Source organism: Quercus suber, unplaced genomic scaffold (genome assembly GCF_002906115.3).
Source record: "Quercus suber isolate HL8 unplaced genomic scaffold, Cork oak 2.0 scaffold_647, whole genome shotgun sequence".
Classification (NCBI taxonomy): Eukaryota; Viridiplantae; Streptophyta; class Magnoliopsida; order Fagales; family Fagaceae; genus Quercus; species Quercus suber.
This window is the reverse complement of record NW_027070088.1, coordinates 129,868-406,673: the sequence shown is the minus strand read 5'-3', so window position 1 is coordinate 406,673 and position 276,806 is coordinate 129,868. Positions and strand designations below refer to the sequence as shown.

The 276,806-nt window shown below is 34.4% G+C and overlaps 16 protein-coding genes, 2 long non-coding RNA genes and 1 pseudogene across 21 annotated transcripts; 12 read left to right on the top strand and 7 right to left on the bottom strand.

Annotated features, from left to right (window-relative positions):
- Positions 1–1,562: 1,562 nt before the first annotated feature.
- On the top strand, positions 1,563–8,514 carry LOC111988075 (protein NRT1/ PTR FAMILY 4.6). Its single transcript, XM_024019833.2, has 5 exons — positions 1,563–1,756; positions 1,894–1,999; positions 2,207–2,424; positions 6,543–6,983; positions 7,454–8,514. Exons 1-5 carry the CDS (start codon positions 1,754–1,756, stop codon positions 8,417–8,419), a joined length of 1,734 nt encoding a protein of 577 aa, XP_023875601.2. The 5' UTR covers positions 1,563–1,753; the 3' UTR covers positions 8,420–8,514.
- Positions 8,515–8,657: 143 nt separating this feature from the next.
- Positions 8,658–11,556, top strand: LOC111988072 (putative pentatricopeptide repeat-containing protein At5g40405; annotated as a pseudogene).
- Positions 11,557–14,222: 2,666 nt separating this feature from the next.
- LOC112000693 (putative pentatricopeptide repeat-containing protein At5g40405) lies at positions 14,223–16,312 on the top strand. The gene has a single exon (XM_065765668.1). It carries the CDS (start codon positions 14,328–14,330, stop codon positions 16,173–16,175), a length of 1,848 nt encoding a protein of 615 aa, XP_065621740.1. The 5' UTR covers positions 14,223–14,327; the 3' UTR covers positions 16,176–16,312.
- Positions 16,313–40,308: 23,996 nt separating this feature from the next.
- On the top strand, positions 40,309–40,983 carry LOC111988074 (uncharacterized). The gene is made up of 2 exons (XM_024019832.1): positions 40,309–40,603; positions 40,730–40,983. Exons 1-2 carry the CDS (start codon positions 40,309–40,311, stop codon positions 40,981–40,983), a joined length of 549 nt encoding a protein of 182 aa, XP_023875600.1.
- Positions 40,984–41,073: 90 nt separating this feature from the next.
- LOC111988073 (uncharacterized) lies at positions 41,074–41,640 on the top strand. The gene has a single exon (XM_024019831.1). The coding sequence runs from the start codon at positions 41,074–41,076 to the stop codon at positions 41,638–41,640; it is 567 nt and encodes a 188-aa protein (XP_023875599.1).
- A 20,176-nt stretch (positions 41,641–61,816) lies between these two features.
- LOC111999193 (zinc finger BED domain-containing protein RICESLEEPER 2-like) lies at positions 61,817–63,815 on the top strand. Its single transcript, XM_024031312.2, has 2 exons — positions 61,817–62,325; positions 62,435–63,815. The coding sequence occupies exons 1-2, from the start codon at positions 61,817–61,819 to the stop codon at positions 63,813–63,815; spliced, it is 1,890 nt and encodes a 629-aa protein (XP_023887080.2).
- A 30,335-nt stretch (positions 63,816–94,150) lies between these two features.
- On the bottom strand, positions 94,151–96,484 carry LOC112002875 (uncharacterized). Its single transcript, XM_024035033.1, has 2 exons — positions 94,557–96,484; positions 94,151–94,415 (listed from the first exon to the last, which is right to left on the bottom strand). Exons 1-2 carry the CDS (start codon positions 96,482–96,484, stop codon positions 94,151–94,153), a joined length of 2,193 nt encoding a protein of 730 aa, XP_023890801.1.
- Positions 96,485–107,740: 11,256 nt separating this feature from the next.
- On the top strand, positions 107,741–109,386 carry LOC111986911 (WAT1-related protein At5g40230). The gene is made up of 4 exons (XM_065765680.1): positions 107,741–107,980; positions 108,093–108,251; positions 108,324–108,472; positions 108,930–109,386. The coding sequence occupies exons 1-4, from the start codon at positions 107,741–107,743 to the stop codon at positions 109,153–109,155; spliced, it is 774 nt and encodes a 257-aa protein (XP_065621752.1). The 3' UTR covers positions 109,156–109,386.
- Positions 109,387–112,219: 2,833 nt separating this feature from the next.
- LOC111986864 (uncharacterized) lies at positions 112,220–126,811 on the top strand. Its single transcript, XM_065765673.1, is given in 14 exon segments — positions 112,220–112,410; positions 112,563–112,600; positions 112,603–112,627; positions 112,773–112,886; positions 115,878–116,118; positions 116,232–116,513; positions 116,515–116,612; positions 117,365–117,627; positions 118,288–118,730; positions 118,877–119,052; positions 120,685–120,925; positions 121,039–121,320; positions 121,322–121,419; positions 126,643–126,811. Coding segments are annotated over 14 exon segments (2,661 nt in total).
- A 5,783-nt stretch (positions 126,812–132,594) lies between these two features.
- Positions 132,595–136,802, top strand: LOC111986880 (WAT1-related protein At3g28050). The gene is made up of 9 exons (XM_024018562.2): positions 132,595–132,963; positions 133,025–133,044; positions 133,154–133,219; positions 133,370–133,483; positions 134,717–134,951; positions 135,066–135,224; positions 135,319–135,470; positions 136,065–136,218; positions 136,473–136,802. The coding sequence occupies exons 1-9, from the start codon at positions 132,793–132,795 to the stop codon at positions 136,533–136,535; spliced, it is 1,134 nt and encodes a 377-aa protein (XP_023874330.2). The 5' UTR covers positions 132,595–132,792; the 3' UTR covers positions 136,536–136,802.
- Positions 136,803–137,017: 215 nt separating this feature from the next.
- On the bottom strand, positions 137,018–144,016 carry LOC111986877 (protease Do-like 9). The gene is made up of 9 exons (XM_024018559.2): positions 143,337–144,016; positions 141,346–141,545; positions 141,053–141,233; positions 140,589–140,780; positions 139,283–139,515; positions 137,960–138,061; positions 137,790–137,840; positions 137,596–137,700; positions 137,018–137,482 (listed from the first exon to the last, which is right to left on the bottom strand). The coding sequence occupies exons 1-9, from the start codon at positions 143,920–143,922 to the stop codon at positions 137,372–137,374; spliced, it is 1,761 nt and encodes a 586-aa protein (XP_023874327.2). The 5' UTR covers positions 143,923–144,016; the 3' UTR covers positions 137,018–137,371.
- An 8,918-nt stretch (positions 144,017–152,934) lies between these two features.
- LOC111986908 (alpha-dioxygenase PIOX) lies at positions 152,935–157,581 on the top strand. Its single transcript, XM_024018604.2, has 10 exons — positions 152,935–153,150; positions 153,306–153,569; positions 154,432–154,581; positions 154,703–154,836; positions 155,235–155,448; positions 155,586–155,731; positions 156,068–156,295; positions 156,399–156,601; positions 156,693–156,936; positions 157,185–157,581. Exons 1-10 carry the CDS (start codon positions 153,028–153,030, stop codon positions 157,408–157,410), a joined length of 1,932 nt encoding a protein of 643 aa, XP_023874372.1. The 5' UTR covers positions 152,935–153,027; the 3' UTR covers positions 157,411–157,581.
- Positions 157,582–165,265: 7,684 nt separating this feature from the next.
- Positions 165,266–170,293, bottom strand: LOC111986830 (ankyrin repeat domain-containing protein EMB506, chloroplastic). Of its 3 annotated transcripts, none has more exons than XM_024018519.2 (8): positions 170,123–170,293; positions 168,433–168,843; positions 167,352–167,479; positions 167,010–167,108; positions 166,837–166,935; positions 166,633–166,731; positions 166,462–166,560; positions 165,266–165,942 (listed from the first exon to the last, which is right to left on the bottom strand). In XM_024018519.2, exons 2-8 carry the CDS (start codon positions 168,824–168,826, stop codon positions 165,838–165,840), a joined length of 1,023 nt encoding a protein of 340 aa, XP_023874287.1. In that variant the 5' UTR covers positions 168,827–168,843; positions 170,123–170,293; the 3' UTR covers positions 165,266–165,837. The 3 variants fall into 3 exon arrangements, with proteins under 3 accessions (XP_023874287.1, XP_023874285.1, XP_023874284.1); XM_024018517.2 differs by having other exon boundaries at positions 168,433–168,753; XM_024018516.2 differs by having other exon boundaries at positions 167,352–167,431; positions 170,123–170,292.
- A 45,046-nt stretch (positions 170,294–215,339) lies between these two features.
- LOC111986132 (transcription initiation factor IIF subunit beta) lies at positions 215,340–220,152 on the top strand. 2 transcript variants are annotated; one of them, XM_024017761.2, is made up of 6 exons: positions 215,340–215,652; positions 216,715–216,823; positions 217,416–217,546; positions 217,651–217,725; positions 219,157–219,306; positions 219,695–220,152. In XM_024017761.2, exons 1-6 carry the CDS (start codon positions 215,452–215,454, stop codon positions 219,812–219,814), a joined length of 786 nt encoding a protein of 261 aa, XP_023873529.1. In that variant the 5' UTR covers positions 215,340–215,451; the 3' UTR covers positions 219,815–220,152. The 2 variants fall into 2 exon arrangements, with proteins under 2 accessions (XP_023873529.1, XP_023873528.1); XM_024017760.2 differs by having other exon boundaries at positions 217,401–217,546.
- Positions 220,153–227,137: 6,985 nt separating this feature from the next.
- On the bottom strand, positions 227,138–238,698 carry LOC136064213 (uncharacterized). Its single transcript, XR_010625892.1, has 3 exons — positions 238,464–238,698; positions 233,234–233,501; positions 227,138–228,117 (listed from the first exon to the last, which is right to left on the bottom strand). It is a non-coding gene; the product is annotated as an uncharacterized LOC136064213 (long non-coding RNA).
- Positions 238,699–238,711: 13 nt separating this feature from the next.
- Positions 238,712–240,220, bottom strand: LOC136064211 (uncharacterized). Its single transcript, XM_065765672.1, has 3 exons — positions 240,125–240,220; positions 239,063–239,938; positions 238,712–238,735 (listed from the first exon to the last, which is right to left on the bottom strand). Exons 1-3 carry the CDS (start codon positions 240,218–240,220, stop codon positions 238,712–238,714), a joined length of 996 nt encoding a protein of 331 aa, XP_065621744.1.
- A 17,059-nt stretch (positions 240,221–257,279) lies between these two features.
- LOC136064214 (protein WALLS ARE THIN 1-like) lies at positions 257,280–260,893 on the top strand. Its single transcript, XM_065765676.1, has 6 exons — positions 257,280–257,618; positions 257,735–257,797; positions 257,884–258,000; positions 258,155–258,572; positions 259,816–259,967; positions 260,543–260,893. Exons 1-6 carry the CDS (start codon positions 257,398–257,400, stop codon positions 260,733–260,735), a joined length of 1,164 nt encoding a protein of 387 aa, XP_065621748.1. The 5' UTR covers positions 257,280–257,397; the 3' UTR covers positions 260,736–260,893.
- Positions 260,894–262,811: 1,918 nt separating this feature from the next.
- On the bottom strand, positions 262,812–265,019 carry LOC136064207 (uncharacterized). The gene is made up of 3 exons (XR_010625891.1): positions 263,696–265,019; positions 262,991–263,052; positions 262,812–262,837 (listed from the first exon to the last, which is right to left on the bottom strand). It is a non-coding gene; the product is annotated as an uncharacterized LOC136064207 (long non-coding RNA).
- Positions 265,020–266,774: 1,755 nt separating this feature from the next.
- On the bottom strand, positions 266,775–267,503 carry LOC136064210 (disease resistance protein RUN1-like). Its single transcript, XM_065765671.1, has one exon. The coding sequence runs from the start codon at positions 267,501–267,503 to the stop codon at positions 266,775–266,777; it is 729 nt and encodes a 242-aa protein (XP_065621743.1).
- Between the last annotated feature and the right edge of the window lie 9,303 nt (positions 267,504–276,806).

The following is a 276,806-nucleotide window of genomic DNA, read 5'->3' as shown; positions in this document are numbered from 1 at the left end:
AAAAAAAAAAAAAAAAAAAAAAAAATTATATACTAGCTTCTGGGCACGTGTTTCTGCACGTGCTTAGAGGCTCTTCTATTTTTTTGGGTAAAGATTAATAATTTAGATCTATTTCTATAATTTAGAAATATTTCTTTTCAAACAAATAAAAATAATAAACTTTAGAGATAAACAATAACCGTAATTTCTTTTTTGAACGTGAAAGAAAAAAAAAATCTTAAATTTAAGGAATTCTCTTTTTTAATTCAAAATGAAATTTATTATTTGACATTCATGACCCTATTTCTAAATGAAGTTACCTTTCATTAATGAGGATATTTTTGAACCACAAAAAATTTTAATTAGTTAAAAGGGAGAATCTTCTTTACACACACACTCTTCTATTTTTTCTTTTTTTGGTAAAAATTAATAATTTGTATCTATTATAATTTGGAAATATATATTTTTATTTTTCAAACAAATAAAAATCATAAACTTTATTGATAAGATAAACGTGTGGGGAAAGAATGCTAAATTTCTAGAGTTCTCTTGGTTTTTTATTTTTTAAATTGGGCGTGTTTTACTTTTATTTGAATGAAAATTGAATAAAAAATGCTAAATTTTAGGGAATAAGAAGATGAATGTGAAGGGGAAAAAAATATTAAATTTTAGAAGTTCTCTTTTTAAATTCAAAATAAAATTTGTTATTTGACATTTATGATCTTATTTCTAAGAAAAGTTACCATTCATTAATGAAAGTATTTTTGAACTACATAAAAGTCTAGTTGAAAGAGGTGAATCGTTTTATATGTAGTGTATCTATAATTTCATTATTTGAAAGCTAACACGCCATAATTTAGAAAATACAAAAAATTTACCAAAATATAAAATAAAAGATAGGTTCCTTTTAACATTGCCATTCTGTGAAAGGCTGAAACTTGAAAGCTAGCATATCATAATTAGGATGGTGAGGGGTCAAGAGCTTCACATTTAATATACTGGTTTTTAGTCAAACAAGGCAAGGGTTCCCTAATTCGCTAGTATATCTCTTTTCATTTTGGTGTGAGGATTTGATGCTTCTCTCCTTACCTATCTTTCATTATTTTAGAAATATACTAAATATTTTTAACCAAGCTATTGATCCCTTTCCCTACCAAGGCTCATAGCTCGGTTGGTAACCTTACCTCTTTTTAATAGTAAGTTCAATACCTAAAGATGAAAGTCTCTTAAAGATTTATCCATATTAAAAATAAATAAATAAAATCCCTTTCTCTTACCATGCGCATTCATTAGGTTAATTATGTTAATATGGAGTTTATTCAACTATTAGTCCATTAAAAATATGGTGCCCTAACATCATTCTCATCACGTAAACTTAGGCCATACTGTTCCATTTTTAAAATGACTAAATCCGATTTTTTTTATGTGGGCCCAAAATCGAATCCTTGCCAAATTTTAGAAACTAAAAATATAATTTATAAAAAAAATAAAAAACACACACACACACAACAAAAAAATAAATATATAAAGGAAAGGAATTATGAGTGGAAACATAGGGAGAGTGTGAACTTTGAAGGTATCAAAGTCTTTGTCTTGTTCTAGACCACTCCCCGCCCGAGTTGGACCCTTTTCATTTCCCCACCTCTTTATATATATGATATATCTCCCTCCACTAGTCATCACACTCTTACTTTTATCATCAAAGTCCTCTATACACTTGGGATCCAAACCAATCAACCCAACTTGAAAAAGAGAGAAAAAGAGAGAGGAGATAATGGTGGGTTCCTTTTCGTTGCTCTCTCTCTCCATCTTTCTTTCTCTTTCTATCTCTGCATGTTAATGGTTTCCTTAATTGGAAATCACAACTAATATTGCTTTATTTTTGTTTAACTCCTCTAGAGTTTTTATGTACAGGAAGAAGAGCACCAGTTCAGCAAATGGGAAGGCTATGTGAACTGGAGGAACAAACCAGCTCTCAGAGGCAACCATGGTCGCATGCTTGCTGCTTCTTTTGTATTGGGTTAGTGCAAAAAAGTTCTCATCACCCACAAGCTGATCTTTCTTTTTAAAAGTTACCACCTGATTCATGTTTTTCAATTCACAAGAAAATATCTTAAGTGGGTGTGTGTGTGTGTCTATTTGTCTGGAAAAGGTACTCCCTATATATATATATATATTTGTATATATATTGCTAAAAGAAAAAAAAATCATTTGGTTTTGCTTGTAGTGGTGGAGATATTGGAGAACCTGGCATATTTAGCAAACGCAAGCAACTTGGTACTGTATCTATCAGAGTACATGCACTTCTCTCCTTCCAAATCAGCCAACAATGTCACAAATTTCATGGGGACAGCTTTCCTTTTGGCTCTCCTTGGGGGCTTCCTATCTGATGCCTTTTTCACTACTTATCACATCTACTTAATAAGTGCAGTCATTGAACTCCTGGTAAGTTAATACTCTTTTCAGTCCCTCCTCTTTCACACACTCATATTTTTTAGCCATAAAAATTCTATTTCTGTTAATTATCTAGTGAACTAGTTTGGATTTTCCTAAAGATTAGACTTGTTTTTTTTTTCCCCTTTAATTTTTTTTTTTTGGGGTAAAGGGTTTGTACTTCAATCTTGTTATTTTGAAAATTAAAAAGAGAAAAAAAGAAAAGAAAAAAAGAAAAAGAAAACCTAAATAGATTTATACAGGAAAAGGCTGCTGAGACTTTCTTAATGGGAATCTAAAGTAAACGTGGCTAGCATTAAGCAATTATTATGAGCCAGAATCAGTCACCTGTAAAGTGGGTTGCATGATTGCATCAAATGCAACAAATCAAAATCGCGAAATTGAAAAGTATTTATTTTAATGACCTCTTATTCCAACTCCATTTCTTGTTGCTTCTGCTCCATTTGGTGACATTGTGAGAGAAAAGGACTTGCATGAATTTTGAATGTCATTGGAGCTCAAAGCATACAATTCTGGGGTTGTAATAAAGGTACTCCAACTTGGATTTTAGGAACATTACTTGGGCACTCTCATTGGTGAGAGTAGTAAATGGATGCACTCAATTTTCTGCAAATTAAATTGCCAATTAATTCACCTGTCTATAAATTTTCCTTTTCTTTTTGGTTTGAAACAAGTTAGAATTTTTTGAAAGAAAAATACTTTTGTAGGGCTTGTCTAACTTTGTATTTCATAATTCATATCCCATGTTTTTTGTTTTTTTCCACACCCTCTTCCCCTTTTTTTACCAAGATTCTCAACTTTGATTTTTTGTACCACAATAACTTTGAAAACAAAAACTAATAACATGACCTCAACTAATAATTTTTAGATTGTAGAATGGAAGATTAATTAGAAATTAGAAACTACTACACGCCTTGTAAGTTGTAACTCAATTGTCTGATTTTTCTTATTGGGAGAACATGGGTTTAAAAAACCGCCTTATTATTGGTAGAAACAATAAATTTGAAAGGTGACGTAAGAGAATATAGGCAGAAATTATTTAATGTTTTTTCTAGTTTGGTGGTACGAAACAAAGAAAGTTGACATGATTTCTAGCTTAATTAAAACATTTGACATGTTCTTTGAACATTGATATATTATGTTCCATTAACCAAAAAAATACAAAGTTATCATTTGTTGAAGGATTTTCCCGTGAGGAAATCGATTAAGTCATCAAGAGCAAATTCTAATTAAGTTGAAGAAAACTTTCTAGTCGTACCAAACTTATCATTTTAGCTAGGCACACAAAAACACAACCATATTTAGAACATCTCGGTCCCACACATACTCCTCATGCAACGTATATCCAATCACAGTAAGTGTCTCATGGTCCCATATTTATTTCTGTTTTGCTAATACATAGAGAAACTTCACTTTCTCAATTTCAGCTCCAAGGCCACATCTACCCAACTATATTGTCCTTAGCTTTAAAATCTTGTCACCTAACCCCAAAAAAAAAAAAAAGTATAAGAAGAGTGTCAAAAATATTGTCTCTACTACCTTATACAAATGAACCCTCCTAAAGGACAGTAGTTGTGTCCAGTGCTGTAATGCAATGAACACAATGAGATCCAAAAGGATTTAACTTACTTTTAGTACTTTTTTAATTGGATATGTCATTTTGTTTTAAATGTACAATAATAAGTAATAGTGAGTTTTAATCACCATAGTTTATTTAGTTAGTGGATAATGTGGCCATCTCTCATTAAGACAAAATAAGATTCATTTTTAAAATATATTAAAGGTAAGCTCCAAGTCTTAACGTGTACCGCAATGATACATTAGACATAAGCTTAACCCATATTAAAACTCACCCGACACATGTCATATATTTTTGAGCCACGTGGTACCCCTCACACTATCTGATCTTTGCAGCTAGGGTGTTAGGATACACGTGTACAATTATCATCCTTATATAAGATATGGTAATTTTGGTATACAGTGACAAAACAATAAAGTGCATGCAGCTGTGGCACTGATCCATATAGAAATTTCATTCCATATGGATTATGGTTTTAATGGATCACGTTTATAAGTATAACGATCTATATATAGATGATCCATATATGGCATGGACCACATATATAGTCTCCATCTTGATAGAGCAGAATTCAAGTCCATGAAAGTAGGCCCATACCTCAATCCCACTCAAGACCCAACAACATTTCAACAGTGACATCTCATTGCCTAATACGACAAATGTGTCACTGTCTTTGCAATACAGTCCAGGAGTTCCTGTGGGGTCAACACGTGGCCTATGAACCAAGCTCTGTGGGGCCAACCAACTAGTTTGGTCCTACGTTTAAGAAATTATCTTATAATCGGATCCGTAAAACTATTCTCTTACCTCATGTGATATTCGTATGCACGTTTTTGCCCCTAAATTAAAAAGTTAATTTATTTTTATTATTATTTATGAGTCTTTTTATACTTTTTAATATTATTTATAAATCTCATTATACTATTTCAGCTATTTTTTATTTTTAACTACCGCACTTTTAGAGTCTGTTTGAATACAACTTATTATTATTGAAAGTTATTGAAAATTGATTGTTGCTGAAAATACTATAGTAAAATAATTTTTAAATATATAAATAGTACCGAGGGATTCATTTTAAATATTTTTAATGTGTGAACAGTGTATGAACAGTGTCGCATTGTTCATGCACGGTAAAAATTGTCTCCCACTGTCGTCAAATCCGGGCAAAAAAAAAAGAAAAAAAAAAAGGAGAAAACGCAACTCACAAAACGCGCCGTAGGTATCAGTGCTATCCAAACCAAGCCTTAGTAAAAAGTTTTCAGTTTCAACAAAATATGTTTCACATGTTACCAGAGAATAGCCTAATCTCGCGTAGCAATTCCATGAAATATCTCATATTTTTAAGCTACCTAGCAAAGGGCTTGATTGATCTTAATTTGTTGCAAAGTAAAGTGTTTTTATTTTTTTGAGTAACAGTTGCAAAGTGAGGTTTATAGTTCAACCCATGGTATTCCAATGATGGTCATACTCGCCTTCTAGACATTTTTTTGTTTTATTCTGCTTTTGTGTGTGTCTCTCTCTTTTAATTTAAACACCTAAATTAGGAATATTGGCAGCGCACAAACATAATGTTTAGTGGGAAAAGGATTACTCAGAAAACAAAAACAAAAGCAAAAACAAAAATGGTGGGAAAAGGGTCATTTTCTTCTTTTTCTATGGGCCCAAGGAAAGTGGTCTCTTTATAGAAACCTTGTTTTGTTGTAGTCCTTTTGTCTAAAATATGGGCCACGATTGTACAGGATAATATGTCGTACAAATATTTCGGCCAGTCACAAACCATTGTCTCACTAAGGTGGGCTACCTTTCTAGGTTGGCAGTGACGGGGCAATTTTCCTGGCTTTAAGTTTAGGATAAGGGCCCAAAAAAAATGATGGATTTGATCAAATGTATCCAACTAAATGACCCTTAGTACGTGGTGGATAGGATAAGGGCCCAGTAGGTTCTTCTTAAAAAAAAAAAACTTAGCACGTGGTGGATAGGATAAAGTTTAGATTTAGGATCATTCGTGGAATCTACTTATTATACTGAAACTGAAAACGTTTTGTTAAAAGTATTGTAAATAAAGGTAAAAGTTAGGTGAAATAGTATAGGACCCATGAATAGTACCAAAAAGTGCAATGAAACCCATGAATAATAGCAAAAATAAACTAAATAGAAAAAAAAGTTGCCAAATATTAATCTATCCAAACGCAACATTAAAAAGTCCAACTAAATGTATAAACACAAAAATTTGCAAAACGTATTTACTGTCAAAGAGTATACTATAAAAATTAAAAAAATACAGATTTAATTAGTAGAATTAATAAATATAAAGTTGAATTAGAGAATTTATAGAAAATAACTTAACAATAAGTTCTAATTAGTTTTTTCTTTAGATACAAATTCTAATTAGTTTAAATTTTAAACTTAGTTTAACACTATTTGTAATTCCTAAATTAAATTGAAATATATTTATTAGAATGATAAGCTACTAAACTTTATGAACTGTTTACATTATATATTGTTCCTAATGATGCAACTACTCAAACAGGGTTTGAGTGTACTCTTTTTGCAAGCTCGGTCATCTTCACTAATGCCACCAGCATGTGACCCAACCAACCTCAATAATCCTTGCCAGGAAGTTTATGGTGCAAAAGCTGCAATGTTGTTTATAGGCCTCTATCTTGTGGCCCTTGGTGTTGGAGGGATAAAGGGATCACTACCATCACATGGGGCTGAGCAATTTGATGAAAGCACCCCTCAAGGAAGGAAGCAAAGATCAACCTTCTTCAACTACTTTGTTTTTTGTCTCTCATGTGGTGGCCTTATTGCAGTAACATTTGTGGTATGGATTGAAGACAATGAAGGGTGGCAATGGGGTTTTGGATTCTCTACCATTAGCATATTCTTATCAATACCAATCTTCCTCGCCGGTTCAGCCTTTTATAGGAACAAAATACCTTCTGGAAGTCCACTTACAACCATCTTCAAGGTAAGTTGCCTTTGGCACAATATGGATAGCTCTAGTTTGGTGTGCATAAATTATGAAGGCTAAGCTGATTTCCAATTTTTTTATCACCCACCACAATGAACCACATCATGGAATAGGCCTTGTCCTGCTTCACTAATTAAAGCAAGAGTACTTTGATGAACCACTTAACTTTGCCTACAACACTACTAAGAGTGGCAAGCTTGCAAATGTGTTCTGCAAACCAAAGAAACAACTTCCAGGACAATCCCATAAATAGTCTTCAATGATATTCTAACCTTATAAACCAATCAAGAATGCTCAATTTTGCTCATTCAGACCATTTAAGGACTTCCCAATTGACTATGCATTTGAATGAGTTTGATAGCAAAGTTTAGCTTCATCCTTCCATGTAAATAGACTATGTTTCTTTAATCACAATTTAGCTTCATCCCCCCATGTAAACTGACTAAGTTTCTTTTATGATTAAAAAGGTTTTGGTTGCTGCCACACTCAATTGTTGCACGAGCAAAAGCCTAAGCAATGTTGTTGCAGGCATGACCACAAACCCTTCTTCTCCAACTCCAAATGGCAAGGAATCAGAAGAGAATGCCAAAACAAAGGAGTCCAGTCAAAATGCAACAGAAAGTCTCAAATTCCTAAATAATGCAGTGGTAAACAAACCAGTCCACAACGAACTAGAATGCACGGTGCAGCAAGTAGAAGATGTCAAAATTGTGCTAAAAGTACTTCCAATATTTGCTTGCACAATTATGCTCAACTGTTGCCTAGCTCAGTTGTCCACATTTTCTGTCCAACAAGCTGCTACAATGAACACCAAGCTTGGTTCCTTAAAAGTCCCACCAGCTTCACTTCCTATTTTCCCAGTAACATTCATCATGATCCTTGCACCACTTTACGACCATTTCATCATCCCATTTGCTCGCAAAGCAACTAAATCCGAAATGGGAATCACTCATCTCCAACGGATTGGAATTGGTCTGGTACTTTCAATTATAGCCATGGCAATAGCAGCTCTTGTTGAGATAAAGCGGAAGAGAGTGGCTACCAACTCAGGAATGCTTGACTCTGAGAATCCATTGCCCATCACATTCTTTTGGATTGCTTTCCAATACTTGTTCCTTGGTTCAGCAGATCTTTTCACCCTGGCTGGTTTGTTGGAATTTTTCTTTACAGAGGCACCTGCAAGCATGAGATCCTTGGCTACATCTCTTTCTTGGGCCTCTTTGGCCATGGGGTACTACCTTAGCACAATCATTGTTTCAATAGTTAACAATGTCACTAGTTACTCCAAACACAAGCCATGGCTTTCTGGTAGCAACATAAATCATTACCACCTGGATAGATTTTACTGGGTTATGTGTGTGCTCAGTGCATTGAATTTCTTGCACTACCTCTTATGGGCCTGCCAGTATAAATACATAAGATCACAAAAGTAAAACAAAGTTATGGTGACATGTACATGAACACACTGCCTGTTTATGAATACATGGTCAGTTTAACTTTTCAATAAAAAGCAGCCTCTTTGGTAACATATCATATGTGCCCGCCAATGCATATTCCTTACTTGCTATTGCAAAAGATTGAGCAATTCTAAGGTAATTGAATCCTTGCCATTGCATAGAGTGAGATCTGCAGTACTTAGAAGTTGTTATCATTGTTTCTCTATTTCACTGAATTGGGTTGATTTTCATGTACACTAAATTGGGTTGTCTGAGTTCGTGTCATAAGGTGTTTGGTAAAATTCCAGAGCCAGATTTGGTGTGTCAAACAGCTATGGTGAGTGCTTGTTCGAAATGTAGTGACATTGGTTTTGCAAGGGGGCTGTTTGATGTAATGCCTAAGAGGGACCATATTGCATGGAACGCAATGATTGGTGGGTATGCACAATGTGGGCAGCTGAGGGAGGCATTGAGTTTATTCCATTTGATGCAAATGGAGGGTGTGTGGGTGAATGAGGTGCCTATGATTTCGGTTTTATCTGCGTGCACCCACTTAGGTGCATTGGATCAAGGGAGGTGGGCGCATGCTTATATAAAGAGAAACAAGCTAAGGATGACGGTGACACTGGGGACTGCACTGATTGACAAGTATGCGAAATGTGGAAATGTGAATAAGGCCATGGAAGTTTTCTGGGGAATGAAAGAAAAGAATGTGTATACTTGGACTAGTGCCATGGGTGGGCTAGCCATGAATGGATTTGGAAAGAAGTGTCTTAAACTTTTTTCTCTTATGAAACATGATGGCATTCATGCCAATGAGATCACATTTGTTTCGGTTTGAAGTTGTACTATGGCTGGACTAGTCGAGGAAGGTCGTGAGCATTTTGAGTCAATGGGGGAAAGTGTATGGTATTGAGCCTCAGCTAGAGCACTATGGGTGCATGGTTGATTTATATGGTCGAGCTGGCCGCTTAGATGAAGCATTAAACTTCATCAATAACATGCCCTTGAAAGCTCATTTTGGTGCTTGGGGAGCTTTGCTTAATGCTTGTAGAATGTCTAAAATGTTGGAAAAACAAATTGTTTATATCGCGTACAAAACATACGCAAAGGAAAATTTTGCGGATTTACTTCATTCGCAATTGATAACATTTACTATATAAAATTCAGAATACAAGAGCAAAAATTGTGCCTTGGTGTGGTGAATTTCAAAAACAAAGATTAGAAGTATTTGGGAACACTTTTAATCTTCACTTCAATTCCACTAACGCCTAAGAAGTGTGGTCTCTCAATTATTTCTTTGAATGTGTTCAAGGGAGAATTAAATAGTGTCCAACACTCACATATAAACCATTTCATTTCACAATTAGTTTCTCTCAAAATTCTGTATGTTTCTCCCTTTGTATCTAATTGATTATCTAATTGGGCTAGCTTTTTGGGCCATTTCAATTGAACTTAAGTATGTGGCTTGAAGTGGGACCAAAAGGGAACAAATAATACTATAGCTCCAATGGGCCTTGGGCTTTTCTGTCAACTCTTGACAAGTACAAAGTTACCATTAATTATATTTTATACCACTATATAAATATAATTGCACTCTAGGCCTTATTAATAAATTATATCTTAAGACTTTATTATACATGTAACCCCTTCATATAATATTTGTAGTAGTATAAAGTCATGAATGTAGATTGCCACTTTGAAGATTACTACATCTTAATCCTTGAGTACCTAGTTTAATCCTTTAAGTTATTCATCATATATTTACAAAATCCAATTTCATAAATATATACTTATTAACTCCTTACTAAAGTAGTTAGGTCTAACATTCTGAATAACTAAACCCATTAAACTTATCTCAAGGGAATATTTTATATCTCCGTTAAGAGATTATGAATTCCATCTTGAGAATATATATTTCATCAACACTAAATGTAGCTGCCCAACATACTGAAGTTTTGACTGTGACTTTAGATTTCACTCCTAATATATTAAAGTAATTTACACTTTATGATCAGATCCATTATTCTCTCAGGATTAAGATTTGATATATATAAAAGTCGTGTAATTTATTATTCATTTGACAATCATTAGGCGAATAATAAATCTCACAGTGGTCCAGTTCAATATGTCCAGTTCAAAAGTCTCCACTTCCACGATCAAGACAAATCATCTTAATTGATACGTTATAGTTTTCGCAGATGAAATGTTCAATTTCAATTTTATCACCGATTACGAACTAAAATTCTGAGTTTACAAAGAACTTGTGACTTATATCTTCTGTGATTAAATCACATACTATGTATTTCATGGACTATATGATAATGTCCAAATATTCATGTTACTATTATTTTAGATAATAATAAAATAACTTTATTAATAACAACATTAAGTTATACATAGCATCATACTATAAGATTTAAGGGTACTAATCTTAACATAAAAATATGAAACTGGGTGAACTTGCCATAAGAAAGCTGGTGGAGTTGGAGGCCAAGAATCATTGTGCTTATGTTCTTCTGTCAAATATGTATGCTGATAACAAGAACTGGAAGAGATTAGTTCTGTGCGTGAGATTATGAAGGCTAGAGGTTTGACAAAGCTCCCTGGATGTAGTGTTATAGAGGTTGGTGGTGAAGTTCATGAGTTCTTTGTTGGGGATAATTCTTATCCAAGGTATGATGAAATTGAGAGGATGATGGCAGAGATATCAAAGCGATTGAGACTAGTTGGTTATGTAGCTGATACTAACCCTGTACCGTTTGATATAGAAGAGGAAGAAAAAGAGGATGCTTTGTTTAAACATAGTGAGAACGTAGCCATTGCTTTTGGTTTGATCACTTTAAAAGAAGGTGTACCCATTAGGATTGTGAAGAACCTCAGGATTTGTTGGGATTGTCATGAAGTAGCAAAAAAAATATCTGAAACTTTTAATAGAGAGATTAGTGTGAGAGACAGTAATATGTTTCAACATTTTAAAGACGGTGACTGTTCTTGTAAAGGTTATTGGTGAAATAACTGAAATGTACTCTCCCTTCACTTCATTTAGTTAAGGATGATTTTAGTTTACATATTTTGTGACTGACATATCAGCTGTAATTCTTTGTTGTACTTCCTAAAACAAATAAGAAATTTGCAATGCACTTCTTTGTGTGTCTGTCTTAGGGGTCTAATATCTTTTTATGACAGTACCATAAAAAAGATTGTATTTATTATCCAGTGCACAAAATTTCCACTTCTATGGATTTGGAAAAGGTGATTGGTAACCGGTCTTACCTCAAATGTTTTTTTTGTGGGTGACGCTGATTCTCATATTCAATCCCGTGATATGTCGCTTTGACATAATCGAGATTTTTAAAGAGGCAAGTTGGAGATAAGCAGTTAGGGTTTCAGTTTCTGAGAAGTGATTTGATGTAATTGCAATTAAACATTTGACCATTTCCTTATAAATGCATATTTTGTAACCTACGCCTGCATTTTAATTCAAGTCAGATCACGATATTTCTTACCAATACAAAATTCATTTTGGTCTTGTTAGTTAAATTTGCCTTAACCAAGCGAATTGAACCATCTTACTCAAGTACTTTCCTTTACAAATCAGTGGCTCTGCTCAGCTCTTTCATTTGATGATCACAACCAACTAAAAATTGGTTGTTTCTTTCCATTTGCTGTCCTTAAGCTTTTCGGAACATTGAAAAAAGAAACTTGTGTAGGATGTAAGGATAAAAAGAATTTGAAATGCAGAGTTTGAAAAGAAGGAAAGTTTTGAAAAAATAGAGAAAAAAACAGAAGACTAATCAATTAAAATACCGAAAAAGAACGAGGAGTAGTAATAGACAAGGCTGCACAGAGCCATGCTTAAGAGTGCACGCATCAGGCTTTATGTACTAGCATTTCAGTAAAATTTTAACGAAACTCGTGTAAAAGCTAAACCCATTAACCTCAATAGTTTATCCCAAATATTTAAGATCTGCTCTAGCTATAGAGAAGGGCCAGTTTACAACAGGATTTTGTTATTTTATGTATTAATGCTTTTGAATCTAGATGGGATGGACATGTATTATAATTGTAACTACATCTTAATTGTCGAAAGTCTTATGGATCAATTGTATTGCCTTATGCCTACTCTCATTTATTAGAGAAAATAAGGGTTTGAATTTTTCATCGATCAAATTATTAAAAAATAAAAAAAACTGCAACTTAATCTAATGAAATTTCTACTATTAAAAAAAAAAAAATTGTTTCTTTACGTAACAATGAAGTTGAGAGAGCGATTAAATTAGTGAAAAAAGTTAGCCTTTTCTTTAATAATTGATCACTTTAAGCTAAGATAAGATGATTGTTTCAAGATGGATTTTTAGTATTTTGTTCATGGTGACAAGAAATTCGTTTTTAAATGGTTTGATCTATCAGACGCCTTCTCAAATTCGTGTTTTTTTAACACACACGATCTATTAGTTGAAATAATTGTTATTTGTGAGCCAATGATCATGTTATTGATGTTTTTATGCCTCTTGTTTTAACAAGTAAAGAACAATTGTAACTCCATTAATTTTTTGGATAAAAATTGGGTCCAATGCTCTTGTGTATTAAACCTGTTGAGATTTGGATACATGACATTTATTTGACATTCGTCTAAATTCTAATCAGTTCTATGTACAAGAGCGAGTCAGTTAACCCATAGGCCTGTTTGGATGATTTTCCTTTTCATATTAAAGGGTTTTGTTTTATATGTAAATTAGTCATCAACCCGTACAATGCACGGGATAGTTAAATAAAAGGACAATTAACCAACATCACGTTAAGGTAAAAGAATTAATGAGAGACTGATTTGCCCACCAAGAATTTAAAAGAAAAAAAGATTGATATAATAAAATCTAAGAAATTTAGAAATAGAAAATTAGTTTAATAATATGCATATTATAGACATTTTGCTAGTTAGCATTTTAAAAAAAAAGAAACTGTCATAATTAATGTAGGGTCTGATTTGGCAGCCCAAGCCCAAGAAGAATGGGTTACGAGCCCAATGAACCCAAGACAATGAATTTGTAGAGAGTGGGTGAAAGAGCTGGGCTGGTTGCGAATTAAACAGTAATTAGTTATGGTGTTTAAGGATCCATTGACACAAGATCATGCTCATCTTACTTGACAAATGTGTGTCCGAAGAGGTATGTTATTGAATGAAAGATGATTACAACTCTTGGAGCTACAGTCAGATTATCTCTTCCTTCTCTCCCTCTTTTTTTCGATCCCTCTTTATCAGAGACCTCTTCTCCTTATATAGCACCCTCCGCCATCATCTTCATCGTCCACTTGTTCTTCATCTAAGCATCCACTTGAGTGCATGTCCCATCAGGTATTCTCTTTACCCCTGTGAGTGGTAGTAGCTGAGATTATACTGTTCAGGAGTCTTCTCCACATTAATGCGGCCAGAAAAGCAGCTGCAGTGCATTTAATGTGGTGGTGGCAGCTTTTCCTTGAGATATTTTCTCGTCCTTATCATCGCCAGGTATGTCCGAAGCTTATCTTTGTCGTTGGGATTGCCAGAGAGTTCATTCGGACCTTCCATTTGTTGGCTTGGTCAAGACTATTCGTATCCGAGTAGTAGAACCTCTTCGGACAAAAGGTGAGTTCTTCGGATGTTACTCTTCCTACACTTCGGGGTCGGTTGCGTTCAGATAAATTTTACCCCAACTCGTTATTCCTCTTCGGTCGTATAGTACTCCTCAAGACAGGGCCCCCGGCCCAATAGGTATGTCTGGGCTTTTACCCCCCCCCCCCATTTTTTTTTTTTTTTTGTGGACGGATGATAGAATCTTATGACCCTCAATCTGATTCATGGGACCTTCTCACCAATTCTATGTAGGATCCCATTCTTGATAACCATGCCTCTGATTTGCTGGTCATGAACTCCTTCAGAAGCATTGCAAAGCACCCGATAATTTCTCTGATAGACTCAGTTACAACCCTAAAAGAGCTGAAGCAAATCCACTCCCAACTGGTACTTAACAGTCTTCTTAAAGACCCTCACCTGTCAGGCCAATTTATAGCCACCATTGCCCTCAACAACCCTGACAATCTTGATTATTCCAATCAAGTTCTGGACCAATGTGACAACCCAACCCTCTTTGCCTTAAACTCTATGATCAGAGCCCACTCCAAAAGCTCAACCCCTCAAAATAGTTTTCGCTTCTACAAAAAAATTCTTCAATCTAATCACAATCTCTCACCTGATAACTACACCTTTAATTTCTTGGTTCGCACATGTGCTCAGCTTTCAGCACATGGGACGGGTCTGGCAGTACATGGTGCACTAATAAAACATGGGTTTGAACATGACCCACATGTTCAAAGTGGGTTGATTTTCATGTACACTGAATTGGGTTGTCTGAGTTCGTGTCATAAGGTGTTTTGTAAAATTCCAGAGCCAGATTTGGTGTGTCAGACAGCTATGGTGAGTGCTTGTTCGAAATGTGGTGACATTGGTTTTGCAAGGGAGCTGTTTGATGTAATGCCTAGGAGGGACCATATTGCATGGAACGCAATGATTGGTGGGTATGCACAATGTGGGCAGCCGAGGGAGGCATTGAGTTTATTCCATTTGATGCAAATGGAGGGCGTGTGGGTGAATGAGGTGTCTATGGTTTTGGTTTTATCTGCGTGCACCCACTTAGGTGCATTGGATCAAGGGAGGTGGGCGCATGCTTATATAGAGAGAAACAAGCTAAGGATGACGGTGACACTGGGGACTGCATTGATTGACATGTATGCGAAATGTGGAAATGTGAATAAGGCCATGGAAGTTTTTTGGGGAATGAAAGAAAAGAATGTGTATACTTGGACTAGTGCCATGGGTGGGCTAGCCATGAATGGATTTGGAAAGAAATGTCTTGAACTTTTTTCTCTTATGAAACATGATGGCATTCATCCCAATGAGATCACATTTGTTTCAGTTCTTAGAGGTTGTACTGTGGCAGGACTAGTTGAGGAAGGTTGTGAGCATTTTGAGTCAATGGGGAAAGTGTATGGTATTGAGCCTCAGCTGGAGCACTATGGGTGCATGGTTGATTTATATGGTCGAGCTGGCCGCTTAGATGAAGCCTTAAACTTCATCAATAACATGCCCTTGAAACCTCATTCTGGTGCTTGGGGAGCTTTGCTTAGTGCTTGTAGAATGTATAAAAATATGAAACTGGGTGAACTTGCCTCAAGAAAGCTAGTGGAGCTGGAGGCCAAGAATCATTGTGCTTATATTCTTCTGTCAAATATGTATGCTGATAACAAGAACTGGGAAGAGGTTAGTTCTGTGCGTGAGATTATGAAGGCTAGAGGTTTGACAAAGCTCCCTGGATGTAGTGTTATAGAGGTTGGTGGTGAAGTTCATGAGTTCTTTGTTGGGGATAATTCTCATCCAAGGTATGATGAAATTGAGACGATGATGGCAGAGATATCAAAGCGATTGAGACTAGCTGGCTATGTAGCTGACACTAACCCTGTACTGTTTGATATAGAAGAGGAAGAAAAAGAGGATGCTTTGTTTAAACATAGTGAGAAGGTAGCCATTGCTTTTGGTTTGATCACTTTAAAAGAAGGTGTACCCATTAGGATTGTGAAGAACCTCAGGATTTGTTGGGATTGTCATGAAGTAGCAAAAAAATTATCCGAAACTTTTAACAGAGATATTATTGTGAGAGACAGGAATAGGTTTCACCATTTTAAAGACGGTGACTGTTCTTGTAAAGGTTATTGGTGAAATAACTGAAATGTACTCTCCCTTCACTTCATTTAGTTAAGGATGATTTTAGTTTACATATTCTGTGACTGACATATCAGTTGTAATTCTTTGTTGTACTTCCTAAACAAATAAGAAATTTGCAATACACTTCTTTATGTGTCTGTCTTTTGGTCTGTCTTAGGAGTCCAATATCTTTTTATGACGGTAGCATAAAAAAAATTGTATTCACTATGAATTTGGAAAAGGTGATTGGTAACCAGTCTTACCCTTTTTTTTTTTTTTTTTTGGGTGACACTGATTCTCAGATTCAATCTTGTGATATGCCGCTTTGACATAATTGAGATTTTTAAAGAGGCAACTTGGAGATAAGCAGTTAGGCTTCAGTTTCTGAGAAGTGATTTGATGTAATTGCAATCAAAGATTTGACCATTTCCTTATAAATGCATATTTTGTAACCTACTCCTCCATTTTAATTCAAGTCAGATCATACAATATTAATACAAAGTTCATTTTGGTCTTCTTAGTTAAATTTGCCTTGACCAAGCGAATTGAACCATCTTGCTCAAGTACTTTCCTTTGCAAATCAGTGGCTCTGCTCAGTTCTTTCATTTGATGATCACAACCAACAAAAAATTGGTTGATTCTTTCCATTTGCTGTCCTTAAGCTTTTGGAACATTGAAAAAAAAAAAAAAAAAAAAAAAAATTGTATAGGATGTACAAATAAAAAGAATATGAAATGCAGAGTTTGTAAAGAAGGAAAGTTTTGAAAAAATAGAGAAAAAAGAAGAAGACTAATTAGTATCTCCATGACAATTAACAAGCAATTATCAAATTGAAAGCCTTCCCAATTGTTGGGGCGTACCTCCTATGAGGAGGTGGTTTCATCAGCCCAATCAATTAAAATACTGAGAAAGAACGAGGAGTAGTAATGGAGAAGGCTGCACAAAACCATGCTTAAGAGCACTCGCATCCGGCTCTATAAACTAGCATTTCAGTAAAATTTTAACGAAACTCATGTAAAAGCTAAGCCCATTAGCCTCGTTCCAAATATTTAAGCTCTGCTCTAGCTACAGAGAAGGGCCAGTTTACAACAGGATTTTGATATTTTATGTATTAATGCTTTTAAATCTAGATGGAATGAACATGTATTATAATTGTAACTAAATCTTAATCGTCAAAAGCCTTATGGATCAATTGTATTGTCTACTCTCATTTATCAGAGAATATAAGGGTTTGAATTTTTCATTGATCAAATTATTATTTTTTTTAAAAAATGCAACTTAATCTAATGAATTTCTATTATTAAAAAAAAAAAAATGTTTCTTTACGTAACAATGAAGTTGAGAGAGAGATTGAATTAGTGAAAAAAAGTTAGCCTTTTCTTTAATAATCGATCACTTTAAGCTAAGATAAGATGATTGTTTCAAGATGGATTTTTAGTATTTTGTTCATGGCGACAAAATTTGTTTTAAATGGGTCGATCTATTAGACCCCAGATTCGTGGTTTGTAACACACACGATCTATAAGTTGAAATAATTGTTATTTTTGAGCCAATGATCATGTTATTGATGTTTTTATGCCTCTTGTTTTAACTAGTAAAGAACAATTGTAACTCCATTAGGTTTTTTTTTATAAAAGTTGGGTCCAGTGCTCTTGTGTATTAAACCCGTTGAGATATGAATATATGACATTTATTTGACATTCATCTAAATTCTAATTGGTTCAGTGTACAAGAGCGAGTCAGTTAACACATAGGCCTGTTTGGATGATTTTCCTTTTCATATTAAAGGGTTTTGTTTAATATGTAAACTAGTTAGTAACATGTGCAATACATGGGATAATTTAACATAATATGACTTTTTTTTTTCTTAAAAAAAAAATATATGATATTCAACTTCCTCTCAAAAAAGAAGAAGATATTTAACGATTTTAATATAGAATAGAATTTAAATTTCATTAAAAAAAACATATTATAACATTGATATAGAATTAAAGGATCCTTTTATGAAATTCAACAATTAAAAGTATTTAAATATATGATAGAATTTAAATTTTATCAAAAAAAATGTTATAATATAGGTATGTAAAATTGTAAGGTCCAAAAACTTATAAGACACAATATTATTAGGCTAACCAAAAATCAAATGTTTTTAGTTTTATATAGATTTTGATGTGATAATCAAAAATATAGATTTTGATGTCATATTATTATGAACTTTTACTGAATTTTAATATTTATGTTAATTATTTTTTTAATTGACTTTATTTGAAATTAGTCAAATGACACATTAAATTCTTTCAAAAAGAATAAAAAGGAAAATAATTTTGTTGCTTAATAATTCACGTTTTTCCTCAACGTCAACGTGCTCGTCGAAAATTCTTTGGAAAAAGAAAAAAAAAAAAAAAAAAGAGGAAAGAAGAATGAGGCGGGTTCATTCGAAAGCAATTGAAACTGATAACATTTAATGCAACGGTAAGGAACTAAAAAATAAAAATACTTTTGAGAGAATAATTTGACCTCACATTTAGCTAAGATAAGTTAGGATCCCTAGCTCTAATATTATGATAAATTATAATTTATCTTAAAAGTTTAATTTATTTAGAAAAATGCGAACAATGTTCTAACAAGTTAAATTAAAAGGAAATTAATCAATCACCAGCGAGAGTGGTACGTAGGTAGAAAGCCCTCGAAAAGACACATCACTCTGAACTAAGTGCCAAGAGGTTGTGGATTTGAGTATTAGTACTGACTCATACTTCCTAATATGTAGAAATCATGATAGTAGGGTTGAGTAGTGAGTAGTGGCACGCCTTACTATGCGTTGGTAGTTGGTGGTACCTATGCCCTTACCAAAAAGCCCAAGTGACAATGTATTATGACGCGTGATCCATGAAACAATAATATACATGTGAGTCAATTTTTTTCCTCAAAAAAAAAAAAAAAAGGAAATTAACATGTACATTAATCTCCATTAGAAGAAAAACCAGTGTAAAAGCATTTCCAAATATGCTTTGCGTGAGAATTAAGAAGTCTCTGGGAAAAACGTCAAAGAAAGGAGAGGGAAACTATTGCAACTACAATTGAGAGTTGAGACTGCGACTGACAATATTTAATGTATAATGGTAATGATGTTCTTGAAAGAATAGTTAGAGCCGAAATCAAGAAAGACGCCAGTGATATATATGATATTATTCACTGTTGTTATGTGACGTGTGACGATGAGTTCACATCGAAAACCCCATTTTATTATTTAATCCAAAAAAAATTAAAGAGTTGAAGTTTGGACCTCATGTGTTATATTGCTGATATTGTTCTAAACCAAGTCTATCAAAAAATTGTGATCTCAGCAAATCTTGCTTATAGCTAGGAATCTTTGAAGATAAAACTTGATGAAGTTTATTCCTTACAAATTGGGATGCGAATCGTTTTCCATTGCAAAAAACAACACATGTATCAAGTTATCTACTGAGGCGGCTGGTTCTAAAGGTCACATGACTTTAATTAGTGATATCTTCTAGTGGATTGACTTATATTAATAAAAAAAAATAGAAAAGAAAACCGTGTTTCAACAGAAAATCTTTAAAAAAAAAAAAAATATAGACAGAAAATTATATTAATTCTTGAATAGTGAATTCCAAAGAGGAACTTTTAATCTAATAAGGAATATAGTTGAATTTGTCATACTACTTAAACCTTTGTCCCAACTATATAATCAAGCTTAGAAATCTCTATATAATGCCAAAGCTATAGGATGGTTGATTAATTAGTATTAATTAATTACCGTACCTTCTCTACCAATAAAGCAACTAAGTTCTTTTGATCTAGTCAAGTATGGACTTTGGAAGTTGCCTGTGAAATTAAATAATCAAAGTGACGGTAATGTAAAGACAAAACTTAAGTAGTTAAGATATCATACATTAAATTCTTCAATTAAATTTAATTAAAAAATATGTTATTTTTTCTTAGAAACATTTAAATTCAACTATATAATTTATTATTCAATAGAACCACTACATGATTAAATTCAATTGAAGAATTTAAGTTATAAGAACTAAGAAACTATATGAAGCGAGTTTCATCTAACTCAACTAGTTAAATTTTTTGTCGTCAATTAATGGTCTGTTTGGATGTTTAAAAAAGGAGGAGGAGCAGCGTAGAGGAAGGGAGAGTAATCCAATTACCTTGTTTGGAAGTTTTTTAAGGAAGGAGGGGGAGAGGTTTGAGGGGGTTTGGAGGGGTTTCAACTCCCTCTAACCCCTCATTTTTAATTCCCCCAAATTGAAGAGATTTGGGGGCAGAGTAGAGTAAATAAATTATTGTCCAAGTAAATTCCCTAATTTATCATTTCTAAATTAATCATAAACCAATGTTGAAAGTTTATTTTCAAATAGGGGTAAATTTGTCTATTTTAATCATTTCCTCTCCTCTTTATCCTAATTTTTAAAACATTCAAATAAGAGGAATGACTAATTACTCCTTTCCCCCTACTAATTTTAAAAACATCCAAATAAGGTGGAGGGAAACCATTCTCCTCTACTCTCCTCCTTCTCTAAACTTCTAAACAGGCCATAAGAGATTTAGAGATCTAAAATTAAACTCCATTTACACTAAAACTCAATTAGTGTGTAAGAGCTATTATTATAAAGTAGACGTTAGATGTCTGAATTTTACAGTATCAAAAACACAATTATACATAAATTTTGTCGGTAATATAATAGAATTGTTAAGAAAAAGACCAAACCCTCAAAAGATCTACGCGTGTGGGGGTGACAAGTTTGGCTCTGGCGGCAGATGCCTTTACCTTTCATATTTATTAATTTACATGTTCCAACTTCCAACTTTCAAGCCTAAATCCGCGTTTGGTTGGCTTAACTTTTTTCTTTTTCAGGGTCTCTGCACTTTTTGATCAAAATTTGTTTTGTTTTGTTTTGTTTTGGTTTTTTTGTTTTTGTTTATTTATTTTTAATTTTAAGCGTTGGAAAACTTTTTGTTGTGAATTATGATCTTCTTGATCGTTCTTACACGATGACCCAATAGAATCCAATTCCTCTGGCATGAACTTCCACAACTACTTTTTAAACTTTTGTCTAATAGATTCTACAACATGATTACACATGTATTGCTTCCTTAAAACTTTGGTGAAGTTTGGAATTTGAAGTCTTTAACTAATAAATTAAATATCTTTTGCAATGATTATGGTCCCATGATAATAACCCCTCTCCACCTAATCTCCTATTAAAAAAAAAGCATTTTGGAAAAAGCAACCACCTTGACTTAGCGTGCAATTAGATTGGCCGTTTTGCCCAATCTTTGCGTTTAGTGTTTTTTAGTAAGTCTCGTGAATACTGTTTATTTTTCCATCAAACTCAGCAAAATATAAATTTCAATGTATTTTTGGGTCCCATAGGACTATTCACATATTTAAAAATTATTTTGTTATAATGTTTTCAGCAATAAAATTTTAATTTTTAACAAATAAGTAGTATCCAAACACACCCTTAATCTCTTAGACTATAAAAAATTTGACTATCCACTCCACTCATTTGTGTAATGGACACACACGGTGTCCAGTACATTAATGCACCAGATATATTAAGATATGAAAAATTTATCTTTCTATTCCACCCATTTCTTCATTCGCACTAACATTAGAATAAAAAGTCTTCATCACTCTCATCATTGCTTGGATCTCTTAGAATATGAAAATTGGACTGTTCAATAAAAACCGTTTTGTTCATTCACAGGAACATTTAAATAATTTAGTGTCTGTCTGGCAAGTGATTTTTTCTTTTAATTTTTTAGTTTATTTACTTATGTACAATTTTTTGAAGTCTTTATTTTTATTTTTTATAGATAGAATCATTTTTTAACCAATTTTTAGCAACTAAAAAAATAAGATTTGAAAATAAAAAGTCACTTGTATGACTTTTTTCTAGTTTCTAACTTCAGCATGGACCATATTTCTAAACATTCTAAAAAATATTTTTAAATTTTTTATTGTTAAACAAGCTTGTGTGACACCGTAGCATGCAGCTGAAGTTTATGAAAAAAAAATTATTGAAAACTAAGATTGTTTTTATATGATTGATGCCACGCTGAAGTTTTTAATGAGGCAATGTTTTTAATAAATTGTGATTATCAGTATCATTGGTGGAAAATCAAGAATAATGCACGGATTAACAAAACTAAGCATATTTCACTCTTCAAAAAAATGCGAATTAATTTATTAAAAGTCTATGCTTGGAGAGCTAAGCAATGAGGTTTAATAATGTTTAATTTCACTCTTCAAACTAATAATGTTTAATTAAAAAAAATACACTCTTGCACGCCTGTCCCTTTCTATATTTGATTGGTAGTGAGGTAGTCGAGTAGTATTAGAGAATTTTCTTTGTAAGTCCAACATTCCAAGATCCCATAGACAATTGTGCTCGATAATTTATATTCCACCGAAAAACTACCAAAAATGACACAAACATAATAAATTTAGCATTTTATTTTACAATTTGTTGAGGTGACATATTGTGATTAGAAGTACAATATTATTTTCCCACGAGACCAACTTTACATCACTGTTACACACCAATCACAATATATTGCATCAACAATTGTGAATTTTTTTGGGTGATTATTGATTATACTTATTGAAAAACAGCTATACTAGATATTATGAAGAGTGTGATAAAGTGGTTCCTTTCCCAGCCCATGACTAACATGGTAGGAAGTATCATTATAATAAACTTTTTTTTAATAAAAAAGCAGAAATGAAGATACAAAAAATATGAAAAAAAGAAGAAGAAATAAGATATTAATATTTTTCATTATATAAGTATTTGGTTAGAATATGATAGAAAAGTGGAGACATATTTTAAATTTCTATAATATCTTTGTATTGAATTAATTTTCTCTTATTTAATAAATTAGAAATATTAAGTTTTTTAAAATCATTAATGTAAGATATATATTTCATCATTTGTTATTTCAATTTTTGGAAGATTAAAAAATGCTACATCTGAATAGAAAATATTTATCTTTTTTTTAATACCTATTTCTTATATACTTTTCTACTCTCTAAAAAAAGGAGAAAATATATATTTGAGAAAAAAAAAATTATTTATGAAAAAAAAATGAAGAAAGTAAACCTATGGATAAGAGGTCGTACAATGATTTTCCTTCTTAGAGAAGGTAACATGATAATCCACTCTTTCATAAAGCTTATTATTATTTTTTTTTTTTTCACTTTGTACTCTCCTTCCATCCCCCTCCATCCAAACTGGCAATTCGATAAAACCTCATTATTAAAGTTTTGAAAGAAGAGGGTTAGATATGAGATAAGAGATCACACAAGGATTTTCCTTCTCAAAGAAGGCAACATGATTAATATGGAAGAATTATAGCTGGTACCATGAGCTTAACCCGTCAGCTCTTGCTTTGGCTGACGGGTCAGTCACGACGGACGTTATGGGCTAACGTAACGAAAGAAGGCAGCTGACGGGAGCAAGACAAACCGATGGGCTGAAGGATCCAGGTCTAACCGACGGCAGTTCGAAGCTCCTGGGCTACTCAGTGTAGCAAGAAGCTGACGCCAACTTGGCTGAAAGGGAGAATGCAAGCTGACGGTTTCAAGGCCGACGGTTCTATGAAAACCATGACTTGGTCACCACGCATGGAAGTTCGAAGCTCCTGGGCTACTCAGTGTAGCAAGAAGCTGACGCCAACTTGGCTGAAGGGGAGAATGCAAGCTGACGGTTTCAAGGCCGACGGTTCTATGAAAACCATGACTTAGTCACCACGCATGGTAATAGGGAAGTTGCTTGTATTCCACGCCCAGTATCAGAGTCCTATAAGGAAAGGATCCCGCAATCTACGCTAATGAGGAGTCCTACAAGGAAAAGACTTCTGCTCCAAGGAAAAAGGTCAATCCTCGACTACTATAAAAGCCCCAATACCCTCACAAATCAAGGGAGGCATAATTAACCCCTCTCTAGCACTCTAGAGTTGAAAGAAGTTCTAACTTGACCTTCGGAGGGTATTTGGCCGGCACCACACCGGTGCTTTCTGTTAGGTCTTCTCTTTTTTGTTGTGCAGGTGTCATTTTGAGCATACAAGCATCGTGTAACTCACTGGTGAGATTTCCGGCATCATCAATGATAATCCACCCTTTTATAAGGCTTATCATATATATATATATATATTTTCACTTTGTACTTTCCTTCCATCCCCCTCCATCCAATCTGGCAATTCGATAAAACCTCATTGTTAAGGTTTTGAAAGAAGAGGGCTAGATATGAGATGTGACTGAAAAAACTTTTTCCCGACACCAATAAAGATTTAGTTCTAGCATTTTCTCTTGGCCGCTACCTTACCTTTCCTTGACTCCTAAGAATATTTCTAATTTTTACAATGAATCAATGATGTATAGTAATTCTTACAACTTTTTCTTATTTTTTTATTTTTTATTTTTTTTTGGGTTACAGATTCCTGCAAACATGAAATGAGCCATTTAAACTTTTTTGAGAGGTGAATGAAAAGCGAGTAGTAGCATTTTTTGCTGATTGTGTCCAAGCAAGTTGAATGGCATCTACTTTCTTAATAAAAAAGAAAAGTACACTATCAAAAGCCTTTTTTTTTAATCGAAAGTTTATTATTATGGTTAAGCTTACGTGATTTGAAAAAAATATCCTCATCGCGCCTTTTTCGAAATAATCAGTTAATCACTATTAAGTGTAGCACATACTTTTTGGAAGGAGTGAAGGCTTTTCCGGTTTCTAGAAGGAAATTCAATGCCTGCAATGTTAATACCACATAAACTTATATAATTTTTGTCATAACTCGCTAAATAATGAGTAATGAGTGATAAAGAAAAAGTAGTGGATCCATCTTCACGGCCCATAACTTGCCAGTTATCACGTGATGAGTTGTGGTAAAAGTTTTATAAGTTTACGTGTTCCTATAATTTTTCAAATTTAACACTTCAATTTGCAATTTTTTTTTCTCTCCTTATAATAATATAATAAAGTTTGAAGGAAGAAAAAAGTTTAGATTCAAATATGTTTGGAGTTATTTTCTTTTCAGCAGCTAGCGCTATGAGCACAACTTTTTTACAATAATTTTATAACAAAGTCTAGTTGTTATTTTCTTTCCAGTAGCTAGCGCTACGAGCACAACTTTTTTACAATAATTTTATAACAAAGTCTAGTTGTTATTTTCTTTCCAGCAGCTAGCGCTACGAGCACAACTTTTTTACAATAATTTTATAACAAAGTCTAGTTGCTAAGTTTCTACTAGTTTCATTTACATCCATCACGGACATCACTTTTTTAACTTATCATTCATAACTTATTATCACATTTGAGTTTTGTTGTAAACTTGTAAAATTTTTGTGTCCATAATTTTATTCTTCTCCTCCAAGCTACTATGTAGTGATTGAAGAAATCGTATGTGTATAGTTTTACTTGCATTATTTTTAATAAATTATATGATTTGCTTAAATAATACACATAAATAATCTTAAAAATCCTTACGTAGTAGATTTGAGGAGATTTCTCTAAACTTAGGAGCTAATTTTTGTCCATCGAAAGAAATCTATATATGTATATGATATACAAACATATAAGCAGAACAAACAATCCGATTTTGTGCCAATATAAGAAAATTTCACATGATGTAATCTTTTGTCAAGTATCCCATCAATTTAAAAAAAAAAAATATATATATATATATATGTAACTAATTTAAAAATATTTCAAGTCCTAAAACTACTATAGCCTATTATATTTAACAACTCTTAAAACAACGCCAAATGAAATGTATTGAAAACTAAGATTTTTTATTCCATTGATTCATCGTAGAAGTTTCTGATGTCATGATGTCATCCTATATCATATTTTCGATAAATTGTTGATCTTCATTATCATTGGTACAAAGCTAATCATGCTTCACTCTTCAAAGAAATGCAAATTAATTTCTCCAAGGTCAATGGTTCAATGCCTTTTTATATTTATTTATTTATTTATTATATATTTTTTAATTGGTTGAGAAAACCAATGGTTCAATGCTTGAAGAGCTAAGCAATGAGATTTAATTTAAAAAAAAAAAAAAACACACACTCACACACATACAGTCTTGCACGTTTGTCCTTCATTGTGGATTTGTGATAATCTCTTAAAGACCAGAATCTCATCGGCCGATCTTATAAAAATTGTTGTGCATTTTAGCATAAAAATTTATTTTATATATATATATATATATATAATATTTTACATATTCACATTTTTAAAACACCTCACATCACATCAGATTATCTATTTTATATTACATTTTATGAAAATGTCAATTTTCTTGTTTTTTTTTTTTTTTTTTTTTTTTAATTTATAATTTTTTCTCTTTATTCACACACAACAATCACCATCTATAATATTCATTCACTCTTGAGATATGTAAAGAAAAAAAAAAAGCAAAATGAATAGTGTTAATGTAAATTTAAAATGTTACTGTAACGATCATGTACTTTTACACAACTTTACATGATCTGATATGGGTGAATTTTGAGTTGGGTTAGCTAAAATGTGGTACTTTAAAAAAAAAAAAAATTATTATACAAGCATAGAGCGCCGATGCAAGTGTTCTTAGAGAATATGTTCTTTAAGTCCAACAATTCATTGACAATTGTGCTAGATAGTTTATATTCCACACACACACACACACACACACACACACAATGCTATAGACACAATAAATTTATATATATATATATAAAACATTTTTTTTTGAAGTAGTATTGAAAGTTCAAATAACGTTAAAAACACTATGAACGTTTAGACCCCACAAACAACAAAATATCAATTCAAGCTTTATATCAAACAATGTACGTGCGGAAAATGATAACAAGCTTATAACAGAATTGATAAACAATCTAACCAATTAAAATCACATCCACAATAGAAATTAAAAGGTAAAGATTAAGGGAAGAGATATGCAAACACAAGGACTATACAACGATGTGTTATCGAAGAAGAAACTGAAGCCCTCGGCCTAAAATCTCTCCGCCGCCCTCAAAGCGGTCAATAATCCACTAGAAAATGAAGTTGGAATACATGAACAGCAATAGATCTTCCAAGCCTAATCTACCTAGGTACCTAAACCCTCCAAGCTTTTTGCTCCAACGAGATTGCGCCAAACCTTTTTCTTCTCTACCGTACTGGATTCTGCTATAACCTATAGCATAAACCAATAACTATTGGTCCTTTCCAAACTGCTTCCCTGAGCACCAAAAGAACCTTCTCACAGACGTGGGTATGGTGAGAAAAGGATTTGGTCAACAATCTCTCAAGGATGTATCAATGGAAATGAAGAGAGTAGAGGAATTTGAAGAGTCTTTTAGGTGAAGATTGTAGATGAATTAATCTTATTTTTCTTTAGGGTTTCTCTCTCAAAATTCTCTCTGAAAGCTCTCTACATTTCGTAGGTTTAAGGAGTATTTATACTAGGGTGAGATAGGAATGTGAAGAGTTAGTTTTTCAAAATAGAGCTGGTTGGCGGCTTGGCCTTGCGACTTGGCTGAGTCGCGAGTTCAAGCTGTGAGCTAACAGAACGGCCAGACTGGACTTTTTGTCTTGTAGTGCTTTAGCTGGCGTGACTGTTCATCTTCTCGCACGCTTCACTCGTGTGCTGAATTTGGCGGCTTGCCAGTCACGAGTCACTCGCGAGTCCCAGCCGCGAAGCCTTGCATTCTTGCATTTTCTTGAGCATTTCTTCACACTCTCTCACTCACTACTCTTATATGAATCCCACCTAAATACAGGGTTTCTAAGTGCTGAAATACAAGCAAAATTGGCACGGAATAAAGCTAACAAGATGGTTGATTAAATTCAACCTTACAAGTATTGTGGTTAATGCAACATCGTTTTCCTGTGAAACAACCATTTACATCCTTTTAGTATACACTAACTACAATCTATTACCTCAACAATTGTGATTTTTTAAAAAAAAATTGTTATATGATTAGACTTATTGAAAAACAACTGTACTAGATGCTATGAAGAATGAGATAGCATCCTTTTATTATACACTAACTACAATCTATTACCTTAACAATTGTGATATATATTTTTTTTGAAATTTGTTATGTGATTAGGCTTATTGAAAAACAGCTGTACTAGATGTTATGAAGAATGAAATAGCATGCTTCTTCCTTTCCTGGCACATGACTGACATGGTAGGAAGGATTAGAAAAAATAGAGAGAGAGAGAAATGAAGATATAAAATATGAAAAAGATGAAGAAGATACTAATGCTTTTCATTATATAAGTATTTGGTAAGAATGATAAAACAAAATAAATGGAAAGAAAACATATCTTATTTTAAATTTCTAGCTAGTATCCCTTTGAATTGAATTGCTTTTTAATAAGTTAGTAAGATCTAACATTGTTAAAGCAATTACATAAGACATTTTTCCTCATTTTTTCTTTCAATATTTGAAAGACTAAAATGGTCTACCTTTTTTTTCTTCTTCTATTTTTCTACTCTATCAAATAAGAGAAAATATCTATCTATTCTCAATTTTCTCATCACCCTTTGCAAACGCACACTTAGTTATAGAATATAGTACCTGTGGAATGCTGGAATTGAGGATATATATATTCCACTGCAAATTAGTAACATATTCATTGGAATAATATATTTATATATAATTTTTTTTTTAAGTAAACCTTTGTGTAAGGGATCTTATTAGGGTTTTGCTTCTTAAAGAATTCAACATGATAAACTATCCTTGCATAAAGTTGATTATTGTTGCACAACCTCAATTGTAAAACATTTCACGTAATATCTAAACGTTTATACAAGATGTCCATATTTTACATATGATACATTAATATGAACACTCTTAGATATGAAAGTATGAAACAATCAAAGCCTCCATATTGAATAAAGCCTCAATGTTAATTAAGGTTTTGAAAGAGTTAGATACAAGAATCGGGATATGATATAAACTTTTATACAAGATGTCCATATTTTACATATGAAATATTAATATTAACACTCTTGGATATGAAACAATTAAAAACTCCTTGGAAATTAAAAGTCTCAGAGTTACTGATAATTAAGGTTTTGAAAGAAGAGGTAGATACGGGAATCGGAATATGATGGAAGATCTTTTTTTCCCAACGCCAATGATAATTAAGATCTAGTTCTAACATTTTCTTTTGACAGCTACCTTTCCTTGACTTCTTCCATCAATATTTCTATTTTCTTCAATGAATCTATGATAAATAGTAGTAATTATTGCAACTTGTCTTTCTTCTTTTTATGGTGTTAGAGATATATTGACCCATTAGTATAGGCCCAAGTCTAATTTTACTTTGTGTACAACTCAAATCTCCTACTTGTACTAGAAATCTATTAGTCTAGGATTTAGTCTACTATATATACACATGTTATGATTAATTGTAACACAAGATTTGTACTACACTCTAATATATTATTGATGTAGCCCTTTAGAGTTTCCTCTGTGGATGTAGGCCGTTAGGCCGAAACCATGTAACTCTCATGTGTTATTGTGTTTTATACTTTATGCTTTCGCTTTCGCATCCATACTAGCATATTCAACATAGTGTATCAATGCTAATATTTAATATGGTATCAGAGCCACCTTCTTGTGGCTATGGTTTTATGTCCTTGTGGTATATTTAAGAGCAATCTTTGTCTTCCTCGGTGTTTTTTTCGCTGTGTTCATCTTCTTTGACTTCCTATTACTGCTGGCAAAACTCTCTGGTATAGTCATGCCACTATTAGAAGTCGCATCAACACTGCAAGACCATTGCCTTCTTCAAATTACTGTCACAGAGTCAAACTTCATTCAAGAGATCTTCTCAACCTTATCAAATCTTAAGATTTCATCAAGTTTCCATCTTGAGTTTGAGAGGGGCTGTTAGAGATATATTAGCCCATTAGTATAGGCCCAAGTCTAATTCTACTTTGTGTGCAAGCCAAGTCTCCTACTTGTACTAAAAGTCTATTAGTCTAGGGTTTAGTCTGCTATATATACATGTTATGATTCATTGTAACATAAGATTTGTACTATACTCTAATATATTATTGATGTAGTCCTTTAGGGTTTCCTCTGTGGATGTAGGCTATTAGGCTGAACCACGTAATTCTCTTGTGTTATTATATTTTATACTTTATACTTTCGCTTCCGCATCCATACTAGCATATTCAACATGGTGTATCAATGCTAATATTTAACATATGGGTTGCAGATTCTTGCAAGCATGAAATGAATACCATTTGAAATTTTCTGAAAGGTGAAATTAAAGCAAGCAGTAGCATCTCTCTTTGCTGATTGTGACCAAGCAAGTTGAATGGTATCTACTTTCTAAATAAAAAACAAAACTACACAGCAAAAGCCATCTTTTTGTAGAAGTTTACCCTGGTTAAGCTCACGTGATTTGAAATAACTCTTCGTTCTCAAGATAATCATTTTTAGTTAATCATTGTCAAGTGTAGCACCAATTTTTTGGGTGGAAAGGAATCTTTTCTAGTTTCCAGAAGGGAATTCAACGCTGCTGTTTCCAATTTACTTTCTATAATAAAGCTTGTAGGAAATATATATATATATATATATACACACACACAAATATTAATCTTTTAACTAGTGCCTTAACAAAGACCCTACATATATACACACAAATATAAACAGAATAAAGAATGTAATTTTTTGTCATGTATCCATTTTCAATTTATTAAAAAAAAAAAAAAATAAATCCAACTCATTGAAAAATATGTCAAGTCCATCTAAATTTGCTATTGCCTATTTCAAACTATTTCATACTAATTTGAAACAAATCTAAATTTGTTACCAAAACTTATTATTAATGATGTATAAATCTAAAGGATTTTTTTATTATATTATTAAAACCAGTTGTCTGTTCATAATAACTCAAATTTGTTTACTATTGTGAAATCTAAACATTATGTAAAATTCATTTCATCGTAAAAAAGAAAAAAAGTCAGGTTAAGAAATAACAAACTATTTTCTTCTTCTTCTTCTTCTTCTCTCTATAATAAAACAATTAAGAAAGAACTAACTGTCTACATAATATATTAAAACGGAATCTTAATAAAGGATCAAAATTAGATTTTAATTGTATTCTAATTTTTGTGTCAAGTGTCATTTCAATTATATTTCATATGCTATATTTCAAAAAAAAAAAAAAAAAAAAATTCACAGTCATCTAAAATTACTTCTAAAGCATCTCTCTTTGCTGATTGTGACCAAGCAAGTTGAATGGTATCTACTTTCTAAATAAAAAACAAAACTACACAGCAAAAGCCATCTTTTTGTAGAAGTTTACCCTGGTTAAGCTCACGTGATTTGAAATAACTCTTCGTTCTCAAGATAATCATTTTTAGTTAATCATTGTCAAGTGTAGCACCAATTTTTTGGGTGGAAAGGAATCTTTTCTAGTTTCCAGAAGGGAATTCAACGCTGCTGTTTCCAATTTACTTTCTATAATAAAGCTTGTAGGAAATATATATATATATACACACACAAATATTAATCTTTTAACTAGTGCCTTAACAAAGACCCTACATATATACACACAAATATAAACAGAATAAAGAATGTAATTTTTTGTCATGTATCCATTTTCAATTTATAAAAAAAAAAAAAAAAAATCCAACTCATTGAAAAATATGTCAAGTCCATCTAAATTTGCTATTGCCTATTTCAAACTATTTCATACTAATTTGAAACAAATCTAAATTTGTTACCAAAACTTATTATTAATGATGTATAAATCTAAAGGATTTTTTTATTATATTATTAAAACCAGTTGTCTGTTCATAATAACTCAAATTTGTTTACTATTGTGAAATCTAAACATTATGTAAAATTCATTTCATCGTAAAAAAGAAAAAAAGTCAGGTTAAGAAATAACAAACTATTTTCTTCTTCTTCTTCTTCTTCTCTCTATAATAAAACAATTAAGAAAGAACTAACTGTCTACATAATATATTAAAACGGAATCTTAATAAAGGATCAAAATTAGATTTTAATTGTATTCTAATTTTTGTGTCAAGTGTCATTTCAATTATATTTCATATGCTATATTTCAAAAAAAAAAAAAAAAAAAAATTCACAGTCATCTAAAATTACTTCTAGTCCACTTAAAACTATGTCTTCAATATCCATTTGAAACTAATCCAAATTTTCATATAAAAACTTAATATTAATTTAAGCATAAATTTAAATGAAAATTTTTATTATATTTTAAACAATCAAGTGCCTTGTAGTTTAACTAACATTTTCTAATATATACAACGGAATCGTTTAGGATTCAAATCTCCCCTCTCCTTGTAACAATTGAATTAACAAAGAAATTTTTTTGATCATTTTCAATATCTTTTAATAATAAGTTAATAAATGATAACTTAATATTCATAACTTATTTGAAAAAAAGTAAACATTAAGTAAATTCATTACACTAGAATGACAAAAATTACATTAAGAAGTGACAAATTACCTTCGTCTAGGATTCAAATTCCCATATCCCAACTATATTGAATAATTTGTATACTCTACAAAATAATATTCTTATAATCCCTTTTCAAGAGTTGACAAAAAACGTCGATAGTATTCAACTTATGTACGCATTTAATATGTATGATGGTGTTGTTTTAAATTCGTATCAAGCAACTTATTCATCAAACTTTTGGTTTTAAATCCTTAAACCAAGCAAGAACCTAAAAGACCACGGCATCTATATGGTGGAATTTTTCACATCATAAGAGAGAGGGAGCATATGGAAGTTAGAACAATGACAACCTTACATGGTGGTAGTGAAAAAAAAGTTCTTATGACATCAATTACAACTTCTAGTTTGGGAATCTTCCTCTTGCTGGGATCTCTTTTCAGCACCAACAAAACATTCATGGTTTGAAATCTAGGAAACAAGTAATTTACATAACTTGATGAATCATAACTTAGACTTAATTAGAATATAATTATTGCACTACAAGAAAGTGGAAAGCTAGCATGGGATATGACCTATCATTTTGGTCACGTTTTGTGTTTGTGGTACGTGAACCAGGCCAATATAACAAACTAGCTCACCTGAGCAATGGATAATGATGCGCATAGCTAGCATAGACTAGCTAAAGCTGCTCAATTATATTCTTGAATTCTTGTCACCAATATGCCATTTTTTTTTGGCTGTGAAGGAATAAGAATTTCTGCATGGAAAATGTTCATTGTGATCCTTTTTATTTATACTTTCGTTTATTACTTTAGGAATCTTAAGTAGTATTTATTATAAGCCACATCCAGAGAATATCTGACAATTCATAGATTCCTTTCTACTTTAGTCATTGTCATTTTATTTGAACTTCATTCTCTGTATTTGGGGACATTTCTTCTTAGCTCTAGGGCCATGGGTTCCATGACTTCCCAACCACTCATTTGGGCCTCCCCCATTTACTGGAATAGATTCTGAATTTTCCCAAGAAAATTGTTATTGTAAATTTTTTGTTACTTTCGAAACAGATTTATGGTCATATTATCCTTAAATTATTTGAAGAGTCAGTATCTTTCAATGAGAGCAAAGGCCAGAAGACTCAGAATTTAAGCTTGTTTGAAGTTTTGATTGTGCATAAAGTCCATATTAAGGTGCCGGATGGGGTTGAAAGTAAAATCAAGAAGAAAAAATTGTAAAAGGTCCCTTATGAGATTTGCAAAATATAACAATAGAAAGTTTGGAAATAACTTTAAGCATTATGCAAAGAGGAAACTAAGAAAATCTGAAATTGTTGTATATTTCATTGCTTTCCCTACAATGAATGGCATTTCTTATATAAATCTGAAGAGAGATGCATGAATAAAAACAACAGAATCCCCTAGTACATTAGGTGGCATAGAGAGAAGACTAGTACATGTCCAAGTGCCCTTCTATTACGTGTATATTTACAACTTCATTTACCACTGTTAATAATTCAAAAGTGTATTTATTTATTTATAATGTATAATCTGTTTGGCATATCATTTCGTATACTCTATGACGTAAGTAATTCTTATCTCATTCGAGCCAAGTTGGATCGGATACCCTTTAAATAGGTTCAAATTGCCATTCTTGCGGGTTTGGATAGATTATCTCTACCATCCTCCTTTCCTTTCCTTCTTTTTATTATGCTTTATCAAATCATGGAAAATCTCAGTCCTCCTATACTAGTCTATGTTGCATATATATATATATATATATATATATATTTTTTTTTTTTTTAAGATTGTAATATAGTGAGCCACTCAAGTGGGGGTCTACCAAGAGCTATGTGGTTCAACTTTTAATTGGCAAATAGAACAACTTTGAAGTGTCAATTATAGTAAATAAAGCACCTTTTGAAGTACCGTTTGGTGAGGGGACAAGCCTACTCGAGCAAAGTGATTGTAGAGGTTAAGCAAAGCCTAGTTACTCTAGCGAATTGACAATTGCAGTAAAGGTGGCTCATTAAAGCCCACTCAAGCAAACCCTTTTTTTTTTTGGGTGTAAAATACAATTTTTGTTGTTTGAAATGACTAGAAAGTTAGGCTCTGTTTAGGAGTTCATAAGAGAATGGAATGAAATGGAACGAGATAATTATAAGGGAATAGAAAGGAATGGAATGGAATTGAATGTATTTAAGTAAGGGAAAGGAATGGAAAAGAATGGAATGGAATGGAATTAAGTAACCTTGTTTGGATGTTTTAAAATAAATGAATGGAAATGAATGAAAATGAATGAAATGTAAGTAATCCTGTTTGGGAGCAACATAGAGGGAATGAAATTGAATCATTTTATGACAATATTACTATTAAACCCCTGTTTTAAAATAAAGGGTTGAATATATAGGGGTATTTTGGGAGTTTTAGTAAAATAATCATTAAATCTAATTCTATTCCCTCCAATTCCTCCCAATTTCGGAGGGAATGAAAATTTGAGGTTTTAAGGGAATAAAAAAGAATGAGTGTTCCCTCCTACCCATTCCATTCCCTCCCACTTAAACTCCCAAATAAGGGAATGGACTTTTCATTCCCTCCATTAAAACTCTCAAATAAGAGAAGGGAAGAATATTCTAAAATTATTCCTTTCCATTCCATTCCACTCCCTCTTCCCAAGCGGAGCCTTAAGGTTTTGTAACTTTTTTTTTGGTGTGTGTGTTTGAATCAATTAAGGTGACTTTCTAAAGGTGCTTATTAAAGGGCCACACCTCAATAACTTTTTATATTATAAAAGTTTTTCTTAAGAATTCTTGAATGTTACAGCCAGTAGAATTTTCAATTTTTTGCTTAGTTGCATCACAAGGACAAATTTATAGTAACCATTGAGTAAAACTTATGATGGAGACAAGTATTGTCTAAGAACAATGCTGATTCATGCCTCTAAGCCATTATCTTTTATTTGATTCATTGTTTCTTTTCTTGTTTACCCTTTTGATTTTTCAACAGTTTATCCATTCTATTTACTTTCTAACCAACATTACCTAAAAGAAAACTAAAAGTAATCTTTGAGTGAATTTTATTGCCAAAGTTCAATAAATTTTAAGTACTATTCAGAATCAATTTTAACTACTTAAAAAAGAAAAAAGAAAAAAAAGAAAGATTAAAGAAGGATGTCTCTAAAAGAGATTAAAGAAAGTGACATGATTTATTTTTAAAATATTTAAAAGAGATTAAAAAAAAAAGTGTATAATGAGAGAAGATTTTGAGAGTTGCCGAAACGATTGGAGCGGCGGTGACTTTGGGGAGGTTCACGTGGATGATTAATGTCAGTTCCAGCAGAAAATTAGAATGGACCTGGGCAACTGGACCCACCTAATGCACCCACCAACTTTGGTTAGCGTGTTCAACATGTAATTGTAGTAAACTGTAAATGTACATTTCAAATTATTATTAATAATTTTGTTTCCTTTTGGGTCAGATAGGAACGCCGGGGTCGGTGATAATAACAATAAAAACAAGTAACATTTACTTTATACGGTGGTCATTCTATAAGTATAAGTATTTGTCAAATAAAAAGAACAAAAGTCGGGATTTAACTTTTCATGAGGGAACTTCACACACATATATATACTTAAATTAGATTAGAGAAAAATTTCTATACTATATAAAAAAAATAAAAACAAAAAAATAAAAATCATCATAAAATAATATTTAAATCAGTTTGACTTGACTAGTTCTAAAATTACAAATTATTTTATAAGTTTTTTGTAATAACTCTAATGTGATAGATTATGTGTGACCTTTTTTCTTTACCAATTTCACACGGTCACATTACAGTTGCGACAAGAAGTGAAAAATTTTGTGCTCTTAGACTTTTCCATTTGACTCAGCTGCGTGGAGAAACAACTTACATTTTTCTTTGGTTGTTGCTTTCATTTGTGTCTTCCTCAGATTCAAACTTTCAATGCATATAAACCACATAACGTTCAAATCATATTTAATTAATGCAGACTCATTCTGTTTCCTCTTACCTAATTTCGGGTCCCTCTATTAACATTTTGTCCCAAATAACTAACATTTAATATAAGAATTCTTGAATGTTACAGCCAGTAGAATTTTCAATTTTTTGCTTAGTTGCATCACAAGGACAAATTTATAGTAACCATTGAGTAAAACTTATGATGGAGACAAGTATTGTCTAAGAACAATGCTGATTCATGCCTCTAAGCCATTATCTTTTATTTGATTCATTGTTTCTTTTCTTGTTTACCCTTTTGATTTTTCAACAGTTTATCCATTCTATTTACTTTCTAACCAACATTACCTAAAAGAAAACTAAAAGTAATCTTTGAGTGAATTTTATTGCCAAAGTTCAATAAATCTTAAGTACTATTCAGAATCAATTTTAACTACTTAAAAAAGAAAAAAGAAAAAAAAAGAAAGATTAAAGAAGGATGTCTCTAAAAGAGATTAAGGCTGTGTTTGTTTCAACTTCAAACTACTTCCGGAAATCAATTTCCGTAAAATTGATGTGTTAGGCTGCCTAGGAAAATTGGGTCAACGGAAATCAATTTACCCTTTGACCGAAAATAAGCCCTCATCTGGTGGAAATGCATTTCACCTTCCATTTTACCTTCAACCAATTTCCGGAAAAAAACTCTCTCAACTCTCCAAGCTCTCTCTCACACAGCAACACATCTCCAAGCTCTCTCTCACACAGCAGTACTCCGATCCGGTCCAGACCAAAGCTCCAAGCTCCAAGCTCAGCAGCAAGTTCAGACGTCCGATCCGGTCCAAGCACCGCGTCACCTTCGCTAGATCTGACCTTCGATCGCCTTCGATCCGAGCTCCGATCCACACCAAGCACCACGTCGCCTTCGCTCGATCTCGCCTCCGCTCGAGCTCGCCTCTGCCCGCGATCTCGCCTCCGCTCGAGCTCGCCTCTGCCGGCGACCCACGAACCCAAAGCCCAAAGTGTTCGACCCAGACCTAGACTTTTGTTTGTTTAAAGTTTGATTGTTGTTGTTGTCGCCGGAATCTTGTTGTTGTTGTTGCGTTGTTGTCGTTGGAATGAAAAAATGGTAGGAAAATAGCTATTTTCCTAATAGAACCAAACACATGAACTCAATTTTCCACAACAATTTTCATAATTCAACCAAACATTTAAAAATATTTTCCTTTTCCGGAAAATAGCATTTTCGAAAAATATATATTTTTCAGAAAATATTTTACACGAAAGAAACACAGCCTAAAGAAAGTGACATGATTTATTTTTAAAATATTTAAAAGAGATTAAAAAAAAAAAGTGTATAATGAGAGAAGATTTTGAGAGTTGCCGAAACGATTGGAGCGGCGGTGACTTTGGGGAGGTTCACGTGGATGATTAATGTCAGTTCCAGCAGAAAATTAGAATGGACCTGGGCAACTGGACCCACCTAATGCACCCACCAACTTTGATTAGCGTGGTCAACATGTAATTGTAGTAAACTGTAAATGTACATTTCAAATTATTATTAATAATTTTGTTTCCTTTTGGGTCAGATAGGAACGCCGGGGTTGGTGATAATAACAATAAAAACAAGTAACATTTACTTTAAAATGAGTGTAAATACGGTGGTCATTTTACAAGTATAAGTATTTATCGAATAAAAAAAACAAAAGTCAGGATTTAACTTTTCATGAGAAAACTTCATGCACATATATATACTTAAGTTAGATTAGAGAAAAATTTCTATACTATATAAAAAAAATAAAAACAAAAAAATAAAAATCATCATAAAATAATATTTAAATCAGTTTGACTTGACTAGTTCTAAAATCACAAATTATTTTATAAGTTTTTTGTAATAACTCTAATGTGATAGATTATGTGTAACCATTTTTTATTTACCAATTTCACACGGTCACATTACAGTTGCGACAAGAAGTGAAAAATTTTGTGCTCTTCGACTTTTCCATTTGACTCAGCTGCGTGTAGAAACAACTAACATTTTTCTTTGGTTGTTGCTTTCATTTGTGTCTTCCTCAGATTCAAACTTTCAATGCATATAAACCACATAACGTTCAAATCATATTTAATTAATGCAGACTCATTCTGTTTCCTCTTACCTAATTTCGGGTCCCTCTATTAACATTTTGTCCCAAATAACTAACATTTAATCCATGTGGGCGTGCTGCTTCGTGCATCACGATTTCCTTCTATTTCCCTCTCATACAATAAGGAACACTTCAAAGTTTCAATCTCTACTTTCGTGGGTCACGTTTACTTACAAGTTACAACCTAAGAACATTGTTGAAGAATTAGAACTTGGTAATTAAGCTGAGCATTCCTTAATCCATATTAACAAGAACGTGGTGAGATTTTGAGAAGCTGTCTTTGTTTGTAGAACTAATCAATTTAGTAAATAATACAGAAAAATTGAAGAGAAAATTCATGTAAATAATTTTATGTGTTTTTACGGTGCACTCATTTTGATAAAAGTGATGATGGAAACTAATTGAGTTTACTATATTGTACGGCCCCGTGGTGCCCAGGTCCATTTGGGCCTTAAGTTCTGACACAATAGTATGGCCCATGACCTCAATCTTTTTCTACCCAAGATCCCAGTTTAAGCCCACATGGACTGCAAGCCTAGGTTTCATCACTTGATCCTTGCTTAGGGGACCATTACCAAACAATAAAGGAAGAATAACATTCGAATGCACCATCATTAGCATACCACTGCCGGGCATGCCTGCTGGAGTAAGAATCAAGTTCCAAGACTACTCTCACCTCATCCCACTCCCACCTAACCATCCACTTATGGCTGATGATATTGGACCTCCCATTGCACTAGCTAGGGAGGTAATCATAGTATCTCTACTAATTTAGAGCTATAAATATGAGATGTTGGAAGAAGAAAAGGGTTGTTGAAAGGTTCTCAGGAAATAGCGAACAGAGAGAAAAGGGTGATTCAGAGAAAGAGAGGAAGAGAGAGAGTTTCATTGAGTCTTTGTGCCGAGAACAACCCATAGTAGGAAATCCAAAACCCACTCTACAAATAAGTTGTGAGCCCAAGTGAGGTGAGGCCTAATAGCCTCATTTTTGGTACGCACAATTGGCGCCATCTGTGAGAATCTCCTACAACGTTGTAGTTTTATGGAGGCTCAACCTCGGGAAGATGTCTGATAGACGTTCGGAGAGCGATGCCGCAAGTGGTTCTGTGGGGTCTTCTCGGGGATCTTCTTTGCGAGAGAGGAGGCAAAAGAGACGTGAAGATAGGGACCACAAACAAGAGGAGGAGAGTTTCTGCCTAGAGGAAGGGTCATACCAAACACAACAGACGATATCAGGCGCCTCGGGGCGCAGACAATTTGACGAGAGAGATGAGGAGCTTGAACACTTACGCAGGTTAGTGAGAGATCTGGAGTTGGAAGCAGAGGGCAGACACCAAAGAAAAAGACTGAGACAACCGAGATAGGAGATCTGGTACAGGGGGAGATCGCCATGGGACGGGGTCCAATCAATCTGGTTCCTGTCGACGTCAGGAACGTTCCCGTTCACTGGAATCCCACCATCGCTGGGACCGTTCACATTCGCAGGGATCCCGCCATCATCGGGACCGCTCACGTTCACGGGAATATGCAAATCGGGGTTTTGATTCCCCAGAAGAGCGGTGACCCCATAATACCGCCATGGACGCAATGAGTCGTGCCTTACGCAGAGCTGCTCGGTCGTCGTTCTCAGACAACATTGAACGTGCCCCAATGCCGAGCAGATTTACACGCCCATCATTCAATATCTACGACGGAAAGATGGACTTGGTTGAACACGCTAGCCATTACATCCACATGATATCTCTGCATTCTCACAATGACGCGCTGATGTGCAAGGTGTTTCCTTCGAGCCTCGGCCTGAATGCTCTGAGATGGTTTAATGGGTTGCGAAAGGGTTCCATTAACTTTTTCGCCAAATTGATCCAAGTGTTCGGTATCCAGTTTGTAACTTGTAGCCGTGTGCCTCAACTAGTAGATACTTTACTATCGATGAAGATGAGAATTAGGAAGACCCTTCGTAGTTATGCCAGCCGGTAATGGGAGCTTTATAATGAAATAGGTGGGGGCAATGAGAAAATTGCAGCGAGCACCTTCAGGATGGGGTTGCCTGAGGATTCTGAACTGTGGGAGTCACTAACAAAGAAGCCTTCCAAGGACATGAGGCAGCTCATGAGGCGTATCAAGGAGTATAAGCACCTGGTAGATGATAGGTTGCAAAATAAGGGTAAGGCCCCGTTAATAAATCGTCCTCGGCAGAGCGGCTTTCAGCTAAGGCCTCGGAAGGATTTAAGGATATATGAGCCACAGTGGTAGGTGGGGGAGGTGAACATAACATTTAAAGAACTAGTGCACAGGATTATAGACCGAATCAAGAACGAGCCATACTTCAGGTGGCCGAACAAAATGGGTGGTGATCCTTCTCGGAGAAACCAGAATATGTACTGCACTTATCACAAGGATAAGGGGCATACCACCGAACAATGCCAGGTATTGAAAGACCACCTAGGGCAGTTAGTAAAAGCAGGACATTTGAAGGAGTTCGTAGTGAACCCTGGTGATCGGGGCACGGGGCAAGGTGTTCAGCAGAGAGGGAACCCTCCCTCACCACTGTTGGGAGTGATTGAAGTGATCCATGCCGCACCAAGGGGCACTGCTGTGACCAAAAATGGGGTATTGACTGTTGTACCCGCAAAAGACCCCTTGGACAAGAAACCCCAGGAGAAGAAAGCGAAGCATGCTCAGGAGACCCTTGCTTTCAATGAAGACGACTTAGAAGGAACAATTCAACCACATGATAACGCGTTGGTAGTCACGGCCTGGGTAAGCAGCTTCTTGGTAAAAAGGGTGATGATAGACCAGGGAAGCAGGGCTGACGTGATGTATCCGGACCTATTCAATGGGCTCGGGTTGAAGAAGCAGGACTTGACGAGTATGATACATCGCTGGTCTCGTTTGATGGAAGGGTGGTGATTCCCGAGGGACAAATTTCCCTTCCCGTAAGCCTGGAAGATAAGGAGGTTATTGTAACCTTTATAGTAGTCAGTTCATTCTCCCCCTGCACAGCGATCTTGGGAAGGCCGTGGATTCATGCAATGGGGGCTGTCCCGTCTACATTGCACATGAAGGTTAAATTTCCTATTGAACAGGGCGTTGCCGTAGTACGAGGAAGCTAGCAAGTGGCTAGGCGATGCCAAGTTGCCGCGATTAGTTGGAAGGGTAAGCAGACTGAACAGAAGGAAGCCACAAAGGAGTCATCATTATAGCAATTACAAGAGCCCTGAGAAGGAGTGGGGGCTGGTTGTGCTGAGAAACTGATGAAGGTTAAAATATTGTCAGACATTGACAGGTTTTTTCAAATAGGAATGAGCATGAAGAACTAGGATAAGGTAGAAATGTTGTTGTTCCTTATATAGAACATGGATGTGTTTACCTGGAGTCCGTACGAAGTGCCTGGGGTGGACCTCAAGTTCATCGTCCATAAACTCAACGTGGGCCCATCATTCACCCCTAAGAAACAAAAGCCGAGGAGAGCAGCCAAGGAGCATATTGAGGGAGTCAAATTGAAAGTTCAAAGGCTGAAGGAGGCCGGGGTGATAAGAGAGATCTTCTTCCCAGAATGGCTAGCAAATATCGTGGTAGTGAAAAAGAAGAATGGCAAGTGGAGAGTTTGTGTGGATTTCACAGATTTGAATCGAGCTTGCCCAAAGGACCTGTTCCTTACGCTGAAGATTGACCAGTTGGTGGACGCGACGTATGGGCACACGAAAATGAGCTTCTTGGATGCCTTTCAGGGATATCATCAGATTACTCTGGCGCTCGAGGACCGAGAAAAGACAGCATTCATTTCCTCGGATGCTAATTATCATTATAATGTAATGCCATTTGGATTAAAAAATACCGGTGTCACGTACCAACGGATGATGATGAGGATATTCCAGGATAAAATAGGACATATTGTTGAAGTATACATCGATGACATGGTAGTGAAAAGTAAATAGGAAGAACGGCATGTGGAAGACCTTCGGGGAGTGTTCAAGGTGCTTTGGCAACATAAATTGTGCCTGAATGCTGAGAAATGTGCTTTCAGTGTGGGAGCTGGTAAATTCCTAGGGTATTTGATTACTAATCAAGGAATAGAGGTTAACCCCGACCAGACCGAAGCCGTAAATCGTCTCAAGTCGCTGAGCAATCCGAAAGAGGTGCAAATGTTGACCGAGATGTTAGCCGCACTTAATCGATTTATCTCCAAATTCACTGATCGCTGCCGACCATTCTATCAACTTCTAAAGAAATGGAGAGAATTTCAGTGGAATGAGGAATGTGACAGAGCCTTTCAAGATTTGGAGGATTATTTGATGCGAGTGCCCATGTTGGTAGCACCAGAGTCTAGAGAAGATTTATTCATGTATCTCTCAGTATCCGATCATGTTGTGAGCGTTGTACTGTTGAGGGACCAAGGAATGCAGCAACCAGTGTACTACATCAGCAAAACCTTGGTAGATGCCGAGATAAGGTACCTAACCTTAGAGAAGCTGGTGTTAGCCCTAGTGCACGCTACGAGAAAGCTGCCGTATTACTTTCAGGCTTATACTGTATTTGTCCTGACCAAATATCCTTTGTAGTCGCTATTAAAGAGAACAGACTTCACGGGCTGGATAGCTAAATGGGGGACCCGACTAGGTTCCTTTGACATATGGTATAAGCTGCGAAGCTCGGTTAAGGCCAGGTCCTTGCTAATTTTGTTGCGGAGTTTTCTCCAAAAAACGACGGCAAGACGGTCTATCATGTGGAGAATCACCTATGGAGAGTTTTTGTGGACGGCGCTTCAAGTGCCACGGGGGTAGGAGCCAGAATTGTCATAATTAGTCCTGAGGGAATACGGCTGGGGCATTCTTTCAGATTGGGATTTAAAGCCTCTAATAATGAAGCCAAGTATGAGGCATTTCTCGCCGGATTGAGAACCATTTTAGGCATGGGTGCTTAGGACGTTGAAATTTACTCAGACTCTTGGCTGGTTGTTAATCAAGTCCAGGGCAACTTTGAGGCCTGGGATTCTTAAATGAATGGATACTTGCAGGGAGTCGCAAATCGTGAACAAGTTCGGCATGGTAAAGGTGGCCCAAGTTCAGCATGGTAAAGTTTGGCAGAATAGACACGTTGACTCCCTAGCTACGTTGGCATCGTTAATGACAGAGGAAGTTCCTCGGCTAATCAAAGTGGAGTTTATAAATGAGCCGAGTATTAGTGTGGCGAATAACGCTAGTACAGCCAGGGTTGACATTGCTATGATTTCAGTAATCAAGCCATGTTGGATGGACCTGATCATTGACTTTTTGGCCGAAGATTGAGTCTTGAGCGATGAGAAAGTGGGTAACAAGATTCATTGAGTAGCCGCTCGTTATTGGTTGTTAGCAGAGCGCAAGTTATACCGGAGATTTTTTGGGGGACCATACCTTTTATGCTTACACCCCGAGAAAGTAAATGAGCTTTTGGCCAAGTTACATGACGGAGTGTGTGGTAGTCATGTAGGGGGCACTCATTAGCGCATCGAGCGATGACTTAAGGATTTTGGTGGTCGCAAATGCAGAAGGCTGTCGTCGAGTATGTGCATAAATGTGAACGATGCCAGAAGCATGCTCCCCTAATCCATCAGCTGGTAGGATAGCTGAATCCCGTCGGCAGCCTATGGCCATTTGCGCAATGGGGGCTAGTCCGTTTCCCTGGGCAACGGGAAATTGCCAATTTGTGATAGTGGCAGTTGATTACTTCATGAAATGGGCCAAAGCCGAGGCTTTGGCTAATATCTGGGATGTAGACATCAAGAAGTTCGTGTGAAAAAATATAGTTACAAGATTTGGGGTGCCGTACTCGCTGATATCGGATAACGGACTGCAATTCGATAGTAAAGCTTTTCGCACTTTTTATGGTGATCTTGACATCAAGAACAAGTATTCCACTCCGGCATATCCGTAGAGCAATGGCCAAGCTGAAGCTACCAACAAGGAAATCATTAGCAGGTTGAGGACAAGATTGGACGGTGCGAAGGGAAGATGGGCGGAGGAGTTACCCAACGTCTTATTGGCTTATCGAACAACTCCAAGGAGATCCACAGGGGAGACTCCGTTCTCTTTAACATATGGGGCAAAGGCCATGATACTGGCCGAGGTAAACTTATGCAGCGCATGAGTTGTAGGATTTGATCCCTCCCAAAACAAAGAACTAATGGTAGGACGTTTGGATTGGTTGGAAGAGTGCTGAGAAGCTGCCTTTATACGACTAGCGGAGTATTAACAAAAACTTGCCCGGCGTTACAACCGAGATGTGAAGACTAGAGAATTTAGTGCCGGAGACTTGGTGTTGAGGAAAGTCGTGGGAAATATGTGGAATACAAATGCCGGGAAGCTAGCCCAAGCTTGGGAGGGACCGTACAGAGTGACAATAATCGTTGACACGAGAGCGTACTATTTGGAAGACCTAGACAAGAGGCCACTTTCCCGGCCATGGAATGTCCATAATCTTAAGAAGTTTTATCACTAACTGGCCGTAAGTGGAATTGTATATCCTTTATGTGCATCTCGTTAGTTAATATGATGGTGATGCTTCTCATTGCGGTTGTATTCATGTTTATTATTATTTTCTAGGCAATACCGGCCAACTAATAAGGACAGAAACCTTCTACCCAGTTCGATCACTATCACTGAGCAGGTGAAAACCTTAATGCTTAAAAATATCCTAAGGACAAAAACCTACTGCCCGATTTGATTATTATCATTGAGCAGGTGGAAACCTTAATGCTAAAAATATCCTAAGGACAAAAACCTGCTACTCGGTTCGATCATTATCACCGAGCAGGTGGAAACCTTAATGCTAAAAAATATCCTAAGGACAGAAACCTGCTGTCCGGTTCGATTACTATCACCAAGTAGGCGGAAAGCATTCTAAGGACAGAGGCTAAAAATTGAAATCACAAAGTTAAAAATTGTCCAGGGACGGGAACTTACATCTCGGTTTTCGATACCGTACATATTGCTAATCATTAGAAAAACATGTATGCGTGAAAAATAGGAGAGTACGGTGAGGGAGACAACATGATATTAAGCCTTCATGAAAATGATTAAAGCAAGTGTTCGGTAAAGAAACCTTGCTCAAATAAGATTAACATGTAAAAATGAAACCAATGTCTTGCCACCAAAGCCCGATGACTATGTAAAAGTTAAACCCGGCAAGGAAATAATTGTTTAGTCACCACAACCCGGTGACGCAGGCAGATTTAAAAAAAAAAAAACGTGATTAAAACCAATAAAAAAGGAAAACAGTAAGGATCTTATTCAGAAATCAAACTTCAGGGTCTGTAGGTTGTATCGGGGTGGCAGACTCAGTCTGCTGCTGGCTGACTGTAGGCTGAATTACTTCCTCGCTGCATTGATCAGTAGGACGGGGGACACTGGAGACTTCCGCATCATCTAGCTCCACATGAGTGTCTATCTGCTCCACCAGCTCCTTCAAGCTTGCTATCTCTTCTTTGTTAATGGGTGCCAGGGGATTCTGCGCAGCTGGAGCAGAACTTGGGAAAGGAATTTTGCCAGGATCCCTGAGAAGAGAATCCTCGAGAACCCCCAAGGCCTATAAGGCAGCTAACCAGTTGACTTCAAAACCTAATCTCTGAGCATGATTCACAGCTTCGTGGAATTCTCTACGTCTGCAAACCCCTTATTATACCATTTTTCTTCGCTAGCGTCCAAAGCCGCTCTCAGGTTGGCGAGCTCCTCGCCTTGAGCAGTATTCAGACTTTCTGCCTTAGATAATTTCAGGTTCGTCTTATTCTGTTTCGCCAAAAGTTCCGAGGATCTTTTCTCCACCAGCCCCTAAGCCTTTTCAGCAGCAGCAGCTTTCTTCTCGACAGTATCAGTAGCCTTTATCTTCTTCTTTGTGATCTTAACGACCATCTCCCTAGCAGCCCTTTCCCGGTCAGCATCCTCAGAAAGTTCTTTCAAACGCCTATCAAGGATGTGAGCTAGTTAAGCAGCCTAGTGAAACTGCGGGGATTAGTACGGCATAAAAAAAATGATAAATAAACAAGCAATAATAATAATAATCAGTAAGTGAAAGATTACTGCAACAGTAAACCACTGCAACCTTCTTCCCATAGACTCCTCCGTCCCCTGCACATAAGCATGAACGTCCTCAGGTAGAAAAAGGCCGTGTGCCAAACTTTGGGCAACACGACCCCCTTCACCTTTTTCCCACACCAGTACACTAGTGCTCACCGTCCAAGTAGAACTTGGGTTGCCATGCCTGCACTGCTTGGAAGGAGGATGTTTCGCCCGCCCCGACCTGAGTTGGTGGCTCCTGTTTCATAGTACCTTTAAATGGCTGGAGGGGGGGGCCCCCTTAGACTCATTGTTGCAGAGGACTTACCCATCTTCTTTGTTCGGTGACACGTAGCCACTTTCGGGTTTGTCCAGTTTGGGGAGGAGGTGGGGGGGAGGTGTCTGACCTTGGCCCTGTAGAGGTTACTATTGTGCTGTCTGCCTTGCACCAGGCACAAAGTGATCGATGGTCATGGTTTTTCGGGTCACATTCCTCCACTATGATCGGATTTAGTATCAGAAAGGTTAGTAATATCAACAGCTACTTTGCTCGATTACCGGCGCAGGAGCCTTGGGATCAGCGGGCTCTTTGGGATAAGCGAGTTCCTCTTGGGCGGGAGCCTCTTCCTCAATAGGAATGTGAGCAAGTTCTTGGAAATGTTGGGACACGCACTCTGTCGATCCATCCCGCAACGGGGCGAGCTCGTTCGAACAAGTATATCGCCGACCTCTTTTTCGGGCTTCTCCCATCATAAAGTTTGGCGGCAGAAAATTTGCGTGCCGAACATTAATGTAAGATAGAAGGGGACTGTTTACCAAAAGCGCTTACTTGAAAGGTTGCCAAGTAGAGTAGACCGGTTCGACTCTGAGGATCAAATGGGACGCTTGGAGCTGTCCGTCCCAGTGAACGAATATCTCAGACTTGAGTACGAAGTTCAGATCCTTGACATGGACTACCCTGATGTCCGAGATAAACAATTTGCCATCTAAAAAAAAAATAACAATAAAATAAATAAATAAATAAATATATATATAGATGAAACATTGCGTCAGTATTTAGATAAGTAAAACAACCATAAGGGAAAGACAGTCAAGTTAGAAGTCAATATGAACCCATTTCGCGACATGAGAGGGGGCAGGGGATATCTCTGGCAAACCAATTGCCGCGCACCCAGATGAACTCCCCGGCATAATTCCTATTGGAATCAGGTAGGCATGATATTAGCCATACCCACTTATCTTTAACCTTTAAATAATAGTTTGTATTCTTATTCCAACATAGACTGTACATGTGGTTTACATCATGAGGTTTAATTGCAAACTGAATGTATGGTTCAACCTACTGACACAACTGACTACTCAGTAAAAATTGGAGGGAAGTTGGTCGGGGCACAGCCCATACTACCTAAGTGTATCGAGTAAGAGAGGGTCCATGGGAAACCTAACCCCACCCTCTAGAATCGCCATTAAGGGAAGGAAAACAGTTTGTTCCCCTCTGTGGAGGTCAAATTCGCTCTCGTGGCAATATGCCACCTCCACATCATCAGGAATATCAAACTTCTACCTAAACATGGCTAAAGACGTCGCAGTGTTGAAGAAAAGCATAGCCCATCTTAAAGTCTATAATTGAAGGAAGAAACTCGAAGAAAGAAGTTGAAGTAAAAGGAAGAGGTAGGAGACTTACTTTGGGCTCTAAGAAAGAAAGGGGGGCTCTGGGCTGGCGAGTAAGCGCACAGATGAATGCTCAACAGAGAGAAAATTCAAAGAGTAGAGAGTGAAAAAATGGAGAAATGATTTGAGACGGACTATTTATAGAGGCCAAAAAGAGAAGATCGGCGTCCAATCAACCATAATGGGGCTCAATTAGCGAGGAATTTGCACAGATGCCAATACAAACTGACACACATGCCTCGTCGGTTCGCGAATCGTCAGGTAATGATGACGGCTGAACCAAACTATCCGGAACATCACATCTTTTGAGGGCACATTAATAGGTTTTTGGAACCGCCCAAGCTTCTGCCTATTAACCTTCCCAAACGAATGTGCCTACCATGTTCCTTGATTCTTCCCGTTAGCCGGGCATGAATTAAGGGGGGGGGGGCTAATGTACGGCCCCGTGGTGCCCAGGTCCATTTGGGCCTTAAGTTCTGAGACAACAGTACGGCCCATAAACCCAATCTTTTCTACCCAAGATCCCAGTCTAAGCCCACACGGACTGTAGGCCCAGGTTTCATCACTTGATCCTTGCTCGGGGGACCATTACCAAACAATAAAGGAAGAATAACTGTTAGGTTTTTAGACCCCTTAAAACATAACAATTGGATTAACCTAGTTTATTAGCCAAGTGATTAACTTAGTCAAATTATGCAAATCTAGGTTATCACAATCAAACAATCATATCAAGTATATAAAGCAACGAAAATATAAAGAACACAAAGATATGATCACCTAGGAAAACCAAACGGGTAAAAAACCTAAGGAAGATTTAACCTAGCTATCCTCAAGGTAAACTTGAATCCACTATGTGAAAGAATCAAAGTTCATATAAAAGGACTTACAAGCACCCACGCTTGACTTCCTAATGATACCCACCAGTAGAACTTACTAACACGACCACGTGCAAGCTCCGAATCCACGGACTCCTTCTTTCTTGGATTCTCCATAAGATACAAGCACTCTTGCTTGTGTTTCTTTAAGCTCCAATGGCAGTAACTGAGTTGATCATTAAGGTTTTGATAATATCTCTACCTTGAAACCCTAAGTTTATGTGAAGGAAAGCTCCTTAAGGATCTCACAAGAGATTCACACAAATTACAAAATATGAGCAACAACGACTACACTCCAAAACGTGGCTAGGGTTTTCTTTATATACTAGGAGAATTAGATCTGAAACCCTAATTCTTAATGGGCTTCGGCTGAGTTGGAAATTCTGCAGAAAAAACGTTCTACCCGATATTCGATCGATCGAGTCTAAGTTTCGATCGATCGAGTTAGGCCGAAAGTCACTAATACTTTCTGCAGCCACTCGATTCCAACTTTACATAAATACACAACTTTGAGCAAGCCTAAATAAGACTGAACAACCTGTTTTGATCATGGTTTGCCAACATTACATATTAGAGTTCTAAATACATAAATTCCTAAATCTTTAGAACCTAACAATAACGTCCAAACGCACCATCATTAGCATACTCAGTAGTGCCCAGAAGGATCACCGTCGGGCATGCCTACTGGAGTAGGAATCAAGTTCCAAGACCACTCTCACCTCATCCCACTCTCACCTAACCATCCACTTATGGCTGATGATATTAAACCTCTCATTGCACTAGCCAGGGAGGAAATCATAGTCTCTCCATTAATTTAGAGCTATAAATATGAGATGTTGGAGGAAGAAAAGGGTTGTTGAAAGGTTCTCAGGAAATAGTGAACAGAGAGAAAAGGGTGATTCAGAGAAAGAGAGGAAAAGAGAGAGCTTCATTGAGTCTTGTCTAATCCTCTCTTTACAGACGCTTGGTTGGCAGTCTAGTTTATCTACTGTCACTCATCCAGACATTTTTTATGTTATTCACCAGGTGAGTCAGTATCTGTCTGCTCCACGATCGACTCATTATGTTACTGTTCTGCGCATTCTTCGATACCGAAAGGGAACTCTCTTCCATGGTCTTTTCTACTCTACTCAGTATCCTCTTATTCTCTGTGCATTTTTTTATGCTGATTGGGCAGGAAATCCTACGATCGCAGGTCCACCACTAGTTATTGCTTTCTTCTGCGTTCTTCTCTGATTTCTTGGCGAAGTAAGAAACAAACTATGTAGCCCACTCCATACTGAAGCAGAATATCGTGCCCTTACTGATACCACATCTGAGCTCCTTTGCTATGATGGCTTCTCAAAGACTTAGGTGTGTTTACAATCCTCTTGCAACTCCTCTGCAAGTTGGTCTTATATCCACTTTGAGTTTGAGGTGGGCTGTTAACATGTATAATGTTGTGGGCTTTAGGCCCAACTAGATTACTTGTATAACACACATTCTTGTACTACACTCTTACTTGTACTGCACTCATATGTCACTTATATAAAGGCACTCGTGTATATTATTTCAATGTGAAATAGAATACTACAGATTTCAATATTTCTAACAAAAAATAAGTTAGGTAAAATACAATTATATCTAAAAAAATTTAGAAAATTATACATAAACCAAATAAACTATAAGCAATAAATTTTTATTTAGTTAGAAATACTAACTTACATTATGAATGAAAATGTAATATTTAATTACTTATAGAGACTTGAGAAAGTATATTGAGAATTTTTTTTTTTAAATTAATATATAATTTTACTCTAACCTAATTTAAGTGTACATGTTCTCAGAAGACTTGAACCTTAACCCTTACCCCTCCACACCTCATATGCATTTATACATATAGAGTGGACATCACGCTAAATGTGTGCAGTGACAGAATGAAAATTGCACCCTTTTAGTTGGATTGAAATTTATTTCAGTCTATTGGGTTAAAAATGAATTGACCTCTTACAATTAATTAATTAATTAATTACCCAAGTTAATTAATTAGATCAAATTTCATGCAATAACATGGTAGTACAAATAAATCACCAACTAAACTAAATGCAGTGGAAAATAAATTTGACACAAGTAATTTGTTTACGAATGAGGAAAATCACCGAGGCGAAACCCTACCAGGTGAATTTAAGGTCACCACTCCCAAGAATCTACTATTATCAATTACAAGCAGTTACAAGTATGAGGAATCTTACTAAACCCTTTGGTTATCCCGAAATATCAATCTACAGTTGAACCCTTACCCCAATACTCAATTGGACTTGTATTGTAAGTGGCAATCTTTCCGTTCAATACACGAATCTCAGTATGTGACTAACCAATGATGCACGGATTCTAATACATGACTAACTCCACCAACTTGAAGAAGATGTTGGCTACAAAATTCTTCAGTTCATCAACAATGAAAATTAGGAAACTCCTTCGTCACAAAATCCTTGCATAAAGACACAATAGCTTTTACAAAGAGAATGATGAACTAGGGTACTTTTCATTAAAAAATTAAGTCTATATATGTGTGTGTGTGTGTGTGTGTGCGGCGCACATACCAAAAATGAGGCTACTGGGCCTCACCTCACTTGGGCTCACAACTTATTTGTAGAGTGGGTTTAGGATTTCCTACTATAGGTTGTTCTCGGCATAATATCCGCTCGCATTTACACTATTCCGCACTTAGTATTAAGTTAGTGTAAAATCCATCGAGCCGTAATTTTAATTGACGGTCTAAATTGCTCTTGTGTTTTCAACACATTTCCAAGCTTTCAATTGGTATCAGAGCAGGTACACTCGCTGTGGTTTAAATACCTGAGTGTAATCCTTAACCCTATTTAAGATGGACCGGTCTCAATCACTCAATGTTCCATCATTTTTCGATGGGAACAATTATGCTTTCTGGAAAGTCAGAATGAAAGCATTTTTATGCTCTATAGATGATACCGTTTGGGATGCGGTTGAGATAGGTTGGACTAAGCCGACAGATCCTAAGTCCACTTAGGATAAGGTAGCCCTCGCAGCAGCTAATGCTAATAGTAAAGCGTTAAATGCTATTTTTTGTGGTGTGTCTCCTGATGAATTCCACAGGATCTCTCATATGATGGTAGCCAAGAAAGCTTGGGAGATTTTGGAGACGACATATGAAGGTACGAAGAAAGTTAAGGACACAAAGTTTCAGATGCTTACCACCAAATTTGAAGAGCTCAAGATGGGGGATGATGAACCATTTGATTCATTCTATAGGAAGCTTAATGAAATTGTAATTGCTAAACTCAATCTTGGGGAGAAGATTGAAGATACTAAGGTGGTGAGAAAAATTTTGAGGCCCTTACCGGAGAGCTTTCGGGCAAAAGTCACAGCCATATAGGAAAGCAAGGATTTAGATGAAATTAAGATCCAAGAGCTCATTGGATCACTTCAAAACGTATGAGCTTGGACTACCTTCCCATAAGATGAGTAAATCGCTTACTCTTAAAACCATTACCGAAAGAATGGATGATTCCTCCGAAAAAAATGGAGTGGAGAAGGAAGTAGCATTTCTTGCGAAAAACTTTCGCAAATTTTTGAAGATGAAGAACAGTGGGAAACCTTTCAACAAAGGGAAGTTTTCATCTTCAAGAGGTGATAGGAAAGAGTTTAAGAGGAAAGATGGGAAGAATTTTCAACCTCCTTCAGACATTATGTGCTATGAGTGCAATGGCCATGGACATCTAAAGAAGGAGCGTCCAAATTTTCTGAGGGGAAAAGGCAAGGCTTATGCCACAACGCTCAGTAATTCAAATTTTTCTGATTCTGACTCGGAAGAAAGCTATGACGGAGAGGGAAACTACTCCGCCTTTATGACCATTGCTCATATGGATTCCTCGGATGATCTGGGTGCACTTGTGAAAGAGCTTGGTGACCATTCTGATTCAGAGTCTATTGGAATTGTGGAAGAATCAGATGCTGAAGAGGAAGAGAATACAACTAATTTTCAAGAAAATTACGCCTTACTCCTTAAGAAATCAGGTGAATATACAAAGGTGGCAAAGGCGGCTGTGAAGAAAATGAAGAGAGCTGAGGAAGATTACAAAAGCCTACTGGTCAAATACAAAGAGGCTAAGTGTGAGATTGAGATACTTAATGGCAAGTTGTCTGAATCCTATATGAAGGTGAGGTTTCTTGAGCAAGAGGTAGTGCAAAATCATGCCAAGAAAGAGAGAGTCTCCTCTCAGAAGTTAGATGATGTTATCTCATCTTAAAAACCTTCCTCAGATAAGTCTGAGTTGGGATATACCGGAGGGAGCAGCTCATCAGCCAAAGTCACCAAAGAAGTGAAGTTCATGAAGACCAAGGATACGGTTGTAGAAGAGCCCATTCCTGAGAAAGTTAAGGATGTAAAGAAGAAGAATGTGGCTGAGCAACGAATGGTGAATAAGCCCCGAAATCAATCTATGGTCAAACTTGAAACCAGAGGAAGATCTCTCCCAAGATCACAATGGGGTCCTAGGACGGATTATGTGTGTCACTATTACGGATTGCAAGGACACATTAGACCCAACTGTCAAAAGCTGAGAGCAGACAACAATGCAAGCGCACCTCGGTCACGAAGAAGGAGAAATGACATAAGGTCTTGGGGTGGTGAGCAACCAAGAAGTCAAAATCGTGATCCAGGAATGATGGACGTGATGAAGATGATCGGTGCCTTCACTAACTGCTTGGAGAGTTTCACCAGAAGGTTTGAAAGTCCAAACTCCCATACCCAATTCGTCAAGGATATCACCCCAAACGCACATGACGTGTGGGTGAAGAGAGGTACTCATGCATAAGCATTATAACATGTCCATGCATAAATTCTTCCAATGCTTAGGGACATTTGTTATTGCATCATATCATGCATTACTTTCAGTTTACTGCTGTTCTTTTGTCTGGTTGGTTTGTACTAGCTTTTTTTTTTTTTTGTTGATCTTACTTCTCTTGTTCTGTTTTGGTTGTCTTTAAAAAAAAATTATTCAAAAACCTAGTACGTTCATACTTATGGCATAGTGCATTTACGATCTTGGCTTGTTTTGTATGCACTCTTTTCTATATGGTAGAAATCTTGAACACTATGTGTGACTGTTTAAATAGATCTTTAAGCTTGTCATGAATGATTGGTCAATAGTTTTGTTGGTCTTGATACTTGCATAGACTTGTGTCTATATCTCTTCCCACTTTATTTTTATGTTTTTGCAAAAAAAGCTCACCAAATGTAAATCTCCAAATGAAAAGAGATATTGAGCTGCAAAAGCCTGTCGCACACACTAGTATTCAACTAGGAAAAAGGGAAAGCGACTCTTCTTAATGTGTTTTATATGGTGCTCAAAAAGCCAAAGGCTAATCATCAATGTTGAAATATCATAAATTTCAAGCACCAATCTCAAAATGAGATGTTTTTGTCCAAACAAAATAAATTGGACCAATTGTTATGCCATATGCAGAAGCCAAATAAAAAGCTTCTAAGTTTTGTATTCATTGTGTGGGAGGTCATATATACTCATTTCTATAATGAAGATTGTCCACTTGATTTCGTATCAGTTGTGTATAACTCGATCGAATTGATCATTGAACCTTTGCTCTAGTCTATAAACTATTCCACATTTGATACTCACATACAACACACAAGTCTTTGATTCAATCAATGCCTATCTCATTTGTGTGATTGTATATGTTCAAATGTGATGTGTATACTCAAGAACTTGTTGATCAAACACAAAAATATTTTTGAGTGTTTTATTTGCTTTTGGAAGTGATTTTATACTTTCGTGTCTTTTGTTTTTGTTCACAATGCATTTTTATGTTTTTCTTCAAAAACTGGTTCAGGGGTTGTTTCGTGAGAAGCTCGCGACTTAGAGCTTCCCGTGAAAAGGGCTTGAGGGAAATAATCTTTCATCATGTCACACAGAAACTCTCACGACTGTATCGCGACTGTCTCGCAACCAACAGCTTCTTGCGAAATGCTGTTTGGCCAAAAATTGGATTTTTTCAAAATTCAGACAGAAGGTATCACAACTGTCTCGCGACTGTTTCGTGACTTAAAGCTTCTCGCGAAAGCTTTTGTGCTTCAGTGGCCATTTTCGCGGTTGTATCGCGACTGTGTCGCTACTCTCTAACCCGCAAAAAACGCGTGTTTTCAGTTTTATATTGCTGATGTGACAGTCTTTCAAATCACAACCTCTTCCCTTGCTCAAACTTCTTCGAACCCTTTTCATCCAAAATTACTATTCCATTCAAACCCCTGTAATCCAAGCATCTTTTCTGCGTTTTTCTCTTCAAGGTATGTTTTAAAAACTATTCCTTTTAAGTTTTTGCTTAAATTTTGCAGAAATTTTGTTAGGGTTTTGTTAATTGGGGATTTTCGAAAATTTGGGTTGGTTTTCTAAATTGGGTGATAATTTGTCATATCTTTTGTTTGGGCTGTGTCCCATTTGATGTTTGTGCCTCTGTGTTGGCCCCTTGTGGCATTTTGACATGTAGTTTAGGCATGATTTTACCATGTTCATGCATTGTTCATACTTAGAGTACATTTGTGCATGCTAGGTGTTTGACAAAATGTCCGAGTGACATTTTTGTGCCAATTGGAATCAAGTGATTTCAATCTATGGGTTTTCACGTGTTTGACCAATGTCATGGACATTGGTCATATGTTTCATACTCTTTGACCATGTTGAACACACTAGGCACACACCTAGGCACCCCTCATGCATCTGATGCTGCACTCTCATGCATAAACACACACACCTACACACATTAGCACATGCACACATATGCATACACATGCACAGTTACTTAGTTTCTTGCATTGTGTTTATGCATTCAGCATAATGTTTGGAGTTGATTATGTCCTGTTCTGTGCATTTTTACTTTTATTTTGAACTAAGTTGAATCTAATCAAGTTCTCTGTTCTGTGTTGTGTGTTGTGCACATGTTTCTTGTTTTTTATGTGTGATCTATTGCACAAATGTCTCCATTCAGGACTTCAGCTATGAAAGGTGGCCATAACAAAGGGAAAGGGCCGATCATTGATATTGATGCCGATTCATCTAGACCAAAGAGAGCTCGTTTCTCAACGGGAACTTTTGATCCTAACTTGTTTAGGTCTTATGCTACTTTTGAATCCTATAAGAACCTCTTTCGGGATGCTCCTTTGCTAGTTGAAAGGGGCGTTGATCAGCCATCACTCAGGGACACAAATATACCCATTTGGTTTGCCATGAAAGATTGGTACTATCTGCTTTCAACTTTCGAGGATATATACGAGAACATGGTTAAGGAATTCTATGCCAATGCCATTGTCGTCGGAGAAGAGATAAAATGTTGGGTTCGAGGAAAAAGTTTTTCTGTCACACCACTGTACTTGGCGGAAATTCTAGACATTAACCGGCCAATACTCCCCATACCGCCGGTATATGATGAGCTGAACCCAGATGAAGAGTATCTCAAACAGTCTTTAGGAGCCAATTTGGAATTCTCCTCCAATAAGAAGTCAATAAATGTGGCATCCCGTTCTCTCGAATTAAGACTTCTTTCAATGATCATGTGTAGCAATCTTTATCCCTTGTCCAGCACCTGATATATGAATCTTGGTCGAGCATTGTTTTTGAATGATCGGATCACTGACGAAGAGATTGATGTGTGCTCTCATATTTTTCACATTTTGGCAAAAACAGTTGACCGGACTGCTTCAAGGAATTGTCTTCCTTTCTGTCACCTTATTTCAAGGGTTTTGAAGCTCAAAGGTGTCCGTCCATTGGAAGATGAGCGTCCATATACAAGGCCAAGTCCAATTAACATTCAATCTCTCCATGCAAGTATGAGCCACACCAAGAAGAACACCAAGCAAGAAAGTCATGCACCGTCGGGAACCTCGAGCTCTGCAACTCATACCTATGATGAACAGTTCAACAATATCTCCGCTGCTCTTCAAGAGATGATTACAAAGATGTCTGGGCTGGCGACTATCATGTACGCTCACCACAGACGTCTTGATTCACAGTTCAAATCACTCCAAACTCAGTTGGACGAAATTCAACGGAAGCTAGAAGAGAATGACTAGCTATTCCATGACAAAAAGAGGGAGATGATGTCATTGATAGGGGGAGTATGGTGACCTATGATAGGAGGAGTATGGTGATAGGCGGAGAAGAAGCCACCAGTTCCTAGGTTTAATGTTTTATGCTTACTGCTTATGCTTTAAAGCTTTGATACTTTGTTTTTATTTCAGTATAATTTCAGTAGTTCTTTTGTGATATTCTCTACGCTTTGTAGCATATATTGCATGTACCCATGTTGCTTCTGTAAGTTTTAAGGGTTTGTTTCATTGCATTTTTGTAGGCTTTTATGGTTTGTGCCATGCATATGCAGTACCTTGTTTATGTAGCCTTTATGCTTGTGTACTTGATGTTTAATGTCATACATTTTATGTTAGTACGTCACTCTTGTGCCCTAGTAGGATTTTTCCTAAATGCAAATACTTCGTGTATTCTGCATTGGTTGAGTGTTGGATTTGCAAATGATACTCTTCAAATGAGCTTATCATCTTGCATGTCCGGATGTTCATTCCGGATGCAAATACTTTTGTATAGTGATTGCTTGTTTGATCTTGCCATGGTATATTGTTTTATTCCATTTTGCTTGATCTCATTATATTTGCTCCATATGCATTTCAAGTTTTTTGCATACAATGATATTATTTTGTTATTGTTTTTTAGGAGATAATTGTTCATATGTTTCAAGAGCTTTTCAGAATCTAGAATTAGGTGTGAGTGAGTTTTGCCTTTGTTCGCAAATTCACGTTTAAGTCTAGAGTCTGTTTTAGGGTTTTGTCACGGAATAGCCAAAGGGGGAGATTGTAAAGTTGTTATTTACAACTATGTATTTTGTTGACTTTTATTCTGTGCCAAATTTGATTGTAATTATTATCAATCGTTTATACCCTGTATATATTGTGGGATTTGTTGTAAGGGTTGTGTGATAGAGAGAGAGTGTGAAGACTCAAGCATTTGGAGACTGGAGAATTCTCGCGGGTATGTCGCGACCTAGCTTCCTGCAAAGTGAAACATGTGCCCTACACATGCTGGAATGCGAAGAGTCAGGCCAGGTGGAGACAGCTATGACTCGCGAGTATCTCGCGAGTAAGGCCTTCTCGCGAGACACCTGCGAGGCTATCTGTTCTACCAGCCTATACTGAATGACTCACACTTTCTGTGCCTATCCTATATATACCCTCTTTACCCACAATTGTTGAGGAATGCTTTAGAGAGAAAACCCTAGCCAAACACATTGAGAATTAGAGATTGTCATCCCCACCTTTCTCTATACACTTGCTTGTGGTATTTCCTCAACCCTTTCCTCACCATTTCCATACCATTAAAAGGTTGATAGCCCAAATACTTACCACATCCTTTGAGAGTATTGAGTGACGTTTTGGTGCTGCTGAGAAGCATTAGAAGAAGCCTAGAATGGCAGATGCAACATGGAGCTTGTTGCGGGATCCGGAGAGCTAGACAAGACACGGTTCCGAGAAACCTTGTTGGAGTAGGAGCTTGGAGGACTTAGGTGCATCAGGTAGATTAGGCTTGGAGGGCCTCTTGCTAACCCATGTATTCCAACTGATTGTCTAGTGGATCGATTTCCGTTTGGAGGGCGGCGGAGAGGTTTTTTGCCCAGTTCTTCGATTTCCTCTTCGAAAACACGTCTCTTTGTTTTTTGTGTTTGCATCTTTCTTTCCTACTATTTTATATTCCATTATACTGCTATGTTACTTAGTTTATGGATTAGAGTAGTGTTCATCCGCTCGCATTTACACTATTCCGCACTTAGTATTAAGTTAGTGTAAAATCCATCGAGCCGTAATTTTAATTGGGGGTCTAAATTGCTCTTATGTTTTCAACACATTTTCGAGCTTTCAATATTGTTTTGATCATGGTTTGCCAACATTACACATTAGAGTTCTAAATACATCAAGTTCTAAGTCTTTAAAACCCAACATATTTTTTCTTATTTTGGGTTGATAAATTTTTTTTTTTTTTGGGTAATTAGTTAGAGACTCATAAATAAAGGGTGGTGAATAAGATCGTGGGTTCAATACTCATTGTGTGTGTAAACTTATTACTTAAATGCAATGGTTTAAACGCATAAGCAGTCTGTATCACAACAGTGTCATATGTTTTGTGCATTTTCTATACCCTCCTTGGTTAGGAAGTGTTTGACAATTACATGTGATAGAAGCATCCACTCATGGTACATAAATAGAGCCTCAAAATTTATAATTGAGTAGATGACAGATGTCTTTAACTTATAAGACAATTTTCTCCTAAACTTCTCTGAGCTCAAGTGGGATGGTTTGAAATAACTGCCTAACTGGTAATCCACTTAGAATGGCTACTTTCTCTTTTTAGGTAGCTGATGGGCCTTAATGGAATGACCTTTTTACTACAAATATAAGTTTATATATAGATAATTGTACCTTTTTTTCTAATGAATCACGTGCACTGCAAGAGAGTATAATTTATCGTCAACAAGTGGAACAAGAGTTTATATTGCTTTGGACATTCCTGAGACTGCTAAATTCAATGATCAGTAAGTTCTTTATTTTGGATTCACATTTGCAATGTATTTACAATCTCATTCTTACTACTCAAAGCATATGTCCCGAGTCACTGCAAGGTAAATAAGCTATGACCTTAAATTATTGTGCAATACTCTGGTGGTTGCCACCAGGAACAAATCAATAGTTTCTGTAGGAAACAATAATGGTCACAATGGGCAGTTTGTAGTTAACATGAAATAGCACCTTGCTACGAATGAATAACCTGCATGAATTGTAGCTGTTAATGATAGGGAAAAGTGTACATTAAGGAAGGTTCTGGAGTCCTTTAAGGCCTAAAGTAAAAAAGTCTAAGTGGTAGAAAATTTGGGAAAGTGTTTATTTGATATGAAGGTTGTTTTGGCAGTGTGTGGATAGGGATGGCCATACCCATTGGGTAATGGATATCCAACCCTACCCGATCCAAATATTTCGGATAATACCCGGTTCTTCATGGGTAAAGCCTAATCGGGTAGGGTATGGATATTACCCGAATTTTTTAGGTAGGGTATGGATATTATCCAAACCTGACTCGGGAAAAAAAAAAAAAAAAAAATCCTAAAGCTCTCTCAGACTCTCATCATCACTCACACAGTCACACTCTCTCTGCCTCTCCTCAGTCCTCACCATCACTCTCTCTCTCTCAGAGCTCCAGTCTCCGCCTCTCCTCACCGTCACTCTCTCTCTATGTCCCACCTTACTGCTTCTGCACTATTGGTTTCTGGGTTTGACGTTTTGGGAAGGTTCTATCTCTCACATATAGACACAGTTATTGGTTTTGGCATCGATTTTTTGCTTTATTCTCATTCCTCATTCTCTACAAATCAACTGGGTCTTCCTACCGCTCTTTTTCCTCAGGTAAGTGATTCATTCTTTTTCCCTCTTTTGCTAGTTTGGCTTCAAAAGAAAATTATTTTCTGTGGGTATCTGGGTTTGACATTTTGGGAGGATTCTGTTGATAATTAGCTTTTGTTTCCTTTTCTAGACTGAATTTGTCAACTGGTGAGTTTTTTGTTCTTTGCATGTTGTTTGCTTGTGTTGTCTTGTAGAATTTATCGTATGGGTGTGTGTTAGATTTTGATTTTAGAGTCTGAATTCAGCTGGGTATGTGTCAATTTTGGTTTTTGATTGAATTTTATCAACTGGGTATGTGTTAGATTTGGTTTTTGATTGCATTAAGGTGTTTGATTCTATGTGGGGATATGTCTATTTATAGAGAGGAGTGAATCTGTCTAAGTTTTTTTCACAAACGAAGCATGTAAGGCTTGTTAGTTCTTCAAGCGTTCTCAATTTCTTGTTTAATGGCTGAACAATTAGTTGTACTCTGTACACATTTGAAAAGAAATCAAATTGGACCACTTTCATGCTATTATGCAGTTTTTGTGGTACTGCTTACCCTACGACTTGTTGTTTAAGAAATCAAATTCTTCAAGTGTTCTCAATTTCTTGTTTAACTTCGACTTGTTGTGGCTACCATTCAAAATTGAAATTGAATTAGAGTGTTTCATTTTCTCTTTTTTTTTTTTTTTTTTGGATGTATTCTTTTAATGGCTGAACAATTAGTCTGTACTCTGTACACATTGGAAAAGAAATCAAATTGGACCACTATAATGGCTGAACAATTAATCTTTCTCTCTCTCTTTGTAGTTGCCTACATGTCTACCACATCCTTTGCCTCAACCCCAGCCCCAAGGCCCCCAACTAGCACGACATCAGAATCACAATCATTGTTTGGAGAGGAAGTTGAGTCCATTCCGGTTGAGAATCCACAATAACAAGGCACTAAAAGAAGAACAACTTTAGATGCATGTAATCATTTTAAGAAGAAGAATATTGATGAGAAAGTTAAGGCTCAATGCAACTACTGTGGAAGACTTATGGCTGGAGCAAGTACATCAGGGACGACTCATTTAAAACTGCACATTGCAAAAAGTTGTCCAAGTGCTCCGAAGGAAGCACTTCCAGGGGAAGGAACAGATATTAGGAAGCAAGTTCTTGTCAAACAACACAATAGGGCAAGAAGTAAAGGGATTTCAAGCCCTAGTGTTTTTAATGAAGAGGATCAGAAGGCTTCGAGGAGGGACCTTGCCCGAATGGTCATTTTGCATGAGTACCTTCTTGCAAATGTTGATCATGTTGGGTTTCGGGATTTTGTAGGTGCTCTTCGGTCAAATTTTAAGATAGTAGGAAGAAACACATTGAAGCGAGATATCAAAAAAATTTATAATGAAAAGAAGCAGAAGACTATGGTAGAAATTGACAAGAATGCAAGTAAAGTTGCAATCACAACGGACTTGTGGACTGCAAACAACAGTAAGAGGTCATTCATGGTAATCATAGCGCATTACATAAATGACCCTTGGACTTTGGAAAGCCGAGTTATAAGGTATTATTTTTCTTTGAGTCATTTTGTTGTACTAGTTTTTAGATTCTCAGGCAAGCTTATTAACTTTCTACTTTCTTTAGTTAATCATATTTATGTTTATTTTTTTTAGGTTTATTCGTATGCCATCTCCACATGATAAGTATTCTCTTTCTAAAATCCTTTTGGAGTGTCTTTCTGATTGGAACATTGATTTGAAGTTATCTGCCATAACTGTAGATAATGCTAGCAACAATGATGGCATGATGAAACTTGTTTCGGATAAGCTTCAAGCTAGTTCACTTATTTTAGGTGGAAAATTGTTGCATGTGTGTTGTGCAGCACATATTTTGAATTTGGTTGTTCAAGAGGGTTTGAATGTAATTGGTGATGGTATTGAGAAGGTTCGAAGTAGTGTATATTTTTGGACACAATCACCAAAAAGAACAGAAATTTTTGAAAAAATATCTCGCCAATCACATATTGCAAGTACTAAGGAATTGGTACTTGATTATAGGACTCGTTGGAACTCTACATATTTGATGCTTTCAACTGCCTTGATTTATAAAGATGTTTTTCCCCGTTTACTGTGTTGTGAGCCTCAGTATCAATCTGCTCCAACTAATAGGGATTGGGAGGTAGCACAAATTGTTTGTGAGAAGTTGGGTTACTTTCATAAAGTTACTGAGTTGCTTTTTAGTACTGCCTACCCTACGGCTAATCATTATTTTCCTTCAGTCTTCCGGTTGAAGTTGGAATTAAATCAGTGGCTTTCAAGTGAAGATGAGTTGGTTAAGAAAATGGCAGCAAAGATGTTAGCTAAGTTTGATAAATATTGGAGTGACGTTCATGATATCATGAGTTTGGCTATTGTTTTAGATCCAAGATATAAATTGATGTTATTGACATTTTATTTTAATAAAATGTACGGTAGTAATGCTAACGAAGAAATTGACAAGGTTAAGAACCTTCTTTTTGAGTTGTTTGCGGAGTATGACTTTGAAAACATTGATAGAGGAGTCATTTATTCTCAAGCTTCATCTTCTACATCTACATCAAGTGCTGCACCTGAACATGATGATACAATGAGGGACTATGATTTGTTTGTTAGTAATGCGACTACTAACATAGGCCAAAGGAGTAGGGATATTATATCAGAGTTTGAAATTTATACTAGTGAGAAAGTGGCACCTAGAACTGAACAATTTGATGTTTTGGGTTGGTGGAAGCGTAATGCTAGTAAGTATCCTACCTTGCAACGCATTGCAAGGGATATTTTGGCTATTCCTATGACAACAGTTGCCTCAGAGTCGGCTTTTAGCACTAGCGGGAGATTGTTAAGTCCACACCGTAGCCGTCTTCATCATGATACCTTAGAAGCATTGATGTGTGGACAGAGTTGGTTATGGAGCGAACTTAAAGGTGTACTAAAAGATGCTACCATTCAAAACGTTCTTGATGATTATGAAGAAGATGAACTGGAGGAAAGTCATGCCATGGAGCTTTCAGACTAATGGATAGGTATTATTATCCTTGATTTTGGTCTATGTTTGGAATAGCATTCCCTTTCTATTTGAGACAATGGTATTTCTTAATTTCTTTGTTAGAAATTTATAAGTTTTGTACTTCTGATAGTCTGATTTATATACTTTCTAAAGGAATGCACTGCTTACCTGTTTACTTGAAAAGTGCATAGATAAGCTCCACGACACTGATATACATACTTTAAACATGGAACAAACTAAAAATGAGCTTGTTATTGGTTGTCCACTGTATTATTTTGTTGGCTTTGTACAATAGGCTCATGGTTGTCTTAACTACAATAGGAGCTGCTGAAGGCCTATCCTACCTACATCATGAGTGCAACCCTCCCCTTGTTCACAGGTATCATTGAACTTTCTTATGGCTATCGTTGATCTCTCTTCATTCATATTAGTGAAACCTTTCGAATTTCTTGACTTTCTTACTTTTGATATCATCCATCATATATGGTTATTCAGAAATCTCATATTATGAATCTGACTGTTGGCAACACAGATTGCAATTATTTGTTCTGTCAAGAAAATTAGCTTGTCCCATATTAGCTTTTTTCTTATTTAATTTCTCAATTAACCTCCTTGTCTCCTAGCGAAGTAGGTGCTTAACTGGCTATTCAATCATGTCCTAGGGAAAGGCCCTTATGGGTGGTGCTTTTGGGCCATTTTGGATTGGTTGATTTACTGTGATATCATTTTCTCCAAAAAATAATAAACATTAAACCACAATTCTAGGTTGAAGTATGTACTTAGGATTCTTGACATCTGTGTACTGGTCCCAACCTTTCCGGAGCTTTGCATTAAATTTAACTTAGTTTTAGCTGCAAATTTGAACCCAATTTATTCAAATGAAGAAAGAGAAATAAGAATGCATAATTCTTTATTTTAAATTTTTTCTCCTTAAACTCTGACCATATACTTTTGGGAACATAAAAGCTTTGTGATTTTTCTATAATGAGGATCATACTCTAGGTATTGGACGTGGATTTCTTGATTGTTCGAGATTCATTTTATGTGGGATTCTCACCCTATGCATCTAGGACATACATACCCTGTTAGGAGGTGGTACCTGAGAAACTTAACTGTTCACTATTTATGGAGCACAATTTCCTATTCTTAAGTGAAAAGGCTTACCAATTTGCTTTTATCATTCATCCATTTTCTTTTTTTCTTTTAGGAAAAATTCTTTGAGCTTGTGATGCTGGAAACATGTCATATACTTTTCTTCACTTTTGCATTGTTGAATTCCTTTGACAAACATTTTGATTATGTAGTTTTATCTTTGAAAGTTCAGAATTTTGAGCCAGTGTTAAGGCTTCAAACTTAATAAGCATTCTTGACTTTGCAGCTGGGACTCCGTATGTATGTGATATCCTTGAATCACTACATTAGATTTTTAATATTATTTATGTTTGTTTTGACAGGTCCTGCACTGTTAAGAGTTCATGATGGGAATGCAATGTTACATGCTGATCTTCACTACCATGGAAATAGTAGTATTTTGTGATTTATTTTAGGAGTTGGAATTTGCTGACAAACAACTGAAGAGGCAGAGGAAAATGTTGCTTCTTTATTTTATTTTACTTTTTAAAATTTTGTATCTAATTCTTGATGAGGCTCACGAAAGAACATTGGCAACTGATATTCTGTTTGGACTTCTGAAGTAAGTGTTAACAAATAGACCTGATTTGAAGCTAGTTGTAATGAGTGCTACTTTTGAGGCTGAAAATTTTCAGAGTTATTTTGATGCACCACTTATGAATGTTCGAGGGAGGCTTCATCCAGTGGAAATACTTTACACTGAAAAGCCTGAAAGTGACTTTATTTTAGGAGTTGCCATTTGCTTGACAAACAAGTGAAGAGGCAGGGGAAAATGTTGTTCTTTATTTTATTTTATTTTATTTTTTATCTAATAAAATTTCTATCTCTATCTCAAAAAAAAGAAAAAAAAAAGAAAAAAAAAAAAAGAAGCAAATACAAACTAATCCATAAATTTTTTTTATTGATTAGTTTTTTCTTTTTTAAGATTGGTTAGTTTTTATGTTAAAATGTTTTGAATTAAAAAAAAAAAATTAAATGGGTTTCGGGTTTCGGGTTTCGGGTTTCGGGTAGGGTATGGATATCCATGGATAATATATTCGAGTAAGATTCGGGTATGGATATTAATGGGTATTGATAATCGGGTATCCATGGGTAAACTTTTGGTCGGGTATGGGTATACCCGATCCATACCCTACCCATGGCCATCCTTAGATAAGAGCGTGGACAATGAGTCTTTTTTATAATGTCTTGTCAAAAAGAATTTCACCAAATCTGTACTAGAATTTTGCAACTTGCAAATTAGAATGCAGTAATTCCTAAAAGGGCACGTGCAATAGTGAAGTTCTTTGGGTTGTGACATATTAGCCTTTTAAAATAAGTTGTTGTGTATGTTTTATTATTTTGTGGTATCATTAATTTCGAAGCCTATTTGTTACTTATTTTACATGATTCACATTTTTAATGTATTTACAGTCTCTACAATACTATGTCTAGTATCTTTATGTAATATAACAGGCTGGTGGAAAATAACCAACCAATAGTACAAATGCCAAAGCAATTCAAACCACAAGTGACAATTCAAGAAGATATGAACATCAACAAAAGAACCATAAGTGAAATAACAAAAAATATTTGGGACTCTGATAGTGAGGTAAGAAAAAAAAAAAAAAAAAAAAACCTTAAACAATAACAATGTGTCCTTAACATTGCTTTGTGTACTATAGACCTGCTTTTACAAAATTTAACTATAAAATTATGAATTGATTGATATTAAATTCAATTTCTAGGAAACTATCTCTACTTGTCAAGGAAAAATTATAAACATTGAGATAGATAATTCTGGTTGATATTTTATCTCTTGCAAAGTATGTCGTAAAAAGAAGTCAAGAGATGAATTTTTATGGTGCAACAATTGCAACAAAAAGGCATGCTTCCCAATCCCAAGGCACACAAAATGAAAATGTTTACTTTTGATATTAAAATACACAATAACTATTATGATATTAACATTATATATGTCATTTCTCTTATCAGGTATAGAATTCAATTAAAGGTTGAAGATAGCTCAAGAATTGTCATATTCATTTTATTTGATTCAGAAGCAGGAAAATTACTCAACATATCAGCGAAAGACCTTTTGATCAAATGTTTAGAGGTGAGAATATGAAAGATAAAATTAGTATTTGATATTTACTAAACTTTACTTGAGTGTACAATTTGAAAAATGTTATTTTTGTTAAGTGCCAGAAGAAGTCATCCTTCCTGTGCAAATAGAAAATATAAAAGGAAAACAATTTGTTTTCCAAATACAACTAAATGACTATAATCTCCAATATGGATGAGAATTCTACACTATCAAGAAAGTTTTTGAATCTTTTGAAGAAACTAACAAAGCTTGATAAAATGATAAAGGTACGTATTCTTTAATATAGCAAAATTACAAATATGATATTTAAGATGTATACGTTGTAATACATTCCTCAACCTGTTCTATTGCCAGGCTTACATCAGTGATACTTCAAATGAATGTAGCATTAACTTATCAATTGAACAAGGTGGTGATTGTGCTTCAAAGATTCGATGTTCAAATCAATGTGCAACTCACACCAACATCTATACTCAAGGAAAACAAAAGGACTATTCAGGGACTACTACGAAGCAACAAACGAAGAAGATACAAAAAACACTTTAAAGTTGTCCTTCAATCTCTAAGATTTTCTATGCGCAGTTTGGTTTTAATGGATTTGTGATTTTGGTACTAAAGACATATTGGAACAAAGGAAAATTTTCTACTTTTATGCACAATTTAGTTTTAAATTGAAATAGAGAGGAATTAAACTCTTATATTTAGCTATCAGAGGATACATATTTACTTCAAAACTTTTTTATAAAGAAAAGGATATCAAGATGGTAATAAGCAACTGAGGTAATGCTTATTGGGTGCATAAGCCTTCTTATTCTGTGGACTATGACATGGCAACCCCTTCTTTTTCTATATGCTTGTGTCACGCCCCAAACCCAAGTATAAAGATAGGCACGTGAAAACTGCCGCACTTTTATAAAGCAGGCACCCTACAAGTGTGCAAGGCCTTCTTAGCAATTAAAATTTATCCTCAATAATTAATTCAAATAAATTCAAAATATCTCAACAATTTCTTTATGAATAGATCTCCAATAATTTAATAGGAACAAAATCCAAACCCCATGTACATAATGCCAATTGGCCAATAAAATATAAAACTATTAGAAGGCCGTCCAATCCCAAAATCACTAAGCTTCTTTTCCTGCTCATAACACAACATCATAACTCCCAAAACTTGTTATTCTTCACAATCTGAAACTGAAGGGGAAAAAGGGGTGAGCTGACAACTCAATAAGTAACCAAAATTCTAATAAGTTCTATCAAGCAATAGATCTGTAAAGTAATAAGATGTAATATGAGTCTTCAAAAGTTATAATATACCATGGGTTTTCAAAAATAACTAAAGAAGTTTCATAGTCTTAAAATAATAAGTTGCAAATAGATCACATACTTTAATCTTACAAATATATCATAGATGGTTTAGAAAGTAGTCAGTTTTCTAGATATCAAACTTATAACTTACAATAAGTTCCAAAAATACATATGCAGTTTTAATGACCCAAAATAGTTCAAATACTCAAACATTTTCAAAATCAAATATGTAAATTTAAGGACTCAAAATAGTTCAAATATTCAAACGTAATTCATATTCTTAATAATCTTATGACTATGGTCACGCTATATCCTCGTGACTGGGCATTAAAGTACCAATGAATAACTCTCATTGGTTGGGTATCAAAGTACCAATGCATAACTCCCATTGGTTTGGGTATCAGAATACCAATGAATAACCCTCATTGGCTGGGTATCAGAGTACTAATGAATAACCCCCATTGATTTGGGTATCAGAGTACCAATGAATAACCCCTATTAGCTGGATATCAGAATAAATTCATAGTCAGATTGTTCATAATCATCTATATGAAATCACAATTCTAACAAAACTATATCTTATTCAAATACATATATATATATATATATATAATCATATATTGAATATTCAAATCTATTTGTGATATTTCTATAATTCTTTACTTTAAAATTTGATTCTTTAATATTTGTTGGTCTTTCAGAAGTTTTAATATATTATTATTATTATTATTATTATCAGTATTATCTCTCTACTTCACTAATGTGATATTTTATGATAGGGTGCAAACTTATAGTCATGGATTATTCTTTCGAAATTAACCCAATCTTTTTCTTATATTATTCTATTTTTTAGTCATATATAGTTTGTTTTGTTTCAATAATTTCTAAGTAGTGAATCATTTGATTCTTTAATATTTTTTGGTCTTTTAGAAGTTTTAATATCTAAATTTTTGAGTTATTTTTTACAGTATCTAAAACTGTCTGAAAAATTTGTTGTAAGCCATTGCACGTTCAAGCAATGGCTTCTTCATCAAATTGTAACACAAATTGAAGTCATACAAAAGCAAATCATGTAATGATGTAATTTCTTTATCAATTTAAGATTTTATAAAATAAACGTGTAATGGCTTCTTCATCAAATTGTAACATAAATTAAAGTCATACAAGAGCAAATCATGAAATGATGTAATTTCTTTATCAATTTAAGATTTTATAAAATTATTTTAGTTTACCTCACAAGTAGGTAGGTTCTCATGCATAGCACATGTTAGCGACTAGTTTATTTTAAATTTTGTTTAACAGGAAAAAACTTTTATAGTTACAATGAGAAGTAGTTTACTTTTCAATAGATAATTGCCTGATCAATTGTTTCATGATAAATTAGAGATTGGACAATTAACACGTGTTAGCAACCAATAAGAAGTTTCAAATACCAACAAAGCTCCTATTTTTTCTGAGAAACACAACAATATAAAAATTATAAATTTTTTTTTCTTAAATTATCTGGAAAACTTAGGGATAATTTCTATGTACGGGTAAATAAAAATATTCATATTTCAAGACTGGGAATTCATACATGTTCCTCTAATTTTGAAATATAGATTTTCTTTCTTTGAGAAAAAAAACTATAGATGTTTACTTCCATATACTTCCATATTTTTGTGGACGTAAATGATTTTTTGAGTAAAATCTTCTTTCAACTATAATATTCCTTCTTTCTTAAATAAATAAATAAATAAATAAACAATAATATTCCTTCTTCTTAAAAAAATAAAAATAAAAATTCAAAATTCCCTAAAACGGCAATTTGAACACTTATTCAAAGATAAAGAATGATGACAATAATAACGAACGTCGGGCTATTTGTTTTTTGTTTTTTATGAAAAATAACGAGCTATTTGTTGATATTTATAAATTTGCGACTACCACTAGGAATTAACAAAGCAAATGCAAATAGGAAATAAATACACATTTACTCTACATTACTAACAGTATCTTATAAAAGCCTTATAAATATTGTAATTTATAACACCTACTTTTTGTCATCCTTTTTCTCAAAAAAAAAAAAAAAAACTATTTGTCATCCTTCAACTTTCTTGTCCTTATACTAGTGCATCTTATACTAGTGCATCATGCACGCTGTGATTGGAATGCATTAATGAAGAAAAAATCATTAATCAAAATGATAATTTATGAATATTCGATTTTTTATTTAAGAAAAAAAGATATTATATATATGCAGCTTAAAATTCATGTGATTAATGAAAGTGAGGAGAGAAAATAGAGAAAAAGAAAAAAAAAAAAAGAAAAAAAAGTGAATATGTGATTACTTAAATTCATGCTCTAACGCATTAGTACAATCTTAGTTTGACCGTTGTCGGGGACATTTTTTGTGACAAGGGCGAAAAATGTGATATTAGCCCAAATCTCCTATTGGATTCTTTAAAAGTATTTATTCATAGAGAGTCAAGCCCAAAATTCCAAATGTATAATGAACAAAAAGCTAATAATGTTTTAACAAGAGAGAAATCAAAATGCCATAACTAAAATATAAGAAAATGCAAAAAAGTACACAGGTCCGAAAATATCAACCCACATTCAACAAGAAAATAAAATTGAGAGAGGTTGTAAGGAAGAGATGAAATGTTTCCCTGTACCCATATTTTCACCCCTAATCTTCAAAATTGTGAGAATGTCCCTAGCTAAGTGGGCTTCTGCTCTCAAATTTCAACTCTAAGGGTAAAACATGGTTAGTTGATTTTTGAGCTGAAGAGAGAGTTTTATATAGAGTTTGGGGTGTTGCTAATGACTGGGATTTTGGTAGTAGAAGAGGCATTTATCCCCCATGACACTAATTTGGTGTCTTGGCTTGGGTTGCTTTTGTTTAGGGAAGAGTTTAGCAAGCTTTTAACATGATTTGGAAAATACTTGACTAAACTCTTATTGGCTCCCCCTTTTTAGTTGTTTCAGACCATTGGGAGGCTCACCTAGATGAGAGCTAGTAGCTGAAGTTGGCCAATGAGAGTCAACCATTTTTAAAGGAAAAAAGGGTTCAAACAGAAATTTTGGGCCATAGTCAGCCAGAGTATAAAAGCTATTTTGGGGTGGAAATTTCGGATACAAGATCTCCTCCATGAGCTTGAGGTGCTACCAGTGTCCCTTGCCCACGTGATAACACGCATGTGTTGGGCTCATTTAAAAGGTTCGAAAAGAATCAAACCATACCCTCCAAACCACACTTCTTCAATTTCTCCAATGATATTAGCCTCACCTTATAAAGTAATCTACAACTACAAGTGGTTGTTACACCAAAATAACGATGATTCATGGTGTTTTCGATGCAAAAAAAAAAAAACCTAGTCCCTTATTTTATTTTGTTGCCATTCTCAACTACTTTCATGGAAGCCATGAAATGAGTGGAAACTACTCGTTCATGCATTATATGTGACGTGCAATGTCAACACAAAACCGCTTAGCTTTTACTTGGTTATTTGATCAAGTTGCATAGCCATTTCAAGTGTGAGATGATTATTCCAATCTCCAACTTTACCTTTCATAAAAAACGTGTCGTTTTTAGCTGTCAACTCATTGGCTCTAAATTGCGTGATCCCACTTTTATTGACCTCCAAGCTCTTCGCGTTCTCAAAACTACATAGATTTATAATAGTTTTTTACCACACCTTTTTCTTCCTTCTCAAAGGAGAAGGGGTAACCCATGAACTGAGCCATTTTCTTCACCCAATATATGCTCTCATTCTTCAAATCTTCGCACTTTAAAAATAGTATCTTCTCTGGTGATTCCAAACTTGCTCTCCAATACCCTAATAAATGATCCCAGTATGGTCCATATGAAGATAATCCTTCACAAAAGAATTCGAATGCATCCTCCAAATGAAGATCTTCCATGGCCGAGCTTTTGCGATGGTAGCACTCAACTTATAAGCAAAGTGCCACTGAGACACAAATACATCCTTTGGATCGCTGCATATGTAAACAACTTTACAACAAGAATTTATAATGGATTTTGGTAAAGAAGTGTAGGGAACGTGCGTAGCCACAAGTGGTACATCTAGATCCAATGTTTGTACGTTTGAGCCAACTATAAACTCCAAGAAAGGTACCAAATCATGTGCCATTTTGGTGAGTAATGGGTTTGTAGACTCGTCGCAACTTGATCGTGTCATAATAGCAAAACTCAGAGCCTCAAGCCAAGTTATGGTAGAATTCAGGGTACTACTCAAGATCACTTGGTTGGGTTGAGGCTTGAAGTGATCTTGAGCCATCAACAATATTCCTTCTAAGGAATATGGACCGCAACAAAAACCTTCATACTGGTAGAGATCCAACGTCCAACATTAATACTTAATACAACACACTAGTAGGGATCAATCTCACTTTATTAAGCTTTCTCCAAAAAAAAAATCTCACTTTATTAAGCAACCTACTAGTGATCCTTATACCAAAATGACCATAAGTCATGGTGTTTGACATGCCAAAGCAGGCAATGGTGCCACATTTTATTCAATTGTCATACTCAACTATTTTTTTGGAAGCCATGAAAGGAGTGTAGATGATGGAGGACGTACGTTAAGGTGAAATGAGGGAGAAAATGGGCTTTTGTCCTTTCTTTTTAAAATATCCAGCAAAATGCTCTATGTCTGAAACTATTTAGGAAAATGCCCCTGTTTTGAAACTTGATTTTCAATTTAAAACTCGATTTTTGGACAATCGAGTTATAGCGAACTGAAAAATAAAAAAATAATTTTGGAATTTGAGTTCATGGAACTAGAGTTCCCAAAAAAAAAAAAAAAAATTCGAAGTCCATGTTTGCTATAACTCGATATTCCAAAAATCGACTTATACATTTGAAACTCGATTTTCTAAAAAACAAGTTTCAAAATAAAGGCATTTCCCTAATTAGTTTCAGACATTGGGCATTTTGCTTGATATTTTAAAAAGAAATGGCAAAAGCCCATTTTCTCCGTGAAATGAGGCTAGATCACATTCTAGTTTAACAAAACCCTTAAATCCATATGGGGCTTGAATCCACAAGAAATAATAATAACTTAATATTATTGAACGTAAATTGATCTAAATTCATAATTCATCTTGCAAGCTTATTTAAAGGCTCTAGGAAACTTATTTTACAAACCAAATGTTCCTAACTGATACCCTATCATAATAAAACTCTAATTTGACTAGAAAACCTTTTAAAACACCTAAAATCAAGGAAATAAAAATCTTGTCACCTAAAATTACAAAAAATTTAAGAAAAATATAAAAAATCAACATATATTTATATATATATATATATATTGTCCTACATCAGTAGATCATCTCTCATGCATTCGATGCGAGATGCAATACTAAGCTAGAACCGTTTAGCTTGTGCTTAGTAATTTTATTAAGCAACATTGCCATTTTAGGTGTAAGATGATTCTTTCAATCTCCAATTTTACCTTTCCTAAAAAATGTGTTGTTTTTGAATGGTGGCCCTCTAAAATGCGTGATTCCACTTTTATTCACATTCAAACCAGACAAGTTCTCAAAACTATATAGGTTTATAATGTTGTGCACCACATCTTTATTTTCGCCCTCCAAAGAAAAAGGTAACCAATGAATTGAGCAATTTTCTTTACTTCTCTCCAGTACCCCAATACATGATCCCAATATGGTCCATAAGGATATATTCAATCAAAAAAGAGCTCAAATTTATCCTTGAAATGAAAGATCGATCTTCTCTAGCAGAGGCATCCACGGCCTTAGGACTCATATATGCAAACAAAGTGCCATGAAGACACAAATACATCATTTGGATTCCTGCATATATATCTGTGTGTGTGTAAATAACTTTACAATCTATGTGTAGCCACAAGTGGAACATCAAGATTCAAGGTTTGTGAGTTTAAGCTAAGTAGGATCTCCAAGAAGGGCACAAATCATGTGCAAGTGTGGTGTAATGGGCTTGTAGACTCATTGAAATGAGATTGTGTCATAATGGCATAACTCAAGTGGTTGGATTAAGGCCTGAAGTGACCTTGCGCTGTGATGATGCCGAAAAAACCACCAGTGAGCCACACAATACTCGCACACTCTAAACAACACCTGCACAACAAAAAGGAGAAGACCTAACAGAGAGCGCTGGTATGGTGCCGGCCAAATACCCTCCGAAGGTTAAGTTAGAACTTCTTTTCAACTCTAGAGTGCTAGAGAGTGGTTAATTATGCGTACCTTGATTTGTGAGGGTATTGGGGTTTTTATAGTAGTAGAGGATTGACCTCTTTTCCTTGGAGTAGAAGTCTTTTCCTTATAGGAATCCTTATGAGCGTGGATCACGGAATCCTTTCCTTATAGGACTCTAACACTGAGCTTGGAATACAAGTAATTTCCTTATTAATCATGCGTGGTGGCCAAGTCATGGTTTTACTTAGAACCGTCAGCCTCAGGGCCGTTAGCTTTCCTTATCCCCTTCAGCCATGTCGGCGTCAGTTCCTCGCTACGTTCTATGGACTGCCCAAGAGCACCGAATTACTATCCGTTATCCTTGGAGTCTTCAGCTTTTTCCAGTTGTCTAATCCCGTCAGCTTAGACCGTAGGCTCTTTCACACGTGAAAAACTGACAGGTTGAATCATAGTTTATTTTTACGTATCAGTTGCCCCCTACTCCATATCTCCATCAGTAAAAACTGACGGGCTATGGAGTTAAATTTTTTTGTTGCTGACTTTCATTCTAGCCAGGAGAGAGAAAATGATGCAGCTGGTATTAAATGCTTTGGACACGCGGCGTACCCTAGTTGGCTCCGCTTCTGAACGAGGGCGTCTCTTCGTCTTCCGTGTATGCTTCCTATATATATAATCCGCTCATTCCACCTCATTATTCCTATTTCTTATTTTCTAATTCCTGGAGAGAAGGTCCGTCGCCTTCTTTCTATCAATTCTCCTACTTCGTCGCCTGCACTGCTGTCGCGTCTTCATCCGTCACCCATTATAAGAAGCTTGTAAGTTCTTTTTATCTCTTTGTATATGTTTTATTTTTATCCATTTTTCTTAAAGTGAGGTCGTCATCTTAGGTGCTTAGATTAAATCCGTCACTTGTAGGTAGTCAGATGTCAAGTGACGAGTCGAGTGGTCAGTCGTCGGTTCGCGACGGAGCGGGCTATGACGAGGTATTTGGTTCAGGTGATGAGTCCAGGAGCTTTTCCTGGTCGTCAGAAAGGGAAACGTTAGCCCAAACTCCTGACGAGGAGGTAAGGAGTCTTGGAGGCGAAGACCAGGAGGAGGTAGTGGGTAAGGAAGGTGAAGTTGAGGGGGAAGAAGAGAGGGATAGTGACGGGGATGAAGGTGATGAGGAGTCATGCAAGGGAATAATAGGAAGCCCTGCAGGTAGCCGTCCCTTCATCTTTCCCAAGGAATGGGCTGTCAATAAATTTTTACAAAGTATAAGTGATAAGGTCTTCAAAGAGTTATGCACCCGTTTCCAAATCCCAGACCACATCCCCATCCGTCCGCCTAGTGATGGCGAGAAATGCTACACAGGGAGAACCGCAGACGTCGGTATGTATCATGCCACGTTTGCTGCGGGGCTAAGGCTACCCCTGACGGCCCTACACCGTCAGCTGGCTGACTTTATGGGGTTGTCTATTAGTCAGATTGCTCCAAATTCGTGGAGGATTTTTATAAGTGCTGAGGTCTTATGGGGTCGTCTAAGTGGAGGACACCGTCAGCTTTCTTTAGACGAGTTCTTCTATTGTTATAGACCCCAACACTTGTCTTCTTCGAAAGGGATGTACCATTTTGCCGTCAGGGAGAGGGAATTAAGATTAGTGTTTGAAAAGCCAGATTTGAATAGAAATTGGAAGGGTAGATACTTTTTTGTTAAAGGGACGGACTGGGTATGCCGTTAGGAAGAGTGGGAGACGATGCCCCTGGTTATTTTGATAACACCTGGGCTTTTATCAAAAATTCAAGTTTCAACCGTCAGCTTTTACCCTCGTCAGTTAATTATTGATTATTTTACATGCATTTTCCTATCTGCCTTTTGAAGTGTTTTAACGTCGTCCACTATTTCTTCTTCAACCCACATTCGTCCTCATATAACTGAAGAGCAGGAGGATTTTATCTGTCGGGTTCTCGAGACTCCCATTGAGCAGCGATCGTGTTGAGACTTAATTACTCTTGACACTCTTCACGCGTATTGCGGGGGTCCTGAACCGACGCCCGGAGCTCGCAAGTTAGAAGATTTTTCTCGCCGCCGTGAGTAATTACTTCCTAGAGTCTCATTACTTCAGCTTTCCCCGTCAGTTTTTCTTAATGTATCTAGTACTTTTACAGAGATGGAGTCAGCCAAGTAACGAATAAGGGCTGCTGCTGCCCATCAGAAGGAAGAACAAAGGGCAAAAGGGGAGTTGGCATCCTCGTCGGCTCCTAAATCCGTTACCAAAAGTACGCCAAAGAGAAAGACCGACGAGAAGGATAATTGTCCGTTAAAGAAGACAGTCGTCGTTTCTGGGAACGAGCCCCAGAGAAGTCAACCCCCAAGTCAGGCCATGTAGCTGGAAAGGGGGTGATGACTTCTTCTGGTCCCGTCCTGGAAGGGCCCTGTTGCCTTTTGATGCACAAGGACTTTGCTGTTGAAGCAATAGAATCGCTTATAAAGCCGACGAATATTGACCCTTGTGTGCTGTTGGGGGCGTCAGCTTTGTTTGACCTCACACAGGTAAGCTATCTCTTCTAGTTGGTTTTTTCTCTTATCTTCTTCCTGTTCAATGACTGACGGTTGTATCCTTCTCTAGGCCTTGGTTTGTGTAAAAGTGCTCCAGGACCGGTGCGTGGCCAAGGAAGGCGTCGTCGCTCGCGTTAAATCAGCAGGCTCAATATAAGGAGGCCATGCGTTTATTGAACGTCGAGCTAAAAGGGACGAAACAGAAGTTAGAGGAGGTAGGTCGTCAACAGGAAAAATTAGAACAAGAGTTTACGGCCCTTCGTAAATAGGTGGAGCAAACTGGGGTTGACGCAGTCCAGAAGTTCAAGGAGTCAGATTTCTTCGTCGATTTTTATGGTGGATACTACGGAACAGGGTTTGATAACTGCCTTAAGCAGGTTGCGTTAGCCTTCCCTGAGTTAGATCTTTCTGGAATCACTTTGGATGACGCCATGCCAATGACGCCTACTAACGACGCCGTCAATATTGAAGGTGTCGGATCTGGAGATGCACCTCCTCGTGATGGCAATGGGGTTGTTCTAGCTCAGCCTACTGCGAACCTTCCAGTTATTTCTTCCAATCCTTCTGTGGAGATTTTAGATGCAGACGACCTTCCTGTTCAGAAGAAGTAAACAAGGCTTTAAGTGACGTTCCTCTTCCCAACCATAGTTTTATTTTTTGTAACAGTTGTATTTTATTCCATCTGCAAACAATGTTTTCAAGTGCCCCTTTGGTTTTTAGGGCTTCTATTTGTACTCAGTTTATCTTTGCTTATGATACCCGTCGTTTTTGATCATATATGTATGGCCATTTTGTTCTTGCACTTCTTTTACTTGCTAAGGCTATCTCCCAGCCGTAGGTTGGGCTCGTCAACCTATTTGTAGGTTATGTTGGTGACGTCGTCTAGTTTAGTGACGCCGTCAGCCAAATGGAACCGTTGGCTTAATTAAGCCATTAGTTTCAATTTTTTGAACAGACGGTCATTTTGGTGAGCCCGTCACTTTTAATGACTTAGTCTATTTTTATTAAGCGAGATTCATCTACTTTATGGATCAATAGACTTGTCTTTTTCCCATGCTTTTAATCTGTTACTCCTAGGAGTTTTAACAACATATTTCCTTGGGTTAAGGTCGTCCACCTTATGGACTTACCCAATTTTGATAATTTATTACTTTCTTGAGATGAGGTCATTAATGTGGGACCATCAGCTAATCCGCTAATCTTTTATTAGATCGTCAGCTTTATAGCTGGGTTTTTTAGCTTAGGTCTTTAATTAGACCGTCAGCTGCATGGCTTTGTCCATCTCGTGGACTTTGGCCAATTTGTCAGTCTTTTATTAGATCGTCAGCTTTATAGCTGAGTTTTTTAGCTTAAGTTGTTTATTAGACCGTCGGCTGTATGGCTTTGTCCATCTCGTGGACTTTGGCCAATTTGTCAGTCTTTTATTAGACCGTCAGCTTTATAGCTGAGTTTTTTAGCTTAGGTCGTTTATTAGACCGTCGGCTGTATGGCTTTGTCCATCTCGTGGACTTTGGCCAATTTGTCAGTCTTTTATTAGACCATCAACTTTATGGCTTTGTCCATCTCGTGGACTTTGGCCAATTTCTATCAGTCTTTTATTAGACCGTCAGCTTTATAGCTGAGTTTTTTAGCTTAGGTTGTTTATTAGACTGTCGGCTGTATGGCTTTGTCCATCTCGTAGACTTTGGCCAATTTGTCAGTCTTTTATTAGACCGTCAGCTTTATGGCTTTGTCCATCTCGTGGACTTTGGCCAATTTTTGTCTTTTATTAGACCGTCAGCTTTATAGCTTTGTCCATCTTGTGGACTTTGGCCAATTTTCTTGTGGATTCAAGGTCTTCCACTTTTCGTGAATGTGAACTTGTAAGTAGAAACTTCAGTAGTTCTGAATAAACTCCTCTTATTACCATGCATCTATATAAAAAGTAGTCCAAAAACAAAACCTGCCCATTTGGGCTTACTGCAGAAAAAAAACAAAGTAAAAAACTTGCCCTTTGGGCTTATTGTAGCAAAAAACCGAAAAGCAAATAGTAAATCTGGGGAGTAAACTATGAATAAAGGGGGGTGTTGTTCTTCACGTCACCATCTCTACTGGTAGTATCTTCGCAGGTGTTCAACATTCTAAGGATGCGACAACTTCCGTCTGTCTAATGTCTCCAAATGGTAGGTGCCTTTCCTCTGCCACGCCGTGACTCGGTAAGGTCCTTCCTAGTTTAGGTCGAGCTTTCCTTGGGTTGGGTCTCTTGCTGCGCCCATGACTTTTCTCAGAACGAGGTCTCTAACCTGGAAGTCTCTGTGTCTGACCAAGGAGTTGTAGTGCTTGGCCACGTGGTCTTAGTACCATGCGAGCCTTTGTTCTGCTGCTACCCTAACTTTGTCCACTAAATCGAGCTGCAGACGTATGGCCTCGTCGTTCTTCCGTTCATCATGGTTGTGCACCCTGTAGCTTGTGAGACCGACTTCGGCTGGGATGACTACTTCGCTCCCATATGTTAATCGAAACGGTGTTTCTCCTGTTGGTGTCCTTGCTGTAGTCCTGTAGGCCCAAAGTATGCTCGGTAACTCTTCTGCCCATATACCAACTGATGATGTCGAAAAAATCACCAGTGAGCCACACGATACTCGCACACTTTAAACAACACCTGCACAACAAAAAGGAGAAGACCTAACAGAGAGCGTCGGTGTGGTGCCGGCCAAATACCCTCCAAATGTCAAGTTAGAACTTCTTTTCAACTCTAAAGTGCTAGAGAGGGGTTAATTATGCATACCTTGATTTGTAAGGGTATTGGGGTTTTTATAGTAGAAAAGGATTGACCTCTTTTCCTTGGAGTAAAAGTATTTTCCTTATAGGAATCCTTATGAGCGTGGATCACGGAATCCTTTCCTTATAGGACTCTAACACTAAGCGTGGATTACAAGTAATTTCCTTATTAATCATGCGTGGTGGCCAAGTCATGGTTTTACTTAGAACCATCGGCCTCAGGGCCATCAGCTTTCCTTATCCCCTTCAGCCATGTCGGCGTCAGTTCCTCGCTACGTTCTATGGACTGCCCAAGAGCACCGAATTACTGTCCGTCAGCCTTGGAGTCTTCAGCTTTTTCTAGTTGTCTAATCCCGTCAGCTTAGACCGTAGGCTCTTTCGCACGTGAAAAACTGACGGGTTGAATCATAGTTTATTTTTACGTATCACGCTGTCAAAATTCCTTCTATGAAAAATTGAGCTAAACAAAACCCTTCATGTTCGAAGACATCCATGGCCCAACTGCCCTTTCTTCTAGAGTCTAGGTTGACAAGATCTCTTTGAATTCGTTAAGGTTTTTTTTGGATCTGACTCACACTCTTCTTTCTCATTAGTTTTTGGACCGTGGTTCATTTTGGAAGAAGATGAGAGAAATTGATGATATTGGACTGAAAAATAGAACTGTCAGTCTGTCACCATGTTAAGCTTATGTAACCACCGTGTAGCCTTGATACGGTGGTCAGTCCATAAGTATAAGTGCTTGTGGGGTATGGGGGGCAAGGGGCGGGGTTCAAGTTTCCAGGAGAGGGCTTCACACACATATACACTTAAATTAGGTTAAAGTAGAATTTCTATCTTATATCAAAAAAAAAAAAGCTTATGTAACTATATATAGTGTTTTTTTAATAGAAAAAAAAAATATATATATATATATATATATAGTATTAGATATTAGATTATTAGTTGTTTCTCAACAAAAAAGAAAATGAAAAAAGAGGAAGAAGTATTAGACATTACATTAGATTAGATTTTCCATTAAGCTCTAAAACTTTAAAAGAAACTAGTGTATAACCCGTGCATATGATCTATTCAATTAAAAACAATCACACTTACACATATATATGAGTTCAAATTATATCTAATGTAAAAGTTACATATTTTTTAAACCATAGATATATGCATGAGTTTTCTCTTCTTCTTTTTTTTTTGGCTATAATCATATACATATGAGTTTATTCATTCTTTTTTTTTTTTTTTTTGGTTTATTGGGTTTTTTTTTACGATTGGGTTTCGATGGTTTATTTATATTAGACTCTTCATCTTTTGCACAACATTAACTCAACTAAAAAAAAAAAGCATGTGGGCTTGTGGCGTAAAATTAGATTATCAATTGGAATTCAATTTAGAATCTTATTAAATTTTCTCTCAACTTTCGCTTTATGTATAACCTATATATATATATATATTATCTAAAAGAAAAATAGATCAAAGGAAATAATTTTAAATGGCAAACATTTATGTAATATTTATGATAGACTTTTCATTTTCTAGGGTAATTATAAAATGCTAATTTAATAAGGTAATGGTATGTAGACCACACTTTTTGGAAAAATTTTGAGGAGATAATATCATTTAAGGAATAATGCAAGGTGTCATTTGGGTCATTCTATGGTAGCCACTATTTTTTTTTGGTGGGTACCGTACCCCCATATATCTTGACCATTGATTTTATTTGTTTTAATCCTGATCATTTATTTATTCTTTATGTAATACCAGTTACCGGTCAAGCAGGTAACGTATAAAAATAAGTGTGGAAGAAAAAAATAGCAGCTCCCTTCGGACTTCTCTCTTGCAGTCTTGCGTTCTCTCTCTCGTTTTGTGTTCACGGAAAAATCAAAGGGACTATTTTTTTTCTTTTTTGTCTCTCTTTCAAATTGCTCTCTTGCTTTCAAGTCAATATACTGGGCGAATCTCCTATTGGAATCTGAATGTTTGTTCTCTCTTTTCTTAGATCAAAATAGCTTTGTAAAAGGTAAGGATCAAAAAGACAAAACCCTAATTAATGCAAGCTGTGAAATCTTTGATTTCAACCGATCATTGCTCTCTTTCTGATCTCTCTCTCAATTTGATAGGATCAAACACTCATCGTGCTTCAATTGGGTACTTCAGATAATGTTTTCAAATTTCATTAGTGTTCTTAAGCAACTTACTACGATAGAGATAAAGGGTGGGAATAGAAGAAACTAGGATAATCTGCTTATCTGACTCTTTTTTGGGGTTGGGATTGATAAATATTGATTTTTGGAACTTAAAGGCATCTTTTCATTGAATTGCATCTATTCAAATTATCAGTCATCTTAAAATAAAGATCAGTAAATTATCACTTAATTTAGAAATAAAGATAGGCAAATTATCTTCATGACAGATTTTAAAAAAAAAAAAAATTATAATGATTTATTTTCATTATATAATTTTGTTTTGTTTGTTTTATTTATTAGTTTTTTATTTTTCGTTTTTCAAACATGCTTGATTTTTGGATATACAAGTGGAGCTATGAGAAGGAGAAAATTGAAGAAGCATAAACTATGGAGTGCTGTTGGCTGGAGTACTAGTTACGCTTCAGATAATTGTTTTCTGCAGAAAGAGAATCTGGTCGTTTTTATCTAATGATTGAATTCCTTTTGAAAAGGGAATATTGCATCTTCATTGTGGAACTTCCAATTCTAATCGTTGTAGAAGATACATTTATTCCATATGATCAATTTTTGAACAGCTTGATAGAATGAAATTGTGCAGGTTCTATACAGACAAAAGTTACATGTTTTCACCATATATGCAAGTGAAATGTGCAATTTATATATGCATTGTTTAAATTGCACCAGCAAGCCTGTGTAGAGCTGTTATATGATATGGTTTGCATCGTACGGTTCTCATCAAGATTTTGTCACCTTTCTTCTAAAGTGGCAAGAATAAATTAAGTGATAAAAATTGGCTCATTGGGGCCTAATTTCTATTTGATAGAGTTTACTCTCCACTTGGAAATCAAGCTTTCTTGCATGCTAAAGTCATATATAATTTGCAGAAAGCAGAACTAGGGCTACAGAGGAGAGAGAGAATAATATAATGTAAAAAAATAAGTAGCAATGCGCTACACAAGTGTTAAAAGTAGGAGTTTATTGTAGCCAAGTTGTAAGATTTTTTAAGTTTAAAAACCCGAATGTAGAGTGTTTTTTGGTGTTTAGGCTGCCAAAATGGTATTTGGGAATTTTGCTCACCCAATACTAATGCTCTCATTGTGGGTCTAAATGGACACCTAGTGTTTATTTGATATTATGTGATTTACATTAACTTTTTTTATTTTATTTTAAAAGAAATGTTACATTCATAATGTTTTCACAATAATTTTGCAACAAATCCTTTGAAAAATTGTAATTGATTTTAATTTGGGCCCACAATTGATTGAATATGTTCTTTGTTTACAAGGTAGGTCGGACTTTTCTGTTTTCATCCATCTGTTCATTATACATGTCGGTGGAATCTGTTTCAAATGTTCAACCTTCATAATAGCAAATAGGTGCCCACAGGGCCACAAGGATATCCACACGACTCGAATAGCAAACAAGAGCACTTCATAGATTGATCAACTGGACAATACACAACCTCCCATCTTGAGTCAGGGGATGCATACTGAGATAAGGTGTACGTACGATAACCTTCCTTATCTATGTAGTAAAGCACAATGAATTTTTGTTCATTCAATAATTCTTCTTGAACCATGCTAAATATCTCCCTTGGAACACTTCCGCACACGTAGATCTAATGAAAATGCCTAAAAAATATAAGACTTGGTGTAATAGCCTTGATTGATGACTATTTCATACTGGATCTATAGTTTCAATTCAAGTGTTTACTGAAAATTTTAAAACTGTCAACAATCTTTGGATTGGATTTTTTGCATAACTTGCTAATTGTATAGTCACTTTATTTCCAACTTTAGACACCACAATAAACACACAACTATGATTAAGTTGCAGATGTTGCATAAGAACAATTAGAGAGCACATAAGATTATACATCTTTGGTTTTATAGTATATATAAATAATAAAAATATAAACATCAAGAAAGTGACCTCAACTATGTTATTTTATTAGGAGGCATGACCCTGAATGTGATGGAAGCTACCAAAGGAGATACGTAAGAAGTTAATTGGTATATTCAAATATTTGTGGAAGAAACCAAGATAATTCCAACTGATTTTTTTTTTTAACAAAAGTAATTATTGTGGTTGGGCTAATTTCTTGGGATGCTTTCATACCCCCTATTTTTTTCAAGGGTACCATAGAATTACTCTAATTTAGGATACCGTTAACAAGTGTCTTTTGAGCATTGTTAACTAACCATATTAGAAAATTTTAATTTGGTTGGAAAGTATGAAGTTTTTGAGCCTAAAATTTGGGATTACATGGCTTGGCTATGAGTTTTANTGGAAGAAACCAAGATAATTCCACCTGATTTTTTTTGTGAACAAAAGTAGTTATTGTGGTTGTGCTAATTTCTTGGGATGCATTTTTTGTTTTTTTTTTTTTTTTTTTTTGGTTTTAGATTTTAGATCTAAATTTTTTAATAACTTTAAAAAATACTATTGTGATGAGTAGTTATTAGTAAGTAAAAAGTGACTTTCAGTGGTGGCCCAAATGTAAAATTATGGTAGATGTGATATTGTATTGCACTAGTGAGATTGAACTTCAATTGTAAGGAAAAAAAATAGGTACACCAAATGTGACAAAAGTACATATCAGAAGTAATGTTGTACTGCCAATGTAATAATGAATGTCAAATTTGAGAATAAAAAAATAGGTACCACTGAATGTGACAAAAATAAAGTCAGATGATGTTGTATTGTAATGTGACAATGAACCATCAAATTTGAAAAAATAAAGAAACACTATATGTGACAGAAGAACTTCAAATTTGATATTAACGTACAATGTGATAATGAACCATCAAATTTGAGAAACAAATAAAGAACCACTAATGTAACAAATAACTATCAAATGTGATGTTGAACTGTACAATGTGATAATGAAACATCAAATTTGAGAAACAAATAAAGGAACCACTAAATGTAACAAAATAACTGTCAAATATGATGTTGGAACTGCACAATGTGAAATAGAACGCAAATGTGAGAAAAAAGTAAGGGACACCAAATGTGAGAAAAGAACTGTCACATGTGATGTTGGAACTGACAATGTGAGGATGAAGTCAAATGTGAGAAAAAAGTAAGGAACCACCAAATGTGAGAAAAGAACTGTCACATGTGATGTTGGAACTGACAATGTGAGGATGAAACCGTCAATGTGAGAAAAAAGTAAAAGAACCACCAATGTGACAAAAGAACTGTCAATGTAATGTTGAAACACAATGTGAGGATGGAACCTCAAATGTGAGAAAAAAAGTAAGGGAACCAAAATGTGAAAAGAACTGTCACATGTAATGTGAACTACACAATGTGAGATGAAACTTCAAATGTGAGAAAAAGTAAGGAACCACCAAATGTGAGAAAAAAACTGTCACATGTGATGTTGAACTGCACAATGTAGGATGGAACCGTCAAAGTGAGAAAAAAGTAAGGGAACCACCCAATGTGAGAAAAGAACTGTTACATGATGTTGGAAGCACAATATGAGGATGGAACCGTATAATGTGAGAAAAAAAAGTAAGGGAACCACCAAATGTGAGAAAAAAACTGTCACATATGATGTTGAAACTGCACAATTGAGGATGAACATGTAAATGTGAAAAAAAAGTAAGGGAACCACCAAATGGAGAAAAAAACTGTCACATTGATGTTGAACTGCACAATGTGAGGATGGAACCGTCAAATGTGAGAAAAAAGTAAGGAACACCAAATGTGAGAAAAGAACTATCACATGTGATGTTGAACTGCACAATGTGAGGATGAACCGTCAATGTAGAAAAAAATAAGGAACCACCAATGTGAAAAAAAACTGTCAATTGATGTTGGAACCGCACAATGTGAGATGAAACCGTCAAATGTGAGAAAAAAAGTAAGGGACACCAAATGTGAGAAAAGAACTGTCACTCTTTCATTGAAGATACATTTTTAAAATAATTATGATTATTATATAGATTCTCAAAAAAAAAAAATCATTATTATATACATTATGATGATCAAAAGTATGCTAGAAATTGACCATTATTCTCCAAATCAAATTTTTATAAAATCCAAAAAAATAATATCCAAAAGGACCAAAAAAAAAGGTATATGAAAATTATCCTCATTCTACAATTACTTGAACCTTAAAGCCTCCATATTATATGAGTCATGTTAATGGATGCCCTTAGGTCAATTGTTAATAAGTTATTATAAGAAATTTTTTTACATCACTTTCATGGAAAATATAAAAAGCCGTAAAAAAAATTAATTACTTTTTTATTTTCCCATAAAAATTTTCTAAAAACATGTCCTAAACCAATGCCCTTAGGGTAGTGGTGATAGAGCAAGAGGGCAAGAGCAAGATTTAGTAAGAAGGCAAGGACTCAAGTTGAGGAGGAAAGAAAATAGGAAAGGAAGAAGGAGACTATTAGTGAAGAAAGATAAAATAGTGAGAGGGAACATACTTTTCAATTAAAAAATCAGAAACATGAGTATAATATTAATATTTATTTATAACTTTGAGTTACATTAGACTGCCATAGATGACAATTTACTGTAGCTCAATTGCTAAATAAATATTAAGAACATCACTGTGAATGCCCTTATATTGTGGAGTGGGTGTGGGTTTCAACCCATTTCCATCCAAAAGGGCCCACGTTATTATTGGCTTAGAGCATCTCCAGCAGATTCTCCAAATTTTTATCATGTTTAGAGAATGAACAGTAACTTTTACCTTTTAGCTACTCACTTTTTCAAATACACTTTCCAACAGATTCTCTATCCCATTCTCTATCTCATTTAAATATTATTTCTTCATTCATTCTTTATTCATTCTTTATTCTTTTTTTAACAACTACACATCTTCCAACATTTTTTTATTCAATACCTGATTATTATAATAGAAAGAAAACATTTGAAGGATGAATAGTAAAAGCTACAGTGTTCTCTACTTATAGGGAAGCACTGTAGCAACTCTACTCTAAAAAATAGAGATAGAGAAGCTGTTGGAGTGGGTTTTTGGGGTGTTGATGCTCTAAAATTGGCTTTAAAGAAGCCATTGGAGATGCTCTTAGCAGTTTGTCTGATTCTCCATATAGGTGTCATCCCTTAGGAACCTATTGTTTAGTCCTTAGTTCTAGTTGTGATTTTTAAAAGATGTAGGTCTCAATTTGCAAAAATAAAATAAAGGGTAAATTCCACTAGACCTCCCTAAGGTTTGAGCTAATACCAATTAAGTCCAAGACATTTAAAAAATGACCAACTTGATCCTTAAAAGACAATTTTATCCCTAACTCTGTTTAGCACTATTCACTCTTCTCTTTCTCGTCTCAGACCCTCTCTTTTATTCAATGTGATTACACTAACATGAGCTTGGATTTGAGCACAAATCACACTACACAGATACACCATCTCATAGAACACAAACATACACACACAGCCATACGAATTCCAAAACCTGAAACCCCCAAAAATCATCCCTAATTACCAATCATACACAGATTCATATGCACACACTAACAAAATCACCATATTAGAGCCATTTTGAGACAAACCCTAAATCAAAAAATACCCACAAATGACCATACCTAAACCCCCTTTCAAACCCAAATAAAAAATCACCAAATCCTTATATCACATATGAAAACCCAATCTGTAAATTAAACAAGACTCAAACCAACAAGGAACCAAACCAAAAGAGAAAAAAAAAAATAGAACAGAGAAAAAGGATAAAGATCAACAACCACTAGTGGTGGCATCGCCGATGTTGGTGGCAGAGCTCGTGGGTCTTTGTCTAAAGATCCCTTGATGTTTGACACACAAACCCAAACATAAACAAAGACCCAAACCTAGAAATAGAGACCCAAACCCAAAAATAGAGATCTACACCTAGAAACGAAGACCTAAACACGTTTGGCAGAAGATTAGAGCTGTTGGCATGGAACAATAGCAGTGGTGGTGATGTGAAGCTCAAAAATCCCTAGCCAAATGTCTCCATGAAACTGATTTGAGAAGAGAGTGGAAGATGGTAGTGGTAAAAATGGGTTTCGGCCATGAAAGAGGGAGTCTTTATCCGCCGTGGGTATGGGTGAGAGAGAGGGAGCCGCTGTGGGTGTGGGTGTGGGTGAGAGAGAGAGAGAGGGAGCCAGAGGTTTGAGAGAGAGGAGAATTGTTTGGGTCTAAGATGAGAAGGGTTTGGGTTAGTTAGGGGCAAATTTGTCTTTTAAGGATCAAGTTGGTCATTTTTTAAAAGTTTGGACCTAGTTGGGATTAGCCCAAACCTCGGGGGGTTTAATAGAATTTATCCTGAAATAAAAATTCATTAAAAAATTTTGGTGTTCTTCTTTGTTGAAACGGTGGTTATTGAAAATGGTGGTGTGGGCTTTAGTCAAGTGGAAACCAATTAAAAGAGGAGAGAGAAAAAAAATAGTATTAATTAGGCAATAAGATGTAATGTAATAACATTTAATAATGTTTCTTTAATCATTAGATCTTTTATAAATTTATGGTATAAAAAATGTGTAACTTTTTAAGAGTTATATTATGTGTAACCTTTTTAAGAGTTATTATATATATATATATATATTAAAAAAACACACAATGTGAGTGAGCAATATTTTGATAGCTTTTGACGACTCGATAGAGAACTTAGAGAGTTCAATCCAAATATCTTAATTAACCCCTCAATTATTATTGTTTTGAAAATTTTATTTAAAAGTTCTTTCTGTAATATCTTATCTTTTAAAATATTTGTCATCTAGTGAAGGACACAACAACAAATAACTTTTGGAGGAACAACTTGTGGTTCATAACTTCATATCATCACTTGTTAATGGGATATGTATGCTATGTACATAAAATTCATAATTTGTCCATATTTGTTTCTAGAAGTATTCGAAATATACATAGACATATGATTGAGATTGATCACAAAACTGACCCAAGTGACCAAAGGAGTCTGCCGCAAAGCAACACAAATCTGTATATTCGAGGGAAACCAATCAGGAGAGTCAAGTTAGATACAGAGTTTATCTAAAAAACAGAAGTTAGATTACAGATTGACCCATCATGCTTATTAGTTCAACAATGGTTCCAAAGAAACTTTGCCCATAAAATTGCCTAATTTAAGCGGGTAAGAGGTGCTGAATTAATAAAATATTTCCAACCTCAAAGCAATGTTATGTTAGAACTTTTTTTTTTTTTTTTTTTTTTTGAGAGAACTTAGAACTACTCTATTACCAATAGTCAACGGAAGCATAAAATAACATAGCATATGAATACAGCTGGATGATAAAAGTTAGTACTATACTTTTAAAATTTTTCAAAATATGTATTCTTTTGTCAATAACCTTATAACTAAATTAGTTTGCACCTCCTAGTATTTTCAATTACTTCAATAAACTAACATTTTAACAAAAATTAATAAAATACTATTCATCAACGAATGTTTTTAGATTATTTTGTGCGCGTGCGTATGTGTGGATCAAGCATCAAGGTCGGCTAAGACACAATAGAACCTATCAACGAACCAAACTCAGCGNAGATTTTGTCAAAAGAAAATTAGACAAAAAATATGGAGCCGTTTGGTAAGACTTCTAGTAACGTTGTTTAAGTATTATGAAAATACGGGGTTAAAAAGTGTTGTAAAAATACATGTTGTGTTGTTTAAACACCGAAAGACTGTTGTTTAAACAACAGTACCAACGGCGCCCTATCTTTCGTACCCATAAATATAGAGTGTTTTTGTTTTAGTTTTGTTTTGAATTTTTTGAGACAATTTACTTTATCATTGATGTCATTTGTTTTAACAAAAATGTTGATTTGGCTTACACATTACTTCTACGTTAATTAATTATTTTAATTAGTCTTAAAAAAGTACAATTCTTAGATGATAAAAAGTCGCATCAACTTTTAAGTTTTTTTTTTTTTTTTTTTTTTTTTGAGAAGAACATTAACTCTTTTTTTTCTACATAATTGTCTACTTTGCAGACCAGTTGCTGCTTCCCTTGATGGCCTTATGTTATTGTCATGGTCAAGGTTTGTTACATGTCATGTATATTTATCATCAATAAGATTTCTACCCTTTACCTTAAAAAAAAAGAAAAGAAAAGAAGATAATAAAATGTTGTTGGATTGAAATATAATAGGACAATATCTCCACCAAAAAAAAAATAGAAGAAGAAATATAATAAGACAAAAGCTAAATCCAAAGAGTGAGATATCATGATTGTAAGAGCATGAAATCTAGTGGCCCAAGCCCACTTAGAATAGCGGGATAAAAATTCCCAAATTCGGCCCAAATCAATAGATACTTGTAAAGAGAGTGGGATGAACAAGTTTGGACTTCGCCCGTGGACACAGATAGAGTATGAGGAATCAGAGGTCTAAGATTTAAATGTACAAATGAGTCTTTACAAATTTGCCCGAGGACAATATTCTTGAGTTTTACAAGTATTGTTCACTCTCTTTCTCTCAGTTACTGTTCTAGCTATGACCTATTTTTCTGTTATTCTTTTCTCTAGATCCCCCCCTATTTGAGATTTCCTTTCCTTTATATACTCCATGACCACTACTTGCTCACTCCCAAGTGCAGGAGATCGTAGCAATATAATTCTCGGAGTACCGAGGTCGAACCATAAGGAGCAGGATAGATTCAAAGACAATATAATTAAACAAAAACTTGGGTAAAGAAGAAAAGTAATTTTGCTTGGTGATTGTTAACAAGAATAATAATAAAAACTAATTTAAATCAATAATATAAATACTAGGGCATCGAGGTGTTTCCCTATATCGATATGAGATTCTTTGTGATCTAAGAAAATATATATTTCATAATTGATTGTTCTTATACAATTAAAAACTTATGATTCGGTTGAACTGAGACAATTCAAGAACGCATAATAACCTCGATTAATAATGCGGTTAGAAAAGTTTTCAGAAAAACCCATTCGCTTTAAAACCTGATTTCTATTTGAAACTATTAGAAATTCATCTAAACAATAAGAAAAACATGATTGAACTTATTGAAAGCATGGAAGAACTAATACATCAAAAGAAATCTAATTGAACAATCAAATATGTTATTGTCTAAAATCTTAGAGAGTCACATTGAATATTCATACCGTATAGAAGAAACACAACCCCTAACCCTAGCAAAGAGTTTAGGCTGCCATTAGAGAAAGAAAAATACAATGTTTTCTCTCCCCAAAATTCGTTCTCCCGGCCTCCCCTCTAAAACCCTAATGTCTAAGTGTCCAAAGAAAAATAACTTTTTTCTATTTTTAATATCCGTCCAGGTTTATAGCAGTAACTTGTGAGTTAATTTCGGCCTTCAAAAGTTGAGAATTTCGAAAAACTCAAAACTGGAAAGTTGTAGATATTTAAGTCACGGTTCCAACTCATCTGGCCTTGTGTCAATTGGAATTTTGAGGAGAGAGATATGCCCAAAATACTGATCAGTGCTCAAATTAGATTTTTCCTTTTCAGATTCTGCCTCTTTGATTTCTTTCCTTATTTGAAACTTCCAATCATGGTAGACGATCCAAGCACTCCAACTGCACCTCCTTAGACATTTAAGCATGGTCCTTTAACTCCACTTTAATTCCAGTTTGGCCTCCATTCTCTCACAAATTCCTGTAAACTCATATTTCTCACATGATTTCCTAAAAGTAAAAAATTACACACAATGAATAGCATCTTATTCAAGAAATTATGTAAAGATAAATAATAGGGACTAATGCAAATCATGGCTTAATTATACAAATTAAGCATAGTAATAAGGAGATAACGCCCACATAAATATATAACAAGTATACATTTCAAGGCGTTATCACACCCCCCAACTTAAATCTTGCTAGTCCCTAGCAATCCACAAAGCACCCATGTCTACTAAAAGTGAAAAAAAAAAAATTAAAACTAAAATACAAGCCACTTTCGTAGGCTACACGACTGCACTTCCCATGTGCAGCAAGTCTTTGAACCCCTAGGTCACCCTAATGGACGAGTTTACTCTCGTGAGGGTTTGCAGTGACTCTACCCACAAAAGTCAAAGGTTTCTTGAAAATTCCTGCAGCAAATGTTAGTCTGCTTTATCATTATATCATACAAATGAACTTTCAATTTTTTGAGTTGAGATACTATTCATCATATTAAAGAGCTTTCACTAGCATCACTTTTGGAGTGTGTGTGTGCATAGCCCATCCAATCAAACCGGCTTTTCCAAACATGCATAGACCAAGAATAATCTAGATTAGAGCCTCTACTCCAAAACCTCTCTTAAGTCATCAACACTCTGAAAGAACACACATAGAAGTAATGGTTTCTCTCTTCAAATCACATGTGAACAAAAAGGAAAGAAGAAGTTTTAAGAATATCACATGCGTATACAAAAACAGCCGCTAAAACAACGGAAAAAGATCTCTTGGAAAGGATGTTGAATTCCTGGAAACATGAGGTTAATACCATTCTCATCCCTAGTTTTTATCCCAAACACATACCAGCCATGCACCTTTAGGATTAAGTAGGACTTTAAGCTCAGTGGTAGTATAATCTTATGGCTAGGTAAAGGCAAACTGCTCTCTTTGAAATATGAGGTATATGAATCAAATGCAGAAAATTCAAGCCAAACCCAACTTATAGCAGTAACAACCAACTGAATCAAAATAACCTTCACTCAACCATATAACCCTTCTGAAATACATGAAAAATGTGTAAGACACAAATGATTTATTGATTGATTATGTATGTCTCCTCTTTCTTTTTCTTTTTCTCTCTTTTTTTTCGTTTTTTCTTTTTTTCTTTTCTCTTTTTTCTTTTTTTTTTTTTCTTCTTCTTTTTGATTTTTTTTTTTTTTTGGAAGAAAAGAGAGACAATGGTGGTATCTAAACACATCAATTGCTCAAAACTTGAACCCCCAAGAGAACATTCATAAACCAAAATGTTTTGTGGTATTGTAGAAGTATTTCTCATGGCTCAAATGATGGTGACAATGGTTAATGTAAAGGTAGGCTGAATATTTGTTTAGCTGGTGACAAAAGATTAATGGCCTTAGGCTCTCATCTCCTAAAATTCTACATAAACCAGCATGCCTAGGGACAAAATTAAGTAGGATCATGGTATATCTCTCCATAATGTGTTCAGTAGTCAACCAAAAAATATAAAGATCTTTTACAAAAATTGAAGCATATGACAGAAATTTAAGAGTTCAAACAAAGATATACTCTCACAAAGAAAAGTAAGGCTCAAGAACTCTCCATATGGGTTGAGTTTCAACTTATATCTAGCTTGTTCATGATCCATGCATATCCAACATCCAACCATTCGCTAACCTGGCTATTGTGCTCAAAAGTTTCCAATTGTGCTATTCATGAAAGAGTCTTAATATAGCAAATAGTATAACCAACTCAGCATTATTCGTTCCATCACATGATATAAAAATAAAGCTTATAACTCTTCTACATTCAAATTCAAGGTTTTTTTTTTTTTTTTGGATATGAAAAGTTGCAACCAAAAAGAAAGAAAAAAAAAATCATGCAAGGTGCAGCAAAATGTGTAGACCTCTCCCCCCAACTAAAATATTGCATTGTCCTCAATGTATCAAAGCCAAAATAAATTCAAGTATAAAGGGAAGAAGTTACCTTAAGCATGTAAATTTTTTTTTTTTTTTTTTTTTTTGAAATTTCTTTCACACCTGCAAATGTTAGCTCACAAAAGAAAAATAATAACAAAACAAAAAACAAAAAACAAAAACAAAAACAAAAACAAAAGGCAAAAAGAAAAAGAAAAAAAAAAACTAAAACAAATATGGTACAACTTCATAAGGTTTTTTCAGAGTTCACATAGCATCTCAATAGGCAGAGATCTCCAGTGACATAGTCTCCTCCTCAAGTATAACTCCCCCTAAGAATGGTTTTAACCTTTGTCCATTTATTTTTAAAATCCTACCATCTTTAGGGTCCTTAACTACTACAGCTCCATAGTTAAACACTTCCCTTACAATGAAAGGGCCATCCCACCTAGGTTTGAACTTACTTGTGCCTAAATATACATATTTAAGACCACCAGGCAGCAGCTTAAGCTCCAGCTGTGGTGCCTCTTCACTTGAATGCACGAGCTTTTTTTCATTTTCTAGTAGCTCCTCAAAGTAAGGCTTTCACCCTTTATTAATTGCCATCATCTGTTATTCTTCCAAAACCTGTGAGGAATCCAACAAAGAAAAATTTTCAGATACATGAATATCACATTCTAAATCATAAGAACCAACATAATTATTAAGAAGAGTTTCAAGAGGATCAGAAAAACAACTCTTATTAAACTCTTCTTGAACCACTGCCCCAATGAGGTTCACATAAGCACAGTCATCATCCTCATGTGGTTGTTTAGCCACATGAAATATGTTTAGCTCCAAAGTCATGGAACCAAAAGTGAGTTGCATCCTTCCATTCCTGCAATTAATTAAAGCATTAGCTGTGGCAAGAAAAGGTCTACTCAAAATAATAGGAGTATGAACACTAGGATGTAAAACAGGTTAGTAATCTAGAACAATAAAATCAACAGGATAATAAAATTGTTCAATTTTCACCAACACATCCTCAACAATCCCTCTCGGTTCCCTTACAAAGCGATCAGCCAACTGTAAAGTTATTGAAGTAGGTTTCAACTCACCAAGTCCAAGTTTTTGATATACACTAAAAGGGATCAAATTAACACTTGCCCCAAGATCTAGCAATGCATACTCCATGATGTAATCTCCAATAGTACAAGAGATCGTAGGACAACTTGGATCCTTATACTTTGGTGGGGTCTTATGTTGGATAACTGTACTTACCTGTTCCGTTAGGAATACGGTCTTCTTCACATGATGCTTTCTCTTGATGGTGCATAGGTCCTTAATTACCTTGGCATATGCAGGCACTTGCTTGATAACATGCAATAATGGCAAATTTATCTTGACTTGATGCAAATGCTTTAATATCTCAGATGCGGTGTCCAATTTCCTAGGTAATTTTAAGGCTTGTGGAAATGGAGGAGGGATTGGGCATTGTTCAATTTCACCAAATCCAAGTGACTCAGTTTCATCATTCTCTTTTTCAACAGGGGTCTCCTTAGATTTCTTAGTTACTAAAGGAGAACTTTTATCAATCTCTTTACCACTCCTCAAAATGGTCACAGCTTTTACTTCCTCATGTTTATCCTTAAAGCCAATTTTTAGATTTTGATTGATGGGATTGGGTTGAGTTTGGGAAGGAAGCTTCCCTCTTTCTATCCCACTTAATGAATTTGTAAGCCTAGTTATATGACTCTTGTTCTCTTTTACCTCTTCATCTAGCTTAGTGATCATGGATTCAAACTTTTGATTTTGCTCACTTTGCCTTTGAATGAAAGTACTAAGTGCATCCTCCAAGGAAGTTCTAGATGATGATGATGATGATGATGATGATGCATGTGGTGAATTAAAATTCCTTGAAGCAGGAGGATTCAACACATTGTCACTCTTATAACTCAAATACGGATGGTTTCGTATATTTGGATTATAATTGTTAGAATATGAAGAATTATTTGGCCAATTTGAGTTAAATGCATGTACTTGTTCTTCTGGCACATTTAAGAATGATGACAATGATGCACATTCATTTGTAGCATGGTTTATCTCATGATAGATTTTACACACCTCCATTGGGTCCTCTCTAAAGGTAGCACTAACACTCCTACTTCCTTTCATTTTGAGTACCTCAATTTCTTTAGTTAACATGCTGATTTTTGCACTCATGTTATCATCTTCCCTCAACTTGAAAACACTTCCACTAGAAGTGGTAGTGTTAGTTCTAGTCCTATCAATGGAGTCCATAGGGCTAGGTCCAGTCCATGTGTTAGAGTTTTCAGCTATCTCATCAAGAAAATCCATTGCATCTTTGGGTTGTTTTTGTAAAAAGTCACCTCCGTATGAGAGTTGAACAAACTGTCGGTCCCTAGGTGTAAGTCCTTCATAAAAATAGCTAACCAACCCCCAATCTTCATACCCATGAGTTGGGAAAAAATTGAAAAGATCTTTGTACCTTTCCCAAGCTTGGTATAAGGTCTCATTTTCTCCTTGGACAAAACTAGCTATCCTTCTTTTTACTTGCTGGACTTTGTGGGGAGGAAAATGTTTCTTAAAAAACTCTTGGGCCATCTCCCCCCAACTACCTATAGACCTAGGTTTCAAGGTGTAAAGCCAACTTTTTGCCTTATCCTTAAGTGAAAAAGAAAAGAAACGTAACTTAGCAGTCTCAATAATATTTTGTGCATAGAAATTACTAATTACCTCTTCAAAAGCTCTAACATGGACATAAGGATTTTCATATTCTTGTCCCCTAAAGTGAGGAAGTATTGCTAATAAACCTTGTTTCAATTCTACATGTGGTGCATTAGGTGGAAACATGATGCATGAAGGAATAGAATTTTGTGTAGGATGCAACAATTCATACATAGTTCTTCTATTCTCCTCATGATTATTACGTGTTTCGTCACCCATGATTGATGAAGAAGGTGAAGGCAAAGGTGTGTCAAAAAGATTACCAAAGTAAGTTTCAAAATTTTATAATCTGCCTCTCTTGTTTCTAACCCAAATGCTCATGCAACAATGAATGCCAATCAAATAAAATAAATTAAAAACAAACAGAAAAATAAAAACAAAATAAGGAAAAAAAAAAAATGGAACGAAGTTATCAATAGAAGAATTTCCACCGGTTGTGCTTTGCTCCCAAAAATTGCCTCTGAACACGCACCAGCTCCCCGGCAACGGCGCCAAAATTACTTGCTCACTCCCAAGTGCAGGAGATCATAGCAATATAATTCTCAGAGTACCGAGGTCGAACCACAAGGAGCAGGATAGATTCAAAGACAATATAATTAAACAAAAACTTGGGTGAAGAAGAAAAGTAATTTTGCTTGATGATTGTTAACAAGAATAATAATAAAAACTGATTTAAATCAATAATGTAAATACTAAGGCATCGGGGTGTTTCCCTATATCGATATGAGATTCTTTGTAATCTAAGAAAATATATATTTCATAATTGATTGTTCTTATACAATTAAAAACTTATGATTCGGTTGAACTGAGACAATTCAAGAACGCATAATAACCTCGATTAATAATGCGGTTAGAAAAGTTTTCAGAAAAACCCATTCACTTTAAAACCTAATTTCTATTTGAAACTATTAGAAATTCATCTAAACAATAAGAAAAACATTATTGAACTTATTAAAAGCATGGAAGAATTAATACATCAAAAGAAATCTAATTGAACAATCAAATATGGTATTGTCTAAAATCTTAGAGAGTCACATTGAATATTCATACCGTATAGAAGAAACATAACCCCTAGCCCTAGCAAAGAGTTTAGGCTGCCATTAGAGAAAGAAAAATACAATGTTTTTTCTCCCCAAAATTCGTTCTCCCGGCCTCCCCTCTAAAACCCTAATGTCTAAGTGTCCAAAGAAAAATAACTTTTTCTATTTTTAATTTCCGTCCAGGTTTATAGCAGTAACTTGTGAGTTAATTTCGGCCTTCAAAATTTGAGAATTTCGAAAAACTCAAAACTGGAAAGTTGTAGATATTTAAGTCACGGTTCCAACCCATCTAGCCTTGTGTCAATTGGATTTTTGAGAAGAGAGATATGCCCAAAATACTGATCAGTGCTCAAATTAGATTTTTCCTTTTCAGATTCTGCCTCTTTGATTTCTTTCCTAAATTGAAACTTCCAATCATGGTAGATGATCCAAGCACTCCAGCTGCACCTCCTTAGACATTTAAGCATGGTCCTTTAACTCCACTTTAATTCCAGTTTGGCCTCCATTCCCTCACAAATTCCTGTAAACTCATCTTTCTCACATGATTTCCTGAAAGTAGAAAATTACACACAATGAATAGCATCTTATTCAAGAAATTATGTAAAGATAAATAATAGGGACTAATGCAAATCATGGCTTAATTATACAAATTAAGCATAGTAATAAGGAGATAACACCCACATAAATATATAACAAGTATACATTTCAAGGCGTTATCAATCACTTGCATCTTAGTCCTCCATCTCCAATCCTCCTCAACCTCCTTAGGACACTTGACTTCTGGTGAAGGTGGTGGAAGGAGCTAATGAGCTGTGGATCCATTATTCAGGTCACTTCCTCATTAATGCAGTTAATAAAGCTGTTGCTAACCATTTAATGAGGAGGAACAGGTGAGACTTTACAAGAAACTTCCCACAAAGATCCCATTTAACCCCTGAGGCACCCACCTTCACCCATTATATCCCCCAAGGACGCTTCGTCACTCCCCATTCTCTCCTCGGACCACCTCACTCCTCGGGCCGTGAATGCTTCTTCAAGAGGAACAATTGAAGGATACAATAGTGCTTCCCATCTTCGGTCCTCAGGTCCCCACAATGATAATGGTATTTTTTTTTTTTTTTTTTTAAAAAAACTTATTATTTGTTTCAGATTTGAGGGAAAAAAAAAACCATTTTTTGGGCATATGCATATAAACAATAGCATATTAGGTCATCTCCATATCAATTGACTTTATTGTGAAGTTTAGATACCCATACCCATTATTTTTCTATATAAGCTAGATTTGAACAAAAAAACCACAAAACACAAGAATTTTTAGAAACAAATATATATTTTAAAATAAAAAGTACAAATATTAGTATTAATAATTACACAGTTTCTTTTAGAGAACAAAAAAAATCATAAGAATGATATTTTTTTGATAAGAAATTGTAGCTTTATTGAAAAGAAGGTAAATTCAATACATTTTAAGTTACAAACGACTGGATCGTATAATAATTTTCCTCTATATCCAAGTTATCCAAGCTACAAGATCACAGGATAAAGATAAACAAGCAAAGAGAAATGTGACATAATTAGTTTTGTCGAGCTCAATTAAAAAAAAAAACAGTTTTATGGAGTGATTGATTAGATGGCAAGATATAACTGGACAAGTGACATGGCATCTTTCCCAATACATGGAACACCATTTCTACCCACAACAACAACAATAGGTAAAGAAATAAAATGGAATATGCCTAACTTTTGAACCAACCAAAAAAAAAAAAAAAAACATTTTCCTATTTGCATAGGAATTTGTCAAATTGACTGATATCTGATAACATATAAACTGTTCTTCCATTGGTGGAGTCAGGTCGAGATGATAAGTATTATATAGACTCGAAAAAACAAATCTTTATCATATAAAGTAGATAAAAATACAGAGTGTCATTTAGTCTAACTCTAGCTCTATCACTCCTATTTACTACTATTATTTATATTAATTCTACGCCAGTGTTTTTTTCTAATTTTTAGATCTAAGTTTCGCACTCACATCAAATTTTGTTCTATTTTCACAAAACCAATAACGCAAATCGTACTCCTCTCTCTCAGTACTGCTCCCATTGACTCACCGTGCCAAATGTACTCTCTCTCTCTCTCTTTCTCCGATTTTAGATCTTGAAATTTCATGATGTTACCTAGGGTTTTTCGTTTTTCAATTTCGGATCCTTTTGGGTTTTGGTGATTCATGTTTGGTTTCCGAGAAAAAAAAAATTGAGGTTTTAGGTAAGAAATGATCATTTGTCATTTCAATGAAGAATGTATATTGCTCTATTTGGTTGTTTGGAAAATGAGTAAATAAAAAAATGATTTTTTTTAACAAATTGAGCATTCGAATTATTGTTATGAAATTAGTGTGAATTTCGATAATGGAAAAGGTGTTAATTTCTGGATAACATTGACATTTAATCTAGTTTGATTTTTTATTTTTATCATTTTTTTTATTTTCTAATTTTCTGATTCTGTGTCTATTGAATGTAAATTTGAATTTTTGTAATTGAATTGACATTTAATCTAGTTTGGACTCTTTTAGCTCATACATTGCATTGTTTCAAAAATTCAAAAGGAGTGCAAACTGCTCTCGCTCATACATCACATGTGACGTGCAATGTCAACCCAGATCACTTAGCTTTTGCTTGGTTATTTGATCAAGTTGCATCGCCATTTCAGGTATGAGTTAATTATTCCAATCTCCAACTTTACCTTTATTAAAAAATAAGTCGTTCGAGAAGAAGAAACAGAATTGGGTCCGGTTCGAGAAAGACCGGTTCAAGTTCCCTGGCGGTGGTACCATGTTCCCCAACGGTGCTGATGCGTACATTGATGATATTTCCAGGTTGAGTGTGTTTATACGTATGTATATATGTATTTGTGTATATACGAGTGGTTGATTCATTTTTTTTGCGGTAATAGTGGTCAATGACTCATAGTCACAGTTCTTATAGCTGAAAGGAAAAAGAAATCTTCATAGTTTTATGAGTTTTTTTCGGGGAATCTGGGTAACTAAGCATGAGTATCAAACTTAATAGTTAGTTGGCCCAGTTCGGAAAATATATAACATAGTAGCATCTCGAGTATAAGAGGCTCGATTTTGAGCCTATAAATCGAGTTTTTGAGACCCGATTTTCATGGGTTGATGTGGCATTTTTTTTCACGTGGCAACCACATGGAAATCGAGTCTCAAAAGACTCGATTTCTAAGCCAAAAAAATTTCAAAAAATTTCAAGTCTCAGACGCGCCTCACCTCACCAGATCAGATTAGAGAGGGAGAGAAAGACCAGATCAGAGAGAGATCAGATCAGAGAGAAAGAGAAAGACACCTCACCAAATCAGATCAGAGAGGGAGAGAAAGACCAGATCAGAGAGAAAGAGAAAGACTAGATCAGAGAGAGAGAAAGAGGCCGCGCGGCCTGGGCTCGCGCGGCCAGGGCTCGCACGAGCCCAGGCCTCGTGCGACCCAGGCGGCGAAAGGTAGCAGCAAGTGCCTTGCTCTTCCCAATGCTTTTGAGATATGTGGGGCACTCCTGTTTTATATGACCGAAACCATGACACCCAAAACACTTAGGTTCTACGGGAACAGTATACTGACCGCCATCTCTTGCATCCTTCTTCCCTTTGTCTTGACCTTTAGACTGAGAAGAACTAGATTGTCTGCGATCCTTGTCGAAGTTCCTCCCATTGGCATTCTTCATAAATTTCTTGAACTGCCTTGTAATGTAGGACTTCATCTTGGAATCTTTATCATCGAAAGAATCATCTGTGTCACTGCTCTTTGCCTTCAAGGCCATGCTCTTACCTTTACTCGACTTGCCAATCCTAGATAGTCCTAGGTCGTAGGTCTGCAAGTTTCCAACCAGTTTAGTCAAAGGAATCTTATCAATATCCTTTGATTCTTCTATCCCTATAATCTTGGCATGGAATCTCTCGGGTAGAGATCTGAGCATCTTCCTTACAATCTTGGGTTCAGGAATGATTTCACCAAGATTGAAGGCTGAGTTCACTATTTCCTTGAGCTTAGCATAGAACTCATCAAACGACTCATCCTCCTCTATCTTTATTTCTTCAAAGCTTGTAGTGAGCCTTTGAAGCTTTGAATCCTTGACAGCCTTTGTATCCTCATAGGTTGTCTGGAGGATGGTCCATGCTTCTTTTGTAGTTTCAGTAGAGGATATCTTCTTGAACTTCTCATTGGTGACTGCGCTAAATAAGGCATTCAACGCTCTGCTGTTGAAGTTTGCTGCCTTGATCTTGGCTTCATCCCAATCGGCCGGCGCTTCTTTTGGCTTAGTCCAGCCAATCTCTACAGCTTGCCACACCTTCTCATCTAAAAACTACAAGAAAGCTCTCATGCGTACTTTCCAGTATGCATAGTTAGTGCCATCAAATAAAGGAGGTATGATTAATGATTGTCCTCTATCCATGACAAACAGGAGTCAATAGATCAACACAGCAAAGATTAAATCTAATCAGAGTGTGCCTACTCTGATACCACTTGATAGACCAAAAATTGAATTAACCCCTTATGATTAAACCAATTAATTAATTAGCCAAATTATTAATTAATCAATTTAACATACAAACGCGTGATAGCACAAACAAATCACCAAATAACTAAATATGTAGCAGAAATTAAATGACACGGTGATTTGTTTACGAATGAGAAAAACCTGACAGCAAAAACCCCACCGGGTGATTTTTAGGTCACCACTCTCAAAACTCCACTATTATCACAACAAGCGGTTACAAGTAAAGGAATCCCAAGTACCTTACCAACCTACAGTTGAACCCTTACCCCAATACCCAATTGGATTTATTTTGTAGTGACAGTTCCCCTTTTTTATGCACGGCTCACAAGTACGTGACTAACCAATGTGCGGATCCCAATACGCAACTTCAAACACCAACTGAAAGAGAGGTTGGCTGCAAAATTCTTCAGTTCATCCTACACGATGAAGATCAAGAAGATGCTTGGTCACAAAACCCAAAGGTGCACATACACAGCAATTTCTTCAGAAGAGATGAACTAGGGTAAGAATTTCGTCTCTGGTCACAATTTGCTTCAACAGAGTTTTCTCAATGCTTGTGCAACTTGTGTCTTGTTTGACGGCCCTTAAAACAATCCTTTTATATGTCTAGGGTTAGGAGAAAAGAATGCCCAAAGATACATTCACGGATCCCAAGAAATCATATCAGAATTCTGATTTTTATAAACCTCAACAGATAGAAGCTGTCGAGAAGCTGTCGAGCAGGTGTCGAACTTACGGGCTGGAACAGCTTTCTAAACCTCAACACATACTAGCTATCGAGCTAGTTGTCGAGCTTTAGTAACCTTGCACTTCAGCTTGTTTTCTTGGATAGATTTGAAGGCTTCCACACTTGATCTTGAAACATAGTTTCTTGAAGTATTTCAACACATCCTAGATCTACCCAATTACAAGTAAAGTGCGTTTTGTCAAAGGATTAGCCAATTACATAAAAGAATGAAATATGTTCTTTAACAAGTGAAACACATATGTCCTAACAAACCCCTCAGACTCAGAAAACAATTGCAGGAGTTATTTTACCTTCAAAACATTTTCGGAATTATTTCACTCCACACGGTCCGACTCACCAAGCTTTTCAGCTCCACCCCGCGCACCAATGATAGGGAGACAGAGCTCTACCCCACACGCCGATGTCGGTCCGAGGTCCACCCACACTCCGACAAGCAACGCCGCCTTTTCCCCTCCACGCTAGTGATTTTTCTCCCTTTTCTTCTCTTCTCTCACTCAACCTCACCTCCGCCCACTTCAAGCTCCAAATGTACCTGATCCACCAAGACAAAACTCTTCCTCACGCCGGCGAAGCCCATCTCACCTCCAACATCTCGGATCTACCGCTCCCACATTGTCGGCGAAACACTTCTCTCAAACCCACCCTTTACAATACCCGATCCAGACCCCTTCAAACCCATCTCCCTTTTCTTCTCTTCTCTCACTCAACCTCACCTCCAAGATCACGCCGCCAAGATCGCACCCCAACACCGTTGAGATCGTCGCCCATGACCCACCCATGACTGATCTCTCTCTTTCTCGATCTACCTGTCCCTTTCCCTCAATTTTTTATCACTCTCTCTTCCTCCCTCTCTCAGTTTGACTGAATTGTTTAAGATTAAGGAATGGTTTTGTTTTTGTTTTTGTTTTTTTAAGTTTATATATTGAAATTTTCTATTATAAAATGTGTTTGGAAGCTGAGAAAATGGTTGAGAAAATGTGAGAAAATAGTGGAAAAATAGCATTTTCAGAATGCAAACAAACACATGAAAACATTTTCTAAAACAATTTTAATAATGCAGCAAAACACTTGAAAATATTTTCCTTTTCCGATAATATTTTCACCTAAAAATATTTTACATTCGGAAAATATTTTACATTCAACCAAACACAACCTAAAACTAGAGTTTTGAAAGTTTTTAGGGATGAAAGCTAAGGTTAACATTTTACTACAAGTTTTATTATATTAAATTTACAAATTGATTCCATCAAAAAAAAAAAAAAATTACAAATTGATATGTCACATTCACATTCATTATTACATCAATTTGTAAAATATAACGTAGTAAAACTTATAAGCCTTTAATGTTTTCCTTTATTTTTTTTTTCTTCTTATGTAATTGTATCGTATTATATTATATTATATTATATATATATATATATATATATTCAATCGGTCTCATATAGCTGTATTAATTAAGCTAATTGAATCTTACATTATATTAAACACTTATAAACCATCATTCCATCCTTCCTCCCTACCACCTAGTGATGATGTGGGATTGGTGTTCACCCACATTAACCTAATTTAAACAAATATTAAAGTTAATATAAGAATTGTTTAATCATCATGTTTTTCAACAATGACAAATATCTCTTGCTTATGAAAGCTAAAGGAAGAATATAATATATTTGCTGGTTTTTTTTTTATCATATTTGGGCAATGTAGATGATTGATTAAATGTCAGTTTATAGTACAAATTAAGAACTACGAAATGCACAAAGGTCTTAAAAGAATTTCGATGGTCAAGAAGTCAAAACTTTTGAGAAATCTAATTTTGACCCCCATTGATCTAATAATCAAATTAATTATCACTTGAATTAATTTAATTGATAAAAGTTGACTGAACACAATGATAAAATAATTAAGTGTACACATCCAATCAACCAATCCCAAAACCAACCCAACTCAATTCAACATGATATCTTGGGTTGGATTTCATGAGTTGGTAGGTCAAGTTGGGTTGGAATTTCTTTTTTAAGTCCCATTTAGTCGGGTTGGGTTTAGGTTGATAGGTCAACTCATTTGACTTAACCCGATCCATCATATATATAAGTTTATTTTATTGCCTTTGTTTTAAATTTTTAGTTTGATTTATTTTGGTATTTTAAGAATTAGCTTTCATGAATTTGGAAATTTGCAATATAATTTAGGCTTATTATGTGATTTGTAATAATTTATTAAAAAAAGTAATTAAATAGTTAATGAAAGTCGAATTTTTTATGAGTGATATATGTAAGAACAACCCACCAACCATCCAACCTAACTCGACTATGTGGGTGGGATTGGTTTCCACACATTTTATGAATGGGTTAGAAATCTCTCAACTCAACAAGAATAGTTTGGGCTGAAAAAACCATCTAACATGAACCATTCACACTCCTAGAAGTAATCATATAAGAATACCACAATCCAAAAAAAGAAAAAAAAAATTCAACACAAAGACTTGTGACAAAGTGGAAAACGTTTGAAGAACTTTTCAAAAAATAAAATCACTCTAGGTATAACCACCCCAATGAAAACTCACTATATATTAAATAAATAAATAAAAGTGACATCAGTCTCTATTTACAAAACATTTGCATTCAAACTCAATATAAGTAAATAATCCATTTGCCTCTCACCATAGAGGATCCAGAATTTTGGATCTCTTCAATGCAATCTTCACCATAAATAAACTCATTAAATTTAGAACTTTGGTACAACAATAAACTCATTGATAAGAGTTAACAACTTCTATGGTTTTGATGGAACAAAATTAAGGCTCTATGGGTGTAAAAGCATAGGGAATTAAGGATTTTCTATTTAGCTTCAAGGAAGGAAAGTGAAAGCACGAAAATGTGTTGAAAACACAAGAGCTGTTTAGGCCCCCAAATTAAAGTTACAGCTCAATTGATTTTACACTAATTTAATACTAAGTGCGGAATAGTGTAAATGTAAGCAGATATACAAATTGTAAAAGAGTAGGGAAGAAAGATGCAAATACAAGATAACATGCTGATGTGTTATCGAAGAGGAAATCGAAGAGCTTAGTGAAAAACCTCTCCGCCGCCCTCCAAGCGAAAATCGATCCATTAGACAATCAGTTGGGATACATGGGTTAGTAAGAGACCTTCCAAGCCTAATCTACCCGATGTACCTAAGCCTTCCAAACTCCTACTCCAATAAGGCTTCTTGGAACCGTGTCTTGTCTAGTTCTCCAGATCCCGCAACAAGCTCCATGTTGCATCTGCTATCCTTGACTTCTTTCAATACTTCCCAGTAGCACCAAAACTTCACTTGACACTCTGAAATGGTGTGGTAAGTGTTTGGGCTATCAACCTCTCAATAGTATGGAAATGGAGAGGTATGAGTTGAGGAAATTTCACAAGCAAATGTGTAGAGGATTGTAAGTATAACAATCTCTAGCTTTCAAGGTGTTTGGCTAGGGTTTTCTCTCAGAAGCACTCCTTAACATTTGTGAGTAATGTGGGTATATATAGTGTAGGCACAGAAAGTATGTATCAGAATGGACAATTTGGCAGAACAGAATGTCTCGCAGGTGTCTCGCGGGAAGGCCTTACCCGCGAGATACTTGCGAAACACAGCTGTCTTCATCCTGACCTGACTCTTCGCATTCCAGCATGTACAAGTCACATGAGTCACTTCACGGGATGCTTAATCACGAGCTACTCGCAAAAACTCTTCAATCTTCAATTGCTTGAGTCTTCACACACACTCTCTCTCTCTATCACACAACCCTTATAATCAAATCCCATAATAAATACAGGGTACAAAAGATTGAATAAAATTACAATCAAATTTGGCACGGAATATAAGCCAACAAAACACATAGTTGTAAATAACAACTTTACAGAAAGGCTTTCTTAAATGTTTCTTCTACAATTATCTTATTTATGAAGGTTGTGCATTAAAGGGTATTTAAAGATAGGTAAAAATTAGGTTAAAACAGTCTTCGAGTAGAATTAGGATTGCAAAATCTATAACCTTGGTCAAGCAAGGATTCAGAGAAATCTCTACTTCATTTTAATGATCATCACCCGAGCAAGGTATATGAGTTTACTCAAGCAAACCTTCTTCAACTTGAGATTTTCAAGCAACTCCAAATTCAACACTTTACCTAAGAAAAATAAGATAATTACATCCCTTGTTGACACACATTTGATAGAGGGATTTAATAACACAAATCTAAATCCTAATATTGTTTTAATTGTCCTGCTTGTTGTGTTATTTTGAGTCTCTATTTATCTATTTTTATGACAAGATTTAAACTTCATTAATGCATCTCTCCCTTATGATTGCGATATTGTCTAAATGTAGCACAATGGTTATAACACATCTTTTATGAATTTAGTCAATACTTTGTAAATTTGATATTTTTCCTTTTCCTAAGGCACTATAATACCAATTTGATTTATCTTGCCGTCCATGTAGTAATTTATTTATTGGGCAAATTACAACTTACTCACCTGTGATTTTACTGTAATTTAAGTTACTTACCTATGGTTTAAATTTTAACACTTTACCCACTTGAGATTGACCAAAATTTAAGTTGTCTACTTATAATTTGAAATTTCATGATACAAATGTTCTTATGGATAATTTTTTTTTTTTTTTTAATCTTATTTGATCTTATATTTTTATATTTTTTTGTGTTTTTGGATTAGAGAAACATAAAAATAGAGCAAAATTACATATATAACTCTATTTTTAACAAATGTGAATTATAGAAATCTAATTTAGCTAACATTAGATGGATGAAATGTCAAATTTCAAACCATAAGTAGGCAACTTAAATTTCAACAAAACTACAAGTGAGTAAATTCTAATTTGTCCTTAAAAATAATGCTACATCCACAACAAATCCTAAGTAGCAAATTATTACTAGTGAGTAAAAAAGTGATGCCAATGATACGAGCTCAAATTCCCACTAGTAACAATTTGCTACTTTGAATTTGTTATGAAAATGTTGTGGACATAAAACATTACTCATTTCTTAATCACCAAGTAGAATACATCTATGTTTAACTACTGTCACCAAATTTTATTCTTTCCTCACCTCTTTATGGGTATTTCGATAAGGATGGAAGTTCTAGCATTGAGAAGCTCAATCACTCAGGCTAAAATCATGGGAACTATAGTATCAATATCAGGTGCATTAATAGTAGTTTTCTACAAGGGCCCTACAATCATATCAATCGCATCTCAAGCACCACCCCTTCCACATCATTTTCCATTGGGCACATCACAAACCAAATGGGTCATAGGTGGCCTTTTACTTGCAGTTGAGTATCTTCTGACTTCAATCTGGTTCATTGTTCAGGTACTTTATTGAGGCAATACTTTGAAATCTCAGTGTTTTAGCATGAGATTTGGCAAACTCAACGAAAGCGACAAATGTATAAGCTAAATTTAAATTTTGTGGCATTTTACAGGCCCAAGTTATGAAGATATATCCAGCAGAGTTCACTCTGGTCTTTCTATACTTCTTGTTTGCGACAATTATATCTGCACCAGTATGTTTAATAGCAGAAGGGAACTTAAGTGCTTTTAGACTAGGGCCAAATATAGCACTAGCCGCTATCGTATACTCGGTAAGATACGTGGACTACAAAAGGATAATCTGGCTATTGATAATGTCTAACTTTCATTCTCTCATATATCAGGGGATTGGTTTATCATTAAGCACTGTTGTTCACACATGGGCCTTGCACTTGAAGGGGCCTGTGTATGTATCAATCTTCATGCCATTGTCAATAGCCATTGCAGCTGCTTTGGGTGTCATATTCCTTGGTGATGCTCTCTATCTTGGGAGGTACACCATTCTCTCCCACTAAAGCAAGTGTACGTGCATGCACAAAAGATACACACATTACATTTCCCTCCTTTTGAACACTAGAACACGCAAATATTTTGGAAGCACTGAAAAACAAGTTCATTTATGTTTTTGGCTTTCTACAAGTGAGTAGATATATGGATATTTATAGGCTAAATTAGATCTATCTAGAACCTTCATAATTAATTAGTACATGCATTCACTCCTAACACTCATACAAGAAGTTCATTAATTTTATACATTAACAATACAGTATTGCCACCCCTACCTAAATACTAAGTACATTTCTAGAAAAATGTGTTCGTATTTTAAAATCACGTTTGTTCTTCCAACAGAAAATTAGATTTCTGATCGAGAAGAATGATATCAGCTAGTACCTCTGTTAGTTTTTATCTTTTAACAATTCATTGACCATCTTTTCTTACTAATGTTGCAGTATCATTGGAGCAATTATATTATCAATTGGGTTTTATGCTGTCATATGGGCAAAAGCTAAAGAAGATTTGAGTGACGACTCTTGCTGTGGCAGCCTGGGATCTTCATCAGATAGTAAGACCCCTTTGTTGGATAGCAACCTGGGATCTTCAAACAATGGCACTGAATTGACCAAATTAAGGTGCTCACTAGAGTTGAATTTCTTCTCAGAGGTCAGAGCTCCCTAAATTATTTTCAGATTTGTTCCTGCCACTGCTAGCCTAAGAGGAACGCAAACCTCTGCAAAAGTTTCGACAATTTGACAGGATCCAAAACTAGCATGAAGCAAACTACTAAAACTGTTCCTATGTATAAAGGTGTGATGTACGCATGCAAATTGAGGATCTGTTAATTTTCCTGTTACTTTGTATAATAATGTTAGATGAAATTATCTTAAAATGAAACCGTTTTAGTGCAAATTATTGTTTTTTATAAAAAAAATAATAATAAATTCAATTATTATAGAAAGAAAAATGTTGTCCATAATATTTTTACAACACTTTCATAACAAATTTTATGTGCCAGGTTGTTATTAGTTGTTATGGGTAGGCAAAAAAGTAATTTAAGTTGTGGATTTAAATTTAAACCAATAACAACTTTCCAGTTATGATTTGTTGTAAAAGTGTTATAAAAATGTTGTGGACACGATACTTATCTTATAACAGTGGGTGAGAGAAATTCTAGTTCTCTTAAAAAAAAAGAGACTATGCACCCAAACAAGACCTTGGAAAAAAAGTCTAGTGCTAATCAAACAAAAGAAAAACAAACATAACTAATAATTTTTCATTCTTTAGAGTACACAACTAGAAGTTGATTCTTTCTTCTTCCTAGAACTATAATGTCCTAGGCTTGAAAAGGGCGAATTTTTTTTAGAGTATACAAGTAGTAGTTGATTCTTCCTAAAACTAATATAACTAATACTATATAGGCATAGAGTATTCCATAAATATGTACTCTCTCTTCTTATATGAATAGAGGGTCCCTTCTGCCATGCATATTTAATTAGTGAAATCCATTATTATATGAGATGGAAGAGATAGTAAATATTTATTACATTTCCAGAGTACTCTATCTATAATAACTCGTGAGTATAGCATAAATCAAGGCAAATCAATTATTCTTCATTCAAGACCTAATGAGTTCCTAGGTTATAATCTTCTCTTTTATAGGAGAAATTATACACTCCTTGGGCCACCATATTCAAAAATTTAGAGATTTATCACAATAAAAATATTTATAAAAAAAAATTAAAAAAAAAAATTTTGTTCTTTCCTTCTCATTCTTTTCTCGTTATAGATATGAAATTATCAACATTTTCTTATTTCTAGACTAAGATTTGGACTTCCTAATTCGAACTTAGACTTGGGGTTGACAACTCCTAAAATTAATTAAAAATTAACTATCATTAATCACCAACTCTGTTAACCTTTTGCCTCAATCCAACTCAAGGTAAAATTTAGATACAGTGTTTGGTATGGATTAAAATAAAATAAAATAAAATATTATTAAAATTGAAAAGTTAACGGATGCTCTTAAGAACCTAGAACTATAATGTCCTAGGCTTGAAAAGGGCGAATTTTTTTTAGAGTATACAAGTAGTAGTTGATTCTTCCTAAAACTAATATAACTAATACTATATAGGCATAGAGTATTCCATAAATATGTACTCTCTCTTCTTATATGAATAGCGGGTCCCTTCTGCCATGCATATTTAATTAGTGAAATCTATTATTATATGAGATGGAAGAGATACTAAATATTTATTACATTTCCAGAGTACTCTATCTATAATAACTCGTGAGTATAGCATAAATCAAGGCAAATCAATTATTCTTCATTCAAGACCTAATGAGTTCCTAGGTTATAATCTTCTCTTTTATAGGAGAAATTATACACTCCTTGGGCCACCATATTCAAAAATTTAGATATTTATCACAATAAAAATATTTATAAAAAAAAATTTAAAAACAAATTTGTTCTTTCCTTCTCATTCTTTTCTCGTTATAGATATGAAATTATCAACATTTTCTTATTTCTAGACTAAGATTTGGACTTCCTAATTCGAACTTAGACTTGGGGTTGACAACTCCTAAAATTAATTAAAAATTAACTATCATTAATCACCAACTCTGTTAACCTTTTGCCTCAATCCAACTCAAGGTAAAATTTAGATACAGTGTTTGGTATGGATTAAAATAAAATAAAATAAAATATTATTAAAATTGAAAAGTTAACGGATGCTCTTAAGACATTGGTTTAAAAAATATTTTTAGAAACTTTTTATAGGAAAAATAAAAAAAGCAATAGACTTTTTTGACCCATTTTTATATTTATCATGAAAGTGATATAAAAAAATTTTCTAAAATTTTCTATTAACAAATACCCTAAAAACGCCCATTAAGTGGACCCTTATTAAAATTGTATTTGAACCATATTTGACCTTGATTTCATAAACATGTTGTAGTAGGTGAATATTCTAATTCTTTCTTACACATGTAGCCTAGTAATTTCAATTTACTATATAAAAAAAAAATACGATAAACTAGTGATTATTTTAACACAATTTGGCCAAATAATAATTAATGTTTTTAAAATAAAAATGATCTAGGATAGCCATGAATGAGGTATAAAAGCATGTTCAACTTTGGGCTAAATTTAACCACCACAAGTGTATCCGGCCTCATTAATTTAGTGCATGATGTAAACCCAAAGGTACCATGTATAGTGAAGTCTTAGGCCCCTTTGCAAGCGATGTGTGGTGTAGCCTTGTGTTTCTGACGGGCTTCGTGCTGTGAGGGCTTGGGCTCACTGATTGGCCCGAAGCGAAGCGAAGTATTGGATCTGAAGTACATTAGGCTATCAGTCTGAACTTGTGTCCAGTGGGCTTTGGCCCTAAAATCTCCTTATTTTTAAAAAGGGATCCTTAACCCTCACTTGTCTCTATAAACAATCACAATTTTTTTTTTTTCGAGAATCGTATAAATAATCACATGGTTTAAGAAAAGCTAAAATATTTCAGAAAAGCATAAGCACAAGTAATTGGTATTAAATAAATAAATGGCCATCACCAACCAATCAATTATGCATGTCTTCCACTGAAACAAAACAAACTGATTATGTCACTGTCTAGGTAAAGCTATTCATTAAAGCAAAACCGATGATGTTTCGTGGAGAACTATAGAGTACCACTGGGGGAGATTCTCGTTTACTGTATTTAAGATACATAGAAATCATTGAGAGAGAGAGAGAGAGATGGCAAGTATCTATCGGTATATGGATGTTCTGCCACTTTCAGCCATGGTTGCAGTAGAATGCTCTAACGTCGGCATATACACCTTATTCAAAGCAGCAACTTTGAAAGGGTTGAGCTACTACGTCTTTGTTTTCTATTCTTTTGTCATTGCTACTCTTGTTCTTCTTCCCTTGGTCTTCATCTTTCCCCGGTATTTCTCTTAACCTCCTTTTATCATACCACATTAAAAAATATGTAGTTTAGAATATAAGTACAATGGGCTCAGAGTCTTAGACCCATTGTTCTAGGTTTTTTGTAATATACAATATTTCAGACTTTAATTAATTAATATGATGCATGCAGAACAACAGGGCTGCCTACATTCAAGTTGTCTCTCCTCTATAGATTTTTCTACTTGGAGTGATTGGGTACGTACGAGACAATATTACCCAAATGCTTTGCAATTTGATTTGATTTTGATAACTTGAGATTTGGAATGATATATAAATGGGAAACTAGAAATTGTGTGTTTTTCTTGTGTTTTATATAAGATTTATGTTGGCTGGATAGCAGGTTTGTAGCTCAGTTATGTGGCTATATAGGTATAGAATACAGTTCTCCGACTCCTGCTTCGGCCGTTAGCAACCTCACACCGGCTTTTACCTTCATACTTGCTGTCATTTTCAGGTTTTCTTTTCTTTATAAGCTTTTTTTTTTTTTTTTTAGTTTGATTTTAGGTTTTTTTTTTTTAATAAAAAAAACGTGATAATATTTTTACAAATTATTATAATAATAAGTTGTCTTTGATTTTTACATGAACTTATCACTAACATCACTTTTTTTTTAATCTATTAATGAGACTTTATCATCTCAATAGTTGGGGATAAATAATATAATATTTGCTCATTTTTCTTCTTGTATTTGGGCAATGTAAATGGTTGATTAAATGTCGGTTTATGGTACAAATTAAGAATTACAAAATGGAAAAATGTCTTAAAAAGATGGTGCAAGAAGTCAAATTTTTTTAGAAATCTAATTTTGACCCCATTGATCCAATAATCAAACTAATTATCACTTGAACTAATTTAATCAATAAGAGCTTACTAAACACATGCAATGAAGAATTAACTAAATAATGCATGCATACAATCAACTAATCCAACAAAACTAATCCAATCCAATCCAACCTAACACCTCGGGTTGGACTTCATGAGTTTTTTTTTTTTTAGTGAATTTGGACTTCATGAGTTGGTCGGTTAAGTTGGATTGGAATTTTTTTTTAAGTCTCAAGTTAGTTGGGTTCAGGTTAATAGGATTTTTAATCCATTTGATCCAATCTGATCCATCATATAAATAAGTTTATTTTATTTTACCTTTATTTTGAATTTTAAATTTGATTTATTTTGTATTTTGAAAATTTTAATACAATATTATGTGATTTGTAATAATTTTATAAAGTAGTTAAATAGTTAATGAAAGTACAATTCTTTTACAAGTTCTAAAACATGTAAAGCACAACCCACTAACCCAACCCAAACAATTAGATGGGTTAGATTGGGAATTTCTCACCTTGACAAGCCTGGGTTGTATGGAAAAAACCATCAAACGCAACACAACCGAACCCATTCACACTCCTAAAAGTAATAATAAAAATATACCACTCCAAGGATAACCGCCCCAATGTAAATTATATATAAATTTAAAAAATACAATAACCTCTATTTACAAAAACTATGCATTCAAATTCAACATAAGCAAACGGTCCATTTGCAGGGCCGACCCTAGACATTTTGGGACCTTAAACAAGAACTAAAATAGGGTCTTTTTATATTTATGTATTAATTAAAATAATATTTATTTAATATTTTTATATTATAATATATTTCATTTTAAATCTTATTTTCTTGCCCTTTGAGATGCAAATTGACTAATCAAATCTTTGTATTCAAGTTCTTCTAATATCTTATTTTCAATCAATAATATAGTTAATCCACTTAATCTTTCTTGGACATTTTCGATCTTAGATATGGTTTAATTAATTTTAATTTCGAAAAACTTCTTTCTACAAAAACAACTGTAGCAGTTATTGTTAGTAAAATTCTATAAGCAATGCATGTATTTAGAAATGAATCTAATCTTTTTATATAATTTAATATGTCAATTGGAGTATATTCTTTTATTTGTAAAATTTCTTTTAAAACTTTTAACTCTAAAAATAAATCTAAACTATCAATATCATAATAAACATCAAGTTTGAGAAAAAATTTAAGTTTAAAACAATATTTTGCAAAATATCATAAGCACAAAGTTTAGACAGATCACTCCTCAGATCCAAGGAAGCATGAGCAAAAGGATTTATGAGTAGAACTAGTGGAGAGAAAAAATGAGAGAGGCAGAGAGCAAGAGCTAAGAGAGAGAGGCGGAGAGCAAAAGTGAGAGAGAGAAAAGGTAAGAGTAAATTTTAAAGATTTGAGATTCTTGATTTGTCTTGATTTGAGATTATTTTGTGGGTAATTTTTTAGACCAAATTTGCATTTTATCTTGTTGAATTTTGATTTGTCCAGAGGTTAAAGATGATATTTTCGGGATAATTGATTTTTTTAGACCAAAGAATTTTTTGGGTTGCCAATGTTTACAAGGATGTTCCCAATTTTTTGTTCTTTAATCACAAGGATGTATTAGATTTTTTGGAGTTTCTTCTAAAATTATAAAAAAATAAAAATAAAATAAAAAATCTACTACCCCTTATTTTTCAAAATTTTGAGGCCCCCTTTCACTTAGGGGCCTTAGACAATGACCTAATTGGCCTAATGGAAGGGGTAGCCTCTCCCACTGCAGAGGGTCCAAATTCCTGAATCTCTTTAATGGAATCTTCATTACGAATGAACTCATGTGCACCAATTCGAAACTCTAGTACAAGTTATACGACAGTAAACTCAATGACAAGAGTAAACAACTTTTGTGGTTTTAATGGAAACTAATAAGCATAGGGAATTACAAATTTTCTATTTAGGCTCAAGGAAGGAAAGGCTTTCTTAAATGTTTCCTCTACAACTACCTTATTCATGAAGGTCATGCTTCAAAGGGTATATAAAAATATATGCAATAATTACAACCCTCATTGCACATATTTGACGGAGGAATTCGACAACACAAATCTAAATCCTAACATTTTTTATCGTCCTGTTTGGTGTGTTATTTTGAGTCTTTATTTATTTGTTTTAGGTTTGTGATAAAATTCAAACTTCCTTGGCGAATCTCTTCCCTGCGAATATGAGAATGTCTTAATTTTGTACAATGGTTATAACTTGTAACACATATTTTATAAATTTAGTCTATTCTTTGTAAATTTGATGTTTTTTTATTTCCATAAGGCATTTTAATTTTGTTTTGATTTTCTTTGTATGCCTATGTAGTAGTTTCTTAATAATAATGCAACATCTACAATATTTTTATAACACATCTTAGGCGACAAGCTATTACTAGTGGATATAAAAGCGATGTCTATAGTGGAATTAATTCAAACCAGTAACAACTAGCTACTTAAAATTTATTTTAAAAATATTGTAAACGTAACATTACTCATTTCTTAATTACCGAGTAAGTAGAGTACAATTAAGGTTAACTACTATCACCAAATTTTATTCGTTCCTATCCTTTTATGGATGTTTCCAAAAGGATGGAAGTTCTAGCTTTGAGAAGCTTAATCACTCAAGCTAAAATCATGGGTACACCAGTATCAATATCAGGTGCATTGATAGTAGTTTTCTACAAGGGCCCTGCAATCATGTCGGTTGCATCTCAAGAACCACCCCTTTCACATCATTTTCCATTGGGCGCATCACAAACCAAACGGGTCATAGGTAGCCTTTTACTAGCAACTCAGTATCTTTTGGCTTCAATCTGGTACATTGTTCATGTACTTTATTGAGGCAATTCTTTGAAATCTCAGTTTTGTTTGCGTGAGATCTGGCAAACTCAAAGAGAGAGGCAAATGTATAAGCTAAATTTGAATTTTGTGACATTTTATAGGCCCAACTTATGAAAATATATCCAGCAGAGTTCATTCAGGCCTTCTTATTCTTCTTGTGTGCGACAATTGTATCTACACCAGTATGTTTAATAGCAGAAGGGAACTTAAGTGCTTTTAGACTGAGGCCAGATATAGTACTGGCCGCTATTATATACTCGATAAGACACGAGGACTACAAAAGGATAATCTACTTATTGGTAATGTCTAACTTTCATTCTTTCATATATCAGGGAATTGGTTTATCATTAAGCACTGTTGTTCACACATGGGGCTTGCACTTGGAAGGGGCCTGTGTATGTATCAATCTTCAAGCCATTGTCAATAGCCATTGCAGCTGTTATGACTGTCATATTCCTTGGTGATGCTCTCTATCTTGGGAGGTACACAATTCGCTCTTACTCAAGCAAGTGAACGTGCATGCATGAAAGATACAAATTAAACATTGCATTTCACTCCATTGGAACACTAGAACACCTAAATATTTTTGAAAGCACTGAGAAACAACTTAATCGATGTTTTTGGCTTTCTACAAGTGAGCAGATTACATGAATATTTATAGGCTAAAGTATGTCTATTTAGAACCTTCATAGTTAATTGGTACATGCATTCACTCCTAACAGTCATACAAGAACTTCTTTAATTTCATAAATCAATAATACAAAGTACATTTCTAAAAAAATGTGTTCATGTCTAAAAATCATGTTTGTCCTTTTAAGAGAAAATTAGATTTCTGATCAGGAAGAATGATATCTTTTCTTACTTTTGTTGCTAAAAGTGCAGCTGAAAATCAAGAGGAAAGTATTTCTATACCAAAACCACCTAAATTGTAGAGGGTAGACAGCTAGCAAATTCAAATTACCACAGCTAGTTGTCCTTATTTCTTATGGAAAGACTAACGACTGTTACACATGATTTGCTCCCTATTTTTTCTCCTCTATACATATCCATCTAAATGGACAATATACAAAATGTAATAGTTTCTATATAAATGAAATACCAGCTCTTTCTATCTCAAGGTGAGATAGAATTTCTCAAGAATTCTTTATGGTATCAAAGCCAACCGTGAGATAGAGAGAGAAACAAAATTATGTATTTTTTTTCTTCTTAAACCCGCCATGTCAACCACATCAAGCTCTTCCCCTGCCCTCACTCAATCTGATGACTACCCATATCCTGTGACACAAAATATTGCAAATTTTGTGTCACTTCGTCTCTCCTCTACCAACTTCCTTCTCTGGAAAACACAAATGCTCAATATCCTTGAGAGCTATGACCTCCAAGGCTTTATCAATGGTGAAGTTCAACCACCACCCCAGTTCATCAATAATGTTGACTCTGGCACACAAACCAATCTTGTATTTGTGAAGTGGCGCAAAACTAATCGTCTTGTCAAAGGTTGGTTGATAGCCACTCTCTCCAAGGAAGTTCTTGGCATTGCTATAGGCCTCAATATTGCCTTTGAGGTCTAGAATGCATTGGTTCATGCATTTGCTCATGTCTCATCAAACCGAAGCCTTGCACTTAAGCAGCGGCTTACCTCTATAACTCGAGGTACCAATACCTTAGCTATTTATCTCCATTGGTTCAAAGCAATGTGTGATGATCTTGCAGCCATTGGGAAGCCAATTCCAAATCACAAGAAATCATGGTGGCTACTCAATGGGCTTGGCAAAGAATATGAGGTGTTCACTACTGCCATGTTGAGACAGCCAGTCCTTCCATAGTTTGAAATTGTCGCTTCACTGGAGAGTTATGTTGAAAGGCATAAGCTTGATGCTCAACCCACTCCTCAAAAGGCTTTCTATGGCCAGCGCAACAATAAAAATAAAAGAAACAATGGTGGTCAAGGGTCCTCTAATTCTAAGGGACGTGGGTTTGTTCAAGGTGTCCAATTTGCACTAAAGAATTCTAGCCATCCTACATGATATCCGCTAGTAAATTCACCAATCATCGTAGCCAAAAACACAAAAGATGAAGCAATTATTTGTCAGATTTGCAACAAAAGGAACCACACTTCCCTCAAATGCTTTAACCGATTCAATCACTCATTCACAGCAGACAATATTCCACAAGCATTAGCAGCTACAACCATTGCTGACAGTCAAGATTCTAAGTTGTTCCCAGACATAGGAGCTAGGGACCATATTACTGGTAACCCGAGTAATCTTCACTCCCTAACTCCTTATCATGGATCCAATGGTGTTATGGTTGGCAATGGTCATACTTTACCTATCACACTTATTGTTGAAACTATTCTTGGTACTAGTTCTTCTCCTATTCACTTAAAAGATGTGCTATTAGTTCCTGATATTAAAAAATATCTGCTCTTTGTTAGTAAACTTACTACTAATTATCCACTCATCTTTGAGTTTGATGTACATGGTTTTGTGATAAAGGACAAGACAACCAACAAAACTGTAGCAAAATGGAGTAAACAAGGTGGTCTTTATGCCTTTGATAGAGGTCCAACAGCCCTATTCTCCCATCAATTCAAACAGGTTGCTAGAGATTGTTGGCACTATCGCCTTGGTCGTGCACACCAAAGGATCATTGATCACTTGCACTCAAGAAATTTCGTTTCTTCTACTTCAGCATCTAAGTCTTCTTCAATTTGTACTAGTTGTCAAATGGGGAAATCATGTAGGCTTCCATTCTTGTCTTTCAAAGTGATGAAGGTGGAGAATTTGCAGATCGTGATTTCTTGCAGTATTTAGCCATGAAAGGTATTCACCATCAATTTGCTTCTCCAAAAGCACCTGAGCAAAATGGCAAGGTTGAGAGAAAACATCGAAATATCACTGAATTGAGACTCTCCATGATGTTCCATGCACATCTACCACTAAGATTTTGGACAGATTGCTTTTCCACAGCAGTGTTCCTAATCAACCGTCTACCATCCCCACACCTCAACATGGAATCTCCTTTTTTCAGACTCTATGGAAGAAATCCAGACTATTCTTTATTACGAGTATTGGGCTCAAAGTGCTTTCCTTACCTTGGTGAGTATAGATCACATAAGCTTAATCCAAAGTCCCTTGTGTTTTATTTGGCTATAGCATGAAGCATAAGGGGTACAAATGTTTGTATCCAACCACTGGGCGAGTTTATATCTCACACCATGTGGTCTTTGATGAATCCATCTTTCCTTATTCCACGCCTACAAGCTTGTACAAGCAAGAGCTAAGAGAGAGAGGCGGAGAGCAAAAGTGAGAGAGAGAAAAGGTAAGAGTAAATTTTAAAGATTTGAGATTCTTGATTTGTCTTGATTTGAGATTATTTTGTGGGTAATTTTTTAGACCAAATTTGCATTTTATCTTGTTGAATTTTGATTTGTCCAGAGGTTAAAGATGATATTTTCGGGATAATTGATTTTTTTAGACCAAAGAATTTTTTGGGTTGCCAATGTTTACAAGGATGTTCCCAATTTTTTGTTCTTTAATCACAATGATGTATTAGATTTTTTGGAGTTTCTTCTAAAATTATAAAAAAATAAAAATAAAATAAAAAATCTACTACCCCTTATTTTTCAAAATTTTGAGGCCCCCTTTCACTTAGGGGCCTTAGACAATGACCTAATTGGCCTAATGGAAGGGGTAGCCTCTCCCACTGCAGAGGGTCCAAATTCCTGAATCTCTTTAATGGAATCTTCATTACGAATGAACTCATGTGCACCAATTCGAAACTCTAGTACAAGTTATACGACAGTAAACTCAATGACAAGAGTAAACAACTTTTGTGGTTTTAATGGAAACTAATAAGCATAGGGAATTACAAATTTTCTATTTAGGCTCAAGGAAGGAAAGGCTTTCTTAAATGTTTCCTCTACAACTACCTTATTCATGAAGGTCATGCTTCAAAGGGTATATAAAAATATATGCAATAATTACAACCCTCATTGCACATATTTGACGGAGGAATTCGACAACACAAATCTAAATCCTAACATTTTTTATCGTCCTGTTTGGTGTGTTATTTTGAGTCTTTATTTATTTGTTTTAGGTTTGTGATAAAATTCAAACTTCCTTGGCGAATCTCTTCCCTGCGAATATGAGAATGTCTTAATTTTGTACAATGGTTATAACTTGTAACACATATTTTATAAATTTAGTCTATTCTTTGTAAATTTGATGTTTTTTTATTTCCATAAGGCATTTTAATTTTGTTTTGATTTTCTTTGTATGCCTATGTAGTAGTTTCTTAATAATAATGCAACATCTACAATATTTTTATAACACATCTTAGGCGACAAGCTATTACTAGTGGATATAAAAGCGATGTCTATAGTGGAATTAATTCAAACCAGTAACAACTAGCTACTTAAAATTTATTTTAAAAATATTGTAAACGTAACATTACTCATTTCTTAATTACCGAGTAAGTAGAGTACAATTAAGGTTAACTACTATCACCAAATTTTATTCGTTCCTATCCTTTTATGGATGTTTCCAAAAGGATGGAAGTTCTAGCTTTGAGAAGCTTAATCACTCAAGCTAAAATCATGGGTACACCAGTATCAATATCAGGTGCATTGATAGTAGTTTTCTACAAGGGCCCTGCAATCATGTCGGTTGCATCTCAAGAACCACCCCTTTCACATCATTTTCCATTGGGCGCATCACAAACCAAACGGGTCATAGGTAGCCTTTTACTAGCAACTCAGTATCTTTTGGCTTCAATCTGGTACATTGTTCATGTACTTTATTGAGGCAATGCTTTGAAATCTCAGTTTTGTTTGTGTGAGATCTGGCAAACTCAAAGAGAGAGGCAAATGTATAAGCTAAATTTGAATTTTGTGACATTTTATAGGCCCAACTTATGAAAATATATCCAGCAGAGTTCATTCAGGCCTTCTTATTCTTCTTGTGTGCGACAATTGTATCTACACCAGTATGTTTAATAGCAGAAGGGAACTTAAGTGCTTTTAGACTGAGGCCAGATATAGTACTGGCCGCTATTATATACTCGATAAGACACGAGGACTACAAAAGGATAATCTACTTATTGGTAATGTCTAACTTTCATTCTTTCATATATCAGGGAATTGGTTTATCATTAAGCACTGTTGTTCACACATGGGGCTTGCACTTGGAAGGGGCCTGTGTATGTATCAATCTTCAAGCCATTGTCAATAGCCATTGCAGCTGTTATGACTGTCATATTCCTTGGTGATGCTCTCTATCTTGGGAGGTACACAATTCGCTCTTACTCAAGCAAGTGAACGTGCATGCATGAAAGATACAAATTAAACATTGCATTTCACTCCATTGGAACACTAGAACACCTAAATATTTTTGAAAGCACTGAGAAACAACTTAATCGATGTTTTTGGCTTTCTACAAGTGAGCAGATTACATGAATATTTATAGGCTAAAGTATGTCTATTTAGAACCTTCATAGTTAATTGGTACATGCATTCACTCCTAACAGTCATACAAGAACTTCTTTAATTTCATACGTCAATAATACAAAGTACATTTCTAAAAAAATGTGTTCATGTCTAAAAATCATTTTTGTCCTTTTAAGAGAAAATTAGATTTCTGATCAGGAAGAATGATATCTTTTCTTACTTATGTTGCTAAAAGTGCAACTGAAAGTCAGGAGGAAAGTATTTCTATACCAAAACCACCTAAATTGTAGAGGGTAAACAGCTAGCAAATTCAAATTACCACAGCTAGTTGTCCTTATTTCTTATGGAAAGTATAACGACTGTTACACATGATTTGCTCCCTATTTTTTCTCCTCTGTACATATCCATCTAAATGGACAATATACAAAATGTACTAGTTTCTATATAAATGAAATACCAGCTCTTTCTGTCTCAAGGTGAGATAGAATTTCTCAAGAATTCTTTATGGTATCAAAGCCAACCGTGAGATAGAGAGAGAAACAAAATTATGTATTTTTTTTCTTCTTAAACCCGCCATGTCAACCACATCAAGCTCTTCCCCTGCCCTCACTCAATCTGATGACTACCCATATCCTGTGACACAAAATATTGCAAATTTTGTGTCACTTCGTCTCTCCTCTACCAACTTCCTTCTCTGGAAAACACAAATGCTCAATATCCTTAAGAGCTATGACCTCCAAGGCTTTATCAATGGTGAAGTTCAACCACCACCCTAGTTCATCAATAATGTTGACTCTGGCACACAAACCAATCTTGTATTTGTGAAGTGGCGCAAAACTAATCGTCTTGTCAAAGGTTGGTTGATAGCCACTCTCTCCGAGGAAGTTCTTGGCATTGCTATAGGCCTCAATATTGCCTTTGAGGTCTAGAATGCATTGGTTCATGCATTTGCTCGTGTCTCATCAAACCGAAGCCTTGCACTTAAGCAGCGGCTTACCTCTATAACTCTAGGTACCAATACCTTAGCTATTTATCTCTGTTGGTTCAAAGCAATGTGTGATGATCTTGCAACCATTGGGAAGCCAATTCCAAATCACAAGAAATCATCGTGGCTACTCAATGGGCTTGGCAAAGAATATGAGGTGTTCACTACTGGCATGTTGAGACAGCCAGTCCTTCCATAGTTTGAAATTGTCGCTTCACTGGAGAGTTATGTTGAAAGGCATAGGCTTGATGCTCAACCCACTCCTCAAAAGGCTTTCTATGGCCAACGCAACAATAAAAATAAAAGAAACAATGGTGGTCAAGGGTCCTCTAATTCTAAGGGACGTGGGTTTGTTCAAGGTGTCCAATTTACACTAAAGAATTCTAGCCATCCTACATGAAATCCGCTAGTAAATTCACCAATCATCGTAGCCAAAAACACAAAAGATGAAGCAATTATTTGTCAGATTTGCAACAAAAGGAACCACACTTCCCTCAAATGCTTTAACCGATTCAATCACTCATTCACAGCAGACAATATTCCACAAGCATTAGCAGCTACAACCATTGCTGACAATCAAGATTCTAAGTGGTTCCCAGACATAGGAGCTAGGGACCATATTACTGGTAACCCGGGTAATCTTCACTCCCTAACTCCTTATCATGGATCCAATGGTGTTATGGTTGGCAATGGTCATACTTTACCTATCACACTTATTGGTGAAAGTATTCTTGGTACTAGTTCTTCTCCTATTCACTTAAAAGATGTGCTATTAGTTCCTGATATTAAAAAAGATCTTCTCTTTGTTAGTAAACTTACTACTAATTATCCACTCATCTTTGAGTTTGATGGACATGGTTTTGTGATAAAGGACAAGACAACCAACAAAACTGTAGCAAAATGGAGTAAACAAGGTGGTCTTTATGCCTTTGATAGAGGTCCAACAGCCCTATTCTCCCATCAATTCAAGCAGGTTGCTAGAGATTGTTGGCACTATCACCTTGGTCATGCACACCAAAGGATCATTGATCACTTGCACTCAAGAAATTTCGTTTCTTCTACTTCAGCATCTAAGTCTTCTTCAATTTGTACTAGTTGTCAAATGGGGAAATCATGTAAGGCTTCCATTCTTGCCTAAAGAAAATGAAATAAAAATCCCATTTTACAAAATTCATTGTGATCTATGGGGGCCAGCCCTTATTTCTTCTAGAGAAAAGTTTCGCTACTACTACACAATATTTGTTGATGAGTTTACCAATTTTACTTAGTTTTTTCCTATAAAAAAGAAGTCGGAATTTTTTAACTACTTTGACATATTCTATAAATATGTGGAATGTTAGTTTAATGCAAAAATTTGTGTCTTTCAAAGTGATGAAGGTGGAGAATTTGCAGATCGTGATTTCTTGCAGTATTTAGCCATGAAAGGTATTCACCATCAATTTGCTTCTCCAAAAGCACCTGAGCAAAATGGCAAAGTTGAGAGAAAACATCGAAATATCACTGAATTGAGACTCACCATGATGTTCCATGCACATCTACCACTAAGATTTTGGACAGATTGCTTTTCCACAGCAGTGTTCCTAATCAACCGTCTACCATCCCCACACCTCAACATGGAATCTCCTTTTTTCAGACTCTATGGAAGAAATCCAGACTATTCTTTATTACGAGTATTGGGCTCAAAGTGCTTTCCTTACCTTGGTGAGTATAGATCACATAAGCTTAATCCAAAGTCCCTTGTGTTTTATTTGGCTATAGCATGAAGCATAAGGGGTACAAATGTTTGTATCCAACCACTGGGCGAGTTTATATCTCACACCATGTGGTCTTTGATGAATCCATCTTTCCTTATTCCACGCCTACAAGCTTGTACAAGAGTGATCCTCTCGAGGGGGAGCTTTGCATCTTCTCAGAATGGGAGATTGATCCACCAAATGATTCTCCTCCACCTTACTCTACACCACTTTCAGCCTTTGCACCACTTGAATCTCAAGATATCACAAGCCAACTGCACCATCAAATGCATCACAATTCCTCCTTCGTTAAGCCTCCTACAATGACCATATCAGGCTCTTCTTTGTCTGAGCCATGTCAAGCATCTTACTCAGATCCACCAGTAGAGACCACTCCTATTCCTCCTTAAACAAACCCAACTCAGCACCCCATGCTCACTCGTTCCAAGGTTGGTGTACATAAGCCCAACCCCAAGTATGCTAATCTCCATGTAGTCCACAAAAAGCATGATATCCCAACTAAGCCGCAATCCATTCAAAATGCTAAATGTCACCCAGGTTGGGTAGCTGCCATGGATAAGGAGATGGATGCCCTTGCTGCAAACAAAACATGGACCCTTGTTCCATACAAATCTGAGATGAATATGGTGGGATGTAAATGGGTTTATAAAGCTAAACTTAAACCCAATGGCTCCTTAAAGCAACTCAAAGCAAGATTAGTTACCAAGGGGTTCCATCAAGTTGATGGCATAGATTTCTCAGAAACCTTCTCTCCTGTTATCAAACTTGCTAGTATTCGCCTTACCCTTATAATAGCAATTGTCAAAGGATAGGAGATTTTCCAACTTGTTGTCAAAAATGCATTCCTTCATGGCTTTCTATCTACTCCTGTTTACATGCATCAACCACCAAGCTATGTTGATCTAGTACACCCTACTCATGTTTGCCAACTAAGTCATGCCCTATATGGCCTCAAACAAGCCCTTCACGCTTAGTTTGATAGGCTTAGTGACTTCAACTCAGCTTTTATTGCAGTATATCTAACTCAAGATTGTTCATTTGTCATTCTTCTCATAGAGTTCTTATTTTACTACTCTACATTAATGATATGATAGTCACTGGTAATGACCCAAATTGGATTCAATGGCTTATCTCTCAATTGGCTCGTGAATTCTCCATTAAATATTTGGGTTTTCTCCATCATTTCCTTGGCATTGAAGTCCATCGAAGTACCCAAGGTCATTTCCTTTCACAAACACACTATGCTTTGGAACTTCTAGATCATGCTGCCATGACATCATGCAAACCAATTTCGACACCCATGCCCTCAAAAGGTTGGCAACTTCCCATCAATAATGATCTCTACCCTGATCCCACAAATTATCGTAGCCTAGTTGAAGGACTACAATATCTTACCTTCACTAGACCAGACCTTTCTTATAGTGTCAATTTTGTGTGTCAATTTATGCATGCTCCTAAAATGGCTCATTAACAACTTGTCAAACGCATTTGGCGTTATATCCATAGGACTGTTCACTTTGGGTTACAAATTTTTTCCTCCAGTACTCTTGATTTGTATGGGTTTTCTGATGCTGATTAGGCAGGTTGCTCTATTAGCCGACGGTCTACCATAGGGTTCTGCACATTTCTAAGTAGTAATTGCATCTCTTGGAGTGCCAAAAAGCAATCATTTGTGTCTCAATCTAGTGCTGAGGCTGAGTATTGCTTCATGGCATCCACTGCAGCTAAACTCACATGACTTTCCTTCTTACTTCATGATCTTGGTATTGCCCTTCCTCGCCCTCCAATACTACATTGTGATAACTTGAATGCCTTGTATATGACAGTGAATCCTATCTTTCATGGAAGGACAAAACACATTGAACTAGATTATCACTATATTCGTGAAAATGTGGCTCTTGGTTCTCTTGAAACCTGCTTTGTTCCATCCAACCATCAACTAGCTAATATTTTCACCAAGCCCCTCTTCAAGGTTGCCTTTCAGGAATTACGAAACAAACTTGGCCTCTGTCTTGATCCACGGCCAAGTTTGAGGGGGAGTAAAAGTGCAGGCTGAAAATCAGGAGGAAAGTAATTCTATACCAAAACCACCTAAATTGTAGAGGGTAGACAGCTAGCAAATTCAAAATACCACAGCTAGTTGTCCTTATTTCTTATGGAAATTCTAACGACTGTTACACATGATTTGCTCCCTATTTTTTCTCCTCTGTACATATCCATCTAAATGGATAATATACAAAATGTAATTGTTTCTATATAAATGAAATACCAACTCTCTCAATCTCAAGGTGAGATAGAATTTCTCAAGAATTCTTTAGTTGCAGCATCATTGGAGCAATTATACTATCAATTGGGTTTTATGCTGTCATATGGGCAAAAGCTAAAGAAGATTTGAGTGAGTACTCTTGCTGTGACAGCCTGGGATCTTCATCTGATGGTAAGACCCCTTTGTTGGATAGTAGCCTGGGATCTTCAAACAATGGCACAGCATAGACCAAATTAAGGTGCTTTGGTTTCATTTCCACATGTAGTAGCTCACTAGATTTGAATTTCTTCTCTGGGGTCAGAGCTCCCCCTAAATTATTTTCGGATTTGTTGCTGCATCTATATTAATTAAGAGAAACACAAACCTCTACAAAAGGTGTGACAATTTGACAAGATCCGAAACTAGCATGAAGCAAACTACTAAAATTGTTCCTATGCATAAAGGTGTGATGTACTTTGTAGGTTGTCTTTTCAAGTTTAGCTCAAAAATTCTTCTTCTTCTTCTTTTTCTTAATTTTTGAGTTGAAAAATATGAAATTTTATTATATTTGGGCTAAACTCTTTAGTTTTGAATTAAAAAATACAAAGAAAATAGACATTAGAAATTAGAAATATGAGCCCTAAAAATGCAATAAAAATGATAAATATTCAAAATTCTTATTTGGTCCACACAAGTTCTATTCGGTCTATTCTGTCCTCTTCGGTCCACTTTGGTCCATACGGTCCTAATCAGTCCATTTGGTCCTATTCAATCTATTCTGCCCACTAAAGTTCTATTTGTTCCACTCCGTCTTATTTAGTCCACTTCTGTCCATTCGGTCCACATTGGTCCTATTTAGTCCATTTTTTTCACTTTGGTTAGGGTTGTAAATGAACCATCCCGATCGTGAATAACTCAAGCTCGATTCGAATAAAAACTTGTTTATGTTTGTTTGTTTATAAATGAGTCAACCTTGAGCCTTAGTTTTAGGCTTGTTTGATAAACAAGCCAAACCTAAGCAAAAAAATTTATTCATAAACAAGCTCATGAACTATTAAGCTTGATATAAAACAATTCAAGCATAAACTCATTTCTAAGTTTATATGTGTAAGCTAAATATACTCATTACACATATCTTAATAATGACATGGCTAACATGGGACTACTACCCATTACCTTAATTTTTTTCCTTCCCTTTAAACTGGCCAAGAACTACTTTCGACTATAATTACATATAAAAATTAATTAATTAATTAAGTTTTTCACATATGATCCTTCCCTTTCAATCATCTAAAGTAAAGTTATGAAACACATTAGTATTTTCATATTCATAATAGTTACAAAATAGTATCTTTTTGGTTCTCCTTTATCTAATATGAATGTAAAAATTGTATTTTGAATAATTGCTGAAACTGTAAATAGGGAATGATAAATGAATGAATTTAATTATGTAAAATTTTAATTTGAATAATGGCTAATCACAAGTAGGACTAGATGCATGATAAAATGAGTACGCTATTTTCTTTTTCTTTTCTCTTAATTTTAGAGATTTAAGCATTTGATGATTTAATTTTTTTAGATCTCAAGCTCAAATTTTTGACATGAGCTCAAGTTTGAGCTTGGCTTGACTAATTAATCAAGCCAAACTCAAGCTTTTTCGCATTCTCACGAGCTCGAGCTCAAGCTCAAACATTATTGTTAGGCTTGTCACTCTCTCAAGCTAAGCTTGAGCTTTTGACTTTTCCTAGCAAGCCAAGTTAGAACATGCATTACTCAACAAAGGTCAGCTCGTTTACAGCCCTTACTTTGATCCTATTCGGTCCAATTTGGTCTTATTTGGTCCATTCTATCCATTTTTGTTCTATTTAGTCTTATTCTAATCACATTGGTCCTATTTGGTTCATTTTGTCGATTTCAATCCTATTCAATCCACATTAGTCATATTCAGTCCACTTCAGTCAAGTCTGTCCATTTCGATCCATTCTGGCCACTTTGATTCTAACCTCTCCATTCATTCTTATTCGGCCCACTTTGGTTCTATTCAGTCCTATTCAATTCACCTTGTTCCTTTTCGATTGACTTTGTTCTATTTGGTCCAATGTAGTCCATTCAAATCACTTTGTTCCATTTCGGTCAACTTCAATCTTTTTTTTTTTTTTGAGAGAGTTTCAATCTTATAATGTCTGCTTCTAATGATAGCTCTTTATCATCAGGCCAAGATATCAATCAATTTTTGGTGTAGACGGAAATTGAACTCCAGATCATTTATTCAACTATTAAAGGCTTTACTTATTCTTGATGTTGTGTGACATGAGTTACAATATATATATATATATATATATATTTTTAATAATCGACATGAGTTACAATATTGTTCAAACAATCAGCCGATATCTTAATATGTATTGAAAAACTGTATTTATTATTAAAGTATTATCAAAACATCAATTATATGTGTGTGTATATATAATGATTGCAAAACTGTAAAAAATAAATAAATAAATAAATAAAAAACAACAACAACAACAACAATAATAATAATATATCGGTTGATTATTGGATTTATTCGCTATATCAAAAAATATATATATAAAGATACTAAAATAATAAAAATTAAAAAAAAAAAAAATGGTTGCTACGTAAATGTCAGCCAACGTATTCAATAGCAAGAAGATATTGTTTTCGCCAAACTACTAAAATATGGAAAATTATTAGTTAAATTAATTTTTTTTTTTTAAAGATCTGCTAGTCTGCTAGTACAGTGTTAACCAATAATTAATCATAAAATACTTCCCCATTATTAAGGATTGTCACACGCACTCCAAAATAGTGTAATAATTTTCCTTTTAATAACATTTTAAAATAGTGCTTGCAAAAGAAAAGAGTCCAAGTCATGGAGAAAGGTGGAAGGATGGTGTCCCACATTGCGGACAATACAAGAGGTAGTGCGGTCCTTAGTCTAATCGCTCCCTCTTTTCCTGCATAATAATAACTAATAAAGAGTGTGTGTGCCACGTTCTTCTCGGAATTTAGAATACGAGGAGCTAAAACATATTTTGCTATCATTTTTTTTTTATGGCTCAATTACAAATTTTATTCCCTTTATATCTTCACCCTTCAATTTTAGTCTTTTCCACTTCATCCCTCAAATTCCATTTTTTTTTTTCAATGTGATCTGTCCCTCCAAAGGCGGACTATATTCCATTTGGCACCAATTTATTTAGTTTTTTTATATTAAAATTTGGTTAAAATATCATATATTGACAAATATATGTGTTTAATATTTTTGTGGATTATTAGTAATTATATTAAATTTGTATTGGTAAAAAAATAGAATTTTAAAAAATATATATTCAATTTGGTATCCTCTCCCTCTAAATATCCTTGTAAAAAAACTAAGAACTAAGAACTGTAAAAAAAAAAAAAAAGAACTAAGAACTAAGAACTAAGAAGAAGGGATTTTTTTTTTCTCAAAAAAAAGAAGAAGGGATTTTTAAAAAGGAGATGGAATCACTTCATATCTTTTGACTTTCCTAATTTGAAAAACTTCCAAGCATGGCCATGGCACAAGTAACCCTACTTTTCTCATGTCATTTTCTCTCCCCTCTCTCCTCATCCAAAATCCAAGGTCCCCCCTCCCCCTTCCCCTTCCCGCTTTATTAAAGATACTATTAATTTTATTACAAAATTTTATAATTTAACATAACAATAAATATGATTGGTGTCATATCAACAATATAATAATAAAAATTTAATTTTTTATTTTTTATATTTAAATTTAACACATCAGTTTGTAAGATTTATGCAATAAAATTTGTAGTGTGTCAAATTTCACTCTTATAAAATAGATAACATTTAATGATTTATTCTATTTAATAATTTTGAGTTAAACTAAAACAATAATTATTCAATTTATAATTTTTTTTAATAAAAAAAATTATAGTATTCATTCCATGATAAGTATAATATATCTAAATAATACTATTTATAATATAATTCCTATCATCTAAATTTATGTGTAAATTTGGATCATAAAATTTTTTTACAGTATATTTAGCGTTTACACAATTAATCTTAAAGTATATAAATGATTACGAAAACTCGATTACTAACGCATAGGTGACATAATGTTTGCAAGTTCAAAAATCCTCCCTTCTCTTGACCCTCTGCTTGGATAATCCCAAGCAACTCACCTTACAGTCTCTTAAGGAGATTCTAAAGTACTGATTGATGCAATGCAAAGCCCTTCTGCCTCTTCTTCTAAGCTTGACACCTTTTTAGCTAAGCTTATATCTAATTTCTAATATGAGTCATTTTTTGTATTGGGAAATTTTTTTTTTTTTTTTTTTTTTTTTATGTATGCACACATTTAATTTAATTTTTTTACCAATAATCTTGTTAAGTGGACTATTTTTTGTAATAGGGATAGGCCCTTAAGGCCTAACCATCTCTGGGTCTTTATCCCTGAGAATGGAGATGGACAGAGGCATTCCACTCCTCTTTCTTTCTAATAATAATATATTCTTATTCATATAAAATAAATAAATAAATAAATAAACCTCAATTTTTGTAAATGAACCTTAAGTCGGGTCTAGGTTCTAGTCATGCTTTTTTCTTTTTCTTTTTTTCTTTTTTAAGAATCTAGCTCTGTCAAGTTGGTTTTGGGTTAACATAATCAATACTTTTTTATTAATTCAATATTTGTGAAGTAGGATTTAAATTCTAAATGTCTCCGTTGAAAATGTTAGAAGGTAATTCAATACTTTATTTGAATGTCATTTGTTAAAATTTATTGTTCAGTCTTTTTAAGACTTTGATTGTTTCACATTCAATAGTGTTCACACTCCTTTCTCAGAAAAAAATAATAATAATAAAATAAGTGTTTACACTCCTTTCTCAGGAAAAAAAATAGTGTTCACTCTTTCACATCATGTATCCACACTCTTTCATAACGTGTAAAATATGAATTTCTCATATCTAACTTTAAATTGATCTTAATGTCTGATCAATATGTAAAACATTTCACATCTAAAAGTCTGAAACAATAATTAGCCTATTCCAAAACAAGCACATCCGGTCAGATTTGTAAAACCAAGTTTTGTTGCATTGATAACTCCCTCTTGTTTGTTTCTTTTGTTTATGTACATACCTTAATTACCCAAGGGGTAAAAACTAAACAATAGATATGTTGTAAAACAAAAACAAAAAAACAAAACAAAAACAAAAACAAAAAAAAAAAAAACAAAAAACAAAATCATTGAAAATTTGAAATAGATGCTATAAATTTAGCCGGAGCAACACGCAATTGTTTGTCTGGTGATGCACATGCACTAATCATGCATAACCACTCTTAATTAGCTTATCATTTAGATGATGTCATATGAAAGAAATTGACATGCTAAATTATTATGCGAAAGATTCTTTTCACACTTCAATATTACCCAAATAATAAAACTAAAAAGAAAAGAAAAAGCCCTTATAATAAAACGAAAGATTCTTTTCACACTTCAATGTTGCCCAAATAATACTTGTTGTAATTATTATTTTAGGCTATTTTTATTAGGTTTTAAAAATAAATTGAGTAATTCCTAAAAATAAAACCTTAAACCTAAACAAAATAAATTAATATTGATTTTGCTAAATGAATCCTATCATCACCTACAAATCCATTAAAAATGAATGATTAAAGGAAAACACATGTCAATATCACAATATAATGTTTTTATTATACATTAATCACTACATATTATGTTAATCTGGCCTCATCAAGGACACTAGTGCCTTCAATGGAGCTGAATGTATAGATATAGTTTATTCGGATTTTCTATTCCTATAGCTTTTATCTTCTTCTTCTTCTTCTTTTTCTAATTTAATTTTTTTGCTTTATTTTAATTTTTAAAATATTTTTTTAAAATGAAAAAATAGCCTTCATCTTCTTCTCTTGTTAATTTTTTCCAAATTCAGTTTTTTTTTTTTTTTTTTCAATTACTTTTCTTAAAGCACTAAACAAGCCAATAATAATAATAGTATACTACGTTCTCCTTACTCATTGTCAAGTCAGCCTTAACCGAAAGAGGACTGTCCCAGTCCCACCTTTCATAGTTTCCTTTGTCTATAAGCACGGCCCCTCCCATGGTATTCCTTCTTGGAAATCATTAAGAACTTGATCTCTTTTTGCCTCACTCTCAGTCTGTGATTCTGTCTTTGTGCGTGTGCAATTGAGAGAGAGATGGGAGGGAGGTATTGTTACAAAGATGTGTTGCCCTTCACAGCCATGGTGACAATGGAGTGTATCAACGTTGGGTTAAACACTCTGTTCAAGGCCGCCACTTTACAAGGGATGAGCTACCATGTCTTTGTTGTCTATGCTTATGCTATTGCTGCTCTTGTTCTCTTTCCTNATTAGCTACCATGTCTTTGTTGTCTATGCTTATGCTATTGCTGCTCTTGTTCTCTTTCCTGCACCCTTTTTCTCCAGAAGGTCTCTCTCTTTTTCTCATCTTCTACTATTAGAAGTGTTACAAAGTTCAACAAAATTAGACATGGTCTAATTGTTAAATTTCCATGTTCCTTTTCATATGTTTTTGCAGATCAAGGGTGCTTCCTCCCCTTAACTTTTCCATAATGTCCAAAGTTGTTCTTCTTGGAATCATAGGGTACAGTTTTTGGGGTTTCAAAAACAAACCCATGTTTTTCTTTTGGATGAGTTTAGCTTATTTTTGTTGATGTCAGTATAAGAAGTAAGAAACCAAGAAATTTCTGATTGTCGTTGTTTCAATTTTTGTGTTAAATTTGGTCTGAGACAGGAGTTCATCTCAGATCATGGGATATACAGGCATCAATTATAGTTCTCCAACACTTGCTTCAGCCATCAGCAACTTGGTGCCAGCCTTTACCTTCATACTTGCCATCATTTTCAGGTTTTATTCTTTTATAAACTTTTTCCAACTTTCATTTCATGGATACCAAAGTACCCTCCACACGTCTTAAACATCAAAATCACATGGCGAAAATATAGAAGTTATGTTTGGTTTGGTTCGGTTGTCCAGTATGTAGATGTTACAGGAGCACAAAACCTTTCCAAAATTACCTCGTGTCAATCACTTTCACTGTCCTATTTGGTGAAGCTTTATCTTATGGTAAAGTTGATGAGAGTTGTAGGGGGCAAGGGTCGCTGTAATTTAACTCTGTTTTGAGAGTTTCCTTTCCTGGGTTGCCTAAAGAAATCTTATGGTAAAAATAAAAATGCAGTTTTTAGAAAATGTCAAATTAGAACCCCTGGGAGGGTAAGAGTAACGTGTAAGTTAACCTCAGATGGAAGATGGACAAAGACTAAAGTCGTGTGTAAACAGCCCGAAGAAAACAAGATTGTTTGCTGTAGTGACACGGAATTGTTTGCCACAAACAATTTGTCTTTTAATTTGTTTGCCACAAATCTTAGGGCCTAAAACTTTTTTAAATTGTGATTTGATTCCAAACAAGATTGGGATCCCCTTCTCCGCTTAAAATAAATTAATATTTTTTTATTAAAAAAATCAATTTTGCATAGATTTATTTTGGCACTTTTTTATTATTAATTATTATATACCAAACACAATATCATCTTAAAAAAAAGTTGTATGACCCATATTTGTGCACAAAATTTTCACTTTCACTTCTCTTATATGTGGGGTGTAGGAAAGATGATTAGTGGGCAGTTTTTTACTTTTTTTTTTTTTATTTCTTTTTTTAGCTGTTGGCATACAAAATATTAAGGATCCGTTTGGTAGGATATTTTGAGCAACAATTTTCAGTTTTTAAACAACATTAAACATATTTTCACATACTTTTTCATCTACACATATTTTAAAAAAATACAAACAACATTATTAAAACAACCTTATCAAACGGGTCCAAAATTTTGTTTGCGGTAAAATTGTTATTGACCTGGATACATATCTTAATAATTGTAGCTCAAAATATTTTATATTATCTTACTAATCCAAATAATTTAATGATAATGACCACTAAGCTAATTTCAATGAAGTTGTCATCCTATTGGCCTATGGTCTTATCACTTGAAAAGTTGAGTCAAAATCCTCTCAAAGTGGGCCAATAACTACTTTTATTATTCTCTTACCCTTTCTGTTCTTTTCTCATTTTGGCATTAAAAGGATGGAAAAGGTAGCATTGAGAAGCACAAGCAGTCAAGCAAAAATCTTGGGCACCATAATATCAATATCAGGTGCATTTGTAGTGACTCTCTACAAAGGCCCTCCAATAGTCATTGTTCAAACAACATCGGTTTCGCTTAATCAACCTCTAAACTCATTAAAATCAAATTGGGTAATTGGTGGACTTCTACTCACAGCTGAATATATTTTGGTTCCACTATGGTACATTGTTCAGGTGAAATCATTTTTACCATTACCTAAAACCCAATTTCAGAAATATTTTCAATGACTAGCACTAGATGAGAAGTGATACAAAGTAAATCTTAAGCTTGTACTATTTGTTTTGCAGGCACAAATTATGAAGGAGTACCCAAATGAACTTACTGTAATATTCTTTTACAATCTGACTGTTAGCATCATAGCTGCAGTTGTAGGTTTAATTACAGAAAAAAATCCAAATGCTTGGAGATTGAGGCCAAATATAGCGTTGGTCTCGGTTGTGTGCTCGGTAAGAAACTAGCCGAGACAATTGGTACAGTGTGATTAGTAAAACAGTCTATCATCATTCCTTTAATGTCTTAATGAGAAATTTTCTTGTGTAGGGAATTTTTGGATCATTCATAAACAACACAGTTCATGCGTGGGCATTGCGCGTGAAAGGACCTCTCTTTGTAGCAATGTTCAAGCCCTTGTCGATTGCCATTGCTGTTGCCATGGGTGTTATGTTCCTTAGTGACACCCTCTATCTTGGCAGGTATAGAATAAAGATTTTCACCCCCAAAACAACCCTCCCCCCTCTGCTGGGACAAAAGATGAATGTTAATTATAGTAATTAAGGTCTTTTTTAGATGAAACATTGACTTATTGGATGGTAGCTAATCCCAAAGAAAGAAAAATCTAATTCTTAAGAAGATGCAAATCCATTCTATCCTTTATGTGAGACTTGGACAGTGGCTAATCTCAACGACCTATCTTAGATTATTCCTTTCTGAACCTCCTTAGAAGATGTCTTTTTTGTTCCTTGTCTTATCAGCACCAATGATGTATGTTTCCACCAAACAAAAGTAAGCTAGGAAAGATGTTTTCTGTTCCTTGTCTTATATTAGCTTCAGTGGCAATAATGTATGATTCCACTAATCAAAAGCCTATATAATAAATCAATGATCTAAGCCAGCACCATACTTGGGTGTAATGCATGCCCTCTAGACAATGGTCCACATCACACGAGATGTTATTGTCATCTTTGGTTATTTAAATTAAAAAATTCAATACTAAAAAGAACCATACAATGCTCTAGTTCGGTCACTGTTTGTTGTAATTAATCAGTTTTCCATTTTCTTCTCTGCAGTCTTGTTGGAGCAACAATAATATCCTTCGGCTTCTACACTGTAATGTGGGGAAAAGCAAAGGAGGAGATTGGTGTGGACCACGAAGTTGGTAGCCTGGAATCACCATCTTCCACCCAAAAGACCCCTCTATTGCAGAACTATAAAGCTCAAGAGGTATAAGCTAAATGTAAGCAATTGTATCAAAGCATGCTACAAATTGTACAGCAACCAATTGTAGTATAGAGAATTATATGAATTTGCTTGTGGTCACTAGTCAGAGCACACCTTATATTACATACACAACTTTGAGGGATCAAACTCAATGAAATTCATACAAAGAGCAGCTTACAGCACATACCTGCAAACATCAAATGTGCCTCACTCTGTATTTTTTTTTTTTTTAATTTTATATATATTTAATAATGTAGGGAATCTTTCTAAAGAAAAGCCATTTGGACTCATATGTTAGTACCATCAGCAAAGTTAAATGACAGAACATCCAACTCACAGTAAATGTCAGCACTCAGCAGTCTCTGTAAAATGTAAATGTAGCTTCAGTGATTGGCATTTGGGGTCCAAGAATTAAGACAAACACCAAGGTTGTATTTACCAGGAAAGCGAGGTGAACTAAGAACTGCAGATTTTATCACATTCACTTGTCAACAAGTATGTTAGCTAAAGATATTGTCAACAGTACATGATAATCAAACACCTGTCTCGAAACTATTATGAATTTGAGGGGACTTGAACTGTGCATATATGCGTGTGTAATGTGCATTCACCCATAGCACAAAGTATATGAGCACAAGTACATGCATGCAGTAGATTCTATCTACAAGAGAATGAAAGGTTCAGAAATTATTCACGCTGCTTTTACAAGTATTAAAATGGTCAAGAAAGATAAGTCAACTCCACCATAATGAAGGTTTAGTGCACTAATCAATACATTATAAATATGGAAGTAATATGAAGATAATCAAAAACCCACCAAAAAGGGGTGATATGCACTGTTCTTATAACTTTGCCAGTGATACAAATTACATGGAAGATATTTTCGAAAAGTTTCTACCTTGGGGGTTAAAATTAACAACTGAAAATCATAAGATGTTCGTGGACAGTGAAAACCAACCTTCACATCCTCCCTACTCTGTTCTATTCATTAAAACAAAAGGTGTGAATATAAATATAAATATAAATGAAAAATCTCAACCCCTTTAATTAGACTTAAATGTTACAATAAGAATTGCGTCAGATCCGTGGGGTCAATCAAACAATGAACTATGAGGATAGCTAAGGCTAAGGCAGGGTAATCTTCTGTGCCTTCCCCCTACAATCTTGAGTCAATCTTGAGGTCATCAGACATGGCAGAAGGTATGCAATGTGTTGCCAGAATATCTAAAGTTGCAGCCTTGGCAGTCTTGGTCTGTAGGACAACTATCTGCACAGAGTTTAAGACTTGCCATGGTTAAGAGAATGCACGCACACGTGTCTGTGTCTGTGTGTGTGTGTGTGTGTGTGTGCGTGAGAGAGAGAGAGAGAGAGAGAGAGAACCTGTTGGTACTCTAGTTCAAACTTGAGATATTCTTCCTCACAGCTCTCGACCATGCTTGCCAAGCTCTTAAGATTCTTCACAGGTTTACCATTGAAAGCATGAACCTACATATACAAAAGAAAGATGTTAGCAAGTGCACTTTACGTCATTTTAAATATGTTATAAAACAAATGTTATACGCATATTTCCTGACCTGAGTATTAACAATATCCTCATACCCAATATTAATGTCAGCAACAAGAACCTAGCACAAATTTTGAGGAAAAAAGCGATGAGTTCCAGATAAACCAAATCTTGCACCAATATGGTGAAAATGAAATGAAATGTCATGGGAATGACAATGAGAAAGACTAAAAGAGAAACCTGTGAGATAACAACAAGTTGTTCATCTACCGATTCAGCCATTGCGTGCAGATGCTTGTCCAGCAGTTTGACTGGAGCATCAAATTCATAATCCTTTCCATACTGGAGATGAGTAAAAAAAAAATAAAAAACAAGAGTTAAGAATTAACATAAAAATCCCTCTTATAGGCAGAAGCATAGAATTTACTATGTTAGGATCTCACATCTGCATGAGGGAATCATAAATAGGTTTCACACCCTTAAAACTTTATACATAGCTCATTAACCAAGAGAACTTTATCTTATCTTCTTCTTCTTCTTCTTCTTATTCTTTTTTTTTTTAATAAGAAAATATAATGTTATTCTATAGACAAAGGATACGGCAATTTTTCAAAAGTAAATACATAAATAAATTATTCAATATTCACAGCATACATGATTCACACAATGTGCAACACGGAACAGGAGAAAATAGGACCTCAGCTTCTATAGTGTCTCTGCATCCCTTCCGCAATCAGTATGTTAATTTGACAAGGGACACAGTTTTGTATTGGGTTTTAAGAACGTATGCCCTAAGAGCATATATTAGTAAACCATTTTAGGAAATTTTTTGCGGAAAAATGAAAAAGTAACTAACTAATATGACAGTTTTTTCAATTTCTCATAAAAAGTTTCCTAAAATGGATAGTTAATGTATGCCCTATTACACTTTTTCAGTTACATGGGGCACACTAGCAATTGCAAGCACATAAGTCCCTGAGTGCCACAGTGACACCAGTTCTGATCAGCTGAACATTGCACCTGATATGACTAGGCAGACAAATTTAACCTAACAACATCAGGTTGAATTTTCAGCAATTCACTTGTTACCTAGGAATAGGGTTGCACATCCACATAAGGATGCAACTCTACTGAACAGCAGAACAAACGGATTCCAAAATCTTAAAAAATGCTAACAGAGGATAAATTAGAAGAGCAAAGAGTGGAAAGAGGGATCAAAACATAAAAGGATCACAATGTGGCCAACACTGCTGATGATTTCATTATGACCATTTATATAGTTGATACTGTACACTATTACAGAATCCAATCTCATTATAAAACTGAGCAGCTCAGGCTTCTCAAACAATCTAACCTATGAACATAAGTTTTAGAGCCCCATCAAGCAGAAAGTATTGGACAAACAAAAGAAAAGAACACACAAGTGCATCCATATGCATTTATAACCAAAGAATGACTCAACGAATTCTCTGATAAAGCAACTCAGAAATTAACAAAGAGAAAAGAAATAGAAAAAAAAGAAAAGAGAGAGTAAGCAATAATGTAGTGAGCTTAAATACACACCTCAGAACGCAGATATGGAACAGATACAGAGGTAAAAACAAATCCAGCAATAATGTAATAAGAAGGAGGTCTGCCCCTGATGTGTGCTGGGATGAGCCGCTTGTGAGTAGTGAGCTTTATGTTGAATTCGAGTACCTTCGAATCACGGAGAACTTTTACCAAGGCATAATCCCCAGTGTATTTCTGAGATACAAGATAACTAAAACCAATGCGCTCTCCTTGCCTGAATGGAACTAAAAAGAGGAAAAAAGCAAGAGTTAATAGGTCTTTCCAAGAGACTATTAAATTCAAAAAAAAAAAAAAAAAAACCCTTCAGTGACTCATAGAAGGTCATAGGTCTTGGTTCATAGAAGGTCATAGGTCTTCAGTGACTCATAGAAGGTCATAGGTCTTCAGTAATTCATGGAAGGTCTTGGTTCATTGAAAAATTTTGGGCCACACTAAAGAGAATGACAATTATCTACAAAGGAGTGACCACACCACCTTCAGATGACCCTTATACAAGAGAGCATGAGGTACAAAAGCACTTCAGACAAGCTTCAAATCTTATTATCATCTGCACTTTAACATAATTATCAGGGACCAAGTACAGGAGTTTTTTGTAGAGAACAGAAACTGTTACTTTCTCTGACTAACAACTCAATAATGCACTTTCTTTCTCAGAAGACTCCACAGTTGAGCAGCGTCTAAATCAGCTGCCCTTGTTTAGCCATGGGCTGAAGCTAAGCTTCTGCCAATGTTCAAATTCTTCTTCTGTTTTTCACTTATCCAAAAAAAGTCTACTTTCTATGGCTGCCAACAATCAACCTCTTAATTACACATGCTTTCTATTTTACCTATTAAGCATTAGCATCTCCAACTTACAAGAGAAAAAAATTTATGACAAGAGTCACTTTTCTACTGGTAAGTTAAACACACCCAAATACCCAATGGATCTTGAACCCACAGTCTCACCCTTCACCTCGCTCCAACAAGTGGAAGAGGTGCTTTTTGAATTAGAGCTCATTCACTTTTTATAGGTGTCACACTTTTGACACCCACATAAGTCTTGTCTCCAAATGACCATAAATAAATTTTAAACCCACAGAAATACTTTTAAAAATGCCAACTTATACAAGATTTTTATAGAAGGATATCATAGTTAGTTAATCATTCCTCAGAGTAAATGTTTCTTAAGACTGATCACTTACACATGAAAAACATACAGTACATGGTAGTAGCAACAAACTTTTGAGCTTAAAAAATTACCAACAGGTGTGTGTGGGTGTGTGTGGGTGTGGAGAAAGAGAGGGGGGGGTTTGTTTACCTGTTCCATCATTAGCAATATTAATCCCATCAAAGCTAAGGATAACATCAGATGGCTTCAGAACCTGAGATTCAGGAGCTGTAGGTTCAATTCTTCTGATGCGGACACCCTTCTGATCAGATTCCATCCCCATTGCTATGCGTAGATCAGGATTTTCCATCTTCTGCCACTCAACTCCAAGAATTGGGAACCCTGACAAATTTCAAATGAACATAAGATTATACAAAGGATATGAAAAACAAGTCAATTATTCTAACAAACAAACAACCTCAACATTCAGCTATTCTCCCCGTTCTACAATTGCTGATCAGATGTGCAAGAGAGGACAATATATAGATACATAAGCTCTAAAAGGTTATAAATAATATATCTGCACTGACTTTCTTCTTTATTATATTATTTTGGGTCTTTTATTTTCAGGGGGAACAAGGGTTGAAAGAAGTAGAACTACATTCTTAACATACCTGTATATGCCCCATTCTTCTCATAATCTTTAATGAAGTGCTCAATAACTGGTGTTGGTATGACATAACCAATGTTCTCCACATCTTCATGCTTAAGAGACTGAAATGCAATACCCACACACTTTCCCTTATCATTAAAAGCTGGCCCACCAGAATTTCCAGAGTTTATTGCAGCATCTATCTGGGAAAAAGCATGTCAGAGACAAGGGACAACAAAAAACTTGTCAATAAACAAGTAATATATGATAAGAAACAGTAAGTCTTAACAGAAGATAAGATCAAAATTCTATAACCTGGAGTCCGAGAAGTTCTGTTGATCCATGAACATAAGAAAGTATCTCAATGCGTGACACTACACCACTAGTCACAGAGATTGTGTCACCCCCAATTGGGTAGCCCACTACAGTTACAGCATCTTGGAGTGCAGGCAGATCTCCAAACTCCACAGGTGAAACTCCTTCCCAAAACTCATCATCACTCACCGTCAACAACGCTGAGGCATTGCAAAACAGGGGTAGGAAAGTACCCTTTGGATTATATATACATGAATTGGAATTATATCTTTTGCTGAGTTGTTAATACCATTTCTAAAGATTAACTAGAATTAAACAAGACATTAGGATTGCACATGACGGTAGAACCATAAATTGATGAATCATCAACAGGTTCTTTCTCTTCTATTTTGGAGCACACCAGCATCTTGTACAAATTCATTTCATCATACATGCAAATTACGATTTCTTCAATATTATTATACAACTTTTAAGAAATTCTATCAATTAAGTATAATAACTACAAGATACCTGGTTGGATAAGTAAAAGATGTTTGAGTTGATAAAACCATAGTTAATAATTCTTCTTCTTCTTCTTCTTCTTTTCCCTTTCTATCTTTGATTAATTACTATTTAGATTTCTATTAGTACTATTGCAACCCAAGAGCTAACCCTTCATGTCACCCAACAATCTACAGATTCTACACATTTAGTTTTAAGCTATTGGCACTTTCTTCCCAATCCAATTCATCAAAATCCATCACGTATGTAGGCATATTTCTCAATAAAAGCAACTTCATACCCGCACACACTATCCCTTTGTTTGCAAAAATTGAATGGAAAGCTTAAAAAGACAACCATTTGCATAAAACCAGATACCAAATTAGTTCAAACTAACTAAAAAACAAACTTTACCATACCAATATCTCATTATTTCTTAAATGCACTAACCCTTTGTTTGCAACAACAAAACATAAATGCTAAAAATCCAAACATTCTCAGTTTCTCACTATACTCAGATACTAAATCGCCTCAGACTAACTTAAAAACCAAACTTTCTCATACCATTAACACATTCAATCCCAAACACTAACCTTTGGCTTGCAACAACCAAATGGAAAACTTAAAGGCCAAGCATTTTCCCAAAAAACCAGACATCAAATTAGCTCAAACTAATCAAAAAACCAAACCTTCTCATACCAACATCACATTCATTCCCAAGCACACAAACCCTTCAGAAAACCCAGATACCAAATTAGCTCAAACTAAAAACAAAAACCATTAGCGTAACAATCTCACATTCAGTCCCAAACACACCAACACTCTACTTGCAAAACTGAATGGAAAGCCCAACATTTTTCACCAAACCCAGATACCAAATTGGCTCAAAAAATAAAAACCCCAAACTTTCCCATAACAATATCACATTCAGTCCCAAAAACTAAACTCTTCATTTGAAAAAACTAGATGGAAAGAAAAACATTCTTCGCTAATCACAGATACCAAATAAGCTCAAACTACCTAAAAGACCAAACTTTCCCATAACAACATCACATTCAATCCCATACACACTAACCCTTTAATTACAAAAAAAACTCGATGCAATGCCAAACAATTTTCCAAAACCCAAATACCAAATTAGCTCAAACTAACTACAAAACCAAACTTTCTCATACCAACATCATATTTGGTCCCATACACACTAGCCCTTTCATTTGCACTAACTGGATGCAAAGCCAAACATTTCCAAAAAAAACCCAGATACCAAATTAGTTCAAATTAACTATAAAACCAATCTTTCCCAACCAATTTCACATTCAGTCCCATACACACCATCCCTTTCATTTGCACTAACTGGATGCAAGGCCAAACATTTCCTCAAAACCCAGATACCAAATTAGCTCAAACTAAACCAACATCACAATAATTCCCATACACACTAACCCTAAACCCAGATAACAAAATCAGCTCAAAACAACAAAAAATAAAAAAGCGCAAAATGTATCCCATACCAATATCACATTCAGTCCCAATAGCCAACACAGTAGCCAAGTACTTGGTATCCGAACCCCGCTTCTTCAACTTCACCTGGGTATGGTGCTCCACAGAATGCGCATTGGTCAAGACCCTCCTTCCCCCGATGATAAACCCACTGCTACTCGAGCTGTACTGCCTCTTCCTCTGCCACATCAGCGAGAAATTCGGCTCCGTGTGAACGCAAAACACCTTGACCACCGCGTCCATCGAAGGCACCACCTTGACCACCGTCTCCCACTTCACCGGCTCCGACACGCCAACCGCGTCCGACGTCGTAGCGGCTATCGCTGTTGCTGCTGTATTGGTCGTCGTAGAGTGGGTGAAGTCGCCGTTTTGGTCAGCGTGCCTTGAGCCGCGGCGTTCGGGTGAAGCCGCTATGTTTGGGCGCGGGTTCTTGCGCGGACGGACCCCACCGCCGCGTCCTCTGGTGGGGGAGGATGAGGGGTTGTTTGGGTCCGTGCCCGTGGAACCGGGTTCGGTGGTTGGGATTGGAACGATGTCGTTTGGTAATGTTGCTGTGCTTGGGTTTTGGGGTTTATGATGACCCCGTTTTCGTTTCATACTGCTTTTTTTTTGGGGGGAGAGAGATAAAAGAGTTTCCACTTTCCAAATGGGCTTGTAAGTAGTAGACTTTTGAGGGACTTCTGGTATTGTTTTATTCAAATTGAGTGATTGTTTTGGTTAAGTTTACAGAATTTGTTTCTTTTGTAATAAAGAGATAAAAAGATTAGGGGAGAGATAATGGGCTTGTGAGAAGAAGCCGAAAGACCCAAGATCAAGGATCAAACAGTTGTGGATCTTAGAGGCTGACTTGACTAGGCTATGAAACTTGCAAAGAGGGGTATGCAGTTGCAATATCCTCGATGATGGGCCTTCTTTTTGTTTTTCCTTACAATAAGTGATGAAAAGGATTTTGAAACTTTGAATTCTTTCTAAGTGGTTTTCTTTTTTCTTTTCTTTTTTTTTGGTACAAGGAGAGTTTCATAACTAGATCGAGTTACAAGACTTGAGAATATTTTTTTATTATTATTGTTACAAGGTCTCAATCGTTGCTCTTCATCGGTTTCGACTTGAAACAAATTATCGCCGACCTGAACCGAAACTGACTCAACTCGTGGCTTCCAATGGTCGACGGTGGGTCAACTTTTCTGCCACCCGAATTCGGCAAATCAATTCCAAGTTGGGCACAAACCCAACCCAAACCAACCCATAAATAGCCCTACTTAAAAGTCTATTAACAAAAACATTTTTCTTTAATTACTAAAATGTAACCTTTTCTATAATCCCTCCATCCCAATTTGTTTGTCCTGCTTGAAAAGTCAAATTTTTAAGAGAACATCATTTATTGTCTTGTCTGCCTTATAAAAATGTATAAATTTACAAAATTATCCTTAAATAAATTTATTAGTTTTTTTTTTTAAAAAAAAAAAAAGAGTTATTCTTAATGAGGCAACTAAAAAGGTGCCCCAATTAGATTGATTTTTCAAATATTTGTTAATTTTATTTTCAAATAGTTTTGAAAATAAAGTAAGGGTATAATAGAAACATTAGTAAATTAATGACTTTTATTTTTAGAAACAGGACATTATTTTGGAACATCCCAAAATGGAATAGAGGACAAACAAACTGGAATGAAGGGAGTACTATTTAAGGGGCTTTCCCTGTTTGGACCGGATTTTTTTTTTTTTTTTTTTGTGTCTAGAATACCCCTATGTCCTAAGTTTAAGTAGAGACAAAATTAAAGGATAATCTCGTAAAAATACTTATCTAACTCCTATTAAAACGTTACCTATAAAATAGGATTACTATTCTGTTAGTTTTCAAATTGCTTTTATCCACTTGTCTTCTTTTTTTTTTTTTTTTTTTTTGAGAAACAAATACACACACACACACACACAAGGGAGAGAGAAAGGGGTTATAACACAAAGGCACACCACAACTCCACTCAAAAGTCATGGTAACTTTTAAGGGAGGGTGGGGGAAGTTATACTACACACAACATACTCTCTTAAAAAAATAAAAATAAAATAAAAAATCACAAAAGCCTCTGTTAGTTTTCAAATGGCTTTTATCCACTTATCAATTAGATTAAAAAAAAAAAAAGCACAGAGCCTTTTCTTCGATGAGAAACCATCACTGCATTTCTTTTCTGTGTTCATTTTGTAGTTTGAAGATTGATAATGGGTTTTACTGTTTGAGTGTTGTTGCTTAAAAGATGAAAATTTTTAAGGAGCTTCTCTTGTTTGAACCAATTTTTTTTTTAGTCTAGAATACCCCTAAGTCGTAAGTTTAAGTAGCGACAAAATTAAAGAATAATCCCATAAAAATACTTATCTAACTCCTATTAAAACATTGCCTATCACTCTCCTGTTAGTTTTTCAAATTGCTTTTATCCACTTACCAATTAGATAATATATATATATATATATATATAAAGAAGCACAAAAACCCTATTAGTTTTCAAATGGCTTTTATCCACTTATCAATTAGATTTAAAGAATTAAAAAAAAATTAAAAATTAAAAAAAAAAAAAAAAAAGCACAGAGACCTTTTCATCGGTGAGAAACCCATCATTGCATTTATTTTCTGTGTTCATTTTGTAGTTTGAAGATTGAAAATGGGTTTTACTGTTTGAGTGTTGTTGCTTAAAAGATGAAAATTTTTCAAGAACCTAGAAGAGATCCCATGGGTCAGGCTTGAGCCGACTTTGTGTTGAGTCCACTACTATTTTCTCCTAAAGGAAAATGTTGATGCCTATTTGAAGGTTTGCCTTTTATTTTTTATTCAGTTGTGAGAAACTGTGCTATACATCAAACAAATATGTTTGTGTTTTAATATCATATAGGGTTGTAAAAATCTGGGCTTTTCTTAGTTTTTTAATAAAATTCAATTGGGTTTGTTTTCAAAATTCTTTTTGTAATTTTGTGATATTAATTGACAACACAAGAACAATAGTACACCTTCCTTTTTCTTTTTCTTCTCTTTTCCTTAAAAATTGAATTCTTCATAGTCATCCTTAGTCTCCAACAATGGAGATTCTGTTTTGGGGCACCGAGTCACTATTAGTGGAGATTAAGAAAGTGGTTTGCAATAAGTGTATCTCTCTCACTATGAGTATGATTTTTTTTTCCCGTTATAGTAATGGGTTTTCATAAGTACATTTTGTGAATAGATATGTGCATTTCTTATTTATTTTTAATTTCATGTTATTATTGGCTCCTTAGATTACTACTTGCTATTTGTAATTAAGGAGGATCGGAAGTTTTTCGACAAAATATCTCACTGGATGAGTGCTTTTTTTCCCCTAATATGTTGTTTAGATTTTTATATCCATTATATTCATTGGATTTGGTATTTTACATTTTTTTGTTGAATGGGTGGGAATTCGTGGAACAAACTGTTTCGTCAAACATGGTTTTTAGTAGGATGATTTTTTGCTAGCACTGATTGAATACATATTGTAGTTTGGTCAATATTTTGTTATTCATTTTCATTATCTATTTTTTTCATGACTTTTGTTTACTCTAACTATAATCTATTGAATAATAGATTTGGGTTTAAACATTTTGAAGTTTTGCTGCAAGTGAAATAAATTTTTTGGTATAAATATCATCACATTCCCTTGATTATTTTATGATTTGAAAATGTCTTCGAATTATGATGAATGAACACTATTAACCTTTATACAAAAAATAGAAGAGCTTCTGAGCACGTGCTCAAAGACTAGTTTTCATAATGCATTTTTTATCCTAAAGTTTTCTAAAAATCATCTTGACCACAAAAGTGTTCTCATAATTATATTTTTACCTTGGATTTTTCATAAAATTATATATGTGACCACAAACTTTTCCAATATTTTTAACCCAAAAATTTCCCAAATTACATTTTCAACCCAATTTTTTCAAAATTACAATTTCAATCCCAAACTTTCCACAATTATGTTTTCAACCCCAAATTTCTTTATACTATTTTTAACCTTTCAATTTTCCAAAAAAAAAAAAAAATGCACAAAGGCCCTTTAGGCCATATATGCACTTTAAATTTCATTTTGTGCCAAAATAAAATGTTTTCCTTTAAAATAATAGGTTTACCAAAAGAGATTGTTTTAACACCTTAGAGGAATTTAACCTTTTTTCTTTTTTTCTTTTTGTGTGTCTTTTTGCATGGGATAAAATATTTTGAGAGAAGGAATTGCATTTGTTAGGTTGTGCTTTGGAGTAAGATAGCTATATTTAATTGAAGAATGCAATTTACCTTCCTAGAATATGTCATGCCATCACATGTTTATTTAGGCCCCTTTTTTTTTTGCTTCCTAGAATAAATGGTTCACATGTCCGTGCATTTACATGTCATCTTAGGATAAATTATACATGTTATCTTTACAAGTCATTTTAGGATATATCACATGTCATCTTATGATAGATTATACATGTCATTTCATTTACATGTCATTCGACGATAGATCATATGACGTTCTTTTTACATATCATCCTAAGATAAATTATACATATGTCGTTGCTTACATGCCATTGCTTGCATGTCTTCTTACAGTAGATCATGTCATTTATTCACATGTTATCATAAGATAGATTATACATATGTTGTTGCTTGCATGTCATTGCTTGCATGTCTTCTTACAATAGATCACATGTCATTTATTCACATCTCATTTTAGTATAGATTATACATGTCATTCATTTATTTACATGTCGCCCTATGATAGATTATACATGTCATCCCATGATAGGCTTGTTTCCTTTTTTGCATATACACATGCATAATACTCATTCTTTTACAGCCAAATGCCAAATTTTTAGTTGTTATTTAAATAGTGAAATTTAAGATTAAATTTGAAATGATGTACTATCCTTTTAGATAGGCTTGTAGGGTGTTTAACATCTTCTCCACATGTAACTGGGCTTCCAGATCCATATCTTCTAGTTAGAGACATTTTGTTTTATTTTCTATTATAGCTCAGGAGTCCTAGGCCTTTCTTAGTTAATTTAGTAAATAAAATTTATTATTTAGGTGACCAATCACACTTTACAAATTTAATGGTTGGTGGAGACTCCTAAAAATGAATATAATTAAGGAAATTCACTCACACATACCTCACCCTAACATGGCCATGGTCCAATATTAGTTTGGGAAAAATCACATTTTAAACCTTATTATTTAGGAGTATAACAAATTTAATCCTCATTTCAAAGTAACAAATGAAACCTTAAATAGCTTCAAAAAAAAATCCTATATAGTTTCTAAAGTAACAAATTAAATCTCATTCATTTGAGTGGAATTATATTTTGTTTGGGATTTAATATGGGTTAAGAGTTAACTTTGTTACTTTTTGAAACATCATGATTTTATTTGTTACATGTCCGAAATAATAGGGTTTAAAAAGTGAAAATAATGACTATCCTAATTGCAAATTTGCAAGTGTTACGTGTGTATTTTGAATGATTTTTTTAGTAGTGTCAACACTTTTTGTTCATCTTAATTCGAGATTTATTCATTTCCCAGTAACTGATATAGCCAAGAGTGTGTTGAGACCTAGCACCAAAATATGAACACTAAAATAGCATTAAAATCATAAAACTATGCGTTGATTTGTTCATTTTTTGTAGCCCAACTGACATTTTATACTCTTTTGGATTAATGAATACTGAGATAGCATTAAAGTCATTATCTAGTGTGTGGGTGCGTACATCTTTATATATATATATATATATATATGATATGTCTTATTAGGCCATTTCCAAGTATTTTGGTGATTGACAAATGCATAAATCGCAAAATTATTATAAATTAAAAAAAAAATCATATTGAGTTTAATAGTGATTATGGTTATTGATACCACAAATTTAAGAATATTTTATCTTTTGAAAAAAATGAAAAAAAAAATGAAAATTTGTAATTTTTATTTTTTTTATTTTTTTAATCAAATACAACTTTATCTAATATAGAGACAGAAAAAAACGTGGTCCAAGTTTTTTTTTTTAATTGTTACTTTTTTTTAATCAATTACAACTTCATAGAGAAAAAATAAACGTGGTCAAAGCTTTTTTATTTTTTATTTTTAAAAGAACGTGGTCAAAGTTGAGAGACTCCTTTTGCCGGTTCTTACTCCTCTTTTTGCCTGTTCTTACTCCAGGCCCCAAGTGAATACATATTTTTGATTCTTTAATATAATTATATCTTTTATCTCAAAAAAAATTATTATTATGATTATTGTAGGGTCGGTTTTTATAGCCCAAACCCAAAGGATATGGGTTAAGGGTCCAACGAACCCAGAACAATGAATTTGTAGAGAGTGGACAAAAGAGCTGGGTTGGTTATGAAGTAGACGGTGGTGGGCTAGATTACTTGCAGTGAGGATAACATGAAATAATGCTCAAACAACTCCATGAATGAATGTCCGAAGAGGTGTTTTATTGAGTGAACAGTGATTACAACTTTCAGAGCTACAATCAAGTTTTTCTCTCCCTTTTTCTCTCTCTCTTCCCCCCCCCCCCCCCGCGCTCTTATTAGGGACCCTTCTTCTTTATATAGCATCCTCTCCCATCATCTCCACCGTCCACCTGTTCTTCATCTGCGTATCCACTCAAGTGCACGTCACGTCAGGTGTCTGTTTTAGTTCTTGGTAAGTGGCGGTAGCTGAGGTTGCACTGTTCAGGGGTCTTCTCCACATAAATGCGGTCAGAAAAGCTGTTGCAGCGCATTAAATACGGTGATGGCAGTTTTTCCTTTAGGTATCTTATTGTTCTGATCATCCCTAGACCTACTCAGAACTTATCATTATCATTGGGATCGCTGGGAAGATTGTGTGGATCTTCCTCACGTTTGTTTGATCAAGATTATTTGTGGCCGAGGAGTGAGACATCTTCGGACACGTGGTGGTCTCTTCGGACAGTACTCCCCCTCTACTTCTGGGCTTCTTGCTTTCAAATGGGCCGTTCCTACCCAACTATATCTCTTCAGAAGTATGATACTTCTTAACCCGGTACTTCAGGCTCGTTAAGTGGCTCTCAGTTTTTACCCCCCACAATTATAATTATTATATTATAGTATATACGTTTGGACCACGGGGACATTATCTAACTACTCCCAACCCTTACCTGCAGGCTGCATAGATTTTATTTTATTTTATTTTATTTTTTTCCTTTAGGAAAAGGCTGCATAGATTTTATTAAAACAAATACTTAAGGTTATAATACAATGGGAACAAAAATCACACACAAGAATTTAGTTTAGTATATAATAAATTACTTTTTCTATTTTATATACTTATTTTTCAAAATATTCCACCTTAGATTATATTCGGTTTTTATTGATAAAATTAAGCATGATATAGCCCAATTTCATCAGCAAACGCCAAACACTCAAGGCCCCATACATGGGTCGATTACGCCAACATGAGAATTATGTGAGGACCACGCAGCTAACACTTGAGCTTTGTTATTTGCAGCTTTTCTAACCCAGCAAAAAGAGTCTTTCTTTATATTATTCTATGGCTTATCCTCGACTTTTTGAATGGTACTCCATAATTGAATAATACAACTGACCTCTAAAAAGAAAGTACTTCATAATGATTAATGATATCCTCAAAAGTACTTTTTTGAAACCGAAAGCAAACTTTTTTTTTTTTGTTTTTTGAGAAACTAAAGCAAACTTCATTGAATATTATAAAGAATCAAGATACAACGCTTCAAAGGCAGGCGGAGGGGATTCGTCCAACCAAACAATCTCATCCTCAATATTTCTAGTAGACATAATGACATTCAGTGCGAACGTTTCAATTTAATTATTGGTCTATGGCTTATCCTCAACTTTGTTGAATAATATACTACATATTTTTTTTTTTTGGTGTGTTTTTGGTTAATGTATATCCTTACCATGCATTTTATAAAAAAATTATAAGAAATTGAAAAAACTGACAAAAAATTTCACTTTTTATTTTTTCAAATACAGCAATTTCAATTGTCAATGTTATTAATTTACCAAAAAAAAAAAAAAAAAACAGTGAATTGTCAATCAGTGAATAATCTATGGATTTTAGCCCAAAGTTTATCTCAAAAGAACTACTACGATGTCATTATAGTATAATATTGACTTTGATAACATCATAAAGAAATATTGAAACTCAACAAGTTAGTCCGTTTCTTATGCTTTCACTTCACTACCTGTTGAGGACGACTAACAAGAGTCTATTATATCTTATCTGATCCTATTCAACCAACATGCCAATTGTTTTTCCTACATGCACCTAAACTTCAAAAAATATAGTATATCAATTGGGAATAATCCATGGTATTATATTCTAAATGAAGTCAGAATCCTTTTTTTTTTTTTCCCCCTCAGTGGAGGTCAGAATCCATGGTTTTATCAGGTAAGGTGAAACAGAGATGGACAAAAGTAGGAACCGCCCGGCCGGGCTGATCTTTCATCTTGTATGGGTCAAATAATATGTTATGAGACGACGGGACACGCGCACACACACGCATATATATATATATATATATTAAAGACAATTATTTCTGACTTTCAAGCCTTTATGGTATACAATCACAAATTCATGAGAATTTTTTTATTTAATAATTATTTGCATGGAGTAAATCTCGAACATAAAACCTTATTACTCTCCTTTAATAGTAGGGAGGAACTGCCATTTAAATACAAAATCTTACCCTATGTTTATAAGGAAGGGATGATAGGAGACAATAAGAGAGTAAAGGCTCCCTCTGTTCCAACCATACCTATGAAGCACCTATGTTTAAGCTTTGAAAAATATAGAAAATTTTAATCTGATTCTTTAAGTTTAAAAAGTAAGAATCAAGTCATCAAATAGTTTTAAAAAGTTGCAATTGGGTCATTTTTATTTTTATCAATCAAATGTGACGGTCTAACAGAAATGGTTCTTGATATAAAGAAATGAAAGAGAAACAAACAAAAGATCCAACAGCAAGAGACACGCAACTTTTTGGGTTTTTATTTTTTATTTTTTGCTGACCATAAAAAAATGTCACCCGAATAAACTATGTATAACAACGCAAAAAAAAAAAAAAAATATATATATATATATATATAAATGAGTGTTTTATTTATTTTTTACTATAACTTATAACCCCTGGCCTGCACGTATGGTGATGTGTCCACTCACCAACTCCCTCTTAAAAATCGCCATGATTTTGGCCAAGCAAACTGATGGAATGATTTTAATTGCAACTTTTTTGTAATGGAAACTTTTATAAGTTTTCGAGAATTTAAAGACGTGTCTGTTTGTGAAACACATAAAAATTTTGGTGATATGTCCCAAACACATCAAAATTTTCATTCAGCATTAATTGTAGCTTGAAGGACCATGTGTTACGAGTACCAAAATATTTATTTTCTAGGCCTTGAACATAAGTTCTGCACACCTAACATCAAAGATCAAATGCTTATAATATAAATATATATATATATATATATAAAAGATCAAACACGTGTGTGTCCAACAGTCAAATTAAGGTGGTTCTTCGAGGATAGTCTCTCCTTTCATATACGACTGATTCCCATGCATGAACCCCCATCTCCTTTTTGTTAATATATATATATATATATATATATGTAGGCCGGCCAAGTTGTGAATTGTAAAAGACGTACTGAACATATAACAAACATTCGATTATGTTTTATGTAATAATGGCGTCGATTAGGTCTCTCCTCAAAACACTTTTCGATCAATTCATCCACAAAGATTTCCATGAAGCCGTTGCTAAGATGTCTCTCATAGACGCTTTCCTCTTCCTTGTAATTACTAAAACTTATCCTTATAATACTTCGTTGTTTTTATTTCAAGTCAGTCTTATAGAAGTTATTAGTGTGTATGTGTGTGTGTTTTATTTTTATATATTTTTTGACATCATATATCTTTCATGTTAACTTAACATTTTCCATGCATGCAGATTGTTCACTCCATTGATAAGTTGGGAATATGGCCTCGATTACCAGTGATCTTAGGTCTCTTCTATCTGGAGATTCGCCGGCACCTTCATCAAGAGTACAACTTGTTCAACGTCGGTAGATCTGCGGTCGGGGTTCGGTTTAACCCCATGGATTATCCATATAGGACAGCTGATGGAAAATACAATGATCCCTTTAATGGAGATGCCGGCAGTGAAGGAACTTTCTTTGGTAGAAATGTTCTTCCTGTTGATCAAAAGAATAAGGTATTAAAAAAAAAAACAAAGAAAGAAAGAATAATGTATTTCTCAGTTGGGGGACCCTATGATTACCATATCATATATATATATCTACTCTAACCCTATGTCTTAATCAAAATTCTATCACCAAAACTTTTATTTTATTTTTAAAAAAAATTCTTAATCTTAGAGTATGTGCTTCTGCCCTTTTGAGAGTTTTTCACCACATGATCTATAAATAGTAGATTTTTTTTTTTCCTCATATCTTCAAAATTCATCAATTAATATTATTAAGATAATTAGTTTACCAAAAGTCCTAATGAATTTTTTTTAAAGTTTTATTATTAAAAAATTACTTTAGCAATCTCCAATTATTTATTGTTTTGATAAAATTCCAGTGGTAATAATGATGTGCTCTTTCACTTAGCTCACTTAATTAATATTTTTTTTAGAAACAGTTTTTTTTTTTTTTTTTTTTTTGAGAAACACTTAATTAATATTAGTTTTTTCTTTATATATATATATATATATTATATTTTTGGTGAGTGATTTCAAAAACTAGAAAAAAAAATAATTATTTAAAATTAATAATATATAATAATTCTTCAATTTGATAAAAATTAGGCCTTGTACGTGCTTTATTACAAAAGTTTTTTGTGCTGTGAGTTCTAATTAACTCAATTGGTAAAATTTATAATGATTAAATAATAGATCTGGAGTTTAATCCCCGCCTACACCAAAAACTGATTGATATTTTCATATGATGATAAAGAGCTATCATCAGACCATCCAACTGAGAACTATTATTCGAAATCTCCAAATTTTTTATTATTTATTTTATGAACAATTACCTCGATCATCTTATAACATTAATTTCTACAATATGTAGCCAATAAAACCAGATCCAATGGTGGTGGCCACAAAGCTTCTTGCTCGGAGAAAATTCACAGACACAGGAAAGCAATTCAACATGATAGCAGCTTCTTGGATTCAGTTTATGATACATGATTGTATCGATCACTTGGAGGACACCAAGCAGGTCTGTTGCTTAGTGTATATACAACACACAACACGATTAAGAACACAATTTTTTAACTTTATTGAAAAATTGACAATGCTTATAAATGTGCACATCTTATCTTTTGGATAAACTATCACAGATTGAGCTGACTGCACCTAGAGAAGTTGCGAACCAGTGCCCTCTCAAGTCATTCAAGTTTTACAAGACAAAGGAGGTTCCAACTGGTTTTTACGATATCAAATCTGGTGCACTAAACATTCGTACACCATGGTGGTAAGAAATTAGTTTGAATTTCCATAATTTAGATATTAGAGTATTGTACACTAAATTCTAGACAAAATGCCTAAATCAAAGGGCCACTAAGTACAAGTAAAATTCTCTATAGCAAATTGAAAGTACTTGCTCTTGATCTATACCAAAATATCTGTAGTTGCTAAAATATCACTACCAAAAGGACAATCTCAAAGTAAAAAGTGAAGATTTAATATTCTATGCATCAATTTCAACATAAAAGGGAGGCTTGTTGAGTAATAAAGACTTAAAATTGTAGTTGCCAAAAAAGAGCACCCATACATGTTGCTATTGGCTTTCAGCTTTCTCTTATTAGTTACTTCCAAAGACACTTTGAATTTTTGAACTTTCTTTCTTCTACTATTTTGCATGGTGTTTAGGGATGGAAGTGCTGTTTATGGGAGCAATGCAGAAAAGTTGCAAAAAGTAAGAACTTTCAAAGATGGGAAGCTTAAAATATCATCAGATGGGCTTCTCCTCCATGACAAAGATGGAGTTGCTGTGTCAGGAGATGTTCGTAATAGTTGGATTGGTGTCTCAACATTGCAAGCCCTTTTCATTAAAGAACACAATGCAGTCTGTGACGCCCTCAAGGTAGTACTTTATGACCCAAAAAGGAAAATGTCAATTACTTGATTTTAGGGATTTGATTAGCTTATCATGTGAATGAGTATCATTTTCAACATACTAGTTAAACTCAGAACTTCTTTCATTTTTCATGATGTTTTTAGAGAGAATATCATCACTTGGATGATGAAGAGTTGTATCGTCATGCAAGGCTAGTGACATCTGCAGTTATTGCTAAGGTCCATACCATAGATTGGACCGTGGAGCTCCTCAAAACTGATACGTTGCTTGCAGGGATGCGAGCCAATTGGTAATCTTTATCTTTCAACAAAGAAATTTATTTAACTAATTTACTAAATTAATCATCTTCTCTATATCACTGTAATAAATATTAAAAGCAAAGAAATGGTAGTTTCTGTGGTTTATTTTCAAGATCACACAATAGAAAATGAAAATTTGTGCACAAACTTAATTACATGGAACCTCTGTATGTCATTTTTTGCATTTCTAAATCATGGATTTTAATTTCACGATGATACTTTTAAGTAGCATAGTATGTCTCAACTATAGAATGATTGTAAACCCCAAATGACTATCCAATATTCAAGGTTAATTTGTTCTGATGGTTTTAGAAAATCCATTGTAGGTATGGTTTGTTGGGAAAAAAATTCAAGGACACATTTGGACATGTTGGAGGAGCCATCTTAGGAGGTTTGGTGGGTCTAAAGAAACCGAATAACCATGGTGTTCCTTATTCATTGACTGAGGAGTTTGTTAGTGTTTATCGGATGCACTCGCTTTTACCCGATTATCTTTATTTAAGAGACATCTTAGCTGCACCCGGGCCAAACAAATCTCCACCATTGTTTGAAAAGTATAACTCTATTTCATTCAGCATCAAAATTAGTTCATGAAATTTTTCGTGGATATTGTTTGTTCACTAGACTTTTTGTCCTAATTACTTTCTTGCTTTTCAGGGTTCCTCTACCAAATTTGATTGGTCTTAGAGGAGAAACGGCTTTGGTAGAAATTGGGTTTGAAAAGCAAATGGTTTCAATGGGCCACCAGGCTTCTGGGGCCCTGGAGCTTTGGAACTATCCGACATGGCTTAGAGACCTTATACCACAAGACGTGGATGGCCGAGATAGGCTTGATCATGTGGACTTACCAGCCCTCGAAGGTAGTAAGCTAATCTTGATCATTTAATTTAATTGATTTACCAACTTTTAAAAATTCAATGTGAAGCTTATTTCTAATGCTTTATAATGCAGTGTATAGGGATAGGGAGAGGAATGTTGCAAGGTATAATCAGTTCCGTAGGGCTTTACTATTGATACCAATTTCAAAATGGGAAGATCTAACGGATGATAAAGATGCAATTCAAACACTTGAGGAAGTGTACGGTGATGATGTTGAACAACTCGATTTGCTTGTGGGTCTCATGGCAGAGAAGAAGATCACAGGGTTCGCAATTAGTGAAACAGCTTTTATAATATTCTTACTAATGGCAAGCAGGTAATAAAATAACTTCACAAATATACAAGGAAAATAGCACAATCATTCATGCATGCATTGTAATAAAAGGAAGATGGATCCAAATTCAATAATATCCAATTTTTATTAAAAAGAAAATTTTGAGAGGTGAAAGAACAGAAAAAGTCATCATAATATTTTAATTACCACTTAGAGGTGAAGAAACTAGGTGGAATGTCATGTTCTAATGAGTTACAATATTTTGACCTTTTGAGTTGTCATGGATGCAGGAGGCTGGAAGCAGATAGGTTCTTTACAAGCAATTTCAATGAGGAGACATACACGAAAAATGGATTTGAATGGGTTAATAATACAGAGAGTTTGAAGGATGTGCTAAAACGTCATTATCCAGAAATGGTAGAGAAATGGATGAACTCTACAAGTGCTTTCTCGGTGTGGGATTCACCTCCAAATGCTGACAATCCAATCCCACTCTATCTTCGTGTTGCTCAGTGATTCTCATTTTTCACAACCATGTATATGGCTTAAAGTTACTGTCTCTATTTTACCTTCTGCCTTAAGAAAAAATGTTGGACTACTTCAATAAATCATTAGCTTAAGAAAAAATGTAGGACTACTTCAGTAAACCTCTAGCTCTTAATAAAGGAGACACTATTTGTGATGTAACACTATTTAGTATTTAGTATTTACGATCACTTTCTTTAATCCTTATAATTTAAATTTTATTTGTTACATTATTTAATATCACTTCCTTCTAATACTTATCATTTTTTCTTCTCTCTCTCTCTCTCACTCTCTCTCATGAATGTGAAAAGTGAGCAACATTCTCTACAAAGAAAGAGGTTCTAAAAACCAGTGTGAATCCTTAATTATAATGGGATGCCCTCCTATCATAATTTCTCCATTTAATTAAAAACAATATTATTTCATCTTTTATTGAAATCAATGTGTAATCTTGTGCATATGAACAAGGACAATTAAAAATAATCACAATTACATAGTTCAAATTATACATTTATTTTTAAGAAAATGTTGAAATTATACATGATATTAGCTTACACCATTTTTAAACCATGAATTTCTAAAATATTTAATTGTTTCTCATATTATATATATATATATATATATGATTTAGAATTTCATTGAATTTAGACTCTTTGACTTTTGTACCCAATAATTCACTTGCCAGAAAAATTGAAAAACCAGATGGACACGTGACGCAAAATTGGACGTCATTTGAAATCTAATTTAAAATTTAGGGTAAATTACAATTTACCACCATATTATTAGGTTACACATGTGAGTGAAATCTCACATTGAATAATGACGAGAAGAATGAGTAGTTAATATTACATAATTGAATATAACATAATTGAGCACATATCCATTGAGCTTAGAGCTTCTAGGTTAAAGTGTCTCTATATATTATATTAATTATTCAAGGAAGTTTCTCAAGGTGTTTATCTCTTCAACAAGTGGTATTAGAGCCTATGGTGGTGTGAGGCAAAGGTGGCAAGATTATCGAGGTTCCTTTCGTAGTTGGAGCAAGAACGAGGTATGTGTACTTGAAGCCCTTTTGCAAATGGAGCAGGGCAAGTCCCTTTCACAGTTAGAGCGAAAACAATATATTGCACCAAGCAAGCCCATAAAGCCCTTACAAACAATCTTAGAAAAGGCCCAACAAAGGAGTATTATTTCCAATGGTGCTAGACAATAGTGAAGTGGAAGGTTCCCATGGAGGATAAAAAAACGTAGAGAGTTAACACTTGGAGGCCCATGGATGATGCACTAGTGAAGAAAAATGTCCATTAGGCAAGGGGAAGCAAGTAGGACTTGTTCATGATCCGCAAAGAGGTATTGAAGCCCATAAAGAGGCAGAGACTCGCACATGAGGGGAAGATTGTTACGTTACACGTGTGAGTGAAGTCCCACATTGAATAATGATGAGAAGAATGAATAGTTAATATAACATAATTGAGCACATACTCATTGGGTTTAGGCCTTTTGGGTTAAAGTGTGTATCTATATATTATATTAATTATTTAAAAAAGCTCTCCAAGGTGTTTATCTTCCTAACACCCAAACTATGTCCCAGATTATACTTTACACGCTAAACTATGACTCTTGTTAGAGCATTCACATCAATAATTCTAAAAATTTTAGCATTTAACATCCAACATTAATTTTTTTTTTTTTTTTTACCATTTCGTTTAAAATAATATAAACTACTCATTAAAATAAAATAAAATAAAAATAAAAAAATAAGGTTCCTTTCGTAGTTGGAGCAAGAACGAGGTATGTGTACTTGAAGCCCTTTTGCAAATGGAGCAGGGCAAGTCCCTTTCACAGTTAGAGCGAAAACAATATATTGCACCAAGCAAGCCCATAAAGCCCTTACAAACAATCTTAGAAAAGGCCCAACAAAGGAGTATTATTTCCAATGGTGCTAGACAATAGTGAAGTGGAAGGTTCCCATGGAGGATAAAAAAACGTAGAGAGTTAACACTTGGAGGCCCATGGATGATGCACTAGTGAAGAAAAATGTCCATTAGGCAAGGGGAAGCAAGTAGGACTTGTTCATGATCCGCAAAGAGGTATTGAAGCCCATAAAGAGGCAGAGACTCGCACATGAGGGGAAGATTGTTACGTTACACGTGTGAGTGAAGTCCCACATTGAATAATGATGAGAAGAATGAATAGTTAATATAACATAATTGAGCACATACTCATTGGGTTTAGGCCTTTTGGGTTAAAGTGTGTATCTATATATTATATTAATTATTTAAAAAAGCTCTCCAAGGTGTTTATCTTCCTAACACCCAAACTATGTCCCAGATTATACTTTACACGCTAAACTATGACTCTTGTTAGAGCATTCACATCAATAATTCTAAAAATTTTAGCATTTAACATCCAACATTAATTTTTTTTTTTTTTTTTTACCATTTCGTTTAAAATAATATAAACTACTCATTAAAATAAAATAAAATAAAAATAAAAAAATAAAAAAAAACCAACCACACAAGCCACCTCCTCCACCACAGGTATTAAAATAATAATATTTTTTTTTTAAATTGGAGCTACAGTGAGCTTTCAAAGATGAAAGCTCACTATAGCTCAGTTGCTATTTTTTTAAGAATGACATGTTTCTTATAGCTTGCTTTTTGGTGCTTTAGAGGCTAAAATAGGATTATAGCATTTAGAGCATCCACAACAGAAATTCTCATCTCATCCTATTTTACCATCCCAAAAAGTCATTTTATCAATTATATAATACAATTTTACAATACTCACAGCATCCCAACTTTTATTTCCCTATTCTACTCATTAAAATAATATTTCTACACAATAAAATAATATATCCCACAATCACCATCATTTGCAATACAAACACATTATTTATTCTTTCTCTCTTTTTCTTTCTGTTCAAGAACCACAATCACCACTACCGCTACACTACACACACCTGACACCACCACCACCACCAACAACCCATAACCTACTGTCAACACCCAAAAAAGAAAAAAACCCAGACCATCAACAATCCATGCCGATCTTTAAAGTGATCGGACTTGCCACTACTACCAAACCCCAGTAAACCACCAATCATCACCACCACGCCACACGCCTACGGGAAAAACCCATTAAATCATAAACCAACAAACCCATTAAATCAGAAAAACCGACAAACCCATTATTTCGGCACCCACGCGACCAAAATCCGATCTCCACAGAACCCACACGATCAAAACCCCAAGGGAAAGGAGCCCACACCGTTCAAAACCCGATCTCCATTCCCCACAAAACATTGGAACCCACTCGATCAAAACCCCATCGAAACGAAACCCATGCAATCAAAACCCGATCTTTATATACGCCGATCAAAACTCCAATCTCCACAAAATCCACGCCAATCAAAACTCCATCGGAACCCACCCAATCTCCTTCCGCCGATCAAAACTCCATCTGAACCCACCCAAAATCAAAACCCACCTCACACACCGATCTCCATGCACGACTCACCACAACCCACACGCCCCACGATGAACTCTATGCAAAACGGCCCAAGCAGCTCTGGTGGCAAGTCTTGAACGAGAGAGGGAGTGAGTACAGAGCCACATAGAGAGAGAGCCAAAATGAGAGTGCTGAGAGAGAGTGCTGAATAAAAAATATTTATTTATTTTTAAAATTGAGGTACAGTACCATCTTACATTTAAGATGGTACTATAGCACAATTGTAAATTTTTTTACAATTTTACAATTTGACAAGTCCGGATGGAGCTCACTTTTCACGCCTTAATGCTAAATTATGCGTAGATATGGCATTTAGAAGCCCAGTTGTGGATGCTTTTATACACTCTGATACAAATGCTCTTACAAACTTAAAATACCAACCCCACGCCCCTCTTCTTTCCCAATCAATTAAAAATAAAAATTCCTTTATTTTCCAACTCTGAACAAAATTTGCATGTAGCTGTAGTGGGCTCAAGCAATTATAGCAAGTTATGATAGGGGTCCACATGCTATGGGTTGGAATTGTCACCAGTGGTGACGCCACGTACAACTCAGGGTGTTCCTAAGAACACCCTAACCTGAAAAAAATAGAAAATAAAAAATTTATATTTAATCTGTATTAGAAACACCCTCAATCACAAAATTAGGAACACCCTTAAATTATTTAAAAAAAAAAAAAAAAACAAACAAACAAACAAACAAAACAAAAATTTATCTGTTCTACTTTCAAGCAAAAAAAAAAAAAAAAAAAAAAAAAGAGCCCAAAAAAATTTGAACTAAAATCTGAAAAAAATAAAAATAAAAAATAAAAAAAAATTACAGAGCCAAGCCCACGGCGAGCCCAGTAGATTACAAAGGTAGCAAACCCACAGATTCTCAAAAAAAAAAACAAAACAAAACAAAAAAAAAAAAAAAAAAAAAAAAAAAAAACAACAACAACAACCCCAATACAAAGCAAACCAAAACCAAACCCACGGTCACGTCACTCGCAAATCGCTCGTTGTTGTCGTTGCTCGCTCGTCATCGTCGCCGCTTGCTCACTCGCCCCTCATCGCAGATCGCAAATCACTCTACTCCGGTGCTTGGTGCTTGCCGTTCGATGCTCGGTGCTCCCTCCCTCAAGGTATTTCTCTCTCTTTTTCTCTCTGACTCTCTCTCAGTCTCTTAGTCTCTCTCTCTCTCTCTCTCTCTCTCTCTCTCTCTGAAATGAAAAAATGAAATGAAAGTAATGAATGGTTCTCTCTCTCTCTCTTTATTCTTTAAAAGTCTAACTCACTACTTAGTAACTCTCTCTTTTGAATTCTCTGATTGGCTGGCTGAATTACCTTTATTTATATTTTGCTTTTTGCATGTTTTTTGTCTTTTTGAATTTGGCTTTATCTTATCTGTTGGTGTTGATCAGTGTGTTGGTGTTGGTGTTGGTGTTTGTGAGATATTGATTGTCTTTTAGTATAATGTGTTTTGTGATTTGTGATTATGAAATTTTCTAATTGGCAAGCTATTGTGATTGTGGCATCAGGCTTGTGCTTGTCTATTGAGTGGGAGGGGGTAGATGGGCTAATGGGCTGGGGTCGGGTAAACAATAATTAAAGCCGTGTAATGTGCAGCACATTACACTACTTTAATTATTGTGCTACACATGAAATGTGTAATGCCCGGCTCTTTTAGTGTAATGTGTTCAAGGAGCTAAACAATATAACAAATTAAAGTAGTATAATTAACGGCAAACAAATTAAAGCAATATAGTTTATTGTTACGCTAAACAACAATAATTAAAGCTATATAATTAAATTAACCAATACATTATAAAAGACAAAGAAATTAAATTATGTTAGACTAAATAATAATTAATAATTTTATAATTAATGAATCAACAATATAACAAATTATAGTTTATAAAAGACAAACAAATTATTGAAGCAACTAAACAACAATAATTAATAATTTTATTAATATTTCAAATGAACTTATAGTTTATTGTATAAGTAACTTTGTTCATTTCTTTTATTTTCAATTTTTTTTTTCCTTTTCAGGTTTTTCGGTGTACAGAATGTAAATTTGTTTTGGTTTTAAGAACTTTTTTTTTTTTTTAAGTACAAACTTCTTGCCAACCAAATCTTGAATTTCAGCCGGTATTTCCCGAAATACCTGAAATAAACCGAAATGACCTGAAATTTTTTCAAAGTAGAATAGGAACACCCTGGACAAAATTTCTGGAGTTGCCACTGATTGTCACTTAGTCAAATGCTATTTCTCTCTCAAATACTTCTTCACCTCATGGTCTTTATGCCTCTATTTTGCATACTTTGTTTCGCGTCTACGCATGGGAACTTAGAGTCTAGATACCATTAGGGACCAGGAGGCCGACAAGAGCGGTAAGAATTGTACAAGTTATGACCAAGATGGACCCTACATTAACTTTTATTATGGTTAAGGATGGGCATAGGCAACTTTACTAAGCATTGCTAGTCTTGGGAACAGCTGTTGTGTCGCAGTGGTGAAGCAATGATGGTGTTGAAGATGAATTGGATTTGGGAATTTAGGGTACATAGTTTTGATTTTGGGAGATCAACTGATGCCCATAAGAGAGATGAAAAAAAAGGAAGTTTTGTTTTTAATTGATTGGGAAGATGGAGTTTTTGGTCTTTCAAGTTTGTGTCACTTAAGCAATACACACACAAGTCACAAGTAAAACTAAAGTTAGGGTGCAAAGTATAGTAAGAGTTATAGTTTTTGGTGTAAACAGTGCATTTGAATAATTTACGGTGCAAAGTGTAATTTGGGGCATACTAGTATAGTTTAAGATGATACAGTGTAATTTGCCTTAAAATTTAATTGAATTTAGACTTTTCGATTTTTACACTCAATAATTCATTTATCAGAAAAATTAAAAATTAGATAGAACATATAATGCAAAATTATACTCTAATTGAAATCCAATTTAAAATCTAATTGAATTTAGACTCCTCAATTTTTACACTCAATAATTCACTTAGCACAAAAATTAAAATTAGATGGATGATATGGAGCAAAATTAGACTCCATATTCACTTGGCACAACATTGCAGAAGACTAAATTTGTAATAGCCAATATTTTGTTTTAGCGGGTATCTAGTGTTAGAGCATTTGCAGCAGTGTAGCTATAATGCTATATTGCTATATTTTAGCTACACTAACCCCAAAATCATACTCACAGCAGTGGAGCTAAATCTATAATTTTTAGCTTCATTGCTACAGTGCACATCTATAAATAGATGTGTATTGTTCATGAGAGCTAAAAAAAATATATTATTTTATTAAATTTCTCTATCCTCTTCCATTAAAAAAAATACTTCCTTTTTTTTTTTTCCCTCTCTCTCTCTCTCTCCGGCTACTCTTCTTTCTTCCTCTTTCCTTCTCATTTTTTTTTTCTCTCCCTCTTCTACTCTCTGCTTCATCATCGCCGATCTTCATTGTCATCGTCCACGTTGCCGTCCCACACCGCCGACCCATCTCATCCAATCCTCCATCTCACCGCTCACCGAACGCCGACAAGCCTAGTCCTCCATCTCACCGCCGATCCAAGCTCCATTGCCAACCTAAGCTTCATCGTCCATCCAAGCTCCACCGACACAGCCTTCATCGAACTCAAGAGCACCACGGGTTTGTGTTTGATTTCAAAGTGGGTTTGAGTTTGTGATTTGATTTTGGATTTGTGGGTTGGGTATCGGTGAGTTTGGCAATGGGTATCGATGGCTGTGGCAGTGGGTGTGAGCGGTGGTGGCTAGTGGCGGTGGGTTGGGTTGGGTTTTGTAATGGGTTTCAATTTGTTTCACAATGGGTTTCGATGGATTTCAATGTGTTTTGCAGTGGGTTTTGATGGGCAGTGGAGTAGGTTGGGTTTCTGATGGTGGTGGTGGTGATTTGTGTGGTAGTTTTTGGGTGGCAATGGTTGTTGTTGGGTGGTTGTGGGCGGTTGTTCTTGGTTGGCCGTGTTGGTGGATCGGTTTGTAGTGTTTTTATTGTAGTGAGATAAATTATTTTATTGTAGTAGATATATTATTTTATTATGATGTTTATATTATTTAATTGTGTTAAAAGCTAAAATAAATTCACTGCTGCAGCATGTGTGTAGGTAAAATAAATAAAGTAACTTTTATTAGTGCTAAATAGCTAAAATTATAAGTCCACTGCTGTGGATGCTCTTTAAAATAATGTTTAGCAAAACAAAAACCAAAAAGGTAATAATTACAACAAAAAATAGGGAGAAGAACAAAGGAAATAGATTCCGAAAATCCAATTGCAATGTAAAAGGAATAGAATAAAGAAATCAACTCATTTCTCATCACAATAATAGTAATAATAATAATAATAATATTGAAATTAACCCGATTTTGAATTTTGCTTGTAACTTGTAATTAGATCTACAAATGGAGTTTCTGAATTTTGCTTGTAATGTAATCTACAAACGGAGTTACTCCTAACTATAAGCATTACTTGATCAAGGCATCACATTGATGAAAAGACACCATCTGTCCCTGTCCAATGGCCCTGCCCTCCATAGCCCATACATATAAAACAGATTGACAATAAGAAATCACTAGCTGCACTAATAACCTGCCCATGCTTGCTTCCCTTAGTTGCATATCTGTCAAACAAATCTGTGTCCCCAACTCTTCATAACATATTAAATCAGTTATGGAAAGACACCATCCACATTTATTAGTGAAGAAGACATGATCCTTTATGGTTCAACACCACAATATGAGAGGAAATCGAGATGAATTAGCCCGTATGGCAACTTCAAGATCCGAGATGGGCTCACACGACATCACAATGCAAGAATGTTGACAAGGTTCTAGCACCAAATACCATGAACATTCTCACAGCTGAAGATTCTATCTCAACATTATGGCATTACCATCTCCATCAAAAATCTCTGTCAGCTGGCATTATCTTCAGTAACTTGGCAAGGTCAAATGACTTGAAGTCTTTTCCATAACAAAAATTCAGATCCATGGGTGTTCTTCCATCCTAAAAGCAGTAAACCTATCAATGTTAAATACACCTTCACAAAAAGCAAACAGGAGAAAATTTTTGCTAATAATTCCAATACTTCACCAAAGGTCTATAAGAAAAAAAATCGATGAACATAAATTAACCAAACATGACAATGCAATAGAAAATAATATGAAGCAGAAGCAAAAGGTCAGCTCATACTTCTAACAATTCTTCTTTTTTTTTTTTTTTGGGTAAGTGTACTTCTAACAATTCTATACATATAAGATGCCAAAAAGATATTATGCAGTTGACACCTGGGGCAAAGCTCAATCAACAGATTAGCTTCGACTACCTAGCACATATGGTCACAAGTCTCACAATGCTAACCAATTATTCCTTCTTTTGTTAATAGGAAAATGAAGTTAGTCACAAATTCACTAGCATATATTTGGCCAGGTTCTCTCATATCAATCAACAATAAAAATTGAGCCAGAAGGACCAGAACTGACATTTTTACAATTTGCTGGGATATGCATGGCTCTAGAAAGTTACCTTAGTTCTTCTGTTTTTATCTGCGCCATTGACTAACAAGACTTTTGCTATAAATCTATTTCTGCTTTGGATGGCAACATGCAATGGAGTCCACCCTTCCTGAAAGAAGAACTCATAAAGAAGATAATCGACGGGATATTGGCTGTATGAAAATTTAAAAACTATACTCACATTATCTGCTACATTGACATCAACCTTGTATTTGATCAATAACTTCACAGTTTGGATGGCACCAACTTGAACTGCATAATGAAGTGGAGTAGCTCCATCCTGACATGAGTACGAAGATATAAACCCATAGTTCTCAGGTATATCATATATAGAGGTACAGAGGAAACTGGGACATGTTTATAAAAATGAAAATTTTATCCTCACCCGGTCTTTGACATGAGGGTCTGCACCTTTCCTTAGAAGATGACTAATTACAGCCTCCTTTTTGCCTATAATTGCCTTATGAAGAGCAGTGAGACCATCCTGTTTACAAGCCCGGATAAAAGATGTTACTAACTTGAACATAAATGCGGAACTAATATACAAACGCAACTCACCTTATCAACAGTATCAATATCAAGCCCATTCTCAAGTAGCTTATCCATGAAAGGAATCTGTCCTGATAGTGCAAGAGTATGAAGTGGGCTCCATTTTGCCTGAGCAGTTGGGAAAAAAGAATCCAAAAGATTGAAAAGAGATCCTCAGTCAAATAGAAACCACAAATTTAATTTCTTATTCAATATAAATTTGTATAGCAAGTAGTAGGAAGTTAGTTCCATAAATGTGTTCCTATAGCAATGCCACTGAGTTACATGGCTCTTGGCAAGAGAGACTGCATTCTCCTAAAACTATGTAAGGAAAGGAGAAAAGGGAAGCTGCTCTATGTTTTCAATACTTACAGTTGATATTTTTCCCAGGTTAGGTTTCACATTCTGTTGCAAAATTGCTCTTTCTTCTGGTCCCAAAAGCTGTTCAACCTCTACAACAATTATCAAATTGATAACAGTTGCTTGAACTTTAAGCAGAGCTGACGAAGCAGATGCATAGATGTGCACAATTACAACATACGTAGATAATAAAGGAAAAGGCCAAAGTGCACCAAAAACATGATAGAAAAATCCATACAAAAGAAAGCAATTCATCATGGTTTTGAATTTCAAAATAAAATAATAATTCCTATTTGATGCATGCTGGCAGCATTGCAGAACAAACAAGGGGGTCAATTTGGTCCAATGCAACCTCAAAATTCAACTAAAATGATACAGTTTGCATTAGTTTAATTCATTTTTTTTGGAAGAGCTTGGTCCTGTCCTGAACTACAGAAGCTAAATGGAACTTTGCCAGTTAAGTTCAAAACGGAACAACTTGAGATGCTTATGTACACGGAGAGGAGTTTTAGCTCTTTAAATAGCTCAAGCATCCCTTCCTAGTCAACATGGAACAAAGAAGACCAGAATAATGGAAAACAGGGAATACTGTTTTTGTTCATCACCATTAGCTATCAATTGTCTTCCCCACCCACTCCATATAAAACTAAAGAAAAAAATGCACTCAAATATGCTTTTCATAACATGGTTCTGACGTCCGGGAACACATACAAAGCCAATATCATTAACCATCACTTTTTATGTGCCTGAGATGGAGAGTATAAAGTTCTTGGTCCTTGGATTTATGCAGAACTAGTGAGATACTTAGCCATTAAAAACATTATAAACTTGCAATCATTTAGTAAAATAATCAATACTACATACTACTTTACAACAGGGATGGATCATCTACTTGGTTCTCAGCTATAGTTCTTGAAACTTTCATGATTAGAGGCTAATATTTTTCCTATAATTTTATTTGAAAAAGATTGTAAAAGACGGTAGATTCCATGCTTCTTTAAACTTCAAAACACCTCCCTTGAAAACAAATAAATATGATGTCAAAGAAAAATATGGTATTAAGGGGAACAAGAGGTTCTGGTAGAGTAAGAACCTTTCACAAGATCCTCCTCATACGTATTTATTGTGGACTTATCAACATTAGTTGTAGCTGAAGCATCTATTTCTTCCTCCCAGTCACTCTCATGACCCCAGTCATTTTCTTCTCCTTCATCATCTTCATCATATTCACTACCACTGCCATTATCAGGATCTTCCCAAGTTCCTGGTCGAATTTTCATTGAAGAAGCTTGGTTTGAATTAACCGCATAAGCCCTCACTCTTGAGTGACTTTCAGCAACAGATAAACCATACATTCTGCTTCTTGGACTACATACTTTCAAGAAATTGGTGCTGCAGCTAGAACACGGAACAGCTGCAGCAGTAACAACAGCAGAAATTGGAATAAATTGATTTGACAAAAATTTTGATGTAGCCCAAGACACCATTTTCCACGTCTCTTGAACTGTCAAATAGAAATAACAATGCATAAGATATTATTGAATTTTTCACTTCAAGAATTAAAGCATGCCAATCATTCCAAGTGTATGCATAGGCCCCAAGCCCTCATGTGTGCTATGTGCATGGGAGGACAATTGCCACAACTAACTCTTACCATTTTCCTTAACATGATGCTAGAGTCTAAGAAGCAATTCATATGTCAGTAAGACATTTTGACAAACATTTCTTATGCATTGAACAACTGAATCCATGGTTGGCATATATAACAAGGTTAGGAAAAAATCAAACAACATAACAATATTGTTTTAAAAAAAAAATTAGAGAAATTAAACATTGAATAAGAGGTCAACCCACAAAATCATATAGCATAAAAGTAACGAACTTTCTCCAAAGCTTTTACTTGCTCAAGCCAAGGCAGCACAAACATTCTTCCTCAACATGCAAATATATACAGAAGAAAATGGTCTTTACTCTTTAGGACACCTGAGCGTGAAATACAAAATGTAGAAAAAACAATACAAATACAAAAGTAAATATTAAAAATGTTCAATTTTCCTGAGTTTTAGCAAGCACAGGGAGAGTAAAAAATTAATGGAAACTTGAAGGAAACCAAATTCTAGATAAACCCATTTCTTATAATTGACTAATTAAGAAATTGGATAGGAAGAAGGATGAGGAAAGAGCCAGCCTTAAAACCAAAAATGTAATCTTTAGCTTCTAGTGGGACAACTTATTTAAGCTCAAAAATGGAAAAGCAAGAAGAGCAATAGAGGGAATATTAGGGAAGATGTTGTAGCTATTATACATTTTTAGTTGCATAACATGTAGTTTCGTTTCTAGAGCTATTAAAGCATAAATCCCCATTTTCCTCTATTTCAATTACTAGCAGACAGCTTTTGTATTCTCAAACAATAAGCACTGAAAAAATGCAACAAAACACAGAAAACACTCTCGGTTTCAAGTATCATATAGTTTTAAGTTTTAACCAGCTACCTATGCTATCTATCGTTACTCAAGAGCACCTAACTGTTAATACAAATACCACCTTGCATTCACATGTAACCAACAATTACTGTATTTTCACTATTACCCCACTTCAATTCAAGAAGTGGCTGAAGCCTAGCATCAACAAAATAAGATACCCATTTCACCGACCACTATAACTTTAAAATCAAACAATCTCAGAAAGTTTCACAATCTTGACAACAATGAACAGAGAGAGAAAACAGCCCAAATGAAAAAAATAAATAAATAAATAACGAAAGGAGAGAAAGATAGGTTACTTGTTCAGACTTGTGGTGGTTAGCAACGACACAGAAGCTCCGCGAAAGAACAAGAGCCCGGCGGCGATGAGAGGTGGCGGCCAACACGACGCTTCTGTGGACAGGGAAGGGAGTAGTCGCCACTCGCCAGTCTCTCCGCTGGTGCCAGATAAGTGGGGGTAAGGATAGAATTAAATTTTTATAACATTTTCTTTGTTTTTCTTTGTTTTTGTTTTTTTGTTTTAAATCAATTTAGTTCATGAAAGTATTTAACAAAATTCTCTTATTTTGAAATTTGATTTTAACAAAATCAAGTTTTGTGTAAAAATTTATATCCTCAAATTCGAGTTCTACTATTTTATGTTAACCTTATATTATAATGAAAATTTATTTGAAAGTTTGGTTCATTTTTTTTAGATATTTTAGTCGATTTTGCTAATATTTACAAATTTAATATATTTATTTTAGTTTAATTAATTACTAAATTCTATAAAAAAAAATTAATTACTAAATTAATTATGACATCATCACAGTTTGACCTCGATTGAAACTCAGTTTTGGGTCTTCACTTTGATAAAGGCAGAGATGTTTACTCTAAACTTATTAGAACTTTAGGTCTTCAAATGGGTAATATTTTGTGTAATATTTGAGCTGTGTTTAGATTTTGAGAAATTTTCGTTTGGTTTAGATGAGAAATTTGATTGAGAAATGATAGATAGGTAGTTGTCATTGTGAATAAGAGGAGAAATTATATGGGTTCTGAGAAAAATGTTGTTTGCTATGATGCTTGTGTTAAAATTCTGAGAAAATTTTGTGGTTTAGTTAGTTTTTCTTTTTTCTTTTTTCTTTTTTCTCTCTGTTTTATGGTTTAGTTAGTTATTTTAGATTATTGTTTGTATTCCTCAATTTTTAATTTTGATTCTCTTTCTGCAGGAAAGCATTTCAACAGTTAGTGTCCCTTTGGCAACAACTAGTGATTAATCACTCTTGGCCAAGTGCCTTTGCTTCTTCTTTTTATTATGAGATGATCATTTTTAAGACTAAAGTATTTATAAACTTAACTTTTCTTTCGTAGGCTAAATACACATTATTTGTAATAACTTTGGATTTTTTTTGAAAGTTGTAAGTTTAGCTTGAGCAAAGTAAGTAAATTTTAGTTAAAAACTTATAAAATTCTATTCTTGTGATGTTGGAAATTGGATTTGTGGTGGTATGTTGTGTTGGAGCAAGTGGGTGGCTTTCATGGTGTTATAAGATAGTTTAAATACATATTGGAAGTGTTTTTTAAATTCTTGCAAATGTGAATGAGTATTGTTAATTAGATGTGATGAATATTACTTTATTAGATTTCAATACTTGTAAACTCTATATTTGTGATGTTAGAAATTGAATTTGTGGTGGTATGTTGTGTTTGAGCAAGCAGGTGGCTTGCATGGTGTTATAAGGTGGTTTAAATATATATTGAGAGTGTTTTTTAAATTCTTGCAAATGTGAATGTGTATTATTAATTAAATGTGATGAATATAACTTTATTAGATTTTAGTACTTATAAACTCTATACTTGTGATGTTGGAAATTGGATTTGTGGTTGGTTATTGTGTCGGAGCAAGCGAGTGGCTTGCATAGTATTATAAGGTGGTTTAAATTCATATTGGGAGTGTTTTTAGTTTCTTGCAAATATGAATGGATCTTATTGATTAGATGTAATGAATAGTACTTTAATTGATTTCAATATTTATAAACACTCTATACTTGTGATGTTTGAGATTGATTTTGTAGTGGGTTGTTGTGTTGGAGCAAGCAGGTGACTTGCATGGTGTTATAAGGTGATTTAGATTTATATTGGAAGTATTTTTATTTTCTTACAAATGTGAATAAAACTTGTTGATTAGTAGCAATTGTGTTCCTTTATTCGATTTCAATACTTGTAAGCATTGTACTTATGATACTTGTGATTGGTTTTGTGGTAGATTATTGTGTTGGAGCAAGCGGGTGGCTTGCATGGTGTTATAAGGTGGTTTAAATTTATATTAGGAGTGTTTTTAGTTTATTGCAAATGTGAATGAATCTTATTGATTAGATGTAATGAATAATACTTTAATTGATTTCAATAGCTTATAGACTTAGATGTTAAAATACATTATGCATGAGTTATCTTTATTTTACTGAAGTAGCATTCATCTTGTAATTGTAGTCAAACATGGATAAAAGTTGGATGACAATGGGTAAGACACCCAATGACAGATTAATTCACCCATATATTAAATGGGTCAATGCATTTATTAATTTTGCAAGAGCAGTTGTGAACTTAAGTGGTAATATTCTGTACCCATGTATTTATTGTGTGAATTGTGATCGACAATCTTCTCATATTGTGCATATCCATTTGCTTCATCGTGGGATTATGCAATCTTACATTAATTAGTATAATCATAGAGAATCTCGTGTATTGAACGAGAACATTCATGATAATGAAATTTCGGATTATGATCATATAGATAGTATCGATTCCTTGGTAGGTGACCGAATTAGAGGGGAGCCAAAAAATGCAACCGAAGATAAGGAGGTGCGTCATTTTGACAAACTTGAGGAAGATGTAAAGCGTGAGTTGTATCTAGGTTGCACTAATTATAGTATCTTGAAATTTGTTATTAAGATGTTGAATGTGAAGGTAATGACCAACTTGAGTAATAAGGGACTTGATATGATGCTAAAATTGCTAACAAAGGTTTTACCGAAATGTAACTTGGTTTCAAGGTTAACTTATGAAGCAAAAAAGATATTATGTGACTTAGGCATGTTATACGAGCATATAGATGCATGCAAAAATGATTGTGCACTATTTTGGAAGGAAAATGAAAACCTTGATAAATGTCCGTTGTGTGAGGCGCATTGGTACAAGGATACACGCCAAGGTAAGATGATTCTTCATAAGGTATTACGTTACTTCCCGTTGACACTAAGACTGAGGAGATTGTATATGTCAGACCAAAGAGCTAAGGACATGAGATGGTATATAGACAAACGTGTGGACGATGGGATAATGAAGCATCTGGCTGATAGTGAGGAGTGAAAGGAGTTTGATTTGTAACGTCCTGATTTTTCCCTCAAACCTTGCAATGTAAGGCTGGGGTTAGCTACAAATGGATTTAACCCTTTTGGGAATATGAACAACAACTATAGAATGTGGCCTGTCATACTTATCTCTTATAACCTATTGCCTTGGTTGATTATGAAAGAGCTATATTTTATGTTGTCCTTATTTATTCCTAGTCTCCATTAACCAGGAAATGAGATTGATATTTACTTGAAACCATTGGTTGACGAGTTGAAGAAATTGTGGGAAAATGTATAAAACCTAATGATGCTTATAGTAAAGAGCATTTTCAGATGCGTGCAACTTTGTTATGGACAATATATGACTATCCTGGATTTGGTAACGTGTCTAGGTGGAGGACAAAGGGTTATCATTCTTGTTACACTTGCAACGATGAATCATATTCAGAAGTTTTGGAAAGTAAAATTGGATTTATTAACCATCGAGCTTATTTGCCTATGGAATATCGTTGGAGACATAGTCGGTTGCATAATGATTTATCGGAGAAACGAAAGAGATCTTTAGAGTTACAAGTGAGAAAGATACAAGATCAGCTAGATAGAATGTCAAATATAATTTTAAGAAAACATCCAAGCAACAAGAAGAGACAACTCATTGAAGAGCTAAATTGGTCAAAGGTAAGTATTTTATACAAGCTTCCATACTGAAAGAATAAGAAGCTTAAGCATAACATTGATGTCATGCATGTGGAGAAGAACATTAATGAGAGTACTTATGGTATTTTGTTGGGCATTGAGGGGAGAAACAAGGATACTGACAAAGCACAGATAGACTTGCAAAATATGAACTTTAGGTACACGTTGCATTTGAAACAACGTCCTGATGGATCATATGACAAGCCTCGAGCTTTCTTTTCATTAAGCCCAAATGAAAGGGATGGTTTCTATGACTTTTTGAAATCAGTCAAGTATTCGGATAGTTATGCAACCAACATATCAAGGTCAGTGAATGCAAAAAATGGTAAATTATCTAGTTTGAAAAACCACGACTGTCATGTGCTACTACAACGAATTCTTCCAATTGGGTTGTGAGGGTTTGCACATAAAAACATTAGTATTGTATTGTTTGAGTTGGATAGCTTCTTCCAAGACTTATGCTCAAAAACCCTAAAGTGGAGTGAATTAGAGAAACTAGAAGAACGTATAATTCTTATACTATGCAAGCTTGAAAGGTTCTTTCCTCCAGCATTCTTTGATATTATGGTCCACCTTGCTATTCACTTACCTTGAGAAGCAATTCTAGGAAGCCCGGTGCAATATCGATGAATGTACCCTATTGAAAGGTAATTAGATCTTTTGATGCATCCATCAATTGCATCTTTCCCATGTGGTATAAAATCACATAATAAGCTTTTTTTTTTCCTCGTAGGCACCTTGGATAATTGAAAAGATACATTTCAAACCGAGCTTGACCAAAAGGTTTGATTGCAAAGGCATACATTCTCAAAGAATGTATTAACAACTGGTCTTTGTATATTGATGGGATCAAAACTATGCATAATCGAAGAGAAAGAAATGAAAATTTAGGTTAATCTAGCGAATGATTGATAGTTTTTTCACAGACTACCTAACCTACAGGTGGTAGACGGAATGATGACAACTTGTCTTGTGCATTGCTTGATACTACTCATTGGTACTTGTTATACAATAGTCCTAAGCTAGAGCCTTATTTAAAGTATGTGATTACTATGCATGTATTGTTTGATCAAGTTTTGAATATTATCTGTAATGCTTAGCTGAAAATAAATCACCTTATTTTTAACAGTGAACTGAAAAGCACATTGCATAATCCTACTAGAGAAGCCATAACTCAAATCCAACAACAAGAGTTTCCCAAGTGGTTCAAAGAACATGTAAGACATTTGAAATTTAATCACACACTAATAAAAATTAAACATTTAAATAGTTTCGTCATTGCTTATTACTAATTAATATCACTTGTTGTATATCATTATAGATGAATAGATTGAAAATTAACAAGTCACCAAAAGCTACTAAACAGTTATGGTCATTAGCAAATGGTCCTAAGCCGCATGTGAAGGAGTACACAGTTTGTATGGTCAATGGTGTAAAGTTCCATACAAGGGACCTAGACAATTGTTGTTTAACCCAAAACAGTGGTGTATGTACCGAAGGAGATCATGAGGGAGAAATGTATGACTTCTATGGTCATGTATTCAAAATTTGGGAATTGGAGTATATATTTCGCCATAAAGTTGTTTTGCTCTAGTGTGAATGATACAATATTGGTACCAATGGTCAAAAGAGAATGATAAGAACCAATGCACACTGCACAAGCATTGATGTTACAAGTCGGTGGTATGAAAATGACCATTTTATACTTCCTAGTCAAGCGAGACAAGTTTTTTACTTTCAAGATTTAGGTGAACTTTGAAAAATTGTGCAATCCATCCAACATAGGGTAGTGTTTGATGTCCCGAAAGTTAGATGTGGAGAATCCAATGATAATACAGAAGATAATGATGCATTCCTCTCGCCCAAAGTTCTTCTAGTGTGGAGGCACAGACTACCGACGCATTAACTAGCACGACTAGCAATTACATAGAACATACTTAATTACAACTGCACTCTGTTTTTACTATTGAGATTATACTTCACTTAATTTAGCTATAATGTACATGGAATGTATAATTTTTTAACATTAATAATGTTTAAATAGGATTTGCTAGCAGAACTACCCTTGGAGCAACATGTGGTATAGCAGTACGGGCACTTGTTGAAAAAGTGGTAAACTGCCAGTACCTATAGTTGCAGAGTATGATGCTCATGTTGGAAAGAATGCGTGCAAGCTTGTCAATCAAGTTGGCGTACAAGTATGAAGTAATTTGTCCAGTTATAATGTGAAAAATTGGAAAAATGTTAATGCTGCTACTAGAGATGTGGTGCTTCCAAATATCGCGGTAAATTTACATTGATAACATCTAACTCGTCTAATTCATATAATAATATTTTTATAGTACGTATATATTTCATTTTACAGGATCAGTTTGAGCTAGAAGAAGATTCCAACTTGGTAACGAAAACATTAAATACAAAATGTGAAAGATTATTGAGTTCTAACTCCTGTAAGTTGCATCAGGCTTATAAAAAGCTCAAGCAATCTCATGGTGCTGACTATGCAAAAAGCCACTCGCAAATGAATGCCACACTTAAGCAGTGGACTAAACTCATTGATGGGAGATGGACCAATGAGGATTGGCTGGTAAATTATTTATGTGTATATTATTATTATCCAATGTTTACTATATTATGCTGTCAACTGATTAGATTAATATTTAAATGAAGTAAATGTATACTGTTTTATTCATGATCTAATAAATATCTTGAATGTTGTTTATTAGAAAAAATTAAGAAAGAAAAAATAGGAATAAAACTTCAGGCGAACATAGATGTGGGACAAAGGCAGTTGCTTTTAAGGTTGATGAGGAGGTGCTTGTTTTTTCATTTTCTTTAGCCTTAGTATATTGCATGTTGTGATTAGTTAAGTACATCTATCAAACACTTGAATGTTAATTAATTAGACAAATAATAATGATGGTCAAGTTCCTAAATTGGCAAAAATCTTTAAAGATATTCATTTCAATCCAAATACAAATATGTGGATACACCATGAGGATGAAGCGACATATGTATTTGTATCATTCCATCGCTGTCATATTTGTAAAGTTATAACATATGTAGTATTAATATTGTGATTGTTTGTTTCTTTCTCTCTTTCAAATGATAGGAAAATATTCCCAAAGTGCAAGCAGATTATTGTCAAGATCCTAATGCAATTCCCCTTACACAAAATGAGATCTCAAACTTGGTTTTTAAGAAGAAGTCTGGTATTGTAAAAGGACTTGGCATGAGATATTCTTCTTCTCTAGTAACCACCGTCTTATCTAATTCCTCGGTGGAGTATATCCAACATTTAAAAAATGAGATAATTAAGCTTAAAGAGGCAAGAGTTAGGGACAGAAAGGAGCGAGTTAAGGACCAAGAGGAGTGAGCTAGGGACCAAGAGGCACAAGCTAAGTAAGAAGAGGTCCAAAAGAATATTCTTAACTTTTTAGTAAGGGTTATGATGATGCTCTTACCTATGGGGGTGGTTTAACTTCAAGTTAAAATATTTTTTGGTTAGTACTTTATTTTAGCAATTGACCCACACTACATGATGTGATTACTTTTTTTGATGCATTATTTGAAACTAATTGTATTATATTACACTTAAAAATCTATATTTGCTTTTTACAACTTATACATTAAGAGTTGTGATTTTAATTTATTGGTGTAGCTACTTTTAATGCATTGTTAGAAATGTTTCTTATAACATAATTAATGTTTTTACTTTAAGATTTTAATGTAGTGTTGTTTTTATATTTGTGCAGATTTCTTATTGGCGGCTTTTAGGGGATTTATTTTTGACATTACTTAAAGACATATAAGGACATCATCTGTTAGTTCTAATTATATTATGCTACCATTTTTGTATTGTTATAAAACATCTTGAGTTATTGTATGTATTGCAAACAATTGTTATATGGAATGAGTTTGAATTGGATACTTGTTTTATTTTTTACTTGTGGAATGTATGGATCTTTTTTTATAAATGTGTTATTCAAATGTGAGGTTTTAATAATGTAATGACAGGTTACAGGTTAATATCAAAGCCATGAAAAACATAAAAACAAAAATTAAGTTTTAGTGACGAATTTTTTCGTCACAAATATAGCAACAAAAAATTGTTTTAGTGACTAAATATTTTGTCCCTAAATGTAACAAAATTTTGTAAGAAATGGTTTTAATGATGAAAATTTTCATCGCTATATGTGCCTAAATTTTCTTAAAAATAGTTTTAGTGACGAACTTTTTCATCACTATATGTACCCAAACATCGTTTTAGTGACGAAATTATTCATCACTAAATATGATTTAATAAACTAAAGTGTTTTTAGTGACGAAATATTTTTGTCACTGAATAGTGTTTTTATTGAGAAAAACATTTAGTAACGAAACGTTTTCATCCCTAAATTTTTTTTTTTTAAATCAAATCGGACTTTTAGTGACAAAATTTTTCGTCACTAGGACTTTTAGTGACGAGGTTTCAGTGATGAAATGAGTTTTGTCACTAAAAGTCCAATTTCGTCACTAAAGGTCCTTAGTGACGAAAAACTAGACTTTTAGTGATGAATTTTTCATCATTGAAAATACATTTTGTTATAGTGATGGTCCGGGTTTTAAAACCATACAAAACTCTAGTGAACAAAAATATCAACAAAATAGGATGCCCAGTTCCCTCCAAATTTGTTTATATAGGTAATCTTGAATTGATACTCAAAAATTGACCAATATCATAATATAATATTTTCAGATAAATTGAAATTGTCATTGAAATAGTAATTTCACCCATTGCTTCTTCGTTTTTTAATTAACTAGATACTAGATAGATTAAAGCCAAAAAGAGCTACGCGCTACACAGTATTGGCATTGTCACTGCAACACCTTGAGGTTACATAGCCCATAGCATCCTGCAGATCAAGTAATAACAAAACACAAGGAGGGTGTTCAAATATAACAAAAATCATCCGACAGCTTAGCACCACTTTTTGCCAGTGCGCCTACATAGTTGTTAAGCTATATCATCAACCCTGCTAGAAAGATCCAGCATGGCCTGCACTCATCAGAAAAAGAGATCTAGAAATGTTATTTGAGCTATTTAAAATAGTAACAATAACAATAGCTCTAAGAGCCTAGAGCTTGGCTATAACACTAAAACACAAAATTGAAACACCGGGTGTGTTTAGTTCACACAGGTGACAGATGTACACACACAGGGTATTTTGGCAACTAAAATTGTGATTTAAAGACACAATTTTAATTTATAAAACACATTATACACACTATATGCAATAATATTTACCCAAAATAAATAAATCCCTAGTTAGTTAAACCCATTGATAGATATATAGAAAGAGAGAGATTGCAAGAAAAAGAGGTAGAGTTTTAAAAACTATAGAGAAGAAAAAAAAAATGTACTAGTAATATGCCAATGCACATTCTATATATTCATGTTATAAAAGAAAAGAATTTACTAATATCATCAAAGATATCTTAATGATTAGTGAATTATACGATAAAAACACATTAATTTTACGATGTACTAAGTCAATTAACGCAAGCCCTATGTATAGTGTTTATGCTATTTTTTATTATATTAAAACACAATATTTATTAAAAAAATTTATAATAACTGAAACTTTTGGTAATAAAGTTTTTTTAGGAACAGAAAGAAATTTTATTCAAGGAAGGAAAACAATAACCAAAGCCAAATTGACAGTAGATCAAACCCTACATCATAAGGTATAACATATTGACTATCTCTAGGATTGAGATCTCGTGCAATACCTAAGGTATTGTACCCCGGGTGCAATAGCACAAATATCAACCTTCTATTAAATCTAATGGCTCATTCTTTTGACACTTCACCAATCCAAGCTGGCAATTGGTGTGCTTACTTCTGTTTTCATTTCAACTTCTCAAATTTGAATTTTACTAAAACTCTGTCTCCTCTCTCTCTCACTTCAACTAGGTTCTCTCCCTCACTATCCCTAACGCACCATTCTCTCAACCTCCTTGCATGGTCTCCACCTCTCCCTCAACCCTGTTGTCACCGCTTCCAGCATAGCCAACTTAGACCCAATATAAAAACAAAGAAAAAACTCATCATTTGAGATCCCAACCCCCAAAGAGTTGCACCCCTTTTTAGACCTAGATTAGAGAGAAAGAGTAAGGGTTGGGCTTTGGAGAGAATCAAGTGTAGAGAGAAGTTGATGCTTTTCAGACCTAGATTAGAGAAAGTAAGGGTTAGGGTTTGGAGAGAATCGGATAAGAAAGAAGTTGATGCTTTTTCAGGTTTGATCTATGGAAGGAAATGAGATTGAGAGACAGAGAAAGAGTGTTTGTTCGAAGGAGAGAAGAAGCCACCATCGGAGGTAGTGGTTGTGATAAGCCATCCTTGCTGATTTGGTTCAGAGACTTGGGCTTTTTTTAGAGAGAGACCACCACCCGTAGGTTTTCTTTTATCTCTATATTTTTATTAATTTTTTTTAATAAACTTTGTTTGGTTGCTAAGAAAGGAAGGAAAGTAAAAAATGGTGTCACAATTTTTTTGATTGATTGATTGGGGTTGAACTTAATTCTATTTTCTCTTTTTTTTTTTTTTCTTTTTTCTTTTTTTAATGTTTTTGGTTTTTAGCTTAGGAATTGAAATCAAGTATTATATTGCCTGCATTTTTGTCAATTATTTAAAAATGCTTAAATCCTTGTAATTTGTATTCAATGGGCTTATTATTAGGTTCCTAATGATGAAAGTTTAAATCTTTGTGAGCTATTTGACCAAAACATGAATGTTCAATACACTGAAAGCCTTTCACAGAAAAATTTTGACAACATATGATTCCATTTGGAGGTAATTACATAATATTGACTTTAAAGACTTCTTGTTGATGTGTTGTTAAAAAGGCATGCTTTTATTGTGTTGAATGATTCATATCAAGTCACTCCTTAGATATAGAAGAAACTAAATGGGTAGCACAAACGATCAAATTCTTAATTATACAAAATTTACTTTTTTAGAATTCCAATTGTCCTAGCATCCCTAGAAATTGCTACAGATGCAGATCATTAGCCATGAAGTTTGTTATTTATAATTTATATAATGAAATTGGTTCTTTAATCTTAGTCTTTTTGGATTTAATTTGTAGTCGCTTCAGTTACATGTTTTTTTTAATAACTTGCATTACTTCCATAACTCAACTGAAAACAATAACAGCTCATTACTGCGCTTTGGGTATGTCTATATATGTTGTGATTGAATTTTTGTTTGATGGTGAGCTTGTGTGTGTCCTTTGTGTAAATTTGTAATTATGGTTATAGCTTTTTTTTTTGGATTTGAAACCAATGAATGGTGGTTGGATGGGCTTTTCATGTATTAGTGTAAAAAAATTTGCAATGGATGAGTGTATTAATCTTCTTCTTGTTTTTTCCCTTGGGCTTTTCATGTACTCCTATGTTTTTTCAAATTCAATTTCATCATTAAAATCAAACATACAAGTTTTAAAAACTTGAAGAAGAGAAGATCCATCTTTCATCAAATTCCCCAAATTTTTTATCCCATTTTACATTATGTGCCAAGTACATAATTCATGGTAAGTGTTAGGCATTACCTCATTCAATGCATTTGCCATTACAAGATCTTGATCTGTAAAAATTGTTTCAAATCTTTTACCTACGTGTGCAACTAGAAAGCTTTCAAAAAGCCATTTAAATGATTCCATTGTATCATCATATAAGAGAGCAGCCCCAAAAACCATTTACCCTTTATGATGATTGAAACCAGTAAACAGCCTTAATGGTCTTAGCTCTTTATCAGTACCATATGTAGTGTCGAATGTCACCACATCACCAAAATTAACATAATCAATAACCATTCTAGCATCAACCCATATTGAAATGATGGATTTTTAGTCAATTGTTCCAAAAAGTACACTAATAAACATACAACTTAATCATATATCAAGTATTTTTGTCGTTTTGTTCTAAGATAATTTTTTTTATCAAGCTCAGTGAATCCAAGATTAGCTCTCCCACCAACCTCTCTACTCATTAACTCATGTGCTGCTTTTGGCTTGATTCTAGAAGAGGATGCTAACTCAATCAATCCTGCATGAACTTCTGAATTTTTTCGTTGGTATCTCATCATATAAACTGTTTCTGATAAATGAAGGGTGTGATTATGTTCTCTAACAAAATCAAACACTTTATACTTTCCAATTTCTCGCACTAATGAAACATATAGCTTTACAGGACAATTAGTGCTTGTATAATCTCAATTACAAGTGTGAATGATATCTTCTTTTTCTGTACCTCGATTGCCTTGCTTTGCACATACGAATCCCCTTGATATTACCTTTCCATCCTTCTTACTTTTATTTATGTAATGTTTTCTAACATCAAAGCCCATTTGCCTTCCATATTTTACCCAAAAGGCTCATGCATCTTCTGATGTATCAAATTCCATACCAGCACTAAGATTCAAATATGCATTGACATCCATGTTTTGAGAGAATTCTCTCGCCACACTATGCAGTGAATTAAAGAATACTCCTATAATTAACAAATGTACAAAATATCTACTATTATAAATATAGAAGAATGAATGTTTTTCATTGAAAATAAAAACTGAAAATTTGTATACCAATATTGTGCTTATCATATATAAGAAATACAACAAAACAATATATGACCATGAGAGATGATGACCTAATTGATAAAGGACAGTTTCAAGCTAAAATTTCTTAAAAAACTGTTTAAGTGTATCATACCTATACAAAGACAAACATTCAATTATCAAAATTTTCTATCCCTATGACAGTAAATTTTTATCACTAAATTATGACTACAAACTTGAAATGCAAAGACTAAAACACTACAATTTAAACATATCTAGGACCTAAAAGCATAGAATTCAACCAATGTAACATCTAACTAAGTAAAATAGGGATTTTAGCTATATCCCTTGTATCACTGACCAACCATTTCTTTAATTTTGCTAGACCATATATCACATATCCATTTGAAAATGTGCAATATTCAAGTTGCAGCAAAAAAAACTACCCAAAAATTTTCCTCAAAACAAAAACTAAATAATGATTCCAGGGTGAAATATATATCACTAGTAGAACTAAAATCAAATCCCAACCATCCTGACCCCTGACCCAACTCTCCTCTTACCCAAAAAATAATTTTTATTTTGACTCAATGTAGACAAAAGAGAAAACTCACCTCCTTGAGTTGTTTGATGTCAGAAGTTTGATGTCAGAAGCAACCTAGGAATCAAAGCTGGACCCGCGGTGACTGTGCCAAATGAGATTTTGGGGATTTTTCGATGATACAATGGCCAAGCACTGTCGGAACCACCGATCTGGTTATTGGTTGTGTCACTTCAGAGAGAGCTGCACTCCTTAAGAGTTGAGACAGCTTCACACTTGGAGGCAGAGAAAGAGGGACAATGTGAGTTTAAGTGTTTGGGGGTTAAGAAATTTTAGATGGTAAGATGCAATTTTTTTCTTTGTTTTAGTTGACCGGTCTGAGTTGGGTATGCTGGTAGCAGTGACAACTGGTTGAGGGAGAGGTGGAAAGCAATTGCAGAAGAGGGCAGCTACATAGGAGAAAGAGAAATTTGGGGGCCATTTGGTATGGTAATTTAAGCAACACTTTTCAGTTTTTAAACAACATTACACGTATTTTCACACACTTTTTCACTCACACATATGTCCAAAAAATACAAACAACGTTACTAGAACAATGTTACCTAACGCCCCCTTGATTTTATGGAGTATGAACTCAGACCCATAATAAGCACAAAAGAAATGGCAGGTTTTGAAAAATTTTAAGGGTGAAAGGGTCTTTTTCATATTTGGTGAGGTGTCTAAAGAATGAGCCATTAGATTAAATAGAAGGCTAAGATTTGTGCTATTGATTTTATGGAATATGAACTCAAACCCATAAGAGCATCCACAACAGTGGTGTTAAAAATTTAGCTATTTGGCACCACAAAAAGTTACTTTATCTATTTTACTTACTTTATAAAACATCTAGTAGCAATGGATTTATTTTAACTTTCAACTCAACAAAATAATATAAACATCACAATAAAATAATATATCTTTTACATCATTTTATTAATTTCTTTCTTTCTCTTTCTCAAAAAAAAAAAAAAAAAAGAAAAAAAAAAAGATCTTTCTCTATATCTCACATCGTGCCTCACTCTCCACTCTAAAAAAAAAACTTCTCATTTCTCTCCTCTCCACTCCCACTTCTCTCTATCTCATTGCCGCTCTCTCCTTCCCACCTATCACCATCCCGAACCTTTCCTCGCTGGCACCAGAGACAAAATCATCGAAGCTCTCGAGGATCCTGTGGGTTGTGCGTTGTGCCAACGCAGGTTTATGGGTTGTGATTTTTGATGTGGGTTTGTGTTTTATGGTGGTTGTATGGAATTTGGACCGGCATTGCTTCGATCCTTCTCTCTACTCTATCTTTGTGGGTTTGTGTTTTGTGTTTTGTGGAGTTTTGTGATGTAGGTTTGGTGGAACGACGTTGCTGGTGGTTCGATCCGATGTTTTTCTAGTGGTTGGGTGTCTGATTCGGTGGGTTTTATATGGATTTTATGAGCACCACCGCTGGCGAGCTGGCCAACGAAGCAAAGAGGAGATGAGGGATGCCGGAGAGAGAGAAAGAAAGAAAAAAGAGAAAATATTATTTTAATGAGAGAAGAGAGAGAAGTTTAATAAATTTTTTCTTTTTTTTTTTAGCTTCTTGCTACAATGCACAGCCGTAAATAGCTATGCACTATAGCAAGAAGCTAAAAAAATTTAGCTATGGCTCCACTATTGTAACATGCATTTTTGTGCTTTGGTGAAGCTAAATTAGCTATATAACTATTTAGCTTCACTACAGCTAATGCTCTAATAAGCACAGAAGAAATGGCAGTCTTTGAAAAATTTTAAGGGTGAAAGGGTCTTTTCCATACTTGGTGAGGTGTCAAAAGAATGAGCCATTAGATTAAATAGAAGGCTGAGATTTGTGCTATTGCACAGGATGGGATCTCAATCCCTATCTCCATGTACAAGTACATTACAAAGTCTGATACCAAACCTTGCAAAGCAATAAAGGTGAATCCAACTAACAAGTAACGGTGTGTATGAGTCGGGTTGGGTCCTGTTAAGAGGATTGTTTTCCCCAACCCACCATGGTGTGTTAAAAAAAATTCAACCCAACCCAACCCACATGGGTCAAGTTGGGTCGGATTGAACCCATGGGTAAACAATTTTTCTACTACTATTATTATTAAATTTAGCAGAAAAATATATAATTATAAATATATTAAAAAAAACCCAAAGATTAGTATCAACGTAACTCCTTAAAGGCAAACAACACTAATGACTAAATAACAATAGTAATTTACTAGGGTTGATGTGAACTAATTGACTTTTATATAAGATAGAAAGAGCTGGTTATTTAAACAAAAAATTTATTAGTTATATAATATCTATTAAATATATGGGTGGGGCGGGTCGGGTTTGCTGAGTTTGAAATTTTATAACCTAAACCTAATCCAACCCACTATCAAAAAAAAATTTGTAACCCAACCCAACTCACCAAGCCTTAAAAATCGACCTAACACAACGGATTGGGTTGGGTCGAGTAGGTTTTGACGAGTTGACGGGTTGGCTACGCACCCCTGCTAACAAGTTACAACACAATCCCCGATACAAAAGATTCCCAATTCCTTGTCAATTTATCAAAAGCAACAAATAATACCCCCTTCAAAGTTCATTTGACAAGAGAATACAAAAAGAATCATGCAAGTCTCAATAGTACACAGTACACACCAAAAACTGATGGTTAAACCCCTAAGCAACACACAAACAATCCCAATTGAGATCCTTTGGATCCTAGAGGAATCCAGTCCATTTATTGCTTGTACTTTTTTCTCTGGTCTCTTTTTTTTTACCAGCTTTTTTTTTTTCTTTTAATAGGCTAAGAATGTATTGATCCTTTGTGATAAATTAATTGATTAATTAGCCAAGTTTATTAATTAATCAATTTAACATGCAAGATGCATGGTAGCACAAACAAATCACCAATTAAATTAAGTATGCAGCGGAAAATAAATTGACATAGTGATTTGTTTATGAGTGGAGAAAATCTACCCAGCAAAAACCCCACCGGGTAATTTTAAGGTCACCACTCCCAATAATCCACTATTATCAAAACAAGCAATTACAAGTAAAGGAATCTCAGTACCTTATACCAATCTACAGTTAAATCATTACCCCAATACTCGATTGGACTTGTTCTGTAGTGACAATCTCTACTTTTCAATGCATAGCTCTCAGTGCGTGACTAACCAATTGCGCAGACCCCAATACGTGACTGGATCACCAACTTGAGAAGGATGTTGGCTGCAAAGTTCTTCTATTCATCACACAATGAAGATTATGAAGTTGCTTGATCAAAAAACCTTATGGTGTACAAACACAGCAACTTCTTCAAGAGAAATAAGAGCTTGGACAAACTAGGTTTCCGGTCACACTTTACTTCACACTTGTGGAATTGTGCTCTTGTGCAAATGTGCAACCTTTTATGGTCATTAAAATAATCATTATACATGTTTAGGGTTGTGAGAAAAGAAAGCCCGAACATACACTCACGGATTGGATGAAAAACTGAGTTTCATAAACCTCGATAAATCGCCATCTATCAAGCTAGCTATCGAGCCACGGACTACAGTAGCTTTTAAACCTCGATAAATGTTAGCTGTCGAGATTTAAAATCCAGCACTTCATTACTTGATTCTTGGACAGACTTGCATCGCTTTAAAACTTGAATTTGCACCTTTATTTCTTGAAGCACTAAACACATCCTAGATCTATCCAATTATAAGTAAAGTCCGTTTTGTCAAAGGATTAGCCAATTACATAAAATAGTGACATTTGTACCTGACATTGAATCACATATGTCCTAACATTTTTTTTTCTCCAGTCTCCACCCGATTTTAATGAAATTAGTGATATGTTCTTCTATGACTATGAAGAGCTTCTACATTATGAATTGCAGCATTCCATGATCAAAACGTTTGTAATGTTAGGTTCTAAGGAATTAGGAACTAATATATTAGAACTTCATTTTGTAATATTGGCAAACCATGATCAAAACGTTTTGGTCTTGTTTAGACTTGCTCGAAGCATATGTTTTTTTATGTAAAGTTGGAATCGAGTTGCTACAGGGTTTACTGTGTAAAACTGCCTAACTCGATCAATCGAGAATTAGACTCGACCGATCGAAAGTCGTGTAGATTGACTTTTCTATAGAATTTCCAACTCAACCTAAGCCCGTTTAACGTGTAGAACTTTAAGTTTTGTCTTTAGTATAAAAGAGAAAACCCTAGCCACGTTTTGAGGTTGCTCTTTATGCTGTGTGTGTGAATCTTCTATGAGATCTGGAGGTGTTTACCTTCACACATACTTAGGGTTTCCAAGATTCAAGATTATGTTAAGAACTTGGTGATCATTCAATTTCAAATTCAAGAGTTTAAAGATACACAAGTGGGAGTGCTTGTACTTGCTAGGAATCTAAGAAAGAAGTAGTCCGTGGACTCGGAGCTGCCACTTGGTCATGGTAGTAAGTTTCCTACTCGAGATAGCAATAGGATGTTAGTGGCCTAAGTCACTATTGTGTAAACTTCAATTCTTTCATAGTGAATTCGGCTTACCTTGAGGATAGCTAGGTTAAATCCTCCTTAGGTTTTTTACCGGTTTGGTTTTCCTAAGTTATCATATCTTTGTGTTCTTTATTTTCTGCACTTTACATTGATATGATTTATCTATGTTAATCTAGAACTGCATAATTTGACTAAGTAATCACTTGGCTAATTAACTAGGTTAATCTGGTTGTGTTTTAAGAAGTCTAAAAACAAACACTTATCAATATATTTGAGGAATAATCATTCAATTCTTCCTCTACTTGTAAACTTCTTAATTGTAACATATACATATATGATATAACGTATTATTTAAAAAGTAACCAATAAAAATAAAAACAAGATAACATTTTTAACAATTAGAAGTTCAAATATTCAAGAAAATCAAGATAATAGAAACCTAAGGAATATAAAGAACGAACTTCCAATTTTTGCACAAAACTCTCATGAATAAATATATCAACAAACTAGGATGCTCAGCCCCCTCCAAATGTGTGTATATTAGCTTGAATTGATTTGCCAAAATTCATCAATATCGTAATATATTATTTTAAGATAAACAAAATTGTCATGGAAGTAAAGAAGAGACACACAATACTGGCATTTCCGGTACATCGCCTTAAAGTTATACAACTCACAACATCTTGATTAAGTACTAATAAAATACAAAGAGGGTGAACAAATACAACGAAATCATCCAACAGCTTAGCACCACTTCTTGCCAGTGCATTTGCACAGTTGTTTGTCTCTTTATATATAGGATTGCTTCACCATGCATTAGGAATCCTGCTCAGAAGCAACCAAGAATCATCAAGAGGAGAAAGAGAAAGCCCATCTCTATGACCTATGGAGTAGGCAAAACCCTTAACCCACTCACCAAGATGATTGATGATTCCTAATAATAAGCCAACCACTACCTGCCAAGCCATGATTCCCAAGAGAAAAGCCATCAATATTTAAGTTTGATTTGTTGACATTCTAAAATAATTCTTCACCTAAACAAGCTTAGAGCATCATTATCTAGGCTGGTAGAACTCATAATATGCTATACTTTAACACAGGGACGAAACTAGGATTCGAAGTCGAGAAGGGCAAATATAATTTTCTTGAGGGGGCAAATATAATTTTTCTTGGGCTTATTTTCTAAAATCTAAAATATATACCTACTATTTAATATTTTAAAAAATTTGGGGGGGGGGGGGGTGGGGGGAGGGTAGGGGGCCACAACCCCTCTCAGCTTGTACATGGTTTCGTCCCGGCTTTAACATCAAAGCATAAAAAACATGCATTACTCAAGCTTCTAATTGTAAAAATTTTTACAATCTTGCTACAATACCGCCTTATTTGTATGACGTTACTCGTAGCATATTGTAAAATATTATATTATTTTTTTCTGTCTTTATCAACTACTTAATTCTGTCTCTTTTATTTTTTTTCTCTAATTCTCTCTCTTTCCTTCAGTCCTCACTCTTTACTCCCTTTCTCACATCTCTCTCTCTCTTTCAAAGCTTGCCACTAAAGCTGGGTTGGATTCGGAATGGTCACGACATGGCGGAGATTGGTGTGGTCACGGCATGATTACAGTGTGGCGAGTGGGTTCCGATGGGTTGTTTTATTTTTTGCTATGAATTTTTCACATTTGGGTTCAGATGGGTTAGATTTTGGATTCTGATGGGGTTGATTTGGATTTGGATTTGGATTGGTTGGTTGGGTTGGTGTGGTGAGCAATGGTTGTGGTGTGGTGGGCAGTGGGTTGTTTGATTGATTTTGTTATGGGTTTGCTGGGTTTTGGTGAGTATTTTGTGGGGCTTTTTTTTAGGTTTTTGGTTCTGATGGGATTTTGGTGGATAGTGGGCAGTGGTGGTGGCATGGTGGTGATTAGGTTGTTTGGTTGTTGAGAGAGTGACAAAGAGGCCTGACAAAAATTAGAAAGTGAAGAAAGATAGATAATTTGTTTATTATTTTTTTGTATAATTTATATTATTTTAATCTATTGTATTTTAAAATAAATGTTGCGATGTTAAATGTATTGTAAAATGGTATGATATGGTATAATAGATAAACTAACCTTTGAGATGGTAAAATATAATATATTTTAGATTATGGATACTAATGCTCTTATACAATCTAAGTCATGTTGAAATCCCATTACTTGTCATCATTTATATAAACTCTAACATACTACATTCTTTGAAAAGAAAGTACAATTTGTTGTGAGTTTTTAATAACTTATCCACTTCAACACCCCTCATGTAATCCAAGAAAAGCTAAATACAATCCCTGAAAAGAAAATTTAATTTGTAACTTAGGGGGTTTGGCTCTATGTAAAATATTTTCAAAATGTAAACATAAAAGAAAATATTTTATTTAATGCATGGATTTATCGAAATTGTCAGTAGGCAACTTTGGACATCTATGCTACAATCCAAACTGTTGCATTACTCTTTCTAGATGAAAATAATCCATATATGTTTTCCTGAAAGACACCATGGATGCAAATAATTATCATAAGATATCCGAACAATTTGCATTTCCAATTACAATGATTATGTTATAAAATTATAATCGATCAAGACAATTGCATTAGTAATAAATTAATCATTGATGAATTGTGACAACATATATCACCTGTTTAGTATGATGTGTGTTGTAATAAGAATAGTATGCACATAGAACGTGCGTTGGTGTATGAGTAAAAGTTCTCTTGGTCGCCCACATATACACAATAAATGATTGCCACTGATTTTAAGTTTTAGAAGTATTAAAGATAAACGTTATGATATACAATTTTGTATAGAAATAGAAAGTCAATAATATACCTACAACCATAAGGGTCATCGCCATTTAAATTCGTTGGATTTATTAGAATTGGAGTCAGATATGGAAGAGATACCCATGCCCATAATTTTAATATGAAAACAAGGCCCACAACCTCCGTGCTTTTTTAATAACAACATAACACATTTCTTTATATATAGAAAAGCAAGGTGGCACTATCCCAACTATATTCCCCAACTTCACCAAAGTTCAATAACAGTTGGGAAAAGTAGCAGTGCAATTTACTTTGGTTCTTATTTCCAAATAGTAAAGCCAAAATCCAAAACATGTATGCCCTTGCATACTATTGGATTGTTACCAAATTGGCACCCTACTAGGTTTGAAAATGTATTGTGTACCCAAGTCATTTTAAGTCTGCCATAGTCTAATGCCATTTCAGGGGGGTCTAACCCCAAGTAAATTTTGAGAAATGGTTCCCAGTCCAAATCTTGTCATGATTGCTATATCATGTAGGGTGATCGTCATTTCACAAGTAAGTAGGTGAAATGTATGGTTTCCGATCACCACCACTCCACCATAGTAGTGATAAACCCCAATCAAGATCTATATGCGGTAGGCGAGTGACACAATATAGTTTACATTTATGCAAATATGGGGCAATACACTCACCTAATTGCTTGGGAAGTGCAAACCTTTGGTGTCGCACTCGTAAAGTGGAAACCTGAAATTAAAAAAAAAAAAAAAAAAAAAAAAAAAAAAAAAAAAAAGAACAACGTTATATTGGTAATTTTGAATTTATTTTCATATAAATTGAATAATTGTAAATATTATTAGAACATTAATAAATTTTGATCTCCCAACATACATTGCCTTCCAAAGCATCATTAGAGATATGATGTTGTTGAGTTAGCAGAGAAAGATCAAATGGTCCAAGCTCCATTTCCAATATATCTTGTATTAAATGCTACAATTAGTTAAAAAAAAATGAATATAAGGATGCTTTGACAACATTTATTACCTCCATATCAGTAGAAAATTGTCTATAAATCAAACTCAATTAACTTCTTTTTTTTTTTTTTTTTGGACAGAGAAAACCTCTATGATTTTAAAGTAATATGAAGATACTTTGGCAACATCCATTACCTTTATATCAGCAGCAATAGTAGTAGGTTCTTTTCTTTTCTTTTTTTTAACTAGCATGTTATTTTTGGCTTTTATGTTTTTGTATTGTAGTCTAATTAAAATAATTAAAAAATAAAATAAATTATAATGATGTGTACATTTTTGAATCTTGCAAAGTTCATTTGTCAAAATTATAAAAAGTTAAATTAAAGTCAAAAGTTTTGGTTTTATATTATATATAGATAAAGATAATACACATATTGACTAAGTCTTTTGGCTGAATATTGCAAAAAATCAAGTTTATTTGTGATATGGGTTCTATTCAAAATTATTTAGGAAATTGAGGAAAGAGAGTGAATTTCGACAACACCATTGTCGAAATTCTAACAAAAAGTACGAGAGAGAAAAGAGGGAGAAAATTTTGAATTTCGGTAATCTTATTTTCGAAATTCTTGCTGCTCGAAACTCTGCCCAAGTGAAGTGCTAGGTGAAGTGCCCGAAATGCTAGGTGGAGTGCCTGAAAGGGAAACCAATTGTGGCAACCAAGTTGCCGAAATTGTACCGGAGTAAGGAGAGAGAAAATAGGAATTGTGGCAACCAAGTTGCTGAAATCTTGGGGAGGAAATTAATGCAATAATTTTGGCAATGGATTGGTGGAAAAAATTTTTTGTGGCAATTGATTTGTGGCCATGGAATTGCTGAAACTAGTGGAGGAATTTAATAGTAATTTTGGCAATGAAGTTGATGAAAATGAGAGGAAAAAAAATTTACGGCAATGGAATTGCCAAAATGGAAGGTAAAAAAAAATAAATGTGGCAATTAATTTGCAGCAATGTTGTTGCCAGAATGGAAGGAAAAAAAAAATTGTGGCAATGGAGTTGCTGAAAATTGGAGGAGAGAAAGAGAGATAGGGAGAGAAAGAGAGAGAATTGTCTAGATAAAAAAAAATATTTTGGATTCTTATTCTAAAAAGTACATGTGTACATATTCTTATTCTTTTCATGTGTTAGTAGTTTTTTTTTTTTTTTTTTACCAAAGCAGTTTGGTTTGTGTGTATGTCATGTTCTTTTATTTCGTATTGTAAAAGTATTCTTTGCATGATTTGCCCTATGAAACAAATAATGATAGATTCAAGTACATTGATTCTTATTCTTATAAAAAAAGTACATAGATTCTTATTCAATGCTAGATTCCTGTCCGTGCATGAGAGAAAATTATGGAAGAAAAAAATGATTGATGTGCACACTATAAACCAAAAAAAAAAAAAAAAAAAACAAAGAAACTGAGATTTTTGCAGAGATTCTTTGCAGTGAATATATGTTTATAGTTAAGTAATTTGTTTGTATCAGAGTGTCCCATCTTGGTCTGTGTTGTGTTGTATTTGGTCAATTAGTATATCTAGTTATACAGTTTAAAATCTAAGAATTCAACTTATATGAAACTTGCATCCAATTTAAACAACACTAATTTTACTAAAATTTCCACGATTCTTATTTTCTACTCTTTTACCCCTAAAAATTCCATCAGCCTTATTCTCCACTCTTATACCCCTCATAATTCTACCAACCATTTTCAATTCATGTGTGCCATACATTATACAAACAAATATAAGGAACAACACTTGCAAATATATATTTGTTCTTTATCTCTTACAAGGTGAGTCACATCTCTTAAGTAGTTACTTTTCTTTTTATAATATTCATATTGATATGTTTTAGGGGCATAACTAAACATGAAAATCTTGTTTTTGTTAAATTATTTGTTCATGCAAATCTTGTTTTTGTATTATATGCTTTGCAACATAAACTGATTTGTATGATATGTTTTAAATTATTTGTCCATAAATTCTTACCTAAAATTTCATATAGCAAAAATATATTTCAAAATTGACATAAATTTTCCTTAAAGAAATACTTACTTTGTTAGCCTATAATATAAATGTATGCTATGAGAAAAAACCAAAAAAAAAAAAAGGTTAGCATATGCTCATAAATCTTAAAATCTAAGTTTTAGGTATAATAATAATAATAAAGAAAATTGTACGATATTAGAAATATTTATCTATTATCGTATGGATGCATGAGAACATTATATAATATGTCTTGTTTTAGAAGAAGCAAAATGAAAAGCTACATAAAATAATTAACGTAACCATAACGAATCCTTCTAAATGTTAATGTTATGCTAAGTTACTTAAGAAGAGGGAAACAAAAAATTATTTTAATTACTATGATGGACAGTAACAAATTATCAGTGAACCAATCCTCTTTAATAGAATTCTCTCAGCTCTAGCTATTTAAACATAGAATATTTTTAATGAATTACCTTCTTGTATTGCATTTTAATGATTGTGTAGTGTTAATATATTAATACTATTGTTATGTTTTAGTGTAGATGGCAGAAAAGTTGTTCATTTTTCTCATCCATTACGGTGGAATAATTAAACATGGCGAAAATAGGGTTTATTATGAAGGGTCACCTCCTTCTATGCTTCCATTAAGCCGAGGTGTTACATTTGAAGATCTATGTGATGGAGCAGCATCCACGCTTTATATAAACAGAGAAGATTCAAAACTTACTATTTGGTATAGATTTCCTTTTCAATGTCATCCACATCCTGTGATTTATCAACAAGTTTTAGTAGAAGATGATAATGGTGTCAATGCAATATTCGATATGTTAGGCTACCAATATGGATTTGTAGATGTAGAGTTGTACATGAGTGTAGAGCCCATAAGAAGCCACTGAGATGTTTCTTCCATTCAATATGCCAACAAAGGACTGAGTGCATCATTTAGTTATTCACATGGCGGGCATTTTCATGATCCATATGCCACTCATATTGGTCATTATTCTGAAGATGCGGCTCATTTCCCAATCAACATTGGTGGTGCTGACTATCATGCTCCATATACCCATGTTGCAACTGAGGACCAACATGTTCCTTTTTGGCCAATGAACACCAATGATGCTGACTATGATAATCCAATTGAACATGTTGCCCCAGAGACTACTTGTTTTGAGTTTAAAGCTCAGTATGACCAAACCACCACTCAGAGAGCTGCTAATGATCCTAATGATACACACCGCATAGCTGCTGCTACTCAAAATGCAGTCCATACATTATCAAAAAGGATGCGGGCCATGGATAGTGATGACCAACTTGATAACGATGAGATCCTTGATGATGTTGGAGATGAATAGAAGCTTCCCAATGAACCTAATCATGGAAGTAGTCCAACAATGACATTCCATCAAACTTCATAACTAAGCTTTTCACAGAACACGTGGGATAATATGATTGATCCAACCCCACCATTTGAAAAGCCCATTCAAAGTACTTAGGACCCTACCCAAGAGTTTTATGTGGGCTTGCTTTTTGCTGATAAGGATGAACTATAAACTGCCGTTAAACAATTTCACATCAAGAGAAACCAAACATTTAGTCTAAAAGAGTTAGATCCAGCATGTTGGACTGTAAGGTGCAAACATTGTTCTTGGTGTCTTCAAGCATGCTTCCGAGCTACACATGGGTTCTTTGAGGTTAGGAAATACAATGGTTCACACACATGTACAGAGTCCATGCTCACATAAGATCACGAGCAATTAAACACCCATATTATTGAGAAAGAGTTTAAGGACGTTGTCAAAAATGATCACACCATAAAGATTTCTTCGCTTCAACAGACTGTTTACAATAAGTACCAATAGCGACCTTTTTATTTTAAGATGTGGGAGGCGAAACAAAAGGCAATTGATAGAGCATTTGGTGATTGGGACAAATCTTACCAATTATTGCCAAAATAGTTTAAAGCTTTGACTGATTCAAACCCGAGCAACAGGGTTATTTGGAGAATAATACCTGCTACTGGCCCAGGCTGTGTGATATTCGAGAAAGTGTTATAGGCTTTTGGTCCATCAATTGAAGGTTTTCAACAATGTAGGCCAATGATTAGTATAGATGGAACTTTCCTATGTTGTAAGTACAAATGTAAGTTACTGATTGCATCAATGTGGGATGGTGACAATAGACATTTTCCACTTGCCTTGGCCATTGTGGAGGAGGAAACCGATGATAACTGGTATTGGTTTTTGCGTTGTATTCAGATTAATGTCACTAATAGGGATGGATTATGTGTCATATCTGATCATCACCCTGGTATAATGTTAGCGATACAGACTATATGTTAATCGACACGTTGGTATCATCGTTTTTGCCTTCGCCATATGGCTAGCAATTTCAATAAACAAATTGGGAATAAAAACTTGAAAGCTATGGTAATGTAGGCAGGCATGGAGAATCAGCTATGAAAGTATCAAATAACCAAGGATAGAATTACTCAATTAAATGCAAATGGTGATAAGTATTTAAGGTACATACCAGTGTAAAAGTGGACGTTGGCACACGATGGTGGACATCGTTATGGGGCAATGACCACAAACTTGTCTAAAAGCTTCAACAGTATTCTAAAAAGTGCTAGAAATCTGCCCATACTGCGTTAGTCGAACTTATATACTACCGTTATGTAGCCTACTTTGCCAATCAATATACTAAGGCATGCGCAAAGGTTACATCCAATGAACTCATTACAGCTTATGCAAAGAATAAATTCAATAAATGGAAAAAAAAAGGCACCAAAGCATTCAATTACTGTGTTAAGTCATGAAGATGGCTAATTTGAAGTTAGAACACCAATAAACTCTAATTTTGCATATGGGGGTAATCATCTTCATGAGGAAAATTTGAGGCAGAAAACTTGTAGTTGTCATAAATGGCAAGTTTATAAGATTCTGTTCTCACATTTCATTGCTATGTGCAAATATCAAAGCATCTCTGCAATGCAATACCGCTGCTACCATTTGGAAGAACAAGTTGCTTGTTATGCACCTAGATTTTGCATGGTTCCAAACAGTGTACATTGGAATAATCCTGATTTCCCGGTCTTGTATCCTAATATCAATCTGTGTCGTGCAAAAGGTCGGCCAAGATCAACTCACCTTTGAAATGAAATGGTTTTAGGGACAGATCATCAATGAAGGCTATTGTGCAATCTCCGTAGTCAAAAAAGCCATAATAAAAGAACATGCCCTACTCGAACTGTGGCTAGTTCCACTAGTGGTCAATCTGAATGACCTAACATAAGTATTCAATCTACTTCAGTGGATTGGCTGGACCGTTCTTTTTTCTTTTTTTAGGAGTTGGACCATATTGTTAGTTTATATCATTTGAAAGAACAAGTTGGTACTAATTCCATTGACAAGCATATATGCTATGATGTTTTCTATCACTACAAGTTAGATTAGGTTGTACGTTTATTTTGTGTGTGTGTGTGTGTGTGTGTGTGTGTGTGTATATTGTGTATTCCAGTTTAGGGATTCAATAACACCTTAAAAAATGTATACTTTTTATGGAGTGCTTGGGTCATTCACCATGTTTAAAAGCTTCAAAAAAGGAAAGAAATCAAAGGGCCTCAATCTGAAGAGGAAAAATCAAATTTGAGCACTACTTAGTATTTTGGACGTATCTCTCCCCTCAAAAATCCAATTGACTCATGGCCAGATGAGCTGGAACCATGACTTAAATATCTACAACTTTCCAATTTTAAGTTTTTTGAAAGTCACAATTTTTGAAAGCCGAAACTAACTCACAAGTTGCTGCTATAAATATGGACAAAAATTATATGGTGAAAATTTTATTTTTCTGACACTTTTACAAAGGTTGGAAGAGAGGATGTGGAGCACAAAAATATAAGTATTACACATTATTTTTTTGCCTATTTTGCGCCTACAGTTGTGACTACACATAAATTTTATGTCAAATTTGTAGGATTGGACAATCATATTAAATAGATATATGATTAGATTAATTGGGAACTAATTCGAAACAGCAAAGTATGTGTACACATTTCTTATTTTCACAAAGGTCTTGTGGTTATTAGTTTGTCGTGATATGTATACTATCTAGGCATAATATTTTTTGCTACAATAATTCATAAACAACTATAATACTTTAATATATTCTAAATAAATAGTCATTTTATATTGATTAGTGATTGCCACATGGGGCACATGAAGTTTTTGTTATGTTCCACAACATGGAGGATGCCTATTTACTCGTTGGGGGTAACTTCATGCTTGCACAGGTACAATCGTCTTAGAAGAGAGACTTTTCCCCATGCACCTTGGTTTGTTCTAATATCAAAATCTATTTGACAATTACCACCTTTGTCACTTTCATCATCTGATGACACCTCCATATCTTCTACATCTTCTGCATCTTCCCCACGATCCTCAATTGAGGCATCTTTCTCAGAGTTCGGAGCACATGCCCATGTATTTGGTAGCATGCAAAAATCACCAACATGAGGGGCTGGTTAGGAAAGTTGGGGTGTGATGAACGAGTCATGTTGTTAATAACTGTACTGCCCATGTGAATATAGATTAGATGTAACAATTGCTAATAACAGAGTACAAAGGATTAAAAAAAATAATCACAATAGTACAACTTATAAAGGGTTGAGTTATAGAAAATCTTACTAGATCTCTTGGATTATTACAATGTTTGTAGTCATATAATAATAATAATAAATAATATATTTTGCTAATGCTATATTTTGCTTTCAATTGAATCCAATTATTTGTTGTTTACTGTGTTCTATGGAGTCTTTTGGTTAAATATTGTTGAATCTCAGGTTTATTTGCGTTATGGGCACTGTTCTAAGTTATTTACGGAATTGAGGAAAGAGAGTGAATTTTGGCAATAGTGTTGCTGAAATTCTAACAAAAGTATGAGAGAGAAAGAGAAAAAGTGGGAGAGAGAAAATTTTGAATTTCAGCAATGACATTACCGAAATTCCTGCTGCCCAAACATGCTAACCGAGTGGGTGTGAAGTGCTCGAAGTGTGTGGGTGCCCAAAGGAAACCAATTGTGTCAATGCCATTGTCAAAATAGGGGGGGGGGGGGGAATATATATATATATATAATGTGCTACATCCACAATATTTTTACAACATTTTCACAACAAATCACAAGTAATTAGTTATTATTAGTTCAAATTTGAATTTAACATTAAGATTACATTTTTAATCCAACAATAACAATCAGTGTTACCTACCACTTAGAATTTATTGTAAAAATTATGTGCACTTATCATTGTAGACAGGGAAAATTCCCGACCTATCACAAGCTAATACGTCACACTATTAAGTCCACAAAATACGGCCAATTACAAAGCGTCACGTATTGCTGCTAGGTTTTGCTATCACTACTCAGAAAACCAACAGAAATTTGCCAAGTGTCATGCAAAAACCAATCACACATCATCGCACGTGTAAGCGATGACATAATCAGCCTTGCACGTGTAAGCGATGACCTAAGCAACCTCACACATGTAAGTGATGACATAAGCAGACCAATCAGACTGTGACATGTGTCACCAATCAGACTCCACCATGTGTCGCTCATCCACTCCAAAACTCCTATAAATAGAAGCCTTCCTGAGACATTTAGGAGGAGATTTAGAGATCTGAGAAAGAGATCTAGAGAGAGCTAAGAGATCTGAAGAGAGAAGGCACCAAGCCATCTGAAGATTCAGAAGTCCAGAAGCTTTGCTGGAATCAAGCCCTGAAGCCTTCAGCAACTTTCAAGAACTTCAACCTTCAAATACGAAGAACATTCGAAGCAGAATCATCCAAACTACCTGCCTAGATCTCAAAGGTCACTGGAATCAAGCTCAAAAGCCTCCAGAAACCTTACAAACCACAAATCAGCGAAGCTCTACGGATTCAAGCCTCTAAAGCACCGAAGAACTTCCACTACAAAACCTTCAAGTATGAAGAACATTCAAAGAGGAATCATCCAAATCATATTCCTAAATCTCAAAGTTCACTGGAATCAAGCTCAAAAGCTTCCAGAAACCTCACAAATCACAAATCAGCGAAGCTCTACGAATTCAAGCCTCTAAAGCCCCGAAGAACTTCTACCACAAACCTTCGAAGACGAAGAACACACCAAGAACACGAAGAACACACGAAGAACACGAAGAACGTGAAGAACAAAAGATTTCTAACAAGCTCATAGCTAGAGATTCATTGTAATTCTGTTTCAACAATCTTTGATCCATCCTTCAACCAAATTGAAGGATATTTTGTGTTCAAATCAAAATTACATTATTACAATTCCAATCAACAAGTCTTTCAAGGAGATCGAATCAGAGGATAACTCTTTTGTAATCAACAGAGAATTGTACCACAGATTCATCAATACAAATTCGCATTTGTGCAACTATTTTACTTGTTTGACTTATTTCGAACCGAGAAATTTAGTCGTCCACATATTCTAGCACGCTCGGTGGGACATCTCTACCTCTCATCTCTTTCTCCTTCAAAGAAATCATCATCATCATCATCTTGCTACCAACTTCAATGGCCACTAGTAAGAACATTCAAGCTTCAACAGCTTCTTCAACTAAACTTGGTACGGCTACCACCAACAACTACATTAGTGCAATCAATTGTAGTCAACCTAAAGCTCATAATCAACTTCAATTTCAATCAACCAAGGAAGCCAAGGTTCAAACAATCATCTCTTTAGACCCTCTCATAAGAAACAAGGTCATCAACAAGGACATCTCCATTTTGGAATACCTCAAGTATGGGGGCAAATCCCCTTCATCCTTCACAAGAAGTTGGTCGCACGATTTCTCTCCCATCAAAGGGAACCCGAAAAGTGAGATTTCACGTGCTCACTTCAATTCACTTCCTTCTCCATCATCTTGAGAAGTTGTGTCAGTCATGATGACTAACACTTCTACCATGGAAGAAAAGATGGCTGAAATGGAGCAAAGGGTTGTCCTTCTCACAAAAACACTTGAAGATAAGGACCTCCAAATTGCAACTTTAATGAATAAACTCGAAGTACAAGATCTTGGTGAATCAAGCCATGGTCATAAATTTGCATCTGTAAAGGATGACGAAGGGAGAGAAATTGAAAACACTCCCCGATGAGAACAATCTACTTCAGCTGCTTCGTTATCAGTCCAACAAATACAAGACATGATAACAAATACCATTCGAGCACAATATGGGGGTTCTTCTACAAGTTCTCTCACATATTCAAAACCCTATACAAAGCGCATCAACAACATGAGGATGCCAAATGGGTATCAACCCCCCAAGTTCTTGCAGTTTGATGGCCACGGAAATCCTAAGTAACACGTTGCTCACTTTGTAGAAACTTGTGAGAACACAGGGACTCAAGGAGGCCTCCTTGTAAAGCAATTTGTTCATTCGCTCAAAGGAAATGCCTTTGATTGGTATACAGACTTAGAACCCGAGTCAATCGACAGTTGGCAACAACTCGAAAGAGAGTTTCTTGACCGATTCTATAGCACGCGTCGTACAGTGAGCATGATAGAGCTTACTAATACCAAGCAATGGGAAGATGAGCTGGTGGTCGATTATATCAATCGATGGCGTTCTTTGAGCTTGGATTGCAAGGATCGACTTTCTGAAATTTCTGCTGTAGAGATGTGCATCCAAGGCATGCATTGGGGACTTCTTTACATCCTTCAAGGGATAAAACCGCGAACATTTGAAGAGTTAGCAACTCGTGCACACGACATGGAGTTGAGTATTGCTAGCCATGGAAGTACAAACCCTCCTATACCTGAGGAAAGCAGAAGGGAAGTAAGGAGGAATGATAGGAATGCAAAAGTCAGCCTCAAAGACCCAATGGTTGTTAACACTATCAAAGTCAAGGATCCAAGAAGAGAAGCAAAGGCAAATGAAAAACAGCTTGAAGGATGGCAAAAGAACGAAGTGCATCGCCTAACTTTTAAGGAACATGAGCAAAAAGTATATTCATTCCCCGATGAAGATGTGCCAAACATCTTAGAACAACTATTGCAATTGAAGCTGATTGAATTGCCAAAATGCAAGCAACCACAAGACATAGGGAAAGTTGATGACCCTAACTACTACAAATATCATCGCATCATTGGCCACCTAATCCAAAAATGCTTCGTCTTCAAAGAACAAATCATGAAGCTTACCAAAGAAAACAAGATTGATCTAGACTTCAATGAAGTTGTCGGGTCAAACCATGTGACCGTTGCTTGTGATGCACTTCTAACTTTCAAGCAGGGGGCAAACACCCATGAAGCTTACAAATTGATTGACAATGATGGCATAAGGATCGGCCCCATCAATGGGAAGTTCCTTAAACACTTCTATGCTTGAAAATCAAGGATTGCTCCTCGGCAAGAGCTTAAACTACCCACCGTAATGCTGCAAGGGTACATGATGTCTTCCCATTACCTTTAAAAGCATACCAATAAAGAGAAATTAATCCCACTCTATGTCACCAATTGCTAGTGTGGCGTAGTGGTTGGATGCCGAAGTCGCCCTTGAAAGGTCTCGGGTTCGATTAGTGGTGATACCCACTATTACACACTGAGCCCTCCTTTTTTGCAAAAAAATCATTTGAACTACGTAATGACTTGATCCCTTTCTGGGGTACATAAGCAACTTGATATCATTTACTAAGTTCAGTCACATGAAAAGAATAAAGATTGCCAGTCTAGCTTGAAGAGTTTTCCAACGGTCATCCATATGCTTTTCAGATCCCGTTAATTGGCAGGCGTTGCTTAAGATCAGTCAATTCTTTACTACATGATACTCAAAGATCATTGTGGTAGAAAAAGACAGCTGCAAAGAATTGGTGTTACTCGGCTTTCCTTGAACTAATGATAAACATAAGTTAGTTCTTGGTTGTAGAGTAAAATAAAATCTTCAACCTCTTTTGCAAAGAATGAAATCTTCATGGCATTGTCCCTCTTCTGTGGACATCCTCCCATGTCTTTAAAGTATGTTTTACATCACTTATCTCCTGGGGGCATCTTCTTGTACCTTGCAAGTCTAAGTTACATCATCTCTCTTCTAGGTTGTGCCACTTCACAACTCTGAAATTTGAACCACATCATCTCCCTTCTGAGTGGTATCATTCTACATCATGTCTCTAAAATCTAGACAACGTCACCTTCCTCTAGCATTTGAAGTTGGTGTTGCATCATCTCTCCTCTAAGAGCATATTCATGCAATGCCAAAGTCTTGGTGGCATTCTTCTTGAAACTTCAAGATTTCGTTGGCATCATCAAAGTCTTAATGAGAGTTCCTTGCATCTTCAAAGTCTCGTTGGCATCTTTGAAATCTTGATGTCTGGCTACAGTGCTGTGCACCCTCAATGTCTGAGCTATGTTGCCTCTCGAAAATTGATGTTGTTGTAGCTTTATTATAAAGGTCAATATGGGTGCAACTTCAATGCAAAGTGCAAGTGCTAATATGGAGTGTTGTCGCGGCTCCATGGCAAAGACGAGCATTGGCACGGCTTCGGTGTGAATAAAGTGTTGACGTGGCTTCATAGTAAAGACTCTTGATGTAGCTACGTTGCGAAAACTGTTGAGATGGCTATGTTAAAAAGACAAGTGTGGAACACGCTCATGCAAAAATAAGTGCTAGCATAGTTTCATTAACGACCAGTACTAGTATTGCTTTATTGCCAACACCAGAGGCGATACGACTTCAAAGACAAGTATTGGTGATAGCATTGTTGCCTAGCTGAATATCCTCACAAAAACGTCGTTGCAAAGATGAATATCACTAAAAGATTGTTGTTGCAGGAAAATAATGTAACAAGATGAAGGCATACATCGCTACAAGAACGTTGCTATCAATGAAATACAAAGCCACGAAATGCATGCAAACACTTCTATGAGAACGTCAACGTAAAGTTTGATATCAAAACCCAAAGATCAAGGAAACCATGCTGCAAAACAAAAACAAGCAACAACAAGAACTTGTCAGAAGAAAATCTCATTGCATGGCTAAACCAAAAGAAAAAAGAATCAAAAGAGGAGATAGCTCTAATTTTTATTTGTAGCCAACAAAGTACATAAAAAAAAATAATAATAAAAAAAGCATTTCTTGAAAGTAGGAGAAGAAGTTGAAGGTTGAGAATGCCTAAGTGATAAAATGAAATATTCACATACTCTTTATATAGAGAATGCAGACAGACCATCAAATGGTTCTACCAACCAGCTAGTGGAAAACAACAAAATTGTGTTCACGTTTCAAAAAAATGTGAAAACGTCTTAAGTTTAAAAGTTAGACTTTACAAACTTAAGTGCACTCAAAATCAAAGAAGTCTGCACCAATTTTGAGAATAAAAGAAGACATTTAATGAAGAGAGTCAGTAAATGGTGGCTTATCACCACTTCATGACCTTCAAATCTAAACACAGGTGCCGCCTTGTCAGAGCTGTTGAAAAGCCACATAAGTCTAACAATGACCTGCATCCTTTTCTGACAAATTTGTGTAAATCAGTTCAGGATTTCACAAAACTGAACCCACAAGGATCTTCTACAAACAAAGATCTACAAAACTCAGGAAAGCTCAATCTCACCGGAGCAAGCACGCGCTTCTATGTGCCGCAACAATCTTCGAATATCGTTGCCTCCTCCTTCAAATCTGTAAAAATCTGCTCACCAATTCAGAAAACGAATCATACCACTAGATTCTACGGTCTCTAATATACCAAACCTGAAAATTTCAGGCCCAAAAGATGAGCCACGCGCCGCCACGCGCAACCAGAAGTTCCGGCGTCACAGCCTCAACGAACACGCGCTCCCACGCCCCTCTAGCTTCGTTCACGCGCTTGCAGGTCCTCACGCACTGGCACGCGCCTCACGTCACCAATGACGTTAGCCTCCGCGGGTTTGACCCGTTGTCTAGATTTGACCCGATCAACCCGGTTTGACCCTGACCCGGTCCGAGCCGTCTAAAAAAAAAAAAAACAGAAAGAGAAAAAAAAAATAAAAAAAAATACTTTAACCTTTGACTTTGCCCAAAAAGTCAAAATTTTCAAAAGGAGCCTGTCCCACTCAGTTTTTCGAGTACATTCCGATTTTGGGATCCGTTTCTTCATTCGAAACTTGGAAATTGTGCAAACGTCTAATTTCCAAAAAGTTGACTTTTACGTAAATGTTGACGAAAAGTCAAAATTTTTAAGATGGACCTATCTTACTCAATTTTTCACGTACATTCCAATTTTGGAGTCCGTTCCATCATTTGAGACTCGAAAATTGCACAAATAACCCAATTCCAAGATAGTTGTCTTTTATGTTGAAATCAACCCAAAGTCTAGATTTTCGAGCCAGACTTGTCTTACATAGTTTTTCGTGACTTGAAAATCACCAATCTGACTCAAATCTCCAAAGTACTGACACTGTCCAAAACTAAAGCTCTCAATATCAAAATTTGAGATTCATCCATTTAGTTTGGATCCCTTCAGGGTTATTCTCCAGACTTCATCAAGGCTTCCCTTTCAAAGTACAGATGAACTCTCACAAGTGTGTCTTGAACATAAAATCACATCAGGTCACCCGTCCAACCTACCATTCCCCTTTCGGTGCCAAACATTCCCACCTACTGTTCGGTNCTCATCCACCGGTCTCACCAAAAATTCACATCCGCCATTCTCAACTACCCATCCACTGTTCTTCGTCTCTTCGCTATAAATAGAAGGGCTGGATTCATCAAGAACTCATCCAGAAAAACACTGAGTCATGAAATGAAGATTTGCTTCTTTCAAATTTTCAAGTCCTTCTTCTCTCAACCATTTCTCACTATGGTTTCATCATTCTCAACACTTAGCAACCAATATCGCTTCATAATCAGTTTGAAATAAACCCTCCCATGGTTCGGCAGAAACCCTCTTCACAGCATCATTATAGTTTTGAGATCCAAACAAATTTTATTTCTCCACCTAACAACCACCTTTGTCCACAAAGTTATTCATAACAAGGCCTGCATCGACCTTCCATGCTTCTGTGGATTTGGTTGGCCAGGAAATCCAAGTCCAGCAGAGACACCGGTTCCTAATCTTAGGTCTCCCGCAGTCTCTTTCCAATTGTTTGGCCTTCCAACAGAAGCAGTGGTTCGAAACAAACAGCAACTTGGCTGGTTTTTAGGACTAGAATCACAAGTTAGCTCCATCTTTCATTTTTCTGTGCCTTTCCAACAAGTAGTAGTAAGTGAAGATGGTAAAAAGTGTTGGGGTATCCTACAAATTATTTTCCATCCAACACTTGAAACGACCTCCGAGGCACCAGTTCATCAGAGTTCAGCCTTTGGGGCTGGTAAATGGTTGCCAAAACCATATTTCATGTTCCCATCAGCGTGGGATCCAGAGGTCATCGTTGCTGGTACCTCAAAACACACTTTCTGGAATTACTCCAACTTAAATTCAACTTGAAGTATTTCAGAATGCACTTTTCTGAAATTACTTCAACTTAACATCTGTCAGTATGGTCCAATCACGCATGCACATTCTACGACTCACTGTCAGACCACATGCAACATACAGTCAGTCCCATATTCAAAGGTGTATCTCCTAGAAACACCTACACCTGAGGGGCCCCAACATACAGGACCAATACCATGGTGGCGTATGTTTCACCCATTCGCTTTGCTTCATCCCCATCTTCTTCACCACCAACATCATCATCTCCAGAATCCATAAACTTCTGAAATTACCTCAACTTAACCTGAGTAAAGCGATGACACATGCACACTCAATCACTTTCCCATATGGCCTCGCCGTAATCCGAAGTATACTCTTCTGATATAACTTCACCAGCGGTTCTTAAAAACACGAGGCTAGCCCCATGACTCTGCATGCTGTACCCAGCCACCATCCTCGCGTCTTCCCTATCTTCTACACCATGTGATCGCCGCCAACGATCCAGAAACACTCTTCTGAAGTTACTTCAACTTAACCTCTGCTGAGAAGATTCGGTCATGCAAGTACATTCAAATACAGGTAGACCCCTTTTCGGTCTTACCAAATCCTTTCATATGGGTGGGTCTACTCCTCGGAAATTATCTCATCCTGCTGAAAGCTCCGCCACCTTCATCACTTCATTCGAAGAGCCAAGAGTAAAAGTCTGTTTTCGAAACTCATTCTCACACCATACTCTGAAACTGTGTGTGTGAACGAGTCTCGAGGGGGCATTTGTAGAGAGGGAAAATTCCCGACCTATCACAAGCTGACACGTCACACTACTAAGTCCACAAAATACAACCAATTACAAAGCGCCGCGTATTGCTGCTAGGTTTTGCTATCATTACTTAGAAACCAACAGAAATTTGCCAAGTGTCATGCAAAAAACCAATCACACATCATCGCACGTGTAAGCGATGACATAATCAGCTTCGCACGTGTAAGCGATGACACAATCAGCCTCGCATGTGTAAGCGATGACATAAGTAGACCAATCAAACTCTGCCACATGTCACCAATCAAACTCTGCCTTGTGTCACTAATCAAGCTCCGCCATGTGTCACTTACCTACCCCTAAACTCCTATAAATAGAAGCCTTCCTAAGGCATTTGAAGGAGATCTGGAGATCAGGGAGATCTAGAGATTTGGAGGGGGACACCAAACCATTTGAAGCACTCAGAAGTTCAGAAGCTCTGCCGGAACCAAGCTCTAAAGCCTCCAAGAACTTCAAGAACTTCAACTTCGAATACGAAGAACATTCGAAGAGAAATCATCCAAATCATCCGCCTAGATCCAAAAGTCTGCGGGAATCAAGCCTAAAGTGTCCGAAAACATCAACAAATCACAAATCAGTGAAGCTCTACGGATTCAAGCCTCTAAAGCCCCGAAGAACTTCCACCACAAACCTTCAAGTACGAAGAACATTCAAAGAGGAATCATCCAAATCATATTCCTAAATCTCAAAGTTCACTGGAATCAAGCTCAAAAGCCTCTAGAAACCTCACAAATCACAAATCAGCGAAGCTCTATGGATTCAAGCCTCTAAAGCCCCGAAGAACTTCTACCACAAACCTTCGAAGACGAAGAACACACCAAGAACACGAAGAACACGAAGAACGTGAAGAACAAATGATTTCTAACAAGCTCATAGCCAGAGATTCATTATAATTCTATTTCAACAATCTTCGATCCATCCCTCAACCAAATTGAAGGATATTTTGTGTTCAAATCAAAATTACATTATTACAATTCCAATCAACAAGTCTTTCAAGGAGATCGAATCAGAGGATCACTCTTTTGTAATCAACAGAGAATTGTACCACACATTCATCAATACAAATTCACATTTGTGAAACGATTTTACTTGTTTGACTTATTTCGAACCGAGAAATTTAGTCCTCCACAACTGTATATCTTATAATATATGATACGATACATAAAAATGAAAAATAAATTCACTTTTTTCAATCATAGAAAATATAAGTAAAAAAATATAATCCAATAATAATTTTGTAAAAATATACATTCAATAGAAAGATACTCTTAATTACACTGGTGCATATGTAGAGGTTGTAAGTCAATGGAATAGATAATATAACCAAACAAAAGAGAAACCATTATAATCTAATATAAAATTCAAAACCATGACATCAATTTTGGATTTGAAATGATCCAATCAGTATACCTTAAGTCTCAATTATACTACATTATAAAATCAGTAACACAGCATCCCTGAAATTACAACTCAAATAACACAATTTAAAGCGAGAGACACGTTAGATATAGCAAGTCTAGCTCTTGTAAGTTGTAAAAGCCTTGAGATTCCTCCAATTAAATCTGAAATCACAACACACAAAAAAGTGTAAAATAGAACTCAATAAATTAAGTGGATAAAGAAGAACATATTAATAACATAGAAAAACAAAATGGTGGTCAAATGTATTGATAATTATGTTTAATGCATGATATGATTGAAAATAGATATGTTTAATGCAGTCCTTGTTGGTGGTGCCTGGTGTCGATGCCACTGAGTTTTCTAGATCATGATTCATGGGTTCCAATTTTGATTGTTAATTTCTTCATTACTTTTTTAAGTTGATGAATGATTTGGTAGAGACCCATATAAAAATAAAAATTCTTCTGATATATATTACATTTTTTTTTTTTGAGTTCTTTTGTAACTATTAAAATTAACATATACTAAATAAAAAATTATAGCAAAGCGGCTGCATATTCAAGTTGGATTGGATAATCTTACCAGGACCATATCAAATACATTCATATTTTCCCAGAACCATGCAAGAACTTGTTAGCTGCAAAATTTCACAAACCATATGTGAATAAATCAAAAGTCCCAAAGAAGCGTAATTTACACACTAAGCATCTCAAACTATTCACAATTATTTAAATTAGCCCCACAATTTCAAATTAGTAAAATCAAACGACCTTTGAAATCCAGAAGAGAGGATGACATGACTAGACATACAAGACCAACAGATAAATAGAGTGAAAACTTAATCACAAAATTAAACTTAAACTTAATTATAGCACAGCCAGGAACTAAGAGCTTAATATTACCAAACTGATTCAATTGTTTAAGGAACAGATTGAGTTTTTTATATGCTTGAAGAGCTCGATCTGTTCTTAGTGTTCTTGGGCTAGCATGGACAATTTCCAAAATTTTTACAAATATCCTTTTTAATTCTTAGTTTTTTTTTATTTATTTTTTATATTTTTAACCGTGAAGTGATGAGGTAACTAAAGGGTGAATAACAAGGCTAACCTTGAGTTGGTAAAGGGACATTATTCAAACCATGGATATATTATATGAAATCAGTTCTAAGCACAAACGGATAAAGTGTAATTAACCTAGAGAAGAACAAAAATATCTTAGTAGAAAGTAGGGTGCAGAAGAATAAGGAAGAGTGAATGTGAGAAATTGAAGATACGCCTATCTAGAGAGTCACATGAAACTCAGCCCGGATTGACAAGAAAAGCTCCACCTAATCTAATTGTTAGAAATTTATTTTTAGATAATCCTTCACAACCAAACTACAATTAATCAAAGTGAAATAATTTGATCCAAACATCTTCGAGGGAATACCAAGCAAATCGAATCCAACTTTTGGCCCAAAACCATGCTTTTAGTATAATCTTCATTGGCTAAATTAAATCAACTCTCATAAATTATAATCTTCATTGGCTAAATTATATTGGTTTTTAAAATGTTAAATGATTAGTTTAAAAAATAACGGAAGCACGAAATTGAAACCACTAACAAATTATAGGGACAAAAAGGATTTAAAATTTGATTATAATTAGAGTAATACCACGAAAAGATAAAATGTAATTTTTATAAACACTAACAAGTGTGTTGGTTCATGGGTGAGGAAAATCCCAACAAAAATATGGGATTTGGAAACATCCCAAATCCCAATAAGGATTCAATATATTTTAATTAAAGATGTTTTGAGAAATGCTCTCTAAGCAAAACAATAATAATTTTGAAATGCAAAAAAGTAAGTAAATATTCAAGGCTTCAAAACAAGTTCCAATTTAAATATTTTTAGATTTAAAAAGAGTGAGTTGTGGTCACTTAAATTTGATGTAATTGTGTTGTCTATGACTAAAAACAAAACATATATATATATATATATATATATATATTTATATATATGGTTCTATAAATTGCGTACACTAGCTAAAAAATTGTTTATGTCATCTTCGAGGTCTCATACATATGTTTTTATATTATTTTCTAGATGTACAAACTCATTCTTTTTGTTGACTAATACTTTCTCATTCTTGTAATCTAATTTCAAGTCTACAATTCTTTTTGTTGCCTAACACTTTCTCATTCTTGTAATATAATTTCTAAGTCTACATATTAGAGTTTTGTCTTAGGGGTTTATACTTTATATTTTTCTTAGTCCAAAAAACTAGGTGAAAATTCCTTTCTCACATCCTAATCCATAGGGTAATTAAGGGCATAATCCTAGGCCCATGTTTATATGACAGATTTAGGGGCAAAATGGGCTTCTGCCCTTTTCAAGAAAATTATATAGGGAAATGTCTCTTTTTTAAAACTCAATTTTTGATAAATCGAGTTAGAAAAAAAAATTTTTTTTGAAGCCCTATAGTGACGTTTTAATGACCTATAGTGATTTTTTTAACTCGACTTCAAATACATCGAGTTATAGATAAAAAAAGGCCACTATAGGTCGATTTCATTGCCTATAACTCGATTTCATTGAAGTCGAGTTAAAAAACGTCACTATAGGCTCCTTAAATAGACTCTTTAAAAACGCCACTATAGGGTCTAACTCGATTTTATCAAAAATCGAGTTGTAAAAGAGGGGCATTTCCCTATTTAGTTTGAGAATGAGAGCATTTCCTATATAATTTGTCCGAAAAGGGCAGAAGCCCATTTTGTCCCGGATTTAGTAACTTTGACATATGAAATTCTTTTGTTTGCTCATAGATATATCTCTCATGCATGAGTGGTATTTTTTTTTTTTTTTTTTGGCGCAGAGAGAGAGAGTTCATAACCTACTAACAAATCTAAAATTGGAGGTAGCTCTTAAATTCTCTGTAGACATTTTAGTACGTTTTGATGTTTTGTCCATACCATTCATGTAAACAAGTAAACAACATCCAAAATTAATCAATTCCTTTAATATCTTGTGATTGTTATGTTTCTTGAAGCAGTAAGATAAGCCACGTTTAGCCATGTGATGCATTGGGTCGTCTTGATCTGGGTACTCGGCAATACAATCTTGAAAACACTTCATAAAACATAGTGTACGGAGTGCAATGTCCTCTTCTTTTGACATTTTTTCACAAGTTTCCATATGTTTTTCAATGCAAATATGAAATATGCTTTTCACTTTATCAATTCGAGAGGGATGATCAGGAAGTGGAGTTGAAAATGAAAAAGGATGGAAATACGTAGAGACAATATCATTTCCATGTACTTTCATGATAATAAAAATAACAAAATATATCATAAATATAATAAGCTTTTCTATAAATTTCCTAGCCATCAATCCTCTCCCAAATCTGAAAAATTTTCTTATTTTGAATGAACATATATCAGAACAATAGGTAGGAGGTAATTGCATTTGTCTTATATAGAATTGCATGATTTGATACGTTTGTAACTGTAAGGACTAGATTTGGGTTCCTAGTCCACATGATAGACTAGCTTAGGCCCAACAAGCTCAATATAATGAATTTGTAGAGAGTGGGTTGAAAAACTGGCTTAAATGAGTTGGACAACGAATGAAGTGGGTTTAGATAATAAGAAAAGGAAGATAGATTGATTTAACTAAAGAAATCTATCCTCGGTCCAGTCTGAGGAGATTAGTTCTTGTATATTGATTCTCAAATTTGATTACAAGTTCAATTCTTGATTGTTACAGTGTTTCTCTTTCTATTTTTCAATTCCCCTTTCCTCAGGGGTCTCTTACATTACATATCTCATTTTGAATGATCTTGGCCCTCTATTTGTTGATCATCTGGGCCACTACTTGAGTGTGTGTCCCATCGAACACCCTCTCTGGCTCTCTGTGAGTTGAGATAGCCAAGGCAGTACTGTTCAAGAGTCTTTTCCACATAAATATAGCTAGAAAGTTAGCTGTAGAGCATTTAATGCGGTGGCAGCTGCTTTTCCTTAGATATTTTCTAGCTCTCATCTTCCCTGTATGTTCATGATACGTGTCTTTATCAATAGAACCTTCTGGAATGTCACCCTGGATGACAAGAGGCGTATCTTGATCTTCATTGCATTTAGCCGAAGGGATATTCCTCCTCGGACAACTTGTCCCATCCTCTATAGTCACAGTTTGCTCGTAAAGTTCGAAGTATTACATCTTCCTTACTATTGATCTATTCTCGGATCACGGAGCCTCCTCAGACAAGGCCTAAGGCCTAATATACATTTGGGCCGTTATCCCCACAGTAACTACGATAATATGACTTGTACATTAATTTATTCTTATATCATTATTTTTGTTCAAACAGTTTGTCGTATAAGAACTGTGACTGTTTGAATCGAAGTATGAGAATCAAGTAAATGCCTTTTGGCTATGGTATAGTAGTTTTATGTCTAAACGTGTGGTATAAGAATTATGGCTGTTTGAAGTATTAGAACTAAGTAGTGCCTTTTGGTGACTGTTTGAAGTATGAGAATCAAGTAAATGCCTTTTGGATATGGTATAGTAGTTTTATGTCTAAACATGTGGTATAAGAATTATGGCGGTTTGAAGTATTAGAATTAAGTAGTGCCTTTTGGTGATTGTTTGAGAAAAGAAAGTCAATCTCGTACTGGAGGTTGTATCGGTTTGACCAGTGGAAAGATATATTTCGATATTGATCAATACCGATGTACCATTTCAGGTTTACCATTATTTTTTATATTTATAAATATATATATATATATATATATTATATATATATATATATATTATATATATAATATATATATATAATAAATATAAAAGTTTACTATAAAACATTACCTCAATTTAGAACAAATTATTCATGGTTTTAGATTTTAATATCAATTAAAAGAAAAAAAAAACACAATATAAAAAATAGAAAGCTTAATTGTTCATTGCATACTAAGAAAACAAATAATACTAATAAGTTAATGTAAGTAAGTTACAATTTTGTCCTTACAAAAATTCAAAAAAAAAAAAAAAAAGATGCTTTTTTCTTTACCGGCCGGTATTGCTCGAAATTGGCTGGTATAATTAGTACATGGCCGGTATTTAAACCGGTATGAAATGTTGGCATTTCGATATTGGTATACATACTGGTACGATATTGACTACACTGTTTTGAAGTATGAGAATCAAGTAAATGCCTTTTGACTATGGTATGATAGTTTTATGTATTTAGGCTATGCTCACAAGGTTTCATGATTTTTACCCCCTCCCTTTTTACTGTCTTTTAGCTATGGTCACAAGGTTTCATAGGAGATTTTTTTCAATAAGAATTTCTATGAGGATGATTTGTTCCTTATTGGAAAAAATAATTTCATCAATCATGCACAAGTGTTTTTCCTTTTCCTTGAGCATGTGAAAATAAACCATTACATGCAAAGTGGGCTTTCCAAATTACTTTTCTTCAAGGTGATCTTGAGAAAATTATTAAACTTTTCAAATGAATTGTAGAGTAAGACCATTATCTTCCATTAGAAAGGATCAAGATTATTAAATTTATGTAAACAACTTTAGCTCTCACTTTGAACATGAAGGTCAAACAAGATCTTTTTTTTTTTTTTGCTCAGAATAAAAAACTTTTATTAACAAAAATAAGATCCAAACTAAGCATCCTCCTTAATTACATCCAGAATATAATGAGGAGCAAATTAGAATCAAAGAAGCCAAAAAATCTATTTCAAAGTGACCAACGACTGAGAACATGAGCAGTCTTGTTAGCCTTTCTAGGAACCCAGTTAAAGGAAGAAGAAGGAACTAAACTAGCTAAATACTTAGTTTCCTGCAAAATACTACTAACTCTCCATGGAATAGAATCGGTGGAGGAAGTTAGACCTTGCAAACTTGACAATCACTTTCAAAACTTACATTGATAAGTTTGTGATTCATGGCAGAACTAGACCTAGACTACTTATGCAATGGCCTAGCGCCCCTTACTAGAGAAATGCCGCCAAATGTAAGGGCAAAAGGTGCTTTTTTTTTTTTAAAGAACACGTGTGATTTGTGTATTTTTCTTTAATCCTAAGAAGTCCAAAAAATTATATTTTAAATAAAAATTCAATCCAATTATCCTTAAGAGAATTAGTCTTTTTATTTATTTATTATAATCCAATAGTTACAATGGGAGGAGGAGGGTGATTTGAACTTCGGACATTTACATGGGAAACACTATGAACATTAGCAAAATAGTAAATAAAAAAATAAGAATAAAAATAATGAATTAGTAATATTAAAAAAAAAGAATAATGATTTTTTTTTAAATATTTTATAATATAGAGTATTAGCTAAATATTATCTAAGGTACATTTTAAAGTTGTGCCTTAGACCTCTAAATGTATTAAGCCTGCCTTGAGTTCAAATCTTTTGAAGGAAATTTAAGAAGTGAAATGATGGCATTAATCTAATTTTCACAGTGAGAATTAGTTCAGTAATATTTAAAATTACTCAAATATTTTTTTTTCCTTTTTTTTTTTGGGTGAATAATACATTATATTGCCCAAGTCATCTCATCATAGGGGAAAAAAAACTAGTCAGGGATATAGGAGATGGATTGGGACCCATAAGTCAAGTTTGAAATTGCCCAAGCAGCAAGATTGTGAGCAAGAAAATTAAGGACAATTGGGTGTAATTTGCCACCCGATTAACAAAAAGAGAGAAGGATGGACAAAAAGAGAAATGTTATTTACACAACACTTTTATAATAAATTTTAAATGCAAGATTATTATTGACTATTACTAGTGAGCAAAAAAATAATTTTAGCGATTGGTTCAAATTAGAACCAATAATAACTTACTATTTATAATTTAGTATGAAATTGTTATAAAAATGTTAGGTAAGTAGCTTGCACAAAAAAGTAGCATGTTAAACCAGAGAGAGAGAGAGAGAGATACTAATAGATAGAAAAGAAAGAAGCCAACAAAGAAACAGTAACAGCCACATGCAGAAAAACTTGCGTGAGTTTAAAGCGCTTGACATAGCATTAAATTAACATTAGAAAATTCTAATACCGTAAAATGGTATAATTTGTGCTGCAACTGTGTATATGACAAATTGTAAATAATAAAGAAAAAAAAAAAGTAATAGATCAATGTAAGATTGACATACCACCAATTATAATTTGAAACATAAAATAATTATAGTAAGAATTATTGTAATTTATGCAGCAGTCTTTTAAGCCTTAAACATAGCACATGTGCTTTGTTTTGTCTTAAAAAAAAAGGTTGACCCCGCCTCGTTCGGGTCCGGGCCAGCAAGCAGTACTAAATAAACTAAGTAAATAAATAGTAGCAGCAGTAGTAGACAGCAGTAGGTAAAAAAAAAAAAATTCCACAACAAAACCCACCACACCGTCATAACAAAGAAAGAAGAAGAAAGAAAAAGAAAAAAAAGAAGTGGCGGTGATCCCAATAGAAAGAAACTGAGAATTTTGAGAGAGAGACAGAGATGGAGGAAGAACATCATGGTAGTAGCAGTAGTACTAGTAACTTGGAGACAGGGAGAGCGGAGAGATCGGTGTGGTTGATGAAGTGTCCTTTAGTCGTTGCAAAGTCATGGCAAGCTCATCCATCCTCGGACCCTCACCCTGTCGCTAAGGTTGTCCTCTCCCTCGATCCTCTTCAATCTGATTCCTCCTCTTCCCTCCAGGTATTTCTTTTTCTCTTCTTCTTTCTTGATCTACCTTAAAAACTCTTCCAGAATATTCTCTGTGGTTGAACTTTTATTGATTTCATCGAATTGCTCACCACTTTTGCTAATTAGGTTGTAATTTTGAATTTTAATGTTTATCAGTGATTTAGGTTGATAGGAACTTTTGCAACTTGTGTATTTTGTCACTGATATTTGAATTGGAGCCTGCTATGAATTTTGTTGTATTGTTTTTCTTGATTTGGAATTAAATCTTTCATGGTTGAATGATCATTAAAAGATAGGGTATAGGTGAATCTTACAATAGCATTAATGGGAAATTCATGTTATTTATATTTAAATTGATGGAAAATTCGTTTGTTGGATTGGCATATATGAGGTTGTTGATAGGATGATCTTGTGGAGATGTATTTTTTTCCAACTTCACTAACCTAGTGCACCTGTTGTGGTGTCTTATTGTCTAACAGAGCGATGTGTTTTTGTTAGAATAATGATTAAATTCGCTATTTCCTAACAGTTTAGGCTTTTTGGGACAATTGTTAATTTATCAGTTTTGATTGGTGAGTGACTAACAAACCCAGTGGGTTTTTGAATCCACAACCTCAAGTGATAGTTGAGTTAGAATTCATTTATTTGACTAGCAGCTCATTGAATTATCTTCTTTGAACCTACTTTGTTGGTGCTAGATTCTGATGACTATAAAGCGAAAGACATAAGTAGTAAATACTGAAATAATCACTTTAAGGGCAATGCATATCTATTTTTCCTTTATTTTCTTCTCTTTTAGTAAATCAAGTGGCCAACTGGCCGCTTACTTTTTTTACCCATGCATATAAAAAGGAAGTGGCCATGATTTGTTCAGGACTGTCTTGCAATCTGTGTTTGTGAGACTGTATGTCCACTCAATCACTAGAGATTTTAGCAACTATCTTATTGGTTGCTTTCATATGCCCAGAAATCAATCCTATTTACAATATATTTGGTGGTATGTTTGCTTTTATAATACATATTCTTTACATATTTGGAGGCAAGCTTCCTGACACATTTTGAAATCATTACCAGTTCACAATGGAGATGGCTGCCAATGAGGCAGGGAATATTCCGAAAAGTTATTCCTTGAATATGTTTAAAGATTTTGTTCCTATGTCTGTATTTTCTGAGACAAATCAAGGTGAGAATCTTAATTCCTGTTCTCTGAAGAATTTAACTACATATGTTTCGTTTTGTGGATTAGTAAATACTAACATTTTCTCTACACATGGCTGTTGTGGTGATCACATGCTGCACTGAAAGTATCTTAGGGAAGACGAGAGTGTGGCATTTAATCAAATACCTAGGTGGTTAAGAATTGTTAAAGCTGTTTTTGTTAATTGTTGACCAAAGTAGTACGTTTTGACCTTGATGGTTATGGGGTACACTATTGAACCCACAATTTGTATCTTAAGGTTGTCTACACCTCTGAACCACCGAGTACTGTATTAGGGATATCTTAGTTTCATTACTTAGAATCATTCTCATATGCACCCTTTGCGAGAGTTTGTCTTTTTAAACCCTACACAAACTAAACAAACTCTGGAAATCCTAAATCAGTTGGCTCTGCACAATTATGCCGGAGCATGTAGCTTTTCCTTTCCATAGTTATTATTATTTGTATTAGGTACTTCAAATGGATGCACAGACATTTATTTAAGCTACTTCATGATCTGTTTTTTCAATGTAAATTTTGGCTCTTTTTAATTTGTGAGCAGCTAATGTGCATGTAGGGAAGGTTGCAATGGAAGGAAAGGTAGAGCATAAGTTTGACATGAAGCCCCATGGTGAAAACATTGAAGATTATGGCAAACTTTGCCGTGAAAGGACAAAAAAGTCCATGATAAAGAATAGATGTATACAGGTAGGGCATTTGACTATTAATTTGCTTTTTCCATTGCAGTTTTCCTGTAACTGATTCTAATGATTTTTTCTTTTTCTTTTTTGTTCATTTGATTTCTTTCAAAGGTGATTGACAATGACCGTGGAGTACATATGAGGCCCATGCCTGGAATGATTGGTTTGATTTCATCCACTTCCAAGGTATTCACTTGATCTGTTTTCATTGTAATTGTTTAGGTTAAGCAGTGTACTGCTCACTTGCGGTATATGTTGGCTTCTTCAATGAACTCTCTTTCCTGCTGAATCATTTTGATGTTTCAAGGTGAAAAGAAGACATCTCGCCAAATCAATGGAAACCTCCATATATATATATATATATCAATGGCAATCTCCACTCTCTCTTGCAACCCAACCTGTTCTTATAGAGTCTAATTTCTGGCAGTGTCTGGCCCTAGCTAAGGCTTGAATGTTTTGATATTGTATCTTGGATAAGTTGAGGGATGTCAAGCTAGGATAGAAGGTGATGCAGTTGGGAGAACCATTAATTTAGATTTACTTCAATTTAATATTGAAGCCTATTTTTTTGGGTAAATAGAGGGGGAACCTCTTTAGGGTGCTGAAATAAGCAAATCCTAGAGTTCTCCAACGACAATATAATTGATAATAAAAGTCAGAGATATTACAAACTTTTCATCATCTCTTTTTTTTTGATAAGTAAACTTTTCATCATCTCTATTTATAGGATGGTTTGTAAATTCAGAGATTTTACAAACCATTTCCCTTGTACACATCAACTTACTAACAAACCACACACCCACCACAACAAACCCATCCCCCCCCCCCCCCCCCCCCCCCACACACACACACACACAAAAAGGATTGTCATGCATCTGAAGGCCTGGGTTAATTTGTAGTCATTTAGTTTTTTATTTCCAACTCCAGTCTAAATCTTTAAATGATGCTAATTTAGTCTTATTTGATTTTGGAGTCAATTGTATTTTTGTTGGTCAAATGTATTTTATTTTAGGTCCAATTATTTTCATTAGGTTTTATTGGTCTATTTATTTAAATTCGTAGAGTAATCTCAATTTTTTTTTGTAATTTAATAAGTGGGATTTCCCAAGTCATTTAACATTAAGTTTCTTAAGTCAATTAGAATCAGTATTTTCCTTGGTCAGTTAGAAACCTGGTAATGGGTTATAAGCTCAATAATGTATTCCTATGGAGGGGGATTGTTTTGATGAAATAAAATTTCTCATTAAAATTGTCCCAATGCTCTTATGTCAACTCCAGCCAACCTTAGGAGTTAGGTGTTGACTCCTAAAGGTTTTCTTTTGCTTGGCGCTGACTGCTAGGTCAGCTATCTTCATTTCCCTGTTCTTTAATTGTCGTGTTGCATTGTTTTGGTTTGTCCTGCCTCATTAGGTTTGTGTAACATTGTGGAAGTTTACATATACTCGCATGCATGCACACAAACAAACTCACTCACACACACCACACTTACACAACTTCTGCGGTAGGTGTAGGTGCCTCTCTGAGCAAGTAAATTTAGTCGTTTTTTTTTCTAAAATAGGCACAACTACATGTTTGGAAGACCCTTGCATAATGTTCATTGCCAATTATCTGTGACAGGATAAGAAGAAGGCTGCACCAGTGAAGCAATCAGACATGAAAAGAACTAGAAGAGATCGTGGGGAACTGGAGGATATAATGTTTAAATTATTTGAGAGACAACCAAATTGGGCCTTAAAGCAACTTGTCCAAGAGACAGATCAACCGGCAGTATGTGTTTTGATTATTTTACTTATTTATAAATTTTCTTTGTTAGTATTAGTAGCTATCTTTTGCATTCTGTTGCATGTTTAGGATGAAATGCTGTGCTGTTTGTTTTATTTTATGTGAAGGACACTTAGTAAAAATGGAATGATGATTTAAATGATCATTAATTTCTCAACATAGTTTGAACAATGCCTACCTATATAAACTTTGAGTCATCTGATTGCTTGCAATTCAGTGAAGTTTATAATTAACCCTTTTTAATTTACATAACAGACTCTTCTTGTGCACCCAGTGTTCTGAGTAACAGTTACAGTGTGCTTATCTTATTATTAATATTACTTTTGACTTGATTTTCACCTGTCAGAATATTGGACTTTCTCTTTCTTTGCAGCAATTCTTAAAGGAGATATTGAACGAGCTGTGTGTTTACAATAAAAGGGGAACCAACCAAGGAACTTATGAGCTTAAGCCAGAATACAAGAAGGCTGCTGAAGATACAAATGCTGAATAATTCAGCACCTCTCTTAATGTTAATCAACTATTTACGATTTTTATATTTCCAATTGAAGCAGGAAAGACACAAATCCACAAGTTAAAGGTGAAAAATTAGATTATGGATGGAGGAGACCAAAGCACCAGCAAGAAAGTATCAAGCAAAGAAACATCCTAGTTTTCTGGAATCCACAGATGCACTTTGTACACAATCTTAGTTCAATTCAAGCAAGGGTAGAATAACATAAATGATAGTGATCAACAAAACTTGTTCACCTACTGTTATCTTGATGTAGCATGCGTGCTTATTCAATGGACTTTTACAGTTTCTACTTCAAGATGGCACTGATTTTTGGACCCTGGTGTTTCTCCAAATCTTACTTTACACTCTTGAAAAGTTAATTGTTTCACTTTAAATTTGCTTTACTATAAGTATTCCATAATATCATATTGTGCAGATACTGTGATAAAATTCCTTGCCCCTGCTAGATGTAAATAATAGCGTTTGTCAAACCTTTCACCTTGCAATTTTTTTTTAATAGAAGAAAACAATGAAATGCCAGTTCTCTTTTAAATGTCCGGTTATTTATTAGATGCTGTAAACATGTTTCTCTGCCACTTGGAAGTTGCTTCTTCTTCTTCTTCTTCTTTGTTTTCGGGGAGGGGGGTGGTTTGTCTTGCCATTTTTTAGCCTCAGCAGAAGTGGGCCAATGGGTCATGCACTTTGGAGGGCTGAAATCTTGTAATTCAGATAACTCTAACTTTGGAGGTTGATTTCTCTCAAACAAAATCTCTTGCTTCTCTATTATGTTTTGATTGTCTATTTGTGACGTAGCAAGTAACAACTAGAATCATAATTGATAAAAAGCGAATAAAAAACTTAGATGGTTATGGTGGATTAAGATGAATGTTTTTTTTTAAATATTTATCTAGTAAAGTTATATAATTATATGGCTGGATATTGAATAAAGTATGTTACTGAGTAGGATGTAGCACTCACTAAGAAGTAAGAACCATCCGAAAGTAGTATGGTTGAAGAGGTTATAAATATATACGTACTACAAGGACCAGTTGGCTATTCACGCCTAGTGCTTACGGCCTACTGATATGTGACTTTTGAGCCGGCCCAACAACTATATAGTAATTCTGTAATTGTCTAATTGATAACATTTTTTCCCCTTTATTTTAAGGTTTCTCGGTGCTAATAATGAAGAGTGCATAATCTGATTTCCTAAAAACCGACTAAGGGTACATCTAATACCAATCTTGTCAATGAGCAGGCTTGGTCGTAAATTGAGTTAGGCATGAAATTTGATGCTTTGAATATGTCCATTTTATATTATTCGTCCCTGCACTAGTAGGCATGTGTTAGCCAGTTCAATGATAAGAAGCTCTCGTGGCTTATTATTTTGCAAGTTTGAAGATGTGGGTTCGAGTATGTGTACACCCTATCTAGTGTTTGGGTAATCTTACACTTTGCATAATAGAGTTTAAGTGGGTCAGGAGTAGTGAACACACTTGCGAGTTTAATTTTTTATTCTTAAAAAACAAAAATAAAAACAAAAATATTGGGCCAAATGTATCATGAAGATCAATTAGGTTAGTCTAGTCTAGGAATTATGTTGCCAAGGTAAAAAAAAGAAAAGAAAAGAAGAAGAAGAAGGACAACCAAAAATAAAGAAGTTTAGGAAACATGTTGGAAGTTGTGAGACGGAACACTGCAAATATTACGATCAGAAATGGCTGCAAATTCCTGACCACCTACCTGAACCACACCATTCCTAGACTCTTAGTTCGGTGCCTTGTGTTATCATTGGATTCGAAGAGGACGTGTGAGGACTAAACCACTGAAGACGACCAATAAAAAGTCAATTGCCAAAATGTTTGTAAATTGTAATAGCAATTCCTTCAACCACATAAATAAAAAAATAAAAACCACCATGGGCTACCATTCCCTAACACATTCTCTCTCTCTCTCTCTCTCTCTCTCTATATATATATATATATATGGTGTTTGTAATAGAGTTAGTATAATTTTTTTTTCAATAAAATGTAATATTTATAATTATTGATTGTAATAATTAAATTTTAAAAAAAAAAAAAAACTTGTTGACAAGTATAAGCCTAATCAATTAAGGTATAAAATTTAATTACAAAATTACAAACCCACTTTTTCTGATGTATTAATTCAATTTTCAAATATGTATTGACTTTATTATGAAACATTTATTTTTATTTTAAAAAACAATAATTTTTTTTTTCTCATATCATCAGTTTATTCAAGCAGATGAATTAGCTTGTTAATAGAATACAATATTTAGGGGAGATGTTGCTAATAATTTTTTCTTTTTTACTATTTATGGAGATGGTAATTTTGAAAAGGATATTGATATTGATATTAATTATCCAATTATTTAATTTATACATAATTGAACGTTAGGTGAGACCTACAAAGATTTGAGGTATCATTCTATAAAGGTGTTTTAGGAAGTTTGATTGGAATATAATTCCATTCTATTATTTTATTATGCTGTATCATATTGTGAGATATAGATTTAGAGTTATATTTCTATGTTATTACCAAACATTTACATAGAAATTGTAGGGTTGTTATATATATATATATATATATATATTATAATAATGTAATTGAATGCTTCAAGACAAAATCCAAAGAACTATCCATATAAGTGTTGGAAAAGGGAAACTATCTTACATTTTTTTATTATACAATTATGGACCGTTCCTTGAATCCTTTCTTAATTTTCTTAAATAATTGTGGTGACTTCCAAGATTTTACATCTTCAATCTATAACATGTTTTACATTTTTATGTTTAATTTCATATGAAACGTTTCCCTAATTACCAAGATCTTGGGCTTTCAAACTAGAGTTTTAATTGTAAGGAAGAAGAAGAAAATCTATGAAAGAAAATGAGCAGCTGCAAAATATTCCATTGAGGAAATTCAATGTCATCATCCAACTCCATTGCTTACGGTAGCAATGGTCATTAATAAGTCTAGTAAATCTTTATAAAAAATAAAATAACCAACTAATGGCCTTGTTGACCATTGAACAATAGAATACAATAGTGGTTTTTTTAAAGGAAAATATTAATGAATGTCCTTAAGGCAATGGCTAATAATCCATTTAAACTAACAACAGTATTGTCAAAATATTAATCCAATAAGGAGTTATGGAGTGATGTAACATTCAAAAAGGTTGCACTAGGTGTAACTCTATATTTTCCTCAAAAAAGAAAAAAGGTGTAACTCTATAGATAACTTTTCATTAAAAGAGTAATTTGACAAAATAACATTTGGATCATATTTCCCCATAAAAAATATAAAAAAATAAAAAAATTGGATTATATTTCACAATAAAAATGATTATATTATTTCTTTATACCCTCCATATTTGCTAAATATTAAGACAATTGAAAATTAGTAACTATTTCATCATAAATTTTTAAATTTTAAATTTTTTATTTTTTAAACTTAAAAATTATATTATAGATCAAATAGAAAACAACATGTGAGTAACACAAAATTTGACGTGTTTATTTAGAGCAACAAATATATGTAATTTATCAAATAATAATTTATAGAGGTATTAAGAAATCAACAAAGGGTTATATCATGTGTATCATGATCTCCACTCTAGTGGTTGCACTCTTTTTGCACCAAGTGGCTAGCATTTATTAAAGAGTGCTATAAACTACATAATAACCCTAAATTAAACCCTAAAATTTTAAAATTTGTAACTAAAACCATTAACTTTTTTAATTATTTCAATTTGTGCCATTAATAAGCTAAAATTAACTAAAAATAATAGAAATTGACATAAGTTATGACTCATGCCTCTCAAAAAAAAAAAAAAAATCATTCCATGTGAAATTATAAGATATTTGGTACAATATATGAGAGTTTTAGAATTATATAATAATTAGTTGCTGGCCTATGCGATGTACGGGATAATTAAATAAAAATTAAAAATATTTTTTGAGCAAAAATTTAAAATATTTATTTTGCTTAAAGATCTATGATTTGGCTTAAAAAAAGGTATGACTTGAAAATGATTAAAAATGAATGGAAATAAGTAATTTTGTCTAAAATAAAGGTTTAGAAAATTCTTTATCTTTCATATCATTGGTCCACATATTGCATACCGGCATGGCTCACAACTTCATGATGTTTATAAGAGTTTTCTTTTTACAAAGCCGTAAATGATGGAGTTTCATAAAAGTCAACATTTCCAATAATTTTTTTTTTTTTTAAATGTAAGTTCAAAAGTCTTTTGATTGTAATTTTTTAAAATCATAAATAGACTTCGAAATGATCACATCATTGATACTATATCATAATGATGGCAAATAACAATATTATTGTTCATGATTAATTGATGAACAATTGAAACTGTGAATTAACACTTCAAATACCAAGTTTAAGCTACAATAAAACATATTCAAAAGACTCCAAATATTGAAACATACTTCTTCCGATTCAATCAAAACCAAAGTTTCAAAGATAATTCCAATTCAATTATACCCAACTCATACACATACATGAACATAAACAATTTCAAAAATATTTACTTTGGCTTTTATTCAAAAACAACAATCTCCAAAAGCCTCTACAACCTAATATATATGGTCAATTTTCTAACGACAAATACATACACATGAACATAAACAATTTCAAAAATATTTACTTTAGCTTTTATTCAAAAATAACATTCTATAAAAGCCTTTGCTTAATATAGTCAATTTTCTAATATATTTTTTCCCAGATTGTGCGTGTTGATTGCTTAAAATTACACTATTATCTTAGTCATAGTAGTCAATATATATCACATCAATTTCATGAGTTTGAAATATTTCTAAAAAATATACTCATTACATGTATTTTTCTCTTATAGGAGATTAAAACCATTCAGACGTGCTGTCAAGAGAATCCAAGGGTCAAGATCAATTGGAGCATGGTTTTTGAAGCATTAAATAAGTAAAAAATATGTGAAAATAAAAAAGGGAAGAAAGAAATTTGTCCAAGTTAAAATTGGAAAAATCCTGATATGAAAACATCTTGCACTATTTCAGTATTTTTGCCATAACTTCTTTCATAAATATTCGATTGACCTGATTCTTATGGCCACAGAAAGAAGACTTGAAGATCTACAACTTTGTAGTTTACCAGAAATTCCATAAAAATCGTTTTGAAGGTCAAACGTGAGCTGGAAGATGACAGTAGATAAAATTCGGGAAATCAAAGGATTCCCATCTTAAATTTGAGGGATTTTTTTCTTTTTCTTTTGGAGGATGCTGAGGTTATAGTAGAGGAAAAACCTTAGAACGTTTTTGATCTTTTGTTTTATTGTTTAGCATTGTTTTTTATGGATTTCTTTTGCATAACTATGTGCGGCTAAATCTCTAGCTGGGGTTAGAGGTGAAATCTAATATTTTTATTATGTGTTTTTGGGATTATTTACGTGCTTTCTATGGATTGATGATTGAATTTTGAGATTTATTTACTATTTGGAATCATTGCATGTTGATAAGTTTTTAAGATTTAATATGATTTATATTGAATTCTTAATTTTAGAATAAAATGTGGGACCACATCATAAATATTCATCTAAGTGAGTTATTAAGTATAAAAACCAAAGAGTCTAGAATAAATGAATTTTTTTTTTAAAAAGTACTTCACAATAATTTTTTTTTAAAAAGCATGGACAATTTACATTTTATACCTAACAATATCCTTACAAAATTTTTTAAAGAGTTAACAAAATATAAAAATGACTATCAATAATATTTAAATTATATATATAGGAATTATATTATGCATTTAATTGTATATCTTTAAGTGTATCCATCCATATGCATGGGGCTACAAGATAATTTTAAAATAAATGGTTGAATGTATAAGGGTATTTTGGAATTTTTGATGAAAAGTTTATTAAATTTAATTTCATTCTCTCTGATTCCTCCTAATTTTGGGGGAAATGAAAATTTGAGGTTTTGACTTTTAAGGGAATAGAGAGGAATAAGTATTTCCTAAAACTCCCAAACAAGGGGATGGAATGAATATTCTAAAATAATTCTTTTCATTCAATTCCTTTCCTTTTTGTCCATTTTTAGAGCTACCAAACAAAAATTAAAGATGCAAAGTTTCTCAGAATCTCGGATTTGTAACTGAAAAGTACAAAATAGAGAAGATAACACCAATATTCAAAGATTTATCATAATTTGAGCCTTATACCAAGACTGGTTTGGTTTTTGCTCTCAAATCAAGTCTCTTTCAAGCATTTCATTAAAAAAAAATCGAAATAAGTGGAATTAACTCTTTGTTCCAAAAAAAAAAAAAAAGGTGTCAAGAAGGAAATTAATCATAATCAGTGCATAAAAAGGGAAGAACAAATCTCATTTAAAATACAGTAAGAAATTTCGTCGAATATGAGAAATTTGATTCCAAATTTCATCGGAAAGTTGGGATTCTGATTGATCAGGTGAGAGACATAGTTGAACGGAGATTAGAAAAAAGAAGTGTCATATGTTGCTTGTAAATTCTATTTCTTTGGCTGATTAATGATATGGAATGTTTGTGTATCAAAAAAGAAAAAAAGAAAAAAGAAAGAAAGAGAGAGAGGTAAAAGAGGTGTGACGGTAAGAGACAATGTCGGAGGCAAATTTGGTTTCATGAAGAAGGAAATCAAATGTAGATAATAGAATTTAGAGAGACTCTCACAAGAGCTGTTACACCTCAACGTTACGTGGGGACAACTGTGTAATTGACTAATTGAAGAAGATAAATGAACATTGAGAATGTTTGGCAAAATGAAACGGCAACCAAGAAGAAGGAATGGCAATTAAAACATCTAAGGGACACAAAAGAAGACAAACATATATAATTAGACGAAAGATAAAGAATGGGAATTATACAACTTTGCTATGAATATAACTTATTAATTCCACAATTTTTTTTTTTTTATAATTTTTTTTCTATAGAAATATACTTTCACATGAACCCACAACTAAAGCAACTTTTATTTTTCACCACTAAAATCAATAAGAAGTTTTGATTTTAAAAGATAACCATCTCTTCACCACTAAAATCAACATTTAAGATGGTTCCTCTCTCTCTCTCTCTCTATATATATATATAGTATCTTTTTATTTTGATAAGTTTAAGCTCATCATAGTCTCTTTTTTATTTATTTATTTTTATTTTTTAAAAGTAAACTCATCATATTTTGTACCTCAAATTTTTTCATCTTACCTTTTACCTATTTAATGATAACTTTTTTGGTAATTAAAATATTAAACCATCATATCATTTTTTTTTAAAATATTAGTATAGATTACATTATATACTATGTAATAAAAATTTGTCTTAGAAGGGTATAGATTACATTATTAACTTTATTAATGCCTGCCAAATTCAAGACTTTTCAAAATTGACTAACTTGACCACCGCACACCTTGGTGTGATGGTCACTCCAAAAGTATAAGTGCTTGTGGGGTGTGGGGGGCAAAGGTCAAGGTAAAAGTCTCCAGGAGGGAACTTCACACACATATACACTTAGATTAGACTAGAGTAGAATTCTATTTTGTATCAAAAAAAAAATTGACTAACTTGGTCTTTAAATTGGTAAATCTAACTTGGACCCTAATCAGTTACTCATTTTCTCCTTTCTCACAATAATTAGAGACCAAGTGGTAAGTTTTGAAAAATCTTAAACCTAATTGGCATTAACTAAAACCGTCCAATGTTGCTAAATGTTATTTAAATATAAATATTTTGAATTAATTTACCTTTTTGGTAAATGCCATCCTGAGATATTGGCCACTTCTTTCAAAATAGCTCTCCATTTTTGCACCTTCTCTATGTTCTCCTTGAAACGTTGTTCATGTTCATCAAAAGCTTGTTTGAAAGTTCCTGTTTGCTTTCGTACATTAGATGAATCCACATAATAAAAAATAGGTAAAACTGTCATCCTTGTCTTGGTTATGCATCCAATGATCTCTTCAAGTTCCTCTAGGCACCACGTTGAAGATGCATAATTTTTTGAGAGAATGACAATAGCAAACCTTGATTCTTTTATTGCTTTCATGAGTGTAGGTAAAATTGATTTTCCTCTCTCAAGTTTTTCATCATCTATAAAAGTGTATATGCCCTTTTGATCCAACGCAGTATATAAATGGCTTGTAAAACCATTGCGGGTGTCCTCACCTCTAAAACTGAGGAATACTTCGTATGTCAATCGATGGGTGGAAGAGTAAGATGATGAGGCTCTTTCGGTGTTCATGGAATCCATTGAAAATATCCTGATAAATTTTCAATTGCTATTTAGATAAAAGCTACACTCCATTAAAATTGAAGATCAAATTATAAGGAAAAGAAATTAGGAAATAGGAAAAGAAAGAAATAAAAGATATGGACGCAGGAAAGAAAAGTGAGAACATGCAGATTTGGTGAATTGCAGTGAGGATTATAAAGCTCTAAAATCTCTTGAAACAACGCGAGCGGATATCTGATACTAGAAAAAGTTTATACTAGAAGATATTGGAGAAAGAGCAACTTCCTAGTTCCAGTTGTAATGTTCTAAGTTAAGTTCTTTTCATATTGCTTTCGTTCTATCTGTTTAGAAATCAGATGCCATTATCATGTGATATGCATAAATGCTAAAGAAGGGGTACAAGCAGTGCATGATTTCTTTCTTTTTCTCATATGCCATTATGATGTGATTAGCCTAGGCAAGGACCATGTGTACGCACATTTAATCTTGCATTTTCATCGTTCCAAGAGTGAATTCAGGGGAGGACTTGCTCTGTATTGGAAGAATGGAATTGATCTTCATGTTTTGGACGCTTCACCTACCTTCATTGATGCGGTGGTGAACCCAGGAGTGGATGACACCTGGCGGTTTACGGGTTTCTACGGAAATCCTATAACAGCCAACGGGGAACACTCCTGGGCACTGCTAAAACACTTAAGCTTAAAGATGGAATTACCGTGGTTCTGTGTGGGAGATTTTAACGAGATTGTAAGGTTTGAAGAAAAAATGGGAGGGGCAAACAGAAGGGAACGTCAGATGGTGGAATTCAGAAGTGCCTTGGATTTCTGTGGCTTTAGAGACTTGGGCTTTGTTGGTCACCCTTTCACATGGTGTAATCAACAATTTGATGGTGACATAACCTGGATTAGACTAGACAGAGGGGTTGCCACGCCGGCTTGGTCCCAAATGTTTCCATTAGTTCGGGTTCACCATCTACCTAGGTCTTTATCGGATCATTGTCCCTTTGGATCAGTACGGATGATGAAAATATTAGATTTTACAAAAAAAAAAAAAAAAAAAAAAAATTAGGCAAGTTTGAATCTGTTTGGTTGAAGGATGAAGGATGCGAAGGTGTTGTAAAGAATGCAAGGGAGCATAATGTCTCAGGTAGTCCTATGGAGCGATTGATTGGTAAGGTTGAAGTATGCAGGGCGAATCTTCAAACCTGGAATCGTGTTTCCTTTGGCAACATTAGAAATCAGCTAAGTTACAAAAGGAAGCAACTAGCTAAAGCCGAAGCACTTTCCATGGTTGGGGCAAATCATGAAATGGTCAAACTTCTAAAAGGAGAGGTGTATGAGCTAATGGTTAAAGAAGATATACTGTGGCAGCAACGGTCGCGGGTTGAATGGTTAAAAGCAGGGGACCAAAATACAAGCTACTTCCACAGTCGGGCAACTCAACGTAATCGAAGAAACTTCATTTCCAAATTGGAGCTTGATGATGGCACATCAGTAGAAGGAGAGCAAAAAATTGGTGAAGTGATGGTGGACTATTTTAAACACATTTTCACCTCTACAACTCCAACAGAATGCAACAGAATTTTGCAGGGAATTGAAACAAAGGTCACTTCTCAAATGAATGCAGAACTAACCCGTGAGTTTGCAGCTGTAGAAGTTGAACAAGCCTTGAAGCAAATGAAGCCCTTGTCTGCCCCTGGCCCTGATGGTATGTCTCCCATATTCTTTAAATCCTTTTGGAACACAGTAGGTTCGAATGTAATTAAGGCATCATTATCTGTTCTTAACAAGGGTTCCATGCCTGAAAATTTCAATCACACCCACATCACTCTCATTCCCAAAATAAAAAATCTAGAAAAACTCAAAGACTTCCGCCCAATAAGCCTTTGTAATGTCTTATATAAGTTGGTAGCAAAAACCATAGCCAATCGCCTAAAAAAACTCATGCCAAAACTAGTCTCAGAATCGCAAAGTGCCTTTATGTCAAACCGATTAATTTCGGATAACACACTAATAGCCTTTGAAACACTTCATCATCTCAAATCCAAAAGGAAAGATAAAACCGGGTATATGGCATTAAAACTTGACATGAGTAAAGCGTATGATAGGGTCGAATGGTTTTTTCTTGAAAAAATCATGGAGAAGTTGGGTTTTGATGGTAAATGGATCTCTCTCATAAGCTCATGCATACGTTCAGTGTCTTTTTCTGTTATGATCAATGGAGAACCACATGGTCGCTTCCACCCTCAAAGAGGTCTCTGACAAGGAGACCTGCTATCACCTTACCTATTTTTGTTATGTGCAGAAGGTCTTCATTCCCTAATCAAACAAGCTAAACTATTAGGTGATCTTAAAGGAGTATCCATAAGCCGGTCTGGACCAAAGGTGACGCACTTGTTCTTTGCGGATGATAGTTTACTCTTTGCAAGAACAGACCAACACGATTGCAGCACCATCTTGGATATCTTAGCCACGTATGAACAAGCTTCAAGTCAACAAATCAACAGAGACAAAACACAGCTGTTCTTTAGTTCCAACACAGCCCCAAACATCCAAGATGACATCAAAGCTTTGATAGGTGTGATGGTGTCTACTCACTATGAAAAATATTTGGGGCTACCAAACTTTATTGGGAGAGCAAAAAAGCAAAGCTTCATGTACATTCGAGAAAGAATTTGGCATAAACTCCAAGGGTGGAAAGAAAAACTCTTATCACAAGCGGGGCAAGAAGTCTTGATAAAGGCTGTTTTACAAGCGATGCCTACTTACACTATGGGGTGTTTTAAACTACCCAAGAGTTTGTGCAAGGATATTGAATCGCTTACCCGGAAGTTTTGGTGGGGCAACAAGGGTGAAAGCAGGAAAGTTCATTGGGTTGGATGGAATAAGCTATGTCAACCAAAATGCCAAGGTGGATTGGGATTCAAAGAAATTGAAACTTCAATTTAGCTCTTTTGGGTAAACAAGTATGGCGTCTACTGCATAACAAGGAATCACTCTTCTATAAGGTTTTTAAGGCCAAATACTTCCCACTTGGCACGGTGTTGGATGAAAATGTTAAGCAAAATGGCTGCTATGCATGGACGAGTATTTTGAAAGCAAGAGAATTGGTCAGAGAAGGTTCTGCTTGGAGGATTGGTGATGGGAAGAAAGTGCTCATACAGGGTGACAAGTGGATCCCAGGACAGCAAATAGATCGAGTGATTTCTCCTCAAAAGCATCTCCCCTGTAATGCAAAAGTCTGTGCTCTCATTGATGAAGACTATCCAAAATGGATAGAGAACAGGGTGAAGGCAGAATTTCTGCCCTTTGAAGCGGAAGCAGTCCTTAGTATTCCTCTAAGCACTCGATCTACAGAGGACACAATCATTTGGCAAGGTACAAAAAATGGCACCTACTCTACTAAAAGTGCTTATCGGTTACTGGCTGAAGGGTTGAGAGCATCAAAACCGGGTCCATCAAATACCCAAGCTCACAAGAACTTCTGGCAGAAACTATGGACACTTGACGTTCCAAATAAGGTCAGACATTTCATGTGGAGAGCGTGTAATGAATCTCTTCCTACCAAGCTGAACTTATACAAGAGGAAAGTGACTTCGAACCCAAGATGTGATCTCTGCCATCATGAGATGGAAGACACAGTCCATGCTTTGTGGGGCTGCATTAGACTTAAGGAAATTTGGTGGGAAGAAGAAACTTGTAGAAATCATCTACAGGAAAATTTTGCAAGTTTTCGAGACCTATTCCACGGATTCCTCCTCTACCAACGACCTATGCTAGCTGAAACTTTTGCAGTCATCGCGTGGAGCATTTGGTACAACCGCAATGCAAGAAGAATGGGTAAGACCTGCTTGCCAATTAAGGAGATTTATGCAGATGCAGTGTTTCATAAGGCCCACAACCCTCCTTTGATCCAATCCCAACCCCTACAACATTATCCACCTCATTGGAACAACCCACCCCCCCCCAGCTCACACATACAAAGTGAACTATGATGGCACCACCTTTCAAGACATCCGAATGGTCGGCACAGGAGTAGTGATCAGAGACTTTGAGGGTGAAGTAATTGCTGATCTAACAGAGAGAACCACTATGCCTACGTCTGTGGTAGAAATTGAAGCTTTGGCTTGCCGAAGAGCCATTTCCTTTGCAGCTGAAATAGGACTAAGAGATGTGGTCATTGAAGGGGATTCTGAAATAATCTTCAAACTCCTCACCTCAGATTCGACCTGCCTAGCTTCATTTGGTAATCTCCTGGAGGACGCCAAGTTTGCTGCCCAAGCATTCCACAACTGTTCCTTTTCCCATGTAAAACGCAATGGAAATTCTGTTGCAGATAAGTTAGCTAAACTAGCTAAGCATGCTATTGTCCCCCAAATTTGGTTAGAGGACATCCATAGTGATGCAACATACCTTGTTAGTATTGACAAAAGTTTGTGTTGAAGCAATAAAATCCCTTACTGAATTCAAAAAAAAAAAAAAAAAAAATCTTGCATTTTGACCAACTATAAGAGCATCATACATCAATTATCATATTTAGAAAACTTTTTATGAAAAATTAAAAAGCTGTAATAAAAAAATGAGTTACTTTTTATTTTGCTATAAAAAGTTTTTAAAGTAAAACCCGAGTTCTATTTATATTGCTTTGTTCTATCTCTTTGATACCAAATGTAATGTGAACAGCATAAATGCTTCACTGGAAATTAACTTGGTGACACATACATCCACTAGGATTGTGTTTGGTAATTCTACTCTGGGAATGTATTCCGTTGAGAGAAATAAAATTGTTGATTTGTGGTTGAGAACCCTTTCTCTATTAGTAACTTCCTCATTTTAATTTATATACAAAAAAATGAATTGTTTCTTACTATGTAATTACCCACTCCATACATATAAGAGCATCTTCAATAAATAAGGCATCTTCTCACACAAATTGTAAGGAATTTAATCATATAAGAGCATCTCCAATAGATTAGGTATCAATTAAAGCTGGTGAAAAAAATAAATAAATGGAAAATAGAGGAAGGAAGAAGAAAAAACGATTTGATGTGGATTTTTTTTTTAATTTTTTTAATTATTTCAAAGAGGAGGTGAAATGAGAGAAACAAAAGACAAAAAATGCGTGCAAGAAGAGTAAGAACTTACGGATATGGAGAATTGCGGCAATTGGTTGTTGTAAAGCTCTAAAACCTCTTGAAACAACGCTCTTGAATAGGGTTCTAATAGAAGAATTTCTTATTTTGTAGTATTTGTTGTTGTGCCTAGACAATCCTCTCACCTTTGTATGAGGAAAACGATTCCAACCTTTTCCTTTATCCTTACTACCACAGACTTCTTAATGTATTTACTCTTGACTAATCTTTTTTGGTTTCTTTAGGCGTAGTATATGGGATGCAGGTAATGTACTCCTCCACTAAGAAAAGAAAAGAAAGGGTAAGTTCCTGGTAACTAGTGCAATGTTTTGTTTACACTTTATTTTGCCTTTTTATCCACTTTTTTACCTGCTTTAGTCTAGAGGAAACTTTTTTATTTTTTGGGATAAGTATTTTGAGAAGTGCTATGACCACATGCAATTTTTTCACAATAAATTCTAGGTGGCAAATTATTACGAGTTTTTAATCTGAATTCATCACTGAAATTATTTTTTTGCCAACTAGTAACGGCAAGTAAAAACTTGTCACCTAGAATTTGTTGTAAAAATATTGTAAACATAGTATTCCTCTAAATACTTTGGTGAAAATTTGATTGGAAATTTGATGACAACTAGTAAGTTTCCCGTGCGATGCACGGATAATTTTGTAATATTTTATGTAAGACGTTTTTGGGGAATGTTATATATATATATATATATATTTAAATGAAAAATAATCTAAATTAGAGTAAAGAAACATATACATTTTGAGATATTAAAAATTAGATTAGTAACTTCACTACACATTTGTAGCCTTCTCAATGTAACTTTAATTTTTCTTTTTAAATCATGAAACCAAAAATAAATACAAAAGAGTAATAAGACCATGAAAATCAACTAATATGTATTGTGTTCACATATTGCATACCATAAAATGAAAATACGTCCAACTCTCTCGTTACTTATCGATAATGCGACATTAATAGATAGTGTGAGCAAGTGTATATGCGTGTGTCATATAAATGATTTACTCATCGATAATGCAACATTAATAGATAGTGTGAGTAAGTGTATATGCGTGTCATATAAATGATTTAAAACTATGGTAAAAAAAAATAACTTGTAGAGATTTTGACGGCTTGATGGTGGGGAGAGGCCAATATGAAAGAGGTGGCGGCCCCTCAGATTCCTCTTACAAATGCTTTGTCAAACTCAAGTATTTTATTTTGGTAATAGTGAAACAATGCGTTTCATTTAACTGTCCACAATATTTTCGTGTTTCTCTATCTCTACCTAGTGCCTTACATTGTTAGTTTTTTTTTTTTTTTGGGGAACATGGTTAGTTATTAGTACTAGTCCTTAATTATTATTTTTTTTCTTTTGTTTTTAATTCTAAAATGGTGAGTATGCTAAAAGAATTGAAGAAGAGAGAAAATGTGTGGTATAAGCTAAGCCAATCAACGGGAGATTAATGAGATAACAGTAAAATATAAGTTAATGTAAACTTTTGGGTAACAGTAAAAAAATACTTAATAAAAAGAAGTAAAAAAAATGTTAAATGTAAAATTAGAGCACCATACGGCAAGACCTCATGCACTTTTGCATGAGGTCTTTGTTTTTTTTTTTTTTTTTTTTCATTAACATAATTTTTATCTTTAACATTGCAAATTATGAATGATTGCAATAAAACAAAAAAGAAGCACTAACTCACTTGAAGTTAAATAGGAGAATCACTTATTTTGATTGGGCAAAAATAGAAGAAAGAATGTGTTGGACTTAGGAAAGCACTAATTGCATATGCTGCTTGTGATTATCTTTCAATGTTTTATGGTTGTTTGGATTAAGGGGAAGTAGAGCGGATTTGACCAAAAATTAGCTTATTTTTAACCAACTCTACTCTACTCTCCTTCACTCTCCCTTCTTCCCCTCTCAATCCAAATGGGTCCTTAGAGCATTATGCTCCACCACTGGCAATTTATCTGTACAAAAATGAAAGAACTTAACCCTGGACTTTTGTCTCTAGAAGTATGATCTCAATAAAAAGAGTTTATTTTTAACCATTTAAATAAGGTTAGCACAGTTTAGGTAATGCACTTTTGCTACAGTTCTTATAAACATCATATCCTACTAATGGTTTTGAGAATGTTATACATATATTATAGCATACTTGTTACAGAATTTTGGTAGTAATGAGTTCATGGTAAGAGTTAACCCAAAAAAAAAAAAAAAAAACACGTAGAGGTTTCGCTGGCTTGATGGTGGTGAGAGGCCAGCCAGCATGACGATGGTGGTGGCCCCTTAGATTCCTTTCTTTCTCTCTCTTACAAATGTTTTGTTAATCTCAATTTTTTATTTTTTTTATTTTGGTAATTATGAAACAATGTGTTCCATTTAACAATCAAAAATATTTTTGTGTCTTTCTATCTCTCTCTAGTACCTTATTGTGTTAGTTATATTAGTCCTTAATTTTTTTTTTTTTGGTACTTTTGTTTTTAATACTAAAATGGCGGGTATGCTAAAGCCTAAAAGACATGAAGAAAGGAGGAAGGTGTGGTGTAAGCTTAGTCAATTAATGAGGTAACAGTAAAAATAAGTTAATGTGATATTTTGGGTAATAGTAAAAAAAAAAAAAAATTAATGAAAAAAGGTAAAAAATGCTAAATGCAAAATTAGAGCGCTACATGACATGACCTCATGCACTCCCTTATGAGGTCTCTACTTTATGGTCCGTTTGGATTGAAGGAGAGGGAGGGTGAATAAAGTAGATTTGGCCCAAAATTAGCCTATTTTTAGCCAACTCTACTCTACTCTCCTCTACTTTCCCTTTTTCCCCTCTCATTCCAAACGAGCTCTTAGAGCATTACATTCCACTACTAGCAATTTATCACAAAAACAAAAGAACTTAACCTTGGACTTTTGTCTCTAGGACTATGATCTCAATAAAAAGAGTTAATTTTTAACCATTTAAATAAGATTAGCATAGTTCAGGTAATGCACTTTTGCTACAATTCTTATAAACATCACATTCTACTTATGGTTTTGAGAATGTTATACATATATTATAGCATAATTGTTATAGAATTTTAGTAGTAATGAGTTCATGGTAAGAATTAACCCAAAAAAAAAAAAATACCCGTAGAGGTTTCGCCGGCTTGATGGTAGTGGGAGGCCAGCTAGCATGATGGTGGTGGGAGGCTAGCGAGCATGACAATGGTGGTGGCCCCTCAAATTCCTTTCTTTCTCTCTCTTACAAATGCTTTGTCAATCTCAAATTTTTTATTTTGGTAATTGTGGAACAATGCATTTCATTTAACAATCAAAAATATTTTTGTGTCTCTCTATCTCTCCCTAGTACCTTATTGGATTAGTTATATTAGCCCTTAGTTATTGGGTTAGTGCCTTATTTATTTATTTATTTATTTTTGTGCTTTTGTTTTTAATACTAAAATGGTGGGTATGGTAAAAGACATGAAGAAAAAAGAAAGTTGTGGTGTAAACTTAGTCAATTAATGAAGTAACAGTAAAAATAAGTTAATGTGTTATTTTAGGTAACAGTAAAAAATACTTAATAAAAAGAGGTAAAAGAAACTAAAAGCAAAATTAGAGTGCCACATGGCATGACCTCATGCACTCTCGCATGAGGTCTCTGCTTTTATATATATATTGATTACTCCTACACATTCTGCGCGGTGGAAAAGAAGAGAAAGGGTAACTTCAAGGTGGCTAGCTATAAAGTCCAATTTATTTATATTAGTTTTGACAAACTACAAAGCTCTATTTATATTGCTTTCTTTCTATCTATTCAGAATCCAGATGCCATCATATGTGACATCCATAAACGCTTTAGTGGAACCTGGAAGCTTTACGAATAATAATACATCCACTAATTACTTTAGTATAAGCAGTGTGTGAAGTTGCTAAGGAAAGGACATAAGCAGTGCATAATTATTTTTTTTTTCTTTTATCCGCCAAATGATACATTTTAAATCATTTAAGAAAACAATCTTTTCATAATCAATATATTAAGGCCAAATTGAAAAATAAGGGACTAATGCTTTAAGCGAACTTGCTCTTTCATTTCTATTTAAAATTAATTTCTTGCCTTATATGTGTTTGTGCACACAGATTCTTGTAACACACATATGTGATTTTTATTCATCATATTTCTTTCTAAATTGTGTGAAGTGGTTAGCAAAGTTTAAGAAATATCAACAACCTACTAACTTGTTTATAAAGTGATTGTACCTTATATTTACTCTTCTTGCTCCTGTTTCTACTACAACTATAACATGAACATTATCAATAATAAATTTTGTTAGAAGTATATGGTTAAATAATTAAATATTATATCATTTCCTTATAATTTAAACTTTTTATTTCTTTGTGTGAAAGTATTGAATAAAAGAGATGGATATGTGTGGAAAATGAAAACTTACAAATATGAGAAATGAATTTGCAGCAGTGATTGTAAAGCTCACTATTCTAAGAGATAACGGGCCTATCACTATCTCTTAGAAAGTAGACACAACACATAATTCAATTCGTATTATATAATTTATTGTTTAATAAATGAATGATCATCATTCTTTTGCTTGCGAGTTTGTGAGAGAGAGAGAGAGAGAGAGAGAGAGAGGAGGGAGGCATTACTAAAACTAATGTCACCACAAAATTCACAACAATCTTACAACTACACTCAATTTGCCAACTACCTTGCAAATGGGCCATTAAAAAAAAAATTAATTAATTAATAGTAAAATTGGGTATTGGCCATTCACATCCTCTGTTTTCAGTGTAGTCTACATTTTTTTTTTCTTTTTGTTTATTTTTTAAACAAAGTGGATGTGGAAGTCTCCCTCTCTTTCCAGGAATCTGAAACTGAAAATTATTTAACTCGCTTTATTATGATTATTACTTTCGCAGAAATTTAATTAACTAACGTTAAATCATTACAAAAGCATCCTCTGTGTTTTTAATGATTTCTTTGAGCATCAACCTTCTAGATCCTATATACAGTTAGCTTTTCACATAATAGTATTAAAAGAAAAACGGTTGTAATTTAACAATCGCAGTTGGTATAAGAGGAGAATTTCAGATACTGATACTATAAAACAAAAGTGAAACACAAAACCCAGGATAAAAATCTTTGTCATCATCCAAATATAAATTGAATCGCAAACTAAATATCAATTCAAAAAAAAAATAATAAAAATCAAAGAATTCACACATAAGATAAAAAGAGAGGACCTTGAGGATGAGGACCACGTTGTCAAGATCGAGGAGACGAATAAACTTGAACAAGTGGTTGTAAAAAAAACTTTCCGTGAGCTCAGTTTGAGAAGAGAAAAAACAGAGAGACAATAATTGAAGAGTAAAACTATTAGTATTAAGTTGGAGAGTTGAGGAAAGTTTGTTGGAAGTTTGGTGTGTGTGCTGAGTTTTTAGAAAAGAGAAAATAACAGAGACAGAGTGACTTAGTCATAGCATCAACTTAGTCATAGCATCTTATCTTTTGGATCCTAAAAAAAAAAAAAAACACTTCTAGAAATAAGTCATTGACTATCATTCGAAGCAATTATGTGACTTCGTGACAGTGATTAAATTAAAATAATAAATAATAAATAAAAGCGACTCGTTGTGATAATGGTGATTTGTTTATTGCTATATACAGGCTAGCTCAAGCTATTTGGAGCCAAAGGTGATATTTTTAAAGGAGTTTTTTTTTTTTTTTTTTTTTTTTTTTTTTTTTTTTTTTTTTTTAAGCTTCTGCAGTCTTCAGTGGCATGCCCATGGTCTTGGTGGTATTGACAATAGAGATTGTGATTGCGTTTCTCAGGGTTCCCTACCATTTTACTCGGCCACCTAAAGAATGATTCGTTCTTGATCTTTTCCAGGACTTGACGAACTGGCTCTTTGAACACTGTATTGACTGCTTGAGCATTTACTGAGCCTGATTGCCTAGCGAAATCTCTCCTCGGCTTATTGTTGTTATAACGATCCGACCTGAAGTCCTTCCTGTCCTGGGGGGTAACCTTATCCTTACCCTTCCATTGCTGCTGATCTTCTTCAACCTTTTTATATTTCTCAATACGGTCCATAAGCTGACACATGTTAGTGACAGGCTTGCCGGACAAGGATGTCCTTAAACCATGATCAGTGGGGAGACCCAGCTTAAACGTGTCTAGGGCCATTGCATCAAAATTGCCCTCCATATCATTAAACATCTCCCAATATCTATCCGAATACGCCTTAAGGGACTCGCCTTCACGTATGCTCAAGGATAGCAGAGAAGACAAGGGCCTGGCCACCCTTCGGCATGTGACGAAACGTGAACCAAAAGCTTGAGTGAGCTCTTGGTAGGAATCGATAGAGTCTGCTTTCAGGTTGTCAAACCACCTCATGGCCACGGGTCTAAGACTAGAAGGGAATACCTTGCACATCAGAGCTTCATCTCTGGAGTAGATAGCCATCCTTTGGTTAAAATGGCTCACATGTTCCACAGGGTCAGTTTTACCGTTGTAAATAGTAAAGGTTGGCTGGTTAAAACGCCGAGAAAGTTTCGCTCCTTCAATCCTGCGCGTAAAAGGTGACCTGGAGATTTGATTCAAAGCCTTACTCATGGCATCATTTCCCACCCCTCCATGTGATGGCCTTTGAGGTTGCTTCTTGCGAGGGTGTTCATCCTCATATGAAAAAGATTCACTGATTGGAGTTCGAGACCTCTGTTCATAAGTGATGTCTTGTCAGTTACCTGAGTCGTCATCAGAGTGTGAGACAGCACGTTTTCTCTTCGCATGGCGCAACTCCCTTCTTAACCTTTCAATCTCTATTTGCATGCTGTTTTTCTCTGCATGAGAAACATGACTTCCGCCATGAGGTTGAGTTCATTCAGTGTGTGTAGTATGCACACTGTCTTCATGGTCTTGTCTCTGTTCCAAATTGAGAAAACGGTCTATATGTTGGGACGCCCTAGATTCTGCCGGTTGTTGCCCTGGTTCAGCCATGACCAATTGCTGCGTCCCCTTACACTCAAGCTCTCCCCACAGACGGCGCCAATTGTAGGGTTGGGATTTGTGGCCCAAGCCCAAAACAATTAATTTGTAGAGTATGGGTGAAAAAGCTAGGTTAAGTATGGGATCAACAACAACGAATCACAACTTTCAAGCACAAGCCAACATGAATTTACATGTAAAGAATGAATATCCGAAGAGCTATATTATCGATGATCTGATGAACACAGGTCTTAGGATTACAGTCAAGTTCTCTCTTTCTCTCTTTTTTCTTCCCCCTTTACGTAAAGAGCTTTTTTCCTTTATATAACCTCCCTTCTCTTCATCTCCATCGTCCACTTGTACTTTATCCGTGAGTCTACTTGAGTATATGACACGTCAAGCATCTTCTTTAGCTCTGTGTGAGTGGCGGTAGGTGAGAATACACTGTTCAAGGGTCTTCTCCACATAAATGCGGCCAGAAAAGTTGCTGCAGAACATTAAATACGGTGGTAGCAGCTTTCCCCTTAGATATTTCTTCATCCTTATCGTCTCCCAGTGTACTCAGAGCTTATCTTGATCAGGAGGAGTCCTCGGAAGATCATTTTGACCTCTTATACGTTCAATTGATCTATACTATTCTCGTCAAAGGAATATAACCTCTTCGGACAGAAGATGACCTTTTCGGATTGTAATCATTCTTCCCTCTGAGGATCCCACTTCCAGATGGGTCTTGCCCTTACTATTTCCTTCTTCTCGGTCGCACAATAGCTCTCATATGGGCTCTCGGCCCATTATGTTGGATTGGACCCTTTTCCCTCCACAGAAATAATTATTCCATTAAAGTTGATTGTATTCCTTGCAATACTTACTCTAGTTACTTCTATTCTCAAATAATCATTATTACAATGCACCAAATATGCACTTAAATATCTAGAAGTGCCTAAAGCAAAATGGATTGAGTTACTATCTTTGTGTCAGTTGTGTGCAATCTATGATTTAGCAAATAAAAATGAAAAACAACATTCTGAAATGAATTTTAGACTTATATTCTATGCATCCTTTTATATTGATTGCTATGTCAACTTTAGACTTTATATATATATATATATATAAACTTGAATAATAATTGGGATTAAGGCTTAGTTAAGTTTAGTTAATAACACTTGAATAATAACATTGACGAGGTAACAATAATATAATAAGAATCACCTTGTCTCAATCCTTTTATGAGAGGATGACATAAGATCAAAGCTAATCGATAAGCTTTCTGTTATATACACCTACTTTAACAACATGTACACTTGTGCTTCTAATCGCATTGCCATTGCCCTTTTTTCTTGGATTTCATCATTACGTCCAATTCTTCGCTAAATGCGGCATTAACATTGATTGTTCACACCAATCAAATTGCTAGATTTCTTCAAATTATTCCATCATGTTAGTTCTTGATCCGTGTTGAAATACCATATAGGAAAATTTTGGGAACGTTGGGGTGGCTCATAATGAAGAAATCCAATTGCCTTGGTATCTCTGGTATATAATAATTTGATGGAAAAAAATGGAGATATGACTGGAACTGTTTTGGGAGTGTCCTCAGATCCAACATGAGAAAAAATCACTGATATTCTAATACTATACATTGGCTTTTCTATATTTTATTTTCTGTTTTGTTTTTTTAGACATGGTAAACACGAGCACGTAACTTCCACTAAGCAGTAAGCACTGATCTTGATAGAATTTGGGTTGTACAGTCAGATCTTTTCTTATTATCTAACTCGATTTACAATTTCCCAAGCAAATTATGTACATTAAAATCCTCTGTGAAGCCAATTACTTTGCTGCACAAAAAGTTTATAGTTTGTAAAACTTTGTTCTTGTTCAAAGTTCCTTGCAAGTTGCAACGACATATCTTAATTATATATATGAAACTATATAAGGGTTCGAGAGAAAACTTTTATAGATTGTGTATATTATGCCTCGATTAGCTTACTAGTTGCATGGCTTTTAATTTGTCGAGATAAGACTAATAAAGCTGAACTACTTGAGCTTCTGATTGACAATAAAAAGACGTCACATAACAATAATAGGTGGTGCCTCATCGAGTGAATGTTTGAACAAGAAGATTATGCCTAGCTAGAACAAGAGAGAGAGGCCTTGTTGAGTATGAATATATGGTCACTAATGTGTCTCCCACTCCCACTGATTCAACTTTGCCAGACCCACAGAACAACGATATTTGATGATCTTGATAATGACCAACTAGGAATCTTCCTTGTCAGCTTTGGAAGATTTTTCTTTGTACATAGCATCTTTTTTTCTTAAAGATTCCAATGCTATCTTCTTAAAGAAAACGAGCAATTGATGATCAAGGCCCAGGGATAAACTTCACTTGGACTTTATATGGTATTGGTGGGCAGAGGGGTACCCCAGTCAAGGGGACCCTTACTTGCACAATGGAGCATTTTAATGGAGACTTTTATTACTCCCATGAACGTGGATGCCAAAAGTGAGAGTCTAGCTAATAAATGAAGAGAGAGAGAGAGAGAGAGTTGGATGGTCAAAAATGGTCTCGATTGGAAAATGCAAGAGTGGTCCTGCCACTTTATATCCTTAGATCAACACACAGACTCTTAAAGATGATCATTACCATTAGTTTGAGTGAAACTCTGCTAATTCTTTTTGTTCTTTGTTCTTTCTCGAATCTCTTAATCGATCTACGTTGGCCACGTGTATATGAAGGTCATTATCAAGTTAATATCAAACAGTTTTGTTCTCCATTTTGGAAGAGGATTGTCGGTTATAGATAGATAAGAAAATTCGGCAAGTCTATGGAAAAAAAAAAAAATCAAAACTTTGTTCATAGTTATTGAGTTTGTACGCAATTTTGTATGTTTTAATTGATGTATGTAAAAATGGTGTCGCTTGTAAGTGTCATAGCTAGGCCTTTAAAAATGATAGCAAAATAATAGCAATCTATGATCTATCACCTCAATAGCCAATGACCTCTCTGTCAAATGATATTCTTTTATGTTTCTAAAGGAGTCTAAGGCTTGAATATTCACTCCCCATTTAAAATAAAAAGCACTTATCAACTCAATAATTTGAGATTTTTTTTGTTTGTGGGTATTTCTAACATTGTTCTACGCAAATATGAACAACGTATGTTAGTAAATTTTATTTTTTATATTTAATAAACGAATAAAGGTAAGCAGTCAGCAGTGTATGCGAGTGCTATCTTTTCCCACGAAAGCTCTGTAAAAGGTCAATTGGAAACAAAGCTCAAGTTTAACAATCTTCTATTTTTATTTTTGTTTTACCGGGTAAAAGTATAATCTCTTTAATTTCCTTAGTGTTGTTGTCAACTATCGGTGAAATAATGTATATGTTCCCCTTGTTTTTGGTAGAAACATTTTCTAAAAAATACTCACTTTATGAAAAATAACAATTTAAAAAAAAAAAAAAAAAGCTTATTCATTTCCATGATAGCAATCAATCATTTTTCTATGTGCGGTTGCTATTATGAAAATGAGATATAAAAAAAAAAAAAAATTATATGTTTTGCTTGCATAGATGTCAATAATATTTCATCTAGATTCTAGAGGGAAGCAACAAATATAAAGAACATGAGCATATTGTAGCGCAATGTTTTTTGAAGGTGGCAACGCTTCTTTTAAGCTGTAAGATTGGGGTGTGACACTACCAATCACTATGGTTTTAATTTTCTTTTTAAAAAAATTAACGCATGATGATAATTCAATTGACATGTCTCCTAGAAACTTGAAGAAAGTGTTGTATATATAAGTATATATATAGATATGTTGTAATAATGATATAAGGTTGGAGAGTATTTATTTGTAAAATGAATAAAATGAAAATTCGAATTCTGGAATTTTCTTTGTGAAAATTAAAGTTCCAAGAATTTCGATTGGTCTAGACTTCTGTTCAATCGATCGAAATGTTGAAGGAAATAATCTTGGAGTTTCTGCAAAATTTGATCGGTATCCGATTCCTGGTCAATTGATCAAAAAAGATCATTTGATCGATCAAAAATCACATAACATAATTTTCTGCAGAATCTTCAAGTGACTGTTCTAAAAGTTTGAGAATGTTTCAAGCCTCGTGAATGGTTTTAATGAAAATTTTAACTCTCCATATGTACCTTTTGAACGATTATGACCCTGTGAGTATAAATAGAGGTTTGTGTTCACTTGAAAAATAACTTAATTGTATTCTGTGGGTATTTTCCAAAATTGCTATTTGTAGAATCCAATAACTTGGTTGTATTTTGTGGATAAGTTTGTAAAAACCCTTTAGCAATTTGCGTATGAGGACAAATATTGTCTAAAGATAACATCCAATTGTGCCTTCAAGTCAATCACCATTTACTTGATGTGTTCATCTTCTTCTTTCTCTATTACTCATTGATTTGGTAAAATCCCCAACAAAAAGGTTCTCATACTACAAACAATCGTTGATGATTGTCTAGGCCTCAAGTATAAAGGGAAGCTCACACGTCCTAGACTTATTCTTTCTTTATTTCACGTGTATTTTATTATTTTAGATTCTGTGTTGTCCTGTTAATGCTCTAATGCTAGTAAGTAGTTATATTAATTACAGTTTATAGTTTTCTAGATAGATTTTTAACTATCAATTTTGTTTACTTGGATAATGATATTGATACTTGAAGTTTCATAATTTTTTTTTTTTTTGAGAACGAAGTTTCATAATCTAGTAGTTTAGATAATTCTGTTTTCTTAGTTGCATGGCATAGTTAGAAACTTAGAAAATCCTCTCCAATGATTTAGTTTCTACTTGGTATATATCTCAAATAATTGATGAGTGGAGTTAATGTATTTACCATCGATATGAAAGAATCATCATCAATAAAAGAAAACTCATCTTCATTGAGACAAAATATACTCTTTTAAAAACAAAGCCAAATTATAAAATCTTCTTAACAAAGGCCATCGATATGTAGTCTACAATCAAATTGAAGCTTAAAATTAAATTGATCACAAATAAATTTCAAATAAACTTAGGAACAAAGACTTTCATTTATGAAAACATACTCTAAGTAGGAAAACATTTTCTATTTTTGGGCTAATTTTGAGCCTCAAATTGGAAAAAGACACAAAATTTGAATTTCCACAGAAATTTAAGTGGGAAAGAAAAAGGATTTTAGCAAAAATATTGTTTGAAAAAAATTTAATAGTTGGTCAACAACCAATCAACGTCAATTAACAACAACCTCGCTATGGAGTATGGAGTTTATTTGTGGTGGTCCATAGATTAGGTAAAGTTTCAGAAATTGTTTTCTACTACTCAATGTGAAAAACACGTTCAACTCTATCATTCTCATTTTTCATTGACTATAAAAATATATTTTTGGTTCGCTTGCACTTTCCGTCATACCAAATACCATGAGACATAAGAAATATTTTTCATCGAAATAAATGGAGAACCATAAAAGTTTATTGTGACAAAAAGAAAAAGCCATGAGATTGTTGAGCCTACGTCATGGTGACTTAAATATTCAAACCATTAATTATAGAAATCATTTTTTTTTTTTTGAGAGAGAGAGAGAGGGGGGGGGGGGGTGGGGGAGAGCTTAATCTGTGGATGTTGATCCTATATATATTTGAGATTTCAGACTTGCTATGATAGTTATCTTGAAATTTTTTTTGACATTTTAGAAGGAATTATAACAAAAAATTAAAAATGCAACAGGCTAAACGACTTAAACGAATATCTTGAAAAATCAATAAAATGGATCTCAAATCAACCAAACATTGAAAAAAAGATCTTGTTAATAAGTACCTAAGGATATAGGTTAAATAGTAATAATTACTCAATTATGAGTAGTCATGCATATGTTTTGAAAAAAAAAAAAAACACATCACATTTGTCAATAATTAATTAATTTGCAAACATAAATTCATTATGTTTAGGTATGATTTTTCTAAAATTTGTGCAAAATTTCACTTTCTTTAAAAAAAATGTATAAAAAAATATTTTTTAGTATAGTATTAAATACGTACCTTGATATGTATCCTAATGTTAGTAATACTAAAGTTACTACTCGAGACATGAGCTTTGCCTAGGGATTTATGAGAGAATTTCTTTATCCTTTTTTTTTTTTTTTGTGTGTTTCTAGGAAAGATTTTTATTTTATTTTATTTTATTTTTGAGAGGTACATAAGAAAAGACACTGGATCATATATTCGAGTGAATAGGTCAAAATATGCTGCTGATTGACAGATTGGCGCTGTATGAATTGAGGCTTGTTTTGTAGAAGTATTTTGAAATCTTCCATTTTTCCTTTTTGATAAAAAATTTTGTAGTTATCAATAATTCCAAAAGTCATTTGGAACATCCAAATCAACTTGCTTTGTAATTACAATTTACAAGTGGAGTTTCCAGCTAAACCGTCGTGCAAGTCTTCCATACTTCTGGTATTAAATTAAAAGGCATTGTAAAATTGATGTATATATTTTTTTGCTAAGTGTAAATGAATAATGTATATCATCGCTATTTTCATAAACTGTAACGCTACAAGACAAGCATGAAATTAAGAACAATGCAAATGAGTAATTTAGTCAATTTTGACGACCTTTAAGTCTTAATGCTGTAATCATCACGAAAGATTTCCAGTCAAAAAGGAGGAATCGATCAACCTCAAAGGATATGCATTATGGGTCCTTTTTATATTTTATTTTTCATAATACTATTGCACATGCAATTCATGAAATTACATGTACCTGTCTAATCAATGTTGTGTATATCTTCTCTCTTAGCAAAAGCAAGTGAAAATTAATTTCCACCAAATATCTCTGCAAGTCTTAGCTCTTGTATGGTGTGCGAGTTGGGTGGAATCACTTTATGTGCCAAAAGAGCCAAACAAAAGGCAATAAAGAAAAGCACAAGTGGTTTTTATCTGATAGCAAGTGAAAAAACGTGAAAAGAGGCAAAACACATAAAGCTAGAGAGATCTTTCCAAGGAATGGAAAAACTGGTTTAATCCGGTCGTGTCTTTGAGCTCAATCTCACTTCATAGTTCATGCACCAATGGTTAAAAAATAGGTTTTCCCACTTTCTTTATTGACTTATTGTTGTATTTTTTATATGTCTAAAAGCAATAGGGTTTTGGAAAAGAGGGTCATGAAAATTAGTTCCTTTAGTAATACTCATATAATTAAGTACTGCGACTGATATGGTTATTCACTATGTTATGAAAGTTTGCAAGAGAATCTCAACCCTATTAGAAAACAAGAAGAAAACAAGAAATACAAAAAAATATTCCTTCCTTGTTGTTATAATTGTGCTATCATATAAAATCTTCGGGAAGTTGATTGCTACAGTATAAATCTGCAGCACTAGCTCTATGAGTCTATATGCTTATTGTTTATCGTTGATCTAAGTGTTAAGTGGGTCACATGTAACAATACACTATAGTCAAAAGAAGGGCACAATGTTGAGAAGGGCATTTCCTTAGTTCACGCAAGTATCAAAAGATTAAAAATGCAAAGGTTCAATTTAAGGCCACCAACAGCAACGCGTTTTTATTTATTAAAAAAAAAAACAGAAAAACTTTTTTTTTTAATTTTTAAAATTTTAATTTATAGTCAAATGAAGGGCACAATATTGAGAAGGGCATTTCTTTAGATGTTGTCAGTAACTATTTTTACACGGTTTTTCATATCTAAAGATTTTTTTTTTTTTTTTTGGGATGGAAAATCATATCTAAAGATTGAAAATTGATCTACTTAACTAACTGTATCAAATTCACTGTTGTGGCTCTAACATAACTAACAGAATTTACGAATAACAAACACTGTGCTTTGTCAAATATTAACAATAACTAAAAACAAAGAGAGATGCTACGTCTACAACAATTTTACAACAAATTACAGGTGGTTAGTTGTTATTGGTTCAAATTTGAAATTAACACTAAGATTACTTTTTTGCCCCAACAATAACAACCAGTAACAACCTGCCACTTAGGATTTGTTATAAAAATGTTGTAAAAATATTGTAGACATATCATTTCTCAAAAACAAAACACCGTCATGCCATTAAATTAGAAAAACAGTGCCGTTTAATGTAAAGAGCAGTTAAATTCAAAAATAAGAACGTCAACTTCCTTGGTGGCCTTTTATTTATGGCGAAAAGCACATTTTCGTCCCTACATTTTCACACGATTTCCATTTTGGTCCCTAAATTTTTTTTTTACCGCTTTTAGTCCCTATCCTGGAAAACGCCTATTTTTTTAGTCCCTGCCGTTACATCAGAGACGGAAAATGCTGACGTGGCAAACGGATGGCACTGTTGGCTGACGTGGCCATTAAAATAATAATAAAAAATATTATTTGGTATTAAAAAAATTTAAAAATTAATTTATTAATTTTAACTAAGTAAAAAAATTAAAAACAGAATTAAAAACAAAAAATTACATGGATTAAGATCTAAGAGGGTCAAGAACAAGAACAACAAGAACACAAATCCAAATCTAAAAACACAAACTCAGAAATTAAAATCCAAAAACTAAAATCTCAAAACCATCATTTTCTCAAACCCAGCCAAATCATCAAATCCTTAAAACCCCAAAATACCAGATCAATCCAAAAATATAATGGAACCAATCCAAACAAAAAAATCTCAAACTCAGAAAAACCATCTCATGCAAGCAAACCCAGCAAACCACCTCAAACATGAGTCTTGGTGATCTTATTTCAGCTCCCAAAAATCTCTTCCCACTGTCGGATGCCGATTCTCCTCCCTCCCATCGTAAATATCGATGTGAGCACGCCGCCGCCTCTTCCCTCATCTCGCCGCCGATCTGAGCACGCCACAACTCCCAAACCCAGTCGACTCTTCACCTCCCTTTCCCTCCCAAACCCATCCCGTCTCTTTGCCTCCCTTCCCCTCCCAAACCCATCCCGACTCATCAACTCCCAAAAATCTCTCCCTCGAACCGATCTAAGCATTCCGCCACCGCCGCTGATCTGAACCCAGCCGTCTCTTCCCGCATCTCGCCGCCGATCTGAGCACGCCACAAGACCCTTTGCCTCCTAAACCCAGTCGACTCTTCACCTCCCTTTCCCTCCCAAACCTATCCCGTCTCTTCGCCTTCCTTCCCCTCCCAAACCCATCCCGACTCATCAGCTCCCAAAAATCTCTCCCTCGAACCGATCTAAGCACTCCGCCACCGCCGCCGATCTGAACCCAGCCGTCTCTTCCCTCATCTTGCCCCATGGTTCACTTTTCTCAACCTTCTCTTTCTCTTCACAGTTTCCTTTTGTTAATTTCATAGATGATTTTGTGTGTACTGGTTTTATTAATTTTGTTGTTGTTGTTTTAGCCTCAAGGAGATTATATAGATCTTCACANTTCACGCAAGTATCAAAAGATTAAAAGGCAAAAATTTAATTGAAGGCCACCAACAGAAACGCGATTTTATTTATTAAAAAAAAACAAAAGAAATAGTTTTTTTAGATATATATATAATATATATATTATTATTTTTTTATATTATGTTAAATGAAGGGCACAATATTCCCTTCAAATCCTTATCAAAAATTCAAAATGCAAACTAATTAAGACGAAAGATACGCGTTTTTTATTATTATTAAAAAACACATTTTTATTTTATGTTATTTTCCTTGTAATTATTTATGTTGCCATTTGGATTTAAAATCTTTTGGGGAGATGCGGCAGAAGTATTTGCTCCGTCCCGTGATTCATAACAATATCGGACTTTTACAAATGCAAATTCCCAAAAATGCACTCAAGGAGATTATATAGATCTTCACAGAAAGAGATATGGGTACTGCCTTGACCACTTCGAGCACAAGCTTGAGGTGGGTTTGCTGGGTTTGCTTGCTTGAGATGGGTTTTTCTGAGTTTGAGATTTTTTTTTTTTGTTTGGATTGATGATTTTGGTGGGTTTGAAAAAATGGTGATTTTGAGATTTTAGTTTTTGGATTTTAATTTCTAAGTTTGTGTTTTTAGATTTGAGTTTGTATTCTTATATCTGAAATTGTGATCTTGGATTTGAATTTGTGGTTTTGTTGTTCTTGTTCGTGACCCTCTTAGATCTTAATCTATGCAATTTTTTGTTTTTAATTCTGTTTTTAATTTTTTTTTATTTAGTTAAAATTAATAAATTAATTTTTAAATTTTTTTAATACCAAATAATATTTTTTATTATTATTTTAATGGCCACGTCAGCCAACAGTGCCATCCGTTTGCCACGTCAGCATTTTCCGTCTCTGATGTAACGGCAGGGACTAAAAAAATATGCGTTTTTCAGGATAGGGACTAAAAGCGGTAAAAAAAAAATTTAGGGACCAAAATGGAAATCGTGTGAAAATGTAGGGACGAAAATGTGCTTTTCGCCTTTATTTATTTATTTTAAGATAGAAATTCTACTCTAACATAATCTAAGTATATATGCGTGTGAAACCTCTTTTTGGAGACTTGAACCCCTAGCCCTTCCCCCCCCCCCCCAACACTTTACAAGTACTTATATTTGTAGAGTGACCATCGCGCCAAGGTGAGGAGTGATAGTAATTTCATGTTTTAAAGAAAGCAGAATCATAAACAACCACTAGTATCATTTTAATAATAAATATAAGAATGGGCATTGGGTATTGGAATCAAGGAGACAAAGTCAACAACTCAATTGTTTAAACAAAGGAGGTGTGAAAGTGAGAAAACAAGGATAAAAAATTATTCAATTATGTTAAATGAAATGGAAGATAATTATGAAAGACTAAAATGATAGCGTGACTGTTTGCTGTTATCAACATATATAATAAGGAATTTCACTCTAAATTATTAAAATTCTATAGAATTCTATTTTGTTCTAAATTCATTTTAATGTATGTTTTGTATGTATATATTAAAGTTATATTTATTTTTTGAAACATATTCTAAAGTTATGTTAAATTTTCTATAGTTAAGTTTTCTAATAGCAAGGTTTAGGGGCAATAGGCTTAAAAAAGCAAAATAAAATAAAATTCGTGGGACAATAGGTTTAGCTTCATGGTTATTCACGGCAAAGTTTGTTAATATTGCTTTCTTCAATTTATACATTGTCGCATCTTGGACTGCATATATGCTTTAGTGTTTTCTCAATAAATAAATAAATAAATGCCACTACTTTGTGTGCAAGAAAAGTAGTAATTTACGGATTTGGAGAATTGCAGCAATTGGTTATGAAGCTCTACAACCTCTTGAAACAACTGTCCTGGATACAGTACTAGTTCTAATTAATTGAACAACTTATTATTTTGTACTATTTGTTTTTGTGCTTAGGCAATGCTCTCAAAAAAACGAAAGATTGGTTATTCTTGAATGCATTTACTCTTGACTTTGCTCTTTTTCTTGGTTTCTTTTAAATGTGTCACATGGGATGAACTTAATTAGTGCTATATGCAGCTTTCACCGTAACTACCAGGCCTCTATTTTCTATTTTCTGGATTACCTCTTTTCTATTCACCAAAAAAAATATAAAAAAAATATAAAAAATTGAGAGAATTCTTGCTTGTTTTCTTGAAATTGTGTATATTTGGTTACCCAATTTATAATTTCTTGAGTACAGGTCTTTCTCATTAGCGGTGGACCCTTCAGTATTATTGGCAGTTGGGTAAATTAATGGTTGTTCTTGGTTGTTTTAAATAATTTTGATTTATGCGTTACATCATAGATTGTAAATGTTTAATGATAATTTGGGAATAATGTGAAAGCTGTACAGATTTCCAAAGTTAAAAGGCCCTATATTCTACCTGTGTCTGATATGTTGCAACTCTTTGATATTACTCTGGGTTAGGGAACTTAAAACCTTAATATTAGTACACTAAACCAAAACTGAAAAAAAAAAAAAAAAAAAAAATGAGAAGAAGAAGAAATGTCATGCTGTTTCATACACTTTCTTTCATGCATAGCAAGTTAGAAATGCAATTGGGGGATGCTCCTTTATGTGGTTAACAAGAAAATATGCTTGCAGAAGTTTTCTTCTAGATTCTTTTGAATTGAAACAATTTATGATCAACAATCAACACGCTATCTGAGCCAAGTCTTTCTATTGGAAATTTCTTTAACATTACTCATAAGAGATGAATGATGCAAAGCTAAACACCTAGGCATCTAGCTGCCACTCGGCTGCATATGGCAGAACTGCAACGCCTTCAAAATTTTCCTGCCAGCACATTATATAGGCAAAACCACTGTCTCTGCCAGTGTCGCTTAACTGTCAGCATGACCAGCTATCCCTCCACAACTGGGCACACTCGCCTCGGTACTCTCCTACAGTTACTCTGATCCAAATCTGCATGATAGGCTTGTAATCCACTCTTCAAACTTCTTTTATATATATATATATATATATAAAAGAAGTTTGAAGAGTGGATTGGTTCATCAACGAGGGGATTAGTTCAGCTTGTAATACTTGTTTACCTAATATAAAGCAAAACCATCTAAGGCCCAGAGGTTCAAAGGTTCAGACTCCAAAGCCTAGAATTAAGTGTCTAGACATAGACGTTAGACCTAGAAATTGCAACAAATTCTGTATAAATGTGAGATTCATACAAGGATCCCCGACACTGAGGCTGACTTGACATGAGCACTAAATGCGATCCAAAAACTGCATTGGCCATGCTGAATAGATAACAACGCACGTAACAACTATGGAAAACACTCGGTTCTGGTTGTTCCGAAAGTGCTCAACATTGTGTTAAGGCGTGAGGGAAAAGAATTTGACGCATTGATCAATTGGGTTGATTTGATTCCTATTGTCACTCCAGCTTTTCTAACATCTTAATCATGGATGTTTGACATGATTTATTACAGGTAACTTGGGTCAACTTGCAATTGATAATGAAGGGTTAACTCGTAAACATTAATCTATGTAGTACTCCACGTTATTAATTAAAGCGTGACAAAATTATTAATGCTAATTATTATAAGCCATTATGAATCCAGAAACTCCTGCTTTGACTGAGAAACATGCACATACAAACCTGATCCCAAACCAAGCTAAAGAAAATCCTCTAGACCCACTTTACCAATTAAAAATCTGGATGTTTGTGGTTCAACAAAATTGTCACACTTCTTCATCTAATATTCTTATTTCTGTCTATTTGAGAGGGTGAAGTTAGTTAATCCAATACTTTTTAATATTCGATCATCTTTAACAGATGAGCTTCGATTATGTGAGAGATGTGGATGTTGAAGTTTAGATAAAGAAAAAACCCCATATCTTATTAGGAATTGACCTTTCTCCTACATAATATACAAGACGTTAAAATGTCACTAGTCACTTCAACTCAAAGTTGCTACCTGTAAATGTAAAGCATCCTTTAGTTCTAGAATTTGAAGTTCAAAGGAACCGACACATGTAGAGAGAGCTACCACCTCGTGGTTTTAGTTTTATTGAAACAACTCAAACAAGTCTGCATCGTGGCCTATATGAATTTTAAAAAAAAGTCTGCATCGTCGCCTATGTGTCAACTCTTAAGTGAATTTTAACACTTTCTTTTGAGTCTACTATATGTATTTGAAAAAACTGAATTCTAATCAAGAGTTAATAGATGCATGATGTAAATTTAGGTGTGAGAATGAGTGCATCTCTAGAATTTCTTTAAGAACCCAACAGGTAGTACAAATTTGAATCACAACCTATATATCAGTGTGACACGTTACCTTGATGCACATGTAATGTTGGTGTCATAATCTACGCAATTCATTCAGCTTTCATGGAACTACCAAATCGACAATGGTGTTTCTTTTTTCCTTATAAAAAAAGAGATTTTATTTTAGCCGTATCACTCAAGGGATAGATATCCTTCACACATTCCCACTAGGTCACTTTATTCTTTTTCCATTAAAGGCTGAATTACTATATGAAATGAAAGTCCCCTATATTGTTTACTCAAATACTCGTTAACAAAATAAAGAAAGTCCACCATATTTGCTCTCCTTTGGTCTTTTGCCCTACCATTTTGAACATCCGTCATCGGATCTTTTTTTTTTAAAAAAAAATTCTGGCCCCAAAATCCAGATAAAGACTAAAAGTAATTGAATTATATAAAATCCCATGTTCTTTAATCATTCTTTTTTAATTAAAGAAAAAAAAAAAACTTTCAGTAGTTATCAACAAAAAAATGTATATATATTCCTATGTAGGAAAAAGCTGAATAAAAAACCTTATTATTTATAAGTAGTAGTGCTTTTCCTCTACGATTATGTACAATAATTTTTCTATTTCATAAAGTTAAGAATTATTTAAAGATTTCCATTATGAAAGAAATGTTAAACTGAGTCAAAGGAGTCAATCCTGGACTCCTCGACCAGAGCCTGGGTTTGAAGATTCTCTCGTGCATATAAAATCTACACACTAGCTGTCAGGCTTGTACTTATGCAACCCTAAAGAGCATGAAGCTCAGCAAATGCAATTAACACCACAACTGGATTGGTCAGTGTGGTGTCCGACCGGTTCATGCAGGCCGGGTCAGACCCAGTCCTTCTCTTCTGAAACCCCATCATCTTTTTTTTTTTTCTAAGTGTAAATATTATGACAAAGCAGGCTGTCAGGTATGGAAGAACTTTTTATTAAGATCAAACTTCAAAGGCTTAAAATATATTCTTCTTGGACAGGGCCTCTTCTTTTGAATTTTAGAATGATGGTGGTCTCAATTGAGGGGGGGCAACATGTCTCTTAAAGTGAAGGGATAGATATCTGAAACAAAGTCACAATTTAATCAACTTTAGCAGTGGGAAACCTTAGTGGAAACACTTCATTAGCTTTCTTAACAGGATAATCAACATCTCACAAAACAATTGATAATGACCCTTTAATTCAATTTACTAAGATGAGATCCAACATCAAATATCTTTTTATTCATATAACAAAAGAAAAAGGCCTCCAAAAGATGGATTCCTCCTGTTGGCTACTACTTTTTTTTCCCCTATGTGGTCCTGTAGCAAAGTAGTGTACATTTTTTTTCCCTTTCCTAAAAAATATAGGGAGGACCATATTCTAAAAGAAGGCTATCTTAACTGTCTGATGATTGAATTTATTTTAAAGTTTACTTTTATTTTTTTGGATGAATTATAATTATTGACCTTTTGAATGACTGTAATAGTTTTATTCAGTAAAAGTTTTGATTGTATAATTAATCATATAAATTCTTTCAAACGGTTTGTAAGAGTCTAGTTAGTAATATAGTAATATTGTTGCAAAAAATCTTGTAGTTTTGTGGGATTACTCGATTCTTTTGAGTCTAAAGTTCAAATTCTGCTTCTTATACTTATTACAAGAAGAAGAAAAAAAACTAAGTAGTATTGTTTGATTCTTCTAGATAAGAATTTGGATCAGAATCCTTTACCAAAAAAAAAAAATCTTTCAACTTATACTTATTATAAGAAGAATAAAAACTAAGTAGTAGTGTTTGATTCTTTCAAATAAGAATTTGGATCAGAAGCCTTTACATCCCAAAAAAAAAAAAAAAAAACTTTCAACTGTTCATATTGGTCAACATAGTCCACAATATCACTGAAAATTTTAGTTTTAGACCCTACACAACTTGTGCAGCAAATTTTATCAAGTTGTGACTTATTCCATGTAGACGGTGCAAACAAATATCTTAACCATATTTAAATTCCAAATTTAAAAACAATAAAAAAAACCGTAAATATACTCATACAAAATTTAAATAAATAAATAAAAACTAGGAAAGCAATCTACTTAGAAAATTCACTAAAAAAGAAACAATTAAAAATAATTTACTTACAAAACCTTTGAAAGTATAATATAATCTCTACTAAAACAAAACCTTCTATATGAATCTTCTCCATGGACAAATAGCAAAACTTCCAACAGTACTCCAAGGAATTTCTCACATATTTGTTGCCGTTGTGAACTCACTAAAATCGAAATCTTGGATTTCAAGAAAGAAGGTTTAAGGCTCAAAGTATCAAAAACTAATTAACATTCAACTTTTTTTTTTTAATCAAAGTACAAGAGTGATTTTTTCTTTCCTGTGCTCAAGAAGAATGGTTCAAGATATGAGTTTATCAGCTTCTCCAAATAAATAAATAAAGGCGTGTATTAGCTTTGGTATAGAAGCCTTTCTTAGAGATAAAAAAAAAATCCGTGCATCACATTATTTATATAAGTGCACTATATAGGATAAAAGACTAATAGGAATCCTTCTAGCAAAATATATACAGATCGCAACTCCTAACGATTTTTCTCGAGTGAGAGTCAAGCTAACAAATTTGTTCGAGTGAAAATCCTATTCTTGGTGTTTTCAATCGCAACTCTTGACAATTTTTTTTATTAAACTTTGATGCCATGAAATTAGCCAATATCTACAACCTAATAACAAAATGCAATCCAATCCCATAATAAAAGCAGGTATCCCGCCACCAATGGTTAATCATTATTGGATGGTTGAGAATGGTGGAAATGTGTGGAACCCGAAAGGCTAGTGCCTAGTGTTATAATTATTGGTCATAAGATAAAAGAGTAAAGCTATACTGATTACCAAATACTAATATTATAATCTCTCTAAGACTATAACAAAGAAAAAAATACAAGAAGGAAAAATACAAAGCCCCATAGTGAGTGTAAGGTGGGGGATCATGCAGTGGGGTTGAAGGCCTTGAAGGCTTTGATAGGGTATGAGAACGCATGGGTTGTACCCACCACCACCGCTCGTGCGCTCAATCTATCAATGGCGGCTTTAGCCTCTCCTCATCAATTATCATCATGAATGGCATGGTGCCAAAATAGATCCTGTTAGATAATAGAAGTCCCTCTCTCACTTACTCATACACTTTTTTCACAATTTTTAACCTAGTGCGATTGGGGGTTGTCTTGTCAGCCAAGGAGGGTGGAAATGGAATAGAGAAGAATGTGGGAGACAACCCAAAAACATTTGAAGGGCTATCAACAGTTGACATAACGTCTTTTTAGGGCCACTCTGTGGGCCACACCCTTCCATACACACTTACTAACTTGCATACCCTTTTCCTCTCTCACTTTTCCACTATATTTATAGCTCCTAATCTTTCCCTACCTCTTCATCACTTCAACACACAACTTCTTTCTTTACTTCCCAAGTCTATATTCTGTAACTCTTTTCATTTAATCTCTGTGTTTGTTTGTGTTTTTTTTGGGGGCCTCAATGGCTGATTCTAGTTCTGCTTCCCCAAATAGAATGTGGTGCTCTATACCCGAAAGACTCCAGCTGCATGGGGCTATGTTGGCCTTGCAGTTTGGCTATGCTGGGTTCCATGTGGTTTCGAGGGCCGCCCTTAACATGGGCATCAGCAAATTCGTGTTCCCAGTCTACCGAAATGTTATCGCTTTGCTTTTGCTCCTTCCATTTGCGTATTTTCTAGAGAAGTAACTAACTCATCACAAACCCATTTGCCTTATTCTCTTTGTTCTTTTTCTTTTTTTCAATTACTTCATGATCTATGTGTATAAATTATAACAAATTCTCCTAATTCTTTGACCAGGAAGGAGAGGCCTCCAATTTCTCTAAACTTTATCGTTCAATTCTTCCTCCTCGCACTTGTTGGGTACGTATGAACACTAATATATAAAATAAAAGACATTGTCAGTTTTTAAAGATAATTACTCATTGTTACACACTTTTGCATGACAGAATCACAGCAAACCAAGGATTCTACTTGCTGGGATTAGACAACACATCTCCAACTTTTGCATCAGCAATTCAAAACTCAGTCCCAGCCATTACCTTTCTCATGGCAGCTTTACTCAGGCAAGTTCACACACACACACACTCTCTCTCTCTCTAAAAAGTTAGAGACATTCACACATGCACGCGCACATGCATGCTTGATTCTTTATAATGATAAAAAAAAACACGTGAAATATTTTATACATATAACACATCTTTGTTTGCGTAAATGCAGGATTGAGAAAGTGAGGCTAGACCGAAAAGATGGTATCGCAAAAGTGGCTGGAACAATATTCTGTGTAGCCGGAGCCACAGTGATTACTCTATACAAAGGTCCAACCATTTACAGCCCAAAGCCACCAGTAGTACTACATAGCATAACACCTGCACCTTATGTATCAACACTAGGAGATGCAGCTGGAAAGAGCTGGACCCTGGGTTGCATCTACCTTATTGGCCATTGCTTGTCATGGTCCGGGTGGCTCGTGTTGCAAGCCCCAGTCCTTAAGAAGTACCCCGCTCGCTTGTCGGTTACCTCCTATACTTGTTTCTTCGGTCTCATACAGTTTGCGATTATTGCTCTGATTGCTGAGAGAAACCCACAGGCTTGGATTTTTCACTCTGGTGGAGAGCTCTTCACTATCCTCTATGCGGTCAGTGACTCCCTATAACTTAAGTTTACTCTTTTCCTTCTTATAACAAGTGGGGAGAGAGATGTAATCTCAACCCAAATTCTCCTACACCAGTAAACACTTAATTTCACAATATGTTAACGTGTGTGATTTTGAGTGGTGGATCCTTTCTAACTACTCTTAATTAGTGACCCATCACTTTAAGTCAAATCACTCACAATTTCACAAATAAAAAGTTAAAATTTGTGAAAATGGGTGTATAATAATGTTGAACAACTAAAGTCTCAAAGCGTGTCTTAACCTATCTCCTAAAAGTTAGAAGTGTACATGTTTGGGTTGTTTTTTTATTAAAAAAAGTGTTTATTTGGTTTTTCACTTTTTTCCTAGATACAACTATGTATATTTGGTAGCTAGAGACACCTAACTCAACATATTTCAATTAACTTTTTTTTAAGGTTTATGAGAAGTACAGTTTTATAAAACTTTATTTTTTATAAAAATATAACTAAACTTGTACTCAAATTATTTTGCAAGAAAAAAAGAAAAAAAGAAAAAAAACCAAAGGAAATAAGCTAATGCTCACTTCAAAGTTTCATTTAACTGAAGAAACATGCCCCTCTGTATCTTCTTGTGTTGCTTGCTGTTGTTTATTGTGGGAAAGTGATCAAGCTAGAATTGCCAGCCTAACTCAAACTATAGCCAAAACCAAGCCTATCTTTAAATTGATGACAAATTCCACTCTCACGCACTAGAGCGTGATGCATACCCTAAAGTAAGTTCGACATAAACTCTGCTTTGATCTATTACATGCTCAAAGTTCATCTACGAGAGCTGTATGTGAGAAAGTGGGTGTGTTCCATTTTCTTCTTCACATGAAAAGGGCTTGTCAAGAGTCAAGACCTAAGAGGAGGGGAGCCCCTACACTATGGGGTCGACTTCGTTAAAAGGTCTGTCAAGTCTTGTTCCTCTGAGTTAAAAGGGTGACATTTTTTTTTTGAGAATCCGAGTTAAAAGGGTGACTTTGTTCATGTGCGAAGCCAGTTTCAGATTGTGTTATGTCTTTTTTTATTAGGTAAACCGTTTTGTGTTATGTCACACCAAGTTTTATTGGACACATACTTGATAACTTTATTTGTTTATACATGTTCTAAACTTCGCTTTAGTTGTTGTATCGTACAAAAGTGGTTATGCAATAATGTTAGGGGTGGTGGGTATGGAAAATTAAATGATTAAAGAAAAGTTTGTGTGGAAATAATATTTGCAGGGAGTGGTAGCATCAGGCGTAGCCTTCGCTGTACAAATATGGTGCATTGACAGAGGAGGCCCCGTCTTCGTCGCTGTGTATCAACCTGTTCAGACTCTTGTTGTCGCTATCATGGCCTCCCTTGCTTTGGGTGAAGAATTCTACTTGGGAGGGTGGGTCCCCTCATCTTCCAACTTCATCTTTCTCTTTCTCTTTCATATTTACTTTCTTCTTTTCTGCCAAGGAATCTTATCAATCATGCATTATAAAAAATGAAGTCCCTAGCCCTAGGATTACATATTTTAAGAAAAATATATACACAGAGAGAGAGAGAGAGAGAGAGAGAGAGTTTAAAGATACAATTTTTAGATACTAAATTATGATTGGTAAATAATAAAATAGCGATAATAAAGAGCCAGTGAAAAATGGTATTGGACATATTGCCCTTTAATAAAAAATTATTGAGATATATAGTGTTTTTGAAGGATATTTGACTGCATATACTCGCATCTTTGGCAAATGGGAATCACCAAATTATTTTTTGCTGTGTTTGGTAGCATAATTGGATGCAATTGTAGGACTCAAATTTTTATTTTTTGGTACATGAGGTCTTCAATTCCATTCAAACATGAATGAATGTTATAAGGACAAGGTGAGGCCTAAAAAAAAAAACAAGAACATGCATTTGAGCAGAACATCAAGTTTCATAATTTTATACATCTTATGGAATATACTTGTTAATGTACAGGGTCATTGGGGCAGTATTGATCATTGTGGGATTGTACGGTGTCCTGTGGGGTAAAAATGAAGAAAAGAAGTTTGCACAGCAGGAAAAACCTTTGATTCAGTCCACACCAGAACATGGGAACAACAGGACAACAAGCCACATCAAGTCATCCCTTGCGCAGCCACTGCTCCCACCTTCGTCAGAAAATGTTTGACCATCATGTTCCTGACTTTTAACAACAGCTTTGCCTGGAGAGAGGCAAAAAAAGAAGAAAGAAGAAGAAGACAGTACTACTCTATATCTGAAAGTTTGTGTGTGTATGGATTTTTTTTTTTTTTTCCTTTTCTTTTTTGAATGGTTTTCTTAGTAGGAGAGAGATAATTCTGAAACTGATTAGGATGAGAATAACTTCCACCACCATAATGAGAACCTCCAAGATTACCTCCAAAATTATGATGATTACTTCGACCTCTTCCTCTCTGATTATTATTTCTGCCTCCTCTTCCTTGTTGAAAACCTTGAGAATGAAATCTTGCAGCCATAGCCATAGAGGCTGAATCAATTGTATTAGCCCTCTTTTTAATTACTCTCTCCTTAGCATTGAGCAACACATTCAATTCCTCTACTGACAAAACATCACTCCTAGTTCTAATTGCTGAACTAAACGAATCAAATTCAAATGGAAGACCATCAAGAATAATATGGAGCAGCTCTTCATCATCCACAAACACAGAAACAGCAGCCAATCTATCTCTGGCTTGCTTAATTTTCTGAAAATATCCATCAATGGAATCAACTCCTTTCTTGATTGCATTCAGCTCATTTCTCAGACTCATCACATGAGACCTTGAGACAGATGCAAACCTTTTCTCTAACACCTTCCAAACTCCCCTAGCAGACTTTTGCCCAACTGTAATAGCAAGAATTGCAGGGGAAAGAGTGGAATTCACAAAAGTAAACATGGCTTGTTCACGATTCTTCCAAGCTATGAAAGCTGGATTCACTTCAATAGTAAAATTACCAGATGAATCTTTAAGAAATCTATCTGGATCAGTGATTGAATCATCAAGAACATCAATCATGGAATAGGTATCAAGGATTACCTCGATTTGATGTTTCCAAACTATGTAGTTCCCATAATCAAACTTCACAGTCATCATTGATGACATATTCGATAACAGCAACAATGAAGTATTCACTGGTAAACTTGCAGTAGCCATAGCAGGGAGATTAGTTGAGACAGATGCTGAAGAAGACGAAGCTATTGAACTGGATCAATGCTCTGATACCATGAAAAGATCTCTCAATCTCTATAGAATTATCACAGAAACTCAAGAAATGAAAAGCAGAGAAAAGAGAGAAAAACAAAGAGAGAGAATAGTTGCAAAACTTCTTCAATTGTTATATTTCTGAATACAAGACTTAAATTAATTACAATGGAGATGATCATCTATATTTATACATTCACAGTGAGGGATAGAGAGACGGAGGAGATTGATAACTGTTTCACATATTGATAACCGTTTCACACGTGTTCTAACAACCTCACACACGTGCATTCCCACAGCTAACAAACTTCTAACTGACTTATACTTTATATACAAAACGGCACCGTTCCTTTTAATGAGAAATGGTAGCGTTTTGTTTTGATTTTCCTTTATGTTTGCTTCGCCTTATGCACGACACCGTTTTAGCTGTTGGAACTTCTTCTTCTTCTTCCTCATGAACTGAGCTTGCTGGACCTTCAGTATTACAATGGCTTTCATCCTCATGATTCATTAATATGCATATTAAATTAGCTAGGAGTATTGCTTTGTGTTTTTTGATTAAGGAAACAAACCAGATGAGAGTTTGAATTAGTGCCAATAAAGTACAAGTATATGCCAAAGGAAAGGAAAAGCCATGATGCATCGACCAACAAAACTCAAATTAAGAAGAAGGATGGTGACTTACGGGTGATCTAGAGAAAATATTTGATCAACCTTCCGGGTCACTTTCACAAAATTCCTACCAATGAAAAAATCTCAAGTCACTAATCACTCACTTGACTTCTCACCATGGACATGAACATTCTCTATTTTTAAAAAAGAAATTGAATCCCCACTATTTCCATTCCCTACCCTTGCAGCTCTCCTCCGACAGGATTGGTTGCAGTTGGAATCCTCTCTAAAGGACTGGATTTGCTTATCCTGCTGTTGTCAAGGCTTTTCTTTGATTTTTGAACTGATAATTACCATGTACATTAAAATCAAACTTATAAAATACATGGCCACATTGGTGGCAGAGAGAGGCTCTTTCTTCACGCTTGCCTTGTTCCTATAAGACCAAATAGACCATAAGATAGAGAAAAAAGACAACGAGAGGTACATAAAATTCTCTAAATCGCCCTGATTTCTCTTCATCCATGCCTGAATCAAGTAAGGCTGAATGAAATTAGTTGTAATGGACAGATCAAAAACAAGAACATACCATAAAGATGAACATGTGAAATAGGCATGAATGGTTTGCCTTGGTCATGATCCGAAATGGGCCTGGAAAATTTCAAGAACATCAAAAAACTAAAGAACAATAGTCATTTGTCAAAAACTTCCATAATTAAAGAGCAATTATAAAATTAGTTTTAAAGTATTAATATCACAGATCAATATGGTAATTATATTACAGATGGAGGCAATGCATGTGATAGGCTATAGTACCCTTTCCATTCGAACTTGACATTATGTATATTCTGTTAAAGCTCCTAAATGTCTGGGGGAAAAAAAAGAATAGTGGCAAACAAAAGAAAAAAAAAATCTAACAAAAAAAAAATGCAAAGGAAAAAGATGTCTTTTTAAGATGAGATTCAAATACTATTAAGGTTTCCCCCATGCCTTTGCACAAGATCACATGGGATGATGAGGTGTAAGATATTCGTAAAATTGCAAAATAATGGCAGCCCATGGCTAAAGCCATTTAGTAATACTTACTATTCAATAGAATCAATACTATCTATTATTCACATTAACTTTTTGAACTGTGTTCAATCATCAATGGCAATCTTAAATTCATGGTCCCTGCCTCTTCCATCTTCACCTAATTTGTTGATTACAATTAGTGGCATTATTAACTTTCTGAGTTTTGTCGTCAATTGCAATCATAAATTCATACGATTCTTGTTAATTCATTTTGAACTACCTGTGATGCAAACAAAATGAGCTTGTGCTCGAGGACTTCTACATAAGGACAGGGCATAGTGAAGAGTCCAAATTCTGGACATTAAATCCACAGAGCTAAGATTTTGATACAGCAGCTCAGGTTGGTAGAATTGAGAGGATGTAGCAAAGGATAGAGTCCGGTAAACAGCTAGTAAAGTCAGTGTCAGTATTACTGAGCAAAGGAGAGGGGACTCTTACAAGTCCTCACTGTCACATTTCTCTGCATCTCTTTCCTCTCTACTCTCTACATTAATCTGATTCAATGTGTGTGTTTCACATTGTGGAGATTCTACATTTAATGAAAATTTGATGGAGTGAGAAGCTTAATTTTAAATAGAAAAAAACAACATGAGATTGAACAATAAACTAGTAAATTTGGCAGCAAAAGCTTCCAGTTTTGATGTTTACTTGCTTTTGATCACATTATTTCTTCTGTTTTTAAAACACCAACAAAAGCATTAATAAAAGATCACATTAACAAAAAGAAAATGCAGAAACCTACAGAACTTAAATTAAGAGGAAAGATAGTGACTTACTAGAGAAAAAAGTTGATTAACCATCTGGGTTACTTTCATTAGATTCGTCCCAATTGCTTAACTCCTCATCATAGTCCTTGAACTCACTTAACTCCTCACAATCAGAGTTACCATGGGTTTCTGTGTGCCTTTTAATCCTTTTTGGGTATGATATGTCATTAGAGCTTCCTTCTCCACTGAGTCCAGCCCCATCGTAATCATCACAACTTCGTTTGGCTTTGTCACATTCCACTATCATAGCCATGCTCTCATAAGGAGAGATGCTGCTGTTGCTATGCTGGGCCATTGTTTGGTCAAGATCTTCTATGTCTTTATTGTATATCATACGAAACCCGCATTTTTTAACCTCCTCGCCTGGACCTCCGGTTTCAATTTTTATTCCAATCTGAGTGAATCCATTTGCATCACCTTCAGACAATAATTTATTTGATTTCTCATCGAAGAATTGAGGAGTTACATAGAGTAGCCAAAGGTGATCTGGTAAAACCTTAGGAATTAAGCTACTGCCTAGTGCAGGAGACATTCTTTTTCCATTGGCTGTCAATGAACAGTACAAGGGAATTAAGCAACTGATTTGGTGATCAACGTCATGTGAACAAAACACAATGCAAACAACAATTCCCATCCACTCATTATACAAATGAGAAGGTTGTTTTATATTCACTTCAGCCCCCATGCTTTGGTGTCTAAACCACTCTGGCATTTCACTTCTTGGAATAACAATCTCATATTTCTTAGTGGGAGAGAGAGAGATCTTAAGGGACTTTTTTATCCGAGTTAAACCAGTCTATGCAGCTTTGATTGTCAGCCAATTTAAAGCAATTGTGAAGAGAGAGAGATGGTTCCAATGAATCTCTTGATTTTAATTGATCTGGTAACATTTCCAGTGAAATACAACCTTCGGCATAAATGGATTCAATATTCAACGGAAGCTTTGGCAACAATCGAAGACTTGTGCAATTATCCAACAGCACCCATTTCAATTTTGAAAGTTGAACGATGCTTTCCGGAAGGCAAACAAAATCATTTCCACTTAGATCCAAAAGTTCTAAAGAGAATAAGGAACCAATATCATTAGATATTGCCTTGAGATTGCAATCGCTTAAGTTCAAGCCGGTCAAAGAACATGCACCTGATAAAGAAGAGAATAGCAAGTCCATGGGATCAAGACTTCTTGGCATTGAATAAAAAGGGAGGAGCTCATTCCACAATTTATTAGATGATGAAGATGATAACCCCTTACATTCATTGAAGGGCAGTGTTTTAAGATTCTTTAAGAGACCAATGGAAGAAGGGATCTTTCTTATAGCAGTTCTACTCATGTACAACCGCTCTAGACTTTCGGCATTCCCTAGGTTCTCTGGCAATCTATCCAGTTTTGAGCATCCGTAAAGATCGACTAATCTAACCAACTTCAAATTACAAATGGTGCTAGGTAAACACACAAGATTTTTGCAATCCCATAAACTCAATGAATCAAGATTAGTCAAATGCTCAATTGATGTGGGTAGTTTTGTAATTGCAATACCACCCAAGAGAAGTGTGTGTACATGTTTCATGTTTCTTCCAAATTCTGGAATTTGTTTTATTTTTAAGCATCTAGAAAGATTAAGATACGTAAGACAATCCATTTCAAACTTGCTTGGAAGGCTTGTGAGGTTCTTGTATCCTTCTAAATTAAGAATAGTAAGCATTTTATGAATTCCAATTGATGGGTGAATCTTACATAAATTTATACAATCTTCAAGAACCAATGTCATAAGATTTGGGACTTTAATGATGTTTGGGGTTTCAATAAGTTTTTGAGATTTTGTCAGCTTGATAAATTTCAACATCTCAAAACTCTGTTGAAAGGCAACCAAAAAGAAAAGTGTAAAAACATTAGCTTCAAGTCTTCAACAAACAAACTTAATAAATAAAAAATTGTATAAGGGTACCTAAATTACCTTTGTTCCTTTCCAAAGTCATTCAATGTAGCTACAACACATGCAAAGTTCAACAAGCTCATTTGATTGGAAACTTGATGGCAATGATTTCAAAGGGTACCCTTTCCAATCGAGAAATCTTAAGCTATTGGGAAGATGTTTGAGATCATTCATAAGATGAATGCCACAAATTTTGAGCAATTTTAGATATTGCAGCTTTGCAAAGGCTTCAGGATTCCAATCTACCTTTTCTAGTACATAAAACTCTAGTACTATGCCTTGAACTGCCTCTGTTCCCTAATAATAAGAATAAGAGAGGTTTGTATAAAATGTATTATTACTAGACTATTATAATTTAAACTCCATTATTCTTTAAAAAAAAAGATGCTGAATAATATGATAAGATATATGCTTAATTTCTCTCATACCCTTTACTGTAGTTTTTGTCTGCACAAACAAAGGGGATTAGTGAATTGCAAAATGTAGAATTACCAAACTTACTCTATATTAAACTTTGTTAAATAATATAAAAAGAGTATACACTAAAGTTTTGAAAGTAACCTCTTACGTTATTATTTGTGAGTACATTGTTAATGTCCTAAAATGACCATAGTCTACTATGCTTTCCAGGTTCTTTAGGGCACTCTTGGTAAACTATATGCCTACCCATTTCTTGTAGTAAATCGTGCATCCACAATCTATTGCCACGAACTTTTATGAGAGATTTCTCAACAAGAACCTCCATTCCAACATTAGGGGAAAGGTGAAGATAAGCTAGTATTTTTACTACATCATTTTTGATCTTATGATTAAAGAAACACTCAATGTGTAGGAATATTTCCTTCTTTGCCTCATCTAGTCCATCAAAACTTATTTTAAGTACTTTGAGAATTTCATTATTAGGAAATTCTTTAAGCTTATTTAATGTACTTTTCCATTTATCAATACTTCTACCAAACAAAAAAGAACCCAAAATCTCAACAGCTAAAGGAAGACCATTAGCATAATACACAATATCTTTGGATACCTCTATATAATCCTTGGGAGGATGAACTTTTTTAAAAGCTTTCAAACTCAAAAGATGAAGAGTTTCGTTATAATTCAATCCTTCAACGTCAAATATTTCATCTACTTCAAGTATTTCTAGTAAATGTTTGTCCCTTGTTTTTATGATAACTCTACTACCTGAACCAAACCAAATACGCTTCTCAGCTAACTTATTTATTTGGTCTAATTGATTTACGTCATCAAGAACGAGAAGAATTCTTTTATGACGTAACCTATTCTTGATCATGGAAACTCCATGACAAACATCTTGTATACTCATATTTTCATTGAAAATTTGAAGAATAAATTGTTCTTGTAATCGCACTAAACCTTCTTTTTCATAAACTTCCCTAAAATTAGCAAGAAAAAAACAACCTTCAAATTTATTAGAAACCATATGAAAAACAACTCTAGCAAGAGTTGTTTTACCAATTCCCCCCATTCCCCAAACCCCTATAATACGAACATCATTTAATCCCATAGTCAAACATGACTTCAATTTCTCCACTCAAGAAATTATTCCTACTTGGTCTTTGATATCTTTTGAGTATGCATAAGTCAATTTATGCCATAGCTCTCCCACAATGTTTTGACTAATTTTTGATTCTGGCCTGCAATTAACAAAGAAACCACAAAAAGTGGTCCGAAAAGAAAAGAAGTAGAAATCCAGTGTTTTATTCTATTAAGTGAATAGAAACTTATAAGTTAATTGGCTTAAGACAAAATAGGAAGAATCATGAACATGTATGTAGGTATGCTTATGGTTCAAAACAAGATTAAAGATAAGGACGAGTATTTTTTTAATTATTTAAGAAAGAAATATGTCAAATAGGATTAATTACCTATTTGCCTTATTATTATTACAACTATCATTAAGCCCCTCCCCGCTATAAATGTAGTTATGTGTATAATATATTAGAATATTACATCCACAATATTTTCACAACACTTTTACAATAAATCATGGGTGGTAAGTTGTTATTGGTTCTAAACTTCTAATTTGAATTCACAACTTAAATTACTTTTTTGCCTACTCATAATAGCTAATAACAACCTATCACTTAAGATTTGTTGTGAAAATATTATGGACATAGTATTTCTCATAATATATTGGAGTGGAAGTTCAATAAAAATCCAAATCATCATATATATTAAATTAATGTGCAAATTTTTTTTTAAAATCAATTACGAATCGAAATTAGATTCTAAATGAACTCCAATTTTGTTTAATTGTCCACTAATTTGATGCCAAGTTTCCTTTTAATTGCCCACTAATTTGATGCCAAGTTTCTCTATATTTTAAAGGGGTTTCAATTTGTGCCTTGTGTCATTCAATCTCTCATTTTGTATAAAATTTCTTTACATGTATTTTCATAAATATAACTTACAAAAAAATCATAGTAAAAATATATTATATTTATATGTAAAACTTTGAATGCATAATACTTACAACCTATTCAAGACAAATTTTAATTGCTTCTAAAACTACTTCTAACCCTTTTTATATGGATCCCATATGAAACCACTTTTAATCTATTTAAACTAATCCGGATTTTCTTTTAAAAACAAAAAAATTATTATTGTTCGAACTATGAATTTTAATGAAAAAGTACATGATGCTCTAAAACTTGGTTATTCATATATTATTTTAAAAATGAACACTTGAAAAAAAAAATTAATCACAATAAAAAAAATTAAGTTAAGAAGTAACAATTTTTTTTTTCATTTTTTATTTTATAAAATAAAATAAACAAGAATGAAAAATTTGCCAGTTTTACCAAATAATATTCTTAAAAGGATATTTTAAGAGTTGATAAAATATAGGAATGACCATCATAATATCAAATTTATGTAAAAATTATGATATGCATCTAATTATATTAATTGTAAATGTATCTATGCTAAGGTTACAAGCTAATTAGATTCTAATGACACTTTAAGTTTGTGCCAAATATCATATCAATTAGATTTCACATATTCTAATTTTGTGTGAATTCCCTCTGATCTAAACTACTTATAGTATATTTAGAACCATGTCAAGCCGAATTAAAATCACTTCTACTCATTCTACTCGATGCCTAGTAAAAACTAGTACGTACTCATTTTAACCATTTAAAGTTTTCTTTACAAAAAAAAAAAAAAAAAACCAATCGAATCTATTAAAAAAAATCATTAATTTAATTATAAATTTATATGAAATTTTTTACTATATTCTAAAAAATTGTCTTTACCTTTTCATTACCTCTTCATAATAAATCAACTTTCACAACTTGCATGAAAAGTATAAATAGTTACACGAAAATAACAAAAATTAGGTTAAGAAATATTAATTAAGTATAAGAATAATTCAGCAAACAATATGTTCTTTTAAACTAAAATAGGGCAATTAATAGGAGAAAATTGCTTTTTGCCCCTTTCAAAAAAAAAAAATCTAGCATTTTGCCTTCTTTCTCAAACTAATTAGAGAAATGCCCCTCTTTGAAAATCGAGTTTCTGAAAATCGATTTAGGACCTATAGCGGCATTTTTAAGGACCCTATAGTGACATTTTGTAACTCGATTTTCATAAAGTCGAGTTACATGCAATTTTTTTTCTTTTTTTTACCTATAACTCGACTTTATGAAAATCGAGTTACAAAACGTCACCATAGGTCCTTAAAATGTCACTATAGGGTCCTTAAAAACACCGCTATAGGGCCTAAATTGATTTTCAAAAACTCGATTTTCAAAAGAGGGGTATTTCCCTAATTAATTTGAGAAAGATGGCAAAATGCTGGATTTTTTTTTTGAAATGGGCAAAAAGCAATTTTGTCCCAATTAATAATGAATAATTTACATCTCTAGCAAATGTTATCAATTCTAGAAAGTAATATTACTAAAATAGATAAGAACCTCTAATATGTATCTAATTAAGTTTATCAATAAATGCGAATGTACTTATAAAATAAGTTACAAGCTAGTAAACAAATTGATTTGAAGCTCTTTTATCAATAAAATTTTATTTTGACAAATTATTTTTTGTAAATATCATTAATTCCTACACTACTTTAAATGGAATTAAGTATGATTTGATTTCAAATCTCTTCTTCAATCTAAAACAACAACAAAAATATGTTGAATTAAATTACCCATCTTGCAAATGCCACCCTGAGAGATTGGCCACTTCTCTCAAAGTAGCTCTCCATTTCTGCACCTTCTTTTTGTTCTCCTTTTTGTGTTTAACAAAAGCTTCTGCAAAAGTTTCTGCTTGCTTTCATACATTTGATGGATCCACTTTATAAAAAATAGGTAGAATTGTCATTCCGGTCTCTTCCATGCATTTAATGATCTTTGCAAGTTCATCTAGGCACCATATTGAAGATGCATAATTTCTTGAGAGGATGACAATAGCAAATCTCGATTCTTCAATTCCTTTCAAGAGCTTTGGTAAAATTGATTTTCCTCTCTCAAGTTTTTCATCATCTCTAAAAGTAAAAATGCCTTTTTGTTTCAAAGCAAAATATAAATGGTCTGTAAAACCATTGCGGGTATCCTTACCTCTAAAACTGAGGAATACATCATATGTCCAACAAGGTGTGAAAGAAGAAGATGATGAGGCTCTTTCAGTGCCCATAGAAGCCATTGAAAATATTTTGATAAACCGTGAACCACAATTTATTAGATAACAAAGTACATTCAATTAAAATTGAACAAAAAATTAGAAGGAAAATAAATAAAAGAGATGGATTCAAGAAAAGTGAGAACTTAGGATTTGGTGAATCACAAGGATTACAAAGCTCTAAAACTTCTTGAAACAGTGCCACCGAATATCTGAGGAGAAAATGGGCTTTTTCCCTTTTTTTTTTTTTAAAAAAATCTAGCATTTTGCCCCCTTTCCCAAACTAATTAGGGAAATGCCCCTGTTTTGAAACTCGATTTTCTAAAAATAAAATTTCAATTTAAAACTCAATTTTTGGACAATCAAGTTATAACAAACTGAAAATTAAAAAAAAATAAAAAATTCTAGAGCCCTATAGTAGCGTTTTAAGCCCTATAGTGGCATTTTGGAACTCAAGCTCCATGAACTTAAGTTCCATGCAAGTTTTTTTTTTTTTTTAAGTTTGATCGCCCCATACCTATAGTGGCGTTTTAAGGAGCCTGTAGTGACATTGAAACTCGATTTTGAGAAAATCGAGTTTCAAAACAAGGGCATTTCCTTAATTAGTTTGGAAAATGGGGCAAAATACTGGATTTTTTGCGCGAAATGGACAAAGACCAATTTTCTCCGATATCTGATACTAGAAGAAATTGTAAACATATATATATATATATATTTATATATATTCTTTTTTCTTTCTTTTTTTATTCTTAGGCAATGTCCTATCTATTGTGCTTATTGACCAATTTAAGTTCTATTCCTATTGCTTTCATTCTATATGTTCAGAATTCAGATACTGTTATGATGTGATATCCATTGTGCACGATTTTTTTATCTTTTTGATATGCCATTATGATGTGATTAGCCTATGCAATGGTCGTTTGTACGCACATTATAAAGGGGGGAAAGTTCGTCTCATTTTCAGATAATTCTTTTTTTTTTTTTTTTTAGATGTGACAAAATTTAAATATATGGCTCTTTATATGCTGAAATTGCTGGACTTAACTCTGAAATCCTGCAATTGAAACAATTGGTTCTATTACCTAAGTGCTAAACTTAGCCTTCTTAGGCCATAAACGAGCTGAGCAAAACCAAGTATTAAAAGTTAAGGCTTGTTTATTAAATTTTATTTTGAACACAAGCTGAGCTTACTCATGATTCATGAGCTACTTGATTAACTTTTTTTTTTCCTATTTATAGTAAAATCAAGACTAAAATGTTTTACCCTTCACAAATCTATGATTTTTTTTTTATTACAAATGGATTGTTTATATTGTGAATAAACTACAAATAATAATTTCATATCATATGAACTATTTTGCCAACTTATATAACCTAATTTCAAGTCTATATAAATATATTTTTAAACATGTATACATATAAATGTATAGAATTATATATAATTAATTCGAGCCTTATTCACAATCACATTATTATGTTTGAACTTGAATTGTTTAATAATCGAGTCTAAAGTTGAGTTTGAGTTTAGCTTATTTACTAAACAAATGAACATAAACAAGCTCATAAACAGCTTGGTTTATTTATTCACATACCCCTAGAGCTTTACTTGTCTTCTTTTAGAGTAGTGGTCGATTTTTAGATGGCAGTACTAATCTGTATCTTCTACCGTGAAGTACTTGTAAATATATTGATTTTTGTGTTGACCTTGACCCATTTTTTCAAACATGTGAGAGTGAGACATATTCATGTTTGGATTTCAACGAATAAAAATCTTTCAGTGGTGGTGGTGGGATGAATATTCATTGGGTATTTGGGTTTTTCCTTTTTCATTTAACTAAATACAAGATTTTGATTCCTAAGTCCTAACACGTACCAATCCTCAAACCCCACCATCAAGTCCAAATCACAAAACTCACTGACCAAAGCCCACATAAACCCAGCACAGACCCTCAGGCCTCAACCCCACCATCTGTTTCAAAAGTATAGCACAATTCATACAAAAGGTACATGCCATTAAAATTTTAAAACTGAAAAAAAAAAAAATTAGAAGGAAAATAAATTAGAGAAGAGGAAAAAGAATTTGTTGTGGATATTTTATTTCAAGGAGAGAAAAATATAAGACATGGGCGTGTGCAAGAAAAGTAATAACTTACGGATTTGGAGAATTGCAGCAATTGGTTGTTGTGAAGCTCTAAAACCTTTTGAAACAACGCTTTAATTTGGATACAGTTCTAACTAATAGAACAACTTATTAATTTGTACTGTTTGTTTTTGTGCTTAGGCAATGCTCTCAAATATGATTCCAACAGTTTTTCTTTTATCCTTACTACACGGACTAGTTATTATTCTTTGAATGCATTTACTCTTGACTTTGAATTTTGGTTTCTTCAAACCTGTCAATTAGGATGGACTAAAACTAGGGGTGTCAATGTTCGACCCAACTCGCGAACACGACACGAACCTGACACGAGTTTTTTCGGGTTAGGGTTGGACCTTAATGGGTTTAGGTCATAAACGAGTCGACCCGAAAACGACACGATAAGAAACGGGTCATAAACGGGTCAACCCGCGTAACCCGCAATAAACACGTTTGACACGCCAATTTATTTGTGTCAACCCAAAATGACTCACTTAACACAACCCGTTTAACTCAAATAACAAATAAATATTTATTTTATTTTAGATTTGTCAAATATCTTTTATACCCAACATATATTTTAAATTTAAAAAGAAAAGTAAGTAATTACAAAAATTTACAAGAGATATAATTGAAAATTGAAACTTTACAGACCTTAGAACTACTAATACTTTTCTTCTTCTTCTTCTTCTTCTTTTTTTTTTTTTTTTTTTTGGCATAGAACTTACACAAATGAAATTAGATGAGCTTGTGGAAGATGTTATGAATTCAGACATCAACAAAGAATCCATGGATGATAATCGTGGTCATAGTCAGGATTAGTTTACTGGTTGCTCAAATTCTTTCAATATTGATACTTAGCATTTGACGAGTTCCAAGAATATTATATTTTTGTTGAACTATGTTATTTTATTTTGTGAAACTTTGTTATTTTGAATTTGAATTGAAGTGTATACACTTCTTTTGGAATGTAAAGAACTTATTACTAGATGAATGTTATATTTTTGTTGAATTATATTATTTTGAATGTGAGTTGAAGACTTGAAATGTATGCATTACTTTTTGAGATGTAAAAATAATTATTTCTAGATAGATGTTATATTTAATATTATGCAGGTTGAAATGAGTTGTGTTACATTCGTGTCAACCCAACACGACTCGTTTATTAAGCGTGTCAAATGGGTTGGGTTAGGTCAACCCGCCTTATTAACAGGTCAGGTTAGGGTTGAAGGATCATGACACGATTATTAAATGGGTTGGGTTAGGGTTGAGCCATTTAGTCGAATACCCCTACCTCGACACGACACAAACCAGACACGCTAACCCGAATTGACACCCCTAACTAAAACGTGTCACATGAGCTTTTTTTTATTTCCCGGCACTTACTCCACTGATCATAAAAATGTTTCAAAATTATAGCTTTACTAGTGTATGATCCCATGTATATGTACCGGGTACATTTAAAAATAATCACAATTATACACACACACATATATATATATATATATATATGATTTAAAATCTAATTAAATTTGGACTTTTTAATTTTACACCTAATAATTCACTTGCCACAAAAATTACAAAATTAGATATGACATGCAAATTTTATTCCAATTGAAATCCAATTTATAATATAATTGGATTTAGATTATTCTATTTTTGCACCTAATAATTCACTAAATATAAAAATTTAAAAGTTAGATGGAACACATGGTGCAAAATTGGACTCCAATTTAGAATCTAATTAGACTTTTTCTAAGCTTTGGCTTTAACTTTATATATATATATATATATAATATGCTTTTTCATAATTTTCATAACATAAAATCTCTAAAAATCACTAAAATGAAAGTCAAAATATTATCAGACTTTGAAACTTATATATATTGAGATTTGTGAAGGCGAAATTTAAAAAAATCAAACTGTTGAACAATTAGACTCTTTTCATAATGCTTTTATGCGATTATAAGCTTGACAATATGTTTACTAAGTTGGTCACTTTGGTTTGGTGGACCAAGCATTAAACAAATGACACAACCCCTTACTAATTAGCTGTACTATCAATTAAACAAGAACAATGATTGCTGGAATTAACTCCGAAGTCCTGCAATTGAAACAATTGGTTCTATGCTTGTAAAGTGTGGAATGCTAATTTGCATCTTCTAGGGTGGATTCGGTGGAATGCTTGTAAGTGTTTTTGCCATAATGGCCCATCATTAGCAAAAAGTGACATAACATTTTCTGTTGAGATTGCTCCTATCATATTTTGGAGTCATTAAATTCTTTTCAATATATGTTTGTATACTAAGGTTATATTAAATTTTACAATAGTGAGTTTTTGGGGGCCATAGGATTTTTTTTTTTTAATAATTTGGGGAATGGGGACAATAGATGTAGCTTCATGGTTATCTGCTAAAAGTATGTAGTGTGTTCTACTTTGGGCCACTTCCAGTTTCGGGGGAAATTTTCTCGGGGAGCCAAGTAAATTCTATGCACTTTCTCCTTTTGATTTTTGTGTTGACCATGACCCATTTTTCGGAAAGATGATAATAGGTGAACTGCTTCGTTGGTCTTCAAGCCTAGCCCACTTTCCACGTTCTTGGAAAGGGTACAGTAGGATATAACTCCTGCCTTGAAGTTTTGTTTGATATTACTTTCTTCAAAGTAGACATCATTATAATGAGGACTGCATGATTGCTTTTAGAGGAAATGGATGACCAATAATGCATGCAGTAACTTTCGCTAAAAATTCAATCCACTTTCTACGTTTATTCTTGACATTATAGTATTTAGTCATGGTCCACTTTCTACTTGTTTTTTACTTTAGTGTTTAACCTAATGGTGACTTTAGTCTTCCAATTTCCACACTTTTGAAAAGAGGAAAATAGGACACATTGACAGATTAACCTAATGATGACTAATATTCATCAACTTGTTAAACAACATTACTTAGGACATGACTATGAGCTGGTTAGGAAAATTGTCTTACAACTTATGTAAAGTTGTGATTTCCAACTATCTTGTGTTGGCTTTAATTCCGTGCCAAATTTAATTGTAATTTCTTCAATCATTTTCCCTGTATGTATGTGGGTTTATTTGTAAGGGATAAGTGTGAGAGATCAGTGAAGAATCAAGCTTCAAAAGGTGAATCAATAGAATTCATGACTAGCTCACGAGTAGCTCACAAGAAGCAACCCGCGAAAAGGTCACATGTGGAGCACATGACTGGAAGATGAAGAATCGTGCCAGGCTGTTAATTTCATGAGTGTTTCACAAGAAGGGCCATCCCGCGAAGTACCCGCGAAAGTTTCTGTTTGGCAAAAAGTTGTGATACTTTACCAAATTCTTTACCCATACTATAAATACCCTCATTATCCACGAATTGTAAAAAGTGCTTTTTAGAGAGAAAACCCTAGCAAATACACTTGAGAATTAGAGATTGTTATACTCACAATCATCTACACATTTTCTTGTGGTTTTTTGTTATTCGTGTACTTCAACTTTATTCTTTAGTAGATTGATTTTGACTTAGAGGGTCGCAGAAAGGTTTTTCACCAAGTTCTTCAGTTTCTTCTTCTATAACACATCTTAGTGTTATCTTGTGTTTGTATCTCTCTTTCCTACTCTATAAGTTTTCATTTTATTGTTAATGATGGATGAATATGGCTTAGGGTAGTGTTATCAGTTCATTACGCTTATTTACTCTTATTCCGCACTTTGTTTAAGTTAGAGTAAAAGCAATCTAGCAGTAATTTTTAATTAGGAGTTTGAACAAGCTCTTTTGTTTTAGCACAAATCTGAGCTTTCAACTTAGCTTCTTTAGAGTTAAATTTTTCATGTTATATGTAA

What these genes read in the sequence shown, in the direction of transcription:
- LOC111988075 (XM_024019833.2), top strand. An exon ending in GTGCAGTCATTGAACTCCTG is followed by an intron (nt 2,425 to 6,542) that starts GTAAGTTAATAC and finishes CTACTCAAACAG; the next exon opens with GGTTTGAGTGTACTCTTTTT. An exon ending in CACTTACAACCATCTTCAAG is followed by an intron (nt 6,984 to 7,453) that starts GTAAGTTGCCTT and finishes ATGATTAAAAAG; the next exon opens with GTTTTGGTTGCTGCCACACT.
- LOC112000693 (XM_065765668.1), top strand. Translation starts at nt 14,328, where the DNA reads ATGAACTCCTTCAGAAGCATTGCAAAGCACCCGATAATTTCTCTGATA.
- LOC111988074 (XM_024019832.1), top strand. Translation starts at nt 40,309, where the DNA reads ATGGACGCAATGAGTCGTGCCTTACGCAGAGCTGCTCGGTCGTCGTTC. An exon ending in CAAATTGATCCAAGTGTTCG is followed by an intron (nt 40,604 to 40,729) that starts GTATCCAGTTTG and finishes ATAATGAAATAG; the next exon opens with GTGGGGGCAATGAGAAAATT.
- LOC111988073 (XM_024019831.1), top strand. Translation starts at nt 41,074, where the DNA reads ATGGGTGGTGATCCTTCTCGGAGAAACCAGAATATGTACTGCACTTAT.
- LOC111999193 (XM_024031312.2), top strand. Translation starts at nt 61,817, where the DNA reads ATGGCTGGAGCAAGTACATCAGGGACGACTCATTTAAAACTGCACATT. An exon ending in TTGGAAAGCCGAGTTATAAG is followed by an intron (nt 62,326 to 62,434) that starts GTATTATTTTTC and finishes TATTTTTTTTAG; the next exon opens with GTTTATTCGTATGCCATCTC.
- LOC112002875 (XM_024035033.1), bottom strand. Translation starts at nt 96,484, where the DNA reads ATGGGTGACGAAACACGTAATAATCATGAGGAGAATAGAAGAACTATG. An exon ending in AGAGGGATTGTTGAGGATGT is followed by an intron (nt 94,416 to 94,556) that starts GTTGGTGAAAAT and finishes AATTAATTGCAG; the next exon opens with GAATGGAAGGATGCAACTCA.
- LOC111986911 (XM_065765680.1), top strand. Translation starts at nt 107,741, where the DNA reads ATGGAAGTTCTAGCATTGAGAAGCTCAATCACTCAGGCTAAAATCATG. An exon ending in TAGCCGCTATCGTATACTCG is followed by an intron (nt 108,252 to 108,323) that starts GTAAGATACGTG and finishes CTCATATATCAG; the next exon opens with GGGATTGGTTTATCATTAAG. An exon ending in GATGCTCTCTATCTTGGGAG is followed by an intron (nt 108,473 to 108,929) that starts GTACACCATTCT and finishes CTAATGTTGCAG; the next exon opens with TATCATTGGAGCAATTATAT.
- LOC111986880 (XM_024018562.2), top strand. Translation starts at nt 132,793, where the DNA reads ATGGGAGGGAGGTATTGTTACAAAGATGTGTTGCCCTTCACAGCCATG. An exon ending in TGGTCTCGGTTGTGTGCTCG is followed by an intron (nt 135,225 to 135,318) that starts GTAAGAAACTAG and finishes TTTCTTGTGTAG; the next exon opens with GGAATTTTTGGATCATTCAT. An exon ending in AGAACTATAAAGCTCAAGAG is followed by an intron (nt 136,219 to 136,472) that starts GTATAAGCTAAA and finishes TTAATAATGTAG; the next exon opens with GGAATCTTTCTAAAGAAAAG.
- LOC111986877 (XM_024018559.2), bottom strand. Translation starts at nt 143,922, where the DNA reads ATGAAACGAAAACGGGGTCATCATAAACCCCAAAACCCAAGCACAGCA. An exon ending in CAGAACTTCTCGGACTCCAG is followed by an intron (nt 141,234 to 141,345) that starts GTTATAGAATTT and finishes GCTTTTTCCCAG; the next exon opens with ATAGATGCTGCAATAAACTC. An exon ending in AGGATATTGTTAATACTCAG is followed by an intron (nt 137,701 to 137,789) that starts GTCAGGAAATAT and finishes TTGTATATGTAG; the next exon opens with GTTCATGCTTTCAATGGTAA.
- LOC111986908 (XM_024018604.2), top strand. Translation starts at nt 153,028, where the DNA reads ATGTTTTATGTAATAATGGCGTCGATTAGGTCTCTCCTCAAAACACTT. An exon ending in TCTCCACCATTGTTTGAAAA is followed by an intron (nt 156,296 to 156,398) that starts GTATAACTCTAT and finishes CTTGCTTTTCAG; the next exon opens with GGTTCCTCTACCAAATTTGA. An exon ending in TTCTTACTAATGGCAAGCAG is followed by an intron (nt 156,937 to 157,184) that starts GTAATAAAATAA and finishes TCATGGATGCAG; the next exon opens with GAGGCTGGAAGCAGATAGGT.
- LOC111986830 (XM_024018519.2), bottom strand. Translation starts at nt 168,826, where the DNA reads ATGGTGTCTTGGGCTACATCAAAATTTTTGTCAAATCAATTTATTCCA. An exon ending in TGAGGAGGATCTTGTGAAAG is followed by an intron (nt 167,480 to 168,432) that starts GTTCTTACTCTA and finishes CTGCTTCGTCAG; the next exon opens with CTCTGCTTAAAGTTCAAGCA. An exon ending in ATATTGATACTGTTGATAAG is followed by an intron (nt 166,936 to 167,009) that starts GTGAGTTGCGTT and finishes GCTTGTAAACAG; the next exon opens with GATGGTCTCACTGCTCTTCA.
- LOC111986132 (XM_024017760.2), top strand. Translation starts at nt 215,452, where the DNA reads ATGGAGGAAGAACATCATGGTAGTAGCAGTAGTACTAGTAACTTGGAG. An exon ending in TAAAGAATAGATGTATACAG is followed by an intron (nt 217,547 to 217,650) that starts GTAGGGCATTTG and finishes TTTCTTTCAAAG; the next exon opens with GTGATTGACAATGACCGTGG. An exon ending in AAGAGACAGATCAACCGGCA is followed by an intron (nt 219,307 to 219,694) that starts GTATGTGTTTTG and finishes CTTTCTTTGCAG; the next exon opens with CAATTCTTAAAGGAGATATT.
- LOC136064211 (XM_065765672.1), bottom strand. Translation starts at nt 240,220, where the DNA reads ATGGCTGAACCAGGGCAACAACCGGCAGAATCTAGGGCGTCCCAACAT. An exon ending in GACAAGACCATGAAGACAGT is followed by an intron (nt 239,939 to 240,124) that starts GTGCATACTACA and finishes ACTTATGAACAG; the next exon opens with AGGTCTCGAACTCCAATCAG. An exon ending in TTAGGTGGCCGAGTAAAATG is followed by an intron (nt 238,736 to 239,062) that starts GTAGGGAACCCT and finishes TTTTTTTTTTAG; the next exon opens with GATCCAAAAGATAAGATGCT.
- LOC136064214 (XM_065765676.1), top strand. Translation starts at nt 257,398, where the DNA reads ATGGCTGATTCTAGTTCTGCTTCCCCAAATAGAATGTGGTGCTCTATA. An exon ending in TTCCTCCTCGCACTTGTTGG is followed by an intron (nt 257,798 to 257,883) that starts GTACGTATGAAC and finishes TTTGCATGACAG; the next exon opens with AATCACAGCAAACCAAGGAT. An exon ending in TCTTCACTATCCTCTATGCG is followed by an intron (nt 258,573 to 259,815) that starts GTCAGTGACTCC and finishes TAATATTTGCAG; the next exon opens with GGAGTGGTAGCATCAGGCGT.
- LOC136064210 (XM_065765671.1), bottom strand. Translation starts at nt 267,503, where the DNA reads ATGAGTATACAAGATGTTTGTCATGGAGTTTCCATGATCAAGAATAGG.